The sequence below is a fragment of the Rissa tridactyla genome, chromosome 1 (genome assembly GCF_028500815.1).
Source record: "Rissa tridactyla isolate bRisTri1 chromosome 1, bRisTri1.patW.cur.20221130, whole genome shotgun sequence".
Classification (NCBI taxonomy): domain Eukaryota; kingdom Metazoa; phylum Chordata; class Aves; order Charadriiformes; family Laridae; genus Rissa; species Rissa tridactyla.
In genome coordinates, this window is record NC_071466.1 from 7,690,050 (window position 1) to 7,951,916 (window position 261,867).

General features: G+C 47.8%; 2 protein-coding genes across 8 annotated transcripts; both read right to left on the reverse strand.

Moving 5' to 3' along the window:
• Positions 1-10,981: 10,981 nt before the first annotated feature.
• KLHL35 (kelch like family member 35) lies at positions 10,982-23,369 on the reverse strand. Of its 2 annotated transcripts, none has more exons than XM_054188898.1 (7): positions 23,179-23,369; positions 19,961-20,851; positions 17,928-18,112; positions 16,938-17,056; positions 16,275-16,463; positions 15,427-15,609; positions 10,982-14,632 (listed from the first exon to the last, which is right to left on the reverse strand). In XM_054188898.1, exons 2-7 carry the CDS (start codon positions 20,848-20,850, stop codon positions 14,444-14,446), a joined length of 1,755 nt encoding a protein of 584 aa, XP_054044873.1. In that variant the 5' UTR covers position 20,851; positions 23,179-23,369; the 3' UTR covers positions 10,982-14,443. The 2 variants fall into 2 exon arrangements, with proteins under 2 accessions (XP_054044873.1, XP_054044872.1); XM_054188897.1 differs by having other exon boundaries at positions 15,427-15,615.
• A 4,553-nt stretch (positions 23,370-27,922) lies between these two features.
• GDPD5 (glycerophosphodiester phosphodiesterase domain containing 5) lies at positions 27,923-221,718 on the reverse strand. 6 transcript variants are annotated; one of them, XM_054188893.1, is made up of 17 exons: positions 190,235-190,950; positions 189,886-189,966; positions 153,285-153,459; positions 80,576-80,679; positions 74,818-74,911; positions 74,088-74,147; positions 69,758-69,856; positions 67,715-67,808; positions 63,821-63,966; positions 51,716-51,798; positions 47,562-47,712; positions 45,037-45,255; positions 42,243-42,400; positions 40,182-40,329; positions 39,354-39,436; positions 31,999-32,111; positions 27,923-30,681 (listed from the first exon to the last, which is right to left on the reverse strand). In XM_054188893.1, exons 3-17 carry the CDS (start codon positions 153,399-153,401, stop codon positions 30,566-30,568), a joined length of 1,785 nt encoding a protein of 594 aa, XP_054044868.1. In that variant the 5' UTR covers positions 153,402-153,459; positions 189,886-189,966; positions 190,235-190,950; the 3' UTR covers positions 27,923-30,565. The 6 variants fall into 6 exon arrangements, with proteins under 6 accessions (XP_054044868.1, XP_054044866.1, XP_054044867.1 ...); XM_054188891.1 differs by lacking the exons at positions 189,886-189,966; positions 190,235-190,950 and adding an exon at positions 221,616-221,718; XM_054188892.1 differs by lacking the exons at positions 189,886-189,966; positions 190,235-190,950 and adding an exon at positions 212,044-213,759.
• Positions 221,719-261,867: the final 40,149 nt, after the last annotated feature.

Sequence of the window (261,867 nt, forward strand, 5' to 3'; positions counted from 1 at the left end):
GGAAGCAACACTTCTCCGTAATATCTATGCAATTATAGGGATAGACAGTAGGATGGGTACAAAGCACGGAGGTGGGGGGGAGGATTAAACCTCCTATAGAAGAAAGCCCTTTCAAAGGAGAAAAAAATGCATCTGCATTGGCGTGGAACGTGTTGAGCCTGTGTGACTAAAAAGACTAGAACAAAAGGCTGAAAAATGAGAATGGCAGCATGGGGATCTGTATGTGTTTGGGGGTGTTTCAGCCCCAAATTATGCCTGCAGGTCGCCCCTTGGTCCCCAGTGGATGGATGGTCTCCACTGGGAGATTTAACCCACCTGGGGCAGGAGAGAAGCTCTCTCCATTGTTTAGCAGCCCCTCCTGACAAACTTAAACAGTTATACCATAGGATCGCTGTCAATGCAGGCTGGAACGGACCTCAGGAGGTCTCTAATGGGACCTCCTGCTCACAGCAGGGCCATCGCTGGGGTTTGGGCTCAGGGATTTATCCAGTTGTAGCTTGAAAACCTTCAGGGATGGAGCTTGCACAACCTCTTTGAGCAACACCTTCCACCAGTTCCCTTCCACATCCACCTCCTCTGAGACAAAAGCATCCTCTGGCCTCTGCCAGTGCCTCAGCAGATGGGCTGAGGGCTCTAAAAAGAGCTGGTTATCCCAGTTCCTAAGGTGCTCTACTGTTATTACAACTGATAGTAACACAGCCAGGTTTAAGAAAAAACATGTGGCAACACCTAAACCAAAGACAAGCCAAGACCTATTGCCCCCTACCAGGACGGCGTGGGCTGAGATCAAAACCACCCAGCAACCAGGAAAGAACTGAGATTGTAAGAAAACCCTATAGAAAGGTGTTTCATATAATTTGCTGTATGCTGATCACATTCCCATCTGTGTCTGAGAGGGGTGGCTGGATGCTGACCAAGGCTTCATCAGTGCTTCTCTAGGAGGTGACCACCAACCCCAGGTTGGCAGAGAGGACATTCCTGGTGGAAACAGAAATACTGCATCACCGACTGGTGTTGGAGACAGAGCAGGGGACAGGGAAAGAGAGAAGAAATGCCCTGAGCCTTTGTCATCTCTTTTGTCTGCTATTTGAAGAGTTGACTTTGCGTCAAAGCCAGCAGCTCACCTCTTTGGCCCCTGGTTAGAAAGCAAATTGTCACCAGCCAGGGAAGCAAAGTCAGCAAGCAAGGGACAAAATCTCACCAGTTCAGAGCTGAAAAAGCTTCTGATCCTCTGTCAAAAATCTCATCTACAGTCAAAGCAAACCCAGCCTCGTCCTCTGCCCAAGAGAGTCCCGAGGTCTGGATTTATAGACATAGTTACCACTACATTAATGAGCTCTGGAGAGCGTCTGCTGCCAGCTTCATTACAGACGGGTGGAAAAATATCATTCCGAGAAATCCCCCAGCTGGACATAAATATTTAGCATGTGATCATCTGCTCAGAACTCCCCTGACCTGAATAAATCTCTGTTGTTTCTCCTGCCTTCAAATAAAAAGCCCATAATCAGGATCACTCCCCTCACTTAATCTTTTTGAGGGGCACACTGCAGACGGCTGCTTTATATCTCGTTGCAGCCCCCATATCCCTCCATCTCTGGCAGAAAAGCTGTTTAAGTCCAAATCATCTCTCCGAGGCAAATTCAGCTCAGCCCAACAGGACATTATCGTAATTTATATTGCATGTACTGTGAAGGCTGAAACAGAGCCTGCTCTTGAGTCTTTGGGTTTGGAGCAGGCATTACACGGGCCCTTGGTGAACCTTTTAGACACTAGGAACAGCTATTTGGGCTCAGGTTAAACATCTTTCTAATCCAATATTTCAAGACCAACAGAAGGTGTAAGTAGATATAGAATCACAGAATGGTTTGGGATGGAAGGGACCTTAAAGATCATCCAGTCCCACCCCCTGCCCTGGGCAGGGACACCTCCCACCAGACCAGGTTGCTCCAAGCCCCGTCCAACCTGGCCTTGAACCCCTCCAGGGATGGGGCAGCCACAGCTTCTCTGGGCAACCTGGGCCAGGGGCTCACCGCCCTCACAGCCAAGAATTTCTGCCTGAGATCTCATGTAAATCTCCCCTCTTCCAGTTTAAAACTGTTCCCCCTCATCCCATGGCTCCCCTCCCTGATCCAGAGTCCCTCCCCAGCTTTCCTGGAGCCCCTTGAGGGACTGGAAGGGGCTCTAAGGTCTCCCAGGAGCCTTCTCTTCTCCAGGCTGAATCCCCCCAACTCTCTCAGCCCGTCCTCCCAGCAGAGGGGCTCCAGCCCTCCCAGCATCTCTGGGGCCTCCTCTGGCCCCGCTCCAACAGCTCCATGTCCTTCTTACGTTGGGGTCCCCAGAACTGGACGCAGTGCTCCAGGTGGGGTATCACCAGAGCTTTCACCGTATATTTTGCAGCTCACAGTTTGCAGCTCATGGTTTTCTTGAGCTAGAAATGGTATCTTTATGTTAATACACCCCATAGGATTTTTATTCCATGAACTTTGTCCATTTGCTTTCCTGAGCCCATGCGAATTTTTGGCACCCACAATTTCTTGTGGCAGTGACATGAAAGGAAATACCTACTTCAGCATGTTCGTAGCTTCCCACCTCGTAATTTAATTAAATGCCCACTAATTTCTGCATTATGAGAATGACCAGATATTCCTTATTTACTGTCTTTAAACCACTTCTGGCATCTGTCACGTTTCTCTTTTTAAGGCTAAAATGTCTTTGCCTGCCTAGTGGTGTCTTTCCCAGCTCCCCCAGCCAGCCTGTGGTTTTGCATTGGAGTCATGCAAAGCCCGTTTCAATTCTCTTTGGCCAAGGCACTGCAGACAATGCGAGGGTCTGTAACCAGGCAAGCTCGTGTTTGCATGCAAGCAGCAGCCTGCAGGAGCTGAATTGAGACTGCAAAAGCCCTGGCACAGACCATGAGAGATGTACATTGAAATCCATGTTCTACCATTGACTTGCTGGGCAACCCTGAGCAAACAAAGCAGAACAGCAGCCCCTTGGAGCACCCATATTCCATCGGGTTCAGTGGGAGACAGATATTTCCTACTTTGGAGGAACCCTGCCCTCGTTGCATGGAAATTGAACAAACTCTTCTAAAAGAGGGGCATTAAGAGGTTAAAGGCATTACAAATGTTGGGCAGTGGGTACCTCTTTTAGCATGTTAAATGGTTGATGGGCCTGGTGCAGATGGGTGAAGGCACCCCCAAGGGCTCACCATACCATCCCCATCATCTGCTTTTGCATGGCCTGAAGATGCATCTATTCATTGGCATAAAGACAGCTTTTTTTTTTCCCCTTGAGTCATTATGAAAATAAAATTTGATTCAGAGCCATTCTGCGTTTATAGACACGAGTTTCTTGATGAGAGCTTGTGCGCGCCTTTTACATCAGGGGCTAAAGAGGGTTTGACCCTGAGGCTGCTGTAGTCAGTAAAAAGCTATTTATTAACTTTCCTATGCTCTGCATCAGGCCTTAAGAGTTAAAAAATGGAGGGGTTTGAGTTAGTCACTATGGAGAGCTTTGATACCTTTGCTAACACCTCCTGTAATAACTCCTGGAATGCCTTAATTAGAGGAAAAGAGAAGGAGAGAACATGGTGTCTCCCAAAAGCATAAATCTCTTCTATTATTTGTAATTTCTTGAGACTGGGGCTCTAGGAGTGCACTGCTTGGAGTGAATGGGGGAAAAACCTCTTGATCCTGAGAATATAAGCTTTGTTGTCCTTTTTTTTATGTTTTCTTAACAGGTCTTTCGTTCAATCCAGGCTTCTTAGTTAAATGAGTCTTAGCCGGTATTCCTAAACAGCAAGAAAGGGGGTGAAATAGTCTAGGGAAGATGTGGACTTGTTAGAAGAAATTTCTCTAGGTTGATTTTTTTCCTTTTTTTTGACTAGATCTAAAGATGATTGCAGCCTGGTTGGCTTGGACTCAAGGCATATACTTGACAGTATACCCAGCTCATGTATTGCAGATTTCTGTTCTTCCAGGGCCAAAAGGATGGGCCCAAAGCATACCTCATCCAATCTTCATAACAGCTTTAATCCATGTAAGTAATTATGTACTGCTGTTAAAGAGAAATGGTCACTAGGAGCATGACAGGTGGTCAAATGCAATAACCCTAAACATCAGATTTGGACTGATCAGTGTTATCAAAATTTTACTTTGTTTTTTTCCTCTTCCTCTACAGTTTCCCAAAGTTCCACCTCTCCAGACCCCACTCCTTTCCTCCACCACTAGCACAGACATTCCCAGCAAATGTCATTTCAAGATCTGACCTCCTTGAAAGCAACATTGTGAAATCAAATATGGGACCTCAGAGATTTGGTCACCAACCTAAGCATGAGAAACTACTAGCTGAAAGAAGAAATCAAAGATGTACAAATGCTGCACCATGGCTTGCAAGCCAAGATAGACTGCTACAAGACGTTGGTAGAAGAGTTGCAGAAGGAAAGGAAGAACAGTGCAAAGACACAGTGCAACAATGGAAAGAAAGACTCCAACTACTAGAATACAAAAATAAAACCCTGAAGTGTGCCAATAAACAACTCATCTAGCCAATCAATGGTTTGGCTGACCAGCTGTCTGCATGTCAAGGCTGCATATCAAACTGTAACAGGCATGCTAGGAAACAGAAGCCAAGCTCAAAAAATCAGAAATTGTGCCCAGTGCCTCGAGGATGAATTGGAAGGTGTCCAGCAGCAATACGAGAAAGAAAAGCAACAGACCTCCCAGTTACAGGAGGCATTGAGAGAGCTCACCCAGGTATGCGAGAGTTGGAGGAACGACATAATGCAGCTGAAAGGGGAGCTGGAAGCAGTGGAGAAGCAAGCAGCTCTCTGGAGATGTAACCGTGAGCGCTGGCTCCCCATGGGCTCATTGCTGTAGGATGGAGACAGGATCAAGATGGTGAAAAGCTCCTCAGAGCCAGCTGTGAAGAGAAAACTGCACTGGCTCAAGGATCTCAAGAAGGTTTTTAACCCCATTCATAGGTTGTGTTGCACTTGTGTGTTGTGCACCATTTTGTCTAGGATTAGTTCACTGCTGGCATTTTTCTGTTCGTACTTAGTGAACACAACATCTACATGGTCGTGGAGCTCCTATCTCAATATCTTATCCTTTATCTTAAAAGGTAATGGCCTCTTGCCAAGTTAGATTGGCTGTAATCCCCTGTTTGGCTAATTCTACTGAGTTTCGTACTTTAAGAGTTCAGCTTAGTGCTATGTCATATGTTTGTTATATACATACTTATTTAAAATATGTATAACACAGATAAAGCAATCAAAATAGATCGTTAAGCTGTTGTCCTTTCAGTTACTGGTTCGCTGTACTGCTCAAAGAATTTTTTGTAGACATCAGAGAGATTATTTTTTAATTTAAAGTCTTATTTTGCTTTATTTTTTTGAACTTCACCCATCTATTCCCAAAATGAAGGCTGTTGTGCTGTGCTTCTTCAGATCTTATAGCACAGTGAAAAATTCAGTTTGATCCAATTGCAGCTTTTTCTTCAGGGACCGATGCTATAGAGTGGAGAAAGAAGATATGGTGGGCTCACTGGGGAGGGAACAGAAGTGTTTGGTAGATAAATGACTTGGATGAGGTCAGACAGAGAAAAGTTGGCAAAGACAAATACTGGGTCAACCCAGAGACTTCATGCAGAGGCACTCTGCTCTCCAGAAAGAAGACAGGTATGGAATAAAATAAGACAGTATCTATCTCCAGGGTTTAATTAATCTGCAGGTGAAGGTGGGTGATAAATGCAATATCCTATTAAAGCTGCTAAGAGCACATGCACCTGTGGGGAGTGGCCCAAGAATGACCAAAGTACTATTTTTGTTCCGTGAGGGTGAACCTTCTCCCAGTGGGACATTCCCAGGCTTCCTCAAAGCAAGGCGGGGAAGATGAACTATGCCATGTGGGCAAAACCCCAGCTATTTCATTTTTTCTAACGATTTTTTTTTTTTTTTTTTCTTCAGATGCCCACATCTGCTACCCAATTTGCTCTGGTTTGGTTGGCTGGGCCAACATAGGAGCAGGTTTTGTACCACGTGCTGTTGAGATGCTGAGCTGTAAATTGGAATGAGAAGGAGCCAAGGCGCATCAAAATATATAGCTCATCATTACCTCATCGTTGCCAAAGCAAAATGGCCACGTAAATTGAGTTTACCTGTTAGGGGGACACACATAACTATTTTTAAAACAATGAAGAGATTTGAGAAACATTGGTTAGAAACATAGGTAAATCTTTTCCTTTTGTTTTTTTTCTATTGTTATTAAAGATTAGGGCAAAAGGAAAACAGAATTTTTGCTGTTGCTTTTGGTTACACTTGACTCTAAAGTTACATTTTTAATGGATAAATAAGATGCCAAGAAGAGGTTAAACATGACAGATTTAAGAAGTGCAACTTCAGAGATGGCCAAATGCGCATGAAGAGAAGGGATTTTTAAAATGCTGCACTGGAGTTCAAGACTAAAGGTAGTTATGTACTTACACCAGCCCAGGGTCAGGCTCTAGTGACTGTCCCCCAGCTTTAGGTAATCAACTGATGAATCTAAATTATCACCCTATCTGATATTCACACTTTTACATTCAATGAAGAGAGAAAAGTGCCACCAGAAGGTGATCCAGATCTATTTATTGACCACAGGGTTTTAACACTAGAACCTCTATAAAGTGGCTTAAGTCAGGTGGGGACGCTCTTGCACCCACCGTTGCTTCCTACCTCGGTTCTTGGATGAGTCATAGCATCTGGCCATAGTGACTGAAGAAATACTTCAGGACATCAAGACCAGGTTGTCCGGGGCTTTGAGCAGCCTGGTCTAGTGGGAGGTGTCCGTGCCTATGGCAGGGGGGTTGGAACTAGGTGATCTTCAAGGTCCCTTCCAACCTAAACCATTCTATGATTCTATGATCCAACAACTTCACAGAGCTGGATCTTCATGTATCAGTTGTGCTTCTGATGCCCTCCCTGCATGGGGTATTTCCCTACCCCACGGGAGTATTAAAAGGAGCAAAGCATATTTCAACAGGGGAAGCCACATGTGGTGAGCTAGGCAGACCTACTTAATTACTGAAGCAATCACAGTTTAGCTCTTACATACCTTTATTGTACTTTATCACAAAGAACCACCTCCGTTTTGCTCCACATGCTGGATTTTCCCCTTCTCTTCAGCCTTTGCATCCAGCTCTTGCCGCTCCTTTGAGCGTCCCTGCCCCACATGGAGGACAGAGCTTCCCGAGCAGCTTACGTGGGTAGAATAGCCTCCTCGAGCAGCTGCGGCTCCTCCATGCAGAACAGCCCCTGTTTTCTGCTGCCAGTGGGGCTTGCTGCACACAGAGGCTTTCAGTCTCCTTTCGGTGTCTCGGCGGTTCATTGAAAACAGGCTCTGTCCCCAAAGCGGTGAGCACAAAGGCTGCTGGCCACAGCCCAGGCGTGCCTCTGAAGCCCCTTTCTGCAGAGATTAATGGGAACCGAAAAGGGAGACCCCGCGCAGACTGTCAATGACCAGCGTTTTGCCAAGCCCAGGCTGGATGGGGACCCAGCCAACCTTCCCGTGCAGAGCGGTGGGGTATCCTTGGCCGGCTCTGTGGGACAAGAAGTACCTCCCTCAGAGATGTTATGTGTGGTAACCCCTGTTACCTGTGCGGTGCAGTCCTTGGGGACAAGCCCAACTCCAACCAGCCCTTCTGAAGCTAAGGGTGTTTTGGGGTAAGTTGCTCACATCAAGGTTGCTCAGGTGCTGACTTCCAACTCTCCGAGGCTGAATGAGCGTTGGTGTCTCTGTCTGGTGTCATTACGACTGGCAGATGCAAAATGAACTTTATGGACTTTATATCTCTGCAAAGGTGTGGTGGGGCAATTCTTGCTCCAAGCCAAGTACCTGCTTGAGCGAGGTGTCTCTTTCATGCCATCTATCACCTATGCTCCAGCTCATGTGGATTCATTTTTGGGTGACCTTCCGGCAACACTTGTGCTTTGCACATCAACTGATTGCTCTGTAAGAAAGCACCAAGTCCCTCAGCCTCCCTTCAGAGGAAGCTGCCCTCTTTTCTGTTTAATTTTTCTGGTATAGTCTTAAAATTTTGATCACTTCCTAGACCGCTGAGATTGTTAAATCAGCATTTTTCATTCTCGTTCATCCAAGACACATGTAAGCCAGCAAAGGGAATACCTAGAGACCATTAAAGCTTCCAGAGAATCTAGGCTCTCAGTGTAACTCCCTGCCCTTCAAGTAAACAAGTATTTAGTTCAACTTTAAGTGTTTAGGACTTTTACATCACTCAGTTTTGTCTGGTGTTTGCATGCCTAGGAATATCTTTTTTTTTTTTCTCTACTTTGCAATAGTTCTCAGTCTACCCGCTGATATTGTATGGCCGCAGGGTGAAAACCAGTGTATAGACCATAAAGTATCAGCTGCTGCTTGGTACTGATTCCCAGGACCTGGAAATCCGCTCCTTGCATTCAGGCACAAGCTCTCTGAGGTGCCGCCGTACCACATGTGAGATGAAGCAGTTGGGAATCAACACCTGAAGCCCAACAACTGGACAACCCCTGTTGTGTCCATAGACACAACCCAATGCTTGCACCCGTGAAGAGCTGCAGTGTGTATATGGGCCCTAAAAGGAGGATTCAGTCCTTATCACTACAAGCTGGTAAACATCTTATTCCATATGAAGTGGGAATTTGAAGTCAGGTACTGGGTCAGAATGACCCTGCTGGTCCTATCATTATTTGCATTTAATAGGAAATAAATCAGGTCACATCAACCTTGCAATAAATCTGACACAGTTCCCCCTTCCCCTTCTTTCTTATGGGAATATTCAAAGCTAGAGAGACAGCCACTGAAACTGCTATTATCTCTGCCCGCCAGTTCCCAGCTGCCCATTGTGACTCTTAATCTGCATTAATCAACACTAGCTCATCCTTTCAGATGGGACTTGCATCCCTGTGCACTCTTCTTGTGCCCCACGATGCTATCATCTCCTGCCAGCTGGACAGTTAATTGCAAAGACAGCTTCAGCATCTCCAGGGGCTGGAGGGTAGTGATGCCCTGCCACATTCATGCTGGGGAGGTGTTTTTTCAGCTCTGTGTGTTGAAAACAACAATTACCATATAAGCAAATAAGCTGGATTCGTTAGAGACAGCACATGCATCAAGCCTGAAGTGGTCAGGCAAGAAGGGACAGGAGGGAGGAGGTAAAACAGCCCAGGCCAGGAGGGTGTCACAGGGCAAGTGATATATCTCTGGAGGCCGAGCCTGTATGTGATAAGACAAAACTAGAGAAGGAAGATTTGGGCTTGAGAGAGGTGAAAGGGCAGCATGGAGAGCGAGAGGATGAAATGGTTTCTACGATAGTGAAGTATTGTAGATGTACCACAACAGTGACAGCGTCCCATGTAGATCATAAGTCAATGTCAGTCTTGAAGGTGGTCTCCATCTGGGTCTGTGGAAGTCAGTGGTGGGCTTAGCCTAACACCAATCCATGGCAAAACAGTGGGGAGCTGTTGTCATCTCCCATGAGTAAGCCTCCCGTGAGAAAGCTTTGCTTATCTTTTGCAGAGAGCATTGGGTGGTGAGAAACGTTCCCAGAGGTGCCCACTGTGAAGCGTTGGTGGCTCTCACCTTCTGCCAAAGCACAGACTGGTGGCCTCTCCATGATGCCACAGCAGACCAGAGCTGGAGGCAGATGGTCTCACTCCATGCAACAGCAGGCTAAAACTTTCTTTGAACAAGCGCTATAATTACTCCTCCCTTTATCACAGTTCCTGAGATCATGATAATTTGAGCAGAATTAAAACACATCTTTCAAAAATGCATCTAGTCTTGATGTAAAGGACTTGCAGGGTAGGAGAGAAGCCCCCTCCTAAAGGAAGCCTTTTCATCCCAGAGGTTAGGTAGCTACTTCAAAGTAGTCATCAAGGTCTCTCTCAAGTCCGCAGAGGGTGAGGCAGCTCCAGTGGGCTACTCATCTTGCTCCAAGAGACACATCTAAGGCAAGGGGCTTGACTCATTCTTTTTCCTCGTGACTTTGGGGGAGGCTCCAGTTTCTATCTTTGAGGAGTACAACTGACTTTCTGATGGGTGAAAGCTGAAGCTTTCAGCTCAAGTATATAAACCAATAAACTCTCATTTAGATTTACATGACTTGATCTTCCCACAATCAGGTTTCACTTGCTGGGAAAATGAAGGACCCGGCAGTATCTGTGAAGGTACCTACATGACACTTAGGTCATCAAGACTTGGTATCAAAACTGTCTGTGCCTTCTTTCTGATAAATATCACAGACTGAGCACCCTGTAATCCTTATCCCACTCCTGAATAAATTTGGTGGCTCTACTTTTCTCCTCAGGATTTTCACATGATCCACCAAGTGGATCTGCTCCCAGTCCCTTCTCCACTGCAGTGGAGTCCTCTGTGTCACCCCTCTGCTCACACACCCCAGAATCACGTCTCTGCTAACACTGAAAACTATTTCGGCTGCTTCTCCACCACCAGATCCCTCTCTGTACGCTGCTCCACAGGATCCTTCTCTAGCTCTGGGTGGCATTTCTTTCTTGCCCAATCGCATCCCATCTCATTTGCCTTCATGAAGAAGGCTTTTTTTTTGACTAGGTAGCAAAGGCTACCAAGCAGTCCAGCTTGCTCTCTACAGCAGCCCTGTCTTCCAGGTTACTTATAATTCTTCTAGTTTGTGTGTCATGGACAAATGCTGTCTACACCATCCATGTGATTTGTTCCCAAAAAGCTTTTCCTCCCCTCTGGCTCCCATCCAAAATACAAACATACCCAAAACAACACAACTGCCAAGACAGGCAGCAAGGAAAATCCAAAAGGATGGAAGGAGGAAGGGATGGTTTCAGTACTACTTGGAAATGATTGACAGTCGCTCTTTTGGAGTGCAAAAAAAAAAAGTCATTTATTTTGTCTTTAAAAACTTAAATACATAAAGCTGAAACTACCTCACATGCTTTGCAGATGATCACTACTTTCTTCTACATCTTTAGCTATACAGAGCTCCCACAGCAAGTCTGTGTATTACTGCAAACACAGCAAGGAGGTGCTTTACCTGTGGTCTGAGAAAGGTCTTCTCAGAAACTGAAGGAGCGTGTAGTGGCAGACAGTTTCAGGCTTTGTATTCTTCTGCCACACCAAGGAAGAGCAGGAATCAGACAAGACAAATAATTTTTCATTTTCCCTAGAAATATTCTTTCCATCATGCTAAAAGAGGAGTAAAAGTTCCCTCACCCTTCAGCTGAGTTTGAATGATCCAGGCACCTTCTCCATGCTAACCTGGCCACGACCCCATGTAATAGTTAAAGGTATTATTCCCTGCAGACAAAAAACAACACCTTGGATTTCCTAATTGCTTAGATGGAGAATTCAGGTATCCCAGATAAAGGCTGGGACACCTCAAGGATGATGCTCCCAAAGCTCCTCTGATGCGCCATTAAAAAACATCTTTTTTGGAATGCCATGAAGAAATATGCACGAATGAAATGCCCGCAGCAAAAGCGGTTAGGAGTCTAGGCGAATATTTATTTCTAAAAAAACCCAAGTTAAATTCCTTCCTTAACAATCCCCCTGTACGCCCACAGCCCTTACAAAATACAAACATATTTCAGTGGTACAATGAATATCAGGACCAAGAACGAGGCAAACATTTTAGCACCTACGCCACAACCTCCACCACCATGTCACAGCTATTGCAACACACCACACATGTCAAAAGCACGTGGGAAAGCCGATGGGAACACCTTCCACCCTTTCGAGTGTGCTTATTTCTACAGGAATAAGGTGGGAAGTACAGCAAGAAACTCCCAAAAGTCATTAGGAAAAGAAGGAAAGAGAAGTTGTAAGTGCAACCGGAAAATTTCCTTTTTCGTATCAAGAGTATTGCTATGTCCAAATACATTACTATGCTCTTTTGAAGAACAAGAGCACAAAGATCTGCAAGCCACCAAGCAAGATATGCCTGTGTTCACAGCCCTATTCTATATACATTAGGCATAGAAGAAATCTGGCATGAGGACCATCCCTTTTGAAAGGCCTGATTCCTCATGCCGCTCACCACTCTCAGCCGAGCAGACTTTGCTCAATGCACACCCTGTCAAGCTCTGGGTGCACTCATACTCATTCTCTTGAAACATCAGCAGTGTTTTCCAAAGTGCAGGCCAAGAGGAGGGACATAACTAACGGGACAGTCTGGGGAGAATTAAAAACCTCCTTGGCCATCTGAATCATGAGGCGAGGTGGAGACACTGGGTCCCAAGCCACACACTTGGAAGCGGCGCCCATACCAAAGCAGTGAATTGCTTAAGGCACAGGGTATCAGTAAGAGAGGCAAAATTGGGGAGGAGATTTGAGGTCTTCAGAAAATCAGGACGTAGGAGGATAAAGGTCTCTCTGTCCCTGAAGGCCATCACAGCACGGGTTGATGGACTCACACTTTCTTTTGTGCCAATTTAACTAACTGAAGGAAAGGTGCCAGTTTCCCCTGAAATCTCCACCCCCATTAAAGACCCAACTGTGGATGCAATTTGATTGCAAATACAATTCCTTTTTACCAACATGAATTTCCTTTTCTCTCCTCATGGGCATAACCTACACCACCCCCTTTATATTGCTTGAAAGGGCACATTGTGCTACTTATGATCTGGTTAACATGTCTAACCCACATGCCCAGGCCTTAAGGAGAATTTGGGTCTGAGAACATCCAAATAGTGCACCTTGATCAGCAAAATGGCTATGATAGCCAGATAGCCATGAGACTTGCCAGATGTGACTATGAGGAGCACCAGGTACGTTTCATGCAATGAAACACCTTGCTCGTCGCTTGGGCAATGGAAGAGCACATATTTGCTCAAGAGAAGAGGAGATTAGTGTGCCCAGTAACAGCAAGTTTTGGTTCTTCGGCAGGGACCTCTTTTTGCCAAGTTTTACAGGTAAGCCTGACATCACCACAAAGAAGAAGTAAACTTCTCAGAGTTCACAGAAAACAGAAGTACTAAAGAGGACCGCATAAAAAACAGCTATGTGGGGGGAAGTAGGCAAACCCAGGAGATTTAAGATAATTAAAAGGCCCTGAAAATGGGAATATCCGGGCCAGTGGACATAGTTGTGTCCTCTGCTTCAGGAAGAAGTCATCATTGGGGCAAGGAAAGGAAGGTGCAGAGGAAACAGCAGCCAGCCAGCAGCTGCTGTAGAGGGTGCACCCTGCAATATATAAGTAACAGGAGTTTTTAAGAGACCCCACTCTACATTGGGCAGTAACTAAGTCCCTAATTGAACAACAGGAACATTTAAACGGACCCATCAGAAATTACCAGTTCCAGGAATGGACTAAAAAGACACTGATGCCAAAAAGCTATGGCTATTCTACCAAATCAAATGTGCTCAGGACCATTTCTAGACCTGAGACAACTGGCTTGGAGCAACACAGTCTGTGTAATCGAACACTCTCCCTCCAAATGAGCTGCACGTTCAGGCTCCCAGGGACTCTGTATTGAATCTGTTAAATATAGAGTTTATGTTAATGCTTGCTAGCATTCTCCAGAGCCAAAACGAGCCAGATGTGATTCTCTAGCTACCAACCATGCTTCATGTCCTCATGCCTGATTCCTATACATTAATATTCCCCTACCTCTGCTCTCCAAAGAGCAACTCTTGGCTACATGATCCACTTGTCCTCTCAAGGACCAGGACACAGTGAGACAGCAGTCCAACCACAAAACATGTATGAAAAGAGAAAGCACTCTGTACTTTAGGGGAATAGACCCTCATATAGCACGTGAAGAATGGAGTCAGAGCTTGGACTATTTAACCAGGCTTTTGGGGATTTAGTGGAGAAATTTTCTTGGGCTATCATCTTTGAAGTCTCAATCTCAGCTCTCCACTGTAACGGGACTAACTGTTCATGGACATTAATGACCATTTATGTCACCACCGCGGTTCGCCACAGGGTTCTACACAGCTAAATTCAGAAATATCAGATAGCTTTAGCTAAAGAATTGGATCCTGTAACCATCGTTGTTACTGCAACAGTCTTGGGCATCAGACAGCAGCAAATACATGTCCTTGCAGGACAATGAGCCTCTGTTGCCAACATAACAGAAAACCGTAATCTACAGCCAGGAAAACCTAAGTAAAGGTCAAATTTAGAGTTTGCAAGGGCTGCAAGGATACTTGAATCCTACTGTGGCAATATCTGTGATGCAGCTTCACACAGCCCAGCACCCTTTCATCCTCTAGCCTAGATCAGCATCAAAGCCATTGGCATCATCAGGCCAGGAGAAAACAAAGCAGAGGCTGCCCAGGGGCTGGCTGGAGCATGTCTTCATCAGTGGCGTATATTGCCCTTCCCTGCACAAAGGTGAGATGTCCGTCCACACGCTGGGTGGCCACTGTCTCAAGGGGAGGCTCTGGAAGTGGATGCCGTTGGAGCCCCGTGGTCATCTGTTCATGCGCTGCAGGATGGTCACACAGCCGTGATAACTGGTGCAGCGCTGCAGCGGCGGCTGCTGCTCCACAGTCCCCGTCACCGGGTCGAAAGTGAAGGCTTTGTCCGTGCCTTCCCCGTTCTCATCTCGGCCACCCAGGATGTAAATCTTCCCTCCACACACCGTCAGGCCACAGCTCTCCTGGAAAGCAGAAGAAGAGCTGAGGAGCAAGCCTCCAGCTTCAGGCAACGGGACTGAGCATGGGGGGAGTTGAGCCTGTTGCCCAGCAGAAGGGAGCAAAAGTAGGTAAGTGGTGTCTGGCTCTTGGGGTGCTGCAATGGCACCATTTCAGTAAGAGTTTAGGCACTTGTAATGCCTCCAGCCAACGATGGGCCTGTTGCTGTTTCTGGCAGCCTCCCAGACACAGCACAGACTCACAAGCACACGAAGAACCCAGAGACCCATCCAGCACCCCCATGTGAAAGCCCGTTATAAGAATCCAATAACACAGGTGTTTTAATTCAGATCAGGGCGATCTGTGTCCCATCATTCCTCTTCACTGTGCCACAACTCACATTGCAGCATGGCTTTGGACTACGAACTGTGATGACACTAAACCAAGGTACACAGCCACCATCGGTCTCTGTTCAGTCCACGGACCAGACTAGACCCAGTATAACCTTCACCCTGAAACACCTAGTGTGGAGAATATGTCCTCAACACCAGGGGTTCCACCCTACAGACCCACTCCTCTGGCATTAATACTAGCGTAGACCCCACCTTAGCAAGACAACTTGAATTTGCTGTGAGAGAGACATCCTCCAAGCAGTATGGACATGTAAGTTTGAGTTGCTTTGCGGAGGTCACATTCGCCTATTCAGAGCCAAACCCGCAATGTATTTTCTTTGCCTTCATTCTCAGCAAAGCTCAGATCACTCCTATTCTAGAGGGAGAGTGGGAAGGCTCAGAGCTTCTTTCCCAAACCTCTTCCTTACCAGAGGCCCAGGGAGGGTGGCCACTTCTTGCCAGCTGTCTTTCCTTGGATCGTAGCTGAAGATTTTACTGAGGAGTCCACCTACAACATAAATGATGTTGTCCAAGCAGACAGCACTGATGCACCTCTGGTAAAAAGGGGTCGGAGACAAGAGCGTCCACTTGTTGTCCTCTGGATTGTAGCACTGGACCTGGGAGGAGAAATGCAGCTATGGGAACATGGAAGTTACCGTATGTCCCTGCTTGGCTGAAGCTGCTATTCATTAGAAATAAAAGCACATGGGGACAGAAACAAGGATGGGAGCTTCAACATCCAGAGACCAGTGCAGTGAGCGAAGGGATGAGGGGTTCTAGCATTCCCTTTTGAATCCAAGTCTCCCAAACTACAAGCCCCCAGGGTGTCCCAGACAGCGCATGGTTAAGTGTTCAGAGATGGAGCTGAGCAGCTCAGGAGCTCTTCCTGCAGCTCAGGAGACCAGAAGCACCATGTATGGCTTGCAGAGGTCTCCTCCAGACAGTTACTACAGTTGCTACTTCTCTGAAGTGAATGCCCACAGCATCAGAGGTTTGCTCCTGTGGTGCCTCAGGGCTGACCAGGCTTCAGAGCAGAACAGGCTCCACTGAAACCACGCTTAATATACTGTCAGCTCCTCACACCTTCCCTCTCTGGTCCCTAAGTCTCATTGGCTTCCACTTAAATGTATGACTTCTCATCTTATTACAAGGGAGCTTTCATTAGTTTTCAAAAAAAAGGCACCCTTGTAGCTTAAGGACAATCCCATTTCCCTCCATGTTCCCATGTAAACCTTCTTTTTTAGGGCTCTGTCCATTCTTGATGGCCCAACAATACCTTGTCAGTGTTAGCAGTGTCATCCACAGCACCGCCCAGCACATAGAGCTTGTTCAGGCAGGAGACCACAGCAGCCGAGCTCACAGCTTGAGGCAGCGGGGCCAAGGTTGACCAGCTGTTGGAGAACGTGTCATAGCACTCCACGCTAGAGAGGCGGTAAAAACCATCAAAGCCTCCCACAGCGTAGATCTGCCACAAAAGGAGCAAAGCAAGCCGATTAGAAACTCACGGACTCACCTAACGGGCTACATTGTCACAGCGCACGTGAGGGAAGGCTAGGACTTTGTCGGAGAGACAGACATCAACCTTGGGGTTGGACCTTTAAAAGTCCCTTCCAACCCAAACCATTCTATGATTCCATGAAAGACCCCATGCTGTATAGCTTTCACCCAAAGACTTGACACAGCTATCTGCAGAAGTCTTGCACCATCCCATGGTAGATCTTATTGCTACAACTTCATTTGTGGCTGCTTCAGGTGGCAACGCACACCCGACTGAAACAATGATGTTTTGGTTATGTCCTAGTTGTTCTCCCACCAAAACCATCTCTAAATCACCCAGAAGACAAACACACGCTGACAGTTTCACGTTGTACTAGGCAGCAGGAGAAGTGGGGGGACAGTGCTCCACGTGGCTTCTTCCAAAATTCGGGCCATTGCTTACCTTACCCTGAAGTGTTGCCATTTTGTGCCTCCATCGGCCTTTCTGCAGACAAGCAACTTTGATCCAGACGTTCAGCTGGGAGTTCAACACCCAAACATCGTTGCTGCTGATGTGTCCTCCTGAAAAACAGAGGGATGGAGGGCTGCTGTAATCCCAAGGACAGCCCCATCACCTCATTACACCACAATATTGCATAGTTCCTCCATGCAATGGAACAAGTCGGGGTCGGTCTCTTCTCCCAAGGAACAGGCAATAGGACAAGAAGAAACAGCCTCAAGTTATACCAGGGGAGGTTTAGGATGGATATTAGGAAAAAATTCTTCACTGAAAAGGTTATCAAGCATTGGAAGAGGCTGCCCAGGGCAGTGGTGGAGTCGCCATCCCTGGAGGGATTTAAAAGCCAGGCAGACGTGGTGCTGAGGGACATGGGGTAGTGGTGGCTTTGTCAGTGTTAGGTTGATGGTTGGACTCAATGATCTGCAAGGTCCCTTCTAACCTGGACGATTCCATGATTCTATGATTCTAATTTAGGACGGAATATGGTTATTGGGTTATGGCCATGTAAACTCAGCTTCCCAAGGGAGATACTCTCTGGACTTCAAGGCGCTTGTTACACTGCCCCATCCTTTACATAGAACTCATCTGATCGGCATTACATTTTAAGTGAGGGACAGGCAGGATACTGATGTTTTAGGGAATCCTGTCTGACAGCACACACCAAAACCAGCTCATTCTACAGCTGAACACTTTTGACAGATGCCCAGCAGGAGGAAAAGTTTTTTTTTTTAATACTGCCATCCTCCCCCTTAAAGGTGAAATTGCTCCTTGGGACAGCAAAATCCAAATCATTTTATCAAGACATGACTTTGCTCCAAAGCTGGGATGCATGTGAATGAGTCCTAGTGAGCAGAACTAAGGAGGGGCTGTCCAAGCAGAGGTCGCGCCTTTCTTTGCAACCAGGAAGGTACCATCTAGTCCAGGATATCTCACCTGATATGTACACATCGTTCTTCAGTGTGCAGGCAGCAAACTCTGACTTGGTGTAGCCGGGCACGCTGGAGAGGGCTGTCCACTGCCTGCTCTTTGGGTGGTAGAGGTCCGTGAAGGGCAGCTTCAGAAGGCCTTTCTTATCACAGCCCCCAATGACAATGATGACTTCCGCCAGCTCCATGAACCTAGACCATGAAAGGCATGGATAATCCCCCAGGCCAGGCTACTCCTTTCCATCATCCCTCCCATCCTACCTAGGGCATTGGCAGCACAGTCCAATAGACAGAGCAGGGGCCCCTCCTGCATCAGCTACTGATTTTCTGGGCAAATCATTTCACCCCTGCACATTCAAATCAAAGACACCTCCCAGACTGGGTGGGAAGGGGTCCAAACTGCATAGGGAAAGAAAATGGGAACGACCTTTAAAAGTCCTTCGTGAGATTGCCTCCTGCCACTCACCACCTCCCCCCTTCCAGCACAAATCAAGCCTAATCCTCAAGGCACAGCCATGAGTGTGGAAAGCTGCTCCTGGCAGCCCGCCTGCAACAAGCTCTCTGCCTGGAGAGAGAAGTGTTTCCAGGAAATCTCTCTCTCTCCAACCCTAATAGCAGCGAGCAGACAAGACAGGCAGCAGGGGAAGGAGAAATCCTGCCAGCGAGTAGGTGGCAAGAGAGGAACAGCTCTGCGGGAGGGGAGAGGAAGGAAGAGGGTGAAAGAGGATTTGAAAGGCTTGGTCCAATCCTCAGCTCTGCCATGGCTTGTGCAGGCTGAGGCAATTCACTTAAGGCCAAAGCTGTAAAAGGAGGGAGGTAAAATGTGGATGGCTGGGGGGTGGGATTTATCCCCAGTGAATTTTAGCTGTTTACATCCTTGAGGAGGTCACCACAGACTCTGTTGTGGTATTCATCACAGAGAAGGTGTGTCAAATCATCTCTTCCACCTGACAGGCACATGCCCTGAATGCCAGGCTGGGACTTCTGAGATGTACGGGGGCAAGCTCCATTCTTCCGCCCAGGCTGTTCCACCACTGAGCAGCAAAAATGCCTGCACTTCTTGGTCTGAAGAGCAGGAGAGCACAAGAACCTGGCCCTGCAGTCCCGTGGTCATGGGTGTCCTCTGGGAAAGAATGGAGAGCCTTGCAAACCAACCCAGTTTGATATGGCCACCCACCCCAGAGCAGAGGTGTCCCTCAGCACTCTTACCAGCACACCCTAAGGGACCTGTGGGACCGTGAAGAAACAGGAGAGACACAAAATGTGGCTGATCAAATCCAGACTTCACAGTCACAAAAAGGTGCAGATTCACACAGAACCCCAACCCTAGAAATCTCTTTTTTTATTCCTCCTCCACTTTACACTGGCAGCTGCCTGGGTCAGCATCTCTTGATCTTCTTGCTGCTCATCAATAAATCAATGGAGGGGGAAAAAAATAAATAAAAAAGTAATATGAAAGTACCCAGGTAGCTACCTGGATAACAACTGCCTTTTTTTTCCCCTGGACATAAATTCCTCACCCTGCAGTAATGCTTTTGAGCTAGGCACAAAGTTGATGGCCAGGAGGACTGGGACTGATCCAAGCCTTCCTGCTAACAGATAGCTTGGAGAAGGTGGGAGAGAGACCAAAGAGGTGAAATGAGAACAGGCAGAGCTGAGAACAGAAAACACGTCTCAACCCAGTGCTCTACACATTGGTGAAAGCAGACAGAAATAGAGTTACGAACACCCGTTCTTGGTCATAGTCTGGATACGTCTGGATAGCATCATTGCACACCCAGAGCAGTGTGACTAGAGCACTTCTTGCCAACAAAGAAAAGTGCCACATGCATTAGTATAAACTTCAAAGGAAGTTTATAGGCAGGGCCAGGCAAACATCTCTAATGCCTTCATTTTGGGAACAGGGAGGCCAAAAAAGAAGCAATCAGAAGGGGGGAAAAAAAAAAAGGAAAGAAAGGAAAAACAATTCAAGAACTCCCCTCAAACTTTAAATCCATCAATGTAGGCCATGCCGGTCTAGGGAAGAAGACTGTGTTTTACCTTCTGGGCCTTGATCGCAAAGAGCTGACCTCATTCCCAAGGATGTAGTACTTGCGGGCCTCGTGCAGCAGAGGAATGCACTCCTTCGAGTCCTGGATGAGTCCATCCATTTCCACCTTCTCCAGGAAGTAGGTGGGGTCAAGCAGGGGCAGACGCACATGCTCAAGGAGGTCCTTCAAGGCTCCCTTCCTGGCTGGTATGTCATGCCGTACCCAGCGCATGACTGCTTCAAAGACCACTTCCTCCTTGGGGACCACCAGCTGCTCATCAGATAGATATTCAACCAGCTCCTTCACACCCATCTCCAAGAACTCTTCATGAGATGACACCTCCACAAAACACTCCAGCATGAACCTCTTGCTCTTTTCTGTCAGAGATGCAATGGAGAATGAATCAGCAAACTTCATGATGCCCAAACAGTTGCATGGGTGAAGCTGGCCTTCAAGGAAGGTGACACAAGCATCTCTGAGCTTGGAGATCTGCAGCAAGTCAGACAGTTCCAAGATGCTTTCAACGTTGTCCTCCTGAATTATAATGTTCCCCCCATACATATAATCAAGAAGAAGAGACATCGTGGAAGCGGAAATCTTTTGAATATTAATGATATCCTGGTGGCCTTCCTTGAGATTGCCACCAAACATGGCCTGGAAATAGGTGCTGTTGGCTGACAAAGTGGCACGGTGACAGGGAAATTCTTGTCCATCAATTAATAGCACCACGTCTGTGAAGATACCGCTCTGCCGGTAGGAGTTCAGCGTCTGGAGGATTTGCTCAGCGTGGCAGGACCCGCTGCAGAGCTTCATGTGCAGCTTTTCTTTGCTCGGGTCCCGCGTTGCATTTTCCAGGCTGCTTGTCCTGAAACTTGATTCTTCTTTCATCATTCGATGCATCCTGGTTGGGAAGCAGGGAAGTAGACAAGAGAACAGCACTCTATTAAAATATCTGACTGCAATGTCCAACACCATCATGGTTTCTGCATCCCTCAGTGCCATGAGGAAGTAAATATTCCAGCCAAAATGGATATTTCCAATCCAACCCCATCCCAGTAGACCAACTTCTGCTTTTAGGAGGTGTTTCTTCTAAGGCAGTTGCCTTGCCCAGCCTATGCTGCACTAGCACCTTGACACCTTTTCCTTTCTTTCTGACATCTCGCAGCTCTTATTAACTGGTTTCCCCATCCTCTCAAATGGAAGTACGGTACAGCCCAGATGGAAGAAATGCAATATTTTGACTTTTTCTATCCACCGCGTTTCCCCAGATGTCTTATTCCAGGCAAAAATCCAGAGGTAAGGGCGTGAGACCAAGATTTGCCACAGGTAGCTATGACGTGACCTGCTCAAAAGCAGGGGAAACATCTATATCTGATCTACCTTTCTGCTAGATTTGTTCTCCGGATGATTTTAAATCTTTTCTAAAGGACTTCATAAAGCCATTGCAATGAAGCACAGCAGACTTCTTTCATTTGAGCTCTAATGGTTCACACCACTCTGAGCCTGAGCAGCAGGACTCATCCCTGCAGGGCAGGGAAAGTCGTGTGCTCAGCCTGGAGGGGGCAAATAGCTGTACACCCAAAAGGGTGATCCCTGCTCAAGTGAGGGGGAGGCAGCCAGATCATCTGTAAAGAGTAATCCCTGGGAAGAAGGGCCTCTGCCCGCAGAGTGGGGGTCTGTAAAGCAGGGGACCATCGTGGCATTGAAATAGTGACAAGAATCAACTATCTGACAACAGTGAGAGAATTACAGACCCCAGACCCTCAATTTCTGTCTCCACCAACCTAGACACACTAACAGGTTGGCTCTGCCCCATTTCCTCCGCTTCTCCACAAAAGCCCACCCTGACCCATCACTGTTGCACAGACCCAGATGCTGGGGGACAGAGCAAGGAGGGGATGGAGCCTGGGTCTCCCGACGCTTGCCCAACTGCTCTCTCCAGCTGGATGTTAAATAAAAGGGGCACAGCAATGCCACCACCAGTGTTTTGAAACCAGGACAGAGTCAGCACCACTCTACTTGAGTGGGTGTGCCAGCGAGGGCCATCAGCAGAGAACTCCTGATCACAGCTTCAACCATGGCCATGCAGGTTTTAGATTGCTTTTCTGAGGCTCTGTAACAGCAAGGAGCCCATCTGGGGGAGGGGGTTCACAGTCTGCTCTTAAGGGCCCCCTAAGTCAGGTTGTGGAGCATCTCACCACAAGCCTCTGGCAGGAGCACAAGTCCCCATTGGGGTAACAAGTTACCAGACATCAGTGGCTTTGTGGTGTCCACACACGCCCCTGAAAGAATCTTCGAGGAGGATTACATTGAATTTCTCATGAGTCAAAAAATCCCTGCTTTGATTCTAATCCTTCTTCTCTCTTCCTACACCTGCACCACCTGGACAGCCATCACACCTGACCACAGCCCCCAGAGGTGCTCAGATTCTCCCATGCCCCAGAGGACATCAGGGTAGCTGTGTGTAGGACAACCAAATCTGATCCTGAGGATCTTCAACCCGCCACCCCGAGAAAGTGTCACCGTATCCCTTTGTGCCTCCAGAATCCCCCAGCAGTGGGGAAAACACCTCTGCCTGTGCCACAGGGGAGCTGCAGAGACCTAAAGGAGCAGTGAAGCAGCATAACAAGCCCTAACTAAATATCTAAGAAATCCTGCAGGAGTTTGTGAAGGCTCTAAACACCCTGAATGCCACTGATGGGTGCTCAGGGCTGTGTACAGACGGGAACCGCTGTCAGTCCGTCCAAAGTGTTTTAGAGAAGTTCTGACAAAGGCAGCTCTCGAGAGACGCCTTTGCAAAGAGCACGGCTGACTCCACGTTTTCCCGATACACGCAGCTCCAGCCCAGACAAACACATCCCTATCCCCGCATCTCTCCCTCATCTGCACACATTTCCGAGCCATCAGGGACACGTACAGCTCTGCACGGCTCACTGCTGGGAAGAAACAGCTCAGACTGACCTCCTTATGAAGAGACACCCCCCTCTCGCCTTCATCCCCAATTGATCCAAAAGCCCTTCCCCAGCTCACATCCCTCCTGTCTACCCATGAAACAAATGATGTCAACGCCAAAGAAAGAGTGGGCTTGCCCCATTGCCCTCACCCATGCACACTCCTCTCTGGGTCACGCTCTCCAGCCAAGTACCATACAGCAGAAAACACTGCATTAATTATTTTTTTTTTTTGGTCAAGCCTACCCAGCTGCTAAAGCAAGAAGTCCAGCCTTACCTGGCCCACAGGTTGTGTTCTCCAGGTGGGACCTAGAAAAGACTCAACTTCCCTCTGGGAGAGCTCCCATCCACGTCGGGACTCTGCACGGAGACAGGTCCCCTCCGCAAAGCACGCTCAGCCCTTCTGCGGCAGCGCTTGGGGAAGCACAAAAGCAACCCCTTTATCCTCATTGCCGGAGAGGTGGGGGAGAAATCTGCTTTTGTTTCTCCTGAATGACATGCCAGAGAGCTACAGGGCATTAGCCATGCAGCTGTCAATAACAGCCAGCCAGGGAGGAGCCAGGAACCAGGGAAAACCCATCGCAGCTCAGAGAAAAATATATCACACCAGGACAGCTTAAGAGGGCCGAGCCATCTGGAGAGCAAATTGAGGTCCAGGTGGAACGATTCATTTGATAGAGACTCTGTCTCGCTGGAAACCACACTAAAGCCGATAAATAAAACACAGCTCTGTGAGCAAAAAGACGCCCAGAGCAGGAAGGGACTGGGTCAGGGAGGGGCTGCAGTCCCCCTCATTAACGTGTGATAATTAGGTAATTAGGTCCTTGAGGATGATGAGGACAGAAGGGGAGGTTTGCCCCGTGTGGCTTTCTGCACCCTCCCCTCCAACTCGATCCCAGTTGTTGGCTGAATTTTTAAATGCTCGTAGCAGGGATCAAAGCAGCCCTGGGGAAGCTCCACGAAGTAACCCTTGTGCTGAAGGTTGTCAAAGCCCCTAATGTGACGCAGCCAGCCTTCCCTCCCTTGCCCAGCATCGCTTTGAACAACTCACAGTATTTCAGACTCAACAGAAAAGAAGTATTAATAATAACCAGACCCCAAATGTTGTCATCGTGGAGAAATTGCACTTCTGTGGGGCACCACAGCTGCGTTTGCTGGCTGGTTCCTTTCTGCTCCTCTCCCATCGCTGGGATGCAGGGCACAAGCTGGCATCCTGCTTGCTCCCAACATTTGCATATGAATCACTGCCAACCTGGAAGGGACTGCGGTTTCCCAGCCTGCACAGTGGCGAGGGAAGGTTGGGGGATTTGCTCTTCAGACATTCCACCCTGATGGAGTCGGCACTGCCAGGCTGCACTGACCAGGGTTGCAACCATGGCTGCACATGGATGGAGCTAGAGATGACCAGGAGTGGACAAATGACAGCACAGCACCGATCCTGCCCTGTGGGGCACAGCAAAAAGGTCTCCAGAGTGTTGGAAACTCCTCAGTAAGGTCGCAAACCTATCATCTCCTGGCGACCATAAAGCATGGGGCTACCAACCTTCTCAAAAACCAACCCCAGCTTCAAGCCATGAGTATAGATGGGGGGGAACAGCTACTAAAGGTTGTAAATACACAAAGTGATCACAGTGAGGTGGCTTTGCAGGGTGCAGCTGTTCCTGTGCCCACACCAAGCCACCTATTGAGCAGATTTCTACAGAGAGACTGCACTGCACTTGGCCCTGGATCTCTCCATGTGTTGCTAACTTGCCCCAGAGTGTCTGTCACCATGCAAAGGCTGCGCTACAATCTACGCTTGTGGCGTTTCTCCATGAAACGGGGTATTAAATAACCCATAGAGCTGCAAAAGGATGAGGAGGTGTTTGAAAGGGGTGTCTGCTAGGCAGCACTGGAGGAAGGACACCTTATGCAGGGGCAGGAGCTCAACCTCTCTTTTGCTCCCAGCACCCTGGGTCTTCTTCCTGAGTAGATACAGACACCAGAAGCAGTGATTTTACAGTGGATTAGGACTCTAAAAACCCCTCTTCACGTTAAAAATGCTCATCCCCAGGCCCACGGCCCACGGAGGCCATTAGGCACAAAGCCACAAGCATTAAAAAAAGATGCAAAAGGGAAATACAAGTATATAAGACCTGGAACTCCAGGCATCTGTTGGGGAAAGCTCTCGGTGAATGTAGGACCAAAGGTTTCTGAAGGAGCAGAAGAGTATGCATCTCAGGAGGAGAAAGGAATAGGAAGGAGAAGGGATGCAGCTAAGCCAAAGAGAAAATGAGGGAAAAAGGATGAAAAGGACAAGAGGAAAGGTAGAAGAAAGTTCTGGATAGATCAGGTAATGGAGACCATGGTGAGACATCTTGAGGATGATGGTCGTTAGGACTTGATCACACTGTGGTCTGTACCTCCCCACCACATGCCCAAGAGAAGGAAATGTGTCCTATCCAGGTCAGCTGTCTAAGAACTCCTGGCACCACCATCCATGGCTCAACTTTGCCACGGAGTCAGAACATCCTCTTTCCACCTTCAGCCATTTAGCAGAAGTGAAGGGAAGTCACCAGCCTCCAGGAGAAGAGACTGAAGCAGGAGAACCAAGTAGATGAGTAAGGGCTGAGTAGTAACTAGAACAGAAACAAGGTCCAGGAGAAATAGATGAAGAAAACTAAGAGGCTTAAGAGCGGAAAAAAACACCCAACTTGGTTTCCTATTTCACACATGGTCAATACACACATTGAGCTTGAAACCTGGTCAGGAGCTTCAGCCAAGAAGAGGTTGCTTGCACCAAGAGTCCAGGAGAAGGGGAACCAGCCTTCATCCTCACACCACTGCTGCTGCTCATAGCATGGCTAGAATTTTCATGCTGAGTTTGAACTTTGCAAGCTCCAAGCCACTGCATCGTATTAAGGCTTTAGTAGAGATATAAGAGATCCTTCTTACTGTGCAGGCCTAGGGCATGGTCACATCAGCATCACCTCCCAGACCCCAGGACTACAACTCTACTGGCAAATTTAAAGGGCTTGGAAAGGTTCACAGATACCATGAGAACTATCCCAGTTGTACCACTAAGCTCTTATAAATTAGGGCAGTTTTAGCGAGGAAGAAAAAGAGTTAAATAGCACAATGTTGGCTGTCCCAAGCCATTTGGGCTTAAAGCCAGCAACCAATCCTCAGCTCCTTTATTTGAATAACAGACACAGCCTACATGACTCTCATTTCTCTCCTTTCAACTTTTCAATATCTTTCCCTAGGGTACAGCAAGGACAGCCCCAGTTAGGGATTATTCAATATTGTAGATATCAGGAGCTCTACCCCTTCCCCTAGGGCAATTTTGTATTTAACACTCAAATGGTATTCCCAGAGCCAGTCAAATTCATGACATGGTGCTGACTACCCATCACCAACCAGTGAGATAGCGTTGTGTTTATTTTAATCCCTTTCAACTATCCGTTAAATGCAGCCATTCAGGGGGTGGAGAAAACAGCTGCTTAACAAAGAACAACCCCATGCTGACCAAGACAAGATCCCCCTCTCACCCAAAGCACCCTCTTGTCTGCAGCTGGGAGCAGATCCTGGGGTAAAGAATAAAAAGAAATAGACTAAGCACCAAGCAAGACTTTCCCTTAATATACATATTTAGCAAAGAACTGCTCAGGGACTTCCCAAGCTGTGTTTAATAAGTGCTAATGGACGTACGAGCCATTTATTGCTCTTTGAGCCTGCTTATGGTTTTTGGCCTTCACAGCACCCTGGGGCAATGACTTGCATAATGTGTGTTAAAAATAAATTGCTTCCCGTTTGTTCGGTTTAAAACTGCTGCCTGATCGCTTCTACGGGTGCATCATTGTCCCCATGTGGCCACAACCACTGAACAATTATTCTACAGTTACTGTTCAAGATGCAGGTCTGCGCAGTCACCTCCTCTTCATGTGACTGCTTTTCAGATGCTCTCTTATAAAACCTGGGTGGGAGAGAACCACAGAAGGGTTTGGCTTGGAAAGGACCTTTAGAGGCCACCTAGTCCAGCCCCCCTGCCATGGGCAGGGACATCTTCAACTAGATCAGGTTGCTCAGAGCCCCATCCAACCTGGCCTGGAATGTTTCCAGAGATGGGGCATCTCCCACCTCTCTGGGCAACCTGGGACAGTGTCTCACCACCCTCACAGTGAAGAATTTCTTCCTCATATCTAATGTAAATCTCCCCTCTTTCAGTTTAAAACCATTACTCCTTGTCCTATCACTAGAGGCCCTGCTAAAAAGTCTGTCTCCATCTTTATTATAAGCCCCCTTTAAGCACTTGAAAGGCTGCAATAAGGTCTCCAGCCTGGAGAAGAGAAGGCTCCAGGCTGAACCCCCCCAACTCTCTCAGCCCGTCCTCCCAGCAGAGGGGCTCCAGCCCTCCCAGCATCTCCGGGGCCTCCTCTGGCCCCGCTCCAACAGCTCCGTGTCTCTCCTGTGCTGAGGCCCCAGAGCTGGAGGCAGCACTGCAGGGGGGTCTCCCCCGAGCGGAGCAGAGGGGCAGAATCCCCCCCCTCGCCCTGCTGCCCACGCTGCTGGGGATGCAGCCCAGGCTGCGGGGGGGTTTCTGGGCTGCCAGCACACATTGCCTGCTTATGTTGAGCTTCTTATCCACCAGCATCCCCAAGTCCTTCTCCTCAGGGCTGCTCTCTATTCCTTTCACCCCCAGCCTCTATGGATACTGGGATTGCTTTGACCCAGGTGCAGATCTCTGCACTTGGCCTTGTTGAACCTCATGAGGTTCACATGGGCCTACTTCTAGAGCCTCTCCAGGTCCCTCTGGATGACATCCTGTCCCTCAGGTGTGTCACTGCACCACTCAGCTTGGGGTTGTCATCAAGAAGAGATGCAACACCACTGTACCGATCTCAAGAAGGATGGATCTCCAAACCTCCCTCTGGTCAGACCTTTAGCTCCCTCATAAAGCACAAAAAAGCAGAAACAGAGGGAGAAGATCAAGGCATCACCATTATGCAAACAATCCCAGAACACATGACAACATCACAGACTGGCAGGGGAATACTGACAGTTTATTTCACAGAGCATTGCAGAGTTTATTTTGGTCTAGGTCTATTTTCATCAAAAAAGTATCATCCTTTTAAAAAAAAAAAGGTAGCAAATATTCAGGACGATAACGGTAACAGTCAGTGCATTACGCATAAAGTTTGGGTCTTCTCATCAAAAAAAAAAAAGAAAGAAAAAAGTGAATTGTGAAAACAACTTTTTGTTAGATTGCTTTTAACACTTCCAAGCTTTTAAGCACTTGACCTTTCAATAAAGTCATCTCCAAGGATAAAAACAGAACATGCAGGTGATTATCAACAGATGCTGAGATTTAACATCTCTCACTTGGCAATGACAATCCACCGGGAATGTTTCAATACAGCACCACAGTAAAGGGAGAAGCAACTTTGTTCTCAAAAGCCTTCAAATCCACCAAAATCTTGCAATTCTGCAGAGAAAACACACTGTATTTCACAGACTTGAGAGAGTACCATATAAAAAGGACAGTACTTGGGGAAGGTAAGAGGGATCATGGACCAGGGTCTTACTCCACTTACATTCATAAAAACCCAGGGTAGATGCAAACAAATTAAAGTCTTGTGTTGCACTTCTTAGGAGGTGTTTATTAAAGCATCACAATTCACACTTTCATTATTAACAGGGGTATTTTTCTCTTACATTGATAAGTTGGCCACTTTTGCCCCTGGTTCTTACACACTAAGCCCAAGACTTCAGGGTTTCAAAACACTACCAGAGTACAGCTTAAAAAAAAAAAAAATAGAGCAGTTTAATGCTGCCAAAACAAGAACAAACTGCTCGAGGCTGCTTTGTGCGTTGAACGTGATGCACGTCAGCATCTCGTAGACCACCTTCTCCTCTGCAAGGTGACTTCTCCCAGACACTCATGGGCTCCGCAGCCCAGCTTGGCCAGCACCCAAAGACTAAGCCTCAGCTCCCATTCCCTCCACGGTAAACATCTTTGATGGTCCCATTGCTTTCAAGGCAGTGCACACCAAGCATCAAAGAAAGCTTGCGATCAATGGGATTTCCCACATTATGCCGACCAAGATCCAGCAAGGAAGGGAGCAACCCAACAGCAGAAGGCCGTGGGGACTGAGCCAAGACCCATTCACAGCTCCGGCAGCCTTCCGGCTGGCTTCAGCTGCCTTGGGAACCAGCTCCGTGCGAACAACGGAGTGACCCAAAACCAGGCTCCTCTCCACGAGGCCTTGAAGGTCAAGAGCAAAGAACTGAGATGGCCCTTGGGCCGGTCATGAGCCGTTTCAGGGAGGGAATAAAACGCAACCACCATCTACTTGGTTTCTGAGGGTTTTTTTTCTTTTTTTTTCTTTTCTTTTTAACCTCTGGTATAGGATTTTGGTTTAAAGCCTTTTGCATTGGAAACACGCTGATGTGAGCTCTTACCTTCATGAGCCTGTCAGCATCCGCTGCGAGACTGTCGCTCCTTTGGAGGACATGAACATGCAGCTTTTTAAAGATCCTGCTTACAAAGCAAGGAGGAAAGGTCTCCTTGCAGGAATAAATTACACTCCGGGGCTGCTTCACCTTCCAAACTATTTACAACTCCTTCACCCACGGGCATCTCCTTGGCTCAGAGCAGGGGAAGCTCACACCGCACAACCACCTCCTCTTCCTACACGGGTGCAAGGACAGGGAAGCAAGGAGCGACTCCAAATGCCACTCGGCGTGGCAGGCACTTCAGCCAGATCTGAGCGGTGATGGTGCCCACGGCATTGCTTTTTGCAAGCCATCCAGGCTCCCGACAGAGCACAACTCAGGGAAAAGACAGAAAGAAAGAATAAAAGGGAAAAAAAAAATAAAAAAAAAATGAAAGCATGCTGCCAGCAGAGGCCCATCTACAGCAAACGCTCAGGATTTGCCTTCAAGGCTGTGGTAGGACATTTCCAGAAGGCCATTCCCCTGCAAGCAACCAGGCTTTGGGGAAAGAGGAGGGGACAGGGAGCAGGTGCCCAAGTGACTGAGCCAGCGCAACCCCTTCCCTGTCTGAACTTCAGCGGGGAAGAGCAGTGCTGTCTCCTCTCCTAGGAAAGCTTCTCTCCTCCAAACAGCCTCCTGTTGCATTAGAGCTAAAACTTCATTGCCCAGGAAAGGGGAAAAAGGGGAGGGCAACACAACAAAAAAAAATAAAATAAGAAAAACGACACTTCACGAGAACATCACAACGTTCAGCTACACAGTCGCTGCACCAATGGAAGGAGGGAGAAGAGCAAGGGGGAGCAAGGGGAGACACATCCAACATGTTCATCCCAGAACCCCCCCAAGGGGACTCAGGCTATCACGTCAAGATTCAAATAACTTCAGCCATAAGGTTGAGGATTTAATGAACACGGTATTTCCACTCATGCCCTGGAAAAAAAATTACACTCAAAAAAACCACACCTCCAAAAGAGACAAAAAAATTCAGATTTTCTACATATTTACAAAAATAAGCCCCTCCAACCTCACAACCAGGGAGGTAGAGCAGCCAGCGATGGGGTATGGGAAGGGGTCTCTGCCCGACCAGCAGTTCCTCACAGGTTCCCATCCCACAGCAAGCAGGAGAGCACGGCTCTCGCTGCTGGAGCAAACGCAGGGGACGCCACGCGCCGGGGTTGGACCAGAGCCCCTCAGTTCATCCTCAGTTTGGTGTCCCGATGATCCGTGGGGGTGACCATCTCGTTAGCATAGCCATTTTCAGAGCAGAGAGAGAGCTCATCCGTGGTCTCCACGCCGTTGTTGATCTCTGGGGAGGGTAGAGAAGGGAAGGGAGGACACACATCGTCACAGGGGTGCAAGTACCAGGAGCCCCCCCGCCATGGACAGGGAAACTGAGGCATTGAGCAACCATGCAATTCCAGCACATGGGATCTATCTGATCCTACAGGGATTTCACCCCAGATTTAGTGATGCTGCACCCATTTAAAACCAGCTCTGAGCAGCATCTACCTCCAAATAAGACCTGACCTCTAAATTTCAGACCTTGACAACCCTGACACCATCAGAGGCAAAACTGGACCCCCCATACACTCACCTGTAGAAAAAGGGTGCAAAATACCTGAACTTATCTACCCAAATGGCCATTCTGGAAAAGGGTAGACTCCTATAGTCACTGGTTTCGCTTGGAAAAATGTGCAACTTAATTTTAACTTTAATTGTAAAGACCCACCCTAAGCAAAAGCACGTGTTTCAGATACACAAAAATTTAATATATATCCCCTACCCCTAAGGATATTTTATGTCTAGGACACGCTGGGGAGGCTTAATTCTGCTGTGACCAACTGCTTTCCCTCTCTGGATTCCCTGGATTTACACCTGATTTTCACCGTCTCTGGAGGGCAGAATCAGACCCGCATTTCACACAATAAGCTCTTCGAAGCAAGAGTTGTCATTTTGCTGTGTATGTGCCCAGTACAATAAACCCTGATCCCTGCTGGAAGTCTCTAGCCCCTAAATACAAAAAAAGAAAACCCATAACAAAGATCAAGGGGAGATTATATTCACATTCCTTCAGACGTGAGTTTTCCAGCTTCATGCACCAACTTTAATCTTTTAAAGCTAAATGTTTCCGCTCTTTGTACACATTTGAGATCTTTCTTAGAGGTGGGGTGAGATGTTCCAACACAAATAAATGCTGGGAGGAGCACAAGGATATCAGGAAACCCTCAATCCACAGGGCCACTGAATTCCAGGTCTACCCCAAACTCATCATCACTATTTGTGGTGACCTATGCCATTATTTGATTGGATTTTATAACTTTTGACACACTGTTGACAACTCAGAGCAGAGATGATGTGGGACAGTATGGGAGCTGCATGGCACAACTTGGGAAGTTAGACATGGGATTTCTCAGCAAATGAGTGCTCAGACGAGCACCAGTTTGGGATGGGTGAGCCATGACCACATCCTACAAGTGGTTCAATGCAGCAGGGTCAGTCCAGCCACCCTTTCCCACCAGCAGATGATGACACCCGTATCAAGACCACCTCCTCCACCTGCAGAGAGCAGGGGGACAGCTGAGGGATGGAGCAAAGGGCTCTGACTGATCAGCCCCATCCGTACCCGAAAAGATCAGCTTCTCCTTCATGATCTTGACATCTCGGCTAGACCGGCGGACAGCAGCGCTGAGCATGATCTGCTCTGGGTTGTAGGTCCTGATGCTTCCTAGACGCCACCTGCAAGACAAGAGGGGGATATCAGGGGCTGGTCTCCCCAGCCATGGGAACATCCTCAAGGCAAGTCGTCACCAACAATGTGGAGACCAAGTCCCAGAGACCCTCACGCTTTTGCTCCCTTGCACCTATGCAACCCCGCATGGTAGGAGGATGTTCAGAGATGAGTATGTTATCTCAGAGGGGTACAGACATACAAGCAGGTCATCTTTAATGACCTTGAGCATCCTAATTCCGCTAATTTCACCGAGGATTGCAGATACCCCTCCCTATCACATCAGCTACCCAATTGCCCTAAGGAGGAATGGCTACTTTGACTATTTTGACTCTTAGGGTTGGAAAGAGGGAATAAAACAAGAGACCAAGCCAAGTAAAGAAACCATAACCTTTTCCTCACTGTGTGACACGCTCACCCTTGTGGGAGAAGAGACCTCAAAGACAAATTAAGGTCTCAAATCTAAGATACAACAAAGACACTGTCCCCACACAGGTAGCTGTCACGTACGGTTCCTCTGAACGTGATTTCTCCCAGAACCCTTCCCTTCCTAAATGTCAGGTCTTTCCTTAAATCCTTCTACCCAAACCCCACACTTTTTAAGCCTTGATGAAACTCGGTGTTCACCAAAAGTTTCCACCACATAAACAACATAAGGCTGATGGGAACTTGGCTCAACATAAGATTAGCCAGACTTTTATTCTCATTACTGAATGCATGTAAAGAAAATTACTGATGTTGGTAATAAGCAATGGCAGCACATTCAAGGGGGATTTTGCTTTTAAAGCTGTTTTTCAGCCTGAGAGCACCCCTGTGTAGCAGACCCTCTGCTGCAAAGCTGCTGGCACCAGAAGTGAAACGTGGGATGCTGCTGCAATAGGAGAAACCAGGGTTTGGTGGGCTTAGACAAAGCAGCCATACCCAATATCCCATTGCAATGGGATGCTATTTAGTCCAAGCTTTCACAGCCCACACCCCACCGATTTGTCCTACCTCCTGACCACAGAGGAAGGCTTTCAAGCAAATCACATTCTCCCTGCCAGGGATGCTGTAAGACTATTTGATGGAGAAACAGCAGGGATTTAGAGTGGTTTATGGGGCTTCTGATCTTCTGGCACCATCTAGTGGCTCAGCCACGCAGGAGAAAGTGATATATATATATTTTTTTTTTAAAGGTGATAACCACCTTCTTTTAAATTTCTAACTCCCAACAAGCCCCAGGAGCAGAGGGTTTGAGGAGCCTCCACACATCCCCAGCCTGGGTCTCCACAGCATCAGCCTGAAAAAGCAATATCCACAAAAGAGGTTGTGCAATTTTTCCAAGAAAATCTGGTGTCCATTTCATGGGGTTTCTATCCCCTTCCCAAATCCCAGTGGGTGACACCACACCATCAGGCTTTGACCGGGGTAAGGATGAAGGTAGATGCTCTGGCTACAGAGAAAAGAAGGGACGGGATGGCAACAGGACACAACTCACAGACCCATGGACAGAAGCAACACAGAGGAAGCACAAGAAGGCAAAGATATTAAAGTATAAAAAAAATTAAAATAGAAAACACTATTTTTCTCCTATTACCATCATCTAAGCTGAGCCACTCTGACTTGGAAGATGATAATTTGTGCCCTTAGTGTCCCATGCAGGCAGATCCCACTGAGGTCAATATGGTTGGAAGTGCATAGGATCTCACAGGACAAGACCCTCCTTAAACTACTATCAGGCAGGACCAAAACATATCGCTACAACAAGTCTTTTCTTGGCCCACATCATCAGCGTTTTCAGCATTAGGCTGGGTTGTGTGGCCAAAAGGCACGATGATCACTTGCCCATTGGTCCTCGACGTCCCATGGAGGGCATGGGCTCTTTTGAGAGTCCAGCCTCAAAGGGCATGGGGACCAAGGGCTTTTCTCCTCTTCCCAAGAGGAATATCCACTGCTCTCCGCTCCCCACCTCACATGGTGGCTGCAGCCAGACCCAGGGTGACTAATTACGCTCGAGGGGCCGATGACTCCTCTTGTCACAGGGGTGTATTGCTTTGATTGAGCAAGCTAGGAGAGGGTGACCCCATTTTTCAGGGAGACTTTGAAATACCCTCTTAGAAGACCTACCAGTAAATTTAATCACAACGTAACTCCAACACCATATATGAACTACTCTCTGCAGTGCTCGGTAGCCTTTGGGTCTCCATAAAGCTTGTTTAATAGAAAAGAGCACCTCTCCTACCCCCTTGGACTCTGTTGTGATCGGCCACGTTTAGGACAGCAGCGTGCAAAAAGGCCAGACAGACAGCAGGTAGGTCTTGTTCTGGGAGGTTGGCATCAAAGTGGACCAGACGGACACAGGGTGGGAACAGACTAAAAAATACTGGGACAACAACACAGAGACAGCAGACACCGTGTTAGGGCCACGACTGGACCCTTGGTTTGGAGAGGAGATGCTAAATGGCAGGGAAAGGGGATGGGAGAGGGGCAGGGATGGGAGAAAACAGGGTTGATTGGTACTGAGGTGATAAGATGGAGTGAGCAAAGAGCCAAGCCAGCCACAACCACAGTCCCCATCCTGTGACTGCTCATGTCTAAAACCTGCCCAGCTCCTCCAAGCCTGTCTTCTCCTTATCCACGATCCAGGGAGCAAGGGGGAGGCGAGAAGGGGAGAACACCCAACCTCCCTGCACCCATAGAAACATTCAGCCCTTCCCCATAACCAGGTCCTGTTCTGGGGAGATGCCACAAGGGCGTAACGCTGCAAGTCCAAGGTACCTTGTAGAGCAGGCAATGCTTGAAGGTGGCCAAACCCGACCCCTGAGGTGGTGGGTGGGCAGAGGGAGAGGGGCAGATAAGCACAGATAGGGAGTAGCCAAGTCCTCAGAAATACAACCCCATGGCACACAGCGGAAGGAATGGAGAAGGTAACACGTGAACAGTTTGGTCGGAGTACGGATGCAATGAAGGCTTTACTGCAGAAAAGCATCAGCGCTTCCCTCCAAGGGGATGAGATAGACTGGTGAGAAAGCAGCCAATACGAGGAGAAATCTGGGTTTCCAATTGATGGCACTTCGAATCCAGCATCCCAGGCTCATTCTCTTCCCGGGTGCAATGCTATTTATTTGCACACTGCATTTCCAGTTTCACAGTGGTGTAACTGGGAAGAGACTCCTAAAAGATGCCAAGCTCCGAGTGCAGCAATTGATGTGCCAAACCTTTCCAGCTATTAGCTTTATGAATTCATTCCCAGGGCTCAAAAAGCAGTACTTTATATAATTGAACAGGTTACGTTATTTTCTTTAGAATTGTCCGATTTAGAAGAGGTTGGTCTCAAAAACCTCTGGTAAATGCAGGAAGGAAGGGGATGTTTTACATAAGATTATTTCCATGGAGAAAGCATTATATCCACTGGGAATTTCCCAATTACAACACACTGCAGGACCTCAGAATAGGGCTGTTTTAAAAAGGCAGTGACTTGGATCATTGTAACGGATGGTCAGATTGCCTTCAAAACATCCACCGGCTTCAGCATCAGGCTCCCGCAGTGCTCATGGCTACGGACTATGCAACGTTCAGCCCTTTATGGTCCCCCCTGTGAAGCCAGATGTTTGAAAGCACCGTGGAAAAACTGTGTCCTGCCCTGTCCATCTGCAGTGAAGCCATAGCAGAGAGGAAGAAAGAAAGAGAGAAAGGAAGGCTGAATGAAAAAAGAGAAAGAGGAGGAAAGCACCAGAATTACCTGATCATGTGATAGCTGTGAGATGCCAGAATGCAGCAGAGAGAGAAAGAGGAGGAACATGCACAACAGTCAGAGCAGTAAAAAAATAAACAAGGCAAAGAGGCAAAAAAAGATTGGTTAGAAGTCATCACAGTTGGTATTTTCCTTTCCGGAGAGGCTGCCATGATCCTGTCACCGGGGCTGAAGCAGAACAGCAGGAGCAATCCCTACCCGCGGCTACGGAGGAGAGACAAGCCATGCGTAGGAGAGAGGACGAGCACATCGAAGCGGTGGCTCTGTTCCCACCCACCCCCTCATCCTTACATGAAGGAAGCAGCTCTGTTTTGCCCCAAAAAGGACTTGGGGGGGAAAAAAAAAAAAAACCAACAAACAAAACCACAAACAAAAAAACCCAAATAAAAACAAAAAACCAACCACCACATTGAAGGCCAAATGCCAAGCCCCATTTCCCAGAGCTGAATCACATCAGCAGGTAGTAGTTGGGCGATTCTGCTGTGATTTGTTTTTAATATATCCTCAACGCTTCTACCAATTCTTTCATGTGGTGGAGAAACTGGAAGGAAATGGGTCTCTCCTGCACAAAGCTCTTGGAAGAGCGAGGCCTTTGCTGCAGAAAGTCAAACTTCTGGTGCTAAAGTTTCTCCTTCTTCCTTCTATTGACTCAGGGTTGAGTTGTCCCAAGGGAGAAACCCAAAAGATGACATTTGGCCCTGCTATGATGGGCCCATGTGGCCAGAGCTCTCTGAACAACTGCCTTTCTACGCCAGGTCCAGATGTTGGGCACAGAGCTCAGCGCTCCAGGTTGATGGATGCTGGGGAAAACTGGTGGCAGTTCCCAGCTCTTCTAACCTGTATCACACTTACATAGAGAGTGGAAGAGAAACCCTGCAATAATGCTTTCCTTCCTTACCCTTCTTCCTCTTGCCTTACTCCATCAAACCTCTTCCAAACTGGAAGAAATTCAATCCATGCAGAGAGGAAGAGTCCAGCTATTGAAAAGTCCATGTAGCTGCAACTTCTCCCCCTCTCCAAGCACGCACCATCTCACTCTGCTCAGGGACCTACAGTTCCCATTCAGCAGTTTGAGTCAGTTTAATTTCTTCAGCCTGTGGTCTCCTGGGTCTGATTCAGGAAAGCCTTCTAAAACTGACTTCGGGAGATGATGCAAAGGACTGCAAATACGTCATCAACTTGGCCTTCAAATTCTGCTCTTCAGAGAGGTCAGTCCCTGCCTCCAGACTCCCCCGTGCATTTCTGTATTTTACAGAGAAATACAAGGTCTAAAGAGCAGGGACATCTCTATTAAACCAACTGACAAATTTGAGGGAGTGGAGACAGCTTCCAGACAACACAGCCAGAATACCCTTCTGGAGGAAGGGTTTAATCGGCCACAATTCAGATCACAAGACTTCTTAGAAAAATTTTAATCTCATCTCGGTCAGTGGTTTCATTAACCGTTGGGAAATCTAATCCAAGAGGAGAGTTCTGAATCTGGTGCTCACTCCATTCTCTCATGCTGGAACTAGGGACCTGCTGGGCACGGGTCTACCAGCGTGGGACTGTGCGATTCATGAATTTAGACGTAATCATAAACAGACACAACATGTGGCCTGAAGTCAAATCCATAGCAGCTGCTGGCAGGAGCAACAGCCTACTGTAACACGGCAAAAATAGCTGGGTAATTCTGCACCCAGGGGAAGGAGAGAGATTGCTGCAAGCAGATGATTTGGGACAACGCGACAGTGAAATCATTGGCTCATGAGGCTGAAGCGAAAGAAATTGCTGCTCCTGACACAAAGCATTTCGAATATTAAGAAGGAAGGAAAGTGTAGGTCCTTTGATGTCTCTAGGACAGTCGTTTGTGCATGCCAAAGCAGATGAGATTATAGAGCCGGGGAAAAGGGAATGCAATTTCAGAATGACAGATTTTCCCAGGAGAAGGCTGCTGCTGCTCGCTGGAGGGAGAGCATCTCTTTCCGAGCTCACGTTTTTCCCCAGAGAGGGTGATTACACTGTCACCACTGACAGCTAAAATGCCTCCTAGGAGAAAAGGCACATCTCCAGGAAGACACCATGGTTTCCTCATGTATAATCAAGAGGAGGGTGTCTTAGCCAACTCTGCCTTTAGGAAGTTGATTTACCTCCTCCTGATTTATCAGTGTCTTAACTTGCTCCGCTCCTAGGTTTTATGAACCACAGCTGTTTTCAGGGACCCTGACTAACAGAGAGGTTTCTGCCTTGCTCTCCCTTTTCTTTGGAAAATGGAGAGGCTTTCTCTATGCATCAAACTAAGCAACTGATTTGATTTGCTAAATCATAATGTGCGTGCAAGTACAAGGTCCTGCACAAGGGTCGGGCAATCCCAAACACAAATCCAGGCTGGGCAGAGAATGAACGCAGAGCAGCCCTGAGGAGAAGGACTTGGGGGTGTTGGTGGGTGAGAAGCTCAACATGAACCGGCAATGTGCGCTGGCAGCCCAGAAATGCCCCTGCACCCTGGGCTGCATCCCCAGCAGCGTGGGCAGCAGGGCGAGGGGGGGGATTCTGCCCCTCTGCTCCGCTCGGGGGAGACCCCCCTGCAGTGCTGCCTCCAGCTCTGGGGCCTCAGCACAGGAGACACACGGAGCTGTTGGAGCGGGGCCAGAGGAGGCCCCGGAGATGCTGGGAGGGCTGGAGCCCCTCTGCTGGGAGGACGGGCTGAGAGAGCTGGGGGGGTTCAGCCTGGAGAAGAGAAGGCTCTGCGGAGACCTTGGAGCCCCTTCCAGTCCCTCAAGGGGCTCCAGGAAAGCTGGGGAGGGACTCTGGATGAGGGAGGGGAGCCATGGGACAAGGGGGAAGGGTTTTCCACTGCAAGAGGCGAGATTGAGCTGAGATCTGAGGCAGAAATTCTTGGCTGTGAGGGTGGTGAGCCCCTGGCCCAGGTTGCCCAGAGAAGCTGTGGCTGCCCCATCCCTGGAGGGGTTCAAGGTCAGGCTGGATGGGGCTTGGAGCAACCTGGTCTGGTGGGAGGTGTCCCTGCCCAGGGCAGGGGGTTGGAACTGGATGATCTTTAAGGTCCCTTGCAACTCTAAGCATCCTATGAATATTTCTGTTTCTTCATCCAAACAGGAACAAACAGATTTAAGATAACTATGATATGTTCTTTTTGAAGACTGTAATGGTGGAATCTCAAAACATCACTGCTTCTTCCTTTAAAGCATTTTAATCTCTTTCTCAACATCCATTTCCCTAAAGCATTTACAGTTTCTCTCCCACACACGTTTATAAGCAGAACAAGGCATCTATCTACTATTTTGAGATCTCTCATTTTTCGTAAAAAGTAGTGACTTCATCCAATTCAATGTCACATCTCAGAAGGGGAATTATTGTTGGCAGTCTTTGTAGGGATTTTTAACTAACAGTTTCCCTGCTATTGCAATCCAAACGCCTGAGGAGCTCGGTGCTCCTCTGTCCCATCTCCACCCCACGCTCTGAAGAAAAAACACACGCCACAGATACATGAGAGTCGAGCTGTACCAATGCTACTTACTTCTGGAATATAAAAACTCCTACAATTACGATAAATGAAATGAGATCAGACGTGATCCAGATTAGGTGGTACTCGTCTGGAGGCTGGAAGACAAAAAGCAGAAGCAGACCTTAAACCTTCTGGTTTGTAGAATCACAGAGAGACCACACATTGCTAAAGTTACCACCAGAGCAGCAAGAAAAGCACAGAGCTGCAGGGGTCGCATATAAATCACAGCGTTTATGACATTCCTAATGCTAGCCTGTCTCCCTCCTTTCATGTCCTGACAGTTTCTCAGAGCTTCGTGAGCTGAAAGTTTCCTACCCTCGGCTGTATTGTATGTGAATATTTCTGTGTGGTTCAGAGACTCAAAGTGCTATGGGAGTTTTCAGAGAGTTTACTGGCTACTTGATGCGTAAGGGACCTTTGGTCTCTGGTTGTTCCTTGTCCAACAATGGGGTAGCCAGTAGAAAAACTTGTCCTCATTTGGTATTAAAAACAGGAAAAAAAAAACACCTGGGAAGGTGTTTTCCATTGGAGAAAAATGGAAAAATCATATGGGTTAAATGGGGCATGCAACGTAATATCCAAGGCTCCCAAACCCTGCATGGAGAGAGACGGGGCCATCTGAAGGAAGGGATTGTGCAAGAGGAGCATTGATCCATTACCAGCTCAGACACACAGAGGGTGAAAACTCCCAAGCCCAAGAGCACATTGAACCCAACCAAACCTTCGTGGAGAAACCCCCTAAGCTCTATGGTTCCAGTGCTCAATGGTCACCTCTACACCCCTCCAACTTCATTCCCTCCTTCCAGGGGTTCACAGCACCTTCCCAGGCATTGTGCTTACCATTAGCCAGATGGGAAAAGGCACCTTGCGAAGGACGTGGGAGCTGTCGGAGGTGACCGACTGGACGCCGGCGCACCACAGGATGGAGTATAGCCAGGGCTCGTTCACAGTGTAGAGATTCACGCTCATGTTCGCCATGGCGTAGTCCCTGCCAGGAGACAGACAGGGCGAGACGTGAGTCCCCCAGCAAACGTCAGACCTTCATCTCCAAGAGAAGAGCTCTCACCTGTGTAATCAAGGCTCGATTTATTGGGTTTGAATTGCATGAGATGGGTGGTTTTTAACAGGGCTTGGTCACTTCATGAGCAACCCAAGGGTGTTGCAATCAAATGGTTTGAACTTGAAAGCTTTCTTTGCCTCTTGGATGGTATCTGACCCAGGCCACAGACCACCTCAGATACTTCCTCATGAATGATGGACACAGCGTGTTTTTGTAACAACCGCCTCATCATGTTGACGTAAAATTAACATCTGGCTCAGATGCCTGTAACACTTCATAGGCAATTTACTTAATTAAAAACTGACAGACTGCATTTCCAACATCATGCCCTTGTTTTGGGGACAGTAGCAGAGTTACAGCTTCCCGTCTCCTGAGGTCATTTTCCAAGAAGCTAAAACTGCAAGCTGGGGTACAAGAGCTGTCAGCAGCAAACCAAGCACTGACAGTGGCGTCCATGTACCCATATGATTTGCATAAATTGCTGTTGCCTTATCTACGAAGCAGAAGCATCACTAATCTCCAGCACAGAGATTAATCCTAGCAGTTTATTGTCTGCAAAGCACTTTGAGGTGGGAGGCCACTATGCAAGATGTGGACATCTCAAAGCTCACAACATGATCAAGCTGCCCCAAAGGCTAAGGGATTCTCAAGGGCGGAGGTGGTCACAACAATGTTACATCCAGGTGCTGATTTTTTGGGGGGATTGAGAGAACCGTGTAATACCAGGGCTTGTTGAGCCTGCTCTGGTTCGTGCTGTAGGACTAGGCTTCGGAAGGCTTCCAGGGTTCAAGAAAGACTCGAGTGACAGGTTGGATTTTGGAGACAGCTGAGGTGGGATTGATGAGAGATTGGGGCTGATGAGCCGGGATAGATGGGAGCATTGGCATATGGTCTTCTCCATGAGATAGAGCAAATAGGTAGGGGAAAAACAGGCAGGAATTATCCTGCAGGTAAAGCACAGACTTGGTTTTCAGGGCGAATAACTAGACCGATCGCTGGCAGCCATGGAAAGCCACCACTGGATTACAATAAATAGGACCATGCTCTCAAACAGCCCTGGGGCCAGATGTTCCCTACTCCCAGCCCAAACATATAGCAAGACAAATCCTTTAAAGAGAATTTTCGTCTGCAAAGCTCTTTCATTTTCAAGTATCTCTTTGGCGGGGAAAAAAAAAAGTTAACTCTAAAAAAATATAAAAGCTGCACCAGAGAAAACCCGCCCTTTCTGAGAAGGGGACAAAGCTGGGAGCTAAGTCACTGCATGGTTCAAACACAGGCTCGAGCAGGAGAGGAACCCCACGCTGTGCCAGTCTCATTAAAGAGGAGACCTGACCAGTCTAAATAGCTGACAAAGGACAGTAACGAAACGGGTGAATTCTCTCCAAAGAGAAATTTCTGAAAGCATATCCAGACTTTGGACTAATCAAAATTCTGTGGCAGCAACTCTGGAGCAGACGAACAGAAGCAAAGGGCAGCTGCTAATGAGGGTAAGACAGCACTTGGAGGTACTCAGTGTGAAAAGCCTTCACTTTTTCCAGAGCTGACAGTGTAATAAGAATCAGACTATTCATATATTTGTGTTTCAAAAAGGATCATCATATACTGAATTAGCATGTAGAGTTATTAGAGTCAGCTGTTTGCTCCCGGGAACAGCCTGGATTCTGGGTGATGGGTAGGGACAAGCTTGCACAGCTCAAGCTTTCAAGAGCAAATCCATCTGAAAAGATACCTCTATGCAGATAAGACAGCCTGGGATGATCAGAAAAGGTGCTGCTGGGCCATGGATGCACCCACCGTGGAGCACATGGGCTACCACGCAGTGTCCAAACCGAGGGCTGTACCTGACATCCTCGTTCGTGACCTTGGTGTAACGCAGGTTGAGCTTCACGATGCCCTTCTCCCTCATGCGCTCTGCGTCCAGCTTGAGGCCAGAAGTCTGCTGGAAACCCGGCGCAATCTGTCTGACCAGCTGCCTCTCTGTGTCCGGCAGCCACATCACCTGCGGAGGGAGCGAGACAGAGGATGGCTATGGCAAAGAAAATTCACAAAGCTGGTGACACAAGACAGCCAGTTTACACCAAGCCAGAAGCAAAATCACATGAGAGACTGTCTCATTTGTCATACGAATTATTTATGAGACACTTACAGTCTCCCACATCTCTACTCATTTCAGGATTGTCTGCGAGCCCAGAGGGCTGTAACACACATGGTACAACCTTGCAAACCTATCCTCCGTGCCCAATTCAGGGCACAGGAAGAACTAAAGACATGAGACTAATACTGACAGTGCAGACAGGATGTACAAGAGAAGCCTCCCATGATCCCATGGCTAAGGCTGGTTTTATTCTCCCCCTCCTTTTTTTTTTTTTTTTTTTTTTTTTTTTTAACAGGGCTACATCTATTCCAACCCAGGGCAAGGATTTCCCTAAGTTCATACCACGCTTTGAAAGCGTGTCAAATTAGTCACTGTTGATGTGCTCAGCTGCCAGACGTAAAGTGGATGAGGAACCAAGCTGGGCAGTTTTATGGCTTTTGCCATGCAGAGGCTGGGCCCAACGAGATGATCTGAGCACTGCTTTAACCCATGTTTAATAACTCTGTGACACTCCTCTACCAAAGCATCAGAGCAGCACAAATGCAGCATTTTCAACAGGGAACCATAAAACCTGGATGAGAATCATAGAATTGCCTAGGTTGGAAGGGACCTTTCAGATCATCTAGTCCAACCATCAACCTAACTCTGACAAAAACCATCACTAAACCATATCTCTAAGCACTATGTCTACCAATCTTTTAAATATCACTTCACAACCCCATATCTATGTTTTGACTATTTTTCTCCCACTTTCCATTCCAATATCCAAGGATAAGACAGCATGGTCCTCCCTTGGATCTAGCCAAGCTGGCAGAGGCTTATGGATAACACCACCATTGCAGCCACGTAGTTAATTGGGAATTGGGTGGCAGCATCTGTCATTAGAAAGACAGACGGAAGCTAAAAATAGCTCCTCCGGGGCCCATCGCTGAACAAGTCAGTGCTGAACTTGTCTGTGCATGCAGATGCACTTAATTGGTACAGATGCAATATGTACACTGCGAGTGATGTAGTCATTCCACTTGCCAGCCTCACTACGCTATTTTCAACCAGTCCGTATTCAAGGGAGACCACAGGACAAGTGAAAGGACCAGATTTCCTTTCCAAGACAGATCCACGAAGAAGTTTTCCAAGGGACACCCAGAGTCCCCCAGTCTGGTACCCATCCAACACATGGGAAGTGGTGCTCTCCCTCCAGAAGAGGTGATTACATCAGAGGGAGCTCCTGATGGGCTGGGAGAAGATCTATAATACCTCATGGTCAAAGAGGACACAGCTAACAAGGCTGGCTGGGAAGTATTTAAAAGACATGTAGATGTAGTGCTGAGGGACATGGTTTAGTGCTAACTTGGCAGTGCCAGGTTAACAGTAGGACTTGATGATCTTAAAGGTTTCTTCCAACCAAAATGCTTCTACCCTATTCCATAATTGCAACAGTATGGAGCTGGAAATTAAAACGCTTGGCATAACCCAGCAAGGACAATTCTGGGGCAGAAATGAAAGTCTGTAAGAGAATCTCTGCATATACATAGACCTGAAGGTACATAGACCTCCTTTTGTTGAAAAACCCTAATCTCCAGGACACTCATTTCTCCTCCAAGCAGAAGCTGAGTCCGGGCTGAAACAGTTGCTCAGCCCAGGGAGAAGGATTATTTAAAACCAAGGAGACAGAAGGAGACTCCTTGGAAGCAGGGGTGGACTAGATGACCTTTAAAAGGTCCCTTCCAGCCCAAACTATTCTATGATTTTAAGGAGAGGAAGGTCTTTCTACCACACGCAACTGACCTCCAGGTCTCAGCCTCTGTTCTCGTGCCCGAGGCTCTTATCAGGGAAGGGATCTCAGGAGATCTCTACTCCAACAGAAACCAGGGCCAGCACTGATTTCAAGCAAGGTTCCAGGCTTTTTCCAGTTGCATCTTGAAAAGCTCCAAGGATGGAGATCCCTCAGTTTCTCCTGGCCCCTCTCAACACTTGCCTACCCTCACAGGGAAAACTTGTTTCCTTATATCCAGTGAAAACCTCTCCTGTTCCAATTTACGATGATTCTTTCTTACCCTCCTGACACACAGCTCGGTGAAGAGTTTTGGTCCAACTTCTCAACAACCTCCTTCCCAGCACTGGAGAGCTGCCATTAGGTCTCCACAAAGTCTTCTCTTTTCCAGGATGAAGGGACTCAGCTCCCCTCAGCCTCTCCTCACATATTCAGCCCCTTGACCAGTTTGGTGGCCTCTGCAGGACTTGCCCCAGTTTACCGACATCTGTCTTGTACTGGTGAGCCCCACACTGAACAAATAATTGCTGAGTAAGGGGAATAATCACTTTCCTCCTTCTACTAGCTATACTACCATAAGTACAGTCCAAGATGCTACTCAAGCCTCTAGGACCACCAGCCTGAAGGCAAAGCCCTCCCCAGCATGACTTCTTGGCATGAAGTAGCATTTCAAATCAAGTGTTCAAACGGATCAAATGAGACACTTAAGGATTCACGGAACCCATGAAGAGGGCAATTTTGGAAACATCACCAACCCCACAGAACTCACAGCCTGTTGCCGAATTCCCGATGCCAGGATGGTTTCCAGGGTGATGTTGATGTAAGTGCTGTAGTAGGGATGAGCTGGTGGCAGGTCCTGGAAGTTCAGGATGAGCGATGTGTTGTCCTTGATCACCTCTAGCATATCTGCCAGCTTGCAGACTGACTGGTTGGCAGCTTCCAAATAGTCAGACCTTGAGAGAGACCCAGCTGTCCAGAAAGGGTCATTCTGAAAGCAAAGCACATCCAAGCATTAGTGCCACAAAGCCCAGACTCCTCGAATACAGTCAAAGACCCTTTTCTATACCACCTTGACAACAGTGGGGGATGCTGACAGCCATGCTGGATGACCATCTTGCAGCTTGCTGAAGCTCTGTGCCTCAGTTTCCCGACCCAAGGGCAAGTGACAGATCCTTACCAAAAGCAAGGTATACTAGTACTGCATTTCCAGGAGAGCAGAGCTATAGGGCAGTAATGTAATTTTACAATATAGTAAGCTAAAAATGTACTTTCTTACACTATGTATATGATCACCAAGGATTCTTCAGAATCTAAAAATAAAAAGGACCAGATGGAGACTGGTGACAAGTGGTGTCCTTCAGGGGTCCACACTGGGACCAGTACTGTTCAATATCTTCATGAGTGACACAGACAGTGCGATCGAGGGCACCCTCATCGAGTTTGCAGACAACCCCAAGCTGAGTGGTGTGGTTGACACAACTGAGGGACAGGATGCCATCCAGAGGGACCTGGACAGGCTGGAGAAGTGGGCCCATGTGAACCTCATGAGGTTCAACAAGGCCAAGTGCAGGGTCCTGCACATGGGTAGGGGCAACCTCCAGTATCCATACAGGCTGGGAGATGGAGAGCAGCCCTGAGGAGAAGGACTTGGGGGTGCTGGTGGGTGAAGAGAAGCTCAACATGGCAATGTTTGCTCACAACCCAGAAACCCCCCCCCAGCCTGGGCTGCATCCCCAGCAGCGTGGGCAGCAGGGTGAGGGGGGGGATTCTGCCCCTCTGCTCCGCTTGGGGGAGACCCCCCTGCAGTGCTGCCTCCAGCTCTGGGGCCTCAGCACAGGAGAGACACGGAGCTGTTGGAGCGGGGCCAGAGGAGGCCCCGGAGATGCTGGGAGGGCTGGAGCCCCTCTGCTGGGAGGACGGGCTGAGAGAGTTGGGGGGGTTCAGCCTGGGGAAGAGAAGGCTCCGCGGAGACCTTGGAGCCCCTTCCAGTCCCTCAAGGGGCTCCAGGAAAGCTGGGGAGGGACTCTGGATGAGGGAGGGGAGCCATGGGACAAGGGGTAATGGATTCAAACTGAAAGAGGGAAGATTTAGATGAGATATTAGGAAGAAATTCTTGGCTGTGAGGGTGGTGAGCCCCTGGCCCAGGTTGCACAGAGAGGCGGGAGATGCCTCATCCCTGGAAGCATTCCAGGTCAGGTTGGACGGGGCTCTGAGCAACCTGATCTAGTTGAAGCTGTCCCTGCTCATGGCAGGGGGGTTGGAGTAGATGGCCTTTAGAGGTCTGTTCCCACCCAAATCCTTCCATGATTATATAGCTAAAAGCAATCAGGCAGAAGCTATGGGGTGTTGGAAGAGACAGGCTCCTGAATGAAGGACATTCAGGATTGACTGCTTCAAAGCACATTGAAAAAGCAGCCTTCCAGATGTTCTCTTGGCCCTTCTCATCTGGCAAGCAGTAGTTTCCCTTCATTCCCACTCCCACAACCACACCTGCGGGCCAAGCAAGTTTCTGTGCAGCAGCACATGCAGTTGTAATATGGACACCCCCATCACTCCAGCTCCGATCAGAACAGCAGTGAAGCTACGGTGGTTTCGGACTTCCACCAAGAGAGCACCCAGGGAGCTTCAGGCAGCCGTGTGAAAGTGGTACCTGAGCTTGCATCACTGCAGCAATGTCTCACCAAGCCACATTCAAGCTCGCATGAGCATACCAGAGTGCTCATGCAGCCCTCCTTCCAGACCAATGCTCTCCAAGAAGGTTACCAGCCACTGGCCAGAGAGTGGCTTGGCAAAAAGAAATCCCACCTGCAACCTGTCTGCATGGTGAAGGATGGGTCAAGCCCATCTCACAGCAATTCTTTCTCCCCTGGACTTCGAAGGCTTCATTTCTTGCTTTTTCTTTGTAAAGACAACTCTCTCCAGAAGTAAATTAAAGAAAAAAGAATAGCATATGACACGCTGTCTTTTCTGTTCTCTTTATAACCACATGTTCACCCTCCTGGGGGTCTTAAAGTTCTTTGTGGTGTCAACTAGGCATTAACCTTAACCAGGCGTTCCACCTTTCTTCCAGCTGGTGGAAAAGGCACAGACAGACAGTGTGTCTTTTAGACCAAGTCTAAGTTTTGTAGAGGACAGAACTAAATGTGGTTCATGGATTCTTGTTCTAGCTGCACTTCAGACCAGTGCAGATCTGAAGGAGCTAAATCTACACCTTTCCACCTCAAAGAGGGTTTAGGCATGAGCTTTCATCTCATGTCCATGGCTCCAGGACACCCTCTCCATGACCATACACACCTGTAGGAACCACTCTCCAGCATTGAGCTTTTCCAGGTCGGTCCAGTTGAACATTGAGGAGTGCTCATAGGCCCGCTCTGGAAACACTTCCTCCACATTTGTTGTTCTCCTGAGTGTCTTGTCATGCATGAGAAATGGCACTCCGTCATAACTGCAAAGACAGTCAGAGGTCCCATTAAAGGTGGAGGTGCACAACCACATACACAGTACTAGAGAAATGCCCATTCCCACTCCAGCCTCTCTCATGGCTTCATATCAAAATCATTACGAAGATCTTGACCAGCTTAACACATCCCCAGCACGCCCAAGATCAGTTGAAATGAGATGCACCCAGAGGAAAGTCTCTTAGATCCCTGCTAGTTGTTTGCAGTCATTCAAATGCTGACATAACCCAATCCATCCCTCCCCTCCCTCCTCACCACCAATCCCTCAAAAATTTCTAGAGTGCCAAATTCAAGTAACTTGGACAAAAACACCCACCCTGAACGCTCATGCCAACCAAAGCTTTCTGCAATGTTTGTAGCTCCCAACAACATCAGAGGTTTTCCATACCCTGTACATACAGATACACACACACAAACTATTCTCAAATTGTTAATAGCAGATGATGATTAAGATTTTCAAAGACTCTCAGCCTATAAGAGAACTTAATGTTCATGGGCTTTCAGAAAAATGCAAGGGTTCCAAGCTACCAAAATTGCTCTGAAATTGCCTTTTCCTATTGAAAATTGGGTTCAGGAAACAGCCATGCTCACATGAGTTGTTAAGTTCGTGCATCTTAAAGAAACCCCACCTCTCACATGAAACTAAATAGCCAAAATCATGCCCTGTGGTTTTTAAACCATCTAGATATACAGAACAATGGTTCTGGGAAACCTAAAAAGCTCTTTAAGCTTTATTCCAGCCCAATTTTCTTGGATCAATTTTTGGATCAGTGGCAACACCACAGCAGGGCAGTGAGGGCTTCTATCAAGGGCAAGGGGGACAGTTGTCTGCACTCAGAAATCAAGATAAACCCAGCGCAGCCAGCCTGATTACAACGACCTTTTCCAAAGCAAGGAGTCCATCTTCATAATAGGAGGCTCAGATAAGGTCTGGAAAGGAGACGGGGTTAAAATACAAACCCCATTTGAATTGGAGACAACCCAGAGCACTCGCCCCCTAGAGCTGGAGGGAAAACAATGTTAAGATGATGGAGCAAATGCTGCCTCAGCTTCACCATTGCCTGCAGAAAGTCCCTTATCACAAAGGTCACTGGCATCTTTATTTGCTATTTCTAGCGTGCACTGTGCCAACGACTTGCCCCCCCAACCCGAATGAACACACTGACACAGCAATACCATGCTCAGCAGTACACTATACTGCTGCAATATATGATGGATTTTTAATAAATACGGTTAAAAAAAAAAGATAAGATGCTAAACAACTACAGAATTAAGAGTGTGGAGTGTTTAAGGGAGATAGGAGCTCAAGTCTTAACATCTGACAGCAGAGCATCATGAGGTACTGCTAAGCCTTAACCACAGCGCAGAAATCCTACAGGGCACTTAACATTCACTCCCTCCTGTCTAATCCTTCCCCTTACAGAGTCACTCAGCAGCACCCAAGGCTAACCGCAATGTATTAGCAGACGCAGCTTTGAAAAAAAAAAAAAAAATTCAGAGACAGAAATCAGAGTTCTAGAAGAAGAGATGCAAAAGGAGATAGATGATTAGAGAGCAACACGCAGCGATACTATGCTCCTGCTGCTTGAAGCAAAGTTGGCTTTATAACCAGGACCACCCAGGTAGGGTGTGTAATGGGTGGGGAGCAGGATGCAATAGGTCTGAGTGTATGTCCAAGCAGCCCACCCATGGTTGATACATGCCTAGAAGAACACAGAAACATCCCAGAATGGATTTCCTGTACCCATCTAGCCACAGCCACAAAGATCATCTTTCCAAGGGATAAGGGCAGCGATGGATGCTGGGCTGCAAGCGCTTCTCAAAGCTGTTGCTAGCCGTGTTGACAGCTCACTTTTTGGTCTGAAGGTCATTGGAGTCCCCTTATAAAGGGACTTGGCTCTCCTAGAGAGGGTCTCAGATAACTGGGCCAATCAAGGGCATCATTTAAGCTATGGGATGCTTGGATTGCTCCATTGGGATGGCTGATGAGTGGCAACATGGAAATCTCTTGGAGCTTTTCCAGCTCTCCTCCTCCTCCCAACAGACCACCTTTCTCCTTGACCAGTGCTAAGGGGAACAACCAATTCAGCCACCACGTGAGCCAGGTGCTCATTGTGAGTTGGGACAGGCGTGTTGTTGTCACTTCATAACAGTTAATGAACTAACTTTTGAAAGAATTGTATCACACATATCCCAATTCATACTTCATCCTTCCACAATGACCTTCCACTCCGCAGGGGGCGGGAAATTCCTTTAGGTTTTTATATCATTTGCTCTCAAACAATTATGGAAGAAGAAAAAACACCCAAAAAATTAAAATTTAGAAGCCCATCTTCCTCCAGGAAAAAATGCCTTTCCATCAACACCAACCTCCAAAGCAGTCAGGGAAAAAGAAAATATCAGCTTTGAGTCTTTCTTGTATTTACAGCTGGAACGGAGACAAACTGAGGGATCAACAAGGTAAGGCAATTACTGTTCCCTTCATGCCAATTCTGCCCTCCTGCACATCTGTAACTCACGCAAGAAACACAGTTCAGAAGAGGAACAAGAATACTAAAGAATGATCACAATCCTGGAACAAAGCACAGTTCTTGAAATAACCCTCTCTAAATCATCCTTATCAATTCAGCTCAACATTGCAAGGAATGACGTCTTGACAGTCAGCAGCGTCACCGGGTTCCTCCCTTCCCCAGCACTAGTGATATGAGGAGGAAGAGCTTACTCCTGGGCCACTAAATTCTTGTGACAGTTTTGCAAGGCTGGTAAAAACCCTCCTGAAGACTTGCAATGCAATGAAGTCAGTTTGGGACCTCTGCTCTCCCTGCACCTGGGGCATCACAGCAGACACATTTAAGCAGTTCTGCCTCTTCCCAAGGCCAGCAGACTTCAAGCCAGGCTGGAAACCAGGTCCTGTGTTTCACCGCAAGAAAGCAAGCTCTAGGATAAACTACAGTCTTCCTGCAAATGAAGGTGAGGGGTCTGGAGCACATGTCTTGTGAGGAGCGGCTGAAGGAGCTGGGGGTGTTCAGCCTGGAGAAAAGGAGGCTGAGGGGAGGCCTTCCGCTCTCTACAACTGCCTGAAAGGAGGGGGTAGCCGGCGGGGGGTCGGTCTCTTCTCCCAAGGAACAGGCCATGGGACACGAGGAAACAGCCTCAAGTTGCACCAGGGGAGGTTTAGGATGGATATTAGGAAAAATTTCTTCACTGAAGGGGTTATCAAGCATTGGAACAGGCTGCCCAGGGACATGGTGGAGTCACCATCCCTGGAGGTATTTAAAAGCTGGGCAGACGTGGTGCTGAGGGACATGGGGTAGTGGTGGTTTTGGCAGTGTTGGGCTGATGTTTGGACTTGATAATCTTAAAGGTCCCTTCCAACCTAGACTATTCGATGATTCTAAGATTAGTTTCATGGCAAAGATATACAGGTTCCCCCACCTGGACAACTTCACCTTCAATCATCATCTCAGTGAAACAATTAGTCGCATCTGTGCATTACAAATAGAGACACATAGGAGTTATCAGATATGTTCACCCCAAGGGCCTTTTTCAATGGGAAAGAGTGGTAACTTCTGCATGCTTTATGCGCAGAAGGTCCTGGGTTGTTGGATTGGTCTCTTCTCCCAAGTGAAAGGTGATAGGACAAGAGGAAATGGCCTCAAGTTGCGCCAGGAGAGGTTTAGGATGGATATTAGTAAAAATTTTTACACTGAAAGGGTTATTAAGCATTGGAACAAGCTGCCCAGGGCAGTGGCTGAGGCACCATCCCTGGAGGGATTTAAAAGACAGGCAGACATAGTGCTTAGAGATATGGTTTAGTGGTGGTTTTTGTCAGTGTTAGGTTGATGGTTGGACTAGATGATCTGAAAGGTCTCTTCCAACCTAGGCAATTCTATGATTCTAACAACCAGACACACACCAGATAGGAAAGACCCACCAGCATGGTTGGACCATCCACAAGGAAGTCTCAGACCAACCAACACAGTGGCTTACCTCAGTACAACATCAGCTTGGACTCCATACGTCTTCTGCTCCACTGCCTTCTGGAAGGACATCAGAGTGTTTTCTGGTGCCAACTAGGGGCAAAAAAAGAGAGCAATGAGAGATTAGCAGTAAGTGGAAACATTTACAAAGCAGTGTCAGCAAGAGTGCTGGGAGGGAGTTTTAGAGATAATTAGGGAGCCAAAACAATCTTGTTTTGAAGATTATGTAGTGTCCAGTTACACTGGAGCACCAGCACCCCCCAGTCAGAATTACATCTTACTGAAGGTCTGAAGATAACGAATACATTTGGTTCCACTGATGGTCTTTCACACAGAGGACAGACTCCAATGCAGAGTCATCATGATGTTATCATGACCTGCAATACCAGAAACCCGGCTAGCTCGACGTCTGGTGCAAAATTAGTGTACGAGAGACTCACTCAGCAGCGCGGTCCCCCAAACAGTGGCTTGCTGGAGATCCCCAGAAAGTGATTGTTAACATGATCCCAATTCTCTATCCACAGGTTATATCTAGAGCTCTCTGAAACACCTTAACAGTTCTTCATTCTCCTACTTTTCTATGCAAACAGTGACTACAATGCCATTATAGAAAGAAGAAAGTCCATAAACCAGGGTATTATCCATACCATGGAGAACAACTAGATGGCAGGTTGTTGCACATATTCTATTTCCACATCTACTCATTCAATAAACTCATACTATTACATCTAAAAATCAGTTGATTTCTCTAATAACAAATGTTCCAGTTAGTTTTAACAATTTGAAAAATAGCCTTAAGCCTAGAAAATTTATCCCTACAGCTACCACAGATAAGGACTCAAATTTTATTTCAAATTCCTTCCTGTTGAATGGAGCAGATGGTAACAGAATTCGGGTTTGTTTAAAAAAACACAGTGTAAAGACAAATACTTTGTTTTTCTACACAACCAGTACAGTATAGCAAGTCCCCAAAATGTCCATAAACCAACAACAAGCAGACCATAAAAAAACCCAGATAACTGTGGAGAGAAAACCTGGCAGGTGTTCTGCACTGAAACATGAACACATCAAAATAAAGCTATTTTTAAAAATCGTTTTCTTTTTTCCAATTTTGCTTTCACGTTTAGAGCACCTGTAACATTCTGCTTTTCCACTCATCTCTGCCACCACCAAGACCAGTAAGTTTCCATCAAGACACAATGAGCATTCACAACCCATGATTTTCAGGAATTACTCAGGGTTTGGAAAGAGGAATAATTAAGAACAAAGGCCTAAATGCGCCGTGCAAGCAACATGCCAAATAAATACAAAGAACTGCTCAGACTTCGAGGTGTCTCTGAAAAATCATTCGTTTTCTTATTAGCTGATCACCTTACATGCTCAGGTCAGCAAATCTTTGGGGTAAAATAATCGGACCAAATGTCACCAACACAACCTTCACATAGCTCCGGTATCTCTCTTCTGAATTCCTCTGGCTCAAGCCACACATCAATACTAGTTCATTTTTCTGTTTGTTCAACACAGGGGTACGTACTCTTCCTAAAAAAGCTCCCAATCAAAGCCTGACTTGTCTAGGAGAAGACAGAGACAACGCCCCCATCACAGCCTCTTGTACAGCCCAGCACTGGGTCACGCAAGGTCAAGCTAAAAATGCTTTTTGCAATATAGTCACGATGCCCAGAGCTGTCAGCAGGGAGCAGCAGCCACATAAAGATCTAGAGGTCTCATACAGGCAGGCCTGCTCCATCTCCTTGGGTTGCTTTCAGCATCTCGGCTTTCCTCCTGCAAGTAGCTCAGGTTTCCTCAGGATAACACTGCAAGGCAATCCTCTCCGTACGGAACAATGCTCAATATTTGCTTTCAGAGACCGCAGCAATCACAAGGAAATAAAGTGGAGACAGCTGAGCTAGAGAAACCGAAGGGCAATGCAAGACCAGCAGCCTGAGTCACGAAAGGTTGCTGGGTGGATGCCATGCGAGTCCCAACTCAAGATGTGACACCACATCAAGCAGCAATGGAAACCATGCCCCTATAAGCAGTCTCGTCAGGGATACAGACACACAAGGAATAGAAAATGCAGCGTGTTGAGTTGTAAATTATCTCTCAGGCTAAGGGAGACTGAAAAGGGAAAGCTGGACTACCTCCACCAGGTAATCAATGTAAAACCCAACGACATGGGTAGGGCGACGCTGCTGTTACCCGCCTACACAATGAAGAGCTCATGTTTCACAAATCAGGGCTAATGAAGGCAAACAAGTGTGGCTACAACAGTATTCCACCCCTGCAGAGGGGGACCAGCATAACCACGGTCTTCTCATGTCTTACCTGCGCACCAAACCCTGGCACAGCAGAATCCCAACCCATAGACGGCACAGGCTCTGCTGTTTGATAACAAGATTAAAAATGCTTCTTGCCTCTTCCCAGTGTATTTCAGTTCCTGCAGGGCCATGGTCAAGCCTTGCTTGGACACCATCCCTCCCGAGATGCAGCTGGTTTGAGATTCAGAGGAAGCTTTAACCTAAATGACAGGGGAGCCCCAGCCACCGCTGCCGGAGGCACGCGAAGGAAGCACAGAGCCAAACAGATCGGAGGTGGCAAGCCGATACGCGAAGGCCTCCCTCAGCTGCACCGGGGAAAAGTAAATTTAGACAGAGCTGAGACTGCACACAGAGGCAATAGATAAAAGCCAAATAGGAAAACAGCCTTTTGGGGCTGGAATTTGTTTGCCAGACTGGACAAATTTGACCACATAAAGGTGATATTCTTAGTAGATAGTGATGTTCTTAAAGATAGTAGCAATGTAAGTAGCACTGCATCTTGGGGTCAGTGCTAAAATACAGGTTGCAGTGAGTTAAAAACCTGAGATTTTCTTTAAGTTTTAAAACTCAGTGCACTATGACTGTCCCATCCTCAGCACTCAGACAGATGCCACTGAGCTTAACCCCATGGAGAGACGAACTCAGCCCCAGGAGCAGAATATCCCAGTCCTGCCTCATCTCTAGCCCCTACAGAGCCTGCAGATCACACTTCACCCTTCAAGAAAGGCAAAACCTAACTGGACTCCACCAGGGCTACAATGCAGCTGCTCAGATATGAGGCACATCCATTCCCTTCCCAGATGTGTATTGAAAGCTTCAGCTGTGCAGAGGAAGCAGCATTTTAAAACTGTTCTAAGGACAGGCTGACATTTAAGGTCCGACAGTCCAAATACACACTCAGGAGCTGTAACGTCATCTTCATCACGCTACCACTGGAAGTCAAGAGCACCCTCTTGAAGAGCATCACAGATGGATGAACATCTCTGGCTGCTCTGAATCAGTGAACAGCACAGACGTCAGCAGAAGTGCTCTCCATAACACCGTGCCCCACAATGGCATAGAATCATAGAATGGTTTGGGTTGGAAGGGACGTTAAAGATCATCTCGTTCCAACCCCCTTCCATGGGCAGGGACACCTCCCACTAGACCAGGTTGCTCCAAGCCCCGGCCAGCCTGGCCTTGAACCCCTCCAGGGATGGGGCAGCCACAGCTTCTCTGGGCAACCTGGGCCAGGGGCTCACCACCCTCAAAGTGAAAAATTTCTCCCTGATATTTAATCTAAATCTACCCCCTTTCAGTTTTAAGCCCTCATCCTATCACTACATGTCCTTGTAAAAAAGTCCCTCTCCAGCTTTCTTTCAGGCACCCTTCAGGTACTGGAAAGCTGCTGTAAGGTCTCCCCGGAGTCTTCTCTTTTCCAGGCTGAACAACCCCAAATCTCTCAGCCTGTCCTTATAGCAGAGGGGCTCCAGCCCTCTGATCATCTTCATGCCCTCCCTCTGGACCCGCTTCAACAGGTCCATGTCGTTCTTATGTTGACCTGCGCTGTTGGCATGTGCTGGGTAGTCTCTATAACATCACAATGCTATTACTTGACAGCCCGATTCCCTCTGTAGTCAGAAGCTTTTGAAAAGTAGATTATAAGCCCTCAAGGCAAAGACGTCACCTTCCTATGAGCATGTGGTGGTTAAGCTCCTAACCTGGCCAGAGCCAGTCACCCTGATATAAATAATTGCTTCTCCAAATAAGCCCATCATCCATGCAGAAGGCTGTCCTCCCCCTGTTTCTAAACCTCTCGGTCGATTCTAGCCTTGAGGGGACTGAACAAGCCACTCACACCAATGACATAACCCAGTAAAGGTCAACCAGAAAGCCAGGAAAGAAAATTTAACCCTGTCCCCTAAAATCAGATGCTGCCTATACCTGGAGGCTCCCCTGGCACCACTTTGGCGGCAGGATCTCTCTGTGCCATGAGTTCGTATCTCTTACAATGTTTTTTGTGAAAAGAGAGAATCTGAATAACAGATATTTCCATCATTCCAGCCTGCCTCTGTCTCCCTTCAAGAAAGAGGGAGCAGAAGCCCCAGATTCAGTATGTTTACAGCAGAGATGCGTCCAAGCAGGACAGTTGCTGGTACAGAAATAACTTGCTGTGATTAGTGCTGATTTTTCTTTTTTTTACAAAAAAGGTTTTACAGCAAAACTGCAAGAACTAAACAAGTGCATAATCTTTCTGCTTGTATTTCTCTCTGTCTCCCTCCAGTTTCTTTGATGGATTTTCCTCCTTGATACAATACATTCAGGCACGCTATGTCTAAAACTCAAATCCAGGTTTGCAGTGACCTGGTGCAATGGGACACAACCCATTTCTTGAGAAACCAGTGCTGATGTGAAAGAAGTCTTGGGGCTGAAAGCAATGATTTCACTCCAAAGCCTCTGCCCTGTATAAACCACGCCAACATCCACTGAAAGCCACAGACAGATGCCACACAGGGTTTCTAGAAGCTATTCCTTCTCTTCTCACTTAGTTTGATAGGCTCATCCCTTGTAAAAATCAGGCTACTATTCATTTCTTCCTGCTACAGAGATGCAGCAATGAATTTCTAGAAAATTACCCATGGATGAACTCATTTTGACTATTTTTGTGCTCAGAAGTCAATTGCAAAGGCTTTCAAATGGAGTCAAGAGCTTTGGACCTTCCTTAATAAAGATTACAAAAGGGTGTTAGTTAGAGCAGTGCAGCCTTGCTACAGCTGGACATCGCTAAACTGTATTTTCCCCCTAATTAGCCACTTCGCAAGGCCTTCAGAAATAAAAATCACTGCATCATTTGCATGTTGGGGAGGCTAATGAAGAAGCTTGCACAGAAGAACCAAATTTGTTCCAAAGTATAACCTCTGTCATTGTGCGCTGAGCTGGACTGAAGGATTTGATCTTTGCTTCATCGAGAAGCTTTAAGGATATTTTCTCATCCTTTTAGAAACATGAGCATCATTTAAAGTATTTCTCAGTTTTCCCTCCCTTATCTCTCCTTTCCAATATCAATTTCCTCATGGGCCAATAACTGGACTGAAAACACAAGGCATGATACCTGAAAAAACGGTATTTTCCTTCCTGTAAAAAGATGCTCTTTGGAAGTTCCCAGTATGGGACTTAGTGTGGGATCTGCCAGTACGTTGATTTCAGCATTAGTGTCCCATCATGCCAGCTCACTATAAGGCAATAATGGTAGTGTTTAAAAAATAGGATAAAATGTATCTTTAATCCCTAAGAATTCAAGGTATTTTAGAGAGCATCCACATCCAACGCTTCTGGAAACTGCTCAACTAGACTGAAAGGAAGGGGAAAAAGCACAAAACAGAAAGAGTTAAAAAATAAAGGATTGCCTTGCACAACTGGATAAACTCAAAAGCAAAAAGCCATTACAAATTTAATAACTAGATATAGGAGATGAGACCTCATTATTGTTGCACAGCTCACAAAAAAAAGCTGAGGCTTGATTTAATGAAAGACTACCTAAGCCTACATAGATTTATTTCAGTGAACACGAGCCTTTCTCCAGGTCTGACTGAAGATGCTAATTGTGATTGTTTGTTACTATTGATCAGACCAGCAGACAGGTTAATTGGCCATATCTTTAATAGGTTGGTGTGCGTAAGACGTACAGCAAACCAAACGCTTCTTGATTTCAGCAGCAAACACCAAAGCGCTTCAGAGCCCTGAAAAAAAAAAGCCATCCCAAATAGGTGGTGGCAAAGTTTTGGTACCCAAGATGAAATAAAGGCCCTCAAAACAACTAAGAAAACAAAACCCTAAAACAATAGAAAGAAATCACCAGTTCTTCATTAGCTGAAAGGTCTCCAATAAGCCACATTCCACAACCAGAAGTCTTCATTACTGATTCTATCGATAGTTGGTACCACAAGACCACAAAACAGCATCTCTGTGAGAACACCAACGTATATTGGGGGCTTCACCTTCAGGTGTCAAAAAAAAATAATTAAATAATTAACTCCACATATGCACAGCCATATTTGCTGGAATTTTCCCGGGAACAACACAACACACTCCTTGTCGAGGCAAAACATTCCCGTGCAGTAACCCAACAGGCAAATCCTAAGTGCAATTAAACGTTGGCCGCCCACCAAGGTACTTTGTCCCAGCAATGGGTACTTTTCCACTCCGGAGTTGTGCAAAGCCAATGAGTCAGCACCGCCGAAAAATGATCCTCCCAGCACGGTGCCTGTGCTCAGCAAGGAAATGGACTTTGTCTGCCATGCAGGAAGGAGCCCAACGGCATGAGCGCCACACGGGCAGCTGTTTCGGCACAGTCTTTCTCAGTCCTGTTAAGACCTGCCAAAAACCAGCTGTATGGGTGGTTTGCCAAAAGCGTTTATTTCGATGCTATTTGTAGCCTCCAGCTCTGAAGTCAAGAGCTGTTCTTGCCTCCGACATGCTTGGAAGGTTTCCACAGGTTTAGCCTGTTTTTAGACCAACCAGTAGCTTTTTGGTCCCAGTAATGGGAGGTGAGCTTCTAGGCTTCATGAAGGTTTCCAAGGAGAGACATACAGTTTTTGCTCAGATAAGTCCTTGCTATTATTAATCCTTTGGGTGATTTACCTACAATTTGAGATCAAAGACCATCATGATGAGCCTAATTATTTTTATAAGGACTGTATATTTAGGACTAACAATGTAAAAGCAAGTAGGATTCAACATTATGGACAGCACCTTCTTCAGATCCTGAAACCAAAGACAACCTGCCTCAACCTGAAGTACCATGTGAGGAAAGACATTTGAGAGAAGACTTTAAAGGTGCAAATGGCAGTAGGTGTTGGTGTCCTACTGGATGAAGTTCCTTGTTTCCATCTCAGGTTTGGGCCCAGCTTTTACATTCTACCCTTGTTGTGGCGTATCCTCAGCATAAATGGCATATTTACCATCATAAGGAGAAGATAGTCAAATCTATCGCCATTGAAGACAAAATGCAACTAAATTTCTCCAAGAAGAATAAAAAGATGGAAGACCAAAGACAACAGACACTTGCTCATAAAGCCATCTGAAAAGTTTAACATATTGACATGCAAAATTTACAGAGAATCCCATCTCACACTTTGGGGTGTCAGACAATTCTTGTACCCATCAGGACAAGACCCTTTCAAACCAACAGACATCAAGTGAGGGCTGGAGCCCTCAATTCCCAGCACATTGCTGCCACAGCCCTGATGCTCTCCTGATGGGAGTCCAAAAGGACAGAAACTGATCTTGAGCCTGAATAATTCATTTTAAAAGAGCCTTTGAAAAGAAATTGATTGATTAACTACATGCCTGCTAAGAGAAAAGGTTTTCAGATAGCACCCTGATGGGAATGGACATTTAGCATAGCGAGAAGTGGGCATGACTGGATGATATTTAGGCAAGAGAAGGTACAAGAAGCCATGCAGAAGCCTTTCTAGCAGTGAATTAAAGTTCCTGGGGGAATGGGATGATACCAAAGGGACATAGCTTAGAGGAGCACTACCACTACAGACAAATGGTCAGCCAGCGTGGAACCAGTAGCTCCCCTGTAGTGCAAAAAGCCACACTTCATCTGGGTAGAGATGACAAGATAGTTTCTGATTTTCTCTTGCTACTTAAAATGCAAGGACTTTTTCCCCTCCTCCAGTGTTTCAAGGTAAATTATACAAGCCATATGGCCTCTGTTCATCACTTTTTTCCTCCACAGGAGGACGACAGCAGTTGAGTCACACTCACACAGATGCTATGAATGTTGGTCTTAAAGATCCTAAAGGGACAAGAGGAGACAGGGTATGTTGGATGAGGCTTTGAGCAGTCTGGTCTAGTGGGAGGTGTCCCTGCTCAAAGCAGGGGGGTTGGAACGAGACGATCTTTAAGGCCCTTTCCAACTCTAACCATTCTGTGACTCTGTGATATGTGCACACATAGAGGAAAGCAGGCTCTGGAGCACAAAGGAAGATCATTGACCCTGTTTGAGGAGCAGGCTGCATGCACTGATGGATCAGCATCCCTCAGTACTGTATCCCTCAGGAAGCGCACACATCTACAGCTTTCCTGGGAAACTCTCAGTTTCACCATCTTTTGCCCCGTACACCATATGCCACGTCCCCAACAAATCCTTTCTTCCAGGCCTACAAGAATCTTCAGCCACCCCATGGATCTCCTTTGCTGGCTTTTGTCAGAAGAGCACTCAGTTGCATTTGTGTCTTTCTGTTATAAGAGCATTAGATGTACAAATGCAATATTACAAACCCCGTCCCACCAGACAACTGAAGCAACCAGCTATATCAAGCTCCACCAGAGAGCATGTTGTCTGCACAGCAAATCACATTTGTCTTGCTTCAGGAGATTTGAAGGCAAATGTTGCATCGCTTTTTATCATCTCCAGTCCCACTAAGATTTAGTTTCACCTCAGGTCCCAAACTCCCAGGCTCTGCAGACTTTTGATCTTGACTTTGCCCAAGGGAGGATGTCTGTGTCCTACAGCCCAGTCTCCAGACTCTTCCCTTGGGCTATTTCCTCCTCCCCAGCTCCACTTGGCCATTTCTCCAAAATAAATATGCATACAGTTGGGCTCAACAGCAAAAAGCATAGCAAGCAGCCCTGTGAATCACGACCCTGTAGGTAAAATGCTTAATTTACTTAATTTTTTTCTTCCCCTTTTTCTTTTCCATAGAATTAAGTTGGAAGGGACCTTTAAGATCATCAAGTCCAACCATCAACCTAATTTTGACAAAAAGCATCACTAACCCATGTCCCTCAGCACCACGTCTGCATGGCTTTTAAATACCTCCAGGGATGGCGACTCCACCTTGCCCCTGGGCAGCCTGTTCTAATGCTTGATAACCCCTTCAGTGAAGAAATTTCTCCTAATATCCATCCTAAACCTCCCCTGGCGCAACTTGAGGCCGTTTCCTCTTGTCCCACGGCCTGTTCCTTGGGAGAAGAGACCAACCCCCCCTGGCTACCCCCTCCTTTCAGGGAGTTGCAGAGAGCGAGAAGGTCTCCCCTCAGCCTCCTTTTCTCCAGGCTGAACACCCCCAGCTCCCTCAGCCACTCCTCACAAGACTTGTGCTCCAGACCCCTCACCAGCTGCGTTGCCCTTCTCAGGACATGCTCCAGCACCTCAATGTCTGTCTTGTAGTTCCTTCTGGCAAGGCTTTAAACCTATTAGTTTCCAAGCAGATAACATAGAATCATAGAATTGTTAGGGTTGGAAGGGACCTTAAAGATCATCTAGTTCCAACCCCCCTGCCATAGGCAGGGACACCTCCCACTAGATCAGGTTGCTCAGAGCCCCATCCAACCCGGCCTTAAAAGCTTCCAGGCATGGGGCTTCCACCACCTCTCTGGGCAACCTGTTCCAATGTCTCACCACCCTCATGGTGAAGAACTTCTTCCTAACGTCCAGTCTGAATCGACCCATCTCTAGTTTTAATCCATTCCCTCTAGTCCTACCATTCCCCGACATCCTAAAAAGTCCCTCCCCAGCTTTCTTGTAGGCCCCCTTAAGATACTGGTAGGTCCCTATAAGGTCTCATCAGAGCCTTCTTTTCTCCAGACTGAACAACCCCAACTCCTTCAGTCTGTCCCCATAGCAGAGGTGCTCCAGCCCTCTGATCATCCTCGTGGCCCTTAATATGATTTAGTACAACCTGAAGACTTGCACTGGAGGTGGAGCTCTTCGAATTCAAGGTGACATTTGATGCAGTGAAAAGCTGGGCATGGATGGAAGTAGGTTCTGACAAGGTTCTGACCATCTCCCTCTGGTCACCGTCTTTCTTAGCCCATTCTCAGCTTTGCCATTCAAGGGCACAGTCAGAAGACACTCACTACACACACAGCAAAGGCAAAGCAGTTGGATAAACCTAGTGCCAACTCATCATGGAACATGCAGACTATTGCTTGGAGGCTGGAACAAGGCTTGCTAGTCTCTGATCTTGCTTCTTGCAGGCTTCGGAGAAAACCATCTGCTGTTAACAGACAACCAGCTCTATGTATCAGGGAATGGTGAAGGGGAGGGATGCACCCTGCTGAACACCACCTGGGCCATAGCTCCAACATGCAGCACTGAGTGTCCTCCTCCACCACCACTCTTCATGAAGTTTTGCAGCCCTCTGCACCTTAACGTACAAGCAGCATCTTAGAATCATAAAATCATTATGGTTGGTGGTTGGAAGAGACCTTTAAGATCATCAAGTCCAACCATTAACTTCGCACTGCCAAGTTACTACTAAACCATGTCCCTCAGCACTCCACCTACACATCTTCTCCCTAGATAGGTTTATTCCATGCTGCAAGGAGTGTTTGTTGGCTCCAAGGAAGAACATGAAGGAAAGCAAAGGACCAAGTCTCTGCTGGGAGTCTTGCTCCATGTAAGGCTTATGTAAATTATCTGCAAAATAGAAGGCATTTGTCTGCTGCTTAATTTTTTTAGAAGGCTAGAGGGTGTACGCTGGCCTGGAAACCGCACAGGAAGAAAATCTCCTAACAGGTTTTGTGATTTCGTGCCATGAAGAAAGCACAGGTTCTCACTTGGCTTCTTCCGGCCTTCATGGTTGGTACAAACTCAGTAGGACAGGAAAAAGCATTTATCATGCCCAGAACTTCATTCCACCACCCACAGAGGCAATATAGTTAAGAGTGACACAAGTGAAGCTGGCATTTCAAGGATTCCTTAAAGAAAGGAATCATTAAAAATAAAGAGAACTAAAATAAAATACTTCTGTGTCATGACAGGTGCTTATCTCACCTAGCAAACTCCTAGTGCACACTCTTGGACTTGGAGATGAGCTCAAGCACGCCAAATAAGCATGCCAAATAAGCATGCTCAAGCATGCCAAATAAGTTCTGACAGTCTATATAGATATTTTTTTCTGCTTTGAATATCAGAAAAAAGTTAGTTGGATGCCTTAAAAAAAAAAAACAAACACATTTGCAAGGCCAGTGCCTACACTGCAGTATACTATCTTGTCTGAAGTCAACCAACCAGCAGAGACACATGGAGATACCACTGTACAACAGACCTAGGTAAAGAAGAACCCAAACGAGAGACCCAGACCAGTATGACCAAACACTGCAGGACAGATTTATCCAAGCCCAGAGCTGAGCCCAAGCTGACATGCTCCATCTTTAGCCTGAACATGTCCAGAGACCTTGGAGAAGAAAGGACGACATTATTATGATTTCAAAGTCTACCCAGAGGCAGATGACAGGAATGTTTCGTCACCTCACACAGTCTCATGATGATCTGCAATGCAAGAGTACCATGCAGTCATGTAGGGTCAGCACAGCTTGTTTGTTTGTTTTTGCACATTGCCACATACTCAAGGCATCTTGCTGCGAGCTGAGTTTAACCACTGCTGGTGAGGTCCTGCAAAGGACATGAAGACTGAGCCACAAGCTCTAAACAAAAAAAAAAAAAAAAAAATAAACAAGAAAAGTCACAAACAACTACTGCTCCAGCTCAAGGGCCAAGCCTGGAGAGCAAAAACCAGCAGAACTAGCAGCCAGGAAAATGCAATGGCACAAACCACCCTGAGCAAGGCAAGGCCTGTCCTTTTGTTCATAAAGCATCTAGAACGTCTGGGGCCTCACTTGACTCTGGGTTCACATACTGATTTACCACCACAGTAATTCTAGCCAGGAGGGGTGTTTCAAAGTTATATTTGTCGTATATATTCTCTGGAGAGCAGCCTGGAGACCAGCAGATCTGGTACCATCCTTTACACAGGCAGAAGAGTCAGACAACGCGGTATTAAACAATTAAGCCTACTCACCATCGGTGCTCCGCGGTGACCTATAATGGCTGGCTTTGGTCCCAGAGCCTTCTTCTCCATTATGCAAGGGGACGAGATGGTGAGGGGGATGAGGTAAAGTGCAACTACAACTGCGAGGTATGCAGTGAACATCAGCATCTGAGAAGCTGAGAGGGAAAGAGAGAGAAAGAGCTGGTGAAAAGGTTGGTCCTGACCTCCTCACACCACAGGAGCAAAGTCAAGGAACCTTCATCTTCCTCAAGAGGAGAGACTGGTCTACAGCCACTGTCCCGAGTCTTTAGGGAAAAACATATTCCAGTTAAAATAATCTCTTTGAGCTAATCAAGTCCTGAGGGGGGGGTGGGGGTGGTGTGGTTCACTTCATTTTATATGGGGGAAACAAAAAGTTAAGCGAATTGCTTAAAGTCCCAGCCACGAAGACCAAAACACTGCTGATTTCCGGCCCTTTGGGTGGGACAGCACCAAGTTTTGCCCTGCCTGACAGCAGAAATAGATCACCAGTTACACATATCTACAAATAAGTCACAGCACCATGTGGGGGTGCATTTAATATCACCTGGGTTTACATCACTTGTGTTTATACTAGTGGTTCACCAACACCACCCGTTTCAGCCAGGGTAAAGCCACTTTAGCTGTTTCTGCATAAGGATTTGTGCCAGCCAGAACCGAGTTAATTTGCAATAAATGTTTTACTGATTAAGTCGGGCGTGTTTAAATAAATCCCTGGTTTGGGATGGTGCTGAACTCCTCAGGGTCTCTGCGAGCAGCAATATTTCAGGACCAGCGAATGCAGCCAAGGGGGTGATGGCTGCAGTGCCTGGGGACAGATGAGCAGTCCTACCTCCCACGCCGTGCCCCAGCCGCCAAATACCAGTGACTTTTCACGAAGTCCAGAGCATCTGGGAATCTTTCAAAGGCGCTGACAGCACAACAGAACCCCCCCTTGTTCCCAGCATTCCCTTATAATGAACAACAGGCACCTTTGAACTCCTGAGCTATTTGGAGTCTCTTGAAACCACACATATTAAAGCACAAGACTTCTTTTTTTAATTATTATTTATTTTTCAAACTCATTAAGGCTTTGGAACTCAAGGGAGAACCTCCAAAAAAACCCTTTAAAACAAATATTTGCCATGGACGCAAGATAGAGAAGGCTTTTTTTTTTTTTAGGGGAAGGACAGAACAGCCCAGCTCTGGTTTCACACAAACAAACCACTTTTTGCTTCCAGCATCTAATAGCCTCATTCAAACATGTTCCGACAAGCCAGAAAGTAACACTAGTAACCTTGCCAGATAATTTTTCCTCCTCTCTGGAAGAGATGTCAATCACCCACAGAGCATTCAAGGAACTGAATGGTATCTTGCTAAGTGCGTTCATGCTGTGTCCTGCACCATAAAAGTATGGTGCCTTGAAGTTGAGCGTTACCAACATCAAAACCTCCAGATGGACACAGGACGTGATCCTGACCCAGTTCTTGCTCACCCCAGGAACGCCACGCACCAACCAGGCTTTGAAAACCAGCCTAATTGTCAGCAAAGTCCCAGGCTGTGCAAAGAATCTGGTCCCTTCCTTCCTAGTACTGCAGTTTAGGGATTAAATAGCTCAGATCCAGACTAAAGGCAAGCACCTCGTGAAATGCGTGGGCTTCCAAATATTTTTATCATTGGAGTGCACCCACAAGAAAGGATGCATCAGCATGGGTTACAGACCATGTTGTGGATGTTCCATCCCTGGAGGTGTTCGAGGCCAGGTTGGACGGGGCTTCGAGCAGCCTGGTCTAGTGGGAGGTGTCCCTGCCCAGAGCAGGGGGGTGGAACTAGATGGTCTTTAAGGTCCCTTCCAAACTAAACCATTCTGTGACTCTATAAACAGAGTTGAAGACCTCACCCAGCCATGCATATGTGGGAACTGAGATCATGCACACAAAAAAAAAGACCCAAAATGAAATACAAGTAAAGTACATACTGTTCAATTTGAGGTTGGATGGTCTGTATGGAAGCTCTCCTGGTGACCACCCAAGCCAAGCAAGCAGGACAGATTAAATCTCCCACTTTCTACAGCATGACAACACCCACAATTTACATGCAAGCCTTCCTTCTCCATTCCTTTTGCTCTTAGTGACCACTCCAGCCTAGTTTGGGCTCCTGGAAGACCATGTTACACTGCTGTTTACTACTCAAGGCTTACAGGGCTGCTTTGAGTCCCATGTTTTCTATCTGACCTCAGAAGCAAGCTTTGAAAACAAGCTACTACCTTTTAAAACACTGTAGCTATAGAAGAAACTTCTATTCTCCAGGTTTGGAAAAAGTAGCATGGGGGAACAAAAAGAAAAAAAAAAAAAAAGGTGTAAATTTGCTTCGTAAAAAAGCCAGTTGCTGAAGATTGTCACATGCCTCAAAAAAGACAAGAACGGATTGTTGCACCAATGACTGCAGCTTCACCAGTTATTTCCAAAAGATTATTATTAGTGAGCAAAATCTTATTTTCCCCATTACAAGCAACTGCAGATTCTCACAGAGATTTCAGTTCTCCTCTTCTGTTTTTCATACCACCATGTCAAACATACCTGTACCAAAAAGTCTGTAAACTCCTCCAGGTAAGATACCTTTCACAAGTAAAATGACCCTGAAATAACTTTAAGAGCCAACGGTACAGAAGAGATGAATGCTTTTCCTTAAAAACAAACAAACAAAAACCCAACCCAACCTAGGAGCAAAAAATAAATAAATAAAAAAGAAGGAGGAAAACAGCTTCCTGGCTTATTAAAAACAAACAAAAAAGCCATTTTCAGGGAACTCAGCTGTAAGGAAAAAAACTATGAGGAATTCAGAAGGAGCACATGCAGTCTCTGGTCTAGGCGTAACCACAAATCCTCCCTCAACTGGCAGCCTAATTACATGGTAGAACATATTTAAGAACCACCAGGTACAGCTTTATTGGCATATTTATAAATAAAGGCAGAGCAATTCTTTCTTTGAAAGGTCTCTCTGGATATCAAAATCTTTCCATCTTCAGACACCGTTTCCTCATTCTTAACTCCTACTTCTTGGAAGTCTGTCACAAGTGCCGCCAAATCCTTCCAGGGCTTGTATTTTGCTGCAGGTTAAATAGCAATTAAAGTAATTTTCCTGGAGCTGGCACAAATGTCTGAGAACGTCCATGGACGCCCTGAAGAAAAACACTTCTGAGGGCACAGAAGGATCAAATTGTTTCACAAAAAAACCTGGAGGAACAGCTCAGGCTTGGGAGAGCCCCTGGCAATGAGGTGGGACAGTGGAGATGCAGAGAAGAGCTTATTTTAGTGGATAGGACCATCAAGAAGAGCTGGGTTCAGTGTGTCCTTCATCACCCTTAGACCATGTCTCAATGTGCATTTTAGGAAGCACCCAACCATTAGGGGACCAGATCTCTACTGAGCCCTCTGGGTGCTACAGCATCACAAGCAACAAGTCCATGAAGGCTTTCGAAAGCCAGATCCACCTAGAAATGCAGATGAACAAGAGCCAAGGAGATGAGGGAAGGGAGAAATGCTCATAAGAACCAGAGAAGAACACTGCAGGTTAGCTGTGGAGGGTGCATTTATATTTTCTAAAGCAGATTGATAGAAATCCGGATGCTTTTACTCATTTCAGTATTGAAAACAACCCTTTCACCTCCAAGCCTGGTGCGCTTCTGACCAGAAAGCAGCAGCTGTGGGTTCTGGATGCACCCCCAGACCAGATTCAGCCAGGTTACTCTAGGAGAGCAACCACTTGCCCAGCGTGGCTGAGCTGGAGGCTGCTGAGCCCAGGGAAGGAACCAGCACTGCCTCCTGCCAGCTGGTTCCCAACACGAGCACCCAACACCCCAGCAGCCACCCACCAGCCCCTGACCAACACACAAGGGGTACTCACTGGCTTTCTCCGTTCGTGCAAACTGCCCCGCTATCAACCACGACAGGGCTGTGACGGCTGCAAGTGCTCCTATGTGCAAGAAAGGGGCTGTGGCCTGCAGGACATGAGAAGAGGAGAGAAAAGGTGATGAACAAACCACCCAGCACCTTGAAAATTCATTGATCTTACACGCTTCATAGTGCATTAGACCACTCTGTTCCCAGTTGGATTTCACATCATTCCTACATCAGGCTCCTGCATCTGTGTTGGCCATCTCCTCTTCCAAAGCTTACCATTGCCTTTGGGACTCAGAGCACTATGAAGGCAAAGCAGGAAAGCTCTAAACCCCTTCGTGGGGAATAGTGCACCCAAACACACAGATATTTGGAAAAAGGTCTCTTTAGACACCAAGCAAATTCAAGTAAGGCTCTTGGCGCCACCAAGTTTTAAGTTCCTTGTAGTCCAGTTGAACACTGGTCAACAGCTCAATGTCTGGATGGAGATCAGTCATGAGTGGTGTCCCTCAGGGTCTGCACTGGGACCAGTACTGTTTAACATCTTCATCAACAGCATAGGCAGCGGGATCGAGGACATCCTCAGCAAGTTTGCAGATGAAACCAAACTGAATGGTGTAGTTGACATGCCTAAGTGACAGGATGCCACCCAGAGGGACCTGGATTAGCCCCTTTGCTCCGCTCTGGGGAGACCCCCCTGCAGTGCTGCCTCCAGCTCCGGGGCCTCAGCACAGGAGAGACACGGAGCTGTTGGAGCGGGGCCAGAGGAGGCCCCAGAGATGCTGGGAGGGCTGGAGCCCCTCTGCTGGGAGGACAGGCTGAGAGAGGTGGGGGGTTCAGCGTGGAGAAGACAAGGCTCCAGGGAGACCTTATTGCAGCCTTTCAGTACTTATAGGGGGCCTAAAGGAAAGATAGAGACTTTTTAGCAGGGCCTGTAGTGCTAGGACAAGGAGTAATAACTTTAAACTAAAAGAAGATAGAGTCAGACTAGGTAGAAGGAAGAAATGTTTTACGCTGAGGGTGGTGAGACACTGGCCCACGTTGCCCAGAGAGGTGGTAGATGTCCCGACCCTGGCAACATTCCAGGTCAGGTTGGACAGGGCTCTGAGCAACCTGGTCCAGTTGAAAATGTCCCTGCTCATGGCAGGGCGGTTGGACTAGATGGCCTTTAAAAGTCCCTTCTAACCCAAACTATTCTATGATTCTATGAACGCAGTGGACTGCGTATCACCACGGTGTATCACCATGAAAGAAAGACTGAGATGGGTCTTGAGTCACGCTTGTGTTCTCCAATTGCTTGCCTAACTCTTTAAAAATAAAAAAAAAAACAAGAAAAGGGAAGCACTTCTGAGAGAGAAATGTTAGTCACTTGTGTGAATGCTATTTTTTCCCTCCTGTATTTACGTATATTTGTGTATTCCCAAATATACAGCAATGATCACCAGCAAAATATTTTGGGACCTCTTTTTGAGGAAGAGGAAAAAAGGAACAGAGAGCAGGTCTATCAAGAAATTAACAGTATGTAACTATTTTCCTCTAAAACTTATAATAGCCCTGCAGCATACCACAAGTCTTTCTTAAAACAGGACTAGAGCACAGAAGTTGCATTCTTTTTAGATATATATAAATTTATGTGCAATGTAAAAACAAACCCAGAGTATGCCTCCCCTAGGACTGGGAAGAGCATGATTCTCCAAGCGTGGACACTAAGACCCAGAGCACGACTAGCCAAACCAAGCAGAGGAATTGCCCTCTCCCATCCAGCAACTCCGAGTCACACCCAGCCTCAGTATTTTCCATCTCCAACTCTGCAGCCAAGTCATGGTTTGAGTTTAAAGGAAAGAGCCCAGGAGATAGAGACAAAGTGATATGGTGGCCTTGAAGACTCCACAGGAGTTTTGTTGCAAATTTTCTCATTGCCGAGATTTCCATTTTAGGAGTGATAAACGTCAAGACAGGGTTTTATACAGCAGAAAGACACAAAGTACATGGCACGTTGCTGCACTGTCCCCTTTGCCCACCCAGAGAAGCATCCTTGAAGACAACTTACTTGCAGTGAGATAAATACCATCTCCCATTCGTCATCCCAAAGCTGTGCTATCGATGACATGGTCACCACAGTTGTTATCAAGGTTGTCACGAGGCCAATCTGCAACAAACATGAGAGTATTTACATACTGGATCCAATCATTATCAGAGACCTTTTACTGATTGGGAAATGGAGAGAGAAATCTTTTGTATGCAATAAACGGCCTAAAACAACTAAGCCTTAGGACCCATAAGGAAAGCGGTTGGGGTTGTGTGCTGTCCCAGTATAACCTCCCCTTTCCACCACTGAACATACAACACTGGGTTAAATAGTCCCAGGAGGACACATCTCACAGATGATCTCTCATGTTCTTCACACAGTGACCAATGGTATGGAAAGACGAGGTGCCAGGTTGCCCTGCCAACTAACTGGACCAGAAACAGCTTAAACACAGGTTGGGTTCTAACAAGCAACTTGAGCAGATGATCCCAGATTCTTGGAATTGGTTGCCTAGAGAAACTGTGGATTCTTCATCCCTGGAGGTGTTCAAGGCCAGGCTGGATGGGGCTTGGAGCAACCTGGTCTAGTGAGAGGTGTCCCTGCCCAGGGCAGGGGGTTGAAACTAGATGATCTTTAAGGTCCCTTCCAACCTAAACCATTCTGTGATTCTCCTGGCCTGCTGCAACAGACTGTGATGCACCAGTGCTACGGGAGGTTGGCAAACTTTGCCCAACTTGACTCTCCAACACTTCTGCTCAGGGATGAAACTTGAACACACACACAGACAATGATCATCACACTTGTCAGTAAAGGGTGAATATGCGTGCAAGCGTGGCTGTCATCCCCATCACTACGCAGTCATCTCTGAGACGGTTCAGTGCAACATTGCGCATGGACGTGACCTCACCTGTGTCTGAAATGGCAACAACTGTGCAGTCAGCATCCAAGCCATATTGACAGAGCAGTTATAACAGATATTGCAGCCTGAGAGGAGGCTCTGGATGACAGTGGCTTAACTGAGATGGTAGAACAAGACCCAGTCCATCAGCCAGTTCCCCCAGCCTCCCTCTCCATGTAGAAGCACTCAGAAGTCAGAGCAGAGCAGTCAAAAGGAAAATGTCACCTCCATTTTGAAGGTAAAAAGTTCAAACCATCAAAAACTGTCATAGATATAACTCCAGCCGTAAAGACCTAAAATCTGGGCTGTCTGTCAAAAAAATAGTTCACCATCCTCCGCCTCTCCATCTGGTATCTCAGTCTCTGCTGTACCACATGCCTGCTGGATTAAAAGGATGCTGCTGCTCTGTGTCTCGATCTCATGTTCTGTCTAGATCTGAAATCTGCGTGGGAGACTTGGGCAGAAAAGGCCAACAAATACGTAACAGTGATCTAATCATCTAGGATGCACAGGACATCTCTAGGCTGATTTCAGATTTACTTAATACCTTAGACAAGCAAACAAAACCCCCCACATTCCCAATGTTTATGGAAATCATTTTTGTACATAAGGACATGATTTCTCATTCTAGTTTAGCCCTCGGTTCCCACCTGCTGTTCCTCTCCTAGATGCCCACAGACAGACCTGCCAACAGCACAAGAGGCATCCATAGGACAGCAGTGGCTTACCCCGAGCCTCCGGCCTCTTGGAGAACATGAACAGAGCACATGGGGCAGCAGAAGGGGGCAAAAGATCCAGCTGCTCCAGGTTGAAGACGATCCCTGAGCCAAGAAGCTGCATCCAAACCAACTTTCAGCCCTTACCAACCCATTTCTGCACATCCAAGCAAGGATGGGATTTACTTGCTTACTTAAAAGACATCCCCCAGCAACCTACAGTGGCAAGCCACACTATTTCAAGATATTTCCACATTAAGGACTCTGAAATAATAAAGCACAAAGCAATACACAGTGGACAACTGCCCACTGTCCACAATACAAAGTGGACAACTGCACTTTGCCATGAGGCCCTGCACGCAGTAGTCATTCTGCTCCTCCTCCATCCTCTGGTGGTCAGACCTCTGGGCCACCTGCCAGAGCATAACCCCAGCACACAACCCAGACCGAATCTACTTTTCATCCACTTTATATTCCCCAAAGTTGAACTCGGAATTCATCAGCAACAGAAGACTTTATCAACTAGACTTCTCCAGTACAGCCCTAATTCCCCTTGACATTTCTGCCCTATGCAGCACAGAGGTGGTCAAGTGTATCTCCATTTTATCATTTCATAGAATCATAGAATCCTTTAGGTTGGAAAAGACCCTTGGGATCATCGAGTCCAACCATCAACTCCACTCTACAAAGTTCTCCCTTACACCATATCCCTTAACACCACACCTAAACAAGTCTTAAATTTCCTCCTCCCATCAGCTCCGATTTATTGCTCCTTACCCTTCCCCCCCATGCATCTCCCAACTTGGCTTACGATCCTCAGCTGTTTTTGCAGGATTACGGGAGAAAACTGGAAGAAATTGTGCTATTTGCACATACCAGCCTTTCCCACGTGTTTTGATCTATATTTGACAGCAATTCAGCACGGTTGCAGAGAATATTGACTTCATCCAGACTCTTATCTAAACATCCTTAGAAAGCCGAGGGAGGTGTGGGGAAGGGAAGAGAGAGATGGAGCAACACATCAGAGCTGTGATGAAAGGTGGACTTTTTTGGAAGAAGGGAAGGAAGGGTAGGTTTCTGTAGGCAAGAACTAACCGATCTCCACCAAACTGATCTCAGACTTACTCATCCAAACCCACCAGCCACCTGGAGCGTGTCTGAAAAATATCATTTCCCTCAATGAAGAAACATATGTTAGACCCCAAAATCAACAATTTATTTTCCAGCAGCAGTCAGACGGCCTCCACCCGCTCTTTGCATTGCATCCCCTCCTCCCGAGGAAGCAGAATTTCTATAGTTTCTAGGAAAAAAAAAAAAAAAAGAGGGCGGGAAGGTCTGTGCTCTCCCTGTCCTGGGGGGTGGTACATCTGTTCAGGCTCTGATCCTGAAAGACCTTGTCATGTGCAGAACCACCAATTTCAGGAGGAGCTGTGTATTAGCAGATTTGGGACTGGTCCCTTAATTACCTATTAGCAGAACACCAATTACAATTGAATCCTGCCAAGCTATTTTCTTTGGCACCATCTCTCCCCTGCAGCTTGCTACATACCCTTCCTCTCCCCTTCTCTGCTCCAAACACCAGATCTGCATCTTCTCTTATGTTTCATGGCATTTTTTTTTATTTTTTTTTTTCAAACTGCATTACATACAAATCAGGACCTCCTTAAGTTCCAGCAAATCACAACCTGCACATTGCACACCCCCAGGTTTAACACCTACATCTTCTCCCGAGGCTGTTCGACAGTCGGTTCCTCCAAGCACGTCCTGAAAAGCTTCACATCTGTTCAGCCCCTCCTCCAGGGATGGGTTCACCACAGAAAGGAGCACCAGAGAGGTTCATAACGGTTCACTGAGCCAAGACCAAAGTCCAGCTGCTCTAATGACACAGTGTTTCTCAATCTCCAGAAGTGGCCCCCCTGCCAGCAGGTACCCCAAAGCATTTCACCAACCATGGAACACAGTTATTGTCCCCAGGCTTTGACTGCCCCTACTGTGAAATTTGCTCAGTCCTCCGAGATGAGGACACATACACCACAGACATCTGAAGTTTATGTTCTTCCCAAAAACACCATGAAGATAAGTACCACATACACCACCCTCTCCCTTAGACTCCTGTTTTATTGAGATCCTGCTCCTTTCCTGTGTGGCCAGCAGTTCAAGGGAGGTCATTCTTCCCCTCTGCTCTGCACTGGTGAGGCCACAACTGGAGTACTGCGTCCAGCTCTGGGCTCCCCAGTTCAAGAGAGACAGGGAACTACTGGATAGAGTCCAGCGCAGGGCAACAAAGATGATGGAGGGACTGGAGCATCTCCCTTATGAGGAAAGGCTGAAAGAGCTGGGACTCTTTAGCCTGGAGAAGAGAAGGCTGAGGGGAGACCTTATTAATGTTTACAAGTATCTAAAGGGTGGGTTGAAGGAGGATGGAGCCAGACTCTTTTCAGTCGTTCCCACTAACAAGACAAGGGGTAACTGGCACAAGCTGGAACATAGGAAGTTCCAATCAAATATGAGAAAAAAAAAAAACTTCTTTATGGTGAGGGTGGGAGAACACTAGAACAGGCTGCCCAGGGAGGGTGTGGAGTCTCCTTCTCTGGAGACTTTCAAGACCTGCCTGGATGCAGTCCCGAGTAATGTGCTCTAGGCAATCCTGCTTTAGCAGGGGAGTTGGACTCTAGAGGTCCCTTCCAACTCTGAAATTCTGTGATTCCACGATCCCAAGCTGAGAAGAGCCATTTACCTTGTGAAGCCAGTGCAGGTTCATTTGCTGTCCCACAGCTATGTGACATAGTGCTAGTATCTGGAAAAGAAGAAATCAAGAGTCAGACAATGACACATCACAACCATCATGTCGTTACACATGCAGGAACACACCACCACCCCAAAAGACAACCCAACAGGCCAGGGAAGAAAACAGAGCTGAGGATGGGTCCAGCAGACAACACCTAGCTCACCTGTACATACAGATCCTCTCCAAAGCCAAGGACATGGAGGGAAAGACCAGCCTCCGAGAGGCAGGGAGTTGGAGAACCTGGCCCATGGGTATGCAACTCCCAGGACCTCAGGAAGAACACTGACTACGTGGGGCCCAGGTACCGGCATGCCACCTCAATGGACACCACCTTAAAGGTCCCAGCACACTGGGATGAGTGGAAACAACTTGTACTTGTGATTGGCAGATACGTCAAAGAGGGGCTGGGGCCATACTAAGGGAAATAAAAGCTGTATTTCTCCTCAGGCCAGCTGCACTGCCAGTATCAGGGTCTCTATCTTTGCTCTTGATCATCTGAGGTCAAAGACCATGTGTTTTTCCACTTTCCATTTATTTTAGTGACTTAGGTTTAAGAGAGAGGGAGAGAGAAATCGCTTCTGAAAGGAAAATTGCTCAAGTCATAGGTGGACTGAGAAGTTCATACCCTTTTTAAAACAAACACACAAGCCTTTAGGAAATGGCATTTTATTCCACTCACCAGTAACACTGTAATGTACGTAAAGCCAGCAGCAGTTGTTACAAGTATTGGAATGGACCAGTCACTCCAATATCCCATTCGGTTATACAAAAACCTGAAAGATAAGCGTGAAGGACAGATTAAGAAGAGATTCAACACCATAGCAACTTCGTGAGGATTAGACAAAAACTTTAGAAAATGGACCTTTCCCTTCACACCGTACAGATGAGAGATACGCAGCAAAAAGAACAAGTCGCTTTGAGAGAAAATCCAGTGTTTGTGCTTTGATCCCTCATGGGAAATTAACTCTGCAAAGAGGAATCAGGCAATTATGTCAAACGCAGAAACGTTACTTTGGGGGAAAAAAAAAAAAAAAAGAGTCATACAGGACCAGAACTTGTTTTCAGAAAAGTATTCCATACAAACAAGGGAAAAGCATCCCCACATGTGGCGGTGGTTGGCTAAACATTAGATCCAATGCTGCCCCATGTGCTCATAGACTAATAAATACAATATAGAGATAGTATCGAGGACAGGGGATGAAAAAAATCAATGTTGCTGTGCAGAGCTGTGCTATATACTTAAGATGTAAACACTTTGCAGAAGGACAAGCTGATGGAAGAAATTGGCTCTCCTGTACCTGTCAGAGGCAGTCGCCCATTCCAATAGACTGTAAAGGTCTAATCCTGAGTAGAGACTGTCAGGAGTTGTGCTCAGAACTTCCCCAAATGGGGCTGGCTAGAGGAACCGCATCCTTCTGACCCTCTCATCTTCAACTGACTGAAGGGTTCATCTGCCCAGCCTGAAGGATGCCTATGGGGTTTCTTTGGCTCAGTGGGTTCCCTTGTCCTGGTCCTTCTGTTTACCTTAAAGCTCTAAGAGATGGGTCATTCAACGGCTCTGTGATCCAACCTTGGCAAGAGCCAGCAGCAGTGACCTGATGCACCAGCAGTGTCCTGATGCACCAGACAATCAAAGCAGGAACTGAAGCAAGGTTAGGGCGGTACTGAGGTATAGATGACACGCTACTGGTACATCTCCAACCTAGCTTTCTTTGGTTCCTCTAGGCCATCACTCACCAGCTTCCCTGCACACGTACAGAACAGTTGCCACCTCGTCAAGACTTAGCAGCACAAAAGCGCAGAAGCCAAATGTTCTTCCTATAGCCCAGTGGCCACAGCACTGCACTAGGAACAGAGAAACCCATATTCATTCCCTGCCTTAGCTTTTGAGATTGCAGTGGTCTTCCCCTTCCACCTCTCCAACCAACAGGCAGAGAAGTAGCCTTCATCCTCCTGCTGAAGCTGATTTTCTTCTCTCCTCTGTTTATCCAGGTATCCTCCCCACTCTCAGTTATCAGATTTTCTAACCCTGCATTTCAGAGGGCAGATCCAGCTCAGCATCCTGTCTCTCCTCATCACTTTCATAAAGCCAAAGGGCAACGAAAGCTTTATGAACAGGAGCACCAGGTGAAGCTGACCATTATTCACAGCAGCAGCATGGTAAGAGACACTGTCCCTTGTGCCCGGTAGAGGGTCTCAAATGTCAAATTTGCATTTAAACAGCAATATGCTTCCCAGTAAAACTGTCCTGGAGTTGAATTCTGGAGTCATTAAAGCACATTGCAGCAAAACTGCAGCAGGACACAAGATAGACTCAGTCTACTACCTTCCCTGGCCAGAAATGCAGAAGAGCACCCAGGCCTGACCACACCAGGAGACAGACAGCCAAATCCCAGAACCCTTCTTGCAACTTCTGAGAGTTCAAACCTGACCTGGATTAAAACTTTTTCCAGTGGATTTTTAGAAAAAACACATCACTAGGTTGACTTGGATTGGTACAGCAAGGACAAGATGGTTATGGGGTGGATGATGATCAGCCACAAACTCTGGTCTGGCAACTGCCCCATCTATTCTGTCCAGGAGTAAAGCTCCTAATGTAGGATCTGGAGAGCAAATGCTTGGGCTCAAACATGACCCACATCAAGGTTCTGCTTAGAAAATATTCAAAGATCCATAACAAAAGGGATCTGGAGGGATTCAGACATGCTGTTAGTAAAAAAGAGGGAAGAAAGAAGAAAGGGCTCTTCTGAAGCCTTTGCTAATGCCATGACCAAGAGCTTCCTTAGCTCAGCTTCAGTACATATAAGTTTCTGCTCTGATGTCCCCTCAAGTGGCCCTCTGATAGTGTCAGGTCTTCACTTGATGTGCAAATGACTGTTTTAAAATGCTGTTTCCATGGTAGTTATGAACCAGACGAGCCTTCTCCACAACCAAGGAAGAAAAAATTTGCTACACAGGTTTGCATTTATAATTCTGCTCCAGAGGGAACACAGCCAGGTTCACAAATTACAGTATCTCCCACATCCTTCATTAACCAACATTGAGCTTTCTGTTGCAGTCCATAGCTTGCACACTGGGGATCTATAGTATAATGCAATTAAGAGTAGACACCACAAAGAAATGCCCAAAGCAATACATTAAAAAAAAAAAATAATTATTTAAGAGCCACAAAGCCTTTTCACCGACAAGGACCTCATTGCACATTCAGCCTTGCAGAAAAAGGTAAAAAGCCTGCAGCAATACATGCCAGGCTATAATTTTGCCTTGTCTTTCTAAAGCCCATTTCAATCCCAGAATAGTCCCTTAAGCCTTTACAAGTTTAAGGGTCAAATTGCCACATTTATGTAGGTAAACCCTACCACTGCCACAATTTAATTAGATCAGTTTGGTTTTATATAGATCTGTGCGTAGAATCATAGAATCATCTAGCTTGGAAGGGACCTTTCAGATCATGGAGTCCAACCATCAACATAACACTGACAAAACCATCGCTAAACCATCCACTGTTGGAGCCCGAACACGCTGCCTGAACCGCAGGCAGGATTTGCTATGCTCATCTGTAGGTTTCTGGTACCTCTTCAGTCACCTCTGGCAGATGTTCATCAGCATTTAGCAGAGCTCTGCACATCTGGGTAAAGAAACGAAGAACATCCTAATGAATTCAGGTTCCAAGTACCATTATAGCCAAAAGAACACAGAAGAGAGGGATTGCAACACATTGTAGTTTCAACTAGAATAACAAGGCTTTCCATTAGCATGCTAACAGCCTTGCCAAGAAGGATGAAGGACCTGGGGTTATGGAGGACATGAAGTCGAATGAGCCAACACGGTATCTCCACTGTGAATAAGTCAAACTACTGTGTGGCATTAAGAGAAGTGTCGCCAGCAGACCAAGAGAAGCTACTTTCCCTCCTGCTCATCACTGGTGAGGTGGCACCAGCACCACAGTGCCCCAGTTTTGGCTTCCCCGTTCAAGGAGGATGCATAGGGGGTCCAGGGCAGAACTACCAAACCAAGATTGTGAGGCACCCGGGGAACATAGCTTACTAGGAAAGCTTGAGGAAGCTGGGCTTGTTTAGGCTCACAGGGAAGAGGCTATGAGATGATCTAATTGCCACCCACACTGTCTGACAGACAGTTATGAAGATGATAAAATCAAACTCTTCAAGAGGGACAGACATTGTCACAAGGCGAAATGGCCCTAAGAGGTTGGGATTAGAAAATCTTCTCCTTACAGAGGGTGGTGCAGTGCTGGAACAAGGCCCAAAGATGGGGGGGAAGTCTTCGTCCTTCGTGTTTCAAGACTTCAGTCAATCTAGTCAACTGCTGGCAATAGTCCTCCTTTGAGGGGCTGTTTGGACACATGCCTCCAGTCTTTCTTTACCTACTGTGGTGGGACAGGTCAAAGAAGTGTAGTGTAATTGCCTGCGCATGACCTGGGACAAAGGCCTCTGAAGAGCTTCAGAGGGCAGGAACAAGCTCAGGTGCTCATCACACCAATGTGACAGCAATTCTTTGTCCTAGCTTCTCCAGAGAGCCCCCGCCAGTAGCTCGCTGTGCTAAGTCCTGCGCAGAGGTGGAATTTGCCCCAAAGAGCTCTCCCTCTAGTCTGAAAGAGGTCATGGCTTGCAAACAAATCAGTGGAGCAGAGAGAAAGGCAACAGGAACAAGCATCAAAGAAACCTTGTCCACAAACAATGCCCAGAAGTGATAGCCGCTGAAGAACCACAAAGGTGGAGTTTCTAAGAGCCAGGACCCCACTGCATCTCATCACCAACAGGTACACAGCCCTGTTGGGACCAAAATGATGCTTTCGTCTCCTTTACGCCCCATCTGGCTGAAAAGTGTTCTGTTTAAACGGAGCCCACACATCTGTGCTGGGAGGGAAGAGGGCCAGGCTCAGCCTGAACGGACCCAGTGGAAATTGTTTCCTCTCTGCCTGGAACCGGCGTGGCTGTAATTAAAACCTCGCCCTAATGTTATCATCCTCCCTCCCAGCCTTTCCGCAGCATTTCAGGCTGTTTTTCAGAATCCCTGCTGTTCTCCTCAACCTCTGGTGCCAGTGCGTGGGGCAGGGATCTAATTGAGGTTACAGCACATACAAAGCACTGGCCCATTCTCAGCGTTGAATGGCAATGCTCGAACAGATGTAGCCCTGATATCTGGCATCCAGAGAGCCTCTTCCATGACTCTTGTGCACAAGAGGTCTTGCTTTTCCAGTGTCATCAATCCAAAAGTGCTTCTAGCACCCTGCTCACACCAGGTTGCACAGCAGGGGAAGGGGCTTTGAATGACATGTGTGGGCATTTTAAAGCCCAAATACCTCTTACATCCAGAGCAGACCACCACATTCCTACATGAATATTTGGGAACCCCAAACTTTGCAGTGCCGTGGCTGCAATGCCCAGTCACAGCATCCCCAGAGCTTTGCTTCATCTCTGCGTGAGATCTTTTTAGCCCATTCTCAACATTGAGCTAAGACAGATTTAGCTTTGCATTGGAGCAGGCTAGGAGCGTTCACATCCTTTACTGAAGGTATAAACCGAAAGAAAGAGGAGTTGTAAAACACCCTTTTAAAAAAAGGCTTTTTTTTTTTTTCATGCTCGTATTATAAAGACTAATGGTGATGGTTTCGGTTCTCAGAGTGTGGGTCTGAGCAAAAACAAAAACCGCACTCCTGGGAGGAGACAGCTCACGTCATTCAGTTAGTAAACACTCTCCCTCACACAACTGCAACAACTAAAGCAAATGATTTATTTAAGGGATCAACTACCCACTGGGTTTTAAAATGCGCTTTACATATTATCTTTGACTACAAGATGATGTCAAAGCAGTTTGGTTAGAAGAGAGCCCAAGGTACTGTCAAAATGTTTTAAGATGCTGCTGAGATAGTAAAAGGGAGAATAATTTCCAGCACTGTGGGGAGCTGGCAACACCCTAAACTCCCCAGCACATCCCACTGGAAAGCTTGTTTTCAGCTCCTTCCAACTTCGCAACATTTTCCACACCCATGTCTGCTTCAGGCCGAATTCTTGTCATTTATATGTTGTGGGAAGTTGCAGCCAAATTGCTCAGCCACTTCCAAAAACAGCCAACCATAGAAACAAACAAACAAAAAACAACCCGAAAGCTTCTACATGATTTCTGCACCATCTTTGGTTTCACATGGTGTTCACCAGAGAGCGCACCTACCCCAAGCTCCGTTACAGCCACGCAATGGAGACATGAGGACACATTACATCTATCAGTGAAGACAGGCAGGAGAAGTTCTCCTTCAGTCTCACTTCCCACTTTGCTTGCCCTTTACTGTCATTAACAAGTGCATTTGAAGGACGCCAACGCATCCAACCCAGTGTCAAACAGCTCTTAGAGGCTTACGATGGCAGCCAAATTTGTTAAAAGGTTTGCCCCTCTCACAACTGGGAAACTCTACTCACCAGTTGATTTCATTGTAGTCGTTGTGAACTTCCCACCAGAAGTAGAACCAGACCAGGGTCAGGAAGAAGGACGAGGTGAGGATGAGGAACCAGAGGCGCTCCCACTGCGGATGGAAGGAGAAGTCAGTGTTAATACTATCTCATTTCAGGGTCAGTGCCCCACGTCTCATCTAGAAGCTGTTGAGATCAGATGGAGGACATTTGGTGCCCCTGCCCATATCAGCAGGTTGGAACTAGATGATCTTTAAGGTCCCTTCCAACCCAAACCATGATTTCTCAGGGCAGATTTCAGACCTTTCTCCCCTGGAGGGGGTGGGAGATGCAACCCTGCTCCCCAGCTCTGGACAGAGGGGTCACTGGTGTAGATCCATCCTATATAGGGCTGGGACACCATTTCTCCAGTTCTCAGGGATTGTGGAATGAGGGAGCATTTCTGGATAGCTGGGGTTGGTTTTTTTTTGGTTTCTGGTTGGGTTTTTTTTGAGCAAATTGTTTAATTAACTTTTCCATTCACATGTGAGAGATGCAACTTGAGATCTTACTCTCATGGGTTCATCGTAAATGACTGAGTAGTTACCCCACAGCAAAGGCTACGCAGCAGTTTAGGGATGCTACTACTACACAGACACACGAACTCCTTCCCCCAGGGCACTCAGATCCTGCAGAGCCCAACCGCCCATCCGCAACTTTTATTCCCACCACCACCACATATGTAAGTGTTTTGCAAATAATACGTCAGGAGGAGAGACCACACGAGCATCAGGTGAAAGATATTTGCACCAACATTCAGTTTTGGGTGAATGTTTCAACTAATACCCCGCACCCCACACCCCCCAAAAAAAAAGAATTAAAAAAATCCCGAACACGTATGTTCAGTGCCCCACTCCAATAGCACAGGTAAAATCCTAAATGACAAGGACATCCGTGAAGAGAACAGTGTTGCAAGGAAACCATCCCTAACCAGCACCATTTCCACGTGGCTTCTTGTTGCTTTTACTCTGCGGGCATTAAACAGTCCACATATGTGTTTCGGTTTCAACCAGCATCCAGTCTGTTCGGAACAAAACACTGAAATAAATTTGCTATGGAAAATATTCAAGTGAATCCTCTCTTAGAATGAGCAAGAAGGGTTGAAAATTGAAAAAGTGCATGAGTAACTCTACTGATATAATTCCCTTCTAGACCATGAGCACACCATCAATCTCTTTTGAAAATGCCCTTTTCTCTAGTGAACTGTCTCATGGCTTTTCAATTATGCAAAACAATGTAACCAATATAAACACTGTTTTAGTGACATAAGAAACACTACTATTCTTTGCCTTCCCCTTCCATCATAAGGGCTGAAGCTATTTACTGCACCGTGCATGGACTATGTTTCATCATGCATCACCCTGGATACCAATCTTGTGATACAGCTCTTCTTTGCACGCTCCATCTCATAAAGAGTGCCAAAAGAAATAGAAAGCCATAAAAAGGGCTGGAATTATTTAATTTCTGCCGAGCCAAAAATGATGTTTTCTGCTAGAAATTCCCAATTCTGGGCCAGGGGTTATGGTTAAAACTTATCTTCAACTGAGCCCAAGTTTGTTATCCAATTTAAGATTAAACCTCTAGTAGCACCAGGTGCCTAATTCCCATGCGGGACTTTGTGTTCCAGATGAATGAGGCTAAAGAGAAGAGTGGCTGGAGAGCTGCCCAGCAGAAAAGGACCTGGGGGTGTTGGTCAACAGCCAGCTGAATAGGAGCCAGCAGTGTGCCCAGGTGGCCAAGAAGGCCAACAGCATCCTGGCCTGTGTCAGGAACAGTGCAGCCAGCAGGACTGGGGCAGTGATGGTCCCCCTGTCCTCAGCACTGGTGAAGCTCCACCCCGAGTGCTGTGTCCAGTTTTGGGCCCCTCACTCCAGGAAAGCCATTGAGGTGCTGGAGCGTGTCCAGAGAAGGGCACCGGAGGTGGTGAGGGGTCTGGAGCACAAGTCTGGTGAGGAGCGGCTGAAGGAGCTGGGGGTGTTCAGCCTGGAGAAAAGGAGGCTGAGGGGAGACCTTCTCTCTCTCTGCAACTCCCTGAAAGGAGGGGGTAGCCAGGGGGGGTCGGGCTCTTCTCCCAAGGAACAGGCCATGGGACACGAGGAAATGGCCTCAAGTTGCCCCAGGGGAGGTTTAAATTGGATATTAGGAGAAATGTCTTCCCTGAAAGGGTTATCCAGCATTGGACCAGGCTGCCCAGGGCAGTGGTGGAATCACCACTCCTGAAGGGATTTAAAAGACGGGTAGACATAATGCTTAGAGATATGGTTTACAGATGGTCTTTGTCAGTGTTGAGTTGATGGTTGGACTCAATGATCTGAAAGGTCCCTTCCAACCTAGGCAATTCTATGATTCTAAAATGAACCAGAAGGTGATACAAAGGGACTTCTACAGTGCCCCTATCAAGTACATTCAAAACCACATGGCCCAACTGCTCTGCCATGAGCTTAGAGACTATCATCTCCACACCTCCTGCACAGATATGTGCCTACATTCACAGGTGAGCTCCTGGAAGGAAAGCACTGAGGATGGAATGGGAGTTTCCCCCCCAAGCACCCCACCTTTGGTAGCAGGATGCCAGCGATAGCACCTATGTCAGTTCCATAACCACCAGGAGCCTTCCCCAGTCCCAAAAGCAGCACCAAGGCTTCAACATCTCTCCACAATGAGCCTCCTCCACACCGACCACCACTGCACAGCCAAGCCAACCCTTTCCAACCAAGCAGCTTCAGATTAAATCCACCCATGCAACACCTGGATTATGTAAACACCCAAAACAAAACCCACTCATGACTTCACTCCATCCCACCAAAACTCACCAGGAGAAAGCGATTGCGAACCCTTTCAGCAGACTATGACTATTTTCTCCTGCATGCCTTTCAGGTCTGCAGATCTCCAAGCTTCCAAACCTCACTTTCCATTTTGTTTGCTGGGGTTTTTTTCCTCTCCATTTGGGTCTAAAACCTCCTTGCACTTATCAGCATCACTGCTGAATCGGTTAACTGGACAGGTTTTTGCAAGGCAAGTGAGGTTTTAAAGTATCTCAAGTTCTGATGACAAACATTGCTACAAAAAAAATAAATAAAAATATCCTCCAGCTCTTTAAAGGTCATTATGGGATAAGCTTGGCCAGTATTCATGCACTGGATGACACTGATTTGATAAACAAACCAAGGAAAACATTTCAGAACATGTCTGGGTTGTTTTTTTTTTTTTTCCATATATATTCCACCCCCACCCCACCCCATTTCCATGCAGGTAGCATAGCTTGTGTCAAGCTCTCCAAAAGCTATTTCTGGTCTGTCCTTGGCAGTGCACTTGCCAGATATATTTGCCTGGCTGATTTTGTGAAAACCCAGTCAAATTCTTCAAGGGCTGACATACTTCAGTGAGTTCAAGCACAATTCTGAGTGGGCTTTCAGAAGAACAGGGAACAAACCTGCCGGGTCCTGCACTTGGGCCACAACAACCCCATGCATCGCTACATGCTTGGGGCAGTGTGGCTGGAGAGCTGCCTGGCAGAAAAGGACCTGGGGGTTCTGATTGACAAGCGGCTGAACATGAGCCAGCAGTGTGCCCAGGTGGCCAAGAGGGCCAATGGCATCCTGGCTTGTATTGGAAATAGTGTGACCAGCAGAAGGAGGGAGGTGATTGTCCCCCTGTACTCAGCACTGCTGAGGCCACACCTTGAGTATTGTGTCCAGTTCTGGGCACCTCAATACGAGAGAGACATCGAGGTGCTGGAGCGAGTGCAGAGGAGGGCAACGAAGCTGGTGAAGGGCCTGGAGAATAGATCTTATGAGGAGCGATGGAAGGAGCTGGGACTGTTTAGTCTGAGGAAGAGGAGGCTGAGGGGAGACCTCATCGCTCTCTGCAACTACTTGAAAGGACACTGTAGAGAGGTTGGTGCTGGTCTCTTCTCACAGGTACTTAGCGATAGAACAAGAGGGAATGGGTTTAAGCTGCAGCAGGGTAGGTTTAGGCTGGACATTAGGAAAAAAATTCTTCCCAGAAAGAGTGGTCAGACACTGGAATAGGCTGCCCAGGGAGGTGGTGGAGTCACCATCCCTGGATGTGTTTAAGACTCATTTAGATGTGGTGTTGGGGGATATGGTGTAAGGGAGAACTTTGTAGAGTGGAGTTGATGGTTGGACTCGATGATCCCAAGGGTCTTTTCCAACCTAAATGATTCTATGATTCTATAAACTGAACCAGAATCTGAACCTACATGAATCTGACCTACATGTGCAATATATTGGATTTAGCCCATGTACAACCTCTCTCCAACAGACCCTCATCAGAAGAGCTTGAGAGGCCCCCACTTTGCAAGCCCCCTACATGCTTTAAAGCAAGGTGAAATCTGCAATGTGCAACAGCTTCAAGCTTCTACTGCCAAAAATAAAGACTTAAAATCACATCATCACGATCACTCAATCACAGCCACAAAAGTAGGTGGAGGAAGTGGTGCCGCTTCACCTACAGAAACTCAGGCAGAACCACTAGAAAGTCTGAAGGTGCTTGAAAAAGTGTCCACATTTTCAGCTCCATGAGAATTTATAAGTTGTCAGCGTTGACATTTTTGGCAGTTGTTCTAGAAAACCTTCCCTTCGCCACACTTTCCTTTTGGTTTCTCCCTCTTTCCATGGGAATAAGATGGACATGCTCACTACTTACCAGTTACTCCCAACTAAGCTTAACCCCCTGAAGATCACACAGCACTCAGTATTGTCCTGCAAATGAGCTCGACCAAGCACATCTGCATTAACACCTTCATTCCTATCAGGATGTATTTTGGAAGTAACTCACCCTTTTGTCCTGCTTTCTGTGTTCTGGTTCACTTCACTAAAGGCCTTTGGGTGAAGTTAAACCAGAAGGTTTGCTACAGAAGTGAACCCAGAAGTTTAGGGCAACAAAGATGGTTGAGGTATTGAAGCATCTCCCTTATGAGGAAAGGCTGAGAGAGCTGGGACTCTTTAGCCTGGAGAAGAGAAGGCTGAGGGGAGACCCTATTAATATTTACAAGTATCTAAAGGGTGGGTTGAAGGAGGATGGAGCCAGACTCTTTTCAGTGGTTCCCACTAACAAGACAAGGGGTAACGGGCACAAGCTGGAACATAGGAAGTTCTGATCAATGCATCTCAACCACCGATGGACACTCAGTCCACAGGACCAGATAAGAGCTAGTCCTTAGTGACCACACCACCACCTCCAAAATGCTCCTACCATGGATGTCAGGATCTCAGTATCAACTATCTCCTTCCATAAACCTCTTCTCTTGGGCCACACTACTTTCTAATGCAGATGTATCCATGATGTCTTGCAGAATCGTACAAAACAGTATTAACCTCGTTATACCGACATATAATTTTAAAGGAAAGCAATAAATGAAGAGTCGCCTTTTTCCTCAAGCTGAACGGCCAGAAAGGACATGTACCATGTGCTCAGATAACCCCAACCCCGCGCAAAAAAAGCCAACAGGTAGATGGGTGAAGTCTTGGCAGAGCACAGCCACTGAGATGGCCACAGTCCAAAGAAGGATGGGGGGAGTATCAACTAAAATAAGAGAAGTGACCTTGAAGCGAGAATATTTAAAAGGGTCAGGCACAGGTTGAAGACTTTGCACTGCAGAAGCACTTTTAAAAACAGGCATCTTACACTCCCTGCGCTTGTGATCTCAGGTCCATCGTGTGGCCACTTCTGACAATGGGAATAAGATTTCTTACTCCAAGGGTATCCACAGACATAATCAGAAGAGCCCCAAAAGAAAACAAATGAAGACTGAGACATATTGTCAAGTTGCACTTTGTCACTGATTTTTTTAATTTACTTCTTTTTTAAAATCACAGAATCCCTAAAAAAACCCAAATAAACAAACAAAAAAAATCAGTGATTCATCCACATTCTCCACCGTTTTTGTGCATCTCCAGTCTTCATGCTGTGTCAGGTGGGAGCATAACCAAAGTAAGGAAGGATGACAAAATAAAAAAAAAATTACATTAAATCGCCACAGAAAGAACCAGTTTGTGATTCAACTGTGAAGTTGCCTCATGTGTTTTACCTGCTCTTGTGCAGGAAGTTTTAATCTAACTTGTTAAAAACAGCCTTGAACTTTATATCACAGAGCACAGAAGAGACTTTCCAATTTGGGGGATTAGTTTCGGTTAACTGAAGTTTGCGCCAGCCTATTTTGCTGCAACCCCCCAAGACAAACGAAGGTCGCAGCATTATTTACCACCTGGCACCAGTGGCACAGGAAAGCAGAGAGGCTCAGGAAGATTATTTTCTTTCCCGTAAGATCTGTAGGAGATATTATACACACTACATACACACTCCCACCTACCCCTCCTACAGGGACTATTTCAATTTAGTTAAGCTTGCTATATTAGAAGCTATGAGGTTTCTCACCCATTTCTACATTCTAGCTGATCGCACATACGCTGGAAGACATCTCTTTAGTGTGATACCATTTGTAAACCACAGAAATTCACCAATCAACAGATCCGTACTACTTAAAAAGTTTCTTTAGAGGAGGTTCCCTGGCTGTCACTAGAGAGCAATCCTCTGCCAAAACAAGCCACGCACAGAGCTAACACGCATTTGTCTGCCACAACTATTCTCTGCTGAATTGTGGACACAACTCAACGCTGTGCCGTTCTAGAGAGGCCAGAACCATGACCATTTGATAATTCATAGAATGGTTTAGGTTGGATGGGACCTTAAAGACCATCCAGCTCCAACCCCCTGCCCTGGGCAGGGACACCTCCCACCAGACCAGGTTGCTCCAAGCCCCGTCCAACCTGGCCTTGAACCCCTCCAGGGATGGGGCAGCCACAGCTTCTCTGGGCAATCTGTTCCACCATCTCACCACCTTCACATGAAAGAATTTCTTTCTAATATCTAACCTTGAGCCAATGGTGTGCTGTCCCTTCTGAAAATACAGCTGCCTCCTCCAGCTGGGCGGAAAGGAGGAGCAGGTTGGGGGGGGGGGGGGCATTTCGCTGACCTTTGGGAATATACTTGGCTGTAGATAAGCAACTTAATGTGATCTCACAACCTGCTGTACCCCTCTGTTCTGCCTGCATGCCCCAGACAAGGCTTGGGACATACTTTCTGACTGACTCAGCTTAATTATTAAAAAAATACTTAAACCTTGAGAAGAGGCATAAATGCAATGATAGCCACTTTTGAGCAATGGAGACTCACCCTGGGCAATCTTGATTTTAAGATGTTAAATGTTCCTTCTCTGTTCTGAGTTCAAATCACGTTCTATTCGGATCCTGATGCTGTGCTGATCTGCTCTCTTTAGGAAGATAATGGCCAATTTAGTAATCTAAAGGCTTAATAAAGGGTTCATCAAATAAGAGAGGCTGAGAGAGTTGGAGGTGTTCAGCCTGGAGAAGAGAAGGCTCCGCGGAGACCTTGGAGCCCCTTCCAGTCCCTCAAGGGGCTCCAGGAAAGCTGGGGAGGGACTCTGGATGAGGGAGGGGAGCCATGGGACGAGGGGGAAGGGGTTTCCACTGCAAGAGGGGAGATTGAGCTGAGATCTCAGGCAGAAATTCTTGGCTGTGAGGGTGGTGAGCCCCTGGCCCAGGTTGCCCAGAGAAGCTGTGGCTGCCCCATCCCTGGAGGGGTTCAAGGCCAGGTTGGACAGGGCTTGGAGCAACCTGGTCTGGTGGGAGGTGTCCCTGCCCAGGGCAGGGGGTTGGAACTGGATGATCTTCGAAGGTCCTTTCCAACTCTAACCATTCTGTGATCCTGTAAAGGTCTGCTCCATTTTAAAGACAAGAAGAGACAAGGCTAGATCCAGCTGGTTTGCTGGCAGCCTATGGGTGAAACAGAGCATAGACATTTCACTTCACTGAAGTTGCTGGAGTCACCCCAGTTGACACTAGTCATGAAATGCCCTCCTCCACCTGCGGTGGTTGCTGGAGACCTCTGTCAGCTCATTCCAAGTGAGCAGCAGGACCTGCACCCCTGGGACGTGCCTACATCTCCTGGCCTTGGGATAAAACTGCAGGAGCCCCCTCTAAAGCAAAACCCCCCACCTCCAGCATCCTCTCTGGCATCCAGAAGCAACGTAAAGTTTCAAAATGAACTGGAAAGAGAAGCCTGCTTTGAACTGTGAATGGGTAAGAGGAAATGCCAGTGCTGGATGGATTAAGGGCCTCATTCCTGCACGGATTAGCTCATAGCAAACAACGGTCCAGCAATAAGCGTGGGCGAAGTTGGGTCCCTTCCAACTTGCGCATCCCTTGAAGCTTTCCAGTGAAGGAAGTCAAATGCCACTTGCTGTAATGCTGCTGGGAGCTTGCCCCTATTTATACCGGGATAGCTAATCATGGCAGCTCACAGATGGGAACAGACACTCCCCCTTTTGATTCACATCCAACTGTGAGGATGGCACCGACGCTCACATCAACCCCTCCATGGCAGGAGGTCCCCAAAGTTCTCCCAGAGCAGCTGAAACCACCGCGAGCAAGATTTCATATAGGGGTGAGGTTGCGATTGCTCGGAAGTGAGGAGATGCACAAAGCAGATTTCTTTTCCCAATTAAAAGATATTGCCTTTAAAAGACTAAAAAGCCAGAAAGTGTTAACAACTTTATACTAAGCCACCACTGAGACCAGTTATGGGAAACAACATACTGTTTTGTGGAAGAAGTTTAAGTCGGATGAGTGCAGCAAGTGGGGTACCATAATTTTCTTTTTCACAACACCCCATGAAAACCCTTCACAGAGAGCGTAAAGGGGCTTAAAAGGCAGCAAGAATAGACCTGCATTCACAATTCTAATAAGTTGGCTCGACAGATGCCTTGGTCTTTTAACAATATTCAATAAAACGGAAGACAGTTCTTTGAAAGACGGCCCCAAAATGCAAAAGAAAAAGAAAAAAAAAAACCAAGCAGTTTTTGATGCCCTTCAGACTTAAATCTCCCTTCGCCTGGAGGGACTCAAATCAAGAAAGATCATCACTAACGTTTACAAAGAGAAGCCAAAAACCCTAAAACTGCAGAGCAAGGAAAAAAAATAATATAAATAAGCCTTTCACCACAGACCACTGTAAAGACCCAGCCTTCGTTTCAAGAGCAAAGACAGGAATAACAGGTAGCGTTTGCTACTGACCAGAAAGCCAGCATGACACCGGGGAGGCTGAAGGGCAGCAAAAAGGATCAGACGAGCCCACTAAAAATCAATAGAAAAACTCCAAATCACTTCCCTGCACTCTGGCTTTGAACCAAAAATCTCTTATTGCTACATTCATTATTGCAGGAAAGTGGATAAACCAGGTTCCCTTTCAATTCTGCATTCCTCTTGGGTGTTAATTTATTTTTCATGCTGCACCAGGAAATCACTCGTCATTAAACGTTATTGGCAGAGCAGACTCCCTCCTTGTCTCATTGCTACTTTGAGCAGAACCGAGGTTTATTCTGCCAAAACTGTTCAGAGACCCCTTCCTCCTTCTAAATACTTATTTTTTCAACCTTCCAAATCCAAAAACTGAGCAGTCTGTGGTCCCACATTTGGAAAAAGTCAGTGCAAACCCAAGCCATAAAAACATCTGACTCACTTCTCCACATTAACACTGAGTTGTAATAAACATCATGCAGAATAATCCAACCTAACAAGTTAATTACAATTATTTTTCCATTTCACCTGCTGATAGGATCTGTGTGCGGTCAGAGGTTTCTGTGATCAGAGACATTAAGCCTGTTTCTAGTAAATATAACCAGCTACTGAAAAAACATGGAAATCGCTCCACACCGAGGAAATAGAAAGTGTATTTATCTATAGCTACCCTGGACAAGAATTGTCATCTGCGCATATGTAAGACGATAGTGGTCACCATGTAGAGTCAACCAGAGGCTTGCTCCAAACAAAAGTTTCAATTAAACGATCTAAATTTGCTCTGGAGGAAGCTGGCCCTCTTTGTTGACTCTATAAAGAGCCTCTGAAACCATCTTCTCACTTTCAACACCTACAACCAGATAGTGTGAATATCTCCCCACCATCCAGTCCATGGGTCTGTTCCCACCAGCATTAACAGAAACATGTTCCACCTCCAGTCCCCATAACCGGAGGGGATTTTCACCATAACATTGCGTGCAAGGGCTGCTAAAGAGTCTCAACTTTCAGTCTGCTCCCTCCAGCACCTCCGCAAATGCCACCACTCATGCCATGCGAGGTGGCAGATATGCCTGCTGGAGAGCCTCTCCCAGCGCCGCTTGCATTCCCCAGCTAGAAATGAAGGAGTAATTGGAGGGAAACCGGTTGCTGGAATTGCCAGTTATCCGATGTGAAGAGGGCTCTTGTTCAAGTCAAAGCGCCTCTGGGAATTCACGGCTTTTAGTCTTCACAGCAGACCCTAACCCATTCTCTGTCTCCTGAGCACAGTAAACCTCCTGTTCATTCATTGAAAATAAATAAATAAATAAATCAAACTAGAGCGGAAGAAGCCTTTTGACAATGTCTCCCACCCCCACTTTTTTTCTTTTTCGGTAGAAAAATTCCAGTTGTGAGAAACAGAAGCCTTTTATAGGAAATATAATATTTTAAAGCAATTTCTTGCTAAAGGGCATCTCAGCTTGAGGCTGGAATTTCTGGGCACAGGAAACAGAAGGGAGACTGACCCCTCTCAAAACCTGGCAGCACATCGGTCAGGAGACACACAAGCAGATGGAGAACAACAGCACATGGATCTGACGACACATAGACACATTAAAAAAAATAAAAACGAACATGGACATCTTTCTCCAGTTCCCCCCATCCAGCCATGCTACTGGAACAACTGGAGCTGCAAACTGGGCAATACAGAAAAGTCAAAAGGGGAAACCCAGAAGTCTGGAGGGGTGCTGAGGATAGGAACAAGTGATGGGGACAGACCTCAGCCTCCTGAATCCCAGTCTGCTATCGTAACCCCAGTCAGCAATCTCATTTGTTTCTTATTTGTATGCAACTCAACCTTGGGTCCATGCTTTGCTGGCTTCAATCTTCTCCCCATCTAGGGTCACATCCATAGCTGGAGAAAACCGTCCATCATAAGGTTGCTCCAAGCACCATCCAACCTGGCCTTGAACCCCTCCAGGGATGGGGCAGCCACAGCTTCTCTGGGCAACCTGGGCCAGGGGCTCACCACCCTCACAGCCAACAATTTCTGCCCGAGATCTCAGCTCAATCTCCCCTCTTGCAGTTTAAAACAGTTTCCCCTCATCCTATTGCTATCACTCCCTCCCCATCTCTCCGGGATGGCTGCTATAAGGTCTCCCTGGAGCCTTGTCTTCTCCAGGCTGAACCCCCCAACTCTCTCAGCCCATCCTCCCAGCAGAGGGGCTCCAGCCCTCCCAGCATCTCCGGGGCCTCCTCTGGCCCCGCTCCAACAGCTCCGTGTCTCTCCTGTGCTGAGGCCCCAGAGCTGGAGGCAGCACTGCAGGGGGGTCTCCCCCGAGCTGAGCAGAGGGGCAGAATCCCCCCCCTCGCCCTGCCGCCCACGCTGCTGGGGATGCAGCCCAGGCTGCCGGGGGGTTCCTGGGCTGCCAGCACACGTTGCCTGCTCATGCTGAGCTTCTCATCCACCAACACGCCCAAGTCCTTCTCCTCAGGGCTGGTCTCAATCCCTTCACTCCCCACCCTGTATCCATACCAGGGGTTGCCCCCATCCAGGTGCAGGACCCTTGTTGAACCTCATGAGGTTCGCATGGGCCCACTTCTCCAGCCTGTCCAGATCCCTCTGGATGACTTCCCGCCCCTCAGGTGTGTCGACCACACCACCCAGCTTGGTGTCATCTGCAAACTTGCTGAGAACACACTTGATGCCACTGTCATTGATGAAGACAGCGAGCAGTACTGCTCCAAACAGACCCCTGAGGGACACCACTTGTCACCAATCACCATCTGGACATTGATCCATTGACCACTACCAACCAATTTGATGTGACCATCCAACCAATTCCTCAACAACTTCAAACCAGTTACATTAGTACCTCCATAACCCCACACATATCAGATGTCCAGATGCCCACCGGCTTCCCTTGGGCTATGGCGAAATCTCCCTGAGCCCATCCTCTGTTCTTGGCCCCATCACTATACATCTAAAGACTCCTTTCCCCATGACTCCTTTAAAATTCAAGCCTTCACTCCAGAAGAAAGCACCTACCAGTTTAAATGCAGGGCTTTCAGAAAAGGTAAGCTATATTAGCAAGAGCAGCTAAGCAACCTGTGGATGAACCTCATCTCCATCTTCCTGCCACAAGATATTTATCATTTTCCCACAGGACACTGTAAATCTCCATGCTGAAGGCTTTACATTCAGACAGTATTCACAGCGACACCCAATACAACCAGGCCCTCAAACTTGCAAATGCAGCAAGACAGAATAGGTATTTTATCTTCCTGCAGCGCACACTATCCTTGTGTCTCTAAATATCCACCAGACCAGGCACCTGCCTCTAGCAAATAAATGGATTTTGTTGAAGGATCAAGGCCACATAGTCCTAAATAACTGCTCTCTACCTCAAGAGCCAATACAAGAGCTGGACTCAAATTGGAGTGCCACCATTACTCAAGTGTCTTTTCAGGTCATTTAAATTCACTTCCGGATACAATGAAGAGTGTACTAATGAGTCTTCGCTATAGTATTTTCTGACATTTTCAAGAATCAATTTCCTGTCGGCATTTATCAGTATTAGCTTAGAGCGGAAAGGAGGCAAGCTAACATTTATCCAGTGAATACAGAAGAAAAATTGACAGCATGATTCTCCATTTCCAGATTACCCAATTGGACCTCATTCGAATAAACAAAAGAAAATCTTCTTCAAGCAAGTTATTAAATCATCTCTGAAGATGAAAGATGACTACGTCTCCCAGCTGCGCCCATTAGAACCAGGAACTGAGGATAAACAAGAGCAAATATCAGCTGGAGCATTTTGTCAGCGTGCACAGTACTTCAGTTCCTACAGTGAAGTTACAAAATGTCATTAATAACTCATGGTACGTGAATGCACAGTCCTTAAAACAGTGACTTGCGCGCTATAAATGTGAACAGTTTTCCATCCCAGTTGATTTTGAGCTTGTTAGCTCTGATCACAGTGTCAGAGATCAAATGCAGACCCCAATAAACATTTAAAGATGAAATAACTGCGGCAGCAAGGGGCCTCTGCCCTAAAGTCCCACTCAAAGCAAGGCTAACGCAGGTCAGGCTGCTGAGGGCAATGTCCCAGCGAGGTTTGAATGTCTCCACGGATGGAAATTCCCATCCTCTGTTTCCCACTCCAGGGTTTCACCACCCCCATGGGGAGAAACTTTCCTAGTGTCTAACTGGAATTTCCCTTGATGCAGCTTTTGTCCACTGCCTCTTGCCAAGAGCTGCCGCCTTCTCTACAGCCGCTCCTTAGGTAGTTGTAGAGAGCAGTAAGATCTCCCCTTCCCATCTCTTGCTGCACAAGCCCAGCTCTCAGCCTCTCCTCGTGCACCCCAGGCTCCAACTCCACCCAGTTTGGAGTCTGTCTGGGGCTCCCTAAAACCTACCTTGGTTTTAGGGAGCCCCAGACCAGACCCAGTGCTCAGATATGGTGTCTCAAGTGTCAGAAGAGAGGAAAACCCACATCCCTCAAGCTGCTTGGCTGCGCTGTCCCTATTACAGGCCAGGATGCAATCAGCCTTCACTGCTAAAAGTACATCCAATAGTTGAATCTTGTATTGCACAGGGAGATAATAAAAGGAAAGTACCATGCACTCCTGGGATTTGAAGCATTTAAGTGAGCAAATCAATGTACTTGACTGGCAGATGTTGACCTACCAGACCTTATGTACATCGGGAACAGAATCAAGGTGCCTGGCCTTCAACTCCCTCACCTTAAAGAGGCTGCAGAGGGATCAGGCTTTCATCCCTCTGTTGGATTTAAGACTCATGAACCCAAGAGAGAGCAGGCGGCAGTCTGCAGGACTCCACAGCGCATCAGTCAGCTCTCATAGTACTTTGTAATAAACTGTCCAAAACCTTCATTATCTCTCCATCTAACATGAACATCTGGTGCAAAACTCTGCTTGAACACATTCTCCAGCTCTTGCTTTTTACTCTTTGCCCTCAATTATCCCTCTTCTTCCCAGCTTTGCTTAACACTCCAAATCTCATAAGGGATCTTCTCCATTTGCCCCAGCCCTCTCCAGGCAGGAGATGGGCTGACTGGAAGGATACCTCTGCCAACGCAACCGACTTGAGCCAGTCTGGCCACTTCATAAACACTGCAACGGTTTTGGCTGATTCACTACTCCTCGGTAACACGCCGTGGTCTGGCATAAGAGGCATCTGCCAGTAAATAAATAAATAGGAAAAAAAGGGAAGAAATTGGGTCTAACAGACAATGGGTCTGAAGTAAGGAGGAGAAAAAAAAAAAGTATTCCTGCCCTTCTGGCTGCTGAGGTTTCGATAGCTAACCAGATGCTTCCTAAAGTCAGTCACTGCACATCTCAGACTTGACTTATTTGATTATTACAAAGACTAGGCTAATAGCTCTCTGCACACCTTGTTAGAGAAGGCCATGAATGAGATTTCTGAGCTGTGACATGCTCCATTTACAATTCAATTTAGCAGGTCAAAGAAAGTGGCAGAGAACATATTATTGAAATATGTGTTCCTGCTGGGGCTGCCGTAATTGAACTGCAGATCAGCAGATGCAACAAAAAGAGAGCCAAATCTCTAAAAATAACATTATTACACTTTGTAAAACACCTCAGCTTGTCGGCCTCCAAAAACACAACCAGAAAGGGTAGTCAGGCAGTTCGGATAATTCCCTCCAGGCTTCAGGGCTTGCAGCCTTGCAAAGCTGAGGAGCAATCGGGTGGTTTTGCTTGCCCAGGTAGCAAGCAAAGGGATAAAGGTATCCGAATGAAGGCATAACCCATAGAATCATAGAATCCTTTAGGTTGGAAAAGACCCTTGGGATCATCGAGTCCAACCATCATCTCCACTCTACGAAGTTCTCCCTTACACCATATCCCCTAACACCACATCTAAACGAGTCTTAAACACATCCAGGGATGGTGACTCCACCACCTCCCTGGGCAGCCTATTCCAGTGTCTGACCACTCTTTCTGGGAAGAATTTTTTTCCTAATGTCCAGCCTAAACCTACCCTGCTGCAGCTTAAACCCATTCCCTCTTGTTCTATCGCTAATGACCTGTGAGAAGAGACCAGCACCAACCTCTCTACAATGTCCTTTCAAGTAGTTGTAGAGAGCGATGAGGTCTCCCCTCAGCCTCCTCTTCCTCAAACTGAACAGTCCCAGCTCCTTCAGTTGCTCCTCATAAGATTTATTCTCCAGGCCCTTCACCAGCTTCGTTGCCCTCCTCTGCACTCGCTCCAGCACCTCGATATCTCTCGATATAGATATCTCTCGATATAGTTGCCTGTCCTTCTTTTCCCCCACACCCTGCCACTACAGAGGAATGGTTTCTCTCTAGGTATCTTTCATTGAACAAAGGCGATATCTAACTGGATCCCAGCAGTTATAATCATCACAACAAATGCTGACAGCTCTCAGTGGTGCTGAGACAGGAATTCCTGCACCATTCCAGAGACGGTGCACAGCTGGAGCCAGGGCTGTTTCTGGCTATTAGTGGCCCCAGGGGACTTTCTGCAGCAATAGCAGTGTCCTGGACCAGCTCTGCCTCCTGCAATTACACCCTCCCTCTTTCACTCAGCACAGAGGTAAACAAAAATCCCTTAGGGAGCCTCTGATTCATGAGAAAACAGGACAGAGCGATAGGGGTTCCCCAATCTACCCCCCGCAACATCATTTACTCTACTTTCACAGCTCCTGACAACATTGTTAATCTACTGTATCTTTCCCAAACAACGTAAACTGTGATACCCAGAGCTTCCGGGCACACTAATGGAATAATTCGAGTATTACAAACCTATTACTGATGCTAATGATGCACTGTTCCCTCTCTCTTTACCAAAAACTTTGCATATTTGGAGGCAGCTATCTTTCCTCATCTAAACGGGTCCTGCTCTTTCAGTTGCTGCTGCTGAGGCTCATCTGGAAAAAACAAATAATAATAATATAGCCCACCACTCTTGCACAGACCAACTGGATGAGGTCCAAGCCTTGCCTGAAATGGGAGCGCCTCATCCCTGCTGAGGTCTCATCAGCATCAAGCAGCAGGTGGACTGCATCCTCGATGCCTCCCGAGGGTGTTATTCCTGCTCACGCATCCCGGTCTCATGACAGCCTTTTTCACAGGTACGTGATGTTGTTGACTTGCGTTCAGTTTATGGTTCACTTTAATTAAAGCACCAACATCCTGGGGCAACGGGTTTTAAGATTCAAAATAGATCTAATAAAAGGTTTCATAAAAAAAGGACTATGTAAGTTAATTAAGAATAGAGCCAATGAAGGCTATTGGATGTAATAGCCTCTGTAACACCTCTTAACACAAGAAATCTCGGAAAAACTGATTACTAGAAGGAGGACCATTTTGTGCACATCCTGGGGGTTTTGGAAGGTCTTTTCCCTAGCAGTCTGCTTCCGGCGCTAGTTAGAAACAAGACATTTGGCTAGATGGGTCCTCTGCCAGGCCTAGAAAAGGTTGCAATCATTAAGACCCCAAAACACCTTCAGCAAAGCTGTGGCCCAACAGCCCTGTATCTCAACAGATCGCTCCATGCCAGAGGAAAAAGCTCCGCATTTGCCTTTGCTGATCCTATTTCCGTCCTGGCCCCAGCCTGCTTTTGCAGCTTTGTCCATCTCAGCCTAATCCCAGGCTCTGATACGCTTCCAGCTCTTTCCTCTTTCGTGTTTATGAGTTTAATAAGCATGGCTTTCATTAGGAAGAATGGAGGATACGATAAATACTGAATATTTATCCCTATTTAAAGAGAATTACTGTATTGCAGAAGTGGTTATAGGAATTCTGTTGTAAAATGCTCTGCTTCAGAGCAAATAAGTCCTACCCCAAATAGTCTGGTAAAGATGTAAAATGCATTCAAGGGCAAAGACTGGACTGGGTGAAAAACAGCCAGTAAACTGATTCCTTGGACAATTTCTTTCCCTTACTTGGCAGTAAATGTCTGTAAACCAAACACAAACATGCTACTTTGTCATGACGCTTGGCACAAAGAAAATCCCTAGGGATTTCTTTGCTGGTTGAAAGGGTAAGAGCATCACCAGCCAGTGCTGGAACACAAAAACCTGACAGTAAAAGAGGCACTTTGTGCCATTCTTGATACTAATATGAGGTCTTCCACCTTTGCTCAAAAGGAAAGACAAGTAGCCTTCAACTTGAAAGGAGAAGGAGTCAAAGGAGAGATGCACAGAGAGCAGGACCAGATGTTCACAGAATGACCAGGAAGCTCACCCTGGCAGTGGCAATCTGAAAAGACTCCTGTGTTACACCCCAGATTAGACTCTATTTGGGTCTAGGAAAGTCCTGCTTGACTCCCTGCTTCATAAGAACAACAGATACCAACATGTCGGTCGTACCTCCAGACAAGGTGACAGGCTATCCTTGTGAAACCTGCCATTCCCAAAGCCAAGCTTGTCTTGCAGTGGTCATTTTGGTCCACCTGCAGAGTCCCACGTCCACACCAACAGACGCAGAAGGAGAAAGCTAAACCAGGAGCATCAACAAAAGCGGTACCAAAAGCCAAACCACAACGTGGAATCACAGCATGGCAGAGTTGGAAGGGACCTTCGGAGATCACCTAGTCCATCCCCCCTGCCAAAGCAGGTTCACCTAGAGCAGGTTGGACAGGAAACCCACATAGGCTCTATCTTGTCCTTCCATCAGGGTCACAAGTGATAGACAATGACAGCTTAAAAAAAGGCATTTGCAAGGGCTGACTATCCAGCTGTCCCGCCTGATGAGTCAGCTGCAGCCCAGCTGAGGACAGCAGCAAGGAAAGCCATAAAGCAGTAGATATCTAAATGCTTGTGTTATTCAGAAATCGCTGTCCGGGAGGCACAAACATGACAATGATAATAAGCAAAAAAATCACTGGCTAACAAAAGCTGCAGCAAAGAAGCTGAAGGTCTGACTTACACAAGGTCCCCTTTCCACTTTCCAGCAGCTCTGACAAATCACACATCGCTGCTGTTGCAATTGGGCATTTTCTGCGATGTTTATAATTCTGGCATAGCAAAGTCAAACTACATAACAGCAGCTCTGACACGCTTGTCTAGAGGGAAGCCATGAGATTCCCCTGCAGCTATTTCCTTTCAGTACCCATCACCATGACTAAAATGCAAGCAGCCAACGTGCGGACACGAGAAGTAAGCTGTTTCCACCCTGTTTCAAGCATGAGCAAGAGCTTGATTGCTCTTTACATGAAGAAGGCATTGCAACCGCTTTGTCTCCTGGTGCTTTCCAACAGCAAGCCAGCACATGAACTGTTAAAATCCCCAAATAACGGCACTGTCCAAATAAATCTATTTTTCATTGCTTCATTTATTACCATATGACCATCTGCAGCAAAAAGCATAAAGACACGCAGTGAGCAGGGGACATCGCAGGTGAGATGAGGCCCCCAAGGGAGGGACGTTCCTGATTCACCTTTCCAGAACCAGAGCAAACCGAACATTTCTGCTGGGATGCCCAGTGGGTGCCCCTGGAAACCACTCAAAGCACGCTGGGAGGATGCTCTTTAGAGGGAAAGCTCAGTTCATTTCTGCGCCATAAAACTACTTGCAATTCCAGAAAAGACATTTTAATCTCTCTTGTATACTCAACTCTGTAAAAACGGGAATAATTATCCCTCTCGTCAAGAGCTGCACATTGATTAAAGCACTTCAATTCCTTCAATGGAAGGTGTTCCAGAAATAGCAAGTCTGCCATACCGCTGTTTCTGAACCTTGCTGTACTCAGGAGTTTGTTCAAAGCAGCATCACGGCCAGCCTGGCTTCCCCCTCCTGAAGAGGAAATTTCCTGGAAGGTCAGAAGAGCTGACACTGAAAATAACCCAGACAGTCAAAGTTCAAGATTTTTCCTGGTTCACCACTCACTGGTCGTAAAACACACCAGGCAAAAGCACTAAATCTCGTGGCTCTCCTCCGTGACACTGGACATTTTGCATGAGCAACCTGCTTCCACACAACCATCTCTTTGCACAACCCAACATCGGTGTTTAGCAAGTTGGAGATAAAGCCACAGCTCTGGCCAGGAGACGGATGGACCAGATGGATAAAAACACGGAAAACCAGCTTGGTGAAGTAGGGAAAGAATTCCCAAAGCATCACTGTTTTGCAGCCTGGGATTTTATAGACAAACAACTTGGCTTTTGGCTTCACATCCAGGATACGTGCTAATAAAAATGTTTCCAAGCATAAGAATAGATCGTGACACAGGCACTACCCACAGTGTCAACAATAGCATCCTCTTGTGGAAACCACACACAACCTCTCTCCTGCTGTGGAGGGGTCTAAGGCAGACGTTCGCTTCACCCCAAAATTACGCATAACCTGCGTCGTACCAAGATATAAAGGTATAAATTCCATGATCCTTTACCAACTTTCTCATGGAGCAAAGGAATGTCTTTCCCTGGCGTAGTCACAATCCGCCCTCCATGATAAGTAACAGTAGAGTTTGAACTCTCCCCTCCACCACCACAAATTTAACACGTTCAGAGAAATAACATATATATATATTTTTTCATTACTCACATCCTCGACTGTCCACAAGTTTAAAAAAAAAAAATAATTAACCGCTCACAAAGTTGCTTTTATTGGGACAAAAACAAGATCCTTTATAGCAGAGCCAAAAATGCTGTGAGCACCAGAGCGTGACAAACAGCTCAGTAAGAGCAGGGCTGGCCTCCTTGGGTGTAAGTGTTGATTTTATGTTGATTTTTGCAGCTATGGGATAAAGGGTGCGATTGCAGAGGCAGACAGCTGCAGGGCTCTGTGTGCACCAGCGTTCTGTGGATGTGCCGCCACCTCCCCCCTCCACAGAGCCGGCTGGGAAAGGAGATCAATTATTTCCATGTTATGCTGGTTTTCATCTACTAGGCACTGTGCTGCAACCCATAAAAACCCACCTCCAATCCGCGGATGCTCCAGGCAGGCAGGCAACGGCGCTTTCCCCACAGTTCAGCCCCTTGCTGTGAATCAGAGACGCAGGAGGAGAACCCAACCCATGAAAGTATGCAAACAACAGTGGGGGGCGGTGGGGGGGGAAGAGAGGAGGAGATCACAGCCAACATCCCACCTCTGCAGCTCAGATCCTGGTATACCCCCATCTTATCTTTTAAAACTGCTGTACCAGGTAATTTCTCTGGCTAGTCTTTTATTAGTGCTACCCATGATGATTAATGGGAATAACGTTGTTTCCCCATGGGCTAAAATAAGTTACAGTCTCTATTTCTCGAATGGCATTAATTTATTCTCATATCGTACTGGACATCAAGAGAGAAAGGGCCATGATCTGAATGGTGGGGCCATCACAGCCTCGTGTAATGGCCACGAGCTGCCCCATCCACTGTTGGAGGGTACTGCTCCCTTTCCATCCCAGTTAATCCACAGTAAATTATAGTTTGTATGAAGGTCCTTAAGGCACAAGGGTAACCCAGCAGACAGGCCAATAATACTCTCAATAAGCAAGCGCAGAAGCTGAAGTACCAGAGCAAGGGACAGTAGGACTCAATATCTAGAGTTTCCAGAGATCAGCTCAAGCTTTTGCATCCAGCAACCCTTCCCAAGTAGGCATTTAAACAGTCAAAAGAAGCCCTTATTGGGTATCTTATCCCCAACAGAAACTTCAGTGAAAGCGGCAAGAGAGAAGCGGGGAGGTGAAACACGTCCAGGCATTAACAGCTCAATATGTGGACACCCTTCAAGGTACTTTCCTCAAGTGAAAGAGCCCTGCAGAGATGCCAAGCAGCCAGCTTGGGCACTCAGGTTGCCACAGGCGCTTTGTTCATTTCAGAAGTTTAAGAGCAACCCTTCAATCTTTATTTCCTGGTTACATGATGGAAGGGACCCTTGGCAGACAGTCAAGATGCTCTAAGGGCTGCTGACCACGTTGCTATCAGAAGCGATTTTTTTTTTTTTTCTTCTCCTACTCTGTTCAGACCATGATAAATATCTTGGGCTTGAAGGAATAACAAGGGAAGAAAAATGCATGGTAGAGATAAAAAGAAATAATTGGATTTTACATTAAGCTAACTTTTACCTCCCCAAAAAAAGCTTTCCAAACTATTTCTCTCCCTGCAAGAGTATAATTGCTTGTGCAACAAAACCCGCAGCAGGAAAGTTATCTGCACAGTCACTGAAAAGGCATCTGCCATCTCTGTAGGCTTTGACATCAAAATCCCCAAGTAGAAGATTGCATTGTCGAGGCAGACGTTTTTGGGGTGGTCTGCAATGAGCCACAGTTCTGGTTTTATTTGTTAGCTGGGCTTTTTTGGGCCCTGAGCTTGTCAGTACGTCTCAGAGCATCCAAGTTTTTCCAGCGAGAAACAGCAGGTGAGGAAAGAATGTGTAATATTTCAATTAATAGCTATGGTAGTCATGGTTCATAATTACAACTATTTCTATCGAGGCATGTTAGGTATAAGACACCTGCTTATTGTTCACACTGACGATACGGTAAACACTGACTACACGAAGCATGGGGGCAATGGAAAAGTAAAGCCCGGATTTACAAGCTCACAGCCAACCGCGAGGCTGTCAACTGTCTGCCTGCAGGACGCCCGCCCAAACAATCCAGATTTCTTTGTTACAGGAAATATCCATATTATCTACGGCACCTCGGCTCCCATTTCAGTGGGACAGATGGAGCTCCTAAATATAGGATGTGCAAAGCCATATTTCCGAATTTTTATAGACGTGATAAAAATCAGTTTTCAGCTTTCAGGTTATTAACGCTTCAAAGCCGCTAAGAGAATATCACGGGTATTTTGCAGAGCTGCATAAGGACTCTTTGTTCCTTCCTATCCAAAAAACAGGCGAGGAAGCTCAGCGGTATGAGGTGCATCTGCTCTTTAAGGCTACAAGCTCAAGAGGAGACTCGCCTTGGACTTACTCCAGTACCAAACATGCTGCAGTTATTAGAAGAGGCAGAAAAAAGGAAAAGCAACAGCTCTGAACTTAAGTAGTTCCCAAATCCCTAAGGGATGCAAATCTTTTGAATTTTCTCATCACATTTAATACCAAACTGGTTATGTTTTGTTAGGAAACTCATGACAAAGAAAAGACAAAGACAGATTGAGCTGTAAACTTTGGTCACTGAAGCAAGGTGGCCCCAAGCCCCATCTCCTTGATGGGCACAGCTGTCACACAGACATGGACCGTGATTTCCAGTAACACAGGATTGTTCCCCACCCATCTTCATTCAGACTCTGCCTGAATTATTCAAGCAAAGGCTCTTCCATTATCTCCCTCGACATTCTAGGTCCAAATGATCTCCATTAGATGTTAAAAGTTCAAGGACTGCTAGCACCATCAACCTATGCCTGTAAGACAGCTGAATTTTCAATTACCTGTCTCATATCACAGGGGGCATTTCCCAAAGCATTTGCTGGCTCTGGCCAATAGCCCTGGGAGTAACACAAAGGACTGAGAGGATAAGAAGATGGAGCTAGTTCCTGCCTGGCATTAGAAACATTTTTTTCCACCAGCAAAAGGGCATAAATTTTTGATGAGCAAAGCTTTTCTGCTGATTGTTAATCCATTAAGAAAATTATGTCAAAACTGATTTCTCCAGCCCGGGACCCCCACAAAAGGCCCAACGCAATGATTGCACTATGCCAGACAAAAAAATAGTGTTAATAAATCACATGGCGGCAGACTGGAAGCAGGCTGGGACCACAGCCCAACCTAATTTACAGTTGAGCTTGCAGGAGGTGAGACAGGAAAAAGGTGGAACGTGACACCCTCAACCTCATATTAGGAAGCCACAGGGAAAACTGCATATGGATGTTGGTATTTCAAGGAAGAGAACTGTTGCCAGAGACAGGCGCTAAAACATCCAGTTTAGTCAAGCCTCCAATACAATAGCTGCTGGACCATTTAAATGAGCAGATCCAGCTTGCTGGTCCCTTACACGATTCAGGTCATGTCCTTGGGTACGCCTTGGAGCACAACACCTCCCTTTGGCTTGATACATCCATGCCCGAAAAACACAACAAGGGAACGGCAAGGTCTCTCTCCACTCGGGAATACCCAAAGGCATAGGTTGCATGAATGAACAAGAGGAAACAGCCTCAAGTTGCTCCAGGGGAGATTTAGGTTGGATATTAAGAAAAATTTCTTCACCGAAGGGTTGTCAAGCATTGGAACAGGCTGCCCAGGGAAGTGGTGGAGTCACCATCCCTGGAGGTATTTAAAAGATGGGTAGATGAAGGTCTTAGGGACATGGTTTAGTAGTAACTTGGCAGTGCGACGTTAAATGTTGGACTTGATGATCTGAAAGGTCCCTTCCAACCATAACAATTCTACAATTGGGAAACTATGAGCTAAATTCACTCGCTTCTCAGCCAGAGCCCATGGGTTATTTCAGTTTGAAAAACAGAACCAGCCGAGACCAATTCCACACTCAGTTCTGCTCAGTGCCAATTGATTATTCACTGGAAGTATTTATTCAGCAGTTGTTTGCATGGCTGGGAAGACGGTTTCCTGGTGCTTTCTCCTCGCTGGCAGTGGCAGAATTTGGCTTGTGCTCATTAGACAGGCTAAAGCTCGCTCCTTGCACATCACCTGCATTAGAAGGTCTCCAGCGAACAGTTTGGACTTCAGAGGAACTGGAGGATTTATTCTTGTGACTAAATCTTTTTATTCTTGATAGGTTTAATGCTGTCTGCAAAACTGAGTTATTAGCACGTAGCGTTCCCCGGTGACTGCCATTTCACACAGCAGATGTGTATGTAGGAAACCGCAAGACAGATGCGGTAGCTGCCTGGGGTCATGCAAGGAAGAGTATAAAATAAATGTGTCAGAATCACACAAGAGTTTGGAGAAGAAGGTTGAACTCTGATTTTTTTCTGCTGGCAGGTATTTAAAAAACAAAAACAAACTCCACCTTATTGAAACTAAGTTCTGTGGTACACAAAAAAATGCTTTACGCATACGCTTGGGTAATAAATGGAGTATACAAGTCAGTAGTGAATGAAATCACATATCCTCTACTTTGTCACAGGGCTTGATATGGCAAAAAATAAGGGGATTTCTTCTTAAACCCATTGCTTGCACTGGTGGAGTAAAGAGTTGAGCACCCCACTATTCCACCCTCGTATGCAGGGAGGTGAAGGCACACAGTTAAATGTGAAATCTTCCAACTAAGATGGACCGTTCCTTGGATGCAATAGGAAATGCTCAGTATAAGCCCATCTTTCTTCCTATTTTTTCAGCTTCACCCTTTTCAATAGACACTACTATGTATATACCTCAAGCAACCATCGCTTGGGGAGGCTTCCTAGGTTAGAGTCACTAAACACTTGCTAAAAAAAGGAGAGCCAGATCTTTGATTTGAGGCAAAGCAGCCTCAAAAAAAAAAAAAAAAACGAAAACAAAAACAAACCAATCAGAACAAACAAAAAAACAACCACAAACCACCATCCCTGCACCAGCTACAGACCTGGGATCCACAGGACTCACATAGATACTCTGCAAAAATGTTTTCTGCAAGGGCTAAACATCCCCAAACAGTTTTGAAAGCAACAGGAGGTGACCTTAGAGCGAGGTTCATCAAGGCTCAGCCAAACTAGTCCCCATTCTCCTCTGGATTTCAGATCATTCAAGGGCTGTACTCCTCAAACATAATGCAGACGTCTTCACTGCACTGGACTGTGAATAACACAAGCGTCTTGACCATCTCCAGACTCTCAACTGATATTAGAGCTATGCAGTCCGGGTGACTAAAAGCTTTGGCCGTGCTCCCTATGGAGCAGAAGGACTCTTGTCCTACTCTTCTCCTACTTTAATATAAAAATTCCCAGGAGCTTCTTCCACCGAGCTGCTTCCCAGAAAGCATTCAAGGGCAACTAAAGAAGTTCTGCTCTGTCAGCCAACAAACTTAAAGCAAAGGGATCTACAAAAGCTGTAAATCAGGGCAGAAATAAGCCCAATTTGAAAAATGCACAAGCATCCCTTTCCTCACCGTGACCTCACACTTATTCCTAAGAGTGTCCGCTCAGAGTCACCTCTCTCCAGCACAGAGATGTTGGAAAGCAAGTCGTATCACCACGTCATTTTCCCCCCACCAAGAGAAATTAGACGAGCTATTCTTGCGTTGCAGCAATAAATCCGTAACACAGCAGCACACTAGAAACAAAACAAGGTAGTGCCAAATGGCATAAGCCAGCCCATAAAAGCAATTGCACTGTGGAAGCTATTGAGCTTACTAAACTGCTTCTAAATTATTGGTTTGGCTTGCTATAACATGCCTGTCTGCCTTGAGCAACAACCTATAGGTTTATTGGATTATAAATTACAGTCAACAACCCTAGCAGGGTACAAATTAAAAATCTGCTTTGGAAGCATAATTACCATAATGCCATAAATAGTGATACATGGCACCTCCCTTCTTTTATTCTTTATTACGTTTAGGATTCGCCTTAATTTTACACTAAGAATTCCGTGGCATGCGCATCTCTCCAACAGCATTTTTTCAACCAAAGCATCTTTCTGTACTGGCTAAGAAAATACCCCACAAACCAGAACATTTACTCACCTACGCAGGGGGATATAAAAAGCAGGAGACAAAACATCCACCCTGCGTGATGATAAATAAGGAAGCAATGACAGCTCAGATTGAGATCCAGGGAACATATCTCCACCAACCCATTTGGCTGCTTGACGGAGAAGACAAGGAGAGCAAGGGGAGAACCTTCTCCAAACAGCAATTCAGGAGTGTAGACAGATTTCACTGAAACACACCCACTTTCCTTTCTACAACACAGCCCAAGCTGATCTCGTTAAATCAGGGAAAAAAAAAAAAATTTGCCTTAGCAGATCCTGCTTTTATTGGGCTCTTTGAAGGAGCAAATCTGTCTCAGTGGGCTAGATCAGCACGAGTAGGTGCTAGAAGTTGCACTGTTTGATTACAGTGAGATGTCTAATGAGTCAACAAAAATTATATGGTAGGGAAAGACAAGCAAGAAGGGGCAAACCTACTGTATTTTCCACCCTCTTCTTCCCCAGGGTTGCACCAGCATCTGCCGAGACTCAGGCGTTCATGCAGGATGTAGGGTTTCCCTTTCTCCTTCCACATCTCTTGTGGTGGACACCCAATGTGGTGTCTGGAGCTTCCCAGAGCCCTGACTGTGGTTCATGTTACCCAAACATTGGGACTGATTGACCACCCAGAGCACACTGCAAGCCTGTGCAGCTTCCAGACTTTGGGAAGTTGCACGAGCCTTGCTCCTCGGCTGAGGTCTGTCCAGCCACCACCGCCAGGGACAGACAGATGTGAAAACCACAGGCCTGAAAGATGTGTGTTTGGAGGCTTTTCATTGCGGTCCTAGTTTGCTGACCAGAACATGACAAATGCACAAGCAAAGCTGCTTTTTTAGCCTTGAAAGTACCCACGGTAGAAAACTAAAAAAATAAATAATAATAAAAAGCAACTGTAACAGCTGGAGGGACTCCCCTGAATCTAGCAGTTCCCCTCAAAAGTTGTCCTTTGGGGCAGAGACACAGCTTTATTTATCTTCTGAGGACATACGACAGTGTTTGAACACATGGCAGACACTGGAAGGAGATTTGCTCCTTGCTTTGTCCATAACATGACCAGCTCTCTACCTTCCATCAGCCCAGTAATTTTACAAAGCCCCCCCAAGAATTCAGTTTCCCTAATTTCCCACCACCCTGGGTGCCTGCTCCAGCCCAGTTTTGTACTCTTCAACTGCAGGGATTTCTTAGTGTAACATATTCAAAGAAAACAGTTCAGCCTTTTCCAAGGAAGAACCGTCACCAGACGCTCCAGAGGGAAAGTCACAGAAAGGCCAAAGGAAATCGATAGATCTGTACAAGGTTCAAATAGCAGCCAATAAGTAATAAGAGCATCTTGAAAACAACTGTATTGAACATCCCTGTACACAGAACGAGGCAAGGGATAACCAGCGTGCCAGTAAAATACGGAACTGTGATCTCCTTCAGCGGGGCAGACTGACCTGGAGCAATACCTTGATGATGTTTTGCTTGGACCACATGCAAGTCCTAGACATATGAACTCTCCTTGCTCTCTGCAGAAGATCTTATCCTTTCTTTCCCTGTTTCATGGGTGTGTGGAAGGAGATCACGCCTGCCTCGGGCCACGAAAAAGAAATGCTACTCAACAGCCAAGAAAAAGGTGGTGCCTGCAGCAAGGAAGTCCAGCAAACCTCCCAAAACACAACCTGACGCCTTTGCACTTTGTTTCTCCCCCTCATCCACAAATGGGAAGGACCACGTGCTGCAAGGATTCATTCCCAGACAGAATTGCTTTTTCTTTAGCAAGTGCAATAAGCAGAGCAAAGCCAGCCTTGGGACCACGTAAAAAGGAAGAACTACATGAGATGAAGGGAGCAGGGTTAAAATAGTACAACTGGTTCATAGAAATACCCCATTTTTCCTAAAAAAAAAAACACCAGAAAAGCTCTTCCAAAGGAATCGTAACGATCAACAACTTCACTCAACAACCAAGCAGGTCTCTGCTGGATCCATGTTTTATTTTTGCCCCTCCTTGCAGTTCAGAAACAGGGAAACAAGAGGTGAAATCTTGAATTTTTCAGGAGTTCACAACTTGGACATCTCTTTGCTCATAAAAGACACAATATGGTTTGTGACCCCTGAAAACAATTAAAAATATTTGCTTCTCATATCAAGCCTGCACTTGTTTGGCTCCGAGACGACAGCAGTAGGGACGTTTTGTAGGCACGAGCAGTTGCATCAAGATAACCCAACCTATCACATTTTCCCCACAAGTCTTCCCAATGTTTCTACAGGAAAAGTAACAATTTTAAGAGACTGATCTAGATAATTTGGTTTTCGATATTCCCAAAGCCTACGAAAAGATACACAGAGTCCCTGAAGTTGCCTTTCAAGCTCAGAGCCCACAGAAGTAAAGTCTCTATTCACAGACAGCAAATCCATCCTGACACCCTCTCTAGACCTCTGAGAAAATTAAAATCATTTTTAAAACACAGCAAACTCTGACATCTGGAATTTGACTGCAACAGGACCCCAAGAAGGATAAATAGCTGCAATTTTTCAGACAGGAATGACAGAGCACACAGCTATGGAGGACTCCTTGCCTACCATTTAAAATAATTAGATTCATATGTATATGACCCTCCTCCCACCATATTATATGAAAGCAAATCTGCTGTAGAAAGCTGTAACAAACAGAAAGCAGTAGCAAAACACACAAGAAGCACATGAATTATTTCACAAGCTTTCATCATTGGTGTTAGTGTCCTTACATAGTAAATATGGCTTAATAATAGAGCTGAAGTCCTCCTTAAGCAAGATTTCGGGAAGCCAAGAAAAACAAACCATAATCCTATTTCAAGCCAGGGCTATGATCATAGACAAAAGTGTTTAAACAAAGCTCAAGATGTTGATACATGAATTACTAAGCTGAAAGCCTTTTTTTTTTTTTCACCAATTCAGAAGACACACAAAAAGCATTTCATCACAACCCCGCAAGCAAGCCAACAATCCAAAGATCTGCCAGTACTTTTGTTCAATGATCTTTTCCCCAGAGCTCGTCCACATATTTTTTTTTTTCTCCATTTACTAATTCCTTCCTGCTCGTTTTTTGTCTCTGACCACCCAGGTAAGAGAGTGTAAGCTCTCAATTTTGGGATGGGTTGACCTCGTGTCTATACATCACGCTCTCCAGGAGGATGGGCATCAGCTCATCCTCTCAACACCATGCAAAGCCATCCAAAAAGGCAAGTTCTGTTTCTAGGAATAGTAATGCTTAAAAAAAAAAAACGAACCAAAAAATTCAAAAAACTCAGAGGTAGGGTTGGAAAAACAAACAAACAAAACCAACCAACCCTCCAAGCTCCCAAGTCCCTTTTTCAAATCAGATATTTCCTAGAGCCCCACAGTAAAGTATCTTTCACACACTTATTTTACTATTCCAGAGTTGCCAGAATGACCGCTATCACACAAAATATTCAAAAGGCAAGCTAGCTACTTTATCACAATGAATTCCTGTCTAAACATTTCTCTCCACCAACTCTCAAAATCAAAATATTTCTTAATATTTTAGTTGCATTTTCCCACTCTACCCAAGACCTGGGGAGGGAGTGGACAGAATGCAGGATGCTACACAAGAATTCATTTCCAATTAGAAGATGAAAACCACACCAGCACTTTTGCATTTTGAACAGCTACATCCAAAGCTAAGAGGCTTGCGAGCCATTTCTGGACTTTACCTAATGAACTCAATTTTGACCAGAATAAAGCAGCGCTGTTTGAGACTAAAATGCAGCGCAGTGATTTGCAGTTCCAGGTGCATTTACTACAGCTGCCCAAATGCATTTATTAAACTACCATGACCCCAACTTCAAAACAGGAAGGATTTTGGTCGTCATCAGATGGGAAATGATTAAATCATTCTTTGCAACTCAGAAGGCTGCCTGATTATTTTAAGTGCCCCAGCACTTAAGTTATTTTAGGTGCTCCAGCAGGCTGTGCCTGGCTGGTTGAGTGCCAATCCACCCAGCAGCTGCAGCACTGGGAGCATGACGACAAGTCAAGGGCACTCCTTTTATTTGAGGTCACCTCTGTTTTTGCAGGTGTCTCTGCACCTCTCTGCATATTTGGACCACCCCAGTTTGGCCCGGCATCAAGGCAGGTTGTGCACAAGTGTCTGCACTGAATACATGGCACCAACCGGGGGCAGGTGCATTTGCACTCGTGGTTTTAAACAAAAACATTGGCACACCTCTAATTATCTTCTTGGCTTTCAGACACCTAGCCCCAGCCTGCAACATGTCATTTGCCCAGCCCAGTCTGACACATGGCTCTCCAGCCGATGACTGTAACTGGTATCCCGCTAAGATAAGCCATATACAAAAAGCAACAGTTCTACAACCATGATTTGCCCAATACAGAACAAAAATCCCAGTAAATTTAGTCTACTTGCCTCTTATGTTTGTCCCCGATACTGAGACCAGGACTTTTGACTTTCTCCCCTAACACTGGGAACCCACTTACTTATATCTAGCCAAGAAATTACAAGACAGATTTTTTAATAAGGTTAGGCTCAAGGACCACATCTTTCTCCCTAGACAACCAAGAGAGGGAGAGGACAAAAATAAAAGAGACCTAAATAAGGGCTGGGGTTCTTCTTTCAAGCTGTGTATTAATGCAACTTTCACTTGGCATTTCTTCCAAGGGAAGTTTTACCCCACAGCACTGAAGTGGGAACAGTGGGAGCTGTTTTCACGTATGGAGGCGAAACCATCATGCAAATCCATATAAGCAGCACCCTACTTTTCAGAAGCAAGCAGGCATCCTAACATCCTCTTAACATCCTCCTGAAGCCAACAGGAGTCGTGGGTTACCTTAAATTAGGATGTAATTTGAGACTTTTGGGAATGCCCCAGTGTCATTGTGGTATTGAGTTCTAATTTTTGCACCAGTTCTTGAAAACAGCGTAATCTTGTGCCATGCGAGGGTGAGAAGCTTCTGTTCCCCAGTCTTGAGTCGGGTATCCAGAGTAAATCTCATGTCCTATGGCAGAGGCTGTTGGCATGGCCAACCAAGCCTATACTGAGACAAGCTAGGAGCATAACCTACCATGGTTCCTCCTACACCTTCTCTTGCTACTTCTCTTCAACCAAAGGTTCCTAGAGGTGGACTTAGAAGGGTTGAGTCATTCATCACTGCTCAAACTCATCTGAAAAATAACTTATTACTGTCTTGTCTTTTGAGAGGCTAATAGAGAACACAGCCTACGCGTGATCAAAAGCTTGCCCCCGTAACCTTTGTAGCACACATTGCTGATATCTGACAAAGGACAGCAAGGCAAGGTGTGTATGGACCGTTAAGAGCGCTGCTCAGCTGAGACAGCCTAGCAGTCTTACAACGTTAGTAGAGGGAGAAGTATCTATATAGTGAAAAGCCAAAAAGTGACAAAAAGCACCAGGAACGCTTGCACCGTGCCTTTTTCACACACACCACACACAGGCCAGTGTCCACATTTCTCTTTGCTAGCTTCAAACCATCCCATTAAGCTAAAAAGCTGCAAAGCAAATCAACTGGGCAGAACACAGAAGTGCTTTTGCAGAATGAGACAGTACATGAGGAGCAGCAAATTCAGTATATTTTTTTTTTTAGGTTTTTGCCTTCATAAATCCGTAAGGGTAAAAATTGTTGATTGGGAGCCTTTTATCTCAAATATTTTTACTCCAGGGGTTTCTCACAGGCCTGGCAGATCAACTCCTGCACACTCAAAGGGTGACACTGGGTACATCAACCTTGGAGCCATGCGGAAAGCAGGAATCCCTCAGAACTAACACCGAAGGGTGTCAAAGCTGCACTTCCAAAAGCCTTGGCCACCCGTCAGATAAGAAACCCAGGAGAACCTGGTCTATAAAGGCTTTAGGACCTCTTGTCTCATTCGTGCTTTCCTCCAGAGCACAGAGACTACAGAAAAGGAGAAGTTTGGTAAAGAGGAAGAAAGGAAGGGAAAAGAAAAAAGCAGACTCTAGACCCTTACAACTAAAATAGGGGCAGGCTGGATGTATAGACATAAGTAGGCACTGAAGCACATCAAGATGCTGCAGAAAAGCAGTAGGTATGTCCCCTTGGCAGACAAGAGCGGTGGCAAAACCAGGAGCTAAGGACAGGACCCCACTTGCCAGCGCAGCCAACAGCGGCCTTTTCATGATGCTCATTGGCTCTTCTCCAGAAAAGCCAGAGCTTTAAGCTACCCAAACAAATGTCAGTCAACACGTTGCTGAGCATAAATCAGCCTATTTGGCAGAAGACATGGGATAGGTAGGGCCAGGATGGAGAGAACAGCCTGGAACAGAGCTTATTTAAGCTTGGGATTTTGAAGCCAGCCGTCATGGGCTGGGACAACACTTGGTCCCTGTTCTCATAAAGGCTGGAAAAGAACACAGCTTTTACCCAGATGTTATTGTGCACCAGCCCAGGAGAGGCGTTTTGCACAGTTGCCAAGACCATGATTTCCTAGGACAGAATAGGACAAAAACTCTAGTATTGCCCATCCAGCCCCAGGTCTGAAGGGAGCGCCACTGAATTTGACAGGCAAATGAAGAAATTCAGTTTTTCTCCTGCACATACAGTTGCCTAGTTATCATCAGGGAAAAAGCAGTGGCTTTAGCCTAAATAAACAAACCAATGCATTTTCAGAGCTGATTCTGCAACATCATCCATCCCTGAGGACTGCACCCCCTGGGGCTCCAAAGCTCTCCAAAAAAAAACCCACCTCCTTTTATAAAGGAGAGGAATGATTCCCAGCTAGGTCCAGGGGCAGGGGACATTGTGTGATGCTCCCATTTCACACAGAATCACAGAGTCGTAGGGGTGGGAAGGGACCCCTGGAGATCACCCAGTCCAACCCCCTGCCAGAGCAGGGTCACCCGGAGCAGGCTGGACAGGAACATGTCTGCAAGGGTTTGGAGTATCTCCAGAGAAGGAGACTCCACACCCTCTCTGGGCAGCCTGTGCCAGGGCTCTGCCACCCTCACAGGAAAGAAGTTCCTCCTCATGTTGAGATGGAATTTCCCGTGTTCCAGCTTGTGTCCGTTGGCCCTTGTCCTGTCCCCGGGCACCACTGAGAAGAGTCTGGCCCCATCCTCTTGCCCCCCGCCCTTTAGCTCTTGCTGAGCATTGATGAGATCCCCTCTCAGTCTGCTCTTCTCCAGGCTGAACAGCCCCAGGGCTCTCAGCCTTTCCTCATATTTTCTCATGCTGGGCCATACCCTGGGCTCTCCATCCAGGCATGTGGCCCCAGCCTCCTCCATGGACAGGGACACACACCTCAGACACCCAAGAAACAGGCAACACACTAATTCTTCTATATGTGTTCATGAACAGCCAAATATCACGCTAAAGACTGTAGGTACTGCAGGCAATTCTCAAACCAGACATACCTCTCATAACCCTTCCGAACAGTCCTCGCAGCCTGTAAACCAGCCTGAACCACGGGGTGCTTGGAGAAGGAGATAGAGGAACCTGCCAAGATCAAAGCCTCCTTTACAGAGGCATCATCGTTCCCATTCTTCAAAAGATATCAATTTCTCACCCAGGAACAGACTTCCCAGAGATAACTGGATGGCATTTAATGCATCTCCTGATCTGGCATCTTGAAGGTCCCGTCCCATCTACAGGAGAGACATGATTTTGAAGACTACACTTTCAGCTCCATGCCTAGAGTCTTCCCCTGAGCCCGAATCCCTCTCCTTTCTAAAGATTTCCTTAAATGTACTGTTTTATCACCACTCTCTACAGTCTCATCCATTACAGCATGGAGAAGAGGCAATTTTAAAAGGTCCAACTGACATTTGTAAAATTAACTTGATACTCCTCTCTGCCGGGTGGCCAGCCCTGTTTTTACAAGCTTTTTATTCCCCGTACGAGCATTTCAAGACACAGACCTCGCTCCCCCATCCCCTTTGAAACCTCCAAGGCTCTTTTGGCAAGCGCAGCCATCCAAACGTGCCAGATCAGATCGCAGGTGACATGGGACACCCCGTGCCCTTGACCTCTCCGCACCCAGCGATGGATTGGTTCACTCTCACAGGTCGCCTGCGTGTGAAGCAAGAGCACTTCTCAACTGACAGTCACACATTTAGCAGGAGGAAAAACGGGGAATTTCCTCTGTGGGTGCTGGTATCACTAGGAGGGACGTGTTCATCTTTCGATATCACTGCTATAATTAAATCTGGGCACAAACAGCAGCTGCTGGAAGTGACAGGGGTGGCGATATTCACTTTATAATACAACAGCTGGACTCGTCACTACCCCAGGGTCATGAAACAGCCCCAATTTGGCACAGCTGACCCTAACTCCTTGCCAAAAGTCCAGCTGGCCAAAGCTAGCCCCCCCACACACGCACACACTTTCTGCAACAGCACAACCCTCACCAGGAAACCCCAACCTCTGTGCCCTCCAGCTTCATTTGTGCTAGAGCTCAGGATGTCTAATCTCTCTAGAAGTCTAACACCGTATTAATCACTTCAGTTCCCTTGTACCCCTCAAGATGTATTTGCTAAATCTTGCCTTTCCTCTGGTTTTTATGCTGTTATCAGCATCTCCCTTCAGCATGCAGAAAGAGCTACATGGGGCATCGCGGATCGGTAGAGGGGGAAACTGGAGCTGCAGAGCTCAGGTAGGTTTTAATTTGCTCCAAGGAGGACACAAACATACAGAGAAGAAACAATGACAGCATGTAAGTTTGTTTGGTTTTGTTTTCTTTTTCTTTTCCTCCAGGAGTTTCCACCCGATTTTAATACCTACTGCCCAACAGCATCTGACCAAGTTGGTCCTGAAAAAGTTCCTCACACAATTAAAACAAAAAAAAAAAAAGTAGAAAAACAGGAATAGCATGGCCCAGCAGAAGGAACACTCTGCCTGTTCCTGAGAAGTGCCATGAATGTCACCTAGCTCTTTTCTCTATAGATTTCAAAACAGGGGAAAAAAAAAATATCTCTTTCTTACTCTGGTGTTGTCTTAAAATCAGCATCATCAGGAACAAGAGTACAAGAACTCATTGTCCCCAGCGAGCTCTAGTGCAAATGAGATATCTGAGTTAAAAGGAGTTTTCATTTGAAGAGGCTGATGTTACTTGCATTGCAGCTCTCAAGGGAGAGATTTTGGCTATTTCTCTTCTTGCAAGCCAAAAAAAAAAAAAAAAAGAGATCACAGAAAGAGGGAGAAAAACAGAAGAGGGAAGACAGGAGGGGAAGTAGAAGTGTGCACTAATTAAATTTAAAAAAGCCACATGTGTAATTTTACTGCCAATGAAAGAAAAAAAGAGTTCATTCAGGGCAACATCAGATGCTGATCAAGCCCATGTTGCTGGAAGCAATGCAGAAATGGAGAAGATGGAGCCCTTTTCTCCCTGTTGCTTTTTCTGACCTCAAATCCTCTGGAGGCTTCAAAGGGATTGTCCCTTCATCCTTGGCCATCCCTCCAGAGGACACCGAGCATCAGCACCGGGGCTGGGAGACCTCTCTCCCTGGACCACATTGACCCTCCCAGCTTCACTGCAGCCTTCTGAAGAAGGAAAGTCCAGAAGCTGCTGCAAAAACCATCACAGAATATCATTGCTTTTTGTTTGCTTTACTGAGCGCTTACATTCAGCGTTACAAGGCACCTCTGAAAAATACTTCAATCACTGGTAATGATTATAATGGGGGCTTTAGCAGTCATTTCAGCCTCTTCTCACTCTGTAATAGCTTTAAACATTGGTTGCAAGTGTTGAAAATCTCAACTTTAATTTGTTTTCCAGCCACAGAGGCACTGGACTAATAAGAATTTGAGTGCTGTCCGCTCATAAAGCGGTTTTAGTGCTAACCGCTCATAAACCACTTAATGTGCAAACACCAGCAGATGTTTCCAAAGTTGCCCCTCCAGTATGATATCCAGTGTTGCCGATGGGACTCATTTATAAAGCAAAGGTAGAACATCATCCTTAAAAGCAGCATCTTAAGGGCAAGATGATGATTCTCAACTGCAGACAAGTCAGAGGGAGCAGAGAAGGACAGGTCTTCATCTCCAAAGATGTCCCGTAGTGCTTTACAAGACAGCCCTCAAGAAGCAGAAGGGGTGTGAGTCGGGTACCCCTGAGAACCAAACAAGTCCAAGAGCATCTCACACATGGCAGAGAAACGAAGCCCTGAAAGGTCACAGAAAAGCAACCAGCAATTTGCTCCCGCATCCATCGTGCATTGCTGCAAACCACATCGCCCCGACACCTGCAGTGACAGATTGCCACCATCCATCAGGTTTTATATGCTGGCCAAGCATCATTTTGAAAGAAGTGGCAGGAGCATTTCTAGCCTACACCCAGACTCGAGGTGAACCCATCCATCACTGCTGGCAGCCTCGGAGGCAAATACATTCCCCCCGGGGAAGCCGGCGTGCCCGGCTCCTGTCATCCACGCTGACAGCAGCGCTTCCAACCACACGTAATGACAGGCTTGGAGAACAAGTGATAATTGATAAGGAAAATAATTAGGCAGTGCAAGGGAGTGAATCATCTCATGAATCACACCTAGACAGGGAGGGCGGAGAACTCTGCTAAACCTTAACCCTGTTATAAAATATAATAGTTTAGCTCCAGTTGGCAGCTGATTTAATACCTTAAAACACCCTGACAGGTCAATACAGCCAGGGACTAAAACCTGTCTAGCATCAGCACAGACGAGTGTTCCCTCTTGCCGTGATCCAATACACAATCCCTTTAGCAATGGTCCAAGATTAAAGAAAAAAAAAAAATAACATTCTCCCAACTTGTTTCACACTGAAATTGCTGAAACACAAGGAGGATGCAACACTGGGAGTAAAATTGAAAAAGAAACCTGCCAACTGGATGCAGAATCGATCAAAAAACACTCAGCAAAAGGAAGATTTGAACCAGGACAACTGCAGGGAGCCTCAGCCAGAGCTTCCTTCCCAGACCCTGCTCTAGCAGGCAGACAACTGCCACAGATTTGCAACTGGAATGTTAATGAGGACAGGCTCTGCAACCAGGGACTCTGTAATTTAGACACCAGTGCCTTCCTTTTGCCAGAGACAAGAAATGTAACCAGAGCATCCCGTTCTCCAAGGCTGGTGCGGATTTGCAAGCGAGTCACAAGATGCCTTTGCCTCCAGGGAGCATCTGCCTCCCAGAGCCTCAGACTAAGCCTTAAGCTTGGTGCAGCCCATGCGCCAGACACCTTGCTCCCAAACCAGAGTTTCCAAACCAACTCCTAACCCAGCAAAGCCAGGCTCAGGGAGGGGGGGACGGGGAAGTATGCTTTTGACCGATGTGAAAGATGCGAAAAAAGAAGATGTGGAAAGGGAGAGGGGATGGTCACTTCTTCATCACTCTTCCCCATCTGTAACTGCTGAGATGCCCTCACATAGGTCTGTTTTTAAGGAACATGGGAAAGTTTTGTTTCCTAGAGCAGGAAAAAGTGCTTTCTTCAATTTTGCAAAAGTTCCTAGGGAAGGGAGAAAGGAACAACTTTACATAATTTAGCCTGGCTGTTCCACAGAGAAGTTTACCCACTGATCCCTATATATGAGGACAGCAACGTATGTTCAATCACAGCATCTCCCCGGGGGCATTTGGTCTCAGTGTGAAGACATCAGCCCTGCAGAATTCACAGAATCATGGAATAGTTTGGGTTGGAAGGGACTTTTAAAGGCCATCTAGTCCAACCCCCTGCCATAAGCAGGGACATCTTCAACAGACCAGGTTGCTCAGAGCCCCGTCCAACCTGGCCTGGAACGTTTCCAGGGATGGGGCATCTCCCACCTCTCTCAGCAACCTGGGCCAGGGGCTCACCACCTTCAAAACATTTTTTCCTTATATCTAATCTAAATCTCCCCTCTTTTAGTTTAAAGACATTTTCCCTTGTCCTATCACAACAGGCCCTGCTAAAGAATTTGTCCCCATCTTTCCCGTAGCCCCTTTATGTACTGGAAGGCTGCAATAAGGTCTCCGCAGAGCCTTCTCTTCTCCAGGCTGAACCCCCCCACCTCTCTCAGCCTGCCCTCACAGCAGAGGGGCTCCAGCCCTCCCAGCATCTCCGGGGCCTCCTTGGGCCCTGCTCCAACAGGTCCAAGACATATTGCAGCCCTTTAAGACATTGCATCTCATATGTCACACCAGTCCCTGTATAGACCAACATCCTTCTGCAGCCACTCCACTCTCCAACAGCCTTTGAAGAGCCTTGGCAGCATCACTGCATTGCTCTCATGTTCAGAAACCAAAAATATCACCTCTTCTTGCCACACGGTATCCACCTCTATTCACTTTGTGTATGCCAGGTGGGTATTAAACACTTTCATTGCAAGATCCCAGGAGGAGGAAGTTTATACCAATTATTTGGCCACACACTACAGGAGGAGACAGAAAGGATCCCAATAAACTCACACCTATGCCAATATACTATGACACAGATTCTACTTAAAATGCTAAAAAAGAGACAAGAGAAATTAATATGTATTGCCTACCAAGGGTTAGACAGGGTACATGCATTCCTAACTTATTTTCCAACCTCACCATAGGTGACACAGGTGACACAGCCAGTTACAAATTCAATTCACATTGTCTCAATATGGGCAAAAGCATATTTTTTTATGGCCACTGCAACATTTGCCCCCCAAGCAATGGTACACGGACACATTAACCAGCTCACCACCACCTCAGAACTTTCACACATGTATTTTCGGAGAACCGACAGTGTTAAATGCCACTTATCATAGAATGGTTTGGGTTGAAAGGGACCTTAAAGATCATCCAGTTCCAACCCCCTGCCCTGGGCAGGGACACCTCCCACCAGACCAGGTTGCTCCAAGCCCCGTCCAACCTGGCCTTGAACCCCTCCAGGTATGGGGCAGCCACAGCTTCTCTGGGCAACCTGGGCCAGGGGCTCACCACCCTCACAGCCAAGAATTTCTTCCTCAGATCTCATCTAAATCTCCCCTCTTTCAGTTTGAGGCTGTTACCCCGTGGTCCTGTAACAAGGACCAGACCCCAAGTCTATGTTTATCCATCATTCATAGCTTTTATTACAATTAAAAAAAAAAAAAACAAAACACACAAACGGGGAAAGACAGACTATTAAGGCAAGAAGCACAAACACACAAGCCCAGGCTGCTTAGAAAGATAAGATTACACACAAAAAACCCCACCAAAACCCAGCCTTAAGATCAAGCACAATTTTTATCGTTCAATGAATTCTAGTCACCTCGCACAACGAAATGCACTGAATCATGGTTTATTAGCAGAACACGCAGCTCCACCGTCGATATTGCACATCTTAGCTCAGAAAACAAAACAAGCAGCTCTCAGCGCCCTGAAGAATTCAATTTATGGAGGAGACTGAAGATTTAGCAGTAACATCTAAGGAAACACCTTGCAGTCTGGGGTGGGGATGTTCTTGGCAAACCAGGGCAAAATCTGGTAAGGTTTTGGTAAGCATCAAAGCAAAGACACCATTACTTATTTTATTTTATTCAAGAAGACAGGTCAGAAGCAGCAATAAAGAGCAGAAGCTCTTCATAGTGCTTCCAGCTTCCCCAAGCAGGAATAAGCTCATTAGCAAAACCTCCTGGGTGGTTTTGTTTCACATAAATACACTTACTTTCTGAAATATACACGCTTCAGTTAGACACATCCAGGCAGAAGAGAGACCTTTTTGAGACGAATAGCACCTCTCCAGCCCAATAATCAGCTCAACATCACCACCGCTCTGACGGTGTAAAGGAAGCTGATCAAACCTTGAAGGACACACTGCTTTCAGAGAACTGGAAGCCAGGTGTGTTTGTATTTCACATTAATAAATCCACTGTAAAGTCAACTAGTTCCTCACTTCAAGTTCTATCAGACATACCAAGCTATATAAGGCAAATTACTTTGAGGACAACTATTTTTCTGCCCATCTGTAATGCACTGGAGAGGGGAAGGAGTGATGGAGTTGGTGTTCAGGTGGTACTGGGATACCAAATTCCCCAGCAGAAGCAAGCTCCCAATCACACAACGGCCTGGATAATAAACACTGCAAAAAGCAGGGCACAAAGAGAGATCCCAAGCCCAAACAGAAAGTCAAATAAGGAATTTAGGTTGAAAGGAACAACCAAATACAAATGCTCTGCTTAACATTACCCAACAAGTGGTGATGGTCCAGCATGTGGGCTGTTGATTATGAGTATCATCCTACACCTAAATCAGACTTTGGCGGGTTGAAATCAAAATAAATCCATTGTATAACCTCTACCCACAGCCTAAAAGTGGGAAGAATAAAGGCAAAGCACTCATGCATGCATTCACAGCCGTTGGCATCCCTTTCACATCCATGATCCCACTTGCGAGAGGGGCTTGGGCAGTCTCAGAGATGATGGGCTGAGCTGTGGGTCCTACAGTATGCTCCTGTATCTCCTCCAATGGTCCCTGCATGATCTGCTGCACAGCCAGCATCTACCTCCCATGAGAGAGGGCACATCTGCCTAGGACTGGCCCCTGGACGGCGGCACCACCACCCCTATGGACACGCTTTAGGCAATAAGAGTTTCTGAATAATGTTAGCAATGGGCTTCCAGACTGACATGTCACACAGTGCTGAATTACAGATTTTTTTTTCTTTTTTTTCCCCCAGCACGCATTTATCTCCAAGGATGGAGTCCTTCTACAGAGTCCTAAGAGAAATACCCCCCACCCCTCCTCCTTTAGTTTCTCTGCCCCCAAATGAACCAGCTTTGTTAAATGGGGTAATGAGATGCCACCCTATGACTGCGCATCCTCCATTTAGGAAGGGGCTTTTGCAAAGATGCACAACACAGGACTAGGGCCAGAACCCACCTCCCAGCTCCTGCTTCCACCAGTTCAGGCCAGTTTTGTGCTGCTCTCTGCCGCACAACATCTCTCAGCAGGTCTGAGATTGGAGCCTACTGCAAGCCAGGAGGAAAGGAGGTGAGGGGGAAAAACAAGAAGGGAGAAAAAAATCCAAAGAAAAAAGAAAAAGACCACCTTGAGATTACCATTTTCTTTTTAATTAAGAACTGCTGCAAACCCAAAACTTGTGAAAGCAAGTACCAGACCTACACATCAATCTATTCACTAGCTGTTCTCACCAAACCCAATCAAAATCCTTAAGCACAGCTGGAGGCTCACTACCTATGCACTGAGTAACTATTTAAAAGACAACTCTGAGCAGAGTTTGTCATCAATCCCAAAGAAATTCATTTTCCAGCTATCCCTTTGTCAGCCCTCCAGGTTCATCCCAAGGAAGCCACAATAGATGTTGACATAAAAGCACAGGTTGCGTTAGTAGTATTTGCTGTCACTTCAGCCCAGGGTGGGCAGAAGGCCACATTTTATTTGATTTTTCTCAGGTGCCTTTTATGGGAAAGGTCAGGCCACCTCCTATTTGGTTTAATATGCTTGCAGAGGGCAGGCTGGCCCCATCACAAAGAATCTCCCACCACAAGACCAGTAATAAAGTTTGAAGTACTGGCAACTCGAGCTTTCAACAACTGCTGGTGAAAACTAACTGTAACTTCAGAAATACTTTCTTTCACATGAATTTCCATATTCCACAATCATAAGCAGTCCAACTCAAAGAAAACAGGGAAAGCAACTCTTTACTTTTATTGAAACAATAATAAAAAACAACCACATATGAAATGGATAACTTTTTCCTCCAGCTGTAACTTAAACAACTGAATACATAAAATTCCTCCCAGACCTCTGCTTGAAGGCTCATAGATATGCAAAGAAAACCTTTCACAGATTTATCTGCTGCCCATAAATATCGCGGTTTATTATGGAAACAGTGACAGGCTCTCAGTGAGGAACTAATGCTAGAGCTGATGAAATTAAACCCAGCGAGAATATTCAGTGAAATATGGAGCAGGGAGTTGCTCAAAACCCTGTTCCAGCCAGCCAGGGAAAATGGGGAAGGAAAAAAAATAATGACTATTTCCCAGGTTGGCTGGAAGTTTTAAAGGGATATTTCCGAAACAAAGTTATATTCCATAATTGGCAACAGAGATTAAAAAAAAAAAAAAGAGAGAGAGGAATAACTAAGTCTGTTACTTTTTTGGGAATTTTTACTGCAAGGAAGAAATGGGCTGGCCAAGCTCCACACATCACACGTTTGATGGTGGATAAATGGTGCCCTGTGATGTTTTTCATGCCAAGCATTACAAAGACGACCCAGGCGGGCAGACACCGCTCATCTCTCTCCTTCTAAATGTGTTTATGCTATCAGCCTCTTGGGAACTATTTAGCTACCAAATTCTCCAGCGTTATCCAAGCTGTCGCTGTTATTAACCAGCATTTCCATGGAAAACAGACCTATAAATACTCAGAACCTCTTGGTGCCTCTGCATTGGTCATGCCCTGGCATCAGCCTCTCCCACTGTAGCAAAAACGTCATGACACTTTCCCTCAAGAGACCTGCCTCACACCAGACCTGCCATGGCATCCCTAAGGAATCAGGATAAATGCAACGGCAGCTTTCCCTGACATTTGTACAACCTGGAAAGTACCTTTATATATAGTCCCAGGACATCAGAGCATTGCATCCTTTGGGTACAGACAGACATGAGTTCACTACTGTAGAGCTCAGGCCAAAAGGAGAACTGATCCAGATCCAAAATCTCAACCAGCTGGGCATCATGAAATAAACGTTTTTGGGTTTATTTCACATAATTTGCACGTTACAGCACCCACAACCTTATCCTCTTTACCTATGCCATCTCTCTCAGAACACGAAGTCCGACCATTCATGAGCTGCTCACAACTTCGGTCTAGGTCAGATGCGAACAACCTGCTCTGATTTAGAGGAGGTCACTTGCACTTTGGGTCCCCAGTTCGTGCTTCTAAGCAACAAAGATGCAAAGATCAGACTGAGCCATATATGAACAACTTGGAAGAAAAAGCACTTTATTCATAAATTCAGACCCAGTAAAGACACGTGCTACCTAGAAGCATTATGAAGACAGTATTTTAGCATGGCACCCCTGAGCAGAGCTAAAACCTACCTTGGTGATGGAAAAAAAAAAAGTAATCTTTAAACAGCAGAAATCCAGGAAAAATACAGCCAAGAGGTGATGATCCTGAATTTGTTTCTACTCCCATGCAGGTAAACTCTGCCTCAGTCCTACACTACAGGAAAGGCTCAGAGCAGCAGAACAATATCCTAGATTAAGTAGTATGTGAAAATACAATATATAGAAGGAGGTCCCTGGGACCATCTCCAACCACTCATCCAATTCTCCAGTTTTCAGAGAGACTGTGCTCAAAAATTACCCAAATGCCTTTTTATTACTCTAAGAAGGCAGTGTGTCCACACAAAGCAATCTCATAGAAATTTATTTTTTTTTTCCAGTTGCAAGATACTGTCAAGCCATATCTATTAAACTGGAAAGGTTTTTCCATTCACTTTCCAGGCAAGTTGATGGACATCAGATAATTAAAATCAAAACGTGTAGCCACCTATTGGATCAGTGTCACGTCCCTCCTCACTGCTGTTTTATTTCTGTGCCCTTCATCCACCCTTTCCTCTTCCCCAGGTTTTGTCTTGAGGTTTTACAAGTCTCAACATCGGGACAGCAAACATATAAAAAACTCAGTCTCATAAACACAAGAAAAAGGATTGGAAACTCAGCCCATCCGTATAGGTAAAAACTGCTATAAAGGAACAAAAAGGGCAAGATGGAATGAGAGCCACATGGGAAAGGAAGGAGTGAAACTCCACGCCAGTACTCATCCCCCTAATCACAAATACCGTCACACAATTCAGATTCCCTTGGTCAACTGCCCACGCCTCAGTGGCAGAAGTCGCGTTAAGGACTGCATCGCGCAAGGTTGGTGGTCAGTCGTATGTGGGCAGCCTACAGTTTCTTCGTCCTTTTGGATATATTAGTTCAAGTAGCTGACAAATAGAAGACTTTCTTGCTAAGGATGCGTGTTTGCCAAGCAAATTTCCCATCACCTGCACCCAAATTTCAAACCCTCTCTTGCTGTATTTCTGAGTTTGTTTTTTTCTTTCTTCTATTTTTTTTTTTTTTGCACTTGGTTTGGTTTTTTAGGTCTCCACATGTATTTAAATTAGAGTTTGTTAAAGGTCGTCCCTTGCTTATAAGCCCCTTAAAACAAGGGTGCCAGGCAAGCTGCAGCCCCTTTATAATCCTCCTCTTTGAAATGGAGGGGAGAGGAAAGAACAGTGACAATTTTTATAGTAGAAGAGCACTTTTCCCCAGCCCATTCTGGGACAGACCAAAAGATTGATCCACCATCTTGTTCCACACCACCTCTCCACTATCACATCCCCCCAAAGCAGGGACCTCCTACTGCACCAGGAAGAGGAAGATGCCCAAGGTTCATGTCACATTCTATGTATTAATCACTGGGAGGCATCCTTAAGTCTTGGCATACCTAAAGGGAGCAGTGGGTACTGACAGATGCTTCACTAGCTGGAGAGGGACTTTTTTTACAAGGGCACGTAGTGATAGGATGAGGGGTAATGGATTCGGACTGGAAAAGGGGAGATTTAGATGAGATATTAGGAAGAAATTCTTTCCTGGGAGGGTGGTGAGCCCCTGGCCCAGGTTGCCCAGATGCCCAGAGAAGCTGTGGCTGTCCCATCCCTGGAGGTGTTCAAGGCCAGGTTGGATGGGGCTTGGAGCAACCTGGTCTGGTGGGAGGTGTCCCTGCCCAGGGCAGGGGGTTGGAACTAGATGATCTTTAAGGTCCCTTCCAACCTAAACCATTCTACGATTCTGTGATTCACTTGCATCCCCTTCCAGTTACCCTGAAAGCAGTTGTTCACCAGCGGGAGAAGAGGCAGTGATCGCTTGCTGCCCTGTTACAGGAGGCCTGGGCTCCCCCTCACCTGCCTGAGATCTGCTTCTACTACTTGTCATTTCTCTGGACAGAGATACCAGGCTGGAAAGCAATGTCCCAGTCCATTGCAAGCCCCATGAGCAAAAATACATCCTTCAACAAAGACTCCGATTCAGACACAAGCCAGCTTCCAATTTCCCAGGAATTCCTCAAAGCAATTCCAGGATCCATTTTTCAAATTGCAAGCCCTTTCCTATTTTACGGCATTTCTGGAGCAAGCTGTTGGCACAAGGTCACTCCAGATGAGCACAGGCAGTTTCACAGAACAATGCTGTGTTTCACATTCAACCATTCCTTGCTAGAAGCCAGAAGAGAGAAGAAGGGAGCACAAGGCATAAAAAAAAGCACCCATTGCTCCCCTCCAGCACCCGTTGCTGGACCCTCGCAGAGACAGGATGCCGGGCAAGACAACCTTTTGTCTGACCCAGTTGGCAAGTCCTATGTGCTTGCATTTTGCTCCATCAATACGTCACCCCATCAACGCACAGACTTATTTATCCCGCGTGATGAGATCCAGAGGGCAAAGACACATCTGCTAACAAAAGCCATTGAACAGGCCAATATGCAAAATGCTTTCTCCCCTATCTTTGGGGGCAACCCAGTGACCTGAAGGGCTATAATAGGAAAGATTTAGAGCTGGGAAAACTGAAGTCTCTCTCTTCTAAGGGGAAAATTGATAAGATCAGGGTCTTCCGCAGCCTTCACATGCACAGCTCATGTGAACAGACAACTATCTGAAATATTGGACAGTGACATGTCAGATTTACCAGCATGAGGTTAGAGCTCGGCTTCCCAGAAACAAGGGTGCACTTGTTTCTGTATCTGCCAAACAACGGGACGCTTTGTGCAAGTCAAAGAAATCATGTATTTTTCTAATACTTGACATATGGAAAGGATTTACTTATTTTCCCTGTAAGAGATTTAAATGGGTTCAGTGCACTGCCAGAGGGAAACCAAATGAAGCCACAAGCTTCAGCAGCAGCTGAGTATCCAAAGCCAGCATCTGTCTGGAGAGAAAGCAGAAGCTTTGCTTGCAGCATTTATTTATTTATTTACTTATTACAACTCCAGGGCTAAATGTTAGGGAAAGGGGAAAAAAAAAAAAAAAAAAAAGAGAAATCTGCCATCATGGGAATAATTTGAGCACTGGAGTTTGCTCATCACACAACAGCTTACTCAAGTAAGCACAGATAGAACGCACTTTATCTGGAGCATTTTACAGCAGCACCAAGGCAGGTTTCACTTTGCGTTGCACCATTTATCATTCGTCCCTTGCTGAAGAAGCGGGAACCCCTGATGGCTGCAGAGAATTGCAGTAAAATAGCTTGTTCAGACTCGGGCGCGTTGCTAATAACTCTTGCAAACACATGCACGCATTAATTCGCATCGACCTCAAGAAGAAAAGCAATAAAATGAGATCCCCTTTCCAGATATCACTCAGCTAAAAGCTACGCCACCCCACCCGATTCGACTTCAAGCTCCTGACCTTACTGGAGAAGGAAAAAACACCAAGACAATAAGGCGTAGTTCACAGTGGTGTGGTTTGCTTGAGAGCGGTGGCGGTTTAGGTGGTTACAAACCAGGCTTGTTAAGCAAACCCTGAAGTAAGGCACAGCAGCGTGTTCTGAATTAGAGGAACCAGGAGGTGGTTTGTTTTTCCAGGAAGGCCAGCATAGCTGCGTCAAAGAAAATGTAAAACATGAAGAGGCAGCAGCTAGCAAGAATGAAAGAGCAGCCTTGCGGTGAAACCAGCAGTCTGAGAGAGCAGAAAAGCCAACATACGTTCTTCCTCCAACGTTAACCTGTGGTCCTCAGCCTGGCAACAGGGCTGACATCACCAGAGTCTTGCAGAATATTGATACCAAAAAAATAAATAAAAGCGTCGCCCCAATCATCACGATCAAGAGAAGAGTTGGTTTCTCCTGGAAGGGATGAGAAGCTGGGTCTCTCTTCTCTCTTTGCCAAGCATCCAACTGACTTGACCCCATTGAGAGGTTTCAACCCAGCACAGAAACTTCTGCACAAGTTGAGGTTAAAGGCAGCAAGGCTAGTCACATCACATCATCAAGGCTAGCCCCATCCCTGGAGGTGTTCAAGGACAGGCTGGATGAGGCTTTGAGCAGCCTGGTCTAGTGGGAGGTGTCCCTGCCCAGGACAGGAGGTCGGAACTGGATGATCTTTAAGGTCCCTTCCAACCCAAACCATTCTATGATTCTATGATCACCCTCAAGTCAGGAGATGTCTATCACAGCATGATCCTGCCCAGCAGCCTCAGACACCCAACTGACGGGTACGGAGGTAAGAGCTGCTCTCTGTAGAGCAGGGGCCATTTTTGGCACATGTAAAGTGATTTGAACAACCATCCAAGCTCTATTTGATGACACTTGGTGCTGCTTTTTGTCACCCAAAAGTAAACTTCAACTTTGCAACTGGCCAGTGAGGCTTCAGGAAAGCACACAAGAAAGTTAACTCAATTTTTAACAGTCAGAATGCTCCAAGTTTAGGAGACTTCAAACAAGGCCTTAGTTGTTTCATTTTTTATTTTTTTTTCCCATAATTGTCCCTGAAAAGGGCCTCTTGACTGCACCAAAGTCAATTGGTTCTCAAGTGCTGGCTGACATCATCTGCAAATAAGCGTGCTGCCAAATAAAGGCTCAAAACCACACGTCAAAGAGAACATAACAAATGATGGGTCCAGACCAGATCATCAGCTCTTCTCCTTTAACAGCTCCTTGTAGAGATGGCACAAAGGAAAAGAATAGTTTTCAAGGTTGAGATGAGCGACAAATACTAGTCACCAAGAAAAACCACACCAACCATTAAAACCTCCAGCCACAGACAAGCACAGCTTCTCTGTGAACATCTCCAGCTGCCACTTATACACTTGAAATCACACTTTGGGGCTCAGCAGTAGTTCTCCTGGAAGCAACCTGGAGAAAAAGGTTGAATCTGTAATCAAACGTCCCTAAATTCAAGGCCCCTTTTTCCAAGGGGGACTCCTGAGACAGTAAAGGCAGATAAAAATCATAGATCACAGCCAACAATGAAGAATAGTCATTATATTTTTTTTCAGCTTTGCTAATTGATTTCATTAGTAAGCCAACACGTTAGCAGCATAGAGTTTCCCAATTCATAAAAACACAGGCATTTCTGGAATGCAAGTTGAGCACCTCAGTGTGGAGGCAGTCTGGATCTCCACCCAGATCCCACAGGCAGCCAAGTCATCTCTAGAACAACAAACCAGCAGATTACCAAAATGTCTTGTGACGGCTGCCAGGAAAGCCACATCTCCAGGTATCTTCAAGTTCTTCTCCCCTAACCACACAATGCTGTAGAGCTACCTACCAGAAACCAAACCACCCATCTGCATGTGGTCATGGTGCACAGCCTCATTTTACCCACACCCCAACAACACTTTTGAAAGCATCGGAAACCTGCACGCACTGCAGGACACCCAAGCACCATGTAATTCAGACATCTGTGGGCTCTCAGGCTTTTCCACCATGTTGGCAAGCAGAGGCTGCTACCACGGTATAGCCAGCTCAAACCTTGTTTGCAGGATTTTGCAGAGGACCTTACTACAGGCCAAGGATTTAACTTCATTAGTCAGTTTAATCCCATTTGCACAGCAACGTTCCCCTTCCTCACCCCACTAATGCCTTTGTTGGGCTGAGAATTGAATTGCAGATGGCACCCCAGGGAACGGGCCAGCCAACAGCACTGCACAGCATTGTGGCAGCATGGTTTGCTAGCAGAGTCCAGGAGGAATGAGGTGGCAGCAACTACAGAGAAGACAGTAGTAACGTCTAGCATCAAGATTTCACACATGCGCATGCTCCCCCTCAAGTGCAAAAGGCCTTTGGGTCAGGAGGCAAAGCTGGTCTGGCAGCTACTCTGTGTGTTTGTTCAACATCCATCAAGAGCAAGTCTAAACAACAACCCCCAAAACATCATCCATCTGTACTCCCTATTCTTTGCTATGAGCTTTCCTGCTTCAACCAGTCTTTGCTCAAAGAAGAGGTTTCCATCCTTCACCGCAGGTCAGGATCTGGCAACGTGCATGCGTATTCTGGAGGGCTTTTTCCTTCATGCCAGCACAAGGGAAAACACTGTGAGCAGTTCCCCAAACTACAGGCTGAGGGCAGAGTGGCTGGAGAGCTGCCCAGCAGAAAAGGACCTGGGGGTGTTGGTCAACAGCCAGCTGAATAGGAGCCAGCAGTGCGTCCAGGTGGCCAAGAAGGCCAACAGCATCCTTGTATCAGCAATAGTGTGGCCAGCAGGACTGGGCCAGTGACCGTCCCCGTGTCCTCGGCACTGGTGAGGCCCCACCTCAAGAGCTGTGTCCAGTTTTGGGCCCCTCACTCCAGGAAAGCCATTGAGGTGCTGGAGCGTGTCCAGAGAAGGGCACCGGAGCTGGTGAGGGGTCTGGAGCACAATTCTTGTGAGGAGCAGCTGAGGGAGCTGGGGGTGTTCAGTCTGGAGAAAAGGAGGCTGGGGGGAGACCTTCTCGCTCTCTGCAACTCCCTGAAAGGAGGGGGTAGCCAGGGGGGGTCGGGCTCTTCTCCCAGGGAACAGGCGATGGGACAAGAGGAAACAGCCTCAAGTTACCCCAGGGGAGGTTTAGGATGGATATTAGGAGAAATTTCTTCCCCGAAAGGGTTGTCAAGCATTGGAAGAGGCTGCCCAGGGCAGTGGTGGAGTCGCCATTCCTGAAGGGATTTAAAAGCCGGGCAGACGTGGTGCTGAGGGACATGGGGTAGTGTTAACTTGGCAGTGCTGAGTTAACTGTTGGACTCCATGATCTGAAAGGTCTTTTCCAACCATAATGATTCTATGATTCCAAGTCTGGTGGGGCTGGCTATGACCACATCGCTGCTGAAACCTGAAAGGGATTCAGAGCAGGGATTATGAGCAAAAGTTCAGGAGAAATTAAACGTGCACTGTTTGGCCTAACTGCTTGTTCACATATGCTAAGAGCATAAGGGAGGTTTTGCTGCCAACTCCTCCTAATTATTACACGTCTCACAATCTTTGGTGATGCTCTTGAGCTTCAGCTACTAAAGAGCCGGACTTTAGAGGAGACGCCCAGGTCCCACAGCGGTGGAGTTCATCCTGGACCTGCCCTTGTGTGTACGGCAGGGTGGGAGAGGGGTCAGAAATGCAATTCAGATGATGCATCCTGGAGGTTTAGAAAAATCCCGTGGCAAGCATCACTGAACTCCCAGAGTAAGGAAATTTTGCAGTCACCTCTATGTTTCACGGGACCCAAACTGCAGATTCCTGAAAGCCTGGGTCAGAGTACACAGACTGACAAATTAGAAGGTCCTAAGTGATACAGCCACAATCAAAAGACTGCATCAATCACAACACCTTTCCAGCTGCCGAAACTCTTTGCTTGAGCAGTAAGCTGTATGTGGAATGGAGGTTTGCTTCCCAAAACATGCTGGCAATAAGCACGCATGCAAGAAAAACCCTGCTGAACCGCTACAGCCTTTTCCTGGGAAAAAGGGAGGATGGCAGAGCGACAACCATCAGATACAGTCTCCTGAACCAGCATCGCTGCGATAACCCACGTGCTGCAGAGGTTCAGTTTGTGGTGGCTTTTTTTTTTTTTTTTAATTTAATGGCACAAGCTTGCAAACTACGAAGAGCAATTGCCCCGTAGGGAAATATGCTCTACCTGCCCCTTCACTGCAAAACCCAACCAGGTGGCTGAAACAGCGCATTGTTTGATTTATGAATAAACAGATTGGAAACTCCAGCAAGGAAATTAATCTCAGGCTGTACCTGTTCTGTGATGATGTTAGGGTGAAGGACAGGACCAGGAACTGCGTGCAGTTCCTCTATGCAGAAACTTGGCCAGACTCCCAGAATAAGGGGCATGAATGTGAACATCTGTATTAAGAGGCAGAAAAATACTATTACGCAAGAGCATTTCAGCTTCCAAGCCTTTCTGTTCCAGAACTTCTAGCAGCTTTTCCTTCCAAATTAGGATGAACAGCTGCGATGTATTTGGCAAGGTAACCTCTGCCCTCAATTTAGAAGCTTTTTACACCACAACATAAAACATATACATTTTAAAAACCAAAGGGACCATTAAATCATCTAGCTTGACTTCTGTACAAGAAAGGCCATTAAACATCACCCACTTTCTTGAATATTGCGCTACGGCTAAGCATGGTTTCTAGGCACACTTTCTGAAGAGTCATCTGATGGTTTTCAGAGACTGAATGTCCTAAACATTCCCTGCAGTAAAGCAGGGAGAAATAGATCTGAATAATCCACTTTTGTGAAAAGTTGTTAGAGCCTGTTCAAGCAAAACTATGTCCATCAATGCAGATGAAGGCGGTTCCTGCAGCCTTTAAACCATCCCTGTAGTACTTCCTAAAGCCACAGAGGACTAGAGAAATAGTGCAACCCCCATCAGGCCAAACACAGTGTAAGACGATGCTGTTTTGCAAAATAGCATCAAAACCACCAAAGAGCACTCAGAACATAGCACAAGAACCTACAAGTTAATCCTTAATACATCCATGTGTCTGTAGCATCTCTGGACACCATCTCTAGACATGGCAAGATGTGCCCTGTTTAGAGCTACATCCCACAAATACCTTGCGAGGAGAGCCTGCACATGCAACCGTCAAGAAATTCAGTTTAACAAAAAATAAGAATCAGCTTAAAATAATAAAGCAGGACATCAGGATTTTTCAGTGTAACCTTCCAAAGAAGTACCAGTTATGGAGGTTTTCCAAGGAACCACAAGATTTTCTGTCACGAGATTTCTTAAACCCAGGATGCAGCTCCTGATCTAAACCAGAGGCCGCTGAGATAGAGCAGTCCTTATGCTGGACAAGAAGAGGAAAAGCCAGTGAATATTTGGGTACAGCATTTGGATTGGATGGGCATGTATCTACCCCATGCTGGCTGGGTTTATGCTCATGGGCCAGGTGGCAAGCCAGACAGGAGAACTCTTAGCTGCAGGCTTTCCCAGGAGGTTACAATGCATTGCCCTCTTCCCAGATGCTCGCTTTCAGCATCTGTAGAAACTTAGGAGCTTGAAAACTTGCCACCTCTGACGAGGTGACTGAGCAAGGCTTATTTCATGGCTCCATTAATCACAACTTCAGAGTCCGGCAGAAGGACTCGGTTTTTCCCCTGCCATTTTTACCAAAGGATCTTCCCACATGCAAACAGTGTTCTGCAAAGAAGCATCAAAAGAAGCATAGCCAGTAGGGTGAGGGGGGGGATTCTGCCCCTCTGCTCCGCTCGGGGGAGACCCCCCTGCAGTGCTGCCTCCAGCTCTGGGGCCTCAGCACAGGAGAGACACGGAGCTGCTGGAGCGGGGCCAGAGGAGGCCCCGGAGATGCTGGGAGGGCTGGAGCCCCTCTGCTGGGAGGACGGGCTGAGAGAGCTGGGGGGGTTCAGCCTGGAGAAGAGAAGGCTCCAGGGAGACCTTAGAGCCCCTTCCAGTCCCTCAAGGGGCTCCAGGAAAGCTGGGGAGGGACTCTGGATGAGGGAGGGGAGCCATGGGACGAGGGGGAAGGGGTTTCCACTGCAAGAGGGGAGATTGAGCTGAGATCTGAGGCAGAAATTCTTTCCTGTGAGGGTGGTGAGCCCCTGGCCCAGGTTGCCCAGAGAAGCTGTGGCTGCCCCATCCCTGGAGGGGTTCAGGGCCAGGTTGGACGGGGCTTGGAGCAACCTGGTCTGGTGGGAGGTGTCCCTGCCCAGGGCAGGGGGTGGGACTGGATGGCCTTTAATTCCCTTCCAATCCAAAAACCTAAACTGTTCTATGATTCTCTGAAGCTGTTGCAGTACAGCAGTGTGCAACAGGAATGGGGAACTACATACAGCATGACACAAACACTTGCTCTTTCACACAGCACTATCTCTCTGCAGCTTTCACCAAAGCAGTAGAACGCGTCACTCAAGGAAAATAAAAGCACATGACACATGTGCATTGAAAATTACATCAGTAGTGGAAAAAAGCGCACAAGAGCATCCCACTCCCCAGCCTACCTTGCCCTTCTCCTGACCTCCAAATCAGTTATCAGCAGCACAGAGCCAGGACTTTAATGAAAGGGATGGGAGAGAAGAGAGTATTGGTGTAGATCTTCTGTTTGCCATATATCAACATTTCTCCCCTTCACAAACTCATAGGATGGCAGCAGCTGTTAAAAGCAACTGCCTATTTAACTGTACTTCATTGAAAATTTACTCTTCTCAAGTCTCTTATACTCAGTTCTGCATTAATCCAATAACAAAGGGATAAGTTTGAAGGACAACGTGTGTCTTTGGGCAGAAGAATTAGTAGAAAGGAGAGGCGGGGGTGTGGCCCTGTATGTCAGGGAGTGTTATGAATGCTTTGAACTAAATGATGGAGATAATGGGGTCGATTGTTTATGGGTAAGAATCAGGGGCAGGGCTAACAAGGCAGATATCGTAGTAGGAGTCTGTTATAGACCGCACAACCATGTCCTCGTGGGGGACTTCAATTTGCCAGACATCTGCTGGGAATACAATACAGCAGGGAGGGAACAGTCTAGAAGGTTCCTGGAATGTACTGGGGATAACTTCCTGACACAGCTGGTGAGAGAGCCAACTAGGGAAGGTGCCCTGCTGGATCTGTTGTTTGTAAACAGGGAAGGTCTTGTGGGGGATGTGATGGTTGGAGGCTGTCTCGGGAACAGTGACCGTGAAATGATAGAGTTTTCGATTCTGCGAGAAGCAAGGAGGGGGGTCAGCAGAACTGCCACCATGGACTTGGCGGAGGGCAGACTTTGTCAACCAGGCTCCTGAAAAGCCCAAAGTCCCCTGGGAGGCAGTCCTCCAGGGCAAAGGAGCCCAGGAAGCCTGGATGTTTTTCAAGAAGGAAGTCTTAAAGGCACAGGAGCAGGCTATCCCCATGTGCCAGAAGACAAGCCGTCGGGGGAAAAAGACCGGCCTGGCTAAACAGGGAGCTAGTGTTGCAACTTCGGGGAAAAAAAGAGGATCTATGGCCTCTGGAAGGAAGGGCAGGCCACTCAAGAGGACTACAAAGAGGTAGTGAAGCTATGTAAGGGAAAAAATCAGGAGGGCCAAAGCCCAGCTGGAACTAAACCTGGCTTCTGTTGTCAAGGACAACAAAAAAAGTTTCTATAAATATATTAGCAAAAAGAAGAGGACTAAGGATAATCTCTGTCCTCTAGTAGATGGGGCCGGTAACATAGTGACCAAGGATGAGGAAAAGGCTGAGGTACTTAATGCCGTCTTTGCGTCAGTCTTCAGCAGTAGGACCAGTTGTTCCCTGAGTACCCAGACCCCTGAGCTAGAGGACAGGGATGGGGAGCAGAATGAAGCCCCTGTAGTCCAAAGGGAAACGGTGAGGGACCTGCTTCAGCACCTGGAGGTGCACAAATCTATGGGGCCGGATGGGATCCGCCCAGAGGTACTGAAGGAGCTGGCGGAGGTGCTCGCCAGGCCACTTTGCATCATTTATGAGCAGTCCTGGACAACTGGGGAGGTCCCAGCTGACTGGAGGTTAGCAAATGTGACACCCATCCACAAGAAGGGCCGGAAGGAGGATCCAGGGAACTACAGGCCAGTCAGTCTGACCTCGGTGCCTGGGAAGGTCATGGAACAGATCCTCCTCAGTGCCATTACACGGCACATGCAGGAGAACAGGGTGATCAGGCCCAGTCAGCATGGGTTTGTGAAGGGCAGGTCATGCCTATCAAACCTAATATCCTTCTATGATAAGGTGACCCTCCTAGTGGATGAGGGAAAAGCTGTGGATGTTATCTACTTGGATTTTTGCAAAGCTTTTGACACTGTTTCCCACAGCATTCTCCTGGAGAAACTGTCTGCTCATGGCCTGGACAGGTGTACTCTTCGCTGGGTAAAAAACTGGCTGGATGGCCGTGCCCAGAGAGTGGTGGTAAATGGAGTTAAATCCAGTTGGTGTCCGGTCACAAGTGGTGTCCCCCAGGGCTCGGTGCTGGGGCCGGTTCTCTTTACTATCTTTATTAATGATCTGGATGAAGGGATCGAATGCACCCTCAGTAAGTTTGCAGATGACACTAAGCTGGGCAGGCGTGTTGATCTGCTTGAGGGGAGGTTGGCACTGCAGAGGGATCTGGACAGGCTGGACCGATGGGCTGTGGCCAATGGTATGAGGTTCAACAAGGCCAAGTGCTGGGTCCTGCACTTGGGTCACAACAACCCCATGCAGCGCTACAGGATTGGGGCAGAGTGGCTCGAAAGCTGCCCGGCAGAAAAGGACCTGGGGGTGTTGGTGGACAGCTGGTTGAATACGAGCCAGCAGTGTGCCCAGGTGGCCAAGAAGGCCAACAGCATCCTAGCCTGTATCAGGAATAGTGTGGTGAGCCAGACTAGTGATCATCCCCCTGTACTGGGCACTGGTGAGGCCCCACCTCAAGTACCGCATTCAGTTTTGGGCCCCTCACTACAAGAGGGACATTGAGGTGTTGGAGCGTGTCCAGAGAAGGGCTACAAAGCTGGTGAGGGGTCCGGAGGACAAACCTTATGAAGAACGACTGAGGGCGCTGGGGTTGTTTAGCCTGGAGAAGAGGAGGCTGAGGGGAGACCTTATCACCCTCTACAACTACCTGAAAGGAGGTTGTAGAGAGATGGGGGCTGACCTCTTCTCCCTGGTGACAAGTGATAGGACAAGAGGAAACGGGTTCAAGTTATGTCAGGGGAGGTTTAGATTGGATATTAGGAAACATTTTTTCACTGAAAGTGTTATTAAACATTGGAATAGGCTGCCCAGGGAGGTGGTGGATTCACCATCCCTGGAGGTGTTTAAAAAAAAAAAAAAGGGTAGATGTGGTACATAGGGACATGGTTTAGAAGTGGCTTTTGTCAGGCTAGGTTAATGGTTGGACTTGATGATCTTAAAGGTCCCTTCCAACCTCAGCGATTCTATGAAATAAAGAAACACTGGGCAGGCTCAGCTCTATGCCTGGTTAAAGCCTACAGCAAATATTTAAATCCCTCACTCAAGCACCCCTGTGCAGAGTTGCACAGAGCTTCCAAAAAGCTCTTTAGCACAGCAAACACCTAGGCAGGCTTCTCCCAGACAATGCGGGGCATGGGAGCATCTCTCCCAGCTCAAGTCTCACTTTCTCCCTCCAATTCTCCCTTTTCACCCCCAAAAACACACCCAACATTTGGCAGCTCATCGCTATTTTGATACCTTCCCATCCTAAGCTTGCTCTGTCTCCCCACAGCAGCAATCTTTATATCATCTTGCGCCCCACCATCTGCACAGCAGCATCTCCCACCCATCACATCTAGCAAGAACCAGGCTCTGCATCACCGCATCTTTCCTCCTGCTGGCGAAGTACCAGCACCCTCATGGAACACTCAAACCCACTCACACATCTCCTCTGGAAACCTATATACACCTCTGAGAAGGGCTCTAGCTGCAGGACACCACCCTCTCAGACCGTCTGTGTTCCACCGATGGCTTCACAGGAAGTTCAACCTCTTCGGCACAGAAACCTCTCCACTTTTTTTATCCCTTCCCCTGAAAGCTGCTATTCACAGCCATTTAAAATTAACGCTAAAGTGGTGCGAAGTCTAAATTGTTCTTACAAATATCTAATCCACTGCTGAAAATAACGAGAGGACACCAACAGGAGGCTGTTTGCGAAGCACATCAGCAGCTCATCAGCAGTCCCCAAGCAGGGTCCTGTGGGAACACAGCCTTCTAGCTTCCATCAATATCTTGCACAACTATTTTTGGCTGTTCACAGTTCTGGTGGGAACAGCTGGCTGTGAGCTGGGATGGGGCCAAGCAGAAGGAGGCTGTGTCCCAGGTGACAGGACACATGCTGGGGAAGGCAGGAGAACCCAACTAGTCTCAGCTTGCATGACCACCACCCCTGTCCCTCTGGCCCATGCTTGGCAAGGGAGCATCACCACAAGCTAATCCTGCTCCTTTTTATTTCCTCCACTCATTTACTCCCACTGGTGCCAGGTTTCCTTCTCATCTAGCTAATTTTTGTGGTCATTTTGGACCCAGAAGCATCCTCAACCAGCTTCCACAAAGTCTACTTTTATGAGAGGCAGGGAAATATCTTCTATTTGTGGGGGGAAATGAAGGGAAAAAAGCCTTCTCCGTTGGCAAATACACCCTCCCAAGGCATCCAGCCACCCAGCAAGGACATACTGCAAAGTTATTCTCCAATGTTTTATGCTCTGCCACAGCACAGCTGTCCTTGGATCTCTTCCAGGACACCTGAGAATCAGGGAAAGGCACTGGGAAAGCGAACTCAGTGAATGAATCAGAGGACTGGCAAATTCAAACCCAAAAGGAAAGTAAATCACTGGAGTCCAACCGATGAGCAGCAAGGTCACACTTGCTTCCCTCTGGGTGAGAAAAATAAAAGTCTCCTCTGGAAAAGGACTCCAGTTTTCGCCATCCTCGTTGAGATTAGAGAGAAGGCTTCAGACACCAAAACAAACCAACAAGTCAAGACTTCCAAGACATTAATATCATTCCACTTCTATCATTTACTTTCTTTAAAATTCAGATACTTATGACTCTAGACATGGGGAAGAACTAAATACCTAAGGAAATAGTGACACACTGAATTAACCTGCGTTAGCGCAGCTACCAACAATGAAGTTCACACTGGCAGGAGTACAGGTTCCCATTGCCTCTTTTGAAAAAGGAGTTATCCAGTTCAATTAAAAAAAAAAATATTTAACTCTAGCGCTAACAGTGACTACAGAGCCAAGAGGGAAAACAAATTTGTTTCGGAAAGCAAGCAGAAACACAAGCAAGCATTTTCTCTCCCCCGGCTTTTAGAAAGAATTCAGTACATATTCTACCTGGACGCTGTGTAAGCACTCTTCAGCAACAGCTAAAACATCCCTACGTTATCAAGACTGTTTTGGTCACAAATCCAAAACATAGCACCATACCAGCTACTGCACAGAAAATTAACTCCATCCCAAGCAAAAACAGTACACAGGACTGACAGGGACAGCCTGGAAAGGGTCTCCCATATGGGATGATAGGTTAAGCCATGAATCAATTGGGCATCCAAGTCTCATCTCTCTCCAGCATCTTTCAAACTGGTAAAGATTATGCAAGAGTGGTTGCACACCACTGGCTTTAGACTGGAAGGACATCACTGTACTGAAGTGCCCTGGGAAAAGCCTTGGCAAAACCCAACTGACAGAGCTTCCAGTTCTTGTTAGCAAAGCACAGGGTTGTCTCCAAGGACCATGGCCCAAAAAAAAAACCCTTTATCCACCTCTTAGAATCATAGAACAGTTTGGGTTGGAAGGGACCTTTAAAGGCTATCTAGTCCAACCCCCTGCCATGGTCAGGGACATCTTCAACTAGATCAGGTTGCTCAGAGCCCCGTCCAACCTGGTCTGGAATGTTTCCAGGGATGAGGCATCTCACACCTCTCTGGGCAACCTGGGCCAGTGTCTCACCACCCTCATTGTGAAAAATTTCTTCCTTGTTTCTCATCTAAATCTCCCCCCTTTTAGTTTAAAGCCATTGCCCCTTGTCCTAAGGCAACATGCCTTGCTAAAAAGTCTGTCCCCACCTTTCCTGTAGCCCCCCCTTTAATTACTGAAAGACCTCTTTTTTCTATGTCTCCCACCTGCCTCCCTTCCCCCCTTTCTCCAGGTGCAGCTCCAGTTCAGTGCTGGCTGTTTATAGCCCGAAACACATTTTGCAGATGCTCTGCAGTAAAAACCTTTGTCACCTATAAAGCATTATAAATCATAGGGCATGTTAATCACTCAGTCTGAGCCCATAATCCTAACTTAGGCACAACAGTCAATGGGTTTTGCAGACTCCCTCCCACAGGCATTTTGCCTACATCAGGACTAAGCCAGAGATTTAGCATTAGTCAAACATCCTCACACCCTGACAGTGTTAGGCTCCACCAGGCAGCAAGTTATCAAACACCGTGGCTTTCCTGGGGTTTCAAGGACTTGGGATTTCCCCATCCTTCAAACAAGCGTTACTTGAAGTAGGAAACATCTTTCAAATGGAGCACGCAGGAGGCCACAGTTCCTGCAGTCAATGGCCAACTGTTTATATGGAAGAATGGCTTTGGAGGAAAAACACAACCCAGACCCATTAAGGCCAAAACCGTATGTATTAAATAGACCGTAATTTATAATGCTGCCCAGCAGCCCACCCTTTTGGTCAAGTATACACGACTAAACCAGATTTCAGGCTTTCTACCTCCATAGTAGGAGATTACCTCTAGATCCATAGTAGGATCTAGAGGTGACCAGCAATGGTCTTCTGCAGGCTCACCCGCCTAAGCAGGCAATGGCTGCCCTATGCCCATCAGCCTTGCCCTATGGCAGGTTCTTCCTAGTTTTTCTAGGATCTGTCTGAGGATGTGGGTCTCAACAATCAGCAGGTTAAGCCCAGTTTCTGAGGCTAGCTCACCTCTCTGCTCCTTACCAGTCTACCACGGGACTCCTGCCCAGCCTAAGAGTGGTCTTGTTCCTTCATGAAAACCAAAACACGCCATTCCTAAATAGACCCAGTAAAACTCCTTGCAAAGTCTGGTCTGATGGCACCACGCACAGCAAATGCAATTCCTGCCTGGCTCAGCTGACCACAAACCTGCTTTAGGGAATACACAATGAAGAGACAATGAGATAGAGGTGAGAAAATCCACTTTATAATATGACAGCACAATGCTCCATATAAATTCAGTTCAGCCTTGAAGGCTGTCTCTAGTCACACTTCAGTCAAGATCTTCTTTGGCAGATAGCCTTTGGAAAACTTGGGAGAAATCCTGCTTTTTCATTTTGCCCACCGTGGAAGGAAATTTCCACCACTGCTGAAGCACTGAATGTGTTTCAGCATTCAAATGTCACTGAGCAAGGCAACACCTGAATGGCACCCATGCTCCTGGGAGATCCACCTGCAACCCCAGACACAAGGAGAGGTCTGCGCTTCTCCCTGACTCCCAGAGCCCAGGAAAAACAGATTTCATGAGGGAGAAAGGCTGCAAACACAGACAGCACAACTCCTGCAAGGCGGTGCAACCACAATGATGACAAACCAGAGGGAGCTCAGCAAAACCTGCCCCAGGAGCCGGAGGCTGGGGAGGGTGAGTTGTCCATGTGCAGCTACAAGCACCTCAAACCCCTTCGCTGCCCAATCATCCACCCTGTGTCGCCTCACAGCCTCCTGGTAAAATGAAGGGGTCAAAGGTACGTTTAAAGTGATGTGTAAAGCCCTGAAAACAGGGCAGATTTCCTTTCAATTCCAAGCATTGGGGTAATCTAAAAAAAAAAAAAAAGCAAAAAAAAATCAATATTTAATCCAATGATTGGATTTTCCTGCGTTTAGTCCATCACTCCAACATAATGAGACACATATCCCTTCATGGGGATTCAGCTCAAAATCACCGGTGACGTCCAACGTACAGCATCCAATGCCTTAGTGCCCAACCTCAAACCGAACAGGCCTGAAAGAGCCTCTTTCCATCAAAACCACCCGTGTCCTCAGGACTGCGGCCATGAACACCAACAAATGGAAACCGCAAATTCACCCATTCCCTAATAGCGGTTTTCAGCAGATCAAGCAATTTCTGTGACCAGTGACCTTTGGCCGTCTGGGGATTAGCACTGAAGACCCAGCAAAGTCCCAGCTCCAAAGCCTATATTCACACAGCTACATCACACCAACGTGGCTTAGATCATCTGTTCAGACCATTTAACAGCTCTTGCCACGTGGGAATTACAAGGGTATTTCACTATAAAGTGAATTAATACACGTATCAGACACAGCACAGCAATCCATTATGTCGACAGATCACAGCTCCTCATTTGTCTTTCCACAAAAGGACCCAAAAAAAAAAAAAAGCCATCAGAAGCCTCAGTTCAAGGCCATGTGATGTTTTTAACCAGATGGACCATTTTGAATCATTCACATTTCACTTTAAGGGAAAAAAAATTAAACAGCAAACGCCCAATTCATTAGGAAGAGTTTGATATCTCATTTGTACTCGCTTGCAGCTACACAAGCAGGAACAGACACTTTAAAGGCAGGGAGAGGCGTTACAATCATTAGATATTCCCCCCATATCGACACAGTTCAGACACTTTGCATTTATTTAAACAGAGGATTAAGAGATTTGTGATGTAAAAAAAACCAGCTCCGAAAGAAGAGCGGCGGTGCAGCTCCTCCAATGATGCTGCTGCTTTCCAGTGAGCATCTTCAGCTGCCCCATGGGCGACCACAAACCCACTGCCTTCACCTCTCATCCCACATGCCAACCAGGGCATCTGCACGAAGCATTTAGTTAAATCATAAGGGACGATTTGGTTTCTAATCTCCATCACAGCAGCTCTCCAATGTTTTTCCTGCTAAGCGAGCACTGCTGATGTTGAAGTGATGCTGCTTGCAGAAAGGACACGGGAGATGCTTCTGGCTCCAGGCATTTCTGTGTTTCTCTACTGCTCTTGCACATGTTTTTCTTTTTTTTTTTTTGCTTGTTTGTGTGTGTATGGTTGGACTCTACCTCAAAGGTCCTTTCCAACCATGAAGATTCTATGATTCTATGTCCCCATCTCTTTGCTGTGACCACAACTCTTGTATGAGAGCACATTTTGATAGCTCAGCAACAGCCAGTGCATGCCATAATGCACAGGATTTATAAGGTAGCAATTGTGCTGGTGTTGTCACCCCTCTATAACACAGCAGCAGTATTTGTGAGCAGAAATTGGTGGTAGCTGTGCTCCTGGCTGGGTCACTTTAACTGCTCTGCGCAGTGAACACTTGTCAGGTGGTAGGAAGGGGTAGAGGGATGCACCAGCTAAAGTAACTCCTGCCTTAAACACCCCTGTAGCTGGCCAATGGACCAAGAGCACCTTTGCATTATAGAATCATAGAATCATTTAGGTTGGAAAAGACCCTTCAGATCATCCAGTCTCCAACCATTTACCTAGTACTGCCAAGTCCACCACTATGATTAGGGGACTGGAACAGCTCTCTTATGAAGAAAGGCTGAGGGATTTGGGTCTCTTCAGTCTAGAAAAAAAGACGACTGAGGGGGGATCTTATCAACCCTTATAAATACTGAAAGGGTGGGTGTCAGGAGGATGGGGCCAGGCTCTTCTCAGTGGTGCCCGGGGACAGGACAAGGGGTAATGGGCACAAACTTGAGCATAGGAAGTTCCATCTAAACATGAGGAGGAACTTCTTTCCTGTGAGGGTGGCAGAGCCCTGGCACAGGCTGCCCAGAGAGGTGGTGGAGTCTCCGTCTCTGGAGACATTCCAAACCCGCCTGGACGCGTTCCTGTGCCACCTGCTCCGGGTGACCCTGCTCTGGCAGGGGGTTGGACTGGATGGTCTCCAGAGGTCCCTTCCAACCCCTATCATTCTGTGATTCTGTAAACCATGTCCCTCAGCACCATGTCTACCCATCTCTTAAATACCTCCAGGGATGGTGACACCACCGCTTCCCTGGGCAGCCTGTTCCAAGGCTTAACAACCCTTTCTGTGAAGAAAATTTTTCCTAACATCCAATCTGAACCTCCTCTGGCGCAACTTGAGGCCATTATATTTCTCCATCAGCTTCTATCTACTTCATCCGTTACACAGAGTTTTAAGTGATTTCAGGAAGGGACTATCTTTTTGCCATGTATGTATAATGTTCAAAGTATAGTGCAGTCCTACCCCATGAGTAAAGCCTTAAAGTTCTTTAGTAATACCAATAAAAGATACAAACCAAGTTTTACAAACAGATCATGTATCCAGATTTAAAAAAAAAAAAATGTTGCTCTGTAGAGCAAACGTGTTCAGTAAGTCTTGCACTGCAGTATCCCAGATGGGACACGCTGCATCAGGAGGCAATAGATCCAGCGAGCCTTTTCTTCTCCAAGTACCAAAGCCTGAATGATTGTCATGGAAACACTGGCACAGTCATAGACATCCAAGGGGGAATTCGGAGAGAGAGAAAACTCAAGGAAAATGATCCGGGTGAACATCTCAATGTAAAGCAGAGCACCTGAGGTCATTTTTGGCTGCTGTTTTGGCAGCAGCCACAATTTCCATGTCTCAGCTCGGTTTTCCCAGCACAGGGCACAACGCAACGGGCTGCAGCTTCCTCCCATCTCTTCCATCAGCCATCCCTGGAAACCCTCAAACTCTGTCACCGTCTCTCTCTGGAGAAGCTCATTCCACTAACAGGCCAGAAACTGGTGCCCTCACAGCCAACTATCTGAGCCTTTAAAGTTTCCTCCTTCAGCAGTGCTTATCTTCAAGAGCTTCAAGGCATCAACCGTATCTGCTCCTAGTCTTCCTTCTTCCCCAAGTTGAACACAGCAAGTTTGAAGTTATCGCTTTCCAAATACTTTCTAGCAAAGACTTGGCTAAACCCCCCGATAACATGTAATGGATTTCCTGGGAAGCACAGCCAGCCTAGTATTCTGTCTGGAAAACAAAGATAAAAGGGGAAAAAAAAAAAAAACAACAACAACAAAAAAACCCACAAGAGCCATCTCCTCTGACTGCTGCTGGAGTAAGGACAAGAAAAACAGAGATTTCTTGAATATCATGAACAGGAGAAGCCCAGCTTTGTCCTGGCTTGTCTAGGGATCTTTAAAGGGTTTGAAGGTCCCTTTTATCCCTATATTCTTCCCTAACTTTAAGGTGTTGATCCCATCTTTCTTCCCCCATCCCCTCCTGAACAGCCTAAAGCCTCTTTCCTGCACAGACAGCACTTGGCCATCAGTCCTGAGGTCTACTTGCCTACACAGACTACAGACACACTAGTTACTCAGCCCTGACTTAAGCTGTTAATTCAAGGTTGGTTTCCACTGCAACCCAGGATGAAAACCCAGAAACATGGGTGGTAAACGTCCATCCCCGCAATCTTCTTTCAGTTTGCTATTTTGTGGGCTTGGAGTTTCACCAGCCACTTGGGGGCTTTCTAGTGTATCTTAAGTGGGTTTCTTTATGCAAAAAACCTACTGACATTCAGTATTACTGAGCTCACCATCCCCAATTACATTTTAAGGCAAGAAGCTACTGTGTGCATTGTCAAGGAGAACAGGAGAAGCAGCATCTGCTATATCTGAAAAGGTCCAAGAGCAAACAGGAGGAAGGAGGGATGGGATGAGCTCCCAGCAGCGTAATTTTTCACCCAGATAATTAGTACAATGCATAAAGAAAAAACAGTTGAAGGGAGCACATCTGGCAGCTATAACAAGGAAATGCCACAAACGGAATAAAACCCCGGAGGGCCATAATGTTGGAAAAGTCACAAAGCACCTTTGTGTATCCAAGGGGGGCTGGCCTGGCCGTTTATCACAGGGAGCTCATGCATGGATCGTTTCAAGGTTTCTAAATAAAGTAGTAATGACAAAGTATTAGAAATTCGGTAAGCCATCACTATAGGAGCTAATCAATCACCTATAAAAAGGTCAGCCCTGCTCAGGGGCCATTTATAACATTACCCAGAGCCTGAATTTTCAGGCAGACAAGTTAAAGCTACAGAGAACATAACTGTGACCCACCAAGATAGCTGTGATTCCTGGTGGCATCGGCCACAATGTCACACGAGATCCTGTTCCTAGTTTGAACCTACAGGCAGCAGCCGGTGCCATCAGGAAGCCCTTGAGTTAATTCACAGGCGCCAGGGAGAAGTGTCCATGTTAGGATGATTCCTGGGATTCAAAATTCATCAATGGTGGCCACGACCAAGTCATCTCACAACAGCTTGACTTCCATGCCTCAGTTTACCCAATTAGAAAAAAAAAAAAACCAAACAAAAACCAAACCAACACGCTGGCAGAGGGATTTATGCCACTTCACACACTAAATATAGGGGGTTGTGTCAATTACAGGCTTTGGTATTTTGCCTGAATATTAGCAATTCCATTTATCAACACTGGAACATGGTACTGGGGAGGGAGGGAAGGGAGGTACCTGGAGAGCGCCGAGCAAGAACTGGTTGGCTTGGGAAATTCTGAGTTCCCTCCCACTTCAGCATGCCCATCTGTTGCAGAGGCCTCCGGTCAGGAAGGTTGAGGCATGCTGCCAAGCCCTATGAAGCTTTTATTGCACTAAATCACAGCAGCCCCAGGAAGGTGTTCATAACACTTCTCGGCATTTTCCCCAGCAAAGGTATAAAAGCCTGTTTGTCAAGAGGGATGGCGAAGGAAGCAACACCCCTGGCCCAAGGTGCTGCCAAGGAGCCTGTAATATCCAACTAGCACTGCCCTTTTATTGAGCAAGTACCAAAGAGTCTCAAACTGTGATCCATCAGTGCATAACACGGCAGCTCCTGAACTCCACGAACTATGGAGCATCTGCTGCTGGGTTCAGAAGAGCTGATGCACTACAAGGCTTTGCTCCGGGCTTGACAGCTCTTCAATGATGAGAGCAGCAAGCCCACAAAGCAACAGCAATGAGGAAACATCTCTGCCACAATTACTGAATGTTACTGCCAGAAGAGGATGAAGGCAGAAAGGGAAAGGTTGCAGCAGGGACTGATAGGACCAGAGGAGCCATGTACCAGGTGGGGAGATAACCTGCCAGGACACATGTTCAGGGAGGGGACAACTGAAAAAAAAAAGCAAGGACACTTGCTGGCACATAGAAACAGAGTCTAAACACAGCAGTAGGGAAATGCGACCCAACAGCAGTGCTGGAAGCAAGGGCTTCAGGACTAGCTCTCCCAACACCAGCAGCTGGTGGGTACAAGCAACCAGCATTTCCAGCTCTTGGACCAGATCCCTGTGGTGCTTCCATCAGAAGCTAGCAGGGATCTCTGAGAATGGAAGGGGGTAATGCCTTGCATGTACAAAAACGAGCTTTAAAAATATCAGAGAATGGGTTAGGTGGGAAGGGACCTTAAAGATCATCTAATTCCACCCCCCTGCCCTGGGCAGGGACACCTCCCACCAGGCCAGGCTGCTCCAAGCCCCATCCGACCTGGCCTTGAACCCCTCCAGGGCTGGGGCAGCCACAGCTTCTCTGGGCAACCTGGGCCAGTGTGTCATCACCCTCACAGCAAAGAATTTCTTCCCAATAACTATCTAAACCTCTCCTCTTCCAGTTTGAAGCCATTACCCCTCGTCCTATCCCTACAAGTCCTTGTAAAAAATCCGCCTTCCAGCTTTCCTGTAGACCTCCCCGGAGCCTTCTCTTCTCCAGGCTGAACCCCCGCAACTCTCTCACAGCCTGTCCTCACAGCAGAGGGGCTCCAGCTCTCGCAGCATCTCCATGCCCCTTATGTGAGATTTCTGGGAGGCACAGGGTGTTAACGCAGGCAATGTTCATATATGTATCAGCCCTAAAAAGCCACGCTGAAAAATGGTAAGAGGGATTTTTTTTTTTTTAGGCTGACCAAGTTGTGTTTTTAAGGACAACAAAACATTGTTATACCCATAACCCAACCTCGCAAACCCATGTTTCATTGACCATCAGTCCTGACCACCTCCAAAGCTTTCAAAGGAATCCAGTCCTGAGCTTGGATGTGCATCTCATTAGCTCCAGTTTCACTCTTTCCAAGGTTCTTAACAAGGATGTGGTTTAGTAGATGCTCAGGTTCACACCTGTGGGATTAGAGTGTTCAGAAAGCAGGGGGATTTCTGTACGTATGAGATTTCATGACTAATACTGCTCCTCTCACTCACAACGTGTGGGGGAGTTTACAAGAGAAATGGCGGGGGGGGGGGGAAGAGAAGCACACCATTCACAGAAAGCTCATGAAGAGACCTCCTTGTAAACGTTGTAGATGACCCTGAACAGCAGAAAAATCACCAGGATCTTGCAATTTCAGTCACCTGAGACCTAAAGCTGCCAATTTTGGGTTCATTCCCAGGTGACGATGGCCCTTCCTACTGTATGTAACCAAACCAGCCACCTATCCTTGCCTATTCTCGGCAATTTTCTAGGGGAAAAGATAATTTTGTAAACATGGTAAGCTTCCAAGGAAAATGGGGGAGACAAGACAAGTTCCCACTTACATTTTGTCTGCCTCAGTTTGTATCTCGGAAGCGCTCATGGTTGGGAAGTACAGCATCAGCCGTGCCTGCTGCTAAGCAGAGAAGCCAAAGCCATTTGCAAAGGGAGATAGTATTTTATCCTATTTGACAGGGAACTAAATAAGATAAAGAAAATAAAGATCCCCAAAATCGTTCAATACACAGTAACTGGGGAAAAAAAAAAAAACACAACCAAAAAGACACAGCGCCAGCTAATAACAGTGGCTTCTTCTCTTTGATGAATAGGTTAAAAAAAATTTCATTGCAATTTTCTTCTGCAGAATATCTCTTCCCCCACTCCCACCTAGGATGATTTCCCAGGTGTGATATTTGCTGTGTACAGACAACATGGGTTTGGAAGCAATAAAAAAAAAAAACCCTGAACAAAGCCAGCTGATAGATTTAACTTCATGTTTATACATTGCAACCCATCAACATCTCCCAGGTGGGTACTGATCCTGCAACATCCCTGGGTGGATTTTAAAAGATGCTGCAGCCTGGACTCTACCCCTGGAGCAAGAGTTATTCTGGTGTTGTAATACCCAGCAGCAGTTCATTTCGGGTGAAGCGCACAAGCTGTGTGCAGAGCGCTGTGTTTACACACTGCAATTAGCAGTGCCACGCTCCCTCTGTTTAATTGCTGGCAATCCATCAACAGGATCACGGTATCTGGGAGCTACCTCGGAAGCTGCCACCTGAACTTCAGCCCTTTAAAAGCACATATGGCAGCTCCAAGCCAAAGCTTATTTACCCACAGTTTCTGTGTTCAGGCCGATGGAGCCCAGTTCAGATAATGCACTGACTTCGTAAGAACTTCCTTGGTTGAATACCTGATGAACAAGCTGTAGTTAGATCAGAAATTGCTTCCTCACACCAGCTACAGAGATTATAATGGTCTGGATCCCAGCAAGACCATTTTTTCCTCTTTTATATGCCTTTCATCTTAAAAAAAAAGAAACAAATTAAAATTTAAAAAATGTAAAAGGGGATCCTGCCATGAAAGCTGAAGGCGCACAACAGAAAAAGGAATTTTGCAGCTGTTCAAAATTTAACAAGGACACCAAGTGTGCAGGTTGGGTACCTTCAGCCCCCCTCCTCCATTCTCAAAAGGTCAGAGGAAAGCAAGAGATAATTACAATTCTAGCAAGCAGTCTCCCAAAAAAACTTGAACTGGAGCTTACAATTAAAATTCTCATTTTCATGTAAATTTTTAATGTGTAGTAGAAAGCTTGCTCTGCATACATTTGGGGGAAAAGGAGAGGAATCATTAAAACTCCGGCTCTCGAGCTGCAGCACAATTCAGAAAACAAACATCCACAGTCATTGGCAAAAGATTTCAAGGACACAAGGTGGGGTCATAACCCAAATTTAGTTGAAGGCCTTTTATTCTAGAAAGTTTGGTCATTTAAAAAGAAAGCAGATAACCATGCTGTAGCCTACACTAAAAGTTGGTCTTTGAATACGTGCCTCCTTTCTAATAATTACAGAGTATAAACATAATATGTACGTACCCTATTCCTTCCTTCCCAGGCAGCTCTAGATTGCTGCAAGACTTAAGACCTCTCAAGTATGCCATATTTTATACAAACCATGCTCAAAAAGCATGTATTATGCTACAATTAGCTCTACTCTGGGCTTACAGTGGCTGAGTTACTGTAGGGTCAGATAGAGAGCAATACAATAGGTATTATCATCAATATACCACTGCCTTTGTGTAAATCAAAGAGACACCCAAGTTTAGTACAATACTTTCCTGGCTAATCCCTCACAGATACACCTACATATTGTGGAGCAGTTGATACTCTGGAAGGACAGGATGCCATCCAACTACAGGCCAGTCAGCCTCACCTCCATCCCTGGAAAGATGATGGAACAGCTCGTTCTGGGCATCATCTCAAGGCATGTGGAGAAAAAGAAAGCTATCAGAAGTACTCAACATGGATTCACCAAGGGGAAATATGTCTGACTAATCTGATAGCCTTCTGTGATGGCATGACTGGATGGATAGATGAGGGGAGGGCAGTAGATGTGATCTACCTTGATTTCAGCAAGGCGTTCGACACGGTCTCCCACAGCATCCTCATAGGGAAGCTTAGGAAGAGTGGGCTTGATGAATGGACAGTAAGGTGGATAGATAACTGGTTGAATGACAGAGCTCAGAGGGCAGTGATTAGGGGCACAGAGTCTAGTTGGAGGTCAGTGACGAGTGGTGTTCCCCAGGGGTCAGTACTGGGTCCAGTCCTCTTCAATATATTCAATGACCTGGATGAGGGGATAGAGTGCACCATCAGCAAGTTTGCTGATGACACAAAGCTGGGGGGGGTGGCTGACACACCAGAAGGCTGTGCCGCCATACAGAGAGACCCGGACAGGTTGGAGATCTGCGCAAAGAGGAACCTTATGAAATTCAGTATGGGCAAGTGTAGGGTGCTGCACCTGGGGAGGAATAACCCCCTGCACCAGGACAGGTTGGGGCTGACCTGCTGGAGAGCAGCTCTGTGGAAAGAGACCTGGGAGTCCTGGTGGGCAACAGGATGATCCATGCGCCAGCAATGTGCCCTCGTGGCCAAGAAGGCCAATGGCATCCTGGAGTGCATCAAGAGTGTGGCCAGCAGGAGGAAGGAGGTCATCCTCCCCCTCTGCTCTGCCCTGCCCTGGGGAGGCCACAGCTGGAGCACTGGGTCCAGTTCTGGGCTCCCCGGTTCAAGAAGGACAGGGAACTGCTGGAGAGGGGACAGCAAAGGGCTGCCAAGATGCTGAGGGGACTGGAACACATCTCTTATGGAGAAAGGCTGAGGGATTTGGGTCTCTTCAGTCTGGAAAAAAGACGGCTGAGGGGGGATCTCATCAACGCTTAGAAATACTGAAAGGGTGGGTGTCAGGAGGATGGGGCCAGGCTCTTCTCAGTGGTGCCCAGAGACAGGACAAGGGGTAACGGGCACAAACTTGAGCATAGGAAGTTCCACCTAAACATGAGGAGGAACTTCTTTCCTGTGAGGGTGGCAGAGCCCTGGCACAGGCTGCCCAGAGAGGTGGGGGAGTCTCCATCTCTGGAGACATTCCAAACCCGCCTGGACGCGTTCCTGTGCCACCTGCTCTGGGTGACCCTGCTCTGGCACAGGGGGGTTGGACTAGATGATCTCCACAGGTCCCTTCCAACCCTATGATTCCATGATCCAGAGGGGCCTGGACAAGCTTGAAAGGCAGGCCAATGTGAATCTCATTAAGTTCAACCAGGCTGAGTGCAAGGTCCTGCACCTGGGTCAGCACAATCCCAGGCACAAACCCAGGCTGGGCAAAGAACGGATGGAGAGCAGCCCTGAGGAGAAGGACTTGGGTGCGCTGGCGGATGAGAAGCTGGGCTTCATCCCCAGCAGCGTGGGCAGCAGGGCGAGGGGGGGGATTCTGCCCCTGTGCTCGGGGGAGACCCCCCTGCAGTGCTGCCTCCAGCTCTGGGGCCTCAGCACAGGAGAGACACGGAGCTGTTGGAGCGGGGCCAGAGGAGGCCCCGGAGATGCTGGGAGGGCTGGAGCCCCTCTGCTGGGAGGATGGGCTGAGAGAGTTGGGGGGGTTCAGCCTGGAGAAGAGAAGGCTCCACGGAGACCCTCCAGTCCCTCAAGGGGCTCCAGGAAAGCTGGGGAGGGACTCTGGATCAGGGAGGGGAGCCATAAGATGAGGGGTAATGGATTCAAACTGGAAAATGGTAGGTTTAGATTGGATATTAGGAAGACATTCTTGGCTGTGAGGGTGGTGAGCCCCTGGCCCAGGTTGCTCAGAGAAGCTGTGGCTGCCCCATCCCTGGAGGGGTTCAAGGCCAGGTTGGACGGGGCTTGGAGCAACCTGGTCTGGTGGGAGGTGTCCCTGCCCAGGGCAGGGGGCTGGAACTGGATGATCTTTAAGGTCCCTTCCAACCCAAACCATTCTATTACACTGTTGAGGTATTCCAGCACAATCACAGGAGACAGTTATCAAATGTCAAACTTTCTAACCCCATCTAATACCTTTAGATCTTGGCAAGTTTTCCCACCCACACTGAAAGCCTCCTCAGGCAGAGTGGAGATCACTAAACCCCAGTGCTGGGAAATACCCTGTATGTTGGGGTAAGTCCATCCCTGCTTCAGAGCTTCACTCAACTGCAGAGATTGGAGTTTGCCGTACAAACAGTCCTGAATTTGAGTGATACCATGAAATGCTCTTCCACCCAATACGGAGAGGCAAATGGTTTGCAGCCTGTGGAAGTTACCTGCTTGCTCAAGCAGCCAAGGACTATTTGGCAACTAAAGAGGTTTCTCACTCATCTCTTACACATATCCTTGAGTTCCCACCCATTCTCTGCAGCATTCAAGCACATGCAAATAGACCTGTCCAGAGGACAATTAGCCTTCATTTGCATTTTCCCCTCCAAGTACAGTGCTACAATCGCTCATTCCAGCGGTAACACCTGCAAGGCACTTTGACAGCAAGATGGGAACAGATTCTTCATACCTTGGTTTTGCATAGCCTGTAGCTAATTTTAGACTTTCTCCTTTTTCTCCTGCAACAGCGACATTATCACCATTTCTCTATTCAACAAAATGGAAGTTGAGGCCTCATACAGACCTTAATAAGACTGACTCAGAGACAGGACATATTTTTAAGCCTAGCTCAGGTACTTTAAACACAACAAATTCCTTTCTAGAACAAGAAAAACAACTGAAATTCCAAGTAGAATTGGAAGGCTGCCACTGATGTTTTTTGGTAAAATAAATCAGTGCAAGCACGGCCAGATTTCACTGAAAAAATTAAGTCAATGGCAGTTTTTCTATGGATTCTTAGCTAAGCAGCAAAATGTTCTGGTTCACATGGCATATGGAATAAGGCATTTTGAATATTTAAGTTAGTACATGCACACGTGCCAAGACATTATGTCCCACTGTTTTCCTGACAAAGTCTTAAAAACCCAAGTACACCCTCCACTACGGATGTGCCCGGGTATTCGCTCAAAGGAAACTTCTGCTGGCTCAGAAGCGGTCACTCCGACTAAGCTGGCCAGACTGAATGAGGAGGAAAAACAGCACCAACATTTCTACTTTGCAAAAGGAAATTTGTTTTACGCTGCACAAACGCAAGCCATGACTTTTCAATTCCCGTGGGAGCTGCCGGCCAAGCTGCACCACCAACAATCGATGCAATTCAGAACCAGGAGCGGTTTTGGCACAGGATCTGCCACCCAGAAGTGTTTTCTCCTTAACAGCCTCTTTTCCAGACGAGAAGCACTCCGCAGCCAGGAACATCCCTGGTTATAGACTTAAAAAACAAAACAGAGCTGCTAACAGTCACCGGAGCAAAACTAAGCCCTCAAAAAAAAAAAAAAAAAATCAGTGAAAGCATCTCCTGGGATCATTGCCAGGAGAAGTGAGATTTAAGTTTTGTGTGGTTTTTTTTTTTTTTTTATTTCTTTAAGTAGTAAGCACACTAGAAAAAAACAACCCAGACAGCTTGAAAGCACAGAACTGTAATACACAACAACCATTACCCAGAAGATGCAATAGGGCAGAGCTTTGACAGCAGTGTTTTCACATTTCTTGCTATAAACACATCGGGTCTCCCGAGACCCCATCTCACCGCCCCAAACAACAGGGAAGGCACGAGTCCAGACCCACTGCCTGGATTCCCTCTGCCAGAGCTCTTAAAAACTGCATTTATCCAGGGAAAGGAAAAGTCACCTCTAACAGCTCCTCCATTTATCCCCAGCTAGTTCTCACCTCCTGCTGCCTTTCCCCACCTATGAACTTATTTTTACATGCACAGAAGCTAGAGACTACACAGAAATACAGTTCCTACTGTATTTCAGCCAAAGAAACACAAGCCCACCAATATGACACAAAGCAAGGAGCAAAACAGAAGTCCCCCCAGTATCAAAAGGAAAATACGGGCAGATTTGGCCAAATCCATACCACTCAATCCCTTTGGAGCACCATGACCAGCTAACCATGCCCATCTGCTGCATCAACCACATGGTGAGAACTTCTCACAGACCTCCAAGCCATGGGACCAGTGGTTTCCATGGTCTACCCAAGCCAACAACAACAACAAAAAAAATAATCAAATATCCAGCACTTTCAACCAAGACCCACACTCATCCGCAAGCCAAACGTCATCAGGAAGAAGTGATGCGGTCAACTACCCACCTTAGTGGTGTCATCATGTGACCGCTGGTACCGTTTCCAGCGGCAGCCGTAGATCCCCGTCAGACAGGACAAACATAGCTGTGGCTCGTAGTACTGCAGCGGTTGGTGTTTAACCATGCTCCTTCCAGCCCCTCAGGAGCGAGGTATCAGAAATCCATCAGGTCCTGGGAGAACCCTTCAGCAAGAGAAGAAAAGAAAGAGTGGGGAGGGAAAAAAAAAATTAAAAATGCCAAGCAATATTTCAATACATTAACAAGCAATTTAATAATTAACCATGTCCTCTGGCTATTGAGAGGAGGAATGATAATCAGATCTATTCCCAGCCCTGCCAACATCTCCGGCTTGTTACTCAACGAGACCGAGAAGTTTAATTAGTTTGCAAGTTTTATTTCCTTGTGCAGTTTCTCCCACACCACTAAAAGTAAATGTGTTCATAGGAGTTATCAGGAGGAAAAGCCACACAAGGGCAAGAGCAGTAGCAGATTATTTGGAGCCCAGATGATTAGATTTTTATGAACGATTGAAATGTAAAGAACCATTGCTTCTGCAAGCACAACCTTAAAATTGATTCAGAGACCTCTGCAAAGTTGAAACCCAGCCAAGCTAAATCAGTTTATCTTGAGCATCCTATGGAGCCGGCAAACCAGCCCCAGACGAGGAGCTAACACTTCTGCACATGCTGGAAGACGCAGATATTACCCTCTCCCTTTCTGTGCATCTCAAACAAGTGCTCACAGGGATGCAGAGCTGGCTGCAGCCTTCACCGAGGAGAAAGGTCCTCCCCTCCACCTAATATCATTCACTCCCAAAGGACCAGACTGACTCCAATCATAGAATAGAATCATGCAATCAAAGAATGGTTTGGGATGGAAGGGACCATTAAAGACCATCTAGTCCAACCTCCCCTGCCACGAGCAGGGACATCTTCAACTAGATCAGGTCTCTCAGACCCCCATCCAACCTGGTCTTGATCAATACAACTGCTCTATTTGCCATGCATGGAAACATCATCTTTTCAAAGGAAGGTACTCCGCTCCATCAATTACACGCTTTGTGCGTCATAGGGCTGGGTTTTTTTAAGCTATGTATATTTAGATGCTCACTTTTGTCTCTGGTGAGATTCATAGCAAGAACAGACCAAGTAATTGCATGCTCTTACTAATTCTTAGAGTCAGCGCTTGGGTATGGGAACCTCAAAGCAAGTGTTTGCCAGCCTAGTGGCGTTACACTACTCTCAGCTGTACTAAACTCCCACGAGGGGGTTTTCCACAGGTTCCCGGTGTACAAGTCTACACCCGCAGCCCCACACACGGCTGTTGCGGGGATAGTCAGTGCACGATGAGTGATGCTCAGCAGCAGTTGAACTTGCAGAGTGCTTGGTTACCTTTCCAGGGTGTGCACAGTTGCGTGCGTGGTACGTGGGCAGTAAGGAAATTGCACCCTCTCTAGGGGAAATTTCATTTCCTTATACACAGGATCCCCAGCACTCAGGTCTTGCAAGAAGTTGTGACAGTTATGAGTAGCAACATCCTCACCGGCATCAGCAAAGCGTGACAGGGCTTAAGGAAATAACCTAGCCACCTAAGAGCCTTTCATTGCCACGTCCCATGTAAGGAAGCCTCCAAGAATGGGGTTGACTGTTTTATCGTTACAGCCGATGCATAACGGGATGCTGCAGGCATTGCAAACACTGTGGCACCACCTAGAAATGTCAACGAGGACACAGACAGCTCAACCCTTCCAGCTTCTGTCCTTCTCTGTGTCCATTTACACGCTGTGCTTCACACTGACAGCCTAGGACAGCCCTGATCAGACTTTCTCTAATCAGGACTCAGCATCCCGGAGGCAGACAGATCCTGCCAGTTGTTTGCTGTGGTTTCAAAGCCCACCAGACTGTCACCACGCTGCCTTCAGAGCCCACAACCCATAGGTCCTCTGCCTTCCTCTTATACAGACACCCAAAACAGAGCTTTGTCCTTTCAGCAAACCTCTCTAGCGCTCTGGGCATCGCGCGAGGCATTGACCCAGGCAGAGGATGTGAGATGTGCAAAACTTGCTTATCAGTTCATAGCTGGCCCGTATCCCCACGTGGTTTTGTCCATCCCCTCCGGGAGGACATGCAGGACAGAGGCACAAACACATCCAGTCTGAAACGAGAGCTGGTCACGTCACCCTGCGCTCTCCCGGCTCATCTGCCCCCAAGCGCTGCTGTACCACCTTCCATGGCCTCGTGCTCGAGGTCACCTCCCTGTCTGCGTTTCATCTCTTCTCCTGCTATTTATAAAGCTCAGCATTATTAGTCACAGCACAACTTGCCTCCTATCTTCAGCTTTTGCCTGCTTCAAAAGCATCCCTACAAAATGAGTTTCCCGGTCTGCCCTCCCCGTGAGCCAGCAGCACACTGTGGGCAGAAACAACTGTCAGTTAGAATAGGACAGAAACGCTGAGGACACGCAAAGTTAGATGCTATTTAAGGGTCTTGGACAAAGCCATAGTTCTTTGCCCTGAAGATCTTAAGCAACGAATGATGTACGAGATGCTGTGGGCATAAGAGTTACGCACAGCCTATTAACAACTCCATATTACCATCCTGAAAACCTAGCCGGCTACATTACAAGAAATCCTTCAAGAATTAATCTCCAAAGGACAGCACCTCCACCGATTTCCACCTCTTCCCACTTTAGTTATGCAAAGCAAGCAGGCAGACAGACCATCTCTCTCTCTCAAAGCTTTGACCACATATTTTTTTTTGCTAGCTTACGAGAGTTGCATTGCAAACTCCAACACAAGCGCTACACTCGAGTATTTCATCACTCCACTCTTCTGGGAAGCCCCTAGATGTTCTCCAGTCCAGACACCCGGAGACGCGGTGCTGTACCCCAGCCACACGCATACGGAGTGTCACAGCTGCCAACCCCTGACTTTTCAAATGGAAATCCAATTCATCAGAAGTGGCAGGAGCCTGGGAGCTTCCCTTTGGAAATAATGTAACTTGTTCTATGGATCCATCATTCTGTTAATACAAGTTGAAGCTTATAAATAAGTCCCTGAAACTTCCCAGCACAACTCACAGGAGGCAACCGATAAGGCTGGGAAGGGAATAGGGTGAGTTTGGGCAACCACCACAAATTAGCCCGTACGTGAAGAGTTTCATCTCAGGACTATCACCAGGATCCCTGATTCAACCTGTTCAAGATCAAAACATCCCTCTCGTGACTGCGTATTCAAAGCTATCAGTTAAAGGCATGAACTTTGCTGCACAACCAGCAATACCAGAGGCAGCAAAGCCTTTTCAAACAGGATTGCTTAAATAAGGTATGAGCGCACTGCAGAGATGGAGAGGAACCAGCAATCAACCCTTCTCCCTGAAGAAAAATCCTACCAGGAACCCAAACAGCCAGGGTAGGTGCAAAAGCTTTGAGTTTATCTTCCAGTTCTGAAGAGCATCTACCAACCTCCCGCACCAGCATGTAATCCAGCATCTCCCAATCTCCTGGCAGAGCCCAGGAGGGACACAGGTGTTTTCAGCACAAAAGGGCAACCCAGAAGCACACCTTCCCACCAACACCATCACCAGCAGGCACTGTTGGAAGGTTTTAAGAGCAGCAGAAGCCACTAAAAGCAACCAAGAGGATAAAAATTACAAGCAAGAGAAAAATACTGGTGAAAAGGCTCCATAAGCCACCAAGTGAAGCTCCCACCGTGGTTCCTCGCTGAACCCCAGAACAGGCAAATGCTATAGGAGCCCACAGATTCAGTCTGCTCTCCATTAAAAGCAGCCAGGAAAAGCACAAAGAAGAAATCCAACACGCGTTTTTTTAAAAAGCCATTCCTAAATGCAGTTGGATTGCACGAGGCACAACCTACAAGCCAAAAAATCATTCCCTCTTCTCCATGAACGTCACGGGCAGATGCATAGAAGCCCACAGCAGAAATGCAAACACAAAACACAGCACCCATCCTCCCCACCGCACACACAGACACCTGAGCAGTAACAGGAGACGCAGGAGGAGACTGAAGCACAGCAAGATGCTGCTCGAGAGAAACCCCACTGATACCATCTGTCCAGAGATCCTTGCTTGGCCAAGATCACGGACTAAATACTTACTACTCCTGCTTCCAGAAATGGATTTAATGGAGAGAAGCAGAAAGTCCATACCTTACAATCACTGTTCCCATGACATTTACAGCTTTGCGGTGGAGAAAGCAGGCTATGAATGATTCAAACCTCTGCTGGTTAGCATTACATACAGAAATGAAAACAGGAAGCAAGACAACATACATTAATTATTCAAATTCAGCAACACGCACCAGAAGGGAGGAGGAAATAAAACAGAAAACACAAACCCACACAACCTATCAGCCTTGACTTTAAAGATCCATCATCTGCCAGTGGCTACAAACTTCTTTAAGCGGAACAACAGAGTTTGCCAGCCAGCTTGCCCAAAAAGCGGGAGCAGGGTAGACTCCATCTGCAAATACAGCAGGAGCATTTTCTGAAGGCTCCAGGATGCCTAATTAGCACATGTTGCATTCCTGAGATACTGGACTGCAGGTATCCGTTACAGCCTGTGACACATTATTCCTTTCCAAACAGCTTTGGAGAAAAAAAAAAGGCAAGAGAGAATTCAAATTGAAAGTTTAAAAGGGAAGCTCTCTGGGGAGATTTGGCCTAAAAATCTGGCTTTTTGTCTCTGAGTTAACTCCTCCATCCCTGTTGCCTTAGAGCAATACCTGGAGTGGAGAGGGAACAGAGCGATCAGGACCAATTGTTACACCACCTCTAAAGCTATCATTTTAGCAAAGGGAAGAGCAACAGCACAAGTTCTGAGTAAATAATGTGAATGAAGACACGGAATAGCAGGTTTAGCAGCACCTAACCCTTTCACCCGGCTTGGTACAGTCCCTCCCCTCCCCTCTAATCCCCCCTTGAGATTTTTTTTTTTTCCCTGTTGACCCAGTTTCACACAGGTCACACTGATCTCATTCAGCATCTTGGGACAAAGCTTTTAATAACCCAGAGACAAGCGGCTTACCGCACATCCAGCAACACTACCGACACCACTATTCCAAATACCCAAGTGGTTTAGTCAGGGTGGTTTGGGAGGGAGAGGCAACAGCTATGGGTTCTGCCTGTCTTACTTTGACCTGCTGCCTCCAGCCTTCTTCCAAAGGGCTAGGCTGGTTCAGTACAATAAGTACACGACTCCTTGCTTGAGCCTTCCAAGGGCTCCTAAATTGGATCAGCACATCCAAGAAAGAACAAAAACGTAGCCAAGGATGCTTTAATGCATGCTTACGACTCCTGAAGTCTACAGAGATGCTGGAGTGCACAAACCCAAGCACTTGGGGAAGAGGAGACCCATGGTCTTCTACACCTCCATCCATCAAGATACTGCTGGAAAGACCCAGCAAACGGGAAGTGCAGGCTTTCCATGAGGAGGCTCCCATGGTTTCAGAAAGGCAAATTTGTTTGGAGAGCATAGGGGGACAGTAGAGAAATGCAATCGCCGTCACAGCCATACCTCCGTGTGCTCCCTCCCTATCTGGAGAGGCCAAAAGGCCATCACAGCAATGGGACACTCAAAAGGCCCAAGCACACAAGGCGCAATCTCCCAAAAATCAGGCCCAAGGAAACTCGCCCTACTTGCAATGCAAATAAATCAAATAAATGCAGAAAATACAGTCTCCAATGCTGTTTGAGATTATTATTTTTTTTTTAGCTAACCCATTTTAAGAGAGCTTTGACAGATTCTACCAATTTCCACATTAAAAGAAGTGTTTTTCCTCTCACTGGTGACTCATGGGATCACTGTTTATCAAGAATCTCTGTATAATTTCAACATCTCCATCTCTTATTAAAATTGCTATCAAGCTAGTTACACTTTAAACCCTGTTAAGCAAATAATTACCTATACCGATTTGGTGAGAACATCACTGATAACCAGTTATCCCTATTGATATTCTTGTAAGCTTTCTCATCAATTGTTTCCTTAATTATACTGGAAAATCCTGATTTTCCTTAAATGCTTTCTAAACAATAGAAGTTAAGCTCTTCCAGAGCAAACCTTCCAGCTCTAAGCACAAAAAAGAAATCCCTTCTATTGCCCAGCCAGGACTGAAACAATTTGAAGCAGTAGAAGGAACTGATCTAAATTCTTGTGACTTTCACAGACTCTTCATGGTTTTCATAGCAATCTTTCATTTAATATACTGAACTCATCCAAACCAAAGTAACGCAATTTCACTTTCCTCGACTTGGAAGATGGAAGTGGAAGAGGGACAATATCGCCATCTGTTTAATAACAGAACAACTCTTAGAGGGATGTTTGCTACAGCCGTTCCCACAGGAGGAAATCTATATGTACACACACACACTGAGCAGCACTTTCCACATTTTGTTGGCCCAGACCCAGAACATCTCAACTTGCAAGATCAAGATTTAATTTCAAGGCAGGAATAGTAAGAGAACACCCCAAAGCCATAAACAGCCTCAACTGCTGAGATGATGCATTTCAGCAGTGGAAGGTGCCCAAATAACGGCTGTGACAACCCTCCTGATTGCTGAAAACCTCCTGATGACCCAGTGGGGTTCTTCTTTCCAACAAACACATTGCTCGTGGGTTGGGTTAGAGGTCTCCCACCCACTTTTCCAAGGCTACAAGTGTTGTTTTACATAGATAATGCTGAAGAGTCCCTGCACAAATAAAAGCAGCAGATATGTTAAAATGCTAGTTGCCATCTAAAATGTTTCCCTGGCAAACAACAACAAAAAGATAATCTGAAGCAAAGTGTTCCTTGCCACGTGCACGTGCGTTTCTGCAATTGTGGCAGGAAAGCACACACTGGCAAAACACCTTTGCCCTAAAAGCTACATGCTGCTGCCCCAATGACAGAAAATAGCAGAGGCGGGGGGAGAAACAAAAACAAATAAAAATAATGAAAGAGAGGTCTACAGGCCATGTCTTGATCTATCAGAGAACTCTTACACTGCTGAAGGGGAACATCACTGTCTCCCTGATGCCCAGTGATGCCAAAACCCTGTGACTACATCCTAACCCAGGGCGATAGCCTGCAGAGCCACTTTGATTCACAAAGTGGCAAGTGATGACCCAAATAGCCAGGATCTGGCTGACGTGTAGCCCCTATTGGTCTGACCTGTTGTTTATTGTTCTTAAATATTTTTATTTTTTTTTTTTAAATTAACGCTTTGAAACTAGGGCAGCATGTAGTTTGGGGGTTGTACGCTTCCAGTTAATGAGAATTCAGACTTCAAAAGATAAACACTTCAAAGGGATTACAAAAGAAAAACTTAGACTTTAATCTCCCTAAATAAATAAGCACTGAACGTACTAACGCCCTCTGCACTCTAGCTTCTTAACGTTTTCCACAAACTAAGGGCACACTGGGTGCCTAGCATTTTAAAGAGGTTTGAAGAAGCGGAACAGGACACCGGAAAAACCTGTACAAACTTCTTGCAGAGCAATAACCAAATGCAATCTCTGCTTTCTGCAGAAGCCTTTGCAATAAAGCCTTGCAAGTTGAAGCCTCAGCACAGCTCTGAAGACCCAATATCTGCTGCAAAGCCGTTGAGGAGAAACAGGTTCTCTCCCTCCCCCGGGCTGAGAAACAACCAATGCCAGTTACACAGACCTTTTCAATATTAGTAGGACTGTGCTGCATTTTTGTCTGTGATAGCAGTGGTGGTCACACATTGCCTGACTTCAGGTCGTACCTGCACCGGCACGTCACGGCAGAGTCTGTCCCTACCAGCATGTCCTCGAGGAGATGGATCACAGCATGTAGCAAACTTGGTCTTAATAAGAGAATTCCTTGTTTAGTTTGATTTCCACCTAAATAGCAGTTTGCATCTGTATATCCTCAAAAGACAGCAGGAATAAGGTTCTGCAATAACCCCAGGTGCCAACTATGATGTCCAAGACAAAGATGAAGCTACTTTCTTTGCCTTGGCAAAGACCACTAGGGATGGACCAGGCACAAAAAATCCAGATCACGGTCAGTTCAGATTCCTCTTAGACAGATATGCAGGAATGGAGACCAAGCTGATAACAGATGAGAGTTGACGTGCAAGGAGCCCCATGAGCTGTGCCCACGTGGTTTCTAAGTGACTTTTCACTGGAAACCAGTCCAACAAGCTCACGAGTTCTCCTTCATGCACACAAATTTGGAAAGCCAACAAAAAGTTGGATATCAGCAGAAGAATGGTGAGGACACTTGACACATTCACCTGGGATGCTGTGTTGCCTAGACACATCTCCAGAATCAGAGAAAAAAAGACATAATGCAGACCAAAGATTTCTGCACAAAGGAGACTAAAGTCACTTCAGATATGAACAGGTGATAAATAAGACGTCCAACATCTCCAAGGCTTCCCTAATTATAGAAGTCCAAAGAGTACATGTCGCTTACTTTGATGTTTATTGGTTGATTTTCTAAAGCACAACAGCTCTGAGAGCAGGCTGATGCAGCAGAGACCATCTTTTCAAGCCTCTGCTTCATGGTGAGATCTGAGTGGCCGAAACATGAACCCTGCGAAAGGCTTTTCCTGCCAAGGAGGTAGTTCCTGTGTAATAAACCTCTATGGCTTACCAAGAGAGACCTCAAAACACAGCTTCCCTTTTTCCCTTTTGCCTGTTTGGCTAATATCTCCTCCATGCTACTCATTTTTAAGAAGCCCTGTGAGCCTTGTGTCCCACACCTCTGCTATGCTTAAAAATAAATAAATCTAAAAAATCAGGTGGAACCACAAACAGGTTCTGAAGTTGCTAGAAGGAACAGGCAAAATATAGGTGGGACATGAAGACTTTTCATTACGAAAAAACATGGGATACTTTTGGTCCCCCCTGCCAAAGACTTCCTGGCAACCCAAGTATGAGAAGAGTTTGTTCTTCTGGGCGCTGGTGGAAAGAGGGCAGCAACTCATGAATTTTTCACATCTGCAAGTCTAATGAGGTTTTTGGTTTTTAGAAGTAGCAAAGAGAAGTTTTAAGCAGCCCAAGAGGTGTAAAACCCCATTCTTCCTGGCAGAGAAAGTCAGCTGTTAGCCACTCCAGAGAGAGATGGTTGGGGACGTGTTGAAAGTACCCAAACAAGCTAGAAAAATGCATTAGGTGACATGGATAGAGCTGATGCCACCTCAGGGTACCTGATGGATCTGTCAAGAGTCTGCTTCCCTCTCTCTGAGTCTATGTCATAAGGGAGGCCCAAGTTGGGGTGCCCACAGGAGGGCATCTTCTGTGCTTGACAAGAGAGGCCAGCAAATGTCAGGCAAGATAAGTTAGTGTTCAGCAGGCACAGAAACATTTATGTTACAGCAATGGAATAATGATGAATTCAGTTGTAAGCAAAGCTGAAAGGGAGTAGAAAGATTGATAAAGGCAGTAACAGCAACACCCTGAATTCCCATGCCAAGGAGTTAATTAGCCCTATACACAGTGCTTTCTGGCTCAGAAAATCCAGGAGTCTCAGTCCTGCATCAGGGTCACTGACCACAAGTAGAAATGCAAGCAATTTTATGTGCAGCCCAATCACTGCACAACCTTTACACTGTGAGAGAATATACCCCAACCCTACTGAGCCAACACTCTTCTAACTACCAAGCTAGAAGCTGGCAGGAAATCAGTGGACTTTAGCAGACACCAAGTTTGTTTCACTGTCCAAGAACAAGCCAACTAGACTTTCCACAAGGGCATTGCCAGTATCGCCTTGAAGGAGCTTCTTGGTGGCATCCAGGAAGACCAAATAAAAAGAGATCACAGTGTGCTTTTTTTTGTCCCTCAGAAAGATGGGCTTGACACATTGAAAAGTTCAGCCGGGCACCAGGAGGAGCTGATTGGTTAAGTCATAAGAGTGGTGAGGACATCCTAGTGCTGCTCATTATGAGGGCTCCAAAACCCTTAGCCAGATAAACCAGAAGATATACCAGTCACTTTGCTAAAGTTTTCCTGCATTCAAGCAGTACTCCAACCAGTGGGGATGGTGGTGTTTGAGAAGAGGGAGGGCAGCATCCAGGAGGCAGTTGGGAGTTTCCACGTTACAACAGCCAACCATTAATCCCACTGCCGGTAAACAGTGGAGAGACCGCAGGGAGGAACCTCCAGGTTACAGCCAGCACCAACCAAAGAAGGAGGTTGGATGCAGAGGACTTTTGCTAGGCACAGTCCTAAATGCACACAAATGCACCCCCTGACTTCCCCAGACACATGTAGGCACAGTAACTCCGGTACACGTCTGGTCTCAGGCCATCAGCTCTACCAGGGAGGCAGATGTGCAGATCACACTAAAAGTCAACACAGCACATCTCTTTGGAGCAGCAGTAAGCACTGCCTTGGCACTGTGCCTGGTGGAGTCACCTTGGGACAACATCCCAGAAATATTTAGGTCTGTACAAGAACACAGCAGTTCAACAGTTAAAAAATGCAAAATACCAGCTCAACAGTTAAGCTGGGCTGAGACAACACAAGGACCCAGAGAGCACCAGAAGTGGCCATTGATCTTGGCAGAAGACATAGAAGAGGAGGTATCTGAGCCACAACACCAAAGAGACACGGCAGGAAAGCTCTGGGATCTCTGGTTCAAGAAGGACAGGGAACTGCTGGAGAGGGGACAGCAAAGGGCTGCAAAGATGCTGAGGGGACTGGAACACCTCTCTTATGAAGAAAGGCTGAGGGACTTGGGTCTTTTCAGTCTGGAAAAATCTGGGGGAATCTTATCAATGCTTATAAATACTTAAAGGGTGGGTGTCAGGAGGATGGGGCCAGGCTCTTCTCAGTGGTGCCCAGAGACAGGACAAGGGAGAAAAACATGAACATAGGAAGTTCCGCCTAAACATGAGGAGGAACTTCTTTCCTGTGAGGGTGGCAGAGCCCTGGCACAGGCTGCCCAGAGAGGTGGTGGAGTCTCCATCTCTGGAGACATTCCAAACCCACCTGGACGTGTTCCTGTGCCACCTGCTCTGGGTGACCCTGCTCTGGCAGGGGGTTGGACTGGATGGTCTCCAGAGGTCCCTTCCAACCCCTATCATCCTGGGATTCTGTGAAAGCACTGAATAGATCTGGGAGAAGCTGGAAGGGGAGGGAGGCTGTGTCTTGAATAGGACACCCCATGTTCAACCTGGGCACAAAGACAGCCAAGGTGAGAGAAGAGAGGAAGAGCCATCAATGGAAGAAGACAACAAGACCCAGGAAAGTACAGCTAGATGTCGAAGAAAATTATGAAGGGGCTCAAGCGCAGACAAGGAATTAAAATATATTTAAGAAATTACAACGATGGCATAATATTTTTTCTCTCCACAGACTCCAAGAGTTTTGCCATCTTAACTAAGCTGCAAACCAAAAGTTTATACCAAGCCTTATCCATTTCTCAGCATGTGTTTTTGCTGAGGAATTAAGTGGAAACAGAACTGGTTTTGAACATGCACACCCTGACAAGCAGTTTCCTTTACAGAGAAGTTTTTCTCCCCCCTCCCCGATTACCCTTTCCTACACACACCCCTGAAGAGTTTGCCATAATCACAAGTGTGTTGCATTAGCTGGCCCTCCAAGGGCCAGTTTAATCTTCTCTGGAAGGTGTTAGCAGCTAAAGGAGCAGCCTGTCCAACACATTGCTGTAGAGGGCTTGTCATCTGCTTTCCTTAAGACACATCCCCTGCTGCACTGCTGAAAATTTGGTTCAAGCCAGTAGGAGAAGAAGAGAACTGCACGAACCATGCCAATAGCACTCATCTGAGAATGAGCAGAATTCCTCCACACCCACTGCACGCACTTTAATTGAAACAGTAAGGGGGAAAAAAAAAAGAAACCCAGCAAGATTCATTTTACAATCAATACTCTGCACGTCTGCTGTGCAACTGCTATCCAGAGCATTAAGCATGAATGTCTCTGGCTTAATGAGAGGTGGAAAGTCCTAGTTAAATGGATTACAAGCTCTTTATTTCCTATGATTGATTCCTTCCATACAGCTGCAAGAAACATTCTTCAAGAACTGTTCTTAAGCAGCAGAGAAGCTAAATTAGCCAAGGAGCAAACTGGCTTTCACGTACTCGCTGCTCCTTCCCTCCCATTCTGCACGCAACCAACACGTGTCACAGCACCAAAGTACCCTCACCCATCACATCGGCAACAAGAGCTGCACGCACAAGAGCTAATCCCTCCACGCCTTCCAAGATGTCATTCCTGCTTCCATTTCCAAAGCAAACACTCACTGCTCCACAGCGGTTAGCTGCTCCTCTGTAGCTCCCTTGTTCTACAAGCCGGATACTGTTTTGGCTTCCTACGCCAAGAGCGCATAAATTAATTTGATAAGACTCTAATCGCTCAACAAACTCCTTCCCACTACAAACACACTGGATGTGCTGCGGCCAAAGTAATCAAAAGAGAAGACAGTCAGCAGGATTCGGTGACGTGAAAGACTCACAAGAAATCAACTCTATCTCCCTGATTTTGGAGAGCTTCTGGCGCTAGCACTTCTTGTTTCCTTCTCATCGCAACCAGACTGATTTGGAGCAATCAAGACAGACCATTGGACACTGGGAAGGGCTTCTAGGTATTCACTTTTGGATAGAGCACTCTAAAAAGCCATGAGCAAACTGATGAAGCCCAGGAGAGTTCAACAAACAAAGTCAGCCTAGATTAGGAGATGAATGTAGAAGGACTGTTGACTGATCTTTATAATACAGGCATGGGGTGGGAAATACCAAAGTTCTCAGCAAAAACAAGAGCATGAATGCATGCGATATGAAGAAACAATGGGAGCTGCTGTTACATGCTTGGGAATGCCAAATGTGGTGTGAGCTCTGAAAGCAGTTTGAAAGTTTCATGGCAGACACGTGCACCATATCTCTCAAACATGAAGATACCGCTACTGACTCAGGAAGACTCTCAGTGCTAGAGTTATCTCTGAACGGTTGTACAAGGTCCATCCTGGGAGGTTTTCAAGCCCTGTTTGGACACATCTCTGAGTAACCTGGCCTGAGCTCAGCACTGACCTTGCTTTAAGCAGGGTGAGATGGAGCAGAGCCCTTCTGAGGTCCCCTCCCACCCGAGTAAGGAAATGGATCCAAGATTAAATGAAATGTTGAGTGCTAGGCCCAACAGGAGCTTCAACTACCAGAATGCACATGCAGGTTTTTCAACCAAGAAGCTACAGCACGTTCTGGAAGCCTTTCTCATAAAGCGACTCTGAATTTAACGTGTAGCCCCCCACAGCTATTCCATCTGTGATACAATAATCCCCTTCTGACGAGTTGTCAGGGCAGACTCGCCCAATTGGCTGTTTCCATTTCATCCCCTCCACTACAGCTTTCCGCTCACTTGAAAAAAGAAAAACATGGAAACAAAAACAATATCAGAAAAATGAGATATTCATACACCCCATCCCCTCCCTCCCTCCCTCGATATTTTGGCTTCTGGCAGAGCAAGGGCTAACATCCCTCTTCTGTTTCAAAGATGCTCAATAAAGCACAGGTTTGCCTCGCGCTCCTAAAGCTTCTTTCCAGTTATTACTGAATCCTTTCCAGTTCGGTATAAATCAGTCTGTTCAATGCAAGGAGACAGGAGTGACAGTTTGCCTCCCAGAGGATTTACAAGCTCAACCTAGACACTGCACAGCGAATGAAAATTGCCTCTAAGGAAACGAGTCAGTAACGAAAGACAGGTTACAGCCATGCCACCACACAGTTACTCAGCGCCAGGTAAATATTTTCTTAACTGCTGATGTGCGTATTCTTTCAAAACCTGGTAGCTGATCTTCAGGAAGACATGAATAAGGACACAATGATTTTACTGCTTGCAGAAGCATAAATCTTTCAGAAGGGAATTTTCTCAATTGACTTGGCAAGCGGTTGCGATGTTCTCAAAAGCTCCTCACTTTCCAAAGAGCATCTCAAAATGCTGGTCAAGGTCATTCCGATGTTAGAAATGACACATCAAGGGAAGAGAAGCGAGGGTGAAATCAGGAAGGAAACCGCCCCTCCAGCCACAGGGTGACTCCCAGAGTTAACAGAGGAGACTCACAGTCGTTTCCAACCCATGCCTGGAGAGTCCTGTTCTAATAAAAACAAAAAACAGAACTCCATCTGCCAGTTACATCAGCTACTATCTTGTTTTCCTTATGGAAAGGACCAGTCATGAGGGATTCACAAACTCATTTACTGATGCAAATCCAAGACCTATTAGTCAAAGCGCTTTCAATCATTTTTGAGGACTTTTAATACAACAAGCATTAACCCAGTCCACTCCAGCGCCCTCCCCAGCATCACTGACACTCTTCCAGAGGGTTACCAATGGTACCACCACTCAGCACATTATCAAACAGTGATGAGCAAACTGGCATGTTCAAGATAATCATAATTAGAGTGAAACAATGACATCTGCAAATTGTCTTCACAGCAAGGCAACGGTCTTCCCTCCACCCCACCTCCAGTGAAACCCTACGCAAAGCTAAACAGGAGTTATTTGGGTAGCCAGTAAATCATAAAGAATAGGGGTACCTTGTAACTTGTGAAATGATCAGCATTGCTGCCCATCCTTACAGCCACTTCTACATCCTTCCCCCGCCTCATTCACAGCCAGCAGGTTATTGATGTCGGTCAAAGACATCCAGAGCAAACTGTGGCCAGGTTATGATGAGCCATGGGGTCTGGGATGCTGGCACAAAGCTCTCCATCTGCCGTGCTTCAAAGCACTAATGCCCACTGAGGTCATTGCTTATGATCCTCAGCCTCATGCTACAGAGAACATGGGTTTGAGGCAAGACCCCAAGTGGTCCATTAATACATAGCTATGTAGTTTGGTGGGAATTGCTTCCAGCCCAGAGCAGCTCATCCAAACATCTGGAGCAGCAAGTCCCACAGGAGCCCAGAGGCCAGGATGCAACAGCACCAGTATTTCTCTTCCCTTCCTTGTTAAACACTAAGCTTTCTAGGAAAAGGCCTCAGAAAAAGGAGAGGCTGAAAGTTCATTTTTCTTAAGTAGCTCTGTGATATTGCTGTAGTGAAAATAAAAACTACCCGGATTTCTACCAGGGCAGAGTGCTCAGCATCACAGACTAAAGATCAGTTATGCAAACATTCAGGCAGTGCTAATAAGACTGACCACGAGGGAGCATGTGTTCATTCAACGAGATGACCTTTCCTTTCCTACCTAGAAAGACATAGATGTCACCACAAAGACAAGGGCACTCCTCAAGGCAGACCTTTCAGCACCAGAAAAAGGGGGAAAAAAAACCCACACAAATAAAAAAGGCGTCCTGCACATCTTTTGATGAACCACCCTTATGCCAGCAGCAAGGATGCAAGAGAAACATGTGCTAGTCCTCAAAGCTACAGCTACACTTGCTCTGAAGACAGAAGCACCTACCCAGATGGGTCAGGCACCTCACACATCTGGAATACAGCCCAAAAAGCAGCTACATCCCAGGAAAGCAGAGGAGGACTTTCCAGAGCACAGAACTCCCACAGAAAAGCATTTTTTTATTATTATTATTCTCACACACACGCACTTCCCCCAGGGTTTATTTATTAAGAGGTTCCCAGGAAGTTTAGCCTACGTAACTTGAAAGGGCAAGCCAGCTGCACACAAACGTAGCATTTCCAGGATGAAATGGCTTCCAATTCAGCCTACTTCACTTCTAGTAAGCCACCTCGGGTTTTCCTCTGCAGTCAATTCAGATTAAGAGCCTGTCTCGATAGGAACATTGAGGAAAGCTACTGTCTGCAGAAAAAAGGCAGATTTCCTTCTACTAGCCAAGAGCTAAAAATATCTTTACTTTCAGCTCGTTTTCCTGAGAAAACAGTGTGATTTCATAAGTGTCTCTCTTCCTGTTCTCCCCTACCCTTCCTTCCCTCCCCAAGCAGCAGTGCCCTGGAGCATCAGACTCTTCCAGCCCACGAAGCGGTTACACACTGGCAAGCTCTCCAAGAGGAGTTGCTGCCAGGTGGGAAAAGATCAAATGAACCTCCCCCCCAGAAGAAGTGCCATTCTAGTCCAGCTTGCTGTCAAAGACTTGTCAGTACGTACAGCTGGAGACATGAAAGGAAGAAAGGAAGAAAAGATTAAAGATTGGAAATAAGTCCCAAAGAAACTAGACCTCCTTTACTCTTGGGTCAACTTTTTTTTTGGTTAAAAAGTAAAACATTGAGAACATCTCACATTAAATAACTTGGATGGATGGATGGCCAACCCAGTTTCTGCCACCCTCTTGAACATACTGAAAAGGTCCTGAAAAAATACTGGTATATTCAAATTAAGAGAAAGCAACAAGTACCCAAAACAGCGTTTCTGCAAGTGTGAATTCAACAAGAAACTTCAGGATTAGGCTTTATAAACACTAGAAGCAAACCAAAAAACCCAAACCAAACAAAAAAGACCACGCGCAATACCTTTCTTTTTGTTGGAATAGTTCTTACACATTACCGAAACTCAAGGGCAAAGCAACATAAAAATTGCTGTTCCCTGGATGAAAACACCCGAGTTCAAAGCCACCAGCATCCAGAATTGATAAACCAGAAGACTCTTAATTCTGAAGGAAAAGAGCTGGCCAAGAAGCAAAGAAAATTAAAACTGGAGACTTTTTTCCTGAGAAAATGGTAACTTCCAGACTAGAGAGGTATATATGGGTGTAGAAAAGAGAAGGAGAGTATTTATCTCTTTGCCATACCAGAGACTGTAGTGGAAGGCTGCAGAGAGCATTTCTCAGCTGGGTAACTGGTCAGACTGGAGAAGGGGAGAGGAAGATGGAATTCGGAAATTAGGAAGTCAGAGGTGTAAACACCGGGGAGGCTGGGCCTGATGGTGAAAGCACAGAGTAACAGGGAAAGAAGCATCTGTTTACACAGTGAGGAAGAGGAGGAGGAAGAATCCCAACTCACCACTCATGCTTCAAGCCATTAATGGGAAAATGCGCATCAGGGAAAAAAAAAGACTGCATTTAGCAAGAATTAATTTATTCAGATTTGCACAAGGTTGTAACATAAAATACCCATCACTAACAGGGTAAAGAACTACCTAAGGGGCAGGGAATAAAAAAAAATAAAAATCAACAAGAACGATAATTTTTTTTGAGACCATTGTTTGTACCAAGTTCAGAAAATCCCCCTCAAGCACCCTCCAAGCCAACAAGCCTTCCCCTCAAAGTATTTCTGGGTAAGAAATTCCCAAGGTCAATCACTTTTCCCAGTCCTTACAAGGTGTTTATAGGGCCTGACACAATCATTCCAGTTGTAAAAGCGGCCAGGATGCTGCTAGCTCTCAAGGACTCATTGAAAGCACAAGGCAGAAGGATCTGCGCTGGCATAACAAGTCAGCAGGTTAATCTACCAGCAAGAAGAAAAAGAAAGAAAGAAATGGGAGAAAAAAAAAAAAATTAAGCTTGCTTCATGTCTTTGTTCCCAAGCCTGGTGATCTAGCTGTTTCTGTGTGTCTTAAGAACTATTTTCAACTGAAAAAAAGGGAATCTGGCACGCACGCCCAGCCTGCTTCATCACTGCAGGAGTTTCAGACTTCCAGTTTCCCCTGCATCCATGGGATGTGGGCGTCATGGTCTAGGTAAGGCATAGGAGATACAAGAGCATCCACAATGCTTGCCAGAACTAGAAGACTTTTTTTTCCAGCTAGGACACAATTTATAAACCATCATGGGTGTCTTCACATCTACATTACAGTCCAGCTGACGTGCAATAGCAAGTCCCCCTGGCTCATGGTTGATTTGATGGTCGCTTGAATTTCTCTGTTAATCTCCAGCAGGCCATTCCCTCCAAGAGCTCCTTCTTCATTCCCAGTACCATCATCCTATTTTTTGATTCTGTGGGCTTATCAGCAATATGTTTGACTAGAGTTTTATTTTTTTCCCCCATCTCCGCTATCTCTTAAGCTGGTTTAAGAACAGTTATGTAAGAGTCCTTCTGGGTTACAATGGGAAAAGAAGCGCTTCCTTCTCTGAGCTGAATTCTAGCATTACTAGCACATCTTCCAGGTCTCTATCAGCCCCAGCCTTATTGAAACTACTCATTTCAGAGATGTAAAACAAACCACATAGCTCCCCCAAATTAAGGTATTTCAGGCATTGGACCACAGAGCACTTCTCATCAGTGACTGTTTCTCCTGAAAAGGCACTGAATGGAATGACTGTGAAACAACACCTATAGTGTCTCACCTTTTCCAACATGGTTAAACCACAGCTCAGATATCATGTAAACCTAGTTTCAGAAGCTCTTAAGCCAGCCAAGCTGGGGAGAAAAAAAAAATACATGCATCTTCAAGTCAACAAGAAGCTTATCAAGAAGTCCCAAGGGCAGATGAGACAGAAGATGCCTAATTCATGAAAAAAGTAATTCCAATCTCTGCACCCACTAAACCTAATTGAGTAAAACTAGTTACCTTCCTTGGCTCTTCTAAGCCTATAGGCGTCAAGTGAGAGACATGAGTCAAACTCTGCATATTCTTTCTGCCCTTTACAGGTGAACCCCTGAATTTACTACTTCTATTTCAAAGCAGGCCAAAAGAAATCTAAGCAACTGCTAGAAAACTTCTCCTTTTCTAGCCAATTCAAAGAACACTTGATTTTTACTTTATTTTATTGTGAATTGTAGATTCATCAAGACCACAGCAGACACAGACCCTTGCCTCACACTTTTCTGTGTGATACAAGGTGGGGTTATGGTGGCTTCTGCTAATCTAGCAGGGCTTTTGGAGCTAGCCTACACATCCTGCAACATCGTATGAGGCTCTGGCAACCCACAAGATTCAGCTGTCAGGGTTATTTGGATCAACTTACTCTTCAGATGATTTCATCACTGACCTTAGCAAGTGATTGGGCTAGATGACCTCCAGAGCTCCCTCTCAAGCTGAACTATTTATTCTATAATTTTATATTCGTGTACATAAATCACTTTCTTCAAGGAACGTAAGACTCTGACCCAAAACCCAGGCTTAGCATTCCTATGAGTTCTCAGAAATTGCTTGACAGCAAGTTACAGAGGAACATTTTCTGTTCTGCAGACTGCTTGATCAGAGCCAGGCTTACAAACCCACTTGAGCTCAGAGGAGCATCGAGCTCTCAGCACCCAAAAATCTGCCCTTACAAGGTAGCCAGGATCCATGTTTTCTAAGCCAAGTTCAGTTAGAGGAAGAGCATTCTCACAGAAGAGAAGAAGCTGAACCAAAACCATTTAACTCATTTCAAGTATGAATTGAGAACACTGGGGCCCTATAGCTCTGGATACATGCTTGTAAGCCTTAATTTCCTCATCTCATCAATCAAGGCAAAACACAGTCCTGTTCCGCAGAAAACACAGCTAGACTATGTTGCCCATTGCACCGGTAGGACCAGTGTGACCAGTCCTAGGCTGCCTCCTGCCCAGAGCTGCCACTGACACACTGGTGGCAACTACATTGTGCAAGAACATTGATGAGCAAGGAATACCCATGCACTGAGAGCTGCCATCTCCAAGTATTATAAGTACCATGAGGGTGGTGAGACACTGGCCCAGGTTGCCCAGAGAGGTGGGAGATGCCCCATCCCTGGAAACATTCCAGGCCAGGTTGGACGAGGCTCTGAGCAACCTGGTCTAGTTGAAGATGTCCCTGCTTATTGCAGGGGGGTTGGACTAGATGGCCTTTGAAGGTCCCTTCCCACCCAAACCATTCCCTGATTCCGTGAAAACACAGGAAGCAAATAGAACAAGCTATTGCTTACTAGCCAACGTGAAAAAAAGACTTTTCAGGAACTTGAAAGCCCAGAGATGTTGCATTTCCTTCACCAAACTCATGCCAATTTTTCTCCCATACATCAAGGCACTGCAGAGAAGCAAGGAAGTGCTCAAGCAGCTTCCATACAAGAAAGTTTTGGAGAGGTGTCTCTGCCTCCTGGCTTGGCCAAGTACAACCCAGTGACCTGGGAAAAAAAAAAAAAAAAAGACCACCACTCACGCTGTGTTCAGAAGCGACTTGGAAAGAGGACTCAGGAGAATTTAGTATTTTCCTTTTTTCCTCCCTTTCTAAATGGATGTTTCCATTAGAGAAACTAATCACTCTACCAAGTTTTGAAACAGCCCGAGGTTTACAGCCAACATATAAACTCCAAAAGAGTGCGGCTGGTCAGGATGGAAATATCTTTTCCAGCATAAACCCCTCAAGCTAGCAATGTTGGCCAAACTGCTGTAAATCACCATCTTCTCTTTAATCCTGGCTATTAACTTTTAGCTTTTTAAGCAATTCTACATATTCCAGCAAGTTGGGGTTTATGGATCATGCTGCTTTCCAAGAATGCCTTTTTCTCTCTTTAGCAGCACAGCAATTGCAAGCTATTGAGTAGCCTGTGAGCCTTTAGGTAATAAAGTCCTCATCCCTTAGCTTGGATCTTCCTCAGTAGTACTTAAAAGAGGGCGATAACATTTTCACTGGGCTAGAAAACACACTGTCCCAATATTACCAATATCATGTAGAATCCACTCTGATCCTAGGCGTTTTCAAACAGAGTTGTTGGCTGTTCAATCTTCTGCCAAGCCCTTGAGAACCTCACTTTTTCTCCTTTCTTGTTCCATTTAGTATTGACTGACTGAAACCTGTTAAAACCTTCCCTTTTTTTGCAAGCAGCTGATACCACCTGCTTCCAGCCGCGCGGATGAAAGCAAGAGCATCACGCACCCATTTCTATTCCGGTGACATTACGCAAGTGCCTTCTTCACACACCACCTACGCTTCAGTCCTCAATCTGTTTGGTTTCACAGCATCCCTCTGGAGTGAAAACATGGAGGCAGCTCCGTGTCTCGTCTAGCTGCGTCTTTCAATGGGCTGTTCGTGTTTCTTTTCACAGCTTAATAAGGTTTTGTTCCCCAAGCTGGAGAAGCATCTTTGCCACCCAGCACTTGTTCAGCCCACAGGTTTGAACCCAGCATATGCAGCTTGCTCAGCACACCCAAGCTCAAGAGCCCTCTCTGCAACAGGTTGTTGAGGTTTTATGGGGAAGTAAGCGCGATTTCTCTTAAATATCTCCTTGAGCTCAAAGTAAACATTTTAAATGTAGACTCCTGAAAGCCCTTGGGCTTTCACCTTAACTAAACTGACATGTCAAAGCCTTTTTTTTTTTTTCCCCAAACCTGCACATGAAAACCCAGGCTATTTACTATAACAGATCTACAAATTTGACAAGCCCAACCTTGGTGGTTGGCCACCAGGCAGAAAAACAATCACAGATATAGCCAAGTGGTTTAGAAAAAGTAGAGGATGGTAGAGCCTCTACTATTCTTTGGTAATGAGCTACTCAGTTAAGTGGCACCTTTCCCTAGCATGGGATCCTTCCCAATAGGCTTCACAGAATCACAGAATGATAGGGATTGGAAGGGACCTCTGGAGACCATTCAGTCCAACCCCCTGCCAGAGCAGGGTCACCCAGAGCAGGTGGCACAGGAACACATCCAGGCGGGTTTGGAATGTCTCCAGAGACAGAGACTCTACCACCTCTCTGGGCAGCCTGTGACAGGGCTCTGTCACACTCAGAGTAAAGAAGTTCCTCCTCATGTTTAAGTGGAGCTTCCTATGTTCGAGTTCGTGCCCGGGTTCAAGGGAAGTTTCTTCTCAAGTTCTTAAGCTTCATAGAGAGTCATAACAGCCTTGCCCAAAACATTTCAACCACACAGCAGGAGATAATCCTACTGGCAGTTTGGTCATGCCAAGAGCTCCACATGGTCCACAGCCCACACATAGCTTGATTGCACCCAACTTCAAGATAATGAGTACAACTCAACACTATGCTGCTGTCTGCAGACCAGAGCCAGGGTAAACCCAGCCTTCTGTCCAGCCAACACAAAACAGGGTGCTTGAGGCCCCATTACAAAGTCCCTGCACGGGTCAACCAGTCCGACCATCCCACTATTGCAGCAGAGGTCAAAACACAGCTGGATGCCACAGGATGTGTTTAAAACTCACAACATTGTTTTAATCTCTCCCTACCATGAACCAATACTTCCACATTTATCTATGGAAAAAGTTTCCAAAATATAAGGAAGCTGCCCGGCTTTCAGATAGGAACAAACTCAGTGGTTACACCACTAAGGTCACTCCACCTGTTAAGGAAAAGTAGCATGGGGGAGAACATACTGGATTTCAGACACCTGGAATACACGGAAATGGGTTTTACTTTTTTCTGTAGCAAGATCAAAAGAGTTGACATGACCCTCGGCTGGTAAATCCCAACCCTATGCCACCAGCTTCCCCATCACCATCCCCAGATCCTGGTCCTTCGTTCAGAGACTTCAGGAACTAGACAAGATGCAAAGTAATGGAATCTCCCAGGCTTGCTTGGAAAGGATGCAAAGGCTTCACTGTGATGATAACAGATGTTATCATCACAACTGAACTCCCTACAGCTTGTGTTGTCTTTCCCAAGAGACCTCTTCTACAGACCAAATGACATCGTCCATCCTGGAACAACACAGTGAGGCTCTCACAGAAAGTGTTGAGGGTTTTAAGCACAGATGGCACTATTTTAATTCTTTGCTGTCAACATAGGGAGAGAAGAATGGAGATTTGGGGATTTTATTTAAATATTTTTCTTATTTATTATTTTTAAAGGGAGTGAATTAAGTGGCTATGAACTTATGCACCTTGCAAGGGCCAATATCCCTAATCTTCAAAGCTTCCTCCCATTATCAACATTACTTTAGGATGAGCAAAACACACACACACACAGAGAGTGGCATCCTCAGAACATCAGCTCCAGCCCCCTACCAGAATCCACAGGTATCGCTGGAGGAAAGAGTGGAGCACACAGAGCAGATCAGAGAACAGACGAGACAACAAATCACCAAGTCCTTCATTACAGCCAGAGTGTATTTAATGAAATAATACACTCTTGCCACTCTTTACTCTTACAGAAAGAGCTTGAACTTAGCCATATATAGGATTTTCTCTTTTCCCCTCCCACTCAAGCTATCAAGTGGAAGTGATTGAAACAAAGCCCAAGAAGGAAGAAGATCTAACACGCTCATAAGCACCTAAGATGTAGCAGGGAGACACAAAGTTTACAACCTTCCTCTACAACCCACCCAAAAGAGGGCATTATTACAGTTATTATACTTGCAAGTTACTTCTTCGCCCCCCTCCCACCCCAACCATTAAGATCTTGGATCTGCCATATTCCATGCTAGGTTTCAGAACTAGTACCTTTGTTGCTTGGTAGCCCCAACTTTTCCCTACACACCCTAGAAATCAACCAACCACGACAAGATGACTTTTTTAGACATCAGAATAAGCCTGATTTTTTATTTCAGGAGAGTTCAGCAAGTGGCACACACAAGTTTCAAGCCTCTCATGTACCACATTGAAGGCTGCAGAGCCAACTGGATCATCTAGTTTGCCCCAAAATAAAACCTAAACAATCTGTTAGAGCTGACCACTTCATCAAATGGGAGAAAAGCAGGTACAGGATCAACCCCAGCAGATCCAGAGCTAACACCAGACAGTGCAAACATCAACAATGCCATTTAAACAAAACACGCTTGCATTTAACTTCAAGAAAAAAAAGTGTCATCCCTCCCCCCTACCAGCTCTATTGCATTAACCTTTGTCACCGCTGTGACAGGTAACTCTCCTGCCACATCTCCAGCTTGTCAGAAGCATATAAAAAATGAGAGCTTTTAAGACAGTCAGTATTCTTGGCAAGAAGTTTGAGATGATCCGAGGGCTGGAGCCCCGCTGCTGGGAGGACAGGCTGAGAGAGTTGGGGTTGTTCAGCCTGGAGAAGAGAAGGCTCCGGGGAGACCTTAGAGCCCCTTCCAGTCCCTCAAGGGGGCCTACAGGAAGGATGGGGAGGGACTCTGGATGAGGGATTGTAATGATAGGACACGGGGTAACAGCCTCAAACTGAAGGAGGGGAGATTTAGATTGGATCTCAGGCCAGCATTCTTGGCTGTGAGGGTGGTGAGGCACTGGAACAGGTTGCCCAGGGAAGCTGCCAATGCCCCATCCCTGGAAGTGTTCAAGGCCAGGCTGGATTCAAGTTGTACTCAAGATAGTCTCTGTCTTTGTACTATGACAGTCCTGAATTTTTGCTTTAAGGTACAACGCAGTTTATTAGCTGAAAGGATTTCCAGCTGCAGTTATTGCCTACTTGGAACTGAACCAATATCCATTCATTGTCCCTCTACTTGCAAGACAAGACTGCACAAGAAAGCCAAAGCTCACCATTGATTTCCTGCTAAAAATCAGGTCCTGGAGGCAGAATAAACTCATTATATATTTTAATCTTGTTGGGCTTTGAAATTCTTCTCAAAGGATGGTTTAACTAACACAATTTGGAAACAAGAGGTGGCCAAGACTTTACCTGCACAACAGCTCATTTTGCCGGTCACTATCCGTGCAACGCAGAGAAGAGAATTCCAGATCTAGGCAAAGGATGGCAGATTCATGCCTAGATCCAGCAGCCATTGAGCTATTCTTTGCAGCGATCTGTGTACTATTGAGCGCACATAGAGCAGGCTATTCACTGAGACACTTGCCCAAAGTACAAATATCGCTTGGACTTCGGCAGCTGAACAGAGAAGTTTAAGACTTCAGAATAATACTGCTTTATTTGAACGACACCTGGAGGTGAAGGGAGGGTCAAATGCAGCACAACACACAGAGAAAAGCACTTTATGGAGACAGGGGTGTTGAGCAGAAGGTAACAAGATCTTCACAGCCCTCTCGTGTGACTGCAGTATCATCCAGGGACTAGAGCCATATCCCACAGTCGCAAAACCAGAATGCGATTCCCCTCTTTGTTTGCTGGAATCATAGAATCATTTAGGTTGGAAGGGACCTTTCAGATAATCTAGTCCAACCATCAGCCTAACACTGACAAAGCCACCACTAACTCACATCCCTCAGCACCACGTGTGTCTATCTTTTAAATACCTCCAGGGATGGCAACTCCACCACTGCCCTGGGCAGCCTCTTCCAATGCTTGGCAGCCCTTTCAGTGAAGAGATTTTTCCTAATATCCATCCTAAACCTCCCCTGGGGCAACTTGAGGCCGTTTCCTTTTGTCCCGTGGCCTGTTCCTTGGGAGACGAGACTGACCCCCCCTGGCTACCCCCTCCTTTCAGGGAGTTGCAGAGAGCGAGAAGGTCTCCCCTCAGGCTCCTTTTCTCCAGGCTGAACACCCCCAGCTCCCTCAGCCGCTCCTCACCAGACTTGTGCTCCAGACCCCTCACCAGCTCCGGTGCCCTTCTCTGGACTCGCTCCAGAAACAGGAATACATGATGGAGGAGGTGTATTACTGCCACAAAACCTTAGAAGTCTGTATAAATCGTGACAGTTGAGTGCTCTGGGTGGGGAGGATTAGCAACGTTCATGCACACACACGTGCAGGATGCGTTTCGTCTCCAAGGGTATTCCAAACAGAAAGACAATAGCCCCTTATTGCAACACCTCCCCAGATGATCTTTTATACACCCACGTGCCACGCAACTCAAAAGCGGTTCTCAGCACTGCTTTTAAACACAACAGCACAATTAAAAACCTAATACCCGAAGGGAACAATAGGACACCCGTATGGATTAATGCGAATGGCAGGTACGAGAGGGAACAAAAAGAAATCAAAGGTGCTTTCACTGCAATTCCCAAACCAACCCTCAAATTAAGTTCTTCCAACCCTTTAAAAAGGCTCAGACTATCTTATATTTTCTTTTAAGCAGCCTTCCTACTATCAATGTTTGAACATGTGAAAGCCCCGAAGGAGAGAGCTCAAACAGCGGGGCAGGATGGGGAAAGAGTTCAGCTCTCAAAAGGTCATTCCTGTGCAGAGGTGTCTCAAAGCTGCCGACACTTTTTGGCAGCTAAACCTTCACGAAGAAGGCACAAATGGGAACAGACATGACATGCCCTGCTATTTGCACAAGCCTTAGACAGATTCAGGTTACAGTTTCACCTGCGTAGAGCAGATACACCAGGTAAGCCACCCCAAAGCTTCCTTGGAAAAAGGAAAAAGAAATTATTTTTGGCTAGGTGTGTGTACACGCTACAAAAAACACAGAGCAAAAGTCTGAGTGAAATATTATCCCTACTTAAAAAAAAATATAGAGAAAAACCCATTAGGCCAATAATCATGTCACATTAATATAGTTTCTATCACTTTTACCCATATACCTGTCTTCAGACTACACAGTTTGCTTTATATTTCAGACCAACAAAAAAAAGCAAATAGGCTTCTAGAGAATAGAAACACAAAAGCCCACAGCAAAAGTCACCTACACAGATGAAGGCAGACCAGAATCAGGTTTTTCTTTCCTTCATAAGTTGAAACCCTCCACTGTAAAGAAAAATAATCACCCAACTTCAGGATGTTAAATGCCTCTTTTTGCCAGATTACTGACAAAAAAAAATAAATCTGCTGGAGATGCTGAATCGCACAGGAAACAAGCTTGTTTTCTCAACTGGGGACGAGAAACGGCAATGAGACCCAGAAATCCTAAAAAGAGACCCCACCATTCCCCAAACCACAGGACAAATTGCCATCCTGCTATGAGGAGTAACACAGACCCACCTATACGTCTGAAAATTTTGGGGGGGTGGGGGAGGGGGGGTGGAAAGAGACATGCCGATGGATGGTGCCATTTCACACCTTAAAACCTACAGATTCAGGCAAGGATGCTCCCCACCACGCAGCCCAGCAGCCAGCCCCGCTCTCCTGTCCCAGCCTCTGCACGGGATGCCCCATCACACCAGACCTCATCTGGCACCTCTGTTATTTCAGGGCACTGATTGCAACGAAGCTCTTCTTCCTCACCGTGCACAAAACCGCCACAAAACGATCCTTCGACTGCCCTGCAGCGCTTCAGCAACGCTCGGATGCTTCTCTGGCTGCCACGAGCCTGCCGCGCTCCATCTCTTTTTCATTTCCCCCCCCACCCCGCCCCATCAGGACATTGCAAACCATCCACAAAAAAAAAAAACCCGAAAAAAAAACCCACACACAGAACAGCGCCGAAAAGAAATCTCACCATCACATTTGCAGCACGGATGATTTCATCCCAATTACTCGCTCTTGTCATGCAAAAAGAGAGCTACAGGAGAAAATTTAAATCCTGAGCCAGACAATACAACAGCCAAAAATTGAAGACACTGCCCCAAGCATTTATTTCAGATTTTTACATGCTGGGATCAGCCCTTTGGAGCCTGAGGAGTCTCCCAGAAGTGCTCTTGGAGGGAAGACAGACATTAAAGCCCAATTATACATCTGAATTTAAGTCTTCACCCTCTGATTCAGGGGAGCCCAAGGAACACGCACATGCAGGAACAGCTCGTTTAAAAAGAGGACATAAAAAAATAGAAAAGTGTGCAAGTTATGCAGAGAAGCCGAGCACAGAATGCAAATTCTGACCTACTTCTCCCTCCTGGCTGGGAGAGGGCACGAGGCAGCTGCTATTGCTGCTCCACAAGCACAAGAGATGAGCAGGAGCCCTGCCAAAATTTCTGCAGCAATGCCTCTTCCACACGCAAGCTGCTCTGTGCAGGCTGTTTGCAAGGCAGGGACAATCCTCCTCCTGCCCAGGCTAAAAGACCACAACCACCCAGTCTAGCAGCAGATGAAGTCAGGACGGGCAGGGTTCTCCGAAGATCCTGGATTCAGCTCTCATGCCAGAAGTATTCCCCACCAGACTCCCTGCCAGCACCTGCCTTAGTTCTGCTACACGTAGCATGGGGAACAGCAGTGTCTTCCAGGGCAGACGGAAGGTGAGATGCCTTCATAAAGCCTCACTCAAAACCAGCCTCCAAGATGGGAAGGAAGGCAGGGACAAAGCCATTGAGGTGAGGGACACACTGGCTTGACTACAACTGGACAGCCACAGACAGCAGTGTCTTCTCTGACCAAGATCCATGAGAAAGCCATCCACTCTCCAGGTGCAACAAGACAAAGGTGCAAGGAAAATACCAGAGGAGAGGAACAGCCAGCCAGAACAGGAAGAGTTTTACTCAGCAACTCCTCCACTGGAGGAAGTCTCACTCTTATTATGCAAGTTGAAGCTCTCAAACCAGATCTTCGTGCTGGACTACCTACCCGAGAAACACTGACCTTCTGCAAGGTCAGTCTGCTGGAAAGTCACTGGCCTTCATCCACTTCTTGCCCCAGCAGGACGGAGTCCAGTCAGACCAGTTACCGCAACCAGAGCTAAAGTGGAACCAGTGGCATTCATGCAAGGCTCACGCTACAGTACTTTCTGTCTCAGAAAGTTCACATTTCCTGTGCACTTGCAAAAATTGAGAGTAATCTTTAACAGGATTCGTGAGAAGTCTTCTTCCCATGCAATCCCAGACAATCTTCTATAGGAGAAAGTCTTTCAGGGAAAAAAAATTCATCTGATCTCACAAAGACACGAGACAACATGAGCCGTCAATGTGCGCTGGCAGCCCAGAAACCCCCCCACAGCCTGGGCTGCATCCCCAGCAGCGTGGGCAGCAGGGCGAGGGGGGGGATTCTGCCCCTCTGCTCCGCTCGGGGGAGACCCCCCTGCAGTGCTGCCTCCAGCTCTGGGGCCTCAGCACAGGAGAGACACGGAGCTGTTGGAGCGGGGCCAGAGGAGGCCCCGGAGATGCTGGGAGGGCTGGAGCCCCTCTGCTGGGAGGACGGGCTGAGAGAGTTGGGGGGGTTCAGCCTGGAGAAGAGAAGGCTCCGGGGAGACCTTGGAGCCCCTTCCAGCCCCTCAAGGGGCTCCAGGAAAGCTGGGGAGGGACTCTGGATGAGGGAGGGGAGCCATGGGACGAGGGGGAAGGGTTTAATCTGAAAGAGGGGAGATCTAGACTACAGATTAGGAAGAAATTCTTGGCTGTGAGGGTGGTGAGCCCCTGGCCCAGGTTGCCCAGAGAAAAGCTGTGGCTGCCCCATCCCTGGAGGGGTTCAAGGCCAGGTTGGACGGGGCTTGGAGCAACCTGGTCTGGTGGGAGGTGTCCCTGCCCAGGGCAGGGGGTTGGACTAGATGGTCTTCAAATCCCTTCCAACCTAAACCATTCTACAATTGGGTTAACCATTAGCTTAAGTTAGATGAGTCCTGGAGATGTCTTCTTGCAAAAGATTTTCATTAAAGCACCGAGCTGCATCAGCACAAGGTGATATAGAACAAATGCAAGCAAGAAACAAGAGCTACTCATCTTACATCAACCAAAGATCCAGCTCATTTTACACAGTCACAAGGCACACAATGCAGCTGGCTTTTGCCAATGAGGTCCCAACTGGAGCTGTTGGAGCAGTGCTTGGGTGGAGGTTATTGGATGTTCCTGGCTTATTTCAGCCAGACAAAAAAAAAAATTGGGAGAAGGAGAGAAGCACCAAACCTAGCAGTTTTCAAATGGCTCCAAATCTCAGCCCTTTTCCAGCACTAGCATAAAGGCACACGGTGCCCACAGCAGGCAGAAGTTGCCTGTCAAATTTCAAGCGGTGGGAACATGAGCGGCATGGACAGTCTCACATCCCAGCAGGAGAAACAAGCTTCTAGAACTCTGTCCCGTGATGCATTCCCAGAAACGCACTGGTTTCTCATCAGTTCTTGACATGCAAATACTACCATTTATTATAGACATTAATCTCTTAACAATACAGTCTAAGGTGTATTATAGATATACCTCCCAAATCCGCTGGTTGGCATAAATGCAGTTATAGATAGAGCCATAAAATCCTTGCTGTACTGGCCAGCAATTGCAATTTCTGTCCAAAGCCTACTGCAAACTCTGATTATAGAGAAGGCTTTGTTCAGCCAGTCTCCTTCCTTTCCCTTGGGAAACCTATATGTCAAAAGACCAATAAATGCTGGTAATTTATTATGTGGAAAGACAGTCATGCAGAGTAAGAGAGAACTGAGAGCTAAGCCGAGTTTACATTTGAAATGGTCGCGGATCCCTGTGGTAGCAAGTCAAATTTGTTGCTCCTCTGTTTATATGCACATAAATATTCGGGGGTGAAGGGATGTAAAGCAGAGAAGGATTATCAGCATCACAGGGATGTTGGGCAGAAAGATGTAGTCCAGACCTAAAGACTGTTCAGGGATTGTGTTGTAAGAAAACAGAGGGGGGAAAAAAAATCCAATTTACTAGGAATCCGGTAACTCCAATTTAAAGAGCCTCTCTATCAATGTTGATTAAGGAAAGATTGGTTTCCTCCTAAAGGACAGCAGGTGAACCACCACAAGTCCTTAGAGCTCTCACTCCTCATTAACAGATGCCGCTACCCTGGGCTCTGGAGGCATCGCTGGTATAATTTTGATGTTTAAATAAACAAGAATTAGATACCCGGTATTTGAGGTTCTTCCAGCCTCCTGAGCATCTAAGTAACCTTCCAGCAGACAGAGGATTTGGTACCCTCTTCATCTCCACCTATGCAGACACCTAAAGCACAACCTGCCAGATGAGCACTCCTTTCTCCCCAGCCTCTCCTGCAGCATTCAACCACCACCTGGATCATTCACTCCCCCATGCCTTTCCTGTAGGGCTGCAGTCAGAGCAGGCAGGGAAACATGCCAGCACTGCAGTTAAACAATCATGGAATTAAGCTTCATGGGATGCAGCTTACAAAAAGCTCCCTCTCCCACCCTACACAAGAATGAGCTGAGATGGTAAATAAAGCATCATCCTTCCCACCAAAACCAGCCTGTAAATAGCCCAAGGGTTTAGACAGGTACCTGGGATGTGCAAGACTTTCAAACTTGTGTTGTCTTCCTCCCCCATCCCAGGTGAGCCGCCTACCTTGTCCATCAACAGCATTCCTACTCAAACCAAGAGGAAGAGAGCTCTCAGCTCCAGGATGGAGAGTCACCAAGCACATTATGCCTCTGTTGTTTTGGTTTTAGATCATGAGCAGATGTTTAGAAGAGCTCACAAGGTCTGCCCTCATCTGAACCACTGCTACAGGAATAGCATAGGGACAGGGAGCTTGGGAATACTTTACCACTCAAAAATATTTGTCCTCAGCAGCACCCTGCCGGCCCCCTGCCAAGCCCGTTTGGACATATAACTTAACCAGCCAACTCCCATCAGATTTGTTGGCAGCTGCTGGCTGCTCTTCACAAGGATACAAGGGTTTAGGAGGTCCTTCAAGGTTGCTGTCAGGACACTGCTACCCCTGCTTTCACACACACCTCTGCTGGTGCACCACAATCTCAAGCCAGCTCTGAGCAAGTCAATGCATTGCAGCTGATGAGATGCTCTAATCGGGGTCCAGGTAGTTCCCCCTGCAAGGAATCAAGCACCACATGGACACCTCTGAGATGTGCAGCATGGTGCTCCCATGGAGATCTGTCCCCACCAGGGGTTAGACAATAAAGACATTTAACTCTACATCGATATTCTTTGGTTTGGAGGAATTTAAGATACCCAACTTGTGTATAAAGAAGACTGGAAGGGGAAAAGAGTGGTACATAAAGCAGTAAAGTGTTTTGGACACAGCAAACACCACATGGGGGATCAGAGAGTGCTATAGCCTGACAAATGAAGTAGATGGCTTGAGTCTTGGTGCGGCCAGTCACAAAGCAGACATTTGAAAGAAATAAATATGCACCACTGCCAAGGAGATGGTGGTAGATCCACCGAGAGAAAAAGTAGAGACATTCATGACTTCATACCAACTGGAACTGCTCAAAGAACACAGTTCTTGCCTCTGACACTGCACTGTGTTTGTGAAACACGTGCTCGGCAGCATCAAAACCAGGCAGGATTTCTGCCTGCGCCATCTTCTACCCTTAGCAGCCCTCAGCACAGCTTCACAACAGCTCCTGGACCCACCTACGCACCCACTCAGTCTACATCAGGTAGACGCATAGGCTCTGTGCTCTTTGCAAGGAGTCCTTCCCCATGGGTTTGCAGAGGGCCCAGCAGAGAGGGACAACCAGTTTAGTTTTATTCGCTGCAGAGTGGTAGAAGTGCACCTCAATAACTTAAAGGGTTTTTTTTCTTGTAACAGCAGTAGGAACAGTCCGCTCAAAACAACCAGGGAGGCAGACAAACCCGAGTTCATGCTGATGAACATGGCAACTGTTCCTCTAGGAAAGGCACCGCAATTGTGCGGGAAATCCAACATAAAAAGCTGTGCTGCCTGCTGAACAGAGCACTGCTGGTAGCTTGGGTCACTCTGCTCTACTTGTGTCCTCAAGCTTTTCTCCATCGCTGAAGGCAAAGCTTTTACTGAAGGCAGAAGTTCGCGGGTTGCTGTGGACTCCAGACTGGGAATTTCAGAAAATCCCAACAGCCATACACCAGATTCAAAAAGGGAAAGGTAGGTGCCAATCAGAGCTACGAGCCCATCACAATCTGCCCCAAAGGGCTGGGCACTTCTCCCTTCTTCCATATCACCCCTGGCCTCTCTTCCAGCAATCTCATGCTGGTAATGTAACTAGTTAGCTGGGAAATAAGTAGCTTCTCAGCCAACCTTCCTCTTCCCCCATGACTGAGTCGGGATCCTCTCCTGGCCTTTTCGAGAGAAGCTTTTATTAATGCATTGAATATCTATGGGCTCATGCACTAATGCGCAGGCCCTACTTTTGGGGCATCATCCCAAAAAAACACATACCCCAAGCTACCAGCCACCAGTTCCAGGGATGCTCTGTACCATCTTCAGTGGGGACAGTCACATCCCCCCCTTTTCCCTGGAGCTCGCTCTTCAAGCATGACTCTCACAAGTGGCTTCAACACCATCCTACCACACAGATTCTGGACCAGAACCTGCTGCTTCCTCACCACTTTGGGAGACCAACCCTTCCCTAACGTTTTCAGGGAGATAAGGATGTAAAGTAGCTCCTTAACATATTTAGATAAATGTTAATTAACTGTATCTCTACTCTTACAGACCTAGCTGTTTTAGGAGTCTTAACCGCCTCAGGTTTTAACAAGAGGGTCACTTCACTATCTGCTAGGAAAGCTGTATTTTATTCCTCACCACCTCTAGCCTTTTTTAGATTCAGAATTAAAGTCTTTATACACGGCTTAGAGGGAGATGAAAGAGAGCATATGGATTTCTCTTCACCTCCGAGGCGAGCTAATACCGATCAATCAAAAGGAGAAAGGCAGGTCACACAAAGTAGGGTTTAAACCTTCCTAGAAGCAAAGTCATTTTCACATCAGAAAAGACAGACCAGCTGCTGAGAGAGTAGCCGGTTGCACTTAACAGTGGCTGGGATTCACAGGGGAATTAGGGAGCCCACGAACATCTCACATCCACGTTCTGCAGTGGACACAATGGAAGAGGAGATTGCAAGTCATCATCCTCACTTCCAAATTTCCTACTGCTTTCTCCATTCTAAACAATAAATGCCTCCTCTGCAGTTTGCATTAAACCAGGGAGGGACAATCACCTTTTTCTGCAGCGTTAGAGAGTGGTGGTGGTGGAAATCAATACATCACAAACATTTCCTGCCTTGCAAGGTTAATCACTCCAGCCTGCTATTAGCATATTTCAGAGCACAGTTATCTGCCAACATACTGCCCCCAGTACCTAAAGGGGGCCTGCAGGAAAGCTGGGGAGGGACACCATAGGATGAGGGGAGACAGTTTTAGACTGAAAGAGGGGAGATTGAGATGAGATATTAGGAAGAAATTCTTTCCTGTGAGGGTGGTGAGACACTGCAATAGGTTGCCCAGAGAAGCTGTGGCTGCCCCAGCCCTGGAGGGGTTCAAGGCCAGGCTGGACGGGGCTTGGAGCAACCTGGCCTGGTGGGAGGTGTCCCTGCCCAGGGCAGGGGGGTGGAACTGGGTGGTCTTTAAGGTCCCTTCCAACCCTAACCCTTCTATGATTCTATGATACTAGCTTTTCACTTACACATAATAGTGAGATAGACAAGTCTCCAAGAAGCAAAGAAATGGTTGTGCAACCTATCAAGGTCTCAGCTTGGCTTCCTCCGAGCAGCTCCGATGTCCCACCAAGCACCAGCTTGCACAGAAATGCTGTGTTCAACATTCTGCCTCGGCTAAGTTTTCTTTAATCTGCCCCACAGGTTCATGTGCTAAAAAAGAAAAACTGCACAGTTGTATAAACCCTGTTTTCTGAGAGGCCAAAAAGGAGGAAGAAATTAAAGTCAAAGCCCTGATTTATAGAGATGTTGATTTATATGCTGCAAACATACGCTGGAAGGGGGAGGAGGATAAATTAGCACAGACAGTCCAAGTTGACACATCTTTGTTATTAGCCTCCCGTCGTCTCTGGGACAGGGATCCAACCACAACGGAGAGCAGGACTCCGATCCAGCGTCTCCGGGTCTGCCAGCCCCGGTGATTAACTGCACAGATGTTAATTACAGGATGTAAACAGTGCCCTCGCCTGACCCATAACTTGAAGTCAGGCATTTACAGCTCAGCCACTGCTTTGAGGAGCCAGTCGGCCATACAATGTGGTGGTTGCACACATGCCACCTCTTGTCAAGCCATCACAGCCCCTTCCCACCATCCTCCCCATCTGGGGCAGCAGATGACATCAAGTGTGACACCTCCTGTACTTTGCATTCTGTATTGCTACCCCCACCTTTTCCATTCACAGGGTGAAAAAAAAAAAAACCTCCTCAACTCTAAGAGCTCACAGAGCTTCTGCCACAAATAACAGACGAGGATTCAAGTCTCATGTCAGCCCAAGCATTCAAGAAACACCTTGAGGAGTGCAGATCAATGCTTTCCAAGGCACCCCCGGACCAACACCAGTCCACAGCATCATAGAATGGTTTGGGTTGGAAGGGACCTTAAAGACCATCCAGTTCCAACCCCCTGCCCTGGGCAGGGACACCTCCCACCAGACCAGGTTGCTTGAAGCCCCATCCAACGTGGCCTTGAACACCTCCAGGGATGGGGCAGCCACAGCTTTTCTCTGGGCAACCTGGGCCAGGGGCTCACCACCCTCACAGCAAAGTATTTCTTCTTAATAAGAACCTGGTGGCTGACTCTCACAAGAGGCACCACACAAGATCCTTGCAAAATTTACTCTGCCAGAAAGGCACCGCCGCTGTCACAGTGGTATTTGGCAATGATGGACTCCTCAGGCAACAGCCTGCAAGGACTGCCACTGTGTGACCAAGACAGACAACGGCTGGCATGTTAATGCATGTCACCATGACCTTCTGCTGCTCCAGGAATAAACAGAGGCATAACAAGATAACAGAAATGCAAGTACACCAAGGAATAAAACAGTTATTCCTGATGAACATTCATTAGTGTCTTTCTTTGCTGTAATCTTTCCAAACATTATTTTTTTTTTTATCCAAATGCCTAGGACAGGAGAAGAGTTAGATACCACCAGCCTGGGAGACATCTGACTCTGCTAGTTAATAAAACCAAGGCACAGCTTTATAAACACACTCTGAGCCTTTTCCACCAAAGGAAAGGCAGAAACAAACACTCTCTCATCCCTCAGAAAGTTTGCCCTCCTGTTAGCTTTCCTCCCCGTATTTCTGTAGGCAGCTTTTGAAGCATCTGAAAAAGCATCGTTTCATGCTAAATTCATATCCAGAAGGCAGAGGCGCTGAAAGAACACGTGAAGCAGAGTCAGGATTTCTAGACTGCTTTTTAAACTGCAAGCACTTAGAAGAGGAGGTGAGAGATCTGTAGAGAGCTGTTAATGAGAATTCAACACCAGTGTCTAGTTTTGGGCACTCACTTGGGATGCTGAGCATCGGCTCTTCGCCATGAAGGGGCTAAAGAACGACCGATGCATGGCATTCCCAAGGTTTTAGCGTGTGGTCACACACATGCACAGAGGCTGAATCCTGAGTTTCTGCCCCTCCATCCACCCAACTGTGCATCCACAGGGACTCCTACTCATCTCACAGGGATCAATGTAGAAAACCACGCAGGATCATTCCTGCTTCAAATGAACGGGGCTCCTGCACCCTACGCTGCAGCCCCTGCTGCAGAGCAGCCTAAAAAGACAAGGGGTTTGGTTATCCTCCATTTTGTCTAACACAGCCCCAGAAGCACAGATTTGTTTCTTCCTTGAGGTCCCAGGAGATGCAGGGAATCGGGCTGGAGGAAGGCCAGGCACATGCAACGTCACTGACTGTCCCCCATCCCAAAGGGCTAGGAAAGTCTCAGGGGGAACTGGGACAGCACAACCCACCACCACAACATTTCAGAGTTGCTTCCAGACGCACCACGCACACCCATGGGTTTCTTTAGGCAGCCCTTCCCTTCCAAAGGCTCCTCTGATAGTTTAAAAACCTGTATTTTCCCTCCTTATTTTATACGCACACACCAGAGTACGAAACACAAGCTAATAAGCTCCCCTCGGGCCAAACGTGATGGACACAGATAAGGTCAGCCTGGTGCTTATCTCCCACAAAGCTGCCTATTATTAGCAGAACAGGCTCGACTCCACAAACAGTGCATTAGTGCAGATCAACCAGAGCAACACAGGCAGCCGGGCCACCCCACAGCTGTCACCTCGAAGGCACCCAGCTCACGCCAGCGTGCTGCAGGAGGCCAGCAGAGAACTGGGATGGTTTTACTTAGGGATGAAGGAGTTCTTGCAGTAGGAATCCTTTTGCTCTACAGCCCTTAAGGCAGCTCTTCAGTAACTAGCTCAGAACACAAAGCAAACAAAACAAAAAAACAAATAAAAACAAGAATTTGGGGGTAATTTTTACCTCTAGAAAACTTTGGTTTTTCTCTCCACGCTTTCGCGGGCAGCCTCATTCATCCGCCGCTAATCTCTGCTCAGACATTCTCTGTTGACACCAATTTTGAATAAGTACAGGGATTAAGCAGGGTGATTGAAAGAACCAAGGTCAGGCTGAACTGTGGCTGCAGCCACTCTCACAGCAGCAGCATGGACCTGCCCCATCCATGTCATTCACAGTCCCTATCCCAAGGGACATGACACAAAGGCCCTCCACAGCTTTCTGTAGCACCGAGCTGAGGCTGATGCCTTTGCACATGGTCTGTCTGGGGACAAAACCATGGAGACATAGGTGCATACAGGAGCCCAAAACTCACCCCAGGAAGCAAAGAGCCTCCTGCGCTCTTCACAACATGGTTCCACCAAGAGCAGGAGGTCCAACACTCGAAGTGATGGTCAACAGACAGCTCACCTGCAAAACTCCTTGGCATAGATCTCAATCATCTTAAAGGCCTTCTCCAACCTAAATGATTCTACCATAGGACACTGGCGAGACCAACTTTATAGATTTTCTTGAGGGATATGCTTTTAAGAGCAAAATCCACCAAGACCTATTAAAAAAGCCAAACCCAACCAGTTGTATTTAAACAGGGATAAGTTTTACACAGTTAATGCAAGAGGTCTCCAAGCAACAAGCATGGAGACTGAAAATGTATATCTGATGACAACATATCTTTAAGCACCAACTCTGTTCCTCTGCTCTTTCCTATGCCTCAGGATCAGCTTTGCACTGAAGACTTTTCAGAAGTACCTTCCGTGGGGCCCAAACTCCGGGGCAAATCAGCTAAGGAAAGAAAAGAAAAAAAAAAGGATAAAAAGGATGCAAGAGAAGAGCAAACAACTTGTGCGGAGTCAGCAGTGTATTCTGGCACCTAAATCAACTGACTTGTTTTCTTTTGAGGAATTGGAAAGGAAGGAAGCGGATCAGCACTTCAGAAAAACAACACTACTACAGCTGTATCCGTGGAGAATTTCTGATTCAAAACAGGCTCCAGCAGTCTACAGGCTGCTGCAGATTACACAGGAGCTTGTCTTGGAGACTTATTTGACATTTCTAGTCATTTCTAGCAGAGCTGCATGCACAGTACTTAGAGCGCCCAAGTTGGTCTCTACAGGAGCGCTCCCTAAACTTCTGCCATCCTCCTCCAGGGAGGGGTGCCCTGGAGAACACGTTATCACCTCCCAAGAGGAGGGAAGAGGGAAATCTCAGCCCTCCTCCCAGAATAAGTCAACCATGAAGTCTCTTGGGCCCCAGATCCTCCAGCCTGGCAAGCACCAGGTCAACATTTCGGTGTTTGGACCCCTGCTAAAGAGAGACTCACCATTTCCTGCATATCTCCTAATAGCTCCTCACTTTGAGATTATTTTTTTTTTTTTAAATTAAAAGTAGTGATAAAGAATCAGAGAGAGCAACCTAACAGTTTTGCTCAGCAGCATCAGGAGTAGCATTTTAGGTGCTGCAGCCACGACAGTCCCAGTTCCCGCTGCATCAGCATCGCCCTCTGTGCTTCCCACAACGCCCAAATGAGCTCTCAGTACAAAAGTCCTCCGTGCAACATCCACGCTCGTCCCCATGAGACAGCATTAAACAGTTTGGATAGTGTCTATTTAAACATTGTCTAAAAATACATCTGGCTTTCGACCGCTGAAGACGCAGGTAAAGCCTCACGGTGACTGCGACATGGCAAGGACAGATGCTCAGGGACAGCCCAGACTGCACTCTTTCAGGGTCTTATCTGTCAAGTCAGCAAACATCATCGTTTCCGAGCAATTCTCAGTCAATAATCGTTTCAGAGGATTACTTGCAATTCCTAATCTCAGTGTGCTTTGAGAAGGGCACAAAAAGGATTTTTATTCCCCCCCCCCCCCCCCCCCCACTTTTTCAATACAGTAAATAGGAACAACAACAGATGCCTAACTAACAGCTCACGGGAGAAGCCAGAGTAAGAATTTGCATTGGTTTCAATTCTTTTAGACAGCAAAGAGTCTCCATTCCTGCACATGTAGGAAGGTAGTCAGCTGGCACCTCGTGGTACCCAAGGCCAGTTAGGCTAGCATACAAAAGCACAAGAGGAAAAAAACCACCTTGGCCAGAGCAAGTGTTAGATTTGCTCCACAGTACTTATACAATACAGATTTAGCCCAGTATTTTTGTAGGCAAAACATCTGCTGGGAGGTAATTTCCATTCCCGTGGACCCAGGAGGCCTTAAAGGTGCTATTGCCTCTCCCCTCAGCCTGGCCCATGTCGCGTCCATCCATCAACCTCTCCTGCAAGCAAAATCCCCTCACCATTTCCAAAATCCAGGCTGCTTGGTACTGAGCTTGGCCACAACCTGGGACATGAGAAAAACACGATCGGAGGTAGGAAACCACTGCAGTTCATTCAAGAGCCTCACTCATCTCCACAGCCTGGAGAACTCCGGTGTCTTCTGCTCCACTCATCCAGAAAGTCACAGTAAGGCCAGGCAACGTATTCACACCCCTGTAACCTTTCAATTTGCTTCTCTAAAGGAATTAAACTAGTCATGTCTAGGTCAGGTTCCACCTTACCTACCTGGACTGCCCAATGCCTCAGCTTTTCTGATGCCCCCTTGTTACGTGTGGAGGAAGTAGGTTAAAAACAATAATTTAAAATTAATCCTCAAAAATTCCTTTATTAATATTAGAACTGATGACTCCACAAATACAGAGTTACTGTATGCACTAGAACACCACCTCGCCATATTTGGTTTTTGGAGTATTCTTGCATTAACAATGGAAAGCCACTCCCCTCCTCCCCATTTTTCATTAGCTGCATTGGCTTTGTAAGGACAACCAGGAGATCAAAGGTGTCTAGAAATGATTCAACTAAACCATTAGTAATGCCACTGAAGCCAGAAAACTTGACTTTCACATTCCTAGGCAAAGTTGAAGCCTTCCAGTGACAACTGGATCCCAGACTTACCCTCTGGACTGTACTGGAAGCAGAAGGTGGTGTTAAATCCTCAGATTTGGCTGATTATTTGTTACAGCTCTATCACAGTTCTCACCATGTGTCTTAGAATTTAAATCTACTACAGGATCCAAGCCAGATATTACCATAATTTCCAGAAAAATTGGCCTCATCCTCCACGTTACTGCACGAGGTGTTTTCCTTAGAGAACCTCACTCCAGCAGAGCATCCAGTTATGCAAGCCTCCACCACAGAAAGCCCCCAGTTCAAGTCGACACATAAATCTGAGCTTTCCAAGAGAAGCTCCTATCCAAAACCATAACTGTGGCAGTAACCAGTCCCATGAAGATGAGTTTCTGCAGCAGAGCTGGACTAAATAACCTACATGCACCTTCCCTGCTCTGGGGGCTGGAATAGTCACCCACCCCATCACATAATTTCAGCTCTGCCAAGTGGAAAGTTTTCAGAGGCTCATCAGCTCTTTACTCCAGGGAGACAACACCCTCTCCTGCTCTACACTAGTAATTTTTAGCAGGGAAGTGCAGATGTGCTTTCACTTTTCAGTTTCTTCTTCCTCCTAAATTCCAACCCCAAAGCTCTCATTTGCTAGAAGAACTGTTTATGCACCAAGTTTCTAGAACAGGTCCTGTAGCTGCAGCGTTTTATTGCTGCTTTGCAAACGGATGAATGAGAGCACAGAGCGAGCTATGAACTGCTCAAGGCCAAGGGCTCCTGCTCCAAAATCTACATACAAAAAGGACAGGTCAACAGCAACCCAATGCCCCAGGACAGACCCTGGACACCAGGACAGTCTTTGAAACTCAACTATATCATTCCATCACGTGTAAATTGCAGCTGGAAGGACTTTGGTTCACTTCTCTCCATGAAGTTAATTATGTACCCTATGCAAGAAGGTAGTTTACCACTGCCCAAGGGAACAAGGTTTTAAACACCCACCCTGGGCTTCTCCAAGCTTCTTTCTTATTCTCAAGTTACAGCTTTCCATTAGAGCATCTCGCACAGGCTCAGACTGTTAATAACCGTGTTTACAGTAGGCGTTGGCCTTATCAACAGGATGAAAGTGTTCTGGCTGCGTGCCCCATTCTGCTAAAGCATGATATAATCCCTTGAAAACATATTATCAAGAACTTCTGTTGCTTAATTAGACCACATGATTTCCACCTAACAGGAGAGGGCAAAAGCCCACCAGTTTGCTGCTGCCTTTCCTAGCTCACTCCATGAGCTAAGCAATCCAAAGCCTATCCATGAAACATTCACACCACCCGCCTTTCCTCTTCCTCCCTGGCATAAATCACCAACAGCTCCCTGCAGGAAGCTCTTCTGATAAATGCTGAAATGTCCTGGAAGTTCTTATCTTCTGTGCCATGGAGTCTAGGGGATATTTTGAAAAAGAAGTAGGTCATAGCGAAATAACTGCATAATCAGGTGGTTACTTATATCCTTAAGCCTGTAATATCCAAGGGCTTATTATTTCTGCAGATGGCACACCATGAATTACTCAGGTCCAAGTCAATCCATGCACCCGCAGTGAAGGCTAAGTGAACAGCTGAGCTTCTTTCTCATGCTGCTCTGTCAAGGCCTGATTTATGACAGCTTTTCCTCAGAAATGCTCTTGGAGAACAAATCCAGTCTTATCATGGAATGGTTTGGGTTGGGAGGGACCTTTAAAGGTCATGTAGTCCAACACCCCTGCCATAAGCAGGGACACCTCCAACTAGATCAGGTTGCTCAGAGCCCCGACCAACTTGGCCTGGAATGTTTCCAGGGATGGGGCATCTAACACCTCTCTGGGCAACCTGGGCCAGAGTCTCACCACCCTTATAGTGAACAATTTCTCCCTGATATCTCATCTCAATCTGCCCTCTTTCAGTTACCCCTTGTTCTATGGCAACAGGCCCTGATAAAAAGTCTGTCCCCATCTTTCCTGTAGACCCCCCTTTAGGTACTGAAAGGCCACTATAAGGTCTCCGCGGAGCCTTCTCTTCTCCAGGCTGAACCCCCCCAACTCTCTCAGCCTGTCCTCGCAGCAGAGGGGCTCCAGGCCTTCCAGTATCTCTGGGGCCTCCTCTGGCCCCACCAACAGGTCCGTGTCTTTCTTATCAGTAGCATTCAAGGCAAGTCTACTAATTTTTGGTACAGCAGATGGCACACGGGATTGATATACTTCAGAAGCAGAGATTCGCATGGCTTCAGCATTTCATCAAGTTATTTGCAAGATAGTGTCCATCTCTAACCAGCCAGTATCTCCACTATTTTCTTCTTCCCCTACCCCAAAAGAAGAGGTGGGTGTCTGTCTCCAGTTAACCATGTGCTGATAGCTGTTCAGACCCACTATCTAGTTTGGCTTCACCTCTTCTCCTCTGAGACTGGTCCAGGAAGAGAAGATGCAAGGCCTGACAGGACAAAGCAAGGGATTCTTGGGCATCGTAGATGCAAAAATTAAAAAATGAAGTCTAAAAATAAAAAATAAAACAAAATAATAATCTTCCCCCCCAGAATGGATGCCTTCGAAAAACTTTGAGATTAGGCTGATCACGAAAGACCAGCTTTTCCTCAAGGAAGAAAGTAGCCCTTCCAAGAGGAGACTACATCAACTTGAGGGAAGAAATCTCATGGTGCTATGAAGCCTGTTAAGACTTTGCAGTCCCATGTCTCTGGCTGCTCTGATAGTTAATTCTCTCCACAGTACTACAACAGCTGGTTTTGTGGACCCTGTGACAAGGATCCTGGCAGAAATTACACAATAATAAAAGGGACCTGAGCAGGACAAAGGAAAGTAAATCAGAGACCAAAGTTGAGCCCATACATCATCAAGAGAGCGCTTCCCACGATGGAGAGGAAGGGGAAGGAAGAGTCAGCCGCACGGGGAACAATCGCTCCAAGGAAAGGGAAGCAGCATTGTTTGAGAGATTTAACAATAAAGCATATAAACCAATCCTCCAACCCCGCCCCCCAAAAAATTAAAGGGGGGGGAGGAGAAAATCCCACCATCTTTTGTAAGGCTCGGGGCTACCTTGACATCACACACCCGCTCTGAGCCAGAAGGGAAGAGAAGCTGCTTTGTTTGAATTTTTCCCGAGCTGCATTACCAGCCCTTTTCCCCAGGAAGGAAACCTTCCACGCTCCACTTCCCCTCAAATTCACTAAGGTTGAACCTGGCTCCTTCTTCCACCTCCCCCAGCAAAACAGGCCAAGGGACCATGCTCTCAGCGCTTTTCGATCACTCCTAAAAGCTCTGACGGTGCAAGAAAATAGGAGTATAATGCAGCATCTCACCCCTGAGTCACAAATTCAAATCCAAGCCAAGGTAGCAAGACACCTGCAAGCTTTTCAGGAGCTTTCATAGGAAAGCCTGTAGACCAGAAGCATCCCTTGCCTTTCCCTCTCCCATGGAGAAGATTCCCCTCTTTCCAACAGGGAAGACCCCAGGGACATTCCCCCCGGCAGGAGAAATGGGGCCGTGCACATCCTATTCAGCATCGGTAAAACTCATTGCTCCAGCTCAGTTAACTCCACGCCTCCCTGCTCTAACACGATCGCAGCTGAATTTTATTCCACTTAAGCCTTTCCCAAAATACCTGTGGTCCTTTGAGATACCTTTTTTTTTTTTACCCCTCTCATCAAAAGCTTTGCAGAAATTAAATCCTATTAGCACATAGCAATCACGCAATAACTGTAATGTTTGGGTGTTTCTTTTTTTTTTTTTTCTTTTTACTGATGCTGTCTCAAAGACCTTACCACACCTTCTCCTTCAAATATGAGAAGAAACATGTCCAAAGCCTCAAACCACCCTTCTGTGCACAGCGTTTAGTGCTAATCCCACACCAAAGCTACCCAGCCCTTCACTGCTAACAGCAGTAACGACCCACTGTCGGATCTCAGCTCTCTGTCCTGTCCCACCCCAGCATACAGGGGTGCAGCTTCACTACGTCGGACCATTCTTGGTCCCTCAAAGTACAGGTTGGGACACTCTTTAACTGATTGTTAAAGAAATCACCTCCCCATGACAGTTGGCAGAGGCAACGCGCTTGCACGCTCGGACTCTAATTGGTCTCAAATGCTGCAGGAGCCTCTTCTCCACCTGCTTTTTTTGGTGCTAGAAACATCACATCTCTGCACCTCTTCTCAAACGAAACTGCACATCTGCTTATCATTCACATGCCCCATTATCTTTAAGCTTTTTCCTACAAATAATCTGTGTGCTTCAATGCTACGGCAGCAATATGAGGTCAGACATCAGTCCTTCCTTAATGATACCTTCTCACAAGTTCCTATAGACAGTCTGGAAATGAGCTTTCCACTAAGCAGAGGAGAGGGCACCAGCTGAGCGGTCTTATCCAGGCTGTTTTGGCAGCATCGAGGAGAGGGATGTATCTGAAGCACAGTATCAAGACGACCCTTGAGATGTCATCCTACAGTAGCTCTGCACAGGGGATTAATTAGCCATTCACGCACGAGGCTTGTCCAAGTGGCTCTCAAAACCTGGAGTGCTGAGGCCCCACAGCCATGCCCCAACACATCACTACCAATGGAGAGATGTCCTGTTATTAGACCTAAGCCACCTTACCTCTAAGTGATGATAAAAATCCTTCCTCTTGTTTTTTCTAGTTCTCCAAGATTTCGTCTCAAAACTGAAAGCACGAAAGGCTGGTAGAAAACAACTATATTAACTTTTGGTCTTCCTGTTCCTTCTATCAGCCACATTACCACCTTCTTCTCTTAGGTCCTAGGTAATCCCCCATTTCACTCCATACCTTGCCAGAGCAAATAAGGTATGGCATCCAGCCAGGGCATGGGACCAAGAGGACTGTTTTTGTGTGCCCTTGGCTTATTTCACTTTTATTTTCTCTTAAACCAGGGATATCCATCCAGCTGCCTCTGGTGTCTCTCAAACCTCGAGACAAGAGGAGGAAGGAGCTCGGGCAGCCCTGTGTTTGATCGCCTGCACATAAAGGCAACTACAAAAACCACTTGCCTTTAAAAACAAAAGATCTTCTCAGCTCACATTAGGCTTGACATTAAGTTGGTCTTTAAGTCACGGGGTTCATAGCCGTGAGACCTCCTTCCTCCACCTCCCTCTTACCAACAGGCAGTTTTATTTATAACCTATTCCTGCACCACACACACAACTCAAACACAGGAGCGACAGACCTGCCTGGGAAGCTGTTCTGCAAATCCACCTCTCCAAGTCAGGGAAGAGTTTTGTGACACGGGTGAGTTCTAGAAGAATTTAAGAATCGTGTCACCAGCTTCCCATACACACGCACGCACACACACTCCCCGGGTCTCAGGTTAGAGAGGCTGATAACCAAAGTTTGAAAAGCAAAGTGAAGTTTCGGAAATTCTCTCCACTCCTTTGACCTGCAGCCTTCCACTGGCATCTCCCACAGAGACAGAGACTGGTTTCTAGGGAACGCTTTCAACCCAAATGTTAAGGGAAGAAGCATTTGATTCCACTCTGACATCTGCTTTCCAAGGGCATTTTCTCCTCTGAAAGCTCAAAGAATAAAAAAAAAAAGCCTTTATTAAGAATAACAGGAAGTCTTGCAATAACTTTGGGAGGTGAAAGTTTTTAAAAGGCAGGTATTTTCTGTCCATTATCTGAAACATCTTTTAGGCTTCATTAAGCACATTACAAATTTACTTTTGTCAATGGAAGCCCAGATGCCCTTTGATCTAAACATGAGGATCACATTTCCTTCCTCTAAAGCAAAAGGCAAACACTAGCAAGGCCTACTGGGGTTAAGCTTCAATTGTTGCTTAGGAGAGGCCCACACTTGCTGGCGCAAGAGACCTGGCTTTAATGAGTTACTTGCAACATATTAAGGGACATTTAAGAGACAGCTACACGTGGTAGCAATGTTCAAGTCATGCCTTTATTTCACCCCCCCTCCACCACTTTTGACCTGGCCGATGAGCCGTCCATAGATGTCAGGGAGCTGAGCAGCACCCAGCACCACAAGTACAGGTAGGGACAGGCAGCAGCATCCACACACAGGACTGAGAGAAAGTTATATTGCGATACGGCTGCTTGCACAGATGTCCTCCCCAAGACTCTCCAGCCCACAGCTTCAACAGGCTCTTCAGATATTTGGTCCCCGTTCAAGGGAGAGTGGGGACCGCTAAGGAAAGGGGTGCAAAGCGGAGACACAGTCAGCTCAGGGAGCAGATCCAGCCAAGGCTGAACTTAATCCCATCCCCAGATGAGTAAAATCAGTTGATAAATAAAATAAAGGCTTTGGCAACAGGCTCGAGGGAGGCAAGTTTTGAAGCTGCAGTTTTTCTGGAGTCAAAGTCACCCCAAAGGCTGCAGAGCAGGGTAAGTGTTCAGCTCAGTGCCTTCATGAGCATCTTTGCTAGCCAAGAGGATGGCTGCAGCATGATGCCTCCTTCCCTAAGGTAGCACCACAGTTTTGTTTTCCATTTTAGGGGACAAGAGGTCATTGCATAGGTGTTAATTTAGCCAGCCATACAAATTTAGCTGGAGACCTCAGCAAGCCACTAACACAAAGTTGGTGAGCAGCTCAACCCCACATGCTGGTGGAAAAGTGCTAGGACCTTAACCAGCCTTCCCACAGAGGCTTGTGGAACAGATGCAGCAGCTCTTCAATAGTTTAACAAACAGCTGACAGATCCCAGAAGCTATAGGAAACTCATCCTACTGGGAGACACACAATGCTCACAGTGTCCTGCATCTCATCCCAAAGAGGAGCCAGCAGTGTGCCCAGGTGGCCAAGAAGGCCAACAGCCTTCTGGCTTGTATCAGGAATAGCGTGGCCAGCAGGAGCAGGGAAGTGATCGTGCCTCTGTACTCGGCACTGGTGAGGTCTCACCTCGAGTGCTGTGTTCAGTTCTGGGCCCCTCTGTACAAGAGGAACATTGAGGTGCTGGAGCGTGTCCAGAGGAGAGCTACCAGGCTGGTGAGGGGTCCGGAGACCAAGTCATATGAGGAGAGGCTGAGGGAGCTGGGCATGTTTAGCTTGGAGGAGAGGAGGCTGAGGGGAGACCTCATTGCCCTCCACAACTCCCTGAAAGGAGGCTGGAGAGAGGTGGGTGTTGGCCTCTTCTCCCAGGTGAATAATGACAGGACCAGACCAGAAATGGTCTGAAGCTGCGGCAGGGGAGGTTTAGATTAGATATTAGGAAGAATTACTTTACTGCAAGAGTGGTCAGGCACTGGAACAGCCTGCCCAGGGAGGTGGTTGAGTCACCATCCCTGGAGGTATTTAAGAAACATCTAGATTTGTCACTTCAGGGCATGCTCTAGTGGCAGAAATTGTAGGGTTTTGGGGGTTTTTTTGTTTGTTTTTGTGTGTGTATGGTTAGACTTGATCTCAAAGGTCCTTTCCAACCATGAAGATTCTATGAAAGACTAATGTAGAAGGTCCCTTTGAACTGCTCTTTGATCTATAGCACCAGGCAGCTTTTTTGGCCATGATACAATCAAGTGGATGGATTGACACTATCTAACCATGACCCAAAGCATTGTATACCTTCATCCAGGCACAAAGCTGAGGCCTCCGAAGACCACTGGAGTCCAGGTGACTACTGGAAGCCCTGGATACAATGGTGCTCTGCAAAGCCCAGCTTTGACCCTTCCGCAAAATCAACTCCTGTGCATCAAGCACAGAGAAGAAGGGGAGAGATGGGAAATTACAGGGGAAGTGGTACACAGTGGCTGAGTAGAGCCAGCAGTGACTGGCCGAGCACCCCAGCACCTCCTGTCCAAAATGCACAATGGTGAACAGAACAGCCAAACTCTGCAGAAAAACCAAAAAAGCAAGAAAGCCACATGAAATCTGTTCCACTTCCATACTCATTCCCAAATATACAACTGGCTAAGCATTGTGCATGAACAGTGAGCAAGTGACAGGGGAAGAGGGGTCCTTTTAAAGCTCTTATCCCTTAGATCCTCATTCGTGCACTAGCTGTGACATCCCTTCTCCAAGAGAAGCCTTCAGCTATGGGATCTGTCACCACATCGCAGCTCAATAATATGCTTTATAATGCCCTGCTTAGCACTTAGAGGCCTATACAAAACATGACAAGTGCAGTTTCCTTCTGGTGGCCAAGCTTCTCGAGTGTGGAAATCATCAGCGTACGTGCCAGCCACAGCTCTCTTCCGAGCTCAATTCCTGCTTGTCAGCATCCAGGCTGTGGCAGCGTTGTACCTTTCCACTTCCTCTGCAGTAAAAATTGAGTTATTCTAGGCTCATAATTGACACCGAGTCAAACTCCATCTGTTTCCACCAAGATAAAGATTCCTCTGAGGTCGCTCTGCTAAGTACCTGCGACTCTGCTGCCCCGCCACCCGGCACAGCTCTCCCGTGCCCGGGGGGAGAGGTGTGTGATGCCAAAATTAGTGCTTGGATTTGCTCAGAGTTTATTCTGGGCTGGGTGCAAGGCAATATCTTTATGCTATTTAAGTGCCCAGACCAATGCAGCAAGTCCAACGCCACGCGTAGCATCAGTAAGTGGGAGTCCTACAGTAAAGGGGAATATGCAACCATCCCAGGAAAGAATTGGGAGGAGACAGATCTTCCCAAAGCTATTTTGTGCTACACTGAAGTTTCATAAGTTATATCAGAGCAGACAGGTATCCCACCTATACATAATTCCGTTCATTGCTTGTTTTAATTTTAACTGCTATTAAAAAAATTAAAACCTTGCCAGAGGTGCTACCATACACAGCCAATATCCAGGGTGGGAAAGCAAAAGCCACAGCAGCTTTGATCTTTGCACCCAAGAAGAAAGGAGATTAAAAAGACTCAAGCGCTATCTGTAGTCTTCAAAGCAGAGAGGCAGCATGAAAATATTAGTGAGCTGGAGGAATAAAAAAAGGCAAACAGCAAGGAAGCAGGTATGCAGGCAGGAAATAAGTAGTGTGATTTTCTTCAATGGTACAATTATGCTATTGGGCAACAAATCCATTTGTGCTGTATAAATAGAGGCAGTGAAGCCAAGTTACCCCATTGCCAAAGCGAGCACCAGGAGGCCAATGAATTACTGCAGAGTCATTGCACTTAGTGACAAGCTTGGATGCTATTTGATACTCTCACCGTTACAGCCAGCGGGCAGGAACGGGGCCAGCCAGACCGCCACGCTCACCAGCATCTTCCTCAGCCCCGCTCCACCAGGCAAACGCTGCACGGGACGTTTTGTTGCACGCTCAGCTCTTTCAAGGCAGAATAACAGCTCAAATTTCTAACCATCCCATGAATCGGCTTTGGTCTGCGAGCTGTACAGCTTCATACCCTCGGGTACAGTCCTAGGTGGACAAACATCTCTACCAGGTTTTGTTCCTGCTTATATAGCAAGATATTCCTTCCCCAGTGCAGCGCATGCACGACGGGCACCAGAGGGACAACGTGGACAGGAGGTCTGTCCCTTGACTGGTAGAATAAGGCATGAAGCAGCATCGTGTAACTGCTGTGCAACTGCACCCATGCAGGTAGTGGTTCACACAGAAAAGGGTTTTATGAGAAATCCAGCCCTTTCTCAGCATCTACAGAGACTTCAAGGGTGCAAGTCTGCCAACAGCAAAACCAACACCAGGCTCATGCTTTGAAAAGCATGAGCATTTTGTGAGGGAAGACAATGGTCTTCGCAGGTCATCACAGACCAGAGTCCTCCCTCCAGCAGAGCACTAATTCCCTTCTCCAAGGGCTGCAGGATTGGGGGAAAACGAGGATGAACAAGGTCTGAACACAGCCCTTGCCCAGGCAGTCTGCACATGTCTGGATGCCACCGGGAGCTTCAGTGCCACCAGGTGATGGGCATCCCATGCCATATCAGAAGCTGTTTCAGATCCACAGCCCACACACCTGAGCTGTGACATGTATCCACCCAGTTTCAGCCTCCAGGTTGGTCCCAATTTGGCCCAGAAGTCCTTGCTGATGGACAGAGGCATCACCTTTGGATCTAGCAACAAATCTTTCCCCAAGAGCAGCTTGTCTCACTCTCCCCTCCACGTGTAAGGCGTATTTTTTTAGGAGAACTGGAAATTACTTTTCAGTTATTCATCAGCATCCTATGTTCCTATGAATATACACCTAAGTAAAGGTACTAAAAACACCTGCTGAGTAAGGGCTAGGAGAAGCATCAAAGCATCCTGCCTTACAGTACAAGGGATGATGAATCTCAATTAAGGCCAGGATCCTGATGTACCAGCAACGCAAGTTCCTATATTGCCAGAAAACCACAAGTTTGAGTAACATACAAAGTTCCCCATATCTCATAGCAGACAAATCCCACTACTGTCTCCGGCTTGCCAGAAAATAAACTCACATCACAAGAAAGCCCTTTGGAAGATGACAACTCAGAGAAGATTTAGTTTCTTCTCTCCTTGTTCCTGTGATGGACCAAATACTTTAGGGACGAGGAATATTTCCTTGGTAATGCCTCACCTCGATCTCACCCCACCCATCAGCTTCACATTGTATTTCATAACGATGGGTATTGTGCTGCTTCCACTATGCAGTGGGGAGACTCACCAGGTTCACATCCCCTGCTCAGCAGAAATTGGACTTGCCAGCTTTAGTCAGAGCACAAAGCCGCCTCAAACTCTCTCCTGATTAAATGAGTTTTTCACTGTATTCTGTGTTTTATCCCATAACAGCTCATGAGCCGTCCTAAAAAGACCCATGTTTCATCTGAAAACCACCCTTTCACCAACAATGTTTGGAGAAATTAAGTCAATTAAGTCATGCCATTTGAAGCAACCCCCGTGTTGTTCCCACCTTGAGTGGGGAGGTTATTTCATGTGACTAAGCACCATGAAAGTGATGCTTTACACTTTAACATCAACCTTAAGATCAGCCTGAGAACACCAGTGGAAAGCTGAAGCTCCAGAACTAAGCAGACCTCCCATGCTCATCAGCTCCAGCAACATCCCCCACTTATTCCCACCCCCACACAGGAAAGCGCCGTTTCCATATTGAACGCAAAGAGCCAACACATTCCCTACTGCCCTCCTCCCAAATTATTCAGAGCAACCCACGGAGTCTCTTTAAACCAGGCTGGTGGGGGTGCAGCAGAGACAGGTTCAGCTGCCAGACACTTCTGCGCCATGTGCAAATACCTTTCGGGGGGGGGGGGGGGGGGGGGGGGGGGGAAGCAGCTAAAGATAGTTCCCAGTCCTGTAATCAGACCCACAAGACGGGGATTTTACTCCCACCCCAGATGATCCACAGTTACTGGGACAGATGCCTCCTCTACACACCTAAATTATTACAAGCTGCTTTCTCAGGGAGTTGCCTGGGTTTGAAGACCTTCATCGTGTTCTCAGTCCAGCCCCAGGGTACCAAAAAGTACTCGGCCATCAGGATGAAAAGCAGCAATGCTCAGGTAATGGTTTCTAGCTGCAAAACACACCACGGTGAGCATCCCGCAAGGTGATAAAACAGTCCCTGTGTCACTGCCGCAGCAGCGGGAAGGTTTCCCCATCACCACCTTCACATCCCGCTGGCTCCAAAGATGCTCCGTGACCTCAGCCCATTGGCACGCTCAGGATAAAGCGAGCAGAGCCTTTCGCCAAGTATCAGCCCCTACAGAGCTCCCAGCTATTTATGGCAGGTTGTGTCCAAAGCTGAAAGTATTTATAGTATCTAGTTACCATCCATCACTGGGCCAAAAAGAAAAAAAGAAAAAAATATCACAAATTAAGTGTTCATCATTTCGCTATCGCACTGGAGAAAAACCTGTTAGAAAGGAAAAGGGAAGGAGGAAAGTTTATTGCAGATTCCCTTTTCTTATCCCATTCCACATACTCCATTTCTAGTGGCCATGGTCCTCCAGTGGACCAGTATCACCGCTCATGTGAAACAGTGACATTACGCTGAGGTTATTACTGTAACAGAGCAAGAACTACGTACTAAAATGTTGGAACCAAAGTCATCAACACAACATTTTCCAGACCCTCTCTCCCATCTCAGCCTGCACCACCCCCCAAAAATTCCCCCCCCTCAGGCACGTCTCACCATCTTCATGCAGGTGTTGCACACCCTAACCAGGCCATCACCAAGGACAAACATCCATCAGGTCATATCCCTCCCCACAGAGGCCACCCAGCTCCTTCTGCAGAGTTCCTCAATTATTGCCTTCAAGTTCTCCATGGCAGCTCTTGGAGAACATTGTTGCCCACTGCAAGAGGAAAGCATGCCTGCTTCATGCAGGTGTTGCCCACCCTAACCAGGCCATCAACAAAGACAAATCTCTAACAAGTCACCTCCCTCCCCACAGAGGCCACCCAGCTCCTTCTGCAGGGTTCCTCAACCATTGCCTTCAAGTTCTCCATGGCAGCTCTTGGAGAATGTTGTTGCCCACTGCAGGAGGAAAGCCTAACTGCAGAGGGCACACACAAAGCATTTGGGGACAGGGGTCGCAGGACAAGGATTTGAATCCCAGCTTCATCACAAACTCAGGGGTACAAGATACTCAGGTAGATTCAGTTTGAGCATCTCACCCCCTGACAGAGAGAAAACGGGGTGCTGCGTGGTTGAGGGTGGCACCTGTCTGCATCCAAAAAGGCACCCACCATGCATTTGAAGTGCTGCCAACAGTGAGCTGCAGCTCTGCTGGATGGGCTGTCACCCTCCCTCCAGTCAACCTGCTAAAAATACTCTGAAAACATCATTGGAGCTGTATTCCCACTCGTTAGAGCAGGCACCTGAAAAGTGGAGTTGACTAGCTCAGACTAACAGTGTCACAGTGGGAAAAGGCTGAGCAGCCCACCCAAGGGGAGCTGCTTTCCAGGAAAAACCCTTTTCCCTTGATGCTCGACAGCTTGTTTGCATCACTTCCCCGGATGAACGTATAAGAGCGGTGCACAAATACTCCTGTGATAACACCGATCCCGCAAATGGTTTATACAGGCTACTAACACCAATCTCCAACTGAGGATCAACGGTCTTGACCTTCCAAAAGGCAAACCTCAGAGAAAGAGGTGGCTCACGCCAGGTCCTCCTGGTGCCTCTCCCATCCCAGGTATGTCCAAGACCTGGTTGCATGGGGATAGCAGAAACATGACCCCTCACATGAAACAATTTTTGACACCATCAGACATGTCTGCAGAGCAGTTGTGTCAGAAGCACAATTGGCCAAAGACCATCACCCAAGGAAGTTGCATTCATGGGACTATTCCTCAAGGAAGGAAAAAACTACATACCTACCTCCCTTCCTACAGTATCCAAGTCTTCACATCCTCATCCTGCCCTACCAAGGTAGTGCCAGGTCCTTTATTTTGCAGTCACAGAACAAGGAAAGACACTTATCTCCGTGACCAAAACCACTGAGGATGTGTGCACAAAGCAGATGGATGAGCCCAAATCATCACCCAATACCTCAGATATCCTTCACACAGAATCACCACCAGAGCATCAACCCACAGCTTCATGGCTGCCTCACAGTATCTGAGGAGAAATAGCCAATAGTTCAATTGATTCTTAAATTAAAAGGCAGGATTAAAAAAAAAAATGTCCTTCAGCATTCCCAGCGTGAAACAGGAGGTAGATGGCACAAGCAAGAACTAAACCCTCTTCTCTAGAGACAATAAATTTCAGATACCTTCATCTTGCTGGAGAGGAAGGACCCAGAGTTCACCAGTTCCTGCAAGCAAGCATCTCTTGCATGGCCAAGGGAGGAGAAAGATTTGCTCTTGGGACTTCAGGCTGCACACAACATCGCTGAGGTGAACCAATGTGGGACAGGCTCTCAGGCAGAAGCGAGACCTCAGACCCACCAGACAGTATCCCTGAAGCTGTAGTAGATGCTCCCAGCCACAGACAGACCAACCAACATTTCTGCTTTCTCCTTCACTGCTAACTGACGACGCACCATGCATCTGCTCAAGCTCATGGAAGAGGCACAGCAGCCCCTAAGAGTCCAGGGACCACCAGTTGCCCCCTGCTGCCATTTTCTCTGTGGGGTCAATGCAAGCAGAGGTGACCACATCGCAGTCAGAGAGCATCCAGCAGGGACGCAGCTGGGCACAGGACACCAGCCACCTACACCCAAGGGGTGAAGTTCTGCCTCCTACGATCCCATGATGCTCAAAGCAAACGCCCTAGAACCAAACATGACTGGAGCTGCACAGGAGAAAGGGATAAGGAGGGGACAAGGGAAAATCAAGGCCAAGCCATTTTTATGGGGTGGTTCCTTCAGGCAAGTCCTGCTCATCCTTCCAGTCAAACACTCTTGCTCTGCAAAGTAACTTCCAGGAGAAAAGAAAATAAAAACTACACACAAAACATAATTTCTTAAATATAAGCCCTTTCTACCTAAGCTGAAGTGTGACAGGGCACAACTGAAGCACTCCAAGAGCAAAACACATCAGCTTGAATAGACCTCAATCACCTGAGATGGGCATGGGGGAGGGCATAAGGATGGCACATGAGGGAGAGGGTTAAAGCATCCTGCAAACTTCGGGGAAAGAAAACTGTGGCCGCTTCTGAGCTCCCCGGTTCCAGAAGGACAGGGAACTGCTGGAGAGGGGACAGGAAAGGGCTACCAAGATGATGAGGGGGCAGGAACACCTCTCTGATGAAGAAAGGCTGACGGACTTGGGTCTCTTCAGTCTGGAAAAAAGACAACTGAGGCAGATCTCATCAACCCTTATGAATACTGAAAGGGTGGGTGTCAGGAGGATGGGGCCAGGTTCTTTTCTGTGGTGCCCAGCGACAGGACAAGAGGTAACAGGCACAAACTTGACCATAGGAAGTTCCATCTCAACATAAGGAGGAACTTCTTTCCTGTGAGGGTGGCAGAGCCCTGGCACAGGCTGCCCAGAGAGGTGGTGGAGTCTCCTTCTCTGGAGACATTCAAAACCCACCTGGACGTGTTCCTGTGCAACCTGCTGTAGGTGACCCTGCTCTGTCCCAGGGGGGTTGGACTGGGCAATCTCCAGAGGTCCCTTCCAACCCTGCCATTCTGTGATTCTGTGAGAGCTCCAGGATGGCAGTGACATACAAATCTTCACTAAGCCTACGCCACCATGACACCAAGATCTTTCAGCGTTCTACAGTTCTTCTATGAAAGCAAGACAAGTGGCACCCCCTACTTTGTCCATCATTCACAACATGGAAAAAAAAGAGTTAGAATTTCAAACTCCGTAGCTGGTTTCAACTCTATCACAAGAAAGTTACTTAAATACAGGCCTCATGTTTCATGGCAAGGAGACGATTAGGATTTATTACTACTGGGACACAAGGTCTTCCCCTCAGGCAGGTAGCTGTTGCCTTCTTAAATTCCCAAATCTCTCAACATGGCAGTGAGCCCTGGGGGGAATCCAGACACCCCAGCAGTCCCTATATATCCCCTCACCAAACAGGCGCAGCACAATTTATTTCAAAGCTCAGCCACTTGCAGCGATATTTATTTTTTTAATAGCAGCTACATTGCCTCAGCCCAATGCTTTTTGCTCGACAGCTCTGCCATTTAGCAAGCATTAAACCTGATGGTGCATGAGACATAACAGGGTTTTTACTCACACCCCTGTCCAAGAGCTGGCTCAGTAGAGCTGACAGCCACAAGTGTTTTAGGCAATATTTATCTTATACCTTTTCTTCCAAAACAAAAAAAAAAAGCCAGCCTTTCGGAATCAAACATATGGGATCCGTCATCAAAAATGGCCAGTTTGGGGGCAGAACATCTCATCAGCTTCAGGCAATGCTGAAACACAGCAATAAGTTTTATGGCTGCTAGGCAAAAACTAGCCAGCAGAAACCAATAGTGGCTGAGCTGAGACATGTACAAGGAGAATCACAGAATGGTTTGGGTTGGAAGGGACCTTAAAGATCATCCAGTTCCAGCCCCCTGCCCTGGGCAGGGACACCTCCCACCAGACCAGGTTGCTCCAAGCCCCGTCCAACCTGGCCTTGAACCCCTCCAGGGATGGGGCAGGACAGCTTCTCTGGGCAACCTGGGCCAGGGGCTCACCACCCTCACAGCCAAGAATTTCTGCCCGAGATCTCAGCTCAGTCTCCCCTCTTGCAGTGGAAAACCCTTCCCCCTCGTCCTACGGCTTCCCTCCCTGCTCCAGAGTCCCTCCCCAGCTTTCCTGGAGCCCCTTGAGGGACTGGAAGGGGCTCCAAGGTCTCCGCGGAGCCTTCTCTTCTCCAGGCTGAACTCACTCAGCCTGTCCTCCCAGCAGAGGGGCTCCAGCCCTCCCAGCATCTCTGGGGCCTCCTCTGGCCCCGCTCCAACAGGTCCATGCCCTTTTTGTGCTGAGGACTCCAAAGCTGGACACAGTACTGCAGGTGGGATCTCCCCAGAGTGGAGTAGAGGGGGAGAATCAGGATGCGAAATCCGGCTTCTTGACCAAGAACCAGGGCACTCCCATGAAAGAGTAACACTCGAACAAGAGCTTTCCACCAAGTGCTCCTCCTGGGACTCCAGAACCCTTTTTAAGTATTTATCTTAAGGAGACTAATAAAGGGTTGAGGAAAAAAAATCATGTGAGCAAGTAAATTGGGCTGAGGTCCCGATTTGATTCCAGAGTCTGAAGTACCCCTCACAGAGGGAAGATGGTACACACATAAGAGGATTTAAGATGTGCTTGCTGCCTCCTCCTACCGCCATGCGCTTATTTTCTCTTCCTCTTCAACCTAACTCCAGGCTCTACCACATTTGTAGTTCGCTTCCAACTTGAAGCGGAAAACTTCTTCTAAAACATATGAAATGGGTCATGGATCCAGTTCGCAGCAATCCAGGTAAAAAGAAGATTTGAAAAAAACTGCAACCACCTTCCCTCAATGCAAAAGGCTGGTTTGCGTTTTCTGACTGCGGTATTTAAACAAGAGAAATTTCACAGGAGACACTGCCTTAAGCAAAGGTGTTTGAGTCATAATAAGCACCAACAGATGCTCTTTCTCCCCAGCTTTACAACATTTTGAGTCAATTCAGATATAAAGATCAGTGTATCAATTCTGGTAGAATTCAGATGGCTTTGCTTCGTGCGGTACTGGAATTGTATAGCCCCAGGAACTCATAGTTCCACTTATCTTAACTCTGGCTTTTTTGGATTAAGTTATATCACAGAGCCAAGTTAGAAACACTGGATGCTGTGTGAAGTCCCATTAGCTGATTACATGGCTGAACAGCAGCAAGCGTTTGCTGAAAAAGTGAACCCGACTGCCCAATTTGGGAACCAGACGGTCAGGCTGACCTTGCACACAGCGGCGTGTAATGGCAACAAGCGTTTGCTCCCACTTTTGTCAAAAGCCATCTCTTCCAACAGCTCCTACTATCTGCAGCACAGCCAGGCCTGACGTTCCTCGGACCAACCCTGGCTGGGCCAGCTCAACCCCGGAGTGGTGATTTGCGGAAGGCAGGCGTATTTCTGCCAGACTATAGCAAGCATCACTCTTGCCAACTCCCAGCTTCCTCCCTCTTCTATCTCCTGCCATGACACCAGTTGGTTCAAACCAGCCTTCTTCATGCCCTTCTGGAGAGCCCCACACAGCACAACAGTACAACAGAAAAGGAAATCAAGCTATTCTAAAACTGAGATAAAAATAAAGTCTTCAAGAGCAGGACAGCCTAACACACACGGCAAGAACCAGGACTGATTTGTGTTGTGTGCACAACAAAAGCAAGAGGACAGCAACACAGAAGGATCTTCCTGCCACAGCCAGCAGCAGGTGAACCTCAGGTATGACTCTCCTTTCCCATGACTTTCTGTACATTTAGAATCATAGAATGGTTCAAGTTAGAAGGGACCTAAAAGATCATCCAGTTCCACCCCCCTGCCCTGGGCAGGGACACCTCCCACCAGACCAGGTTGCTCCAAGCCCCGTCCAACCTGGCCTTGAACCCCTCCAGGGATGGGGCAGCCACAGCTTCTCTGGGCAACCTGGGCCAGGGGCTCACCACCCTCACAGCCAAGAATTTCTGCCTCAGATCTCAGCTCAGTCTCCCCTCTTGCAGTGGAAAACCCTTCCCCCTCATCCCATGGCTCCCCTCCCTCATCCAGAGTCCCTCCCCAGCTTTCCTGGAGCCCCTTGAGGGACTGGAAGGGGCTCCAAGGTCTCCCTGGAGCCTTCTCTTCTCCAGGCTGAACCCCCAAAACTCTCAGCCTGTCCTCCCAGCAGAGGGGCTCCAGCCCTCCCAGCATCTCCGGGGCCTCCTCTGGCCCCACTCCAGCAGCTCCGTGTCTCTCCTGTGCTGAGGCCCCAGAGCTGGAGGCAGCACTGCAGGGGGATCTCCCCAGAGCAGAGGGGCAGAATTCCCCCCCCTCGCCCTGCTGCCCACGCTTCTTTTGATTAATTTGATTTGAAAAACAGGGAAGCAAACAAGCAAAGTACCTTCCCACCCTGCCTCCACTTCCTAGGAGGAGCAGTCAAAGAAACAGGCTCCCTATTCCGGTCCTTGACTGTCTGGCTTCAACCTCCAGGCTCCATCCCTGTTGGGAAAGGAGCTTTTGCAGAGGCTGGAAAGGAACGTTTTCATTTCCTCATGCCAAAAGGGAAAAGAAAATTTCTAAGCAGCGATCACACCGCTCTCCTGTAAAACAGGTATCACCATGTCTCCCTCCTGGGGAGTTTTGCACATGAAAATAAACTGTATTGACATTTTTAGAGAGAAGGTCTGGGCACCTAGCCACTGGAGAAGGCTCAAAGTTGCAGATCCCAAGAGGATGGAGATGTCTGCACAAGCATGAAGTCAGCTGCCTAAATTTGAGGAGGACAAAGAGATCCCCACACTCAAATGCCAGCAGCCTCCTCTTGGCACATTCAAGGAACACATGGGAGATCCTGGGAATTATGCTCTTCCAAACCAAGGTGGGAGCCAGGTGATTCCTGGCCAGGGTCCACGCCACTGTACCCTTTACCAGCTTCAACCCATGTTTTCACCATCCTTGCAGAGGTCAGTGCCCTTGAAGAGCATCAAACCAAGTTGAGAGAACAACCCTCCCTGCACAAAAGCACCAGGAGCTCTTTCTCCAAGCAAAGAGCAGCCTGGTGAGACGCAAGAAGGTGGATCCCTCAATTTAATTCAGTCCCCATTGAGACCAGCTACCACCTTCATTAAGCACCAGCCAGCTCATTACACACACAACCGTACAACACAGTAAGCAGCCATCTCCATTTAAGACACATGCTTGACCAGTTTACAAGCCTCATTCCCCAAATTGTTCGCTTTATATACAAAAAAAAAAAGCACTTAGAGGGACTTACAGAGAAGCAGCACTTCCAGCACGATTCCTCGTTGGATGTTTCCCTGCTGCTAAAGGACCCAAGACACCCCCACGTCTCAAGCCTTGCTGATCGTTAAAGTTTTAATAGCACTGATAAGCTCTCAGCTGGAACAGCTCTTGCACACAGCGAGTTTTATCAGCCACAGAGCACACTTGTTACAGAGCCTTTCTTATCACTATTACAAATATCAGCAGAGATAGAGAGAAGCACGTAACGCTTGGGAAGGGAAGGTGCAGAAATACCAGTGGACACGGTGTCTTTTGACTCCGTTTGCCCAAGCTCGTGACCTCGGGGGCTCCCTGCTCCTCACCCCACATACCCCCAGAAGCGCCGCAGCCCCCAGCAAGGACAGCCCGACATCCAGCCCACAAATTGCTCAAGGAGAGGAGCAGAGCAGACTCCAGACCTCATGCCAGTGGTCCAGCTATTTCCCTCCTGGGAACGCACAGCTGAACTACAAATTTCAGCGAAACAGCAGGAAAAGCCAGTATTTTCCCTGAGCTGGGGGTGGGGAAGAAGCCAAGAGAGCATAAGTGATGGTCTCATGGGTCCAATACAGCACTCAGTACAACCAGATTATTACCCCAGAAGCTTGGATTTAAGGACTTGCAATAGAAGGGTTTTAACATTATAAGCCGACACTTTTAGAAATATAGAAGATCCCCCCTTGTTTAAGCTTATTCTGCTCTTCGAAGTGGATCTATAGCTCTTCATCAAGGATATCTCTAAGAAAGTCTGGACGTCAGGTTACAGCTTCACAGCAAACTCACAGGCTTCGTTCCTGCTAACTAATCACATTCCCCACCGTAAACAGCGGCGTTTAGCACATCAAGACAATAAAAACCACGAGGGCTTTTTCAGCCCAGCAGGAACCTTTGCCTTCAGGTCACGGGCTCAAATCCAGCCTTGCTATTAACCAGCCGACCTCCCTCACCCCCAACCAGAAGGGCCCATCCACCTGCAAAGGCATTTATCACCCCGCCCCAGGTGACACCAGGGCAGGTCACCAGCATCATTAAGGCTTCCCAGGATGTCAGTATTGAGCCAAGCATGGTCTGAGATCAACCTGCACCAAAAGCTTTCCCAGCCCGGCAGATGGACTGCAGCCGGCAAGCTGTTTGCAACACCTCCGCGGAGGTGACCCCTAAACAAAGAGCATTATTTCCAATCCGCAGCAGCTTTTGGCAGAGCTGGAGTTGCATTACAGACCCACTGCAGGTTTTGAAGGTTGGAAACCCAAAACTGGATGAATCGACCTTGTATTCAAGAACAACAGCTTGCACCCCATGCCTTTTCTTTTGGGGGAAACAAATAGGGGATGTTCAGATTTGATCTGGGTGGGCATATTGCCCCAAGAGCTCTGACAGCTCCTAGCCAGAGGCCATGTATTTTAATCTCCCCTGGCAAGACAGAAAACACAGTAAAAGGCTCCCACTTCCCCCAGTTGCTGGTGGGGTGCTCTGGCCTGTGCTGGGATCCCCTGTCCGCTTCATTAGTCCACATGGGGTCAGTTACTGGTATCCATTGAGCCATGGCAGGTGGTCACAGGAACTCCTGCCATGTTTTTCATGCCTTAAAAAGAGAATATTTAACAGCTGCTTTGTGGTCATCTTCACTGCCCAAAGAAATATATTGATCTGTGCCACCCCCCAAGCAAGTATCAAGCATGAAGTGTTCAAGGCCAGGTTGGACAGGGCTTTGAGCAGCCTGGTCTGGTGGGACGTGTCCCTGCCCATGGCAGGGGGTTGGAACTAGATGAATTTTAAGGTCCCTTCCAACTCTAACCTTTCTATGACTATGTCCCCCAGTGCCACAGGTGCCAGCAGGCATGACAGCTTTGCAGGACGCTGGGGTATAGCAAAGACACCATTGCACCCAGGTTTCCCATGCTGGTTACCTCCATCCTGATGGCACTGCCCACCTTCTCCCCAGCACTCTCACCCTCCAACGAGGAGAACAATTTTCCAGGCTACACTGAGTTAATGGAGCTGCGTTACCAGATAGATCCATCTCTCTTCAGACAGTGCTCAGAGCTTCCAGCTTGCTCCAGTAAAAGACTTCTTTGCCTTAAATACAGCAGAAGAAAAAGGTTGGTAGATGCTAAATCCTAGTCACCAAATGCAAGCAGCTCTGGGTGGACTATTAATTTCTTTAAAGACTCCCAAGTTGGGACCATTGGGCCTGTCGACAACAGCTGGGAAGCTGAACAGGTTCCTGCCTCCAGCACAGCTCCTGGGCAGGAGATGCCCACCCTCCTCAGAAGGGTTTGTCAGGAATAGTGGGCACCAAAGGCACAGAGACCCTCTTGCATCCAGAGACTCCCTTCCAGCTCCAGAGCTCTAACAAACCACAGAGCAGGTTCTGAGCTCCTCGTTGCCCATGTTATTCCTCCCACCCCCATGCAAGCTCAGGACCAAAGCCAAAACCACAGCACGTTGCAGGGCTGATATTTGCCCGGGTACAAAGGCAAAGAAGGACACTTCCTCAGGCGCTGGCCTTCAGCCGCACCACTCCTGCCTGTGTTTTCAGGGACAGCAGCTCCATTGCTATAATCCCACAAGCACCTTTATTTTCCTTTGCAGAGCAAAGCTGTATAAGGAGAACCCGCACTGTTTGTGTTTCAGGAACACGCGTCTACGCAGCGGCGTGACCTTGTGAGGCACAAAGGCTCTCCTGACAGCGTAAGAGACACCAGAGCACATTTACTCCCATCACATTAACATTTTAACACATACAGCTGTCTCAGCGACAAGTACGCTGCATTCCTTTAATGTATAGCTCTCCAAGAGCAAAAGCCTGGAGATCCAAACAAAAAAAAAAAAAAGAAATCCTTACACCAAGGAGACAGATTAGGAAACACTTGTGATAAGGGAAAGTATCTCCAGCCAAGCTGTCAACCTTGCACTTTAAATTAGGCTTTTAATGAGGACTGCAAGCACACTGCATTTCAGTGATTAACTCGGAGCTAAAGATGAGTTTAGCTGCTTCGTTTTTAACACAGGTTCTGCCTCCGGGTCCCAGGCAGGAGCAGAGACAGAGGAGAAGACAAGCACAACCGCGAGAAGCTTGGAGCCTGGCGGACACCAGCAAGTTTTGAAGCCAACGCCAAAGCCCGAGCAGGGGGATAACTCGCTCCTAAAATAAGAGCCACCCACCGCTATGTATTTACAGAGCATCAAATGCAATATAGCAAGCGTTTTGGGAGCTCATGAGACCCAGCCTGTCAGCATAGGGAAAAATGAGGCACTAACATATTTTTGGCAGGCGTTTTGGTATATGTGCAAGAGCTGGAAAACAGGGCTTACAAGTTCAGTGTACTAAGTGCAGAGCAATCCTTTATGATAAACATAATTCACACATGAACAGGAACAGATCTAAAAATAGACGTTTTGAGAAGCTGTAGGTCTCGCCTTCCCTCCTGACTTGAGGAATTCCAGGTCTCCTAACAAGCCCCAAACCATCCACAGATTACAAGAACTCTTCAGCCATTATTACGGTGCAGATCTCTAAGCTCCAACAGCCAGCTCCTGGCCACGGATGGAGAAATCACAGCCCAAAAAGCAGGTGGATTTCTGCCTGGACACGCAGACCAGGACACAGGTGCTGCTCGTTTGCTGGATTTCAAACTGCAATAGGTTTGACTGACAGTTTAAAGTCTCATCGAGACGACGCATGAATAATTAGTAAGTAGACTGGCACCAAAATTCCCGCAATACCTGCAAACATAATCACTGCTGTATCAGGCGACTGCCTACAAAACATCACCTACTTGACAGCCTCAAGAAACATCCTTTCTGGGGCTTCTGCATACAAGAAAGTCATTGAGTAAGAAAGAGACACACCGGTTTTGAACATACACTTCTTACCTTCTCCAAAAAGCCTTTTTCATCTCCAAGAAAGGTCAAAGGGTTGGATGACTCCTCCCTACATCAACAGCTGAGGCACGCAGGAAATACTTTAATCCCAAGGAAAGCATTAATTACCTCTTGGCAAAAAAAAAAACCAAACCCAAAAAACAAACACAACAAACACACAACAAAATCCACCCGTATATCATGGAGTGACCTCACCACCATGGTAAATCCCTGTAAACAAGCCTAAACCCTCTCTCTATCCATCTCAGAGACAGGGTTTGGACAACCAGTAGCACCTCCAGTTAGCATGACTTGGAAAGCCCCCAGCCACACCTTGCCCCCTGGCAGCATGATGGAAGAGCACTGGGCAGGGCACTTGAGGCACAACCCTGAATATATCCCAGTTTTGCCACCATCCTCAAGGTTTTGCTCAGAAAAGAGCTCTGCAGTCAGCACCATGCCTTTGAGATGGGGTCACACACAAGGGACACCTTGGAAGGGCCAAGCCTTGCCCTTTAACACCAGGTTTCCGCCCTCCTGTCAAGGTCCTAGGCAATTTAGGAAGACAGCAAGCCTAGACACAAGCCTCAAATCCTCTCCAAGATCTTAAGTGACCTGCTCCAGGATTAGACATACTTCCCAAGAACCTGATGGAGCACTCGGTGCATCACCCGCCACCCCACGACCTTCGGGCACCAAGTCCCAGCCATTGGCCACAGGGCTGTCACCATCTCCAAGTCTGAAAATGTAATACATTTTATTTATTTTGCTGCAGTTCTGCAGACCATTGACTTGATTTTAGACTCGGGCCATTTGATTTATGATTAGGCGACTGTCAACTCAAGAGACTCATCAATACGCGATAAGTGACCCAAGAGATACTCTATTAGAGCGGCTCAGAAGAACTCTTGGCCACTGAAGGGTACAGGCAGTCCATTACATCTTTTTAAACGCTACACCCAAAATACCTATTAAGGGAAACGCTGGTTTCACCTTGTGCTATTTAAGTCAGACACAAGATGCTTTCCCTGAGCAACCTGTGCAAACGCGAACCTGAAACGCGGCGCAGCTAAAAGCGGCGGGCGACCAGAATATTTCTGCATCTAACCACAGGCTGGGGGAGGGAGAAGTTTCATTTCAGCTCACCAAGGCCAGGGGTGGGGGGAAAAGGGAAGCAAAACACAGGGACCAGACATTCATAAAGAAATCGTACAAGTTACAGCAACCTTTTAAGAGACACGGCAGGAGTTTAAAAAAAAAATAATTAAAAATTAAAGGCAAGCTTGCTTTAAGGGGAAAAGCTCAAGTTAAAACGCTGCTTTAGCACAGCGCTACATGGTAAATCTGAAAGTGAAACACATCTTTTTGAGCATTCCCAGACAAGAAGAGCATAACCTTACAGTCCGTCACCTCCAAGCCCTCCAGGATCCAGCAGCCTGAACCCCAAGCACCGGGCAAAGCCTCCCAGAAAGCCCGGCTCCTGAGCAGCCGGTGACACAGAGGACACGGCGGTTAGGGAGCAGGAGAATTCAATTTTGTCATGACTAAGGAATTACATTAAAACGAGTACAAGCTATTTCCAAGGAAGAGATTAGCCGCCAGCAGGACTCTGCACAGATGTAGGAGCCCGGTGATGGAGCTGGTACCCAAATTTGTGCATCACCCCAAGTGAGGTTCTATTTGCCCCCATCCCATTCCCACCCTTCATCCATTGGGGGGGAGGGGGGAAATACCAGCCCATTTCAGCAATACCTGGAGCTACCAAAAAAAAAAAAATCAGTGCAAAAAAAAAAAATAATATTCACAAAAGAAATGTTTTTCATAAAGCTGATCCTGCCCAAAGCCCAGGCAGGGAAAAGAGACAGAGCTCAATCACAACGTGTAATGGATTCAGTATGTGAAAACACGCGATGCATCGAGATAGGCATGAGCATGGAAAAATTCCCTATTGCCACCCAAGAAGGTCCTTGTTTGAATACCCTTCAGGGGAACATGCTGTACCTTGAAACCACTCCTTGGCAGAAATCATCTACAAATATTTAATTACGTATAAAAATAAGGCTTTTTTTTTTCAGGTTATTGAGCAAGTCTATTTAACCAAAAATTCAGGCAGTATCTGCGGGTGTTTTTGGAGGAAGTGGGGAGAAGACAGCAGTTAGCTAAAGAGGAAAAAGCAGCAAAGCCAAACACCAGCACGCAGCTTTGTTCCCCCTCAACCCCCCCCCAACCCCCCCTGGCCCCTGAAAGTCAAGACATGCATTAAAGTAGCTGTACCTAATCACTGTTTATAGAGGAGCTGGCAGGAAAAAGCAACCGCTATAAACAGTCTCTTAAATCCCTTTTCCCAGCATTGCACTTAGAATATTCCTACAAAGGTCTGTTGGACACCGGCAGCGCACCCAGGGGCAGGGAAAGCGGAGCTGGAAGGGGGAATATTTTGCCTGGGGAAGAAGAAGTGCCTGGGTCCCACACGGATACAGGATATCACACCCCTACAAGACCCTCCTGGACCCCTGGGTTGGCAGAGGTTACCATCTCCACGCAGATTTTAGCATGGAAGCAGCTCTTTGGTGTGACACTGCCCTCTCCTGAGCAGAAGGAGCTGCTCAGCTTCACGCTCAGCTCCAGGCAGTGATTTTTGGGGAGCAAACAGCCCGCTATGAGGGGAAGAAGCCAAGAGACACCACTCACCCCGCAACAGCAAAGCCCAAAGCAGCTACAGCCTCCTCACACCAGCAGCGCTTGTTATTCTTCTGCACAAGGATAAACTCCCACAGCCACCTCTTCCCCCACCACTTGGTCTCCTTGAAGAATAATTAGCAGCTGCTGCAGCCTAACGAAGACTCTTTATGGCCACAGCCAAGTGGCTGCCAGGTGGATCCCATCATTTCATCTCGACATCAGCAAGAAGGTGCCAAAGCACCTCAATAAAGGGCTTGTGGACAGAAGTATGGCCCCTTTAGATGCATCTTCTCAAGGAAAAGGAGCTTCAGACCAGCATCTCAATGTTCCTCCACCCCATGCTTGTAGGAAAACTGCGTTCAGGAGGAGTCCTAAGTGCCCATCCACGTCCAACCCCAACACTCTCAGTGTTAGGGATAACCAACCTTCCGTAGCTGTATAGCACCAATGCCACGAGTATTTCAAAGGCGCAACCATACCTTTTTATCTTCACCCTCAGGAAGATTTACAAAGCAAGTTAAAGGACAATATTCCCCGCAGGTGTGTCTGTTAGAAAGGGACCCAGATCTAACTTCCACCACCTGTGAGCATCAAAGTGCCTCTAAAGCAAACAACAGGGTGAATGAGCCATCTGCTACCAGCACATTGACCTCAACCTACGACGCCAGTTGCAACCATGAGTTACTGTAACCCACACATTAAAAATAAAAAAAAAAAGCGCAAAACCCTAAATATACTTATTTTGGCACTGAGCAGCGTGAAACGCCACGGCAATTTTAATGCAGTCACTTGAGATCAAATATACATGGCACTTTATGTATAAAAGTGCAACAAATAGTCCCTTGGCCCTTCCAGCTGGTTCAGTATCTCGTTATAATCTTCCTGGTTCATAAAAGCAATTTGTTGCCTTGCAAAAACTAAACCTTTTATCATTAATTCCAAGCCAGCGGTTTCTGAATCTACAACCCGACACCAAATAAATTGATGGAACCAGAACTCATTTTCTTTGCGCCGCTCGTTGTCGACGCACAAGACAAACATCAGTCATGCTTCGCCTCCAAGTACAGAATTCATCGCCGGGAAGACCGTAACGTGCAGAACATGCTTATTTAATAGAAAAAGTACAGCTTGACAGAGACACCCACTCTAAAATTAACTCCTCAAAGCAGAGCTTGTGTTTGCCACTGAAGAAGCGCCTCCTAAATCACAGAGAAATATTCTGCAGCTAAATATTGCTGGGATATCGGTGTGAAGACGCTTCAAGCCTGGACGGAGGAATATACGTTAAAATAGCAGGCTGCAAGGATTCAGGATGCATCGCTGCCCGGGTGGATAAAGGCTGTATAATGCATTAATGGACCGCTTTCCGTAGCCATCTGATGCCTGGCGAACGTAGACATGCCAGACAAAATGCAAGGCAGGAAATCCATTTATACTTCAGCTTTTCCCCAGCCCCACCTGCCAAGTGCAAGCCAGGAATTTCTCAGGAGGAAAGAAGGGAAAAAGGCATTTATCCTGCATCGCTGGGTGATCCAACCCCCCCCCAAAAAAAAGCTCTTTACGAAAAAGCACCGGTCTAACTTCTGCTTGCTAAGAAGCAACATTCCAAGTTTCCTGCCAGTTGGGAGCACCCCAGGAGGAGAATACAGCATCCGAACAGCGTAGTCAGGTTTAACATTCTCCATGCACAGCATAACTTTCTAACGGAGAGAAACCTGTACAGGCTCACTGTTAGCACTCCTTTTCCTTCACATGGGGACAAAGAGAACCATAATTCAATATTTTTTTTTAATTTCACATGCAGCATGGTCATGACTGTTCCAATCGTCTATCCTTAATCCCTTTCCAGCCCCAAAATAACCCCTAAGCCAACACGATTACAAGTAATAATAGCGGCCGTACAGACCCACCCCTGAAAACCCAAAGCATGGCGAGTTTGACAAAGCCAGGTTTTTTTCTGGCTGAAGAATCCCCATTTCCATCTCGCCGGGGGTGAAATTTCACAGCTTCAACACCAGGAATTGCTACAACAGACCTTTTCCAGAGGAAGGCTCACATTTCCACTCCAACTCCTCAACGCCCAGTTTTCTAGGCGGTGAATATACAGGACTTGGGAGAGAGCTTCAATAAAACAGCAAGGAGATTATGTTTTTCCCCGCTTTTTCCTGAATTACTCCTTTTTCCGAGCCATTTCTTCGCCAGGCATCAAGACAAAATAATACCCTCTACATCCACCCTCTCTTCTCACTCCTGGAAAGAAATCTGGGGTCTTTAACACGGGGCTTTGCTCCAGAGGGATGTCCCCAAGAGCCACCCAGAACATCCCTGTCGCATCCTTAGAGGGTGCGAGGAGAGTTCGGGTGTTCGATGGGCACAGGGTGCTCCCCTGGCCGGGCAAGAGGCAATAAATCCCTCTTGGGATTTTGCTGCCTCGGGATTTTACAGCACCGGACAACCCTGGGGCCGCGGGACACTGCGGATGCCATTATTTTGAGAGCGGCGTATAAAATGAAGCGTTACCTGTAAAACAAGTAGAGCCTAAAGGAGAAAAGGGGGTGGCCAGATCCACACCCTGGAAACCGGGGGGCCGGGGGGGGGGGTGTCATGGAGAACCGAGGGGGGTACCCTGGGTGGGTGCCCACCCGTGTCCCCCACCGCGTGGTAGCACCCCATGACATCCCAACTTTGCTTGGGATGCTCCCAGCCAGGTGAGCCACCCACAGAGGGGAGGAGAGACACCGTTTTCGGGGGGGGGGCGCGGAGGACAAGGATACTCCGTTGGGGAGAGGAAACACCTTTTGGGGAAAAAAAAAAAAAACACCTTTTGGGGAAAAGAAACACCTTTTTGGGGGTCAAATCCGGCGTATCTGTCACACACCCAACACCCACCCCCCCGGATCAGCACCACACACGCACCCCCGGGGCACCCTGCACCCCCCTCGCCGGACGGGGCGGGGGGGGCGGGATGCAAAGGGCCCCCCCCTTCCTCCCAGTCCAACCAGTGCAACCCTTTACCTGCCGCCGCTGGGAGATCCTCCAAGCCCCGGGGGAGGGGGACTCCTGCCCCGCCGAGCGATGCTCCCCCCGGCAGCGAGGCCGGCGGGGGTCGGGGGTGGGGGGGGTGGGGGGGGGGAACCGTCCCCTGGCAGAGGGTGGGATGGGGACAGCGAAGGAGCGGGAGGGAGGTGACACGGCGGCGTCCCCGTCCCCGCAGCCCGGCGCGGCTGGGCTCGGCTCCGCCGCTCCGCTCCCGGGAGCGGGGCGGGAGCTGGGGCGGGCGGCTCCGCCCCGGACAGCGGCGGCAGCAGGAGGAGGAAGAAGAAGAGGAGGAGGAGAAGGAGGAGGAGGAGGAGGCATGCTGCACTCAAAGGCAGGCAGCATCTCTTTTTTGGGGTGTCCCTAATGGATACCTGGCAGGGGATACCCGTCCCTGAAGGATCCCTGAGGGGTCCAGAGAAGGGCACCGGAGCTGGTGAGGGGTCTGGAGCACAAGTCTTGTGAGGAGCGGCTGAGGGAGCTGGGGGTGTTCAGCCTGGAGAAAAGGAGGCTGAGGGGAGACCTTCTCGCTCTCTGCAACCCCCTGAAAGGAGGGGGTAGCCAGGGGGGGTCGGTCTCTTCTCCCAAGGAACAGGCCATGGGACAAGAGGAAACGGCCTCAAGTTGTGCCAGGGGAGGTTTAGGATGGACATTAGGAAAAATTTCTTCCCTGAAAGGGTTGTCAAGCATTGGAAGGGGCTGCCCAGGGCAGTGGTGGAGTCACCATCCCCGGAGGGATTTAAAAGCCAGGTAGACATAGTGCTTAGAGATACAGTTTAGTGATGGTTTTTGTCAGCATTAGATTGATGGTTGGACTTGATGACCTGAAAGGTCCCTTCCAACTTCAGCAATTCCATGATTCTATGATTCTATGTGAGCAAACCCCGCCATGGTGGGATGCCCCAAGGGTGCAGGTTTGGGGGGTCCCCTACCAAGAGAAGGGTTGGGGGCACCTCTACCAAGGGAAAAGCCTTTTCACCCCGCCATGGTGCTGCCCCAAACCTTGTCACTGGGAGCCCCGAGGGGCTGGGAAAGCCATGGGGTGCTTGGTATGATCCCATGGGGCTGGGAAATGCCAAAAGGGCAGCAAACGCCCGGCTTCATCCCACAGCACCTCTCCGTGGCCTTCATCCACCCCCATCTTCCTCCTCTGGACCAGGATGTCTGGAAATGGTCCACTACAGGGACAATGTACATACACACACACATGTAGGGTGTAGCTCAAATAAAAAGCTAACCTGGAAAACCTCCGCAGGTTAGAGCAAATATGTGCCCCTATACGCCCCCAGGCTGCTGCTAACTGGGCACCAGTAAATCCCCCCTTGGCAGCAGGGACCAGAGTGGTTAAGAGGGAAAATACATCATTCATATTTCTATTTTTATATCGAAGGCAATCACATCTCAAGGCCTGCTAGGAGGGGTGTTTTGCACAGCGGGGTGTTCCCACCTGGGTGGATGGAGGAGGATGAAAGGGGTCAGTTACAGGTTTGGGCTTTGCAGCCTCCTGATTTCTCCTGCTCTTGTAAATGTGCCCTTTCCAACCCATCCATCAGTTATTTTTCCATCCACTTTCATCCCCTGCATTTGATCTTACATTAGATCCCGATCTCCCAAGCAGGTATGTGCACCATGCATGGGTCCCGTGGACCTCATCTACACGCTGTGGGCATCCTGGGGTTGTAGCATCCTCAAGTTGTAGCAGTTTGGGGAAGGGATGAGTGTTTTGATGTGTCTACACCATGCTCAGGACTTGTTTTCTACACACTGTGACAGCGCGGGTGAATCAGGGTGAGAAGGATGTCCAGGGCTGCCCAGCACTGTGGACAACACTGAGCCGTATCCTTGGGGGGAATTTTTTGCCCTTCTTGATGCAAGGTGGCAAAAGACTCACCTGAGAGCAATGGATCCCTTTCTTTCTGCAAATTGGCCATTTTCCACCACTCTGGCCCATTCTCGGAGCCAGCCCTGGAGGTGGGCATGGTTCAAACGGTGCAAAAGGAGGAGATGTGCTGTCAAAATAACAAGCAAGTGTGAGACAGATGCCAGGCTCCTTTTTACCGAGGCAGACAAAGCCGCTGGCTCGCTAGCAAATGTCTCTCTTCTTCCTAAGAGGCGTAGAAATAACCCAAGGAGCTGCACCCACCGGCAGGGAAACCTCGCCTGCAGGAAAAGGCTGGAGGTGAAAAAGCAGAAGATAAAGTCTGATCCAAAGTGACGATCCCCAGCCGCAGCAGAAGAGACGCGGGGTCGCGACGCAGGCGGCGGTCCTGGTAGGCGTTTGCCAAACGCTTTTCCTTACGGTGCTGCTGACAGCAGGCGTTTCAAAATCAGAAGTCCCTCAGAGCTATGATTATCTTAAATCCTGATGAAAAGACATCCCACGACAGCGTTTGACTCACCGCCTGGTCGCAGGGTCCATTGCAGGGCTTTAGGATGGGTTTTCCCGCAGGATCAAGGGTGGATGTGTAAGGGGGGACGGGACAGATGGGGGGATTTTGACCATGACCGTAGGTCCTTGTGACTTTGCCAGACTTCAAACACCAGTGATGAAATTTTACATGCTATGGATGGTCTCCTTTTAATTTCAGCAGAAATAGTCAGGCCATTTGTAAGATCAAGGGAAAAACATTTTCTTCTGGCACCAGAAGAAAATATTCTTCTAACTCATGAGGTTCCAGAAAAGCTGCAGCTGCTCCGAACGTCAGCCAGTAATTTGCTTTTTAAGCATCCATTTGCTGAGCAAAATGCCTCCGAAAAGAATGGGGAGTTTGCACATTTTCAGAATATTTCTTCGTCTTGGCCAGTTGAATCCGACACAGGCTCCCCCCGGGGATGCCGGGCTGAGGAAGGTTTCCTTTCCAAGCCACCTCCACGCAGCTGTGAAGAGGGGAATGAAGAGCAGAAAAACCATCTCTCCCCGCGGTTGGCAGCACTTTGGCTGCTAAAGGCTGTGCGATGTCAAAAGAAAAAGTCACAGAGCGGCTGACGGAAGGAAATTTCATATGAATTTCGAGACAGCTTCTAGGAAAATAGGTGCAATTTTGCATTGGGAAAGTTGTTTTCAGATTTAAAAGTTCCTTATCCCATGCTTAGAGCCTTGAATGCTCAGAGCTATTTTAAATATCTCCCTTTGGCACGGATAAGGTTTCTGCTGTGCTTATTCCTCACCATATTCCCCCAGCCACATTAATTTCAAAACGATGCACCTATAAAACCCTCATTAAACCCCTTGGTACTCCTGTGGCACTCACAGCGTGTGATCCCTTTTTACCGACCCAGCTCAGCGCCGGTGCCTCGAACCAGGGGCAAGTTTCAAGCGTCGGCAAATTTCACACCACGTCCCAAAAGCGTTTTGTTATACACTTATGGTAGGGAAAAACTGGTGCAGAAGGGAAATTTTTCATTTTCTGGTGAGGAAATATGAGACTGGAGATCTGGCAACGCAGAAGGGCATCATGTGCAAAGTCTTAGAGGAGACAACGCTTTGGTACTTCAGGAGGGACGGTGAAGGAGATGCTGCGGTTTTCTGCGGGAGTGGGAGCAGAGGGAAGGGGCTGAACGGTCCTTAACCACAACATCACCCTCCTTCAAGCAAAACTGTTTTCATCCCCTCCATAGACAGAGGAAAAATCTTCTTTTCCTCCTTCCAGACTCATGGGAGGGAAGACTTTGCTGGAGAAACACTTGCCTGAGCCCTTCTGACGACCCAGAAGTGGATTTTTTTTGGTGTCTTGATCCTTCTTTATGTCATTTTGGATGTCACTTTTCTGCGTTTGCTGCTGTGCTAAGGGAAGGTAACTGTAGGAAGGTTTGGGAAACAAGTCAGGGCATGGTGAAAGCACAGCAGATTCCTCCATGGCTGGCTTTTTGGGGAAGAGCAAGGAGCATCTGATTAATTGACGATGTAGCCGATACCTCATCTGGATGGAGGGTCCTGAGGCCACACCTGGGGTGGAGGGCCCTAAGTGATGCTTGGAGATTTGCAATACTATCTCCACTTTGCAGAAGAAGAAAACGAAGAGTGAGAAAAGCCAGGCCAAATTTATCTAGAAGACGTCTGGCAGGAAGCGACCCAAGACGTGTATGTCTGTCCGTCTGTCTGCCCTGTGCGTGGCGGCGAAGCCGGCGGGAGGTAAATCCCTGCCACGGCTGACCCGTAGCCATCAGCATCCAACCAGCCCCGGGCGAGGGGAAGGAAGCCTGGTAAGGGACACGCTATTGTTTTGCCCAAGCAAATACTCGGGGAATGCAGGGCAAACAGGAGGGAGATCTGCGCTTTCCTGTGTTTGTGCTGCGAATATTTTCTTTAAGGTGCTTTTTCCCAGCTCTTTCTCCAAGGCCTTTCTGCCTCTTAATAAGTGTCAGGAGGGTGTTGATTGCAAGCGGCCCCTTAGGCACAATTATTTTACCATAATGACATTTACAGGGAGACCTCACAGAGCTATTTTGCTACTCCATCCTCTGTATTTCAACCTCTCCTTCACCCTTTTTTTCTCATCGGGCTGCCCCAACAAGGCCGTGCAAGGTATCCATCCCTGCAGCAGGAGCGGCGGTGGGCTGAAGAGATCACCGAGGGTGAATACGGGAATGTTTGATGTTACCCAGCAACTGGAGACAAAGATATCGTTTGTCCACTAAGCCAGGAAACAGTTTGCCTGTTTGCACAATAGCTGTGTTTGCCTGCTCTGTGGTAGGTTAACCAGCAGCCCCACAACCCTTCCAGGAGATAAGATGAATGTATTTAAATAGGAGGAAAGCCACCGCAGCACGGATTATTGCTGCAGGTAAATCAGGTCCCAGCCACCTTTAGACTCCCCGAATCACTGCACTGAAGTCTTCCAGTGTGGGGGAGAAACTGTGACCGTATCGCTGGTCCAAACAGTTGTGAAAAAAATAAATAAATAAATAAATAAATAAATAGGACTAATTTTGTCCTGGCACAGTCTGGAAAAGAGAATTACAGTCAGCGCCCTGCATCCCTTCCCCACCGTCAGAATAAAATACTTTGTGGCGTGTCATCAGGATAAAATTAGCCCTGAGCACATCTTCACATAGACCAAGCAGCTGGAAGTCAACAACAAAGTCAATTGAGAAGACAAACAGAGTTGGGATTTGTTTTAATCTGTTTGGAGATTTTCACCAGGAAAAATGATGAACAGAAGCAGAAGTCTCCCCATTTGATGCCTTTATTGCAAACCAGGGTCTCCTCCGCTGCAGGGATGGTATTTAAATATAGGCTGGTTTATATAAATTAATGCAGAATATGACATAAGGTCTATTATCAGGCTGGTCACACGAGGTATTTCCTCTTCTTTCCTATCAGAAAGGTGCAGTCGAGCCCTTGAACAGGCAACCAGAGTACACCTGGGAAAAGATTAACCAGCATTCGATCACGCCATTGGCTATCACAGCCCCTTCTCCCCATGCGGACGGCCTCTTCACCACTGTCCTCCAAATCAATTCCTCGGGAGCAAAGTATGAACTTTACCAGCAAGTGACTCTGTAAACTCAGGAGAAGAAGCTTTACTTTCCCAACAGAGTAAGGATAAAGCTGGCAAGGTCCAAACAGTGGATTGTAGGAAGCATCAATTTTCTGTGGATGTTGCCTTCAAAGAGGCAACATAGGGATGGTGGAGAGGGAGAGCTTGGTTGTCAAAAGATGAGAAGATCTGGAGGAGTCTTTGGTGGTGATGGTGGTCCAATGGCAAGATGAGGGATGTCTGTCTCCAGCAAGGTTTCGCAGGATGAAGAGCGCCCTGTGCCCTCCTTTCCCTCTGAAGCCATAAAGGGCATTGCCCTGTAGCAATGTCTTATGCAAACAGCTCCTGGACTGGCACCACAGCCCTTCAAAGGGCTTGGTTGGAGAAACATGGGTCTGATCAGCCTATCCACTGCCTCCTGGATGAAGGTGAGGTGGGAAGTGGTGCATGACCTTGTGCAGACATCATTTTTTCACCATGAGGGTGGTGAGACACTGGAACAAGTTGCCCAGAGAGGTGGTGGAAGCCCCATCCCTGGAAGTTTTTAAGGCCAGACTGGATGGGGCTCTGAGCAGCCTGGTCTAGTGGGAGGTGTCCCTGCCCAGGGCAGGGGGTTGGAACTAGATGATCTTTAAGGTCCCTTCCAACCCTAACAATTCTATGATTCTAATTGACAAGGACAGCCATTGCCACCAAGGGTACCCACAACCGAGTTGGTGGCAAGTCTCAGTCCTGTATCCCAAGCTTTTGACCTTTTATTTGTTGGTGTTTTTCCCCATGTTAAATCACAATTGGAAGCAATGAACCCGTCTATAACCCTCAGCTCCTGTTCTTCGTATGAAGCTTAGGATAAATACAAGGGAAAATGCTACAGGGGAAAAAAAATAGGCATGCATTAGTACAAAATCCCATATTGCCTCACATATCAGCCTTCATTACGAAACATCTACGGGTGCCAGAGACATTCATGGCTGTGTTCAATTAGTGGGGGAGTAAAATAGATATCTGGATGTAAGCCTGGATTAGTGGCTCCCCTTCCAGCTCGGCTGAGAGGCAAGGAGTTAAACCAGACGTCTCGCTCCCCATTCGCCTATGGTCTGCAGCTGGTCTCGCTCACGAAACACGTGCCTGTTGACTACAGCCACACGTTGTTAGCAGAAAGAGTACATCTGGTGTCCGCGTGAAGATGTTTGGAGAAGGGAGGCATCTTCTCTAGTGGACAGGAAACGGAAGTGATTGATCACGTTGACCCAGCCAGCAGCACTCGTGGCTGGGGTGCAATGCATGGCGTTCCCAAGACCTGTCTGGGCATCCTCCTGGTACCAAGGAGCAGTTTCCATCTCCTTTTCTCCCCTCTGTCCACACAAACCAGCACCATACAGATGATGAGTGTGCAGATCAGAAAGTAGTCCTGCTACTTCACCCTCAGCGCTCAGAAGTCAGGAGGATGCAGCCAGACCACTCCGAGATGGTTATACACCACATCAGCTATGAAAAGAGATGAATTAAGATCATATTGAAGCTCTTTGCTCCTGGAAGGAAACATCCAGGCACCCCCAAGGGTCCTTTACTTCCCTTTTTTAAAGCCATTAAACCACCATCCTCCTCACTATCTGGTGATTCCCTGAATGAAGGTAGTTTAAGGGAGGAAAAGCCAGTCCTGAATATATAATTGGTGGCAAACAAGATCATTTCAAGCCTGCAACTCCGTTTTTGAAATGTGCGTTCAGCTGTAGGTGGGAATAGCTATCCACCCACTGCCAGACTGTCTTTGGATATATTGTGAGAACTCCAGGGCACGTAGGTAAAGCCATCTCTGAACTAATGAGTCAAAATGACTGTGTTTAACAGCATTTTCTAGATCCTAGATGTGGTCTGCTTAATAAACAAATGTGGCTGAAACAGCAATGAAAGAAATATATTTGTCATCATATGAAGCAAGAATTCCCTGCCCTTTTGAGAAGGAGCTTTACCAAAAATGCTTCTGATACCATCTGGCCTGAAAAGTCGGAGAGGATGAGTACGAAGGCCAAACCTTGTTTGCATCAAAATCACAGTGGGTTTTGCTGGAGAAGATCCCGTCATGTCTATCCTGGGAAGCAAACCCCAGTGTCCTCCCAAGAGCCACACACCGGCTTCCCCGTGCAAACAGGGCTGTGTTGTCCCCTTCTGCTCCCTGCCTGCCCACGCCTTGTTTTCTCTTAACTCAGACATTAATCAGAAGTTCTGTCGGTGATGCCTTTGTTCTGTGCCTGCACATCACCAAGCACGAGAAGGTCTGGGCTCATGGTTTACATTCCTGGTGCCAACACAGAAATCTATCTTTATTGACCAAAACGATCATCAGTACAGCTCCCTCCAGGAGGACTTTCACCTGCTCCAGCCTGTGCAAGGCTTTAGCCACACTAATATGACTTTGGAGGTGATGTTTATATATCAACACAGATAGGCGCACAATCAAACCTTTCATAGATGTGCACTGGTCCAGTTAATATTAAACACCACCTTCGGGTGATATCTCTCTGTTTCTCCAGACCGAGAGGAACCCACCACATTCTTCTCATAGCTTCTTTGCAGGTAGCTGAAATAAAATCTCTCGTGAGCAGCTCTGCCACAGACCTGACCTGTATCCCTGAACAAAGCCTCTCTTTATTCAGCCAGGCAATGGGGAACATCAGCTTTCTGATTATCTCCATCCCGGAGTTTTCTCGGACGGAGACGTGGGGTTTGAAGGTCTCTGTTCGGTGACCCCATAACAGGGGCTTTTTCTGTGGGCTGGGATGAAAGACCCATCACAGCCGCTGGCTACGTCTGTCTGTGATGGAGCGTGTTTGTACAAACAATGCCGAAATTAAACCCCCAGAGTTCAAAACCTCATTGTCTGAAAAATGCTATGCGAATCCATTCCCCCCACCACCTTTCTAATAAAGAACCAATGTATTCTCTTCCTCTTACAATACAATGTGGTTCTATATTATGCCGTTCCAGTGATTTATATAAATTTAACCTGTAAATTGCTTTTTGATGGGTGAAATGCAGCGTGCGTCGGGTGCATCTGAGTTCAGCTTTCCTTGTCATAGAATCACAGAGTGGTTTAGGTTGGAAGGGACCTTAAAGATCATCCATCCCATTCCAACCCCCCTGCCCTGGGCAGGGGCACCTTCCACCAGACCAGGTTGCTCAAAGGGCATGGACCTGTTGGAGGGGGCCAGAGGAGGCCCCGGAGATGCTGGGAGGGATGGAGCCCCTCTGCTGGGAGGACGGGCTGAGAGAGCTGGGGGGGTTCAGCCTGGAGAAGAGAAGGCTCCGGGGAGACCTTGGAGCCCCATCCAGTCCCTCAAGGGGCTCCAGGAAAGCTGGGGAGGGACTCTGGATGACGGAGGGGAGCCATGGGACGAGGGGGAAGGGTTTTACACTGCAAGAGGGGAGACTGAGCTGAGATCTCGGGCAGAAATTCTTTGCTGTGAGGGTGGTGAGCCCCTGGCACAGGTTGCCCAGAGAAGCTGTGGCTGCCCCATCCCTGGAGGTGTTCAAGGCCAGGTTGGATGGGGCTTGGAGCAACCTGGTCTGGTGGGAGGTGTCCCTGCCCAGGGCAGGGGGGTGGAACTAGGTGGCCTTTAATGTTCCTTCCAGCCCAAACCATTCTCTGATTCCACAAAATGGTCACATTGAACTGGGAGCAGTGGTTGGGCTGGGGCTGAGACAACACTTAGCTGCCAGGGCTCCTTGTCCCTGGGGTTGTGTGGTGCCAGGACAGGATGAAACTCAAGGGTGTTTCAGCAATTATCATACAAATCCCTAAGGATGCAAGACAGGCAGAATGGGTCGGGCTGGCTGCCTGGCCGGGGAGAGCAGCAATGACTATTCCCAGCCCGTGGTCAGAGCAGGGTTGGGCAAAGAAATGTCAGAGCATCCCACATTCCTGGGGTGGGAGTATGGGCTGCAGGGAGGGGACGAGCTGGTGTCTTACGGGTGGTTTTTGCCAGCCTTAAAGGTGGACAGCGTTTTGTCTTCATCCCCTGGAGTGCAAAATCCACCAGTGCCCATGACACTGTGATGCTTTGTGCCAGCACCAGTGGCAGGGAGGGCGTGACATAGGAGCAGCATCCTTCTCTCCAACCAGCTCGTGCTGGGCTCCATGGAGGAGATGTGAGCTAACTCAGTCCTGGTAGATTAAAATAACTCAGGGGTCCCCATGCTCCATGCAGCAGGTTGTCCTCAAGGGACAAGCAGAAGGCCACTGTAGGCAAGAACTACGCGTCCTGCCATTGCTTCTGCACATGAGTCCAAACCATCTCCCAAGCAAGGTCTGGACTCACTCTGAAGATGTCACAGCTAGTAAAGCCCCCACAAAAATCCTCCCTTTGAACCAAGTTTCTAAAAGCCCCTAAAATGCTCATTTTGCCCCATTTTGTGCCTAGCTAGCTCATCTTGGTGCCTCGCTCTTAGGCAGAGGGTGGATCCCAGGTCAGGTATGTAGCTGCCATTCCAGTGGCTCTCGAAGCCCCGTCAGCACGGAGAACCTGTTGGTCTCGTCTCGCTTCCAGCTTGCTGTTCAACCTGCCAAGAGCCGATGCTGGGAGGAGGCATCTTGGCCGGGCAGCCTCCTCACCTGTCAGAAGCACCATGAGAACAGAGAAACGTAGGCAGCCTCTCCTCCTTTCCTCCTGGGACCAGACCTTGCCCTGCCTTCTGCTGGTTTTCTCTTGAGTTTCCCCTCCTCTTCGTGGTCTAGGAGGATTTGCCCTGCTCTGAACGCTCTCTGGTGCTCTAAACATACCTTTTTATCCTCCCATCCCCAATCCCCTATTCTAGAAGTGGATGCATTTCGCTGGCAGACACCCCAAGCCCCATATGGGCTTACAAAGGGCTACCAAGATGATGAGGAGACTGGAACACCTCTCTTATGGAGAAAGGATGAGGGATTTGGGTCTCTTCAGTCTGGAAAAAAGACGACTGAGGGGGGACCTTATCAATGCTTATAAATACTTAAAGGGTGGGTGTCAGGAAGATGGGGCCAGGCTCTTTTCAGTGGTGCCTGGCAACAGCACAAGAGGTAACAGGCACAAATTTGACCATAGAAAGTTCCACCTAAACATGAGGAGGAACTTCTTTCCTGTGAGGGTGGCAGAGCCCTGGCACAGGCTGCCCAGAGAGGTGGTGGAGTCTCCATCTCTGGAGACATTCCAAACCCGCCTGGACGCGTTCCTGTGCCACCTGCTCTGGGTGACCCTGCTCTGGCACAGGGGTGTTGGACTGGATGATCTCCAGAGGTCCCTTCCAACCCTGCCATTCTGTGATTCTATGATCTGGGGTCAGAAGCTACCCCAGCAATCACCGTGGTCCTCTACACCATGGTGGGGACTAGTGCAAATACCCTCATTTTCGGCAGGGCAGCAGATGCGGAGCAAGGGCATCTCCACTCCTTGGGGTGGATTTTCCCCTCCTGGTTTGCAGGACAGGTCAGAAAGGCCAAGAGATATTTGCTTTAAACATGAGGTAACGTCTGGTGTGGAAAGGTTACAACAAAGACACTTCCAGTATTTACGCTAGCGAGACCAGCAGCCACCGGCAAGCTGTGCCGGGCAGCGGTGGTGTAATGAGGAAAGCAAATATTATGTTATATAGGTGTAATGAACTGCTGCTGCTGCTTTTTAATGCTGGGCCCATCCAGAGAGAAAAGCCTCCTTAAATAGTTGGAATTCCTCCGACCGGCACAGGGATGAGAAGAATAATATTTGGGAGAGGAACACACCCCAAATAACAGCATCTGCGTGCTGGGTGGAAAGCAGAGAGCAGCCGGCATCTCCCGGCCACAGATGGTTCCCATCAAGATGATTTTTTTTTCTTGTTAATCCCCAAACAAGCCTAAGATATATTTTTATTTCAGAGTTAAGTGAAGAAAAAAACGAAACTCCAACATGACCCCCTGTTTTTCTGGCCTCGCTCCCTGCTCGGCCTCTGCTCTAAGCTAGCACAGAAAATTAATTTCGTTGTTAGATGCAGGTCCTAGCAGAGACCCTGAGACAAAAAACTCCTTGGGGTGGTTCTTCCAGCTCTTTTTGACACGGAAATTTATCCCATTCAAGCTGAAAATGGAGGTGAAAATCTAAAGCCAGGACTGCCTCGTTCTATTACTGAACTTAGCCAGAACGGGGAACCTGAAAAGAGTATTAAACTTTGACAAGAGCTAAAGAAGGCAACCTAAATCTCTTTGGGGTTTGTCCCACTGTCACGTGTCCATGTCCTGCCTGTGGCCTGCTTTTCAGGAGGAGAGGGTGAAGAGAAAGGAAGCCATATATGAGAAAGCAAATTAACTCCCAGGTAGGATGAAGGGTGAAAGATCTTCTGGAGGAAGATCTGGCTCTGCCATGGTGTGGACGAGCTCCCACCATCCCTGTGGAGGGCAAGGTCCCTCTCATTGTCCCTCCTGAACCTGTCATCATCCTAGGGGCTTGGGTTTTTTGCCATTTTAGAGCTGAAAGAAAGGAGAGAGGAACACAAGGCCTTGATAAAAATAACCACGACTCACTCCTTCAGGCTGGCTGCGGGGAGCGTCCCTACAGCCAGTAAGTGCCTGGCAAGAGAGAGGGTGATCGGGGGATGTATATATAAAGCATCCTCTGGTGCACTCTGTGCTGTTCATCGAGGGACCGATGATATTTGGGTGTTTGTTGGGTGTCAGCAAAGGTGTCCAGCGTGGAGGACCACTCATTCCTCCACGGCCTCCCTGTCAGTACAGCATGTTGGATAGCATGGTTCCCCAGACTCGGTGTGATGCAGCTACCAAGAGACACCTCCTGGCATGTCCCAGGAGAGGTCTGTGAGGGCAGCCATGGGTTAGGGATGCAGCACACCTCCCATCTAAAAGGACTGAGGTGGAGGCAGAGGCAGACAATAACCTTTCCTCATGAGGTGACACTTCTAGTCCATGGTGGCCCTGCTAGAAGCAACCCTACAAGATAGAGAACTGTCCTTGACAGCTCAGTGGGTTTCATAGAATCGTAGAATGATTTGGGTTGGAAGGGACCTTAAAGTTCATCTAGTTCAACCCCCTGCCCTGGGCAGGGACACCTCCCACTAGACCAGGTTGCTCAAAGCCTGATCCAACCTGGTCTGGAACACTTCTAGGGACGGGGCATCTATAACTTCCCTGGGAAACCTGGGCCAGGGTCTCACCACCCTCAAAGTGAAAAATTTCTTCCTAATATCTAATCTAAATCCATCTTCTTTCAGTTTAAAACCATTCTCCCTCGGCCTATGGCTCCCCTCCCTGATCCAGAGTCCCTCCCCAGCTTTCCTGGAGCCCCTTGAGGGACTGGAAGGGGCTCCAAGGTCTCCCCAGAGCCTTCTCTTCTCCAGGCTGAACCCCCCCAGCTCTCTCTGCCTGTCCTCACAGAAGAGGGGCTCCAGCCCTCCCACCATCTCCGGGGCCTCCTCTGGCCCCGCTCCAACAGGTCTGTGTCCTTCTTGTGCTGACAATTTCAAAGCTGGATGCAGAATTCATTAATAGGAATTTTGTTTTCTTCCTGGGACACTTACACTCCCGGATGAGGCTGGGCATCCCCCCCTCCTCTCTGGCACCTCCCTGCAGTGACTCGCCATGTGCAAACACTGACTCATCACAATCTCCCAGCAGTGTCGGACTTCCCACGCGCTCCAAGACAGGGTGGTGGGAGGAGGAAAATGCTCCATTCGCTCTCCTCTGTGCCTTGACGACTCGTCAGAGGCCATTGCAGACACATCAGTGGGGTGGGGAAGCCGGGGCAGGCTGGGGCAGCGCAAGGACTCTTCTTCTGAACAGGGATGTACACAGGTAAGGTGATCTGGTCTAGGAGTTGCTGCCCAGCATGGGAACCAGTTGCCAACCATCAGCCAACACGCAGTGGGACTTGGGTCTTCAAGACATGCTCTTCTGGCTGAGGAGAAGGGCCAGGGGTAGGTTACAGAGAAGGATTTGCAGAGGTGAGGAAGACGATGGCTAAAACCAGGGCTGATATCTTGCTTTGGGGTCTGAGATGTGCAGAGGTGAGGAAGAGGATGGGTAAAACCAGGGTTGATGTCTTACTTTGGGGTCTGAGATGGGTGATGCACAGACCTTGTAAAGTTAAGGAGCTCAGCTGCACATAGCACAGATTTCAGCACAGACATCAGGACATGATTATTCCCTACAAGGATAAAAATAAGTGGTTTCTGCAGCAAACAGCACCACTGAAAAGGCTGCCAAGCTCTCAAGTCTGTGACCACCCACTGCAAATCCTACTGGAAAATTGAGGAGAAACCTGCGTTCACTCACCAGGGATGAGGTGGACTGCTCTCCTGGAGATCTGCAATGTAAATGGTCATCCAGATATATAAATGGTCATCCTAAAAATGATACTCGCTCATGCCATTGCAACTTGTGGGGGGACAATGCTCTCTGACCTGTTTTGTGTGTTTGTATGAACAAGATGTTCCCTTCCAGACCAAAAGAATAAGCTTTAGAAAGCATCCCAGCTATTTCACCTGAAAGATCCCATGATGAGGATGTCTAGGTGCAGTTGCGATCCAGGTGTCTGCTACACTTCTCACATGGACAGACAGATACCTTTAGCAAAAGACATGCAGCATGAGGCACTTTACCCCAGAACTTGTTGCATCCTCGAGGACCTCTTCTTGCCTGGTGTGACCATCTCTGCCACATCTCACAGAGGTGCGCCCAGTCTCAAGCTTCCCTACGGCCAGGGCTGTGTCTTGTTCATTTACAGCACAATGTTTGTTTTTTCTGCTCCATTAGACCTGGCCGATGGTCTGGCAGTCGGCTGTGCATGGCCTGGGGCCATGGAGCCGGGGAGCTGCAGCAATGGGTCCATCACCCTTCTGCTCCTTGACCTGCTCTTGCCACCCACTCCCTCCTTTCCCATTTCACACGGGCTTCAAACAGCCCAGGAGAAACCTGGGAGAGGTCTGGACACGAAGAATCATAGAATCATGGAATGGGTTGGGTTGGAAGGGACCTTTAAAGGCCATCTAGTCCAACCCTCTGCAATTATCAGGGACATCTTCAACTAGATCAGGTTGCTCAGAGCCCCATCCAGCCTGACCTGGAATGTTTCCAGGGATTAGGCATCAACCACCTCTATGGGCAATCTGGGCCAGTGCCTCACCATGCTCAGCATACAATATTTCTTCCTTCTGTCTAGTTTAAATCTCCCCTCTTTTAATTTAAAGCCATTACCCCTTGTCCTATCACAACAGGCCCTGCTAAAATGTTTGTCCCCATCTTTCTTAGAAGCCCCTTTTGAGTGCTGAAAGGCCGCAATAAGGTCTCCCCGGAGCCTTGTCTTCTCCAGGATGAACACTCCAACTCTCTCAACCTGTCCTCACAGCAGAGGGGCTCCAGCCCTCTGACCATTTTGGTGGCCCTCCATGCAGCAGCAGACAGCAGGGTCCCTTCCCTGCTGCTCCGAGGGAGCAGGCCTAGAGCTGGGACAGGCCTCCAGCTGGTACCACCACGTTACCTGCTCAACACCAAACCTGGGCCGCCAACACCAGCTGGCCCGGTGGGATTTCTTCAGCAGGATGATCTCTAACCACTTAGCAACCTTCCTGCCTTTGGCTTTCACACCTGGTTAAATTACTCTGTTAATTATGCCCTTCTGAATTAATGACATGATTAGGAACTCCAAAGTGTCTTACCTGGAGGTGAAACCTTCAGATTTACCCATCTCTGGAGCATTCTTCTTCCACTATGAGAAGCACATTGTGTTTTGGATGTGTGTTTTAGAGATGCGTTGTGTTTTAGACATCCTTGGACTATTCTTAGAGTGAGGGATGTTCTGGGCACATGGTACCACTGAGTCAAGCCCAGGACAGACTGTGTCCATAGAAGCTTTCTTCTGTGTGGATTCTCTAGTGCCTCATCAGGGTTGTGCTCGTATTCAAGCCTTTCCTCCATGGGTCGTTTATAACTTCTCCCTGCCTGCCCAGTGTCACAAAGCTTGGAGGCTGTTACGGCCCATCGAGTGTGTCTGAAATCGGATCCAAAAGTGGGTTGTTTGAGACAAAGAAGCGGAAAGCGAGCGCACCTAAGCCTTGTTTTCCCCTCGCAGCAGAAGCAGAAAGGATGTGCGATGCAGCGCCCGTGCCCATTGCTGGCCACTAAAGATTACAGGCTAGTCCAGAGCAGAAGGATTGTAGGAGTCAATCCCATTTAAGCCTTTCTATTTAAAGGAATAAACTACCCAGGAAAAGCAGCGTAAGATTAGAAACTCGCAGGATTTCCTCAAATTCCAGCCATCAGCCAGAGATTCAGCCTGGAGGGCGGTTTATTATTATTCTCTCGATGCATGAATCCTGCACCCCAGCAAAGCTGAGCAGGGATTATGCTCTGCAGCTCCATCCCTGAACCAAAACCCACGCTCAAAGCTGGTTTAATCCCTCTCCCTCTCTGCCTAAACCATCTCTGGTATTGCCGGATTGAGAAAGAGGTTTTTAGGTAGGAGCGTTTCGGCTTTGGTGGAGAGGCACGAGCAGGGGATGTTTCCTACGAAGTGCATGCAATGGTTCGGTGCTCAGAAGGAGACTCTTGTGCAGGAGGATCTTTAAGAAAATTTAATGCTAAACGGAGTGGGAAGCAGAAACAAATGCAGTGGTACGACTGCTTCCCACGGTCGGCGATAACATCATGAACGCGGGGAGGTGGATGGGGAGTTTTGCTTGATCTCGAGGCAAAATGCCACAAAAGATGTGAAACACAGGAAAAGCTGGTGGGGAAAAACCCAGAGGGCTGGTGGAGAGGTGGTGACTGCAGGGGGAAGGAGGCAGAGGGGTTTGGTGAGGATCCAGACCTTGCTTTGTTATGACACTGGTACCACATAGCGCCGAGGGCTGCATCCAGGTCCTGAAGATGCTCCCAGACCCGGCGGCACAAATAAACCTTTGTGTCTGACTCTCAGTGACTGTGAGCAAACAGCTGGGGTGCTGCGTCGGTAAAATGGGATAGTGTCTCTCTGGGAGCGTGGGATGCTTTTTGCATCCTGCAGAGAGCTGGGATTTTGGCACTTGTGCAGTTGTTCTGCTTGGGGTGGGGGGCGAAAGAAAAAAATGAAAAGTAAGGAATGTGGGTAAAAAAGAAAAGCTCACCTTATGCTTCATGACTTACTAGCTAGGAACTGGTTGAGGGGGGGGGATTCTGCCCCTCTGCTCCGCTCGGGGGAGACCCCCCTGCAGTGCTGCCTCCAGCTCTGGGGCCTCAGCACAGCAGAGACACGGAGCTGCTGGAGCGGGGCCAGAGGAGGCCCTGGAGATGCTGGGAGGGCTGGAGCCCCTCTGCTGGGAGGACAGGCTGAGAGAGTTGGGGGGGTTCAGCCTGGAGAAGAGAAGGCTCCGGGGAGACCTCAGAGCCCCTTCCAGTCCCTCAAGGGGCTCCAGGAAAGCTGGGGAGGGACTCTGGATGAGGGAGGGGAGCCATGGGACGAGGGGGAACAGTTTTAAACTGGAAGAGGTGAGATTTAGATGAGACATTAGGCAGAAATTCTTGGCTGTGAGGGTGGTGAGACAGTGGCCCAGGTTGCCCAGAGAAGCTGTGGATGCCCCATCCCTGGAAGCATTCCAGGTCAGGTTGGACGGGGCTCTGAGCAACCTGGTCTAGTTGAAGATGTCCGTGCTCACAGCAGGGGAGGTTGGACTAGATGGCCTTTAAAGGTCCCTTCTAACCCAGACCATTCTACGATTCTATGATTTGGGACTTGATTCCTGTCTCTGCTGCTCCTCTCTGACCTGGGTGAAACTCCAGCCCAAAGATTCTCCCCTTATCTTAGAGAAAAAAAAAACATAAATCCTGTTCCTAATGGAAATGTGGGGAAACCTGGTAAGCACCATAGAGGCTCACAGATGTGCATGCAAGCGCAAGTACAAACAATTAGCATTTTCTGAAGGAAACCATTTGAGGGGAAAAAAGAATCACTAAATAATAACCCTGCCGGCGGCTCCACCTCACTTTGTGTTTAGGCTAGAAATGTCTGGAGGCTGGGAGCATGTGTACAGCAGCTTCCAGAGCGTGGCCCACCGACAGCTCGCTCCCATGCAACAGTCCTACCCCTAAACCAGGGACCGGAGAGGCTGAGCTTCCCCCTGGGTGGCCATTTTGGTGCCCACAGCAGGAATACTACTGCTTGGAGAAGCAATCTTACACCAACCCAGCTCCCCCAGAGATCCTTTCCCTCTTTCCTTCTCCAGATCATAGAATCATAGAATGGTTCAGGTTGGAAGGGACCTGAAAGATCATCTAGTTCCAACCACCCCATCTCACAGCGTAAATGCCACTGGGCCCTTTGGGGTGATGCCAGGGAAAAGGCTCACACACGGGAGAAGGGGTTGCAGCCTCCCAGGGAACGCTCAGCCCAGCTATGCATCCCCGTAAAAACAAAGCAAGCCCAAAAGAATGTAATTCCAAAGGAACTGGTGAACCCTTCTTCCCGCCCACCCCCAGCACCGCAGCAGGATGGGAAGCAGTTGCCAGTGATTGCTTTTTCCAGGCATAGTCGTGCACGCGGAGTGTGACTCATCCTCCAGCAGGAATTTCCATCTCGCCCTGTCCCCTCCATGGGAGCGCTCCAGTCCCTCTCTCCGCCTGGAGATTTTCAGCCGTCCCCTGGAAAGCACCAAGGAGGAGTCGCAGGGATGAAGGAGCCAAGAGCAGCCAAGAAGCAGAGACCTTCTCTGGCTCCAGCTGTCAGCAGCTGTGCATGGATGCCTCGGAGAGGCCACCAAGGTCCCTGCTCACTCCCAGCAGCCAAATGCATGTTGGAAAGGAGGAGAGGTGAAATACTGAAACACCGGGGACAGCTGCCCCATCACAAGGGTTGGAGGACTGGTCATCAAGAGAAAGACATCACATGTTCAAATTGTCCCGGTGATGGTCCCTAGGTGCAGCGAGGGCTTTCGTGGTCACCGGGGCTGGACAAGGCATGGTGAGGGACCTCAACCCTCCCAGGAAGTCTATTTGCAAGTTCAGATTAGCTGTGTATGCACCAGACAGGTCCAGGCACGTGCTAAGAAGGAGACATCCAGGGATGACCACGCTGCCAGGTAGCCCATGACTCACAGGATAACCATGTTGCTCAACCTCTGCCTCCGTTTCTCCTTCAAGACGAGCAGAAAACCCACAAGAGCAGGACCTGCCTCTTGCTGTGCCTGCAGAGCACACCCTGGTCCTGCAGCCCACGTCAGTAGGAGCTGTCAATACTGATGCTGCAGCAGCTGCTGATGTGATACAAGACCTTCGGTTCACCACACAACGGCAATAAATCCAACCCTGCGTGATTTACAGTGCTGATGTAGGTCTAAGGTAGCCTTGGGGGCAAGCCTTGATTTCTCAAGGGGACCATAAGGTGCAGAGCCTGAAAGGAGATCTTGGAAAGCTGAAGGTGGACGGAAAGAGTCCAGATGTGGACCTCATTTGCAGCAAAATACCAGCGAGGTCACCAACGTACAGGGACACAGCAGCCACCTGCAGTAGGGTGGTTCTGTCTGAGCTGGGCCAGATGTTTGCAGCCCCAGTCACAGCTTGTGCCGGCTGGGACACATTTGACTTATTAATGGCATTTGGGCAATGAGCTTAATAATATGCTTTAACTTTTGGTTAGCCCTGAAGTGGTCAGGCAGTTGGACCAGGTGATCGTTGGAGGTCCCTTCCAACTGAACTATTCTCTTCTAATGCTGGAGGGTTATGCTCACTAGGAGACACCGTCCACATGAGTCTGCGCATGGTCGCAGCAAGCCTGAGCTATGTTGAAACCATTCAAAATTCCGGGCCTTCCATGGTTTCATCAGATGTTTTCACTGAGCTTCATTAAGGGCTCAACAGGAATTTGGAAACCTGGGTGCAGTCCTCAGTTGCACCAGGACATGTAACCTCACCCAGAGACTGCTGAGCTCCTCCTTAAATGAGTCTGGTTTTCTCACTTCCCCACTTTGTGAGGTAGAGAAGATCCTTGCTGCCATGAACGGGACCTTCTGATGCTCAGAGTTCTCCTCCTGCCTAGCCATCACCCCGGCTAGTCCATACTGTCCCAAAGTTGTCTCAAAGTCACTTTCTTTTCCCTCTCCAGTGTGTTTAGTGACCCTTCCCTCTCCAGACTCCCTACATATTTACAGACAGTGATGTCTCATCCATTGTTTTCCTAGACTAAACAAATTATTTTCACTTGGAATCACAGAGCCCTCAAAAAGCCACTGAGACATCCCTTGCCCCAGGCAGGCCCAGCTATGGTATGCGTTTATCTACCATGTGCTTTAAGACCTCCTGCGATGGGAACTGCAGGTCCTCTCCAGCCTCCTCTCTCTTCATCCTTATAATTTTTCCCTAATGTCTGACCTTAACTGGTAGGATTTAAGCCTGTAACATCTCCTCCTGTGCATCCTGGGCATGGAAAAGTTTACTCCTTTCTCCTTTGTACCAGCTTTTTCTATGAATTTGAAGGCCATTTTATGTCTCCACTTGGTTTATTCCAGCTAAAAATCCCTTTTCAATCCATTTTCCCCCAGAAATTGCATTTTCCTGATCTCTCCCATCATTTTTTTCTAGTCTCTTGTTGGTCCCCCTTGTTTTGATATCTGCACCAGGCGATATACAGCTCACCCGCCACAGGCTCTCTAGGACAAACAACGGAAGGCAGAGTGTTTGCAGGACTCACATCCCAGGATGACGCTGACTTCTTTTTCACATCAACACCATCTTCTCTGCCTGGTATCCAGCGAGTGATACATCTATTTTCCCTCTCTAAACCTGCCATGTCTTGAAGAACCCATCACTGCTCAAGAGGACTCGCTCCAGGTTGACTTGATTTTTCTTGATCCAAACTACAGGAACTGTACACGGCATTTCAAGCGACCCTTAGTAAGACCTGGTACAATGGCATTGGTATTTCCCCATCCCCTTAGAAATACTCTTTATGGAGGTTATAGAGTTTAAGGCTGCAGATTACAGTCGGCCAGCTCAGCAGAGATTCAACCCAAACAAAAATATCCACTTGGGGCAATCAAAAGAGGACCGAAACAGTTCTGAGGTCAAGCAGCGATGAACTGAACCCAAGAACACATCTGCTAAATGCCCAGCTGGGCTTTCTTTTTAGTGTAAGCGGTGCATTTTATGAATGAGCTTTAGATTCATCAGCCTGTATGTGAAGCCAGCAGACCCTGATGGACAAGGGCACAGCCTCCTCTGCTCTGCCAGTGCCTCCCAGGCTTCTATGATCCCTTCCCACCATCACAGCTGGTGCTGGGGAAGGTGCTGCACCCCAGAGCTCGTTGCATCCTACGCAAATCCTGTTCAGGATAGAATGGCAGTCCTTCAGTCTTCTTGAAAGGGAAAAGCTGTTTAGACATTAGAAAGTGTTACACAGCATGGTGTAGGGCCTCCAGCCATCATGGCACTCATCCTCAGTTCTGCTTTGGGGAGTTTTGTCTCTACCATGCTCCTGCTGGCTGCTCAGGAGAGAATTTCCTATGGGAATAAAGAGAGGTCTTTGTAGTCCCAGCCCATCCAACTTGACCCAGGAGAAAAACCTACAGGTAGAATCACAGAATGATTTGGGTTGGAAGGGACCTTAAAGATCATCCAGTTCCAACCCTCTGCCCTGGGCAGGGACACCTCCCACCAGACCAGCTTGCTCCAAGCCCCGTCCAACCTGGCCTTGAACCCCTCCAGGGATGGGGCAGCCACAGCTTCTCTGGGCAACCTGGGCCAGGGGCTCACCACCCTCACAGCAAAGAATTTCTGCCTGAGATCTCATGTAAATCTCCCCTCTTTCAGTGTAAAACCCTTCCCCCCGTCCTATCGCTCCACTCCCTGATCAAGTGTACAGCAGATAGTGATATAGATATGGCCCTATCACAGAGAGACGTGCCCCCATCTCCTGGGACGCTGGCTGGCAGGCTTTTCATTCACCAGTTATGCAAAACATACCAGCTCGCCTTTCCCCCCCCTACCCCCCACCCCGTGCAGACACAGTTTGAATGTCAGTGGAAAATAATTCCTTTAATGAGTGTGCCGGGATAGATCAGCTGACTGGGTTTTCTTCAGTAAATCTCATGGTCACACAGCCCTAAATGCGCAGCAGTGGCTGTCTAAGTCTTTCCGTTTATAGGACAGAGCTGGGAGCCAAGAGGATGGAAATAAAGTGTTTGCAAGCAAAAGGCCATAGGGTTTAGAGGTGGAGCAAGATTCCCCGGGGGAAGCGGGCTGCGGCTGCAGAGAGGTTTGCAGGGTGGGAAGCAAGCACGTATCCAGGCATGAAACGGAGCTGATGGAACATCTCTACGTGCATCTGATTAGTCTTCCGGGCAGAGGTCAGGGGAAGGGCTGTGCCGTGGAATGAGCTCTAGGCACCAGGAGCAAAGCACCTTCAGGGAAGGAAAAAACCCCAGCGGGGCTGGGACATCCCTTCCAGGCTCACTGTCGGAGTGATCACAGGAGGGATGCTGGAAGCGTGAAACCCCACCTCCCTGCCTCCCTGATGCAGGCTGGTTCATCTCTCCGACCCCAGGTCTCGCCGCCCCGTTGCACAGAAGCAGAAATCCGGCTCCGGAATAAATCACAGCTGTCTCCGAGGCCGGGTGAAGCGTTGGCTTTCCCTGGGCGAGCTGCCACCTCGTGATAGAGCAGATCCTGCCTCCAAGGCGAGAGACCCTGAGCTGTTGCTCCTTGGGAAGCCGGCCCGTTGATGAACCGTGTCAGTGACTAACATACGCCTTTAATTCCCACTTCGTTCAGCAGACCCCTGCGGGAAGCATCACGTCCTTATGAAAGACGAGCGTGAGGCGCCCAGAGATGTGTGCAGAGGCACTCGGATGCCTGGTAAATCACCGCAGACAGGCTGTAATAATCATGGCAGGTTCTGATTGCTCTGTCCTGGATATATATATATATGTATGTAAAAGTTATTGCTTCAGTTGGTTATTCCAATGCAAAGGGCTGTTAGAGCAGGTCTGAGTTACTCCACAGGGATTCTCCTAACTGCCAGGAGAAGAGGGGATGTGAGCAGGAGCTGCTCTTGATGTTTCCTTTAAAATGTCCATTCCCTGAGCATGAAATGTTCCATATCAGATCCGTAGGGTTTTTTCAGGTCGATTGGTAGGTTTTGCCGGCGTTTGCACTCACACCCCTGAGGCTGTCAGTTCCGATCATGCACTGCCCGGCTCAGGGCTCACTGGCGATGGAGAAAATGTCTTGGTTTCCATCCAGTTCAGATCAAACTAATTAAGGAAAATAAAACACTTCCCTACAAGCCAAAGCCCCCCTTTCTGGTTGGCGTTTGATGTGAGGCTGCAGTTTTGGATCCGACCTGGGTGGGAGACCGTTAAGTGAATCACTTCAAGCTCCCTCTGATGGCTCCGGCCTTTATTTTCTTAATTTTTTCTGGTTACTAGCACCTTGTAGGAAGCCAGCCCTTCCCATCCCCTGCTAAAGGGATTCCTCGCTGCTTGGGTTGGCATGTGCACATTGGCACATCCCTCAAGGACACATGGAGGTGTCCCAGAAGCAGGAGATCTGACCCATCATGGCATATTGACTAACGGCTACAGCAAGGGAGGGCAGCACGTCCCTTTTCTCAATAGAGAGACTAATTTTGAAGCACATTGGGGTACCCTGGACCTTGAGTTTTCCACCCAAAAGGATCAACAAACCAGAACAGAGAAGAAAAAAAAAAAAAACGGCGCACATGAGATACTACCAACACCATCATCCTGACACTAGGGCTTAAATTGGACATACCGTGAGCCATCTGGGACAGGGGACATGGCGGGATGGGGCATCTTCTTCTCTCTGCATGACTCCGAAATGCTCGGAGCTCCATGTTGGCTCCGACACTGGCTATTAAAGAGTTTCTGTCACTGCAGGATTGGCCCTGCAGCTCCCCGAGGGGCTGCCCCTGGCTCGACAGGGGGGTTCTTCCTCCAGCAAAGCTTACGGAAAAGGGCTGCAAGGTGGGAAGAGAGAGAACATTGGACATAGATGGATTTAAAAATAGTAGAGACAGAGGAGATGGGGTGGGGGAGATTCGGGAGCTGGCAGAGAGATGGGAGCACAGAGATCAAATTAGCACGCTGCAGGATTAATTTACACCCCGTTCCCATTCCGATGGCGAGACACCGGCCCTGGGCTGGGCTTTCCCCTGCAGAGACTGCCCCCATGCCCGTGGCTCTGCTGCCTCTGCCCCCCGGGGGGTTCCCCACTGAGCAGTGTCCAAACACGGCGCCCACCCGGCTCCACGATGTCCCCTTTCTGTGGAGCACCAGGTCCCAGCTAAACCCATCCAACATCCCTCTCTGCAGAGCTCGGGGCTGGCAGGACCCTAAGTCTTGTCCACCGGGGAAGGTCTCTGCTGGCTGCCAGGAGTCGGGAGACCTGCTGCTGCCCTGGGCTGGGGGAAACCCCCTCATCCCACTCCACATAAATGGTAGGTTTAGATGAGATATTGGGAAGAAATTCTTGGCTGTGAGGGTGGTGAGCCCCTGGCCCAGGCTGCCCAGAGAAGCTGTGGCTGCCCCATCCCTGGAGGGGTTCAAGGCCGGGTTGGACGGGGCTTGGAGCAACCTGGTCTGGTGGGATGTGTCTCTCTCCAGGGCAGGGGGTTGGAACCGGATGATCTTTAAGGCCCTTTCTAACTCTAACCATTCTGTGATTCTATGTCCCATGTTATGGTCTCGCTGCTCCCCCCACTGCCCAGCTTCTGCACCATCCCTCTGGGTGCATGGCAATCCCTGTCTCCAGCTTTCCCTTTCCACAGCGCACCCCTCTGATGGATTGGGACCTTGGGACCAAGGAGGACAATTCGGGCAGTTGGTCTGCACTGCACAAACCCTGGATGCCCCACAGCTGGTGGTGGCACAGGGCTCCCGTGGCTGTGTTGCCTGCAGAGCACAGCGTGCCACAGGTAAAGTCTTCAGAGCCTCTGTTTGCAGGGAAGAGGTGTCTCTCCTTCCACTTGCCGTGGGAACGATGTTCTTCCAGACCAGTCCTCCCTAGTGCAAGGCGCGAGGAGATCAAAGAGCTGGCCAGGTCCAGGCAGTGGATGGGATTTGACCTTCCTGGTGCAGGAACCAGAGCTCTGGAACTCCTGGATGTTCACTGCTCCCTTCTTGGCCCTTCTGCAGAGGGGCTGATATTGCTGCCACCCATGGCTTTCTGCTTCAGCTCCTGGCCAAGGGCTGCCTGCAGAGTCCTGAGCAGTTCCTGCTCCCTGACCGCACTGTGTCACCCTGCCTGGTGGGTGAGTCACCAGGGACCCAGCACAAAGCCTCTGTCGTTTTGATACCGGTCAAGGACGGAGAAAATAAGTTATGTTCCCCTTCAAGGTCAGGCTGGACGGGGCTTTGAGCAACCTGTTCCAGTGGGAGGTGTCCCTGCCCAGGGCAGGGGGTTGGAACTAGATGATCTTTAAGGTCCCTTCCAACCCAAACCATTCTGTTACTCTATGATTTTATATGAGTGAGCTGCTCTAAGTCCCTCCTCTCCTACGCTGCTCCTGCAAGGTTCTCCTGCAGATCCCGGCTGCTCCCTGTCTCTCTTTCCCTGCCTCCATGCAAAAGCCACAAACAGTTTAGCGAGTCCTCAGGACAATAGGGATTTGGGCAGTCTGGAGAACCCTCTTCCAGAGAAGAAGATCCTGCAGGTGCTTCAGAGAGAAGGAGGAGGACTCCCTCTTCCTGCCCTCTAGCAGAACAGCAGCATTGACCAAAGCTTTTTAAATGAAACCCGAAAAGACATACGGAATCTCCCGGCGTGCTGCATGATTGGTCTAGTGGGAGGTGTCCCTGCCCAGGGCAGGGGGCTTGGAACAAGATGATCTTTAAGGTCCCTTCCAACCCAAACCATTCCATTCTATGATTCTGTGCTGCTGGGGCACCCATTCGATGCTGCACAATTATTTGGGGTCCTCAGAATCTGAAGAAGCACGGGATTATCTATACTAACATTGCCTATTTTCTAGTGTTAACTCTAATAAATTACATTTTAAATAATACTTTGTGGGCTCTGAGTGTGTTTATTACCAGGATGAACCAGGAGAGAAGGCGAATGCAGAGCCCTAAGGCATCGCTCACATCTGTGCCCCCCTCTGCTAGATGCTGGGCAGAAGGAACCCTAATTCATGGAAATCCACCCCATTACCCTAAAAATAAACTGATATTATAGCCAGGGGTCTTGCAGCCAGGAGGACTGACCCCTGCTCACTGCTCAGGTGGGCTCTGAGAGTGCCCCCGATACATCACAGGGCACAATCTGCAGCAGAAGACAACGCTTCTGGGGAAAAATATCCTTCTGGATTCCCATCAGCCTGGGGCTAGTGCTTGCAGGGGTGGGAGGAGAGCAGGCAGCCCCTCAGCAGTGTTGTCCCCCCAAACCTGTAGCATCAGAGCAGCATCTGTGGTTGCCCCCGACAGTGTCACCCTGCCAGAGCGGGTAGAGGCTGGGTGAGCGCCCTGCTCGCTTTAGCATCCCTCCTACTGGGGAGTCACAGGTCTGGCTGCCTCCTCCTGGGAAAGCCACCAGGGTGTGTTGTCCCCGAAGTGTCCCCGTAACCCGTGCGGCACCCTGCACCAACCGAACAGCACGTCAGGGAGTCCTGGAGGAGCGTCAGGGATGCTATAAGCGAGCACAGCTGGGAGATCAATCCGCAGAGAGCACAGCAATCCCACGCTCTTAAGTGGTGTTTCCATGCAGGCAAAGCCGGGTCCCTGCAAAATCAGCGCCTGTTCCTCCTCCCGCCAGGCTCCTCTCCAACATCAGCAAGAACGTCTGCTGACAACTAGATAAATACCACGATTCCTGCCACCAAGAATAATTTACCACCAGGCTGGCTACCCCAGGGAGGCTGAGAGCTCTCTTCCGTCACCGGGAGCCTGCAAGCGTTTGCAGAGCCAATGCACCGAGCAGCGATCTGACCCGAGCTTCAGGAATCAGCTAGAAAGGAGAAAGCCAAGGCAAGGACGTGAGAGCAGAGGACAGAAGAGAGGAGGGTCCCATGGAGAAGTAAGGAAAAGAAAATGTTCCCGGTGGAAACGTGGTGCATGCACCCATCTTCGCTTCATTTTTTTTTCCCCTCCTGGCCCCAGCCAGCCTTGTTTCTGCGCTTGGCTCATAAATACACATCCTTTAGGGTGCCACTGGCCCTAAAAATAGCCCCAGGGGCTCCTGCACCAGCCCGTGGCCCCTCTCATCCTGTGTCCCCCTGCTCAGGACCTCCGTTGTCACAGCACACCTCTGTTTTTCCAACCTGCACTAGTACAGGAGAGGCATAAATATTTCACACTGCACAGATAAACTGCAAAGGACATGGTTTAGTCGTGAACTTGGCAGCGTTAGGCTAACAACTGGACTTGATGATCGTAAAGGTCTTCTCCAACCTACACAATTCTATGATTCTCGTTCCTAATGTTTATACGAAACTTTGGTTACATGAGACAAAGACAAGCAGAAGTAAAACAAATGAGTCACAGCCACTGGTTTATGAAAAAAAAAATGCAGTTACAACTAAGTGAAGGAAAAAACTAAGCTTCAGGCAGCTCAAGACAAGTTAAGACAAAGCAGGACTGGCAGACCCCATTCCCATGGTCCTACAAACCCAGCACAAAGCCGGCAACCTGGCCCTGGCAGTGCCAATGCTGCGTTTACTGGGCTACAGCACCCATAACGGTGAAGAAGGAGCCCACGTAAGACCTTCATCAGGTCTATGAATGCCTCGTGCTGGGTCCCTGGTGACTCACCCACTGGAGAGGGTGACGCAGTGGGGTTGGGTTGGAAGGGACCTTAAAGATCATCTAGTTCCAACCCCCCTGCCCTGGGCAAGGACACCTTCTATAAGACCAGGTTGCTCAAAGCTCCATCCAACCTGGCCTTGAAGGGGAACATAGCTTATTTTCTCCGTCCTTGACCAGTATCAAAACGACAGAGGCTTTGTGCTGGGTCCCTGGTGACTCACCCACCAGGCAGGGTGACACAGTGCGGTCAGGGAGCAGGAACTGCTCAGGACTCTGCAGGCAGCCCTTGGCCAGGAGCTGAAGCAGAAAGCCATGGGTGGCAGCAATATCAGCCCCTCTGCAGAAGGGCCAAGAAGGGAGCAGTGAACATCCAGGAGTTCCAGAGCTCTGGTTCCTGCACCAGGAAGGTCAAATCCCATCCGCTGCCTGGACCTGGCCAGCTCTTTGATCTCCTCTCCTCCTTGCATCAGGGAGTACTGGCCTACTGGCCTAGAAGAGCATCGTTCCCACGGCAAGTGGAAGGAGAGACACCTCTTCCCTGCAAACGGAGGCTCTGAGGTCTTTACGCTGTGCTCTGCAGGCAACACAGCCACGGGAGCCCTGTGCCACCACCAGCAGTGGGGCATCCAGGGTTTGCGCAGTGCAGACCAACTGCCCGAATTGTCCTCCTTGGTCCCAAGGTCCCAATCCGGCAGAGGGGTGCGCTGTGGAAGGGGAAGGCTGGAAACAGGGATTGCCATGCACCCAGAGGGATGGTGCAGAAGCTGGGCAGTGGGGGGAGCAACGAGACCATAACATGGGACATAGAATCACAGAATGGTTAGAGTTAGAAAGGGCCTTAAAGATCATCCGGTTCCAACCCCCTGCCCTGGAGAGAGACACATCCCACCAGACCAGGTTGCTCCAAGCCCCGTCCAACCTGGCCTTGAACCCCTCCAGGGATGGGGCAGCCACAGCTTCTCTGGGCAGCCTGGATCAGGGGCTCACCACCCTCACAGCCAAGAATTTCTTCCCAATATCTCATCTAAACCTACCATTTATGTGGAGTGGGATGAGGGGGTTTCCCCCAGGCGAGGTCAGCAGCAGGTCTCCCGACTCCTGGCAGCCAGCAGAGACCTTCCCCGGTGGACAAGACTTAGGGTCCTGCCAGCCCCGAGCTCTGCAGAGAGGGACGTTGGATGGGTTTAGCTGGGACCTGGTGCTCCACAGAAAGGGGACATCGTGGAGCCAGGTGGGCGCCGTGTTTGGACACTGCTCAGTGGGGAACCCCCCGGGGGGCAGAGGCAGCAGAGCCACAGGCATGGGGGCAGTCTCTGCAGGGGAAAGCCCAGCCCAGGGCCGGTGTCTCGCCATCGGAATGGGAACGGGGTGTAAATTAATCCTGCAGCGTGCTAATTTGATCTCTGTGCTCCCATCTCTCTGCCAGCTCCCGAATCTCCCCCACCCCATCTCCTCTGTCTCTACTATTTTTAAATCCATCTATTTTCGCTGGTCTCTCTTGCTTTGGTGCAGACTTTTTCATACGCTTCACTGACACTTACAGCCCGGAAAGTCCTCCTAAATATAATTGTTCTCCCAAGGGTCGGCAGCAGCTCAGCCGGGGATCAGAGAGAGCTCGGGGACAGCAGCACAGGAATTGTGCTGTTTCTTGTGGTTTTATGGCACTATTTGAAGTATGGGAATCTGTCAGCCATGGCAACACACAGCCAGAAGTGTATTCCCAGTGCAGGATTCAGGGCGTGGGATTGGGGCTGGAACAGGCAAGAGAAACCCTGGTGGCAGTCAAGGCTGGGGGAGGCTTTTGCCTTGATCTCACCCTGGAGGACAGCGATCGTGCCGGCCCAGGGAAGCAGGGGTGACACCAAGGCACACAATTTTCTGTTTATCTGAAGCAAGACAGCTGAGGTTCTCCAGCTAATGGGAAAACACAGGTGATGAGGTCCTACAGGACCTGCTGGAGAATAATAGAATGGTTCAGGTTGGAAGGGACCTTAAAAATCATCCAGTTCCAACCCCCCTGTCCTGGGCAGGGACACCTCCCACCAGCCCAGCTTGCTCCAAGCCCCGGCCAACCTGGCCTTGAACCCCTCCAGGGATGGGGCAGCCACAGCTTCCCTTGGCAACCTATTCCAGTGTCTCACCACCCTCACAGGAAAGAATTTCTTCCTAATATCTCATCTAAATCTCCCCTCTTTCAGTTTAAAACCCTTCCCCCTCATCCCATGGCTCCCCTCCCTCATCCAGAGTCCCTCCCCAGCTTTCCTGGAGCCCCTTGAGGGACTGGAAGGCGCTCGAAGGTCTCCGCGGAGCCTTCTCTTCTCTAGGCTGAACCCCCCCAACTCTCTCAGCCTGTCCTCACAGCAGAGGGGCTCCAGCCTTCGGAGCATCTCCGTGGCCTCCTCTGGACCAGTTCCAACATGTCCATGTCCTTCTTGTGCTGAGGACTTCAAAGCTGGTGCCATAATGTCTAGTGCTTCTCTGAAAGCTCATTTCCATGAGGATTTATTTGCACCAACACTACATCAGCCCTGTGATGCCCGAGATGGTTCCTGATGGGCTTTTTGCGTGTCTCCCCACCCTGCTGCCTGGTGGCCCACTGGCCACTTCACAGCCCCTTCCACGCAGTGGCCACAGACCTTCCTGCAGACGCTGTGGCTCAACCTGCTATCAGGAAAGCTTGAGGCAGGGGTGAATTGCTTGATTCAGAGGTACGTGGTGAGTCAGTGGCAGAGGCCAGAGCAGATTCATCATGCATCCCACATTTTATGACCTTGCCTCCAGCAGATCCAATTATTCTATTAGCCGGAATTAGGGAGAAAATCATTGTTACATAGCTAATTCATCAAGACAGGCGCTGACATGGGGACTGAAGAGATTTCAGAATTTGGGGTGTGTTTGAAAAATGAAGACAAAAATGGGGGAAAACCAACTAAGCAGTTAGTTCTGATGTCTTTAATTTTTTCAAATTTTCTTTGTCTGAAAATGGTATTTGAGGCTACATTAAGCCCTTTTTTACTTCAGAAGAATAGTGAAACAAAAAAAAGAAACAAAACGTTGCCTTCAAATTAAGTGTTGTGGATTTCTCTTTTGGCTAGAAAATTGCCCCTTCTGACTTCATTTGTCCCAAATGAACAATGAATTTGATCTCCTGGAGATACCCTTGGGATTAAAAACTCCACTCTTCCCAAAGCTTTGCTTGTAACATCGGAGAGGGTTTGTGCATCTCCTCCACCATCAACAAAGCCCCATTTCTAGCAGGTAATTCTTCCCACCATGGGCACGTAGGAAACACCTAACATTTCGTTTTGAAAGCCACATGAGTTGTGTAGGGTCATAATGTCCTACAGATACTTCCACCACCACTGAGGCCACTAAAACTTACTGTGCTTGGTTGTCTCCCTGGTTTGCAGAGGAGGGAGGAGAAAACAGCTTCATCCATACCCAGCATCCAATACCTGCCAACATCCAGCTGCTCATCACTCATCAGCCTCTTGCTCCAGACCAGTGAGTAGCCCCCCAGCAACCCCCACATGGGTTCAGATTTCTGCATGCCCAGAGATGGGGCTGGCCCTACCCCAGGGGACCTGATTTTGTGACCTCGGTGACCACATCGGTGACTTCCCAGATGCGTGGGTGCTGCACACATCACTTTGCCTTTTTATTTTTATGAGGTTGGGTTAAGAGCTTTCCACCAATGTGGCAAGAGTATACTGGAAATGTGAACCACCAGCTCTCAGGCACTGCTTTTTTAGCCTCTTCTCGCTGCTGCATTCACATGTTTACCCTTCTCCCCACTTGAGATCCAAACCTGCTTCTTTGTAAGGTGCCTCCCAGTTCGTCCCTCAATTCCCTACGGTGACCACCGAATGAATCAAACACAGGAGACCTTCCCAGCACGAAGACCAAGAAAAAGTTCTTCCTGATATCTAAACTAAATCTCCCCTCTTCCAGTTTGAAGCCATTACCCCTTGTCTTACCACGACATGCCCTTGTAAAAATCAAACCAGGAAATGTGGCATTGGATGGTATTCATGAATCAAGGTCAACAGGAGACACCGAACGTTACACATTTTCCTCTGCAAATCATAGAATCATAGAATGGTTCGGGTTAGAAGGGATCTTAAAGATCGCCCAGTTCCAACCCCGTGCCCTGGGCAGGGACATCTCCCACCAGACCAGGTTGCTCCAAGCCCCATCCAACCTGGCCTTGAACCCCTCCAGGGATGGGGCAGCCACAGCTTCTCTGGGCAACCTGGGCCAGGGGCTCACCACCCTCACAGCCAAGAATTTCTGCCTCAGATCTCAGCTCAATCTCCCCTCTTGCAGTGGAAAACCCTTCCCCCTCATCCCATGGCTCCCCTCCCTCATCCAGAGTCCCTCCCCCCTTTCCTGGAGCCCCTTGAGGGACTGGAAGGGGCTCCAAGGTCTCCCTGGAGCCTTCTCTTCTCCAGGCTGAACAACCCCAACCCTCTCAGCCTGTCCTCATAACATAGGTGTTTCAGCCCTCTGATCATCTTTGTGGCCCTCTGCTGGACCCGTTCCAACAGGTCCATGTCCTTCTTGTGCTGAGGCCCCAGAGCTGGAGGCAGCACTGCAGGGGGGTCTCCCCCGAGCAGAGCAGAGGGGCAGAATCCCCCCCCTCACCCTGCTGCCCATGCTGCTGGGGATGCAGCCCAGGCTGCGGGGGGGTTTCTGGGCTGCCAGCACACGTTGCTGGCTCCCGTTGAGCTTCTCACCCACCAACACCCCCAAGTCCTTCTCCTCGGGGCTGCTCTCCATCCATTCTCCCCCCAACCTGGATTTGTGCCTGGGATTGCCATGACCCAGGTGCAGGACCTTGCACTTGGCCTGGTTGAACTTCATGAGGTTCGCATGGGCCCACCTCTCCAGCCTGTCCAGGTCCCTCTGGATGGCATCCCGTCCCTTCAGAATGTCTACTGCGCCACGCGGTTGACACAATCCCTCAACACAAATGTGCTCACTGGGAAAACAGATTCCCATGCCACTGCGATTTCCCACGTGGATGCTGTGTCTCTGAAGAGGTGCGACGGAGTTCTCCTGGAGAAGGACCATCAATGGAGTGCTTGTTAGGTGGGTTACAGCTCACAGACACAGCGCCAAAGGAGGCTGCTGGGGCAGGAACCATTTGTGGGCTTGAACAGAAACTGGGATTTTGGATCTGGAGATCTTCCAACTGTCTCCACCTGGAAGCAAAATTGCCTTGTTTACAAATTGTGCAATGCAGAAATCACAGTTACACCATGATTTTGTGTGTCCAGCACACAGCTTTGCCATTGGACACTGCAGTCAACAATAACCACAGCTGGATATTACCATATCCTGTGGCCTTGGAAATTTAGGATTTGAGTCTTTCCCTTTAAATAAACTGCAGCCCTTGAGTCATGTCCTGAACTATTCAAAGCTCAGGAGCTGCCTTTCATTCTTTGCTGCTTCTTCTCTATGTTCGGGCAGCAAATGAGCTTGAAATAAATCCCAGCTGGATGGGGCTGAGCCAGATCCATGCAGGAGAGGAGAAAGATGGCTGTAAGAGGCTTCCATTCACACGTGTCTTTCTAACCACAGCCTCCCCCTGGGTACCAAACCAAGAGTGATCACAGGGAGGTACAGGTCTTGTCGTCAACGCCAACAGAGTCCAGAAGTGCAAATGATTTTAAAGACTGAATCCAAGCCATTTGTGCATGGCTGGTAAACATCCAGCATCCCCCTGAAAGTAATCAGGAGTGAAACAACGGTCCTCATTCATCTACTCCTCCTACCCCACTTCTCCCATGCTTGCCCAACCACCTCTGCCCCACGCTGAACAAGAGACCTTGTGTGCAAAACCAAATTCATCAGCACCGATGCCTCCTCCAGTGTTGGAAACAGCCTGTCAGACCCCGGCTGCTATGCAAGAAATGTTTAATGTGCTGTGTGCGTTGGGCCAGGAGCATGAACGGTGCTGCCTTTGGGCAGCCCCATGCAAAGAGAGGCAGTTTGTGCATCTCCTCCTGCTGCGGGAAACAGGCAGGTCCTTGCTTAAAACAAAATTTGGGCATCCACATTGGAGAAGGGTCATGGATCATGGCCCCGGGGTGGTAGGGGCTATGAAAACACAAAGCAAAAGCTTGTTCCTGCCTGGCTTTTATGACAGACAGAAGGTGTGAGAGAAGACAAAGATACAGAGGGCTGCTCTGTGGCTGTGAGGACCATGTAGCCTGCCTGGCCATGAGATCCATCTCTGTTGGATAAGATTTGACCTGGAGTAATCAGGGGGGCTCAGTCTCGCTTAGGTACGGCTGGCAAAGAGCAGCTCGACATCTTGGGGTACCAGCCCTCCAGGCAGATCATCTGTCCAGGGAGCGAGAAGATGCCTATGTGACTCCCTATAAAGCACTCAGCATCCTTTTGGAGAAGGAATGCAGGACAAACCAGTAAAACCAGCATAGGACTCATGGTGCAGGATGCTTGGCCTCTGGTTCTGACCCAAACTTGCTCTCTGTGCCTCAGTTTCCCCAGATCTTAGGCCAGGACAATCAGCCTTGCCCAATTTCATAAAATGTTTGGACATCTGCAGGTGCAGATCTTCATATGCGATGAGTCAGATCATCCCTTGTGTGACTCAGCTCGCAGATGCTGAGCCCTGTATCACCGTGGCCATCTCCCATTGAACAGCTACAGGACCTCCCCTGCTCCAGGATCCGTATTTACTATTCTTACTGCAGCAACACAGTCACAGACATCTCCCCAGCGCCTGACTATTCCCATAACTAACTACTTCTGTGAATTTCTAGACCCATTTGGGAAGACAAGGAAAAAACCCTTTCTAGATTAAATGCTTCTCATAGCAATAAAGGGGTGACTGCAACATATTCATCAGCGTGTTATGAATGAAAATAACCTCTGGCCTATGCAATGATGGAAAAGAGACAAAGGCCAGGGTGTATTTACCTGCAGTGGCCAAACTGCTGCCAATACCCACAGCAGTTAACTTCACAGAATCATAGAACGGTTAGAGTTGGAAGGGACCTTAAAGATCATCCAGTTCCAACCCCCTGCCCTGGGCAGGGACACCTCCCACCAGCCCAGCTTGCTCCAAGCTCCGTCCAACCTGGCCTTGAACCCCTCCAGGGATGGGGCAGCCACAGCTTCTCTGGGCAACCTGGGCCAGGGGCTCACCGCCCTCACAGCAAAGAATTTCTGCCTGAGATCTCAGCTCAATCTCCCCTCTTTCAGTGGAAAACCCTTCCCCCTTGTCCCATGGCTCCCCTCCCTCATCCAGAGTCCCTCCCCAGCTTTCCTGGAGCCCCTTGAGGGACTGGAAGGGGCCCCAAGGTCTCTGCGGAGCCTTCTCTTCTCCAGGCTGAACCCCCCCAACTCTCTCAGCCTGTCCTCACAGCAGAGGGGCTCCAGCCCTTGGATCATCTCCGGGGCCTCCTCTGGCCCCGCTCCAGCAGCTCCGTGTCTCTCCTGTGCTGAGGCCCCAGAGCTGGAGGCAGCACTGCAGGGGGGTCTCCCCCGAGTGGAGCAGAGGGGCAGAATCCCCCCCCTCACCCTGCTGCCCACGCTGCTGGGGACGCACAGGAACAGCCAGAAGGCACTTCCACCCCTTCCATCCCATACCAGTTACCTGTCAAAGCCTTCAGATTCACAGTGGCCAGGACACCAGCTGAGCATAACAGGACTCAGCACAGCCCAAACCCTGCAGGACTTGCTGTCTCCAATGGCCAGAGGGCAATTTGCGAGGAAGAAGCAAAGAAAAAAAAACCTTTGCCATGGCTGGATGTATTCTTTTTTGTGCTGTCAGTGAAGACGGCAGCAGCTGTGATTAATTCTAAAACGCAAAATAGAGAAAAGTTCATTGGACGATGGACAACTTTCCTCCCTGCAAGTTATAAAAGACGGAAAATGGAAATCTAACAGTGGTTTTCGCTACTAAAATCAGCATAATTCTCCCTGACGCATGAATGTGGCTCTGCAGCACCCGCAGCACCAACCCCGGCGCTCGGGCAGGGCAGAGATCTGACCCTGGAAAAGCCTTTAACATGTGGATGCAGCCCGTTGACATCTGGAGCTAAACCTTAGCGGCCCCTTCTAAAGATCACACTAGGCAGGCGTCGCTCTGCAAGAACGCATCAGGGTTGCATCATGTGGGCTCCTTGAATTTTCCAGAAATCCCGCCTGCCACCTCTTCCCTGCCAAGTTTTCGCTGAAAGTCTATACGGTAGCGAGGTAACACACACTGCAATTCTCTGCTGGCGTATTTAAAACGGGCAGGAGAAATTTAGGCTAAGCGTAGTGCGTGGTTTTTGATGCATGGGGACATATGAAAAGTGTCGCTTCTTGCCAAGGGTCCTGCACACAGAACCAGCGTTCTGGGATATAGGGAACTTCGGGCAGACAGAAATGCCCGGTCAAACGTATTAAACATGGTGTGTGATGCTATGTATCTGTCAGGCACTGCAAAATGACATCAAAAATGGCATTAAAGCAGCAAAAAGCACTAAAAAGCTTGGAAAGGCCAAATTAAGTTCAACTGGGTAACTTTCATAGAATCATAGAATCATCGAGGTTGGAGGGGACCTTTCAGATCATCGAGTCCAACCATCAACCCAACAATGACGAACCCACCACTACCCCATGTCCCTCAGCACCACGTCTGCCGGGATTTTAGATACCTCCAGGGATGGCGACTCCACCACTGCCCTGGGCACCCTGGTCCAATGCTGGATAACCCTTTTTTGTGTAAAATTTTTTCCTAATATCCATCCTAAACCTCCCCTGGCACAATATCAGGCCATTTCCTCTTGTCCTATGGCCTGTTCCTTGGGAGAAGAGACCGACAGCCCCCCCAGCCACCCCCTCCTTTCAGGGGGCTGTAGAGAGCGAGAAGGTCTCCCCTCAGGCTCCTTTTCTCCAGGCTGAACACCCCCAGCTCCCTCAGCCGCTACTCACAAGGCTTGTGCTCCAGACCCCTCACCAGCTCCGGTGCCCTTCTCTGGACACGCTCCAGCACCTCAATGGCTTTTTTTGTGGTGAGGGGCCCAAAACTGGACACAGCACTCGAGGTGGGGTCAACCACTCCTGTGACACGGAGAGCAAAGAAACCCTCAAATGCTTTATCTCTGTTCTCATCAACATATAGAATCATAGAATCATAGGGTTGGAAGGGACCTCTGGAGGTCATCTAGTCCAACCCCCCTGGCCAGACCATATGCACAATCCTCCACCAGCCGGTCCCCTTGCCTTGGAGACTGGTCTTTGCCTTTTGCAGATCCATCATCATGCAGATCCATGTCACGAGGGTTAAACTCCCTGACCAACATCAGACCTTCGCGAAGGGACCTGATCCCTGTGCCGTTCGCTTCCCGTGGGGGTGCACTGTGGCATCCCAAGCAAAGATGCAGCAACTCCCATCTAGACACAAACTGGTTTGGTCCCACCAGATGAGCACAAGGTCACCAGGGCTGGGGCAACCAAGAGCGTGTGGTCCCTGGACCCTGGGAAGGATGAAGCTCCTTCTCCTATTGTATCTCTCTGGGCAGCTTTTCTGTTGTCTGTGTAAGAGTGGAAAAGAAGAAGAGGCTTCCAAGCCCCTTCCTAAGCATCCTTTTGCTTACACATCCGCAGCACGTGGGCGATGAGAAATGTACACGCCGTTTGCTCCGGCTGGACCGCTGCCCGGTGCGGGGGGGGGGGATGCTGAGCCTGGCGTGTCTTTCCTCAGATTCATCTCTCCTTTCCTCCTTCCCACCCTTCAAACTGCTGCACCAAGCCCACAAGGCAGCCAACCCACCAGCCCCAGCCCTGTCCTGCATTCAGCTCCCCCCACCCCCCCCGCCCCCATCCCATCAGCATCGCCAGTGGCAGCTTTGGGGACCCAGTTTCCAACAGCCGAGCCAACTTTGAGGGACACGGGTTATGACGGGTGAGACAGGCAGTTGTGTATCTACACACACGTGGGCATGTGCATGCGTCCACACGCATCCACAGGCACCCACAGGCACCCACACGCACCCACACGCACCCACACGCATGCACACGTTGAACCCACCCCGCTGCCCGCCCCAGCTCTGCGCTGGAAACCGAAGATTGGCTGGCGGAGGATTTCTCTCTCCAAACAAGGGTCGGTTTTAGGGGCGTTTCTGTTCCCTCAGCTGGCTCCAGAAGAAACGGTTTCTTTTTACATCCCGTTTCCTTAGAAGAGGCCTGAAACGTTGCTGCGCTGCTGGGGGCGGGGGGGGGGGGCGGGTTGGATGTAGGTCTGCGCCTCCTCTCAGCTTTCTGACAGCTTCAACCAAATTTAAAGGAGAGGCAGAGAGCTCAAACCCTTTTTTAAGTTCCTATATGCTTCTTGAAAACAGGCAGCCAGGAAGAGCTTTAATGTCTCAGCGGACGGGAACTCAGCTTTTAACGAGCCATCAGAGATTCCTCCCCGCAACCCCCGCTCCGAGCAGACCGGCCTCCCCGCTCCTGGGGCTTCTCTGCTCCTGTTTTTTAATAAAGGGTCAAAAACGGGAAATGGCTCGTTCCTCGCTGCCTGCCTCGGGCTCCTCACCGTGGGGAAACTGAGGCTACGGCACCCGGAATGATTGCTCTCACCCGGCCCTGCCAGCCGGCCCTTGGCACGGCCCCGGCCTCCGTGGCTGAAAAACTCACCACTTTCTTTCTCCTTTGGTTAACTTTCGGGTGGATCCAGACGGTCCCGAGTCACCGCGAGGCAGAAGGGAGGGGGTGAGGAGTGCGTATCACCAGTCCAGCCAGTTTGGAAGGGGTATCCCCGGGGTCCTGTTGGTTTGCCACGATCTCAAACCAGAGCTCCTGTATCAGTGTAGAAAGAGCATGGGACCCAGCGGCCACCCGGGGATGCCAAACCCTTGCCCCCAAGCTGTGGCTGTCCACAAGGATCCCATGTCCTCCCCTCATCGCTCCCGGGAAGGTATGGGATGCAGCGGTTTGCAATCCGACCTGCCATCACCCGTGCTGGACCTCCGCCGAGGTCCCGGAGATGCCATTCTTTCCACCTGAAAGCACCGGAGGAATTTCCCCACCACCACCCACCACTACCCCCCCCCCGCCTCGACATGTTGGCAGGAGGACCCTGTGGATTTTGAACTTTCCTCTGGGAGTATTAAACAGGGATTACAAACTGGGATCAGGGGAGTCTCGCTCCTCTGTGCCCTGTGGGAAAGCGGCAGCTGGGGCCCCGCTAACCTGTCGCTCCTTGTTCGCGCACCACGGCATGCCGGCGCGATACCGCGGATGGAGAATTCCCTCTCTTCCAGGGAAATCGTGGGGTTTTTCCCTCTTCCTTTTTCTCCTCCTTCACATCTGCTGAGGGAGCAAAAGCTGAGCGGTGCTTTGCAGGGGATGTGCGCATCCATGGGCTGACTTTGCACCTTTAGGGCATATGCAGCCACCCTGTGACCTCCCAGAAAGCCAGGGGCTGGCTCTGGGTACAGCAGGCTAGCAGAGATGAGTTTTGGCTCGTCACTGCTGCAGACGAGACAGGCCAGGGCACAGATCCACGGGACGCTCAAGCCCTTTCAGCTTCGCTGCCGTCCTTTGTGCGCTCTCTGTTCAGACAAAGCTGCTCCCTTCCAGCTCCAGCCAAACCGGGACCCCGGCACGGCTGCCAGCCCTGCGATTCCGAGCCATCGCTGCCTGCAAAGCCAAAACTCCGTGACGCCCTGAGCTGCGCGGATGAGTTCAGGGTGGCAAAGGAGGATGTGCGCTTGCAGCCCAGAAGGCCAGTCGCATCCTGGGCTGCATCAAAAGAAGCGTGGCCAGCAGATCCGGAGAGGGGATTCCCCCCCTCTACTCTGCTCTCGTGAGACCCCACCTGGAGTGCTGCGTCCAGCTCTGGAGCCCTCAGCACAAGAAGGACATGGATCTGTTGGAGTGGGGCCAGTGGAGGCCACAAAGATGATCAAAGGGCTGGAGCCCCTCTGCTGTGAGGACAGGCTGAGAGAGTTGGGGTTGTTCAGCCTGGAGAAGAGAAGGCTCCGGGGAGACCTTAGAGCCCCTTCCAGTCCCTCAAGGGGGCCTACAGGAAAGCTGGGGAGGGGCTGTTTGCGAGGGCATGTAGCCACAGGACGAGGGGCAATGGTTTAAACTAGAGCAGGGCAGGTTTAGATCAGACATTAGGATGAAGTTCTTCACAATGAGGGTGGTGAGACACTGGCACAGGTTGCCCAGAGAGGTGGTGGAGGCCCCATCCCAGGAGTCATTCAAGGCCAGGCTTGATGAGGCTCTGAGCAACCTGGTCTAGTTGAAGATGTCCCTGCTCACTGCAGGGGGGTTGGACTAGATGGCCTTTAAAGGTCCCTTCCAACCCAACACGTTCTGTGATTCTATGATGTTGCAAGGGGAACATTAAAGCACCAATCCTAAACTTGCCCTTGAGCTGAGCAGAGAAGCAGAATCCCCCCCAAAAGCCTTTGCATGTGGGTACCCGGAGGAGCAGGCGAGCTCTGACTAGCTCTGGATGGGGAAACTCTCACGCAAATCATGCTTTATTTGCCTGGAGGCGAAGTCGTGGTGATTGAGTGCTACTGGGAACTCGCCTGAGACTGGAGTCGTACTGGTTGCTGCTGTCCCCGGCTCATCAGATGGCTCTGGGAGATGACCTCAGGCTGGATCCCTCCATCAGCCACGGCTGCTTCCAGGCTTCCTCCAGACCCATTTGCTCTGGTCTGGGGAAAGATTTGGCTGATGAAACTGAGCCACGCACACACGGGTTCCTCTTCAATCCCAGTGATAACATTGCTCCTGGGATTGAGAGATGGTTTGGGGGGGAGGTTGAACTGGTTTGAGAAGGTTTGAGCTGCCCTACGGAGGGTTTCTTTAAGGCTGGTTCACCTTCTCTGTCCATTCCTGCTCATTAGGTGAGAAAACGATGCCCAGCAGATGCGGGCAGGAGAAGTGAGAAGCGGTGCAGAGGCAGGGAAGCATTCACATCAGTGCTGCCTTCGTCCCACCCTTGCAGGCAGGTGAGATAACGCTGTCAC

Bases quoted from the DNA above. Each gene is read 5' to 3' on its own strand.
- KLHL35 (XM_054188897.1), bottom strand. From the start codon at position 20,850: ATGCATCGAATGATGAAAGAAGAATCAAGTTTCAGGACAAGCAGCCTG. The intron at 17,057-17,927 runs GTGAGATATCCT...TCTGTTTTTCAG, and splicing joins GAACGATGTGTACATATCAG to GAGGACACATCAGCAGCAAC. The intron at 15,616-16,274 runs GTATTGTTGGGC...TTCTCCTCCCAG, and splicing joins ACACTGCTAACACTGACAAG to GTCCAGTGCTACAATCCAGA.
- GDPD5 (XM_054188891.1), bottom strand. From the start codon at position 153,401: ATGGTTAAACACCAACCGCTGCAGTACTACGAGCCACAGCTATGTTTG. The intron at 69,857-74,087 runs GTAAATGGCTCT...TGTTTGTTGCAG, and splicing joins ACCTGCACTGGCTTCACAAG to ATTGGCCTCGTGACAACCTT. The intron at 32,112-39,353 runs GTAAGTAGCATT...CTTGTCTTGCAG, and splicing joins GGAGTTTTTATATTCCAGAA to GTGGCGTCTAGGAAGCATCA.